General features: G+C 34.8%; 1 protein-coding gene across 8 annotated transcripts; it reads left to right on the top strand.

Moving 5' to 3' along the window:
- Positions 1-56,748: 56,748 nt before the first annotated feature.
- DLG1 (discs large MAGUK scaffold protein 1) lies at positions 56,749-285,706 on the top strand. Of its 8 annotated transcripts, none has more exons than XM_074365495.1 (26): positions 56,749-57,200; positions 57,663-57,712; positions 58,390-58,521; positions 69,370-69,536; positions 136,341-136,505; positions 165,368-165,466; positions 180,691-180,744; positions 189,432-189,482; positions 191,981-192,105; positions 193,747-193,916; positions 195,001-195,137; positions 198,848-198,992; positions 211,125-211,245; positions 214,591-214,747; positions 230,040-230,142; positions 239,959-240,073; positions 245,123-245,299; positions 248,121-248,190; positions 252,942-252,975; positions 258,858-258,899; positions 261,173-261,223; positions 261,733-261,834; positions 262,091-262,263; positions 279,105-279,214; positions 282,774-282,865; positions 283,842-285,706. In XM_074365495.1, the coding sequence occupies exons 2-26, from the start codon at positions 57,694-57,696 to the stop codon at positions 283,946-283,948; spliced, it is 2,718 nt and encodes a 905-aa protein (XP_074221596.1). In that variant the 5' UTR covers positions 56,749-57,200; positions 57,663-57,693; the 3' UTR covers positions 283,949-285,706. The 8 variants fall into 8 exon arrangements, with proteins under 8 accessions (XP_074221596.1, XP_074221592.1, XP_010957599.1 ...); XM_074365491.1 differs by lacking the exon at positions 252,942-252,975 and adding an exon at positions 252,159-252,255; XM_010959297.3 differs by lacking the exon at positions 252,942-252,975 and adding an exon at positions 252,156-252,255.
- Positions 285,707-288,358: the final 2,652 nt, after the last annotated feature.

Below are 288,358 nucleotides of genomic sequence, written 5' to 3'. Positions count from 1 at the left end.
TGGACATAATGACCAGCTTCACGTTGCTGAAGGGTTGTCATGGGGATGAGGAAGCAGCTTCTTCTGTGTGGGCTCCAAGGGGAAGTTATAGCCTGGACGGTTGGTTTCAGAATAGAATTGGAATTGTCTGAAAATGGAATGCTCTCCCTCATGAGATCGTGAATTCTCCATTGCTGGAGTTTGAAAAAGGCTGGTAAATCTGTATGTGGGATGCTGTGGCAGAAATTCACCCATTCGGTAAAAACAGGACTAGGGGACTTAATGAGTTTCTTCCATCTTTGGGGTCTTATGATTCCGTGCGTTTTGTTTTTAATTAAATTTTTTATTTGGAGATCATTATGGATGCATATGCTGTTATAAGATGTAATACAGAGACAGCCTGTTTACCCCTTCCCCAGTTTCCCTCAATGGTGAGACTTTCAAGGCTATACTATAATCTCACAGTCAGGATATTGACCACTCCAACAAAGTCTGTCCTGCTTGTGCCTCAATACCCCCTGCCCTTGAGGAGGTACCAGTCTAAAAGAGAATAAGACACAGGCAGAATCAAAAATAGTGCAAATTTGGGTATAAGATAATCATTTGAGTGGGACCCACCAAATGCCACGGACGACCAGAAGACAAAGAGATCACATCTGCCTGAGGATATCAGGAGAGGCTTCCCAGGGGAGGTGGCATGGAATTGAGCCTTGAAGGAAGGATAGGAACGCAACAGACAGGTGGGCATTCTTAGTTAATGATCTGCGGCCACCAGGCTCATTAAGAGCTAGAAGATAAGTCTCCTTGTGAATGACTTTGTCTTGTTACAGATCTACTGCCTAAACCCAAAGTGCAAAGATATGAATGTAGATGTTTCAAGAACTTTGGTAGCTTCTGGGTTGTGGTTTATCCAGTTCCTATTTCCTCCCTAGGGCCCCATGTATTATAGGTACTTAGCTTCTCTTAAATAAATGCCTGAATAAAGATGTGAATGAATAGATCTCTGCCCCTGTTGCCCCAGTTCTGCTTTTCTTCCTTCGTAGAAGAGCATGCAAAACCACAGAGGGCAATGGCATTGGTTTAAATTGGGTGATTGCCTAAAACCCATGTGGTTTTCAAGTGTTGTAGGAAAGCATGAGATGCTGATTAAGGCTGAGGTCACAGGTGCCCCACAAAACCCCCAGAGGCCAGTTAATTTTTTTTTCTCCTCTGTGGTTACAGGTTCTACACCACATCCAAGGTGTTCAAAGGAATCTCATAGTCCACAATTGGTTATCTTTTCCTCAAACCTTTGGATAATCACGTCTGCAGAACAAGTTTCTGTACCTAGTTACCTTTGCCTTGCTTAACCCTCCTCACCTCTGGGTTTGTGATGTGAGAGAAGAATGTGTTTCCTAGAAACAAAGAATGGCAGAGCTTCGAGGGTGGGGGTGAGAACTTTGAACTCTAGAAATTATCTGACATTACCCCTATTTTAAGACTAGAAAATAGAGGCCAGGTGGGGACATGTCCTGCCCAGTGTCGTCCTGTGAGCCACTGAGGGACAGGGATCAGAGCTCCAGCCTCTTGGCTCCTCTTGTGATGTTCACTCCAAGGCATCCAGATGTTTCCTCCTGCAACAAAGAAAAAGCCAGCCCTTCTCGAGCCTCCTACTGAAGGCCATGTGCCAAGAGTTTCTAATGCTTATGACAACATGGCATAGGAATTAGGTGTACTTGGTTTTCCTTATGTACAGAAGCATAAAAAAGATCAAGGCATTTACAGTTTTGATGATGTTCCCAAATGCAAGTTCAAATTGCTGAGTTAAACAGCCAGCAATTTTTAGAGGGCTTTCCGGAGTAATTACTCAAGATGGAATTAAACTGTATTTGCCTTTGGCTCCTTCTCATCCCCTCCCACGGCCTGGAAAGGGGAGGCAGGGAGAACCAACAAAGAAAATCTTGAGAGACTATTACTAATTACAGATTTTTACCTGCCTGATGTTCTTTTGCTTTGCACATTAATTAAATCAAGACCAGGTGTCTTGCAGATGGGTTAGCTGCTGGCTATTGGAAGAGATTAATAGATCCCAGCAAATGGGTAAGGGAAAAGCTCTCAAGTTTTATGGGTCATTGATGCTGCTTCTCTCAGCAGAAATCAAGACTGAGAGAAAGTGGCCTAGTTTATTAGAAAGCCTCAGTTGCTGCTCACATGTTAACCATCTCCCGAGCCCCGAGAGCAGACAGATCCCCTCTGCCAGCAGATCTGGCCAAGCCATCAGAATTGAAGGAAGTCAGACCTCAAATTCTCACTCTAAAGGACATTGGTTCAGGTTTGGAGGGTTTTGACCTGGGATCAGAGGCTGCTGATAGGGCCCTGATTGGCAAGACTGAGAGTCAGCGACGTGATTGGGAACTAGTCTCTGCCTTCCTATTCTTCCTCTGCTGACAACTTTCCCCGCTGCTGTCCAAGCTGAGAAAAAGGAGATGACAGAACCAGATTTTAAAAGGTGCTCCAACACAGGTCAGAGCAAGCTCTGCTCCTAAAGTCTAGGGCTCTTGTCCCTACCCCCTGTAAGAAGGACTTTGGATTAAAACACAGAATGACACCTCCACCCCTGCCGTATGGATGCTCAGGGTACCTGATTTTATTGGCAAGGCCAGGTCAGGTTTCCTTCTGGAAGACCCAGGATCTGTGCTGAGGCCAGGATGGAGCAGGGAGGCGGGGAGGCCGGGCAGAAGGAAACAAAGGTCACTTATTACTGACAAAGAACGCATTTGTCCCAGCGTGTAAAGCCCCGAGCTTTCACACAGTACTGGGCCATTCACTGGAGCCCTGAGCTCACACTAACCAACTAATTGGTTCCAAATGCTCCTCAAAAGTCTGCCTTCCATGGTGCCGATTTCTGATTCACTGCCACGGGGACGGATTTCTGGGTGAGACACAGGATGAGCAACCAAGAGCTGGGCAGGGGTCCCCGAGCTCTCCCACGCACCATGGGAGGCAGGCGCACCCTCTTTGTCTCTGTGACTGAACAAAACATGAGCACACATTGGTTTGTGTAACTTGAATCCCTTTCCGAAGAACCCTGGGCCTCGTCCGCCCTCCCCCACAGTGAGTTTTAAACCAAAATGTCCTGGCTTCAGAGGCCTGGTGGAAATGACTAAGTCATATTTTGCAGCCAATAGTCATGTTGTGTCATTCTTATCCCAGAAACCCTCAAAGCATGTAAGGTAGTGATTTGGTCTGTTCATTCTTTGGTTTTCTGCCCACACTCTTCCCAAGCCCACTCCCCAGATGTTTCCTAGCCCCATGGTTTCATCTGCAACCTTCTGGTGCCTTCTAAAGGAGAGGGACTCATGGCTTTGAGCTACCTCTTCAAATCGGGCCAGAGAAGAAACCTACCTGGAGAGGAGGTGGAACAGGCTAGGTGAGTGAGGCAAGGGTAGCAGGTGGGGCATACATGTAAGGAAGGAGGTGCTTTTGTGGCCTTGACAGTGAGCACCTCCCTAAATTGTGCATCGACCTAGTCCTAGCCTTGGTGTGGAGGGTGTTTCCAACCCTGAAGGAGGCAGTTCACTCCCCTGATGCTTTAAAAAAAAATTACTCCAGACCAATTCAATCAAAACCTGTGGATGTGGACCCTGGGCTCACTTATCACAGGTGAGTCTGTCATCCAGCCATGGTCAAGGGTTGCTGGTCTGAGGGCTCACATTGGGCCACAAACAACAGATGGATATTCTGCCACTGTCTACTGCAATTTGGCCAGCCAGGGCTTGGTTGTTTCAGCACTGACTTGGCTCCTCCAGGACTTTTTCTGGTCCCTACAAGACCCAAGTCCTGGCTGGACTTTCAGTCAGACTTACAAAGGCTGTTTGATCTTGGCTACAGTGCCAAGCACCCCCAATCCCAGCTCCCCACTCACACTTTTAGCTAAGTTCCTTACCAGCCTCTAGGAGCCACAGAGATTCCCAAGCCAAGCTGCATCTCCTTTGATGCGGCCATAGACATCCCCATGTTGGTGCAGGAAATGTGTTGGTGTTTCTTGCAGACTCTGAAAAGAGGAAAAACATTCTCCTCAACTTAGCAAGCATGTCTCCCCCTCCCTCCCCTGGCCTGGAACCTAGGGTAGGGAGATAGAGACACATGCCTATCTGACCCCCCTCTGTCTCCCATTCCCCATGATGTGTTGGAAATAAAGGGATGGGCTCCCTCCTTCCTCTCCTTGCCTCCCAGGGACCACCCACTGATAAAATTCTATGATCAGATCCTCCAGACCTTTAGAAAATCCTCTCTCCTTCCACACTTGACTTTTAAGCCTATTGTCATTCTTGGGATTCACAAAAATCTAACTTGACAGTGACACCTCAGCCAAGGCAGAGGCTGCCCTCCCCTGAAGCAGTGAGGCTCCCTGCTATAGGGAATGGGAGGACAAATTTATAGGCTATAGAAACACTCCTAAAATATTTCAGAAACAACATACTCTCCACATTTTTGTGCCAAGATTCAGCATCTTACCTAGAGCCTTGTGATGCCCAGCCTCTTCCTGGGCCTCCACTCACCACTCTCTGAGCATTTGAGGAGGCAGATAGAAGGGACGCATTTTCCTCCCCAAGTCACACTTCTACAGTGAGACTGGGAGAGAATGAAGTGAATACTGGGGCCCTCAGAGGGCAGGGGGCTGGGTAGAGGGGCCAGAAGGAGAGAAACAAAAGCTCTGAAGTGGGTCTTGAGTTTCTGCTAATGTACTTAACTCATCGAGTTCCTTAAACCTCTGAGCAGCTCTAATATATTTTAGTGAGAAATTTGAAGTCTTTGACTCAGCTCTGAAAACTGAAAAATGCATAATCTATCTCTACCTAACCCTGGTGTATGGTCTGGACTGACTCCAGGGGTGTAGCTTTACCTGACTCTGCCCCAACTCCTGGCCCCACCCCGACATTCTGTCCCTGTGTCAGTCCCTCTGCAAACACTCCTGTCACAGGCTGGTGCACAACTCTCTCTCCAAACAGCTCATCCTGCCTCTCGCTGTCCCCCACCGCGCCCTGCTCTCCTGCCCTCCTGCGCATGACCAAGCAGGGCTACGTGCCAGCCCACAGGCCCCGTTTTTGTAGCTACACAAACACCACTAAGCCCTCTAGGCCTCTAGAGCTGGGCCTGCCCACCACAGAGGATTAAGAGCCCACAGTGAGTCAGCTACCCAGCTGGGCTCAAAGCCCCAAACTCCTGGCTGGGCCTCCATCAGCCAGGGCATTCCCTGTCCCCTCTGAGTGTCTCTCCCGTGGCCCCCTGCTCCTCACTCCCCCAGGCCACAGGTAGGCATCTGCCCCCACACTGGGCTGTCAGAGTCCCAGTGTGTCTCCTTGCCTGCCCTGTTCCAGCTCTGGAGCTATTCGGCCAAATGCCCTTGGCCTTGATGGTTGGCCGCATCTAGAAGACAGAGAAGCCTGTGGCTTGGTGGCAATAGTAGCATTCCGGAAGACTGGGGTGTGGGGCGTGCATGCCTCCTTTCCTTGGCTGTGACCCCATGGGTTCTAGTAGGGAGCACTCAACAGCTGCCAAGACTCCCCTGCAGGCCCTCAGTGCCTACACCCTCCCTGAATCACAGCTACTGTACACTGTGCTGAGTCACCACCAGGAATCTGGGGAGAAAATATAGGCCTATTTTTAAAAGATCTGCTTGCGTACCTAGGCTCTTACAAAAGGCTTGATAATTATTGCCAAAAATAGGTATTAGTTCAGGATCTCCAGTGCTGAGGCAGGCAGCTCTTTGATGGGGAGACCCGGACACCGCATGTGCAGTCTGCACGTCACCACGGGAGAGGGCTGGATTTCAGTGTGTAGGGCACCCCAAGCCACCAAGGGAGAATGTCATGGACCCCACCTTTGCTTCTTAAGGGGAAGAATGGGAAGCACAGAAGTCCTAGCACCTACTTCGAAGAACAGAGATTGCATCTTTGTGCCAACTGTTCTCTGAGTCACTTAATGTCATTCCCATTCATGGGAAGAGAGAAATCTGGTGCACACAACTAACCAGTTTGAATTTCCAACTTCTGGGCAATCCAGGAATTGTTACGCTTCCATAAACAAGTCCCTAAAGCTCTCGCTTTTCTGGTGGGGTATGCCCTCTTCCTAACCTGCCAGTCACTCAGTGAGCCTTTAGTGGGCTATGGACTATCAGCCTCGGAGCTGCCGCTCCTTAGAGATCATTTCCTCCAACCCCTCACTTACTCACAAGCAAATCAAGACTCAGAGCAGGGACCGGACTTGTCCAGGTCACAGAGATAAAAACCAGGTGGTCAGCCTTGGGGTTAGCCCTGTGGAGAGGACAATGTATAAGACACAGCCTCTGCCCTCAAGGCATCCCAGATTATCAGGGGAAGCAGTTATTTGCTCAGAGACCAATGACACAAGGTGGTATGTAATTAGATTCATAAAAAGTTGACGTGAAGTATGGGAGAGCAAAGATGCAGGATCACTCCTGCAGCAGGAATCAGGAAAGATACCGTAAGGAGGAGTATTCGAGTTGACCTTCCAGAGATGGGTTGGATTTGGACACTCAGGAGTAGAAGGGGCATAGGGGTATACAGATGAAGAAAACAGCTTGAGATGAGCCATGAGGATGGGGTGCCCAAGGAATCTAGGCCAGTTTGGCTGTTGTATAGGATGCTAAAACCAAATGGGCGAGGGGCAGGTTGGGGGAGGGTCAGATGATTGAAGGTCTGGACCACCAGAGTGAGGAATTTGAACTTTATTATCATTGTTATCATCCAAAAGCACCGGGTGGCAACGTGCCAAGCATTTTACTGAGCAATGTTAATCATGTAATGCATAGTCTGCACTTTCTAGGAGCTTGGAATTCAAGACAGAGAATGAAATTATGGATGGATAGTGAAGGCACATATTAAACATATACATAAATCAAAAACTATTTAACACATAAGTATTTAAGTGCAAGTAAAGGAGTAAGTGCATTTAATGAACTGGTGAGGGAAGAAAGCATCGGGGGATTTATTCCTGGAAGGTCTCCCTCTGTCCTCAGCCTTCCCTGTGCTCTACGACCCTGGGAAAGGCCCAGAAGAACCAAAATCAGTCTTAATACCACATTGGCTTTGTGGTGGTTTTGTTTTCCAGTTGGCTGATTTCTGATATGGAATGATTCCTTGAGCTTCCCACTCATTCTTGTTGATTGAGCCAGTTCTCTTCTACATCAAGTCCTGAGCTCATAGCACACAGGAGACACAGCTTAGAAAAGGCAGAGGATACGGATCAGGGCCACTGAGTACGGTGGTGCATGTTAACCACTGCACAAAAGGGCGCAAGTGGGAGCTAAAATCCAGACTTCCTTCTCTTGTCAAGTCAGAAGACTGTGGGGCTGTGTCCTCCTGGAGCAAGGAGTGCCTTTTTCTAATCCACACAAATGTGTTTTATGGGCTTGTGGCTCTGACAGGGATTTGGCCAAACAGCTTCTCTAGATAATCCTTTCCAGCCTTATTCCCCGCCCCCTACCTCCCACCATGGTACATGAAAACACTTCCAGCTGGATACCCTGGGCCAGGTGCCAGCACGGAGATGGCTCTCAGCCACCCAGCTCTCCAGCCTGGACCCCTAGCTCATTTTGTGCCCTATGAGGCTGGAGATCTGGAAAAGGGCAGAAGAAAATCTTTGTTCAAATATACCAAAGACCAAGAAGAACCCACACTCATGCTCTAAGCACCTCCTGGGTCAAGTCTTGTCCTCAAACTGTTAAACAGACCCCTGACTTTCCTGGTGCACTTGGCAAACACAGCACTTGACACTTCATATGTTGTAAGAGTTGGAAGCACCACAGAGTCCCTAGTCAGCAGAAATCACTCCCCAATCCTTACCCCCACCGCACACACCGTCTCTGACAGAGGCCACCCGGCCTCTCTCCATCTGAGCATCTCAAATGACTTAGAGCTCACCAGCCCCAGATAGCCGGGTCTCATTGTGAGAGAGCCCTGGCTGCCTTAGCAGTCTTTTCTTCTTGTTTGTTGCAATTTGACCCCTTTAACTTCCACTCTTAGCTCTGGTTCTCCCCCTCGTTGCTGCCATACAGATTTGTAGGTAAGAAGAATAGAAAGAGAAACAAATGACACCCCTCCACAGAACAAACAAGAAATTCCTTTTACCCCTCACTCTGGTGCCCCTGCACCAGGAAGTCAAACCCCCTCAGAAGCAACTGTGCGTACTCCCAGCCACAACTTTGCCTCAGGCTGGAAGTTTTCTGCGTGGTTCTAGGACTATCTAACCCCCTGAGGAATGATGAGCAAGACCTCTCCTACCACTTTGGCTTTTCCTTTGTAGAGGAAAATAAAGGATGGGGGATAGGATGCTGGCAGGGGCTGGACAGTGTCTCACCATAAAAGCAGCCAAGCAGAGTAGAAAGTGCCTCTGGTTTTTGAATCCTGAAGATCCAGGTTGAATCATGGCTCGGCACTATTCATCTGAAAAAGCTATGCATCTCTCCAATTCCCACTTTCTTTGCCTGTGGGAAAAAGGGGATTGCTTCTCTCTTGTATTGTGGGGAGAGTGCAATATGATAATGAGCAGGGAAGCTTTGCCAACTAAAATACAATGGAAACAGAAAATAAGACTGCTAGTATTTTTTTTACTTTTTATTAAAAAAATTTTTTTATTGAAGTACAGTCAGTTACAATGTGTCAATTTCTGGTATTGATGAGGGCTTGAGCCAGCCTGCTGACAAAGCTACATGCTGTGCCAGCTCTCAGACTGGTCCCCGGGTCCCTAGGGTGCATTTGACCCAGCTGTAACAGTACACCAAGGTCCTGCATGGGCCTCCTTCCCGTTTGGTGAACTGACTGCACTGGCTGCTTCAAATGCCCTGAGGCCAGGCACAGAAGGCAATTATCTTGCACGATTACCTGGGCCCAGTTTCCTAATCCACAGATGTGCTTTGATTTTTCTGATGAGTTGGTTTGTATTGCAACTTCTACTTCGAGATCCCAGGGTCAAAGGGTGTCACCATCGTTTCTAACAGGCAGATGGTAGCTCATCTCCTGGAGCCTCGGGGCAATGCCTTGTGCCCTTGTCAGGGTTTGGGTCTGGCCAGCAAGAGAGCCAACCACCTGAAGAAGGGTCCCAGGGACAAAGACAAGCTCCCAAAGAGTCTGGGCCTTAGGAGCCAGCGATCCCCGTGAGGGCAGGAGAGCAGGGGTTGGGAAGGAGAAGCCTCAGTAGTGCTTGGAGCACAAAGGGGAACAGGCTGGGGTTAGGGGAACACAGGACAGGTCAGGGAGTGAGAACTTGGAAGGAGTGAGGGAGAGGCTCTGGGAACAGAGATCCAAAATGATCTCTTAGCATCTTAGGTGTTTCAGGGTGAATCCCCTGCCCAGACCCCCCACCTTTGGGGCCCTCCAGGAGGTACCACACCTGAACCAGCCAGGATATCCTAGGTGATGCATGTGGCCCCATGGTGTTGGGAAATGGGGAGATTCTGCAATGGCCGACTTCAATTACTAAATCCTCTCTGCTTAAGAGGAGCCATTCCCCCAGCAGACTGGAAAGCATTTTTGTCTTTGTGGGCATGTGCATGTCCGAGGGGGAGGGGTTTGCTCAGGAAGTGGACAGGCTGCTCCCCACATTGCTGAGATGACAACAGAGGCCTGCAACCGCAGCCAGGGTCAGCCCCTGCGGGCTCCTAACTGATGAATGGATACCCAGGTGTGCAGGCGGGCACTCCTCTCCCTCAGCTATCAGCCCTGGCCCCTGGGGCCATAGGTCCTCCCTGAGCCCCAGAACTTGCCTGCAGCCCCAGCTCATGGAGTAAAGAGCTGGCCCTGTAAACCACAGCCCAGCTGTCCCTGTAAGTCCGCCCAGCCCACTTCTGAAGCGATTCCTCTGAACCTGACACTCAGCTGGCAGCTGAGAACTAAGAAACCACTTCAGTAGCAAGACTCCTGCATGCAAAGTGCACACATTTCCCCAGGATCCCACTGGTCCTGCTTACCCCCAAGGCCCACTTCTCTCTTCAGCCTCATCTCCCTCCAAACCGTGATTCTGTCCTTCCCCGTCTGTCTCTTGTCTCTGGCTATTGCTCCCTCTCCATCCCTCTGCAAGCCTTTCTCTGTGTCTTTCTCCACATGGCTGTCTCTCCTTTTCCTATCTCTCCCTCTGTGTGTCTCTCTGTTTCTCTCTGTCTCACTGTGTTTATCTCTTTCTCTCTCTGCCTCTCATACCTCTTTGTCTGTCTTTGTGTCTCCCTTTCAGTCTTTGTCTCTTTGATCCTCAGTCTTCCTCAGCCTCTCTCTGATCAGCTTTCACTGTTTCTGTCTCTCTTTCATCCTTGAATAAAGGTGCCCGGACAGTACCTCCAGCAGGACCAAGGCCTTTCCAGGGGCTCCACAGAACAGAGCAAAGTGGACACTGGGCCAGGCTCATGTGTCAGGTCGGCACAGCGGTTTTGCTGAAACTTGTTGTCTGGCCACGTGAAGCCAGTGTCCGGGAGAAAAGCATGGTGCAGGGGTCATTGTGGGCATGCAAAGCAGGCTCCGTCCATGCTCACTTAATAAGCAACAGTACTGTGTCTCCTCTCACCCTAGGAGATGCGGAAAGGCGATTACATGCTGTGTCAGCAAATCTATGAAGCCCTGTGTCTCCCTCCCAGGAGTCAGTGTTCTCATTCTTCGTATCCTTTGGTTCTTCCAAGTGGCAGGAAAGACCTTTCGAAAGCAGTGTCTGAACAAAATGCCAGCTGGAAAACCACAGGTTCCTGCTTTCTCTAAGTGAGTGGGAGGGAGTGGAGTTGGGCTGAGGGAGAGATAAAGAATTAAGGCTATAATAGGTATAGCAATGCAGAGCCCCACAACCTCAAAGCTGTTGAAAGGGCACCTGGGCCCATCACTTCTGACTGTACACACCTGTGGCCAAGTCACCCCACCCCACAAAAAATAGCCACCCTGCAAACAATGTATGAATCAGAGGAACAACAAAGGCCATTTCTCTTGTGTCGTGGTACTGTCAGCCACTCTTTGTATATTATCTTGCTCAGTCCTACCAAAAGTCCTAGGTAAGTAGTCATCTCTCCATTTTACAAATGGAGAAACTGAGGCTCAGAGAGGTTAAGTAACTTGCCTAAAGTTATACAACAGCTGAGTAGAACAGCTGAGATTAGAACCTAGGACTGTCAGACTCCAAGCTGCATATTTGCCCCATTGTTAACCAAAGACCAATTTTTAGTCAAATAGAGCTGGTTCTTTTCATATTAGAGTGTCCTCTCTGTGTGTGGATCAGAACATAGAAACATTTGGATGCAATTAGCATTAGGTCAAGCTGACCTCTCCTCCCCGCCTTCCAGGCAGCCGGTGGCTTCTGGGCATGTCCGGGAGCAGTGCTGTTCCAATGAGTCCAGGCAGCAAAGGCCCACAGTGATGTCTGCGGAGCTTCAGGAAATACTCCACTTGCTGCACCTTCATCCTAACCAGTGGTCAAAACAAAAACAAAAAACAGATATTAAAAGCTTAAGAAAAAATGTATGGAAGAAAAATTCACAGTTGATAAAATTCTAGTATTTTTTTCTTTTCTTTGAATTCAGATAAAACTGACCTTTATTTTCATTATTGTGGCAGAATACTTTTTCACCTAGATTTGACCCCAAGGTCTCAGAAGGGAAGGAAGGGCTCCCTGGAGACTTCCTCCCTAATGTAGCTCCTCCACCCATCAGCAGTGACTAGGAGGCCTGCATGTGCCTGACAGCTCTCAGGTCAGAGAGAACTTCAGAAACAAAAAGATTAAATAAAAAAAAAAGACATTTGGTGGATCTGTCTGTAGACTCCAGGTTACTTCCTTCAGTGGAGAGAAGAGTCCCATTCACAGCCATTGTTTCTGCAAACAAGAGGGGAGAAAAGAGTGGCTTGCAAGGAAGCCAGGGAGCCTAACATGCCATACACACTCAGGGATATTTAAACCTGCTGAGGCTCTTGGAGTTAATCTCTCCCTGCAGTGACCTCACGGGGACAAAATATGTGTGTCTGGTGCCAGGATGAGGCTGTGCCTTCATGCAAAAAAATTTATGAGGTTTAAAAGAACTCACTACTCTGATAATACAACAGTGACCCAAAGAATACACACCCAAACTGGATTTGGGCCCAATCGTCACTTTGTCGGTCTTTATTTGACATAAACTTGATTCCATTTCATTCCACAAATACTTCCTGAGTTCCTACTGTGTGCCAGTGCTGAACTAAACACAGAGCTCTGACCCAAAAGAGCTCATTAACTCTAGGCAGGGAGATCATATAGGTACTCAAAGGAGGGCCATTCAACAGTCAACAAGTATTTTTTGAGGGCTTACTAAATGCCAGGCATTCAGAATTAGGAATTCCTAAAAAGGCTTTTGGGAGGAAGTCTGAAGGCAAATTTGACTCTTTTTTATCTCTCTTTTTTTTAATATGCAAGGAAATTTATTTATTCATTTATTTAATGGAGGTACTGGGGATTGAGCCCAGGACCTCGTGCATGCTAAGCACACACCCTGCCACTGAGCTATTTCCCTCCTTCCTTAACTCCTTTTTTTTGATGAAATAAACCACACTTGATTTAATTTCATGGACAAGTCCCTATTATTTAGGGACTTAAAAATAATGTTTATGCTTTTTCTTTTTAATTTTTAATGTCTTTCCTGCTGGGCTGTAAGCTTCATTGGGCTGGGCTACAGACATACATTGTACACAGTGTGTCTCCAATGCTGAGACAGTGTCTGGTCTACTGAGTAGTCAAGAAAATCATGAACCTGGGGAAGCACCTGGGCTGTAGAGGAGGACATGAGATGGAGAAGGGTTGAGGAACAGAGGGCCTGCTTGCAAATTATTCTGCAAGACAGAGCGAGAGATGTTTTCTAGGAGAAATAGCAAGTCTCTCTCTTTCTCTGTCTCTCTCACACACATATGCGTGCGCACACACACACACACACACACACACAGAGTAAATTAAGGGCGTAGGATGAATGGTGGGCTTCAAACTCCCAGGGCTCACTGAACTGGCCATAGTTTTCAAGCTTCGAACCATCAAAGGGCAGATACCTTGACTGGCTCTCTTGATGCCCACTTTAAGCTCTTTTTCTTGCCACCTCTACCATAGAATCTGGAAAGCTAACTTTCCAGCCTCCTTGGCAGCTAAGGATGGTCACAAGAGATGGTCATCCCTAGCTGAATGAGATGAGACCAGTGAGATGTTGGCAGAAGTCCTCTGGAGAACTTCCCTTTGAGAATATAAAAGCAAATATCACAAGGAGAAAGTGTTTGCCTTTTTGTCCTTCATATGGCCGCTCCTTCCTGCCTGGAATGAGGACTCTTTACCACCTGCCCATGACATCTCCTCCCAGTCTCTTTGATGAAGTCATTCTCAAAGGATGCTTCCCAGACCTGCAGCATCAGCATCCCATGAGAACTTGTTAGACATGCAGATCCTCAATCCCCACCCTAGACTTACAGCATCAGAAATCTAGGGGGTGGGGCCAGCACTCTGTTTCAACAAGCCCTAAAGGGGACTCCAATGTATGTTAAGGCTTGAGAACCCCTCTCTGGAATTTGTGGGGCACCTCCGTTGTCCTCTTCTGCACACTCCTTGTTGCTGCTCCTGTCAGGCTCCACCTTGGGTTCTAAATCTTGGAGTCCTTTTTTGATGCTGGGTCCTGGTTTATCACTGCAGCTACCTTTATGCAGGAAGAAATAGGATTCTTCGCTGTTATGGCCCCAAGTCCACCTTGGGCCTCAGATCCATAGCCATCTAAATTCAGTGGTGTTCCAAGACCCCATCCATGCAATGTCAGGAGCAAGTGTTTCTATGGCAGGTAGCCCAGACCAGCCCCACCCTAGGCTGGATCAGCTCATTTGCTGTTCCAGGCTCTCCAGTCTCTTCTTCATACATGACAAAGCACCTCCCAGATTTTACCTTGGGAAGCCCCATCTGGAGCTCCCACTTCCCTCCCAGCACCATCTTTGGCCCAAGTGGCCTCTAAGCTTCTTTGAGTTAGGGCTTGGAGCCACATAGGTGCTTCCAATTTCTAGGGCTTGTGACTTTTTTCACAGACTCCAAGGTAGAAGGGGCCTTTGGAATCATCTAGTTCGATTCCCTGATTTCTCTAGAAAACAGAAGTGGAGGGAGTTTAAGTGATAGGTCCATGTTTATCAGAGAGATGGTGGAAAATGGGGTAACGCCTGATGGAGTAAAAATGATAGGTGCATGTTCATCAGACAATTAGTGGAAGAATGGGCCCGAGTCTGCAGTGTGGGAAGCTGCCTCTCTGACCACCAAGAGCAACTTCACATCGGCAGCTCAAGACACATGTCTACTGATTGTCTGGGGTGCAAACAGGCCCAGCTCCTGTTGGAAAATGTTCAAATCAAACCCTGGACTAACCTACACTTACTTTATGCTCCTTTTGAGGATGGAGAGAAATCTCAGACTGGCGGAGTGTAAAAGAGAGGAGAAGACAGGACTACTGGCCTGGTTGGGAAAAGACCAAAAGATTTTCTGCTGCAATGATTCCTTTGAAGGTGAACTACCCCAGCTTTGAGGTGTCCATGGGCATGGTAAGGGGATATTTATGATGTTGATGGGGTTCAGAGGAGAAAATAGGGGACCATCAGTAAAGGGACTTTTAAAGAGAGGGTGAAAGTGATTGTGATTGTTTTCTCCAAGGCCACTTGGAAGATAAATCCAGGCCCTTCCAGAATGGCTACTAACATGGTTCCTTAGCATGTTTCCATTTCTCAAGGTAACAAAGGCAAAGGGACAGGACATCTCCAAGGTGAGTCCCAGCAGAGAGCCTGTGTGTGCTCTGGAGAGTGGCTCAACTGGGTCCAAGTTAATGTACTTAAATCGTGCCATGCTCAGGTGCTCAGCATAATTTTAAAGTGATACAAACATCAGAACCCTTGTTTCTGGGTAGTTTATTTAGTGACGCCTCTTGGCATTCACAGGCAGCCAATTTCTTCCTGAAGAATTTCCACTAATCTCTTCTCCAGGAATAGACCTTGGCTCCCAAGGCAGTGTTAGTGAGTTCAAGGCAGAGCTTGACTCCAGGCCTAGCACTGCCAAAGCAAAATGCCCTGGCTGAAGGCAAGTGGACGGAGATTTGCAGAGCCTTTTCTGAGGCCCCCAAAGCCAGGATCTTGCAGTGGTCTGTGAAATTTGAAGTCTTTCTTGCCTCAGGGACCCGACGACTAGAGGTTTGAGGGGGAAGGAGGTGATGGTAGGGATAGCAGAAGCTCATGTATGTATGATCAGCCTTAGCCACTCTCTGACCCACTTCTTTGTCATCTTCCATTTCTGTGCCAGCTTTCCCACCTCATCTGTACTTTATCTTTATGCCAAACAGATTTAAGCTATTTGGGGTGAAATATTGTTGGTTTTCAGACTCTGATTCTCCCTGGGAATGATCTTCAACCAAATACAAAATATAATTTGTAAAATACCCCATTCAGATTTGCTTTGAAATAATATGGAAGGGGAAAGTAGTGGGGTTATAGGGGAAACAGGGTTGCCTCTGAGTTGATAATTATCAAAGCTGGGTGATGGCATTATTCACAATAGATCAAAGGTGGACACAACCCAAGTGTCCATCGACAGAGGAATGGACAAACAAAATGTGGTCTATACATACAACAGAATGTCATTCCACCTTAAAAAGGAGGGCAGTCCTGACACACGCTACAACATGGATGAACTTTGAGGACATTATGTTAAGTGAAATAAACTAGTCACAAAAAGACAAATGCTATATAATTCCACTTACAAGAGGTGCCTATAGTAGACAAATTCACAGAGGCAGAAAGTAGAATGGTGGTTGCCAGCAGCTAGGGGCAGAAAGGAGGATGGAGAATTGTTGTTCAATAGGAATAGAGTTTCAGTTTTGCAAGATGAAAGAAGTTCTTGAGATGGGTTTTCGAACAACGTGAATGGACTTAACACTACTAACTGTTCACTTAAAATGGTTAAGATGGTTTTTTTATGTTATGTGTATTTTGCCACAATTAAAAATTTAAAAGAATAATTTAAAGGTAAGTGATAGTCACATCAGTATTTACTATGTGATTCGCTCTACTTTGAACACATTTGATATTCTCCATAATAAAAAGTTTAACATGTTCAATACACAATAGCAATAAAAACTATTAAAATCATCTAGAAATAAATTTAAAAGGAAATATGCAAAGTCTCATTAAAAATACTATAAAGCTTTACTAAACAACATAAAAGAGTTCTTGAATAAATAGTTATCTTGCTCCTGGATGAATAGATGTAGTTTGGAGTGATATGCATCTCTCCATATTTATCTAGACATTTAGCTCAATCCTTTCCAAAAAGTCAATAAGGAACTGTTCTAAACAACAATAAGCTGATTCTAATATTCATCAGGAAAAGGAAATGCATAAAAAGATACTTTTCCTCCTTGATCTCTTAGAAGCTCAACAGTCCTATACCTAGCCAAGTCACCCTCCATCCACAGAAGTTTAAATATATATTATACACATATATATTTACAAATATGCAAGGATCCAAAAATTATAGCACTCTCTGAAGAAAATAGTTTCAAAAGGACTCCAACCAAAATCAAATGAGTTGTAACAGAGAAGAGAGGAAACACAGGTGAGCAATAAGTCATGTTTCATTATATATACATATATACATGCTTACCTATACATATACACATGCTTACCTATACATATACACATGCTTACCTATACATATACACATGTGTGTATATGCATGCACAGATATATACACACACATATAGTTCAATATAAATGGATAATAATAGCCTGGAAATGTGTAATGCTGAATAAGGATTCTTAAAATAGAGGTGAAATACTGCAAAGGAAATCCTAACAAAATCTAGGAGGAAAAGTACTATGCTATTTCAGCAAAATCTACGTGTTGGGGGCAGGGCATGCAGAGTAAAAGCATCACTAAGGCTCTTGGACTAAGGAGAAAAAAATGGGGAAAGTAAAAGTATTCTAAATACCTCACTGGCAGAGTGAAGAAGCACCTAAGTGGAAAAAAATAATAGAGGAATAGAATATCTGAGTGGGAGAAATAACATCTCATTTTCCTATAAGAGTAAAGATACAGAATTTGATGATAAGCACAAGAAAAGGAAAGGGGAGATAACCACTAATGGTATGGAAAGACCGCATGGAAACTCCCACATTAATAAGGGTGGAAAGGGATATAGCAATGTGAGCAAGCTGGTAAAATTAAGGAAAAAGAAAAAGAAAAAAATATATAGCAAACTTAAGCCAGAAGGAATTAAATCAGGTATAATAGTTGTTATACTAAATGTGAATGAACTGAATTCTCTCTTTAAAAGACACAATTTTTAGATTGAGCTAACCTCCCACCCCAAAATGCTATCTTAATGCTGTTTATAAGAAACATACCTTAAACAAAATTATAAAGAACAGTTAAAAATCCAGGAACAGGTCCATGTAGATAGGAAATTTTACTATTTAATGAAAGTGGTATTTCACATCATCAGGGAATGGATGGATTTCATAAAGAGTGTTGGGACAATTAGATTTATATTTGGAAAAATTTAAAGTTGGACCAAAAGGAAAATATTTGTAGCAAACCAGGCACTCTCAAGAAAATTAAAAGATAAGCCACAGATTCAGAGAAAATATTTACAACATATATGTTATTCATAATAGACAAATAATTAATATGCAGAATTTGTCAAGATATCCTACAAATCTTCAAAGAAAAAGACAAACTAGCCAATGCAACAATGGGCAAAGAATATGTACATTTCACAGAAAAAGAAAGCCAAATCGCCAAAAAACCCATAAAGTGATGCTCAGTCTTACCTGGAGCAAATGGGGAAATACACATTAATATAACACAATGTAGTTTTCCCCTCATCAGATTGGCCAAAGTGTTAAAGATTTATAACATGAAGTGATGGCAAGGGTTTGGGGAATATAAATGCAGTCTCTTGAGAAGTCAATCTGACAACACCTAATACAATTTTTTTGGTCTTGAATCTAACACGATTTAAAAAGTGCATTTCTTTTGACTGAGAAATTCTACTCTTCATCTTTATTCTAGAAGAAGGCAAGGAGACATGTACATAGCAAAATACTGGAAGTAATGCAAATAACCACCAATAAAGGGAATGGTTAAGGGAGCGGCGGCACACCCAAACTGTGGAGTCTTGTAGCTGTTAGAAAGACTGAGTCCCATGTGTCTAATGTATAGAAAAATAAAGAGATACTTTTGACATATTGCAAAGTGAAAGAAGCAGGCTGCAAAATAATTTATATAGTATACCTCTATCGTGAAAAAAAATCCCACAAAACTATGTTACACCCTCATTGTATAGGTATATAAACCGGGAGGTGACTGGGATTAGAGATAAGCAAGAGGAGTTTGGTTTTATCTATATTGTTAGAGTGTTTTACAATAAGAATGTAATCATGAATCATATATGTGTAATGAAATTACATGTTTAACCCACAACAAGAAAAAAGACCTTCATGCTTTGAAGGGCAGATGGGTCCATTAATCCATTCATAAATGCCCACTGTAGGCCAGCTGCTGCTGGGGAGAAAAATGACTCATACACAGCTGAGTCCTGGAGGCATTCTCTGTCTGGTAGAGGAGGTAAGACTTGTAGACCAGTAAGTGAAATAGGTCAGCAAAATATGATGCAAGCCATAGGAGGCAGACGAATGAATACTAACGGAGTTCTGAGAGGAGATTAATTCCTGGAGAGAGAAGGGGGGAGGAGAAAGAAGCAAGAGAGGCTTCATGGAGAAAGCAGTCGTGTGTGTGAGCGTGTGTGTGTGTCTGTGTGTGTGTACAAGTGCCAAACACACGTATGTTGACGGAGGTTGGGAAGGAGGGGCCGGAGGGCTAGGAAAGACCCCCCCAGTGGAGAACCGATGTGTGCAGGTGCTGATGAGGAGAAAAGCTGGGCAGGAGAGGAGGGAGAACAGTAAGCACTTGAGTTTGACAAGCCTGAGGGTGGGAAGGGAAGTCGGGGAGAGTCGTGGGTGGTCTAGCCTAGTCTAGTCGTGAGCTAGAAAGGGAAACCAAGGTGAAGGCATTCATTTATTTAGCTAGTGCTCCCTGAGTGCCAACAAATTTCACTGTCTAACACGGGGAGTGGGGAGAGGTAGTCTGGGGCAAACAATAAATACATGATTATATATTTAAAAATAACTCCAATGTCAGATGCATGCTTGGTTACAGTATAAAGATGGCCAGACTGAGGGATCTGGATTCAATTTATAAAGCCACAGGGAGCCACAGAAGGTTTTGGAGGAGAGGAGTGACACGATCAGTTTTTGGAATCTCATCATGGCACTGTGAGGGCGGATTCTGACAGGTGGTTACAATAATCTGGACCCGAGGTAACCAGAGCCTATGTAAGGGAGTGACAGGGAAAAAGAAAAGGAAAGGACAGATCTGGGCAATATTATGTAGGAAGAATTGTTAGAATTTAGCAAGTTTGGTTTTGAATATATTGCCCCTGACGTATATGGGGACACTCAAGCAGGGGTATATTGGATAAGAGAGGGAGTTGGATCAAAGGACCTGGGGAAGGCCAGCTGGTGGGAGATAGCAGATTTAGGACTCCTTGTTTCTGGGTGGAGGACAAAGCATGGGAGGGATCCGTCAAGGAGAGCACTTGGTGTGGGATGAGGAAAGGAGAGGGTCATTATGGAATCTCTTGGGATCTCAGCAAACCAGGGAAAGATCTAGGGAAAGATACCAGGACTTCAGTTACCCAAGAAGGTCACAAAGGAGCCAACAGAGGAAGCGGGTTCTGGCATTTCTACCTCAAACCTGTGCTCCTACCCTCCAAGGGCAGAGGCCCCTCTGATTCTGTGTGTGCAGCTGGCACTGGCTGTGCAGAGCTGCAGCTGGGAGTTGACTGGATGAGGCAGAGACCAGCAGAAAGGGCCTCACTTACAGCTTGGAGGACGGAGGGGCATGAATCAGACGTTCAGGATAAAAGGGCTGTAAATAGTGAAAGGAGCAACCACAGCCTCTGATTAGGGGTCATGTCCAAGGAGATGGTGCTGTGCCCCTTGCCCTCACAGTGTTCTCCTCACAGAGGAGCCCCCTCTGCCCAGGCCACAGAGAGGAGGAGAGGAGCAGGCAGTCTTCCCGCCTGTACGTGGCTGCAGGGCTTTGCCTTAGTGGGCTGCTGGTGAGTGGTGAGTGCAGGCATGTTTTACAACCCCAGATTAAAGGCTCCTTCCATATATGCTTTTGTTTCATGTCACTCAGACTTCATTTTTCATGACTAAAATGACTAAAATACAAGCTGAGTTTGGGGCTATCCTATGGTAGCCTCTGGCTTTTGTTGGGTTCAGCTATTGGGGCACCCCAGAGGGATATCTGAGGGAGTGAGGAGTGTGAATAACAGGGTATTTATTCCTCTAGATCTGTGATTTGATTTTTATGAGACCGAAGCTTACAATTTTATTGGTCCACAAATACCAAAGATACTATGAAATACAGAAAAAAATAACAGTATTTTTCTTTTTTTATTGGTCTACAAATATCAAAGATATCACTAGATGCAGAAAAATAACAGTATTTTTCTTTTTCTTTTTTCTTTTTCTCTTCTTGGCAGCATACTCTTTGCCTCTTCATCTGACAACTTCGTAATAAAATTTTCTACAGAAAGACCAGAAATACAATCCAGTCCTTCTTCTAGTTGTTTGATTAGAATTTGGGGGTTTTTAAATTGGTAACGTAGACCGTTTTAGTTCTACAACTCATTGTAATATCATGTAAGAATTTGAGATTGCTGTCCAGTTTGGGAAGACTTCTATCATTTTCTTCCACATACAATGAAGATTTAGGGCATTTCAAATTTTCTTGTGCAGGAACTAATCTTAAATACTCTTTGAATTGCTAACATGTATAAACCAGCTTGTCTTTGGGCCCCATTACTGTGGCATAGCATGAGTTTGCTGTTGTCTTTCATACAGGGTGCTGTGTGGTTTTGCCCAGATTCCCTCATGGGGGCACTGAGCCATCCCTCAGCTGCTGGAATATTGGATCTGCTGAGGCCACGTGCTTGTCAGCTTCTCCCAGTCCTGCCATCCTCATTTCCTTACAGGTGTATCTCCTGGGAGCTCTCCACAGTAAGGAAGTTGCATGCAACTTTCCACTTCATAGGCCGTTTCCAGGAAACCTGATCTAGGACATCTTCATAGATGTCAGGATTTCGTATCAAAGCAGCAAGAAATGTAAATCTTTTCCCAATGAGTTCGTATGCTTTACTCCCCTTTGTCAATAAGATTATCAAAGAATCCAAGGTCCTTTATTTCTATTTGCATTTTCTTTGTCTTAATAAATTGCTAATTTTGATAGGATCTGAAATTTTTATATGCTTATAGGCTATAAACACAGAATCTGAGAACATGTGAAATGCTATTTAAAAAGAAAATAGTATGGTGCATTTATAGTTGCATGTGCTGTATTGTATTTCTGACAATGCGAACTGAATTTACACTTGAAATTTTATGCCTGATGATGGGCCACAGACCAGCTTCTCATTCCTCACACAAACTTCTGTTCTCTTCACTACTCACAAACATCCATGCTGGGCACCAAAGGACACATTCGTATTACAACATGACCTCTACCTACCTTTAAGACATGGCATCAGATGAGTTGGCAGTAAGAGTATTCCTGGAAGCCATCCCTACATGAGGACAGCTAGCAGTGAATTAAATATATACAAAGTGACTGTGAGCAACTTAAATATATCTCACCAAACCCAAACTCATCTTCTCTTTAACACGATCCTAAAAATGCCCACAACGCCTCCAAAGCCACCCAACATAGGATGTGTGTGGTAGAGGGGAACTGAGATCAAAAATACCTCATCTTTACAAAATTTCCCCCCAAAGTTCACAGAAACATGGGACATATGAACACGTGGCTAGGGGTCTTCCCTAGGCCTAGGAAGGGGCCCGGCAACTGTGAACCTGGTCAGCTCAAACTTGACCAGCTTCACTGTAAATCTGCCTCTGCCTGGCTCTCTCCCCGCAAGGTTGCCTCAAGCCGGCTATGTGCTTGACTGAGGCCTCTGTTCTTCTAAGGCAGCTCAGTTCTACCTGCCTCTCTCTGCTCCAGTCACTGTCTCTCTGTGCCTAAAAGTGGTAATGCCTTGGCTCTTACTGAGCCCTGCTTACTGCACTATTCTTTATGGTTCTCATACAACCACACCTTTGCAAATAAACTCATTTTCAAATTATACCATTTTGGGTGTATCCTCTGTTTCCTGCTAGGACCGTGACTAGTCATCACTCCCTCCTGCCCAACAAGATCTCTGTTGCCCTCCAGCTACCCCCTGACTCCTGCTCCCTCACACCCCACCCCCACCCCCCAGGTCATTCATTCTCCCAAGCCTTGGCTTATACCATCTCCCTGCCTGAAAGTCCTCAGCAAATCCTGCCTGTTATTCCAGGCCCAGCTCAATCCCCCTCCTCCTCAGTCAGAGTGGTGCTCAGGAAGCACTGCGGGGTGAATGGATGTTTGGATATTATCTGAGCAGTGTCTGCTTTGCAGAAGCTCTGGGGTAGGGGAGGGGCTCCTGAAGATATTGATTTCATAATTAACCCTTGGAGAAGGAGGCTTTTTACAGCATCTTTCCTGGAGACTGGACTCACTGTTTATCACAGCACTTAGGGAGACTCCAACAAAGCGAGGGAGGATCCTTCCATCCCCCAGGTGAGCGGGGCAGGATTCCCTGCCTCTGAGTATGCGAGTGATTAAAAGGGAAGCTGGCTGAGTTCCCTGTGCAAATCATTTCCAGCCACAGTACCCCAGAGACTGCTGGAATGCAGGGCAGGAATACAAATGGATCCTCCCCAGATCTGTCTTGGAGGAGAAAGTCATGTCAGACCTAGAGAAAGGGGCTTCTGGGAAAACGGACAAGAGAGTGGCACTATTCCCAGGGGAGCAGAGACCTAGGTTCCTTCTCAGGCTCCAGGAAATACCTCATTGCAAGAAGTGACAGGAAACAGCCTCTTCCTGAGTTAATGGGAGCAAGTCATGGCCCCCTCCTAGAAAAATGATACTAGGAAAGAGAGGGGCTCCAGGCCTTTTCTTCCAGAGGTTGGAACAGCCGGGAATGCTTGCTGGCTGCCCCTGCAGGAGATGGCTGTGGGGCCATGCATCCTCCTGGAGTGAGAAACCGGGGTAGAAGCTGGGCCAGAGAGATGGTTCTTGTCATAGAGAGTGAAGGGAATCTGTTTAGCATTTGGGAGCTTCGTGAAAAAATGGGCTGGAGCATGGGAGCCAATTCTCTGCTTTGACTTTCTAAGACTTATGCTGAAAAAATGTAGGGGCTTTCAAACCAGAAAAGTACCAGATGTCTGGGGAATTGATTTGAAATTAGGACACATTTTTATCTTCATGAACTTGGAAATGTATGCCTGTCTAAATAGAAGGCAGTGATTGATGACCTCTTGACTCTCCACATGTGAGTGTGTGGGGTGGGGATATGGGAGTCGGGGTAGTTAATAGTCTGTGGAACATATTATTAAGCATTAATGGAAAGAGCACTGACCACAGTCAGTGGATCTGTGATCTAGACCAAGTTCCACCACCAAACGTGTTGTGTTCTTGGGCAAGTCAGTTTCCTATTCTGAAGCTCAGTGTTATCATCTATAAAATGAGTTAATTGGACGAAATGACCTTACTGTCTTCTCTAGCTGTAAAAATTCTGTGATTCTCGTAAAACCAGTCACAGGCCATCGAGAGTATAAACTGTTTTTTAGTCCTCTGATTAGGTGAGTTTATTTTCCTTTGAGCAGTGCAGGTACAAAGCCAGGATCACAGTCCCTGGGCTCTCATCTTGACTCTGCCTCTTCCTGTCGGTGTGAGCTTGGAGAATTCAACCTGTCTCTCAGAGCCTCAGTCACTTCCCCAGGGCTCACAGGGTCAGAGAGAAGCTTTGTGGTACAAAACTAAAAATGTCTTGAGTCTCACTGTCGGTTCCAGCTGAGGAAATGGGTATTTCTGATCCTTCTCAAATAAACATTAATCTCATATATCCTGACTTAAGACCCACCTCAAAATGTAATCCCTTGGGACTTAAATGGAACATAAGTACACAGAAGATGAAAGTATCTTGGGGTTTCCCTTATTTAGGCTCCCATTACCTTCTTAAGCTGGGTGTGTATCCTGGGTGGTTCAAGATTGCCAGGACAGTCCTGGGACCATTTGGAGGAGGTTCCTTCTGGCAGCTTTCCAGGACCCTGAATCCTAGAACCAAAAACATCTCCCATTGGGTCTCAGTTCCTCAGACTGCTTCCAGCTCACCCTTCCTGCTAATTTATTGATAAGTGAACTTCCTTATACATAGGAACTGGAAAGAAGTGGTCCTTTCACAAGGAAACAGGTAGAACAGGTAAGGCCTAAAAGCCTGGTCTCATGGCAACAGTTTTGCATCAGGGAAGCCCAGATTTTATTCTCAGTGGATTACTTTCTGGCTGTGTGATCTTAAGTAAGTTATTTAACCTCTCCAAATCCCAGTTTCCTCCTCTGTGAATACCTATGTTCCAGCATGGCCATGAGGTTTAGACATACTATACATAGAACAATGGTCTAAATGCAGTGGTTCACATGTATCTGGAGCTCAATACATTTTAGTTTCATGAAACATTATGAGAAAGTGAAAAGTTGACAACTATTAGCTTGGTAGTATCATAGGCCCATCGTATCAGGCCTGTACCCAGCTCTCCAGCCTACGTTTTCCCCTCTACCTTTCATATTCTCTGTTCTGGTCACACAGAACCACCCACCCATCTCAAGATATATTCCAAATTGTGCCTTTGCTTTCATAGTTCTCTACCTAGACTGCCTTCCCCAGTCTTCACATGCCTAAGTATTTCTCTTTTTTCAAGCTGTGGTTCAAATACCATGTGATGCAGGAAGTACTCCCTGACTTCTAACTAGAAATCAACACTGCCTCTTCTGAATTACTGCAGTACTTTTGTTATCCACTCATCATTTTCCCCTTCTATGATAAAGACATAAACATTTGCCCCCTCCCCGCTCAACCAGCAGACTGTAAGTGATAAATACTGTGCATGTATCATCTCGGAAACACTCAGGAGAGATCTGCAGAGAGCAGAACACTCTTGGTTGATGTATTTATTTGAGGTAGCAGATGAGATAAGGTAAACGGTAGCTCTTCAGAAAAGGGAACAGAGCGTAAAGGGAAATTAACACTATTTGAAAATCTATTGCATAAGATGGATATTGCAATCCCAGCTTACAGAGGTAGAAAATAAAGCTCATGGAAGCTAAGTAATAATGTTATGTAACCATTAATAGGTGCAACTATGTGCGGAGTGCTGTACCCAGTGCTTCACAGGCATCATTTCATTTAATACACCCAACAACCCTTTGGAAGTTGTATTATTCCCATTTTGTAGATGAGGAAACTGAGGCTCAAAGAAGTTAAGTAGATAGTCCAAGTTTACAAAGCTCCTCTAGAGGAAGAGAGAGCTGTAAATTTATACACTGTACCTCCAATATGCATAATTAGTGGGGTCCTTTACTTTCCATAACTGATGATTTTGACCTCTAGAGCCCCAAATCCCACTAAGGAGCAGGAAAAAAATAAATTCATCAAGCCAAAGATCTCAGGGAGGTTTTTTTTGAGGGAGGATGGGAGTAAAGGAGATGTTGTTTTATTTGTTTTTTCCAGTTATCACAGTTTCTTTTGAACAAGTATTTAAATAACTCAGAGCTCAAACTTCTTCCCAGGCTGTCTCCTTCTCTCGGTTTTGCTCCTCCTCTCCTCCTGAGAAGTTTGGTCCTTGTCCTCTAGGTTCTCACACCCTAAGTCCCTACTGCGCCTGCTCGCAGGTCCCTATTCACACCTGCAAGTCCACGCTGCAGAAGCTCTCGGCCTGGTCTCTAGGCCTGGCTGCCAGATGTGATGTCCCCTCCCCTCTCCTCCCTGCTGCTGACTCAGTGGCGCCCCTGGTCTCACTGGTGCAGCAGGCCTGGGTCTCAGCCTGTCCCTTGTGTCATGGGCAGCCCTCCTCACAGTCTCTGCTTTGGGTCACTCCCCACTGTGGTGGGCCTGTTGGCCTCAGCTGACCTTCTGTGTTCCCCACTGGGGGCCTCCAGCAGCTCCTTGCTCAGACTGGGGAACACCACGCTGGGGGACAGTTCTGCCTCGGGCCTGCTCTCTGCTCCATGAGCCCACCCCAGGTCAGTGTGGGGTCCTCTAAGGCAATCTAAGAAGAGGAGCACAGACTACTGCTCTAGAATCTTCCTCAACTGAACTGATGGTCTTCAATCCTCCACTTCTGTGCCCTTCTTCCCTTCCCTCTTGCCTCCCCATCCTCCTCCCCACATTGAAAGGGCTTTCTTCCCCCCCAGCTGTTTGACAGGGACGTTCCCTGTATCAGGTCCTCCTCCTTCCTGGAGTGCTGTTCATCTTTTCTCTTTCTTAGAGCCACAAAAGCAGAATGACTGCAAGAAGACAATATAAGGAAGGTATTTAGAAAAGTATTATCCTTATTCCTCTGGTAGCACTAAAAATTAAATCCAAACGTGTCCAACTCAAAAGCTTTGTTGTCAACCACCATGTTATAGATCCCCAAACTACTAAACTAGAGTAGGGTAGATCTGGGATTGAACTCAGGTCTAATGCAACTTCAAAATCCAAGCTTTTCCATTAAACCATTTTTCCTTTCTCCTTCCACCAACAGAAAGCAACCCCAGACCCTGTCCCCTCCAGACATATCCTGGGGCCTCTATTCTGTACCATAGCAGGTGCAGAGCCCCTGAGCCCTCACTTCAGTGTCTGCACCCGCTTCCTCCCGCCCGAGCAGAGTCCATGGGATCTCTAGTGTTGACTCAAGAGGGAGTTAGGAGCAGAAATGCAGAAGACCTGTCTTCAGAAGCACCTGTGCTTTTGCTTGCTTGCTTTGGCTCACTTAAAGTAAGCCTGAGCGGCCTTTTAATAGGTTTGTTTTGTGGTCGGTTTATTCCTCTGACAGGGTGAGTAGATTTCACTTAGCTGTGTAAAGGAGGAGAGGCGGTGTGTAAGCCAAGCGAAGCAGCAAACATCAGACCAGGCCGAAGGATGATGATGTTTCCCACCGGCCTCAAAAACCCTCTTGAGAAGCTTACTCTGCTGGTTTGGTGCAAGCTTTGTTTTATTTTGTTTTCCCCTCAGCCAGATATTCAGAATCTGTTTCACTCACCTGGAAAGTTGCATAGTCTTGACAAGCACAAGGCAATTAAGAGATTCCCAGCTGCTCCTGCTGCTACTATGTATTCTCAGGGAGGGAGAAAGGACTGTTGGCCTCTCAGATGTGCCTTTGCTGGTAAGTAGAGGTGGAGAAGTGAGGCAATTTCCCAGATTATTCTGATACACATTAACTGTATTTACCCAAAATATGCTGGGTCATAATTTTTACATAGAGGCAGAAGTGAGGCATCTCCTGGATTATCTCAGTTCTTTTCTACAGGCTTGGAGAAACCCAGTCTAAGAATTTAATTTAGCAACCACTTACTGAGTTTCTGATGCACAAGAGAAAGGGTCTGGGCAGATCAGCACTTTGATTACAAAGACAAAGAAGATATTGTCTTGAACCTCACGTGTTTTCTGGCTGGTGGGGGCAGGTGAGGGTGATTCAGCATATAGTGCCTTGCTCCCCTTAGGAAAATCCTGTGCCTTAACCCTGCCCCTTACCCGACTGCTTCACAGCCTGATTTGTACAAAGATTGGTTCACATGCACTGCCTCTAAGTCCCCTCCTCCTTCTGCTCCCCGCAGTCCTCTGATCCTGCTTTAACTATCACATTTATGTGCACATTTTAGTCTTTATCTTACTAGGGTTGCCATATTTAGCAGATAAAAGTAGAGGATATACTTACACTAAAAAAATTTGTTTCAATCTGAAATTCAAATTTAATTGGGCACTCTGTATTTTTATTTGGAAACATATCTCATAGGACTTGTCTGCCACTTGTAACCTAGAGATTGTTCCTTCCTTCTTGAAGTCCTTTAGCAGATGTGACATTGACTGACATCACTCAATCCTGATCTTCTTTCTTCCCCTTGGACCACCCCTCAGTCTCTCATGTTGCTGCCTCAGAGCTGCAGCCTCTGTTCTCTCTCCCTCACTCTTCCCAGGGCGCCTTCAACAGAGTCATGGCCTCAGCCCTGTGGTTCCACATGGGTGGGTCTACTTCTAGCCTAGAGAGCACACTTGCTGTACTCACTCCAAATCTCTGTACCTCATGGTCCTTTAGGCAACTCCAAGATGTATCACAGTTCCCCAAACTCTGTACATTTCAAATTTTACTCATCTGTCCTCCATTTCTGCTCCTCCCAATCTCAATGATTTTATACCATCACCCAACCCACTCCCAAGTCAGAAACCCTGCAGTGACTCTCAATTCTGTCCTCTCCCTCCCCCAACATCCAATTTGTCTCCATGATGGATTCTATCTTCTAAAGATCTCCCATCCATCCTGCACTTCCCCTCTGTCATTGCCCTATTACAGGCCCTCATCATCTCTCACCTAGATCATTGCAGTAGCCTCTTAATTGATCTCTCTGCTTCCCTTCCAATACCCTCCCATATGTCTTCCACACTGTCTCCAGAAGGATTTTTGCCAACACAAAAGTTGCATTATGCCCTTCACTTGCTTCACTGCTTCCTCATCAACCATTGGGTAGCTTGTCATATGGAACTCTTCACCACCTGGTAAATGTTCACCTCGCCAAGCTCATCTGCTGAAAATCACAGCCATGCTGAAAATATACTCTCTTCCCCAGGCACTTCACACACGTCATGGTTTTTTCTGCAGTGTACTCTTCCTCACACTTGAAACCACAGAAAACTACTCATCCTCCCAGCCTCAAGTCAAGCTTTGCCTCCTTCAGAAGCCTTCCTACATCGCCGGGGAAGGATGGGATGCTCCCTGCTCTGTGTTCCTCCAGCTGCTAGAGGCTAACACTTTGTATTAACCTCTGTTAGAAAGCTCTCTAGAATGATGATTTGTTTGCAAGTCTTGAATGCCCTGTAATTGTTTGCACATTGTACCAGACCCTGAACTCCTTGAACGCAAGGACCATATATTTTGTTTAGTTTTATTAATATTTAGAACTTTAAAAATATCTTTAAGAATATAGAAACTAATACAAACAATGCCTGTGTTTCAATTTTCCAGAGTTGACCACTATTAGTATTGTTTTATTTACTTCCAATATATTTTTAAATTGAAATATAGTCAGTTACAATGTGTCAATTTCTGATATATAGCATAATGTCCCAGCTGTACATATACATACATATATTCATTTTCATATTCTTTTTCATTAAAGGTTATTACAAGATTTAGTTCCCTGTGCTATATAGAAGAAATTTGTTTTTTTTTAATCTATTTTTATATATAGTGGTTAACATTTGCAAATCTCAAACTCCCAAATTTATCTCTTCCCACCCTCTTTCCCTGGTAACCATAAGACTGTTTACTATGTCTGTGAGTCTGTTTCTTTTGTAGGTGAGTTCATTAGTGTTCTCTTTTTTCTTTTTTCTATTTTTAAATTCCACAAATGAGTAATAGCCTATGGTATTTTCCTTCTCTATCTTCACTTAGAATGATGATTTCCAGGTCCATCCACATTGCTGTAAATGACATTATTCTTTTTTTGTGGCTAGTAGTATTCCATTGTATAAATATACCACAACTTACTTATCCAGTCATCTGTTGATGGACATTTAGGTTGCTTCCATGCCTTGCCTATTGTATGTAGTGCTACTATGAACATTGGGGTGCATGTATCTTTTCAAATTAGAGTTCCCTCTAGATATATGCCGAGTAGTGGAATTGCTGGATCATATGGAAAGTCTATTTTTAGTTTTTTGAGGACTCTCCATACTGTTTTCCACAGTGACTGCACCAAACTACGTTCCTACCAGCAGTGTAGGAGATGTCTCTTCTGTCCACACCCGCTCCAGCATTTGTCATTTGTGAACTTCTGAATGATGGCCATGCTGACTGGTGTGAGGTGATACCTCATTGTAGTTTTGATTTGCATTTGTCTGATAATTAGCGATATTGAGCATTTTTTCATGTGCCTATTGGCCACTTGTATGTCTTCAATGGAGAATTGCTTATTTAAGTCTTCTGACCATTTTTGGATGGGGTTGTTTATGTTTTTCTTATTAAGTTTTATGAGCTGTTTATATATTCTATAAATAAGCCTTTGTCAGTTGCATCATCTGCAAACATTTTCTCCCAATCCATAGGTTTTGCTTATGGTTTTCTTTGCTGTGGAAAAGTTTATGAGTTTAATTAGGTCCTATTTGTTTATTTTTGCTTTTATTTCTAGTGCCTAGGTAGATTGTCCTGAAAGAACATTGCTAAGATTTATATCAAAGAATGTTTTGCCTACGTTTTCTTCTAGGAGGTTTATTGTGTCTTATCTTATATTTAAGTCTTTAAGCCATTTTTTTTAAGCCAAGTTTATTTTTGTGTATGGTGTGAGGGAGTTTACTTCCAATATTATCCTTTTGATCCTCCTCTCACCCTTCAGAGGCAAAATTGGAAGCAAAGGAATCAGACAAAGGAATCCTAGAGTAGGTGTTTAAGAAGTGCTGGGGTGGGGTGCAGGGTAATCTGGGAGGAACAGGAAAGGATGAAATGTAATCAGCCAAGGCATTTTTATAATGGGCTTTGAAATAGCAGAAATCTACCTTTTTCTTAAAAATGCTATTTTCCCAATGACTGACAGAGCACTTGAGCTCTAAACTGGTGGCAAACTGAAAACATTAAATGAAAGAAAATCTTGCTTTATGTGGTTTTAGCTTTAAAAAAAAAAAAAGAGAGAGATTTTGAAGAACATGGCAACACTTCAAGTCCTGGTGAAGCTTACTTTGAGTTTGTTCTGGTGCATATTCAAAGAACTCCCTCAACCAGGTGAAAAGACTGTGCACCAAAATACTAATTGTGATTGTCTTTGGGAGCAAAATTGGAGGCTTTTAGTTTTTCGGTTTGCCAATGTGCATTTTTTAGAGCAATGAAGAACAGGGAGACTGCTTTAAAAACTATATTCAAGGAAAATTAAATAATTTGATTTTTTTTCATAAGACACATAGAGGATTTGAAGAGCAAGAGATTATATGCTGATAGCCTCAAATCTGAAGCTTGAACTTTAATGAGATTTCTCCCTGTCATGATTATGGACTGACTGTACCACCCAGGGAACAAACAGCTGACCTCAAATCACATGCCAATATATTCACAATTAAACAATCATTCAAGAAGCTATAAAGCACACAAAATGCATAGTGGCTAAAAATAATAAACAAATGAAGCTTCTGTGTTTTCTTGCCTGAGAACAAGGGGCCTGTTCTTTTAGTATTTATAGTGAAATAGTGAGACTCTGTGGGAAAAAAACAGCAGTTGGTAAATGTTCTAAGTGAGGCATTGCAAACATGTCACTGAAGCTGGGTGCTTCTGACTTCACCTGTGGTTGGCTAAGGATGAAGGATGAGCAGGTGGCCAGTGGGCCTCTAGAAATCCAGTTCAACACAGAAAATGACCATTCTGAAACCTCGTTTGTTTTCCTTCTTAATTTTTTTTCCCTTCTGGATTTTAAAACAGAAGAAGTATTTCATAGTGAGAAAGTGATTTATTTAGAGGTTTCCTGCATATACTACTAAAACAAGACTGTGTTTTTCTAAAGGTGACATTTCTTTTTCAGACAGATTACAATTGATGAAACATTAAAACTGAGAAAATCTTGCAAAATTTGGAAGCATTTTGAAAGCAGAACAGTTTTCTCCACGTATTCAGTCCTGTGCATTTGGCATAGAGAGAGCAACACAGTGCTCGATTTGGTTTCTTTCCATTAGATCCTCACTTGGGTTTAGTTGTTTTTAGTTTCCCTTGCTTCTTGGGAGAGGAGAGTTGTGCTAATGCTTGCTATTCGCACATCCAAACGATGTGGGTAGTTTTTGGCAATCTCTGCACTCTCCAGCCCTGAAATACCTTTTTAGCGTGGGGTCAGACAGCCACATTCCCAGGGAACAGCTTGCCAGGACGCCACGGGGTGCAACCAAATCCTATAGTGTGAAATGGAGGAATGGTGACGGCACTGGTGTCTGATGGACAGTGAACTGAGGATGGCAGGTCAGCCTACCAGGCTCCATTCCAGTGAATGCCCTTTAGAGAGTTGACCTTCTGTTTTTTGGCCCTCTCTCTACCAGATACCATGTGGAATTCTGGTAATAATTTTGGAAATAATTGAAGGTGTTCATTCTTTCAGTAGATCAGTCAGTCCACAAATCTTTCTTGGGTACCTGCAATGTGTTAGGCGCTAGTAGATGCAAATAATTTCACAAAAATAGAAACTTAGACCTGGGAGAGTATTTCATAATTTACCTGTTCATCTCTGTTATGTCAAAGAAGATAAAACAGATATGGTCCTTGCACTCAAAAAGTTTATAATCCAGTAGGGGAGATAAAGCATAAAGTAGATAAATTACTACCTTACAGAATAGAATACATGTCACAAGAGAAAAAGCAAGTTCCCAGCCAGGGAACGAACAGCTATCCTGTAGTCACGAGGTAGCACTTTCACAGTTCAGAGAGTTTGAAAAGAGGAGAGACCACATTCAGCTTTGTGTCGGGGCTGTGTCTAGACAGGACCTGCATGGTGGAATTTGGATGTGCGAGTATGCTGGCTAGAGTGGCTGTACTTTGGTCGCCTTGAAGATATTTAAAGTGTGCTCGCTTGGTTTTAAGGCTCAACATCTTCAGGAAAATATGCATGCCAACCATTTGGTTGCCTTTGCAGCACCCATACTTTGAAATTTAGCAGCATTTTGGAGCCTAAAAGATAATCAGATCATGACCAATAATTCATGTACAATTAAACTTAACAGTAGAAGGTCTGTCTCACACATGGGCCATTTGCTAAAGCCACACTATTTAAGAGCTAATGTTTGTTCCAATTGTGGGGGAATAATTTGCAGACTTCAGTGGCTTAGATCATTAATTTGGTTCTAAAATTTACAACCCTCTAATATAATCTCACAGATTCATCATGCTGCCTAGGGAATGAGACTTCTCCTGGCTGAAAGATAGTTATTCAGTAAACACTTTTTGTTTTAAGTCTTTATCCTGATCATTGTTTTAATATGGTGTTGAATGATAGCTCATTTTGGTAATGAATATGTTATTTTTCTCTTGGGTGATTCAATATCTTATGGCATCTCAAATTTCTCATTCTGAATTCTGAAACTACTGGTAAACTGTAGATACCGAAAGTGTAGTTTTTTAGATAAATGTGTACTGGCCCCAGACGATTCACTTTGAAAAAAAGTTTACTGATGAAATCCACTCTGGTAAAAGCATGCATATGTGTGTTGCTCTTCTTTCTTTCAAAAAGAGGAGAAAACAAGAGCGTTCTAAAAATAATAGCTCATTAGGGATCCTGATTAGTCTGTTTTACATTTATGGCTTCACTTGTAATCTGTGGCGCTCATCTGTCTTCATGACTCTCATGTCTTAATAATTGTCTGTGTCTGAGAAACCAAAGACAGCCCTTAGAAAGTCTTCTTACACCAAGAAAAATTATGAGGTTTGCCAAGTTCTGAGCTTGACACAGCCTTCTTTTCCCAACTGACTGGAACAAAAATATACTTCTTAAGAGTGTGTACAATAATCTGAAGACTTAGTTTGATTAAATAAAAATATAAGTTAGTCATATTTATCTCTGGATATTTTCTTAAGTTTTTACCATGCCAAAATAAACTACTACCACTGGAAGTCAAAAGCCATATAGACTGAATTGATGGTTTGAAACATTTCTTTTCATCTCAAATACACCTCTGTGATGAGGCAAACATGAAAATGAGAAGCAAACTTAAGTCTACTGACAAATATAGAAAATGTTTTGCATACCGAATGAGTGTGTCCATGTTTTTCTGTTTCCATCTGGATCCTTTTCAGTGTGATTACTTATTTTTAGGTTGGCATTTTAGAAGGAAGATGAAATGGCTTCAGGAAATGATGTGAAAGGTTAAGAAGATGGATGAGAAATGTAAGTCAAGAGCTGTCATGAAGGAAAATGTATCCTCACAGTATTATGTTCAATGGATTTCTCAGAAAAACTAGATATCCAGATTTCTGCCAAATCTGTATCCTTGAGCCCTGGAAAATTGCGCAGCTATGCCCTAGTGTAAAGGACTATGAGAGAAAATGGGGAACTTGAAGTAGCATGGGCACAGGGGAAGGCGGGTAAGCAAATCATGAAATGTAAACAGGCCCCAAACAGACTGGCACTATTTAAAACACAAAACCTTGGAGTCCTGGAGGAGAAGGAGGTAAGAACTAGAACAAGCGGACAATCTGGTCATATGACGTTGAACCCAGACAGCCTACCAAAGCTGAATTACATAGTCTTCAAAATAGTGTTAAGGAAAGAAGTCCTGAGAATCCTAATAAATGTTAGCTATTTTCCTAACATTTTGAGGAACCCAAGATATTCTAGAAAGCTTCATATTCTGGTAACTCCTTTATGAAATAAGTCACAATGAAGTAGTCAGTTCTGGCTGTGTCTGTAAGTCTGCCATCAGGTGGGCACCAGGACAGACGAGGGCAGGGAGCACCTCCCCTGTGGCTTAGGTGCAGGCTTGTCTCTGATCACGCCAGGCCTGCTTCATCTGACTCCTGATTATAGGTTCCCCTTGGGATTCACTCCCAACTTCTGAAATGGGTTTGGAATTTGTTCATCTTTGGCTGAGTCTGGGCTCTCTGTCAAGGCCTCAGCTCATATTCATCCTTAAAATCTTCCACTACAGACTGTTACAGTGACTCTCAGGCCCTCCCATTACCAATCTGGCTCTAGTCTGTAGAGACACAGCCTCATCTATATAGGGCACCCTTGCCCCGGTGAAAGGGAAGTCCAGCAGGAGTTATGATTTTCACTAAGGATATGGAGGTTCACACAATGGACCTTTTCCTTCCTTGCCCGCCCTGCCCCCATACATGGAATCAGTCCTATACACTGGTCTGTCATTAATTAACATGATCTTTCTGCACCAACACAGAAGAGAAGACAGTCCAAGGTCTACCTAAGGTCTCTTCCCTCACTTTACTCTTCTTTTTCCCACTCTCCCTATCTTCCTTCCTTTCAAAAGCCTTTGCTGGGCTCCTATGAGCCAAGCCCTGTGCTAGATGCTAGAATCATGAAGACGCTGTCCCTACCTTCTAAAAACTCACATTCTCGCGCCTTCTGCCTTAAAGAAATAAGACCAATCAAGACTACATGTTCCCAGACTTGTTCAACAGTTTGGGGGTTTTGCCTTTGTTTAACATGAGAAGGAACAGGAATTAATTTGTTCTTTGGCTCATACTAGCTACTTAAAGGCATTAGGTAGGGCTTTGGGGAGGAAGTGTATCTTAGCTTTAACTTCACCAGCCCAACTCTGCAGAATAATTTTTAAAAAAATCTTCGCTATGCATGTTTGTAAACTTCATTTTGAAATCATTATAGTTCATAGGAATTTGCAAAAATAGCTCATAGGGTCCCTTGAACCCAACTTCTCCCAATGGTGACATCTTATATGACTATGGTACAATAACAAAACCAGGAAATTGATGTTAGGTAGAGTACAGACCTCATTTAATTTTCAGCAGTTTTCACGTGTGCTCATCTGTGTGTATGAATGTGTTGTGTGTCTTTCTCCTCAATTTGACCCCACATAAATTGTGTAACCACCAGAACAATCAGGATACAGATTAGTTCCATCACCACAAAGGCACTCCCTTGTGCTACCTTTTAGGGTCACACCTCCCTAACCCATCCCTGGCCCCTGGCAACCATGAATCTGCTCTGTATCTCTGTAGTTTTGTCATTTGTGATTATAAATGGAACCATACAGTATGTAACCTTTGCAGATTGTCTTTCATCACAAATAATAGTCTTAAGATCTTCCAAGTGTTCGTATTTATCAATAACTTGTTCCTTTTTATTGCTGAGTAGTATGCCATTGTATGAATGTACCAGAGTTTAGCCACTCACCCATTGAAGATCATTTCTTTTGTTTCCAGTTTTGTTTACTAATATGAATCGAGCTGCTGTGAACACAACCATAGTTTTTTATGTAAACATAAGTTTTCATTTTTCTGGCTTAAATGCCCAAGAGTGCAATTGCTGGATATGTTAATTGCATGTTTCACTTTAAGAGAAATTCTTGTTTGTTAGCGTTTAAAAAAAAAAAAAAGCTTTACTGAAGTATAACTGACATACAATAAACTGCATGTATTGACTCTGTGTGATTTTATGTTTTGACAAAAGTACATATCCTGAAACCATCACCACAATAAAGATAATGAATGCATCCTTTGCCCCCTAAAAGTTTCTTCAGGACTCTTGGTAATTCCTGACTCCTCCTTCCTGCCCTACCTTCCCCCTCAACCCATCCCAAGGCAACCACTGATCTGCTTTCCATTATGATAGTTTAGTTTTCACTTTCTAGAATTTTATATAAATGAGATCATGCTCTTTTCAGAGAATGTCTGGCTTCTTTCACTCAGCATAATTATTTTCATATTCATCCATATGTATCAATAATTAATTCCTTTTCATTGCCAAATAGTATTCCATTCTATGGATATACAATTTGTTTATCCATTCTTCTGCTGATGGAAATTTGTGTGGTCTGCAGTTTTGGACATTACAAGCAAAGCTGTTATGAACATTGATGTGAAAAGTCTGGGTATAGATGTATGTTTTTATTTCTCTAGTGTAAATGCCTAACAGTTAGATTATGTGGTAGATGTGTATTAAACTTCTTAGGAAAGTCATCGTATCATTTTCACTTTTCATCAGAAGTGTATGAGAGTTCCACTTGTTCCACATCTTTGCCAATACTTGGTTTAGTCTGTCTTTAATTGTAGACATGACACGCTAGTAGGCATGGTATTCCATTGTGGTTTTAATTTTCATTTCCTTTATTTCACATATATGAAAAAATATATCTATATGTATCTATATCATATATATATTCTATATATCTTCTTTGGTGAAGCGTCTGTTCTAGCATTTGCTCTTTCTAAATTGGGGTGTTTATTTTCTCATTATTAAGTTGTAAGAGTTTCCCAAGCATCCTTCCAATGAAAGTTCTCCCCACTCTTTTTATTTTATATTTTTATTGACAGATTAAGCTTCTGTTACTTTAAAGGAAAGTAGCACCCCCCCCCCAATTAATTTTGACCACACCTTGTGAAGTGAAGAGAAATAGACTTATAGGAACCCAGGAAATGAGGTAGCAACAGATCTTGGCACAAAGGGAGGTCAACAAGATGTCTTCCTTGAGGAAGCGATACCTGGGGAAAGTTTTGTCCCTTCCTATTCCACCTGCTTTCTTGATCCCCTTTTTTTTGTTTTAGTCTCAGAATTATTCTTATTGTATTCAGCCTCAGCATCTCAGGCTTCTTTTTCCTCATTCTCTGTAATATTTATCAAATACCTACTAGGTGCCTGAAGCTGTGCTAAGGCTTCTGGGGAAACTAATGAAAAGAGAACTATCTATGCCCTCAAAGAGCTCTTAGCTCGGTACTGATGACAGGGATGTCCACAAACACATTGCAAAGCAGACTGTGAAAATTTCAATAATAGAGGAATAAATAACACGTATGATAACAGAGAAGAGCAAAGCATCCTTCTAGGTTTAGAGAGGAGGTTGTAAGGGGTAAGTTAAGTGGGGGCTGATGATACAGCATCTAGAATGCCCAACAAATGTGCCATGGGAGGTCTCTAAACAGGAGTTTAATACTTCAGTCCTTGCTCCTTTCTGTTTATTCCTTTCAAGCTCACCCAAACTAAAATAATACAAGTAAAGTTTAAAATAGTATTTCATCTTCTGTTTTTCTGCAACATTAAAGATAATATCATTTCATGCATTTTGTATTGATAGTCTTTCTTTTTCTTAAGATTTTCTCTGAATGCTAAAGTAATACATATAATGTGTAGAAACTTGAAAAAAAAACATTTTTAAAGCATGATGACAGAAACTAACCATAATCCTTTCTCTCAGAGATAATTTCTACATGTTGAAATCTTTTTTTTAAGTTTCACAGGACAAAGACTTCCACTTATGGTTTTTATCATTATTGTTGAATTTTCTGAACTTTATGTAGTGCCTTCAAGTCAGGAGAATGTCTCCACGGCCCTCGATCTGAACCTCTCTCGGGGCATGTAGCTTTTCTACCCCGTATTATAGTACTTTGTGGACTTATTCCTCCTAGGTTGTGAATTCCTTGAGATGTGGTCTCACCTTTGTATTCTCCCCATATCCTTTACCACTGCTTTCCCAATATCTAACACAGGATCTCACTCCGTGAGGACTCAGTAAATGTTGTTTGGATAGAAGGAAGGATGAATAGATGGATGAATGGATGTTTTAATTTTATTATACAGGTCAATGTTTTTTCCAAATTCTTTGGAGCTCTGGGGTTCAGCAGAAGGGACTTAAGTTTACCATGCGGGATCTAAAGGGCTTTCCATGAGGGCAGGACTCTGGTGGCACTGTGCCTCTCCCAGTCCTACGCATCTTCAACCAGATCAGTTCCACTTTTATTTGTGTTATGCAGTCGGGCTCCACTTAAGATTTTATTTTTTAAAGGTATTCTTTTGCTAAAAAGAAAAAGTTCTACAACTACTAATGTAAATCCTGATTTGCTGATATAATTCACTGAAAAGGGGGGGGGGGGGGAATGAATCCTAGTCTAATTTATACTACACTAGGTATAAATCATTCAACCATTTTCAGACTAGATTCTCCTAAATTGAAAACAAGGGCTGCAGTATAGCAATAATGCAAGGGCTAATTAATGACTGAAGGTCAGTTAGATGTCCCAGGATTATTGGAAGACATCAGTGGACTCCCTGCTGGTAAATACCAGTATGTTTATGAGGAAAGCACTATTGAATTCTCCCAAGCCACTACACAATGTCTTTTATACTCTGGGAGGAACTAACAAATTGGTAGTGGTGGCAAATATCTTTTAGTCTTCCATAAATAATCTAACAAAGAGATGGGAGCAGGTTAAAGAACTCTAAAATTCTATCAGGTTTTTGTGTGCATCAAATTTTCTTGAGGCAGAGAATCTAAGCTTTTTTCCAAAACACCTAAATAGAAAAGGTTATAGGTCAGTAAGAATGTTAACAACGGCCCTTAGACTTCTGAGTGAATATGACTTTGGCCAAGTCACATAAGTATGTCTGAGCATCAGTTTTCTCATCTGTAACCTGGTGTTAATAATACCTGTCCCAGTTACCAAGAAAGGATGTCATGTACATGATGGAGGATAATGGAGGGGAAAGTGCTTTGTGAACCTCAATGTGCTGTATAAATGAAAGGAGCTATTGCCATTGCTTCTATGCAGGTAGAATCTTTTTGTTTTGGACCTTTCTCTGACAGGAGCCAGTGTCACTCCTCTTTATGTGTTTTCCCTTCTCTATCTTTTTGCCTCAGATTCTGGAGAAGCAGTCCACTCCTGAGCAGATTCACCTGGCATAAGAAGAAGCAGGAGAATACAACCTACAACAAGGGGAAAAAACAGGAAATAGAGACAGGCCCATAAATGACGGGGGGTAGAACTAACAGGCAAGGACTTTAAAATAGCTAGCATAAATATGCTCAAAGATTAAATGGAAAATGAGTATCATGAGGAGAGAAATGGAAGATACCATAAAGAACCAAGTGGAAATTTGTAGAGTTAAAAAATACAAATCTGAAATGAAATGATTATGCTTTCATGTGATTCATAGCAGATTAGACACTGCAAAATAAAGGGTCTATAAACTCAGAAACATAGCAATGCAAATTCTCCAAAATGATGCGCAGAGAGAAAAAAAGGCAGGAAAATATTGAACAAGGTCTTAGTGATCTGTTGAACGATATCAAGCTGTTAAACATACTTGTAATTAGAGTCCCAGAAAGGAAGGTAGAAAATCATTGGAAAAAATCATGGCCAAATGTATTTCAAATTTGATGAAAACTATAAGCCTACAGATATAAGAAGCTCAACAAACCACAGGACACAATAAACATAAAGTAAACTATACCAGACCGTATTGTAACCAAATTTCTGAAAACCAGTAATAGTCTACTAGTGAAGACTTTTAATTATGTTTTTTAATCAGCTGGCATCAGAGAAGGCTATTTTCACTCTTACCTTGTTCTGCACTGGCCCTTTCCATGTCCCCTACTCCCCAGGATAAAACAGAGGAACAGTATTACCCAGGTCCTCATCACTAGCAATACAAGCTGTTATGCGTCAGGCAATTAGCGTGTGCCGGGCACTCACATTATCTCATCTAATCTTCACAATAATCTAGTGAGCTGGGAGTTGTTATCGTCTACTTTATAGGTGAAGAAACATAAACACAGAGAGGTTACCTTGTTCAGATCACATAACTTGTGATGTGGAGCCAAGGTTCAAATCCAAGCAGGCTGACCCCAGAGCCCACCATGCTTGACACCACACTGTACCAGCATGTCGCACAATTCTAGGGGAACGAAGAAATGCTATTTGTATTTCCATACTATGAATCAGCCACAAAATGGCTCCTTATTAAATCACAGCTTTCAGATGCTTTCCCCGAACCATTACCACCTCTTTTCAGCTTGAAAAAAAGGACAGTCTTAGAAAAGCCTGTACTATGCTTACTCATTGTGATTAGCTCTCAAGGACTGGTAAATGAATCATCTGTAATTTGAAAAGTAATGAACTTGGAACCAGAAGAAACTGGTTATCAGCTCTGTGACCTCAGGCAAGTCACTTCTTTGGGCCTCAATTTCTTCATGTGTAAACCAGGGAAAGTAATGAATAATTTTGAGGAATGTAACTGGAAGTGGTTTGTAAACTGAAAAGTAACATATACAAACTTGAAGGGACTTATGTTTATTTAGGAGTACCATTCTAAAGTGGAATTGATATCACTTATATAAATTGAAAATTTAAGCAGCAAGATCTGATCATTCATCTTGTTTCTTGTGACTGATGACTTACACAACACCTTTCACTTCTGAATAACAATTTTGATATAAAGATTATTTTCCTTAGGGGTAAAGTTTAAACATGCCATGAGATCCTCAAGCTGCTGGCCCTTGCCCTGCTGGCACAGGGCTGGCAACAGAGGCTGATAAGACATTAAAAAAGCCTCTAGAAGTTTGTGCATGTGCTGTTAACCCTATGCATCAAAACCTTAAAGTGTATACTCCCCTAACCTAGTTGTTACACTTCTAAGAATTCACCGTATGAATGAATACTGACCCATCTATCATTGTTATTACTAATGGAGAATTGGAAGCAACCAATTAAATAAGCAAGTCAAATGAAAAAAATCCTCTGGATAATAAAAGCCACTCTGTAAAACAGTGGCTTATTATTAATATGGGGAAAAGAAGTATAAAAAAGCAAGGTTTATAAAGGAGGCTATAAAAATAGAATTACCATATAATCCAGCAATTTGACATTGGGATGTATAGCCCCCCAAATTGAAAGTAGAATACTAAAGAGCCATTTGTACACCCATGTTCATAGCAGCATTGTTAACAACAGCCAAAAAAGTGGAAGCCACCCACATGTCCATTGGCAGATGAACAGATAAATAAAATGTGGTGTAGACATACAATGAAATATTATGCAGCCTTAAAAAGGAAGGCAATCTTGACACATGCTATAATATGAGTGAGCCTGAGAACATTATGCTAAATGAAATAAGCCAGTCACAAAAAGACAAATGCTGTATGATTCAACTTACAAGAGGTACCGAGGGTAGTCAGATTCATAGAGCCAGAAAGTAGCATGATGGTTGCCAGGGGCTGGGGAGAGGAGGGAAGGGAGAGTTGTTCAATTGGTAGAGAGTTTCTGTTTTGCAAGATGAAAAGAATTCTGGAATTTGGTTGAACAGTGATGCAAATGTACTTAACACTACTGAACTGTACACTTTAAAGTGGTTAAAATGATCGTTTTTATGTTATGTGTATTTTAAATGGCAAGGAGGAGTTAACGAGGCATATGGAAAGAAGTGTTTCAGGCAAAAGAACCACAACAAAACAAAACAAAAAATACAAGCATGGGAGGGCATGGTACATTCTGGGAACTGCATGTGATTCTATATAGCTGGATGGACCAGACAATGCAGGACCTCATAGACCATGTTTAAGAATTTGGATTTTATCTAGAAAAGCAACAGTGAGTTGATTTGCTTAAGATTGCTTATTGAGTCGAGGGCAGAATATTGATAGTATCACTCAGATCTCCTGATACCCCTGTTAGAAGATGTATGTTTGTGTAGACGTATGATGTATATTTAATGACCATCTTAAATGGGTAAACATCTTTATGAAAAGCTAATACTGAAATGTCTAATGTTTAACCCATTAACTGAATTGCACCACACACTTTCCAAGGATTACTCCCCTTTGAAGGAAAATCATTAAGCCTTTTTGAATTTGAAAAATAAATGTAAATTCCCTCTTAAAAAAGAGGCTACAAAATAACACGTAGGATACTATTTTTGTGAGAAAAATATATATGCATGGAAAATACTGGAAATATCTACAACAAATGTTAGTAGTTATCTTTGGGGTATGCAATTTTGGTTACTTTTTGTCATTTTCCTGGTGCTTTTCTGTTTTCTAATGTTTCTTAGTGAGCACATAAACTAGAAGACAATGTTAACGAAGAAAAAGTAATTCTAGGGTTCACTCTATTAGATGGTAAATTTTTCAAGAATACTTTGGTAACTATGTCAATCTGTTCTTCTGAGTCAGGAGCTAATAATTCCCCTGCAGGTCAGCTTGGGTCTACAGAAGGAGTCAGGAATGTGAGAAAGCAGCTGCTAACCTAGGAAGATCCCAGCCCTCAGTGCCCCGCTTCTTTCCCTCACTCCCACCCTCCCTGTGCCTTCTATTCCTTTCAGTCTCCTATTTAATTAGGCTATCTTTCTAAAAGACACAGGCTTGATGAGATCACTTCCCAAATAGCCTGATAGCAGGGCACTTAAGCATCCTGGGAGCAAAGGATGCTGGGAACTCCAAGGTATCTCACCAGTGGGGCCATGATAGAGACCTGAATTCAGCTCACAATTCTCTGCCTTACCAACTGAGGCATTTTTTTCAAGAAACTCAAGGGGAAAGCAAAGAAAAAGGAGGGATATAAGATTGACAAAGGAATGTCAGAAGATGTGAGAAGCTCATTGGGGCGGAAAGGCGGGACGAGGGAAGGGTGAAGGCTAAATCCTAGTCTTCTGTGCAGGAGGACGTAGTACCCACTTCAGCAGCAACTTCAGTAAGTCCTGGATATGGCTTCTGACTGTGAAGGTCATCATGGTATCACATGTACCTGGACAGACTCAGGCTCCTCTTCTCAGAAAACAGAGGAGTCTAGAATCCTCAATCTGTAATAATAGGAAGGACCCTCACTGCACCTCACAATTGCCTCTGAATTTCCCAGGCTTCTTTGCTGCCTTTCATCCTCCTCTTTTCAGCCTGGAAATTAGTTCCACCTTTTTACCTTCAGCTAATTTATCCTTCAGGGCTCAGCCCAGGGTTTGCTTTCTTATCACATATCACATTATACTTCAGTTATCTATATTGACTTCCTTCGATTAACCAAAATTCCTTGAGGGTAAGAACTTGGTCATTTTCATCTGTATAGTCACAGGGCCTGGAATCTATAGGTGCTATTAAATATTGCTTGAACTGGAATCACCTTTTGAAGAATTAAGACATTCTTATTGCTAATACTTTCACATTTCCTACTTGAAGGTGAGCAACCTTTTTATTAACAACAGAATTTGATGCATTGACCAACTTCTAGGATCTCGAGGGACCCAGCCTCCTTCTAGAGCCACCAAAGGCACTATCCACTGGCAACATCCCCAAGAGCATCCTGTACCAGGCCCTCTGGACAGGATGTGCAGAAAGACTAATGCAGTTCTCCAGCTGCCAGCACTAGCTCTGGACTGGCTAAGGTCTCTGTTATCCTATAATAAAACCCCTGACCTCATCACTTCTTCAGAAACCTGTCTTTGATATTTAGGAAGACTATAGCCATGAATTTTAAAGCAATTTCCTCCGTGAGTATGGAGGATTCTGGGATAAGAGTTTTCTTTCAAGAGGAGTTGCCCTTGTTCACTCCTGCACTGTCTCCTCTCCATGACCAAATTTAAAAGGCATTCAATGAGATTCTGTGCTCAGAGCCCAGATCCAACACAGTTCAGTTTTGCTGACTAGCCAACTGGTTCAGCTTTGGAGAATAGCTCTACTGGCCACCAATAACCTGGGTTCCTCAAGTGATACCAGCCTGAAAAGGGAAATGCCAATAGGCTGACCTCAGAGTCAGCCTGGATTGAGTTGGAACTTAACCTGATCTGAACTTCCTGGCACTTTGGACCAGAACAGCCAAGTTTGCAGTATAAGGACACAATGCAAAGAAGGGAATCAAAAGCACTGATCCCAAGAGAGCTTCCTAAATGCTGTATTATTTGAGTGTTTATTCCTTCCTGATTTGTTCACAATTAACTTGCAAAGATACATGTGAAGAAATAGCTTCATAAACAGAAATAACGAAGCCTAGAGACCAATTATAAGAATTGTATACTCTTGTAGTGTTTCCTTGGAAAATGCTTCAAATTAGCCACTTGCTGCATTTCTTTCTGGCTCAATGTAGAGCCACCAAACTATAGAACAAGAGTGATTCACCAAACTTTGCCTTCTTTTTCTGGTGCTTCATTTAACTAGTTTATGCCTCAGAGTAAAGTTATTATAATGACAATATCCTTCTAATGAGCAATGGTGCAATGTTTTCCTGGTGGCAATACCCAGAATTATGCAGTATTTAAAAGCCACCACAATGTTAAGGAATACTCTCTAGTTTTTCTATTGCAAATACCATAGTCATATTCAAAATGAATGAGTGTAATTCTTTTGGTGATTTTTCAAATTTTAATTCTTTTAATAAAGCATGGATTCCCAAAGGAATAAGCATAGTTCATTAGCAGTGCTAATGAAAATGACATCTTCAGTAAGACTTACCAGAATATCATTCCCTGGAGCAAAATGTTTTCAGATGCTCTGTTTGCCAACTTTAGTAATGAAAAACTTTGTGGTCTGGTTTGGTAAATAGAACATAATTGAGAGAAAGAGAGGAGCAATCATCCTTAGACAAGTAATTATTTATATAATTTAAAAAAATGACTAACAATAGTATTACAAACCTTCAGGGGTACTAAGAGATCTTTTTAAAATACAATTAGCATGAAAAAACATTATTAGTAGTAGTTCTTTTTATGCTATTATGTTAATTGAAGAGTCCTTCTCTTCATTCATGTTTAACCAAGGAACTTTAAGAATTTTGAAATAAATAGTTTGCCTGTGACTGACCATAAATAGTGACTCAGATTCAACTTTCCAACTCCCAAGGCTTCAGCTAGGTAGTTTCCTTTTTAAACAAGTCTGCCCTAGAGAAATACAATTTATTTTAGTGGCTGGCTCATACTAGCATAACACATATTAGCTGAACCTCATAAATGAAGCTTTTATTGAAGTAGTAGACTAAACAGTTATTCGGATATCATTTTTGCTCCTTGTAGGAACGTTTTCTTGTCATTGTGGAAATAAGTGATGACCACCTGACTGAGAACAGTGGCTATTTATTCAGAGCTTGCTATCGCTCAGAATCTGCTACCATCTCTTGTGTTTGGCAGAGGCTCAAAGGCAGTCAGAAGATTGAGAAAGCTTTACAGTTTAAAAAAAAAAGAAAGAAAGAAAAAGAAAACGCATTGGGTAAACTCTGATTGGAGGTTGTTGACACAGGAAAGCTGGAGGTGGGATAACCAGCAGGACATTTTACTTGATTGATTTGGGGAGCATATTTGGTTTTCTCTGGTTAGTCCTGAGTTAGAAGCAAGGGCAAAACCTAGGAAGCTGGCAGATCTTTCTGGGCCAATTGCTGCAGAGGTTGTGGTTGGCCCCCTGGGTTGGCTGCTACAGAGGCTGTGGATCAGAGATCTATTGTCATATATAGTCTAGCCAACATCTGTGTATATGTCAGTCTCTCATCATATACAGGAGTCAGTTTCTTGAATTGCTTTCTCACCTTCATTGCCTTTGAAAAATCAAATTGTGGTGGCCTATAATGTGATTTACCAGGCTATTAAAATCCACTCTTAAGGAGAGCGTCAGAGCAGGGGGCCAAAGATGGGAATGGAGGATGAATTTTACTTTTAAGTATACATGCTTCTACTTTTCAGAGTTTTATTTTTTAACCATAAACAATACTAGTTACACAATTTAAAATGGTATATTTGGTTCAAAATATACCATTAAAGAAAGCGTCAGAATATAATCTAAGGTATAAAAATATTTTAATATTGGATGCTAATAAAGAGTGATCTTACTTGGGGCTCTTATGATTTAGGTGAGGGAGAAAATGACATTTCACTCTCAAAGGGTGTTCTGTTTGGTCCTAGAAATCTTAGAGACTCGGGCACACATTAAGTTGGAAAGGTTCTGAGAAGTAATTCTAAACTTGTCTACAAGCAGAACCATATTTAAACCTCCCTGGAGGAAATATCACAGATCCTCCAGAAAAGGAGATTGTGTACTCTTGTCATTCTGGCCCTGTTATGCCCATTCCTCCAGCTGCCTCAGTCTTCAGGAGGGATGGCTGTGGCAGCAGCAGTGGAGTTATCATATTCTTTACACTTACATTTAGAAATGGAATTCCGCTTAAGGATTCAATGTGGCATGGAAGTCACTGTGAATCACCTAACTTCTCTTCATATAAATTTTAAAATAATCTTTATTTAAAATTTTTAAGAATGTTTTTAACAGTTGAAATATAGTTGATTTACAATGCTGTGTTAGTTTCAGGTGGACAGCAAAGTGATTCAGTTATACATATATATATGTTCTTTTTCAGAGTCTTCTCCATTACAGGTTATTACAAGTTGTTGAATACAGTTCCCTATGTTATACAGTAGGTCCTTGTTGTTTATCTATTTTATAGATAGTAGTGAGTATCTGTTAATCCCAAACTCCTAATTTTTCCCTCTCCACACCTTCCCCTTTGGTAACCATAAGATTGTTTTCTATGTGAATCTGTTTCTGTTTTATAAATAAATCCATTTGTATTATTTTCTTTTAGATTCCACAAATAAGTGATGTCATGTGATATTTGTCTTTCTCTGTCTGATTTAGTTCACTTAATATGATAATCTCTAGGTCCATCCAAAGATAATCTTTATTTTTAACCAAATTATTTCATGCAAATAGCTTTTAAGGGTCAAAGAGTACTATAAGTCTTACAGTAATAATTTAAAAATACTAGTTCCTTGCCCTCTCCCTACCTCTCCACTGCTCCTACCCCACTCTAGAGAAAAATCTTCAATTCTTTTAGCTGTTTCTTCTGAAACTTACTTCTATATTACTAAATAATATAGTAGAAGATTAATACTTTTGTTAAGCAGTTGAAAGCATCAGTTGACTTTCTATTGTCTATGTATGATCTATCTGAAACTATTAATTTACTAATTCTCATCCCCCCTTTACAATTGTATCTCTCTTTTTTATTGTTGTTAAATTAGTTTTCATTACTATATTATGTTTTCATTACTAGGACTACAAAAATATTGTACTCTTGAGCCAAATAGTATGTAGTGGTATTTTCTTTCTTATACAATTTATTTTCCTGGAGTTAATAGATGTTTTTCATTTGTTTAGTTTTCTTTCAACACCTTAAGTTTTCTCACCCCCTTCAGTAGCTCTGAAAACCTTTCCTTGATAAAATTTTCTATGTAATCAAAACTATCAATTAACTTACTGATTTCATATCTGTCTTGGATACGCTTATCCTGAAGGCCTCCAACCTTCCAATCTGTTCTGGTTCCTCTCAAAGCCGTACTCCACAGTTGTAATACTAAACTGCCTTAAATGAGCTTCCTGGGAATTTCCTTCACCTGTTCCATGTTGGATCCTGTTTCTTGGATCCCACATTTCCTATTTTGGTTTATGCCCTTGTTTTGCTGAAGTACATCCACCTAGAGAAAAGCATTTAGGGGAGATTAACTTTTTGAGAAACTGGAAAAAAATTTTTTTTTAATTTTACCCAAATTAGTAACCTGGTTAGACATATAATCCTGAGGAAAATTAATTTTTCCTTAGCATTTTAAATGCATTGTTTAACTATCTTCTAACTTCTAAAGCTACTGAGAATTCTGATGCCATTAGGATTTCCAGTTCTTTGTGTGTGAACTGTTTTTTCTCTCTGGAAGCATTTGGGATCTACATTGCAGTTTTAGTGTTCTAAAATATCACGGTGATGTATTTTGGTGTGGGTCTCTTTACACTCATTAAACTCATGGGTCAGTGGACCTTTTTTGATTTGTAGACTCTTTGAGTTCTGATATATTTCTTGCACTGTCTACTTATTAACTTCCTCCCTTTATTTTGTTAATTTCTTGCATTATTTACTTAATTTTCTCACTTGATTGCTCTTCCAGAATATTTTTAGTTCATGTTCCTTATTTACCAAATCTCTCATTTTCCTATATTTTCTTTATCATTGTCTTTCTTTCTTCTATCTTTCTTTCTGAAAATTTCCTTGACTTTATCTTCCAAATTTTACTGAATTTTATGTTTTGTTTTCAAATTTTTAGTTCTAAAGAACTCTTTTCTTCCTTTTTGTTTATAGTGTCTATTTCATGAATTCAATTATCTTCTCTGAGGATATTAATTATAACTTCTTGATTTTCCCTATATTCCTTGCATTGACTCTTATTTTCTTTCAGTTTTTTCCCCTAGTTTATTTATTTTTGGTCTCTATCCTTTATAATGGAGGCATTTACCTAAATGTCTGGTGATCCTCGGTTCTCTTTTCCTGGTGAAAACTGAACTAATTAGAAGTTCTGTATACATGGGAGGGGATTTTTCACTGATTAGCATTCTTAAAAGGCAGTAAAGTGGCCAATCTGACTTTTTAAGAAACAGCTCTATTGAGATACAATTCACATACCATACAATTCACCCATTTAAAGTGTACAATTCAATGGCTTTTAGTATATTCACAGAGTTGCACATCCAGCACCACAACCAGTCTTAGAACATTTTCACTAACCTCAAAAAAATAAAAACAAAAACAAAAACTCCTTACCCCCTAGCCATCTACCACCAACCATGCCCCTCAGCCCCAGGCAACCATTAATCTAGTTTCTGTGTCTATGGATTTGCCTATTCTGGATACTTCATGTAAATGGAAACACACAATATGTGGTCCTTTGTAACTGCCTTCTTTCACTTAATATAATATTTTCAAAGACCATACATACATCATAGAATATATATCAATACTTTTTATTACAATTTATTTTTATTGCTGAATAATAATTCATTATATGGATGCATCACACTTTATTAATCCATTCATCAGTTCATGGACTTTCATTTTGTTTCCACTTTTTGGCTATTATGGATACTGCTGCTATGAATATTTGTGTACAATTTTTGTGTGGACATATGTTTTCAATTCTCTTTGGTGTATACTCAAGTGTGAAGTTGTTGTATCATATAGTAACTGTGTATTTACCCATTTGAGAAACTTCCAGACTGTTTTCCAAAGTGGCTGCACCATTTTACATTCCCACCAGTAATGTATGTGGGTTCTGATCACTCTACATCCTAAGTAGCATTTGTTGTAATAATAGCTATGTCTTAACAGATGTGTCTTTTTGATTATAATCATCCAGTGGGTGTGAAGTTGTATCTCATTGTGGTTTTGATTTACATTCCTTGGGCAATTCTGGTTTTTGTTTGTTTTTGTTGTTGTTGTTGTTGTTTGTCTTTCTGTTTGTTTGTTTTGTCTGAAGGATATCTGCCCAGCTATAGCTCCTGGATCTAGAAGGAGGAAGTGGACTGGTGAGGGAGAATCTCTATGTTTAATGTGCCAATTTTCCCTTAGTCTCCTGTTTTTACTACTATAACTCACTACCACCTTCTTCTGTGTCTAGAGTCCCCAAATCTAAAACCTCTCTTTTTCTCCAATAAATAAAATTCTTGTCTTTTGGAGTAGTAGGGGAAGGTGATCATCTGTCTGAATGTGTGGGAACCAAGCATCTAACTTCTTACATAAGTATTTAATCATTCTCCTTTTTTCAGCTCCTACTTCACCGTACCTAACTGCACCTCGTCTTCAGTGGTATCTGGAGCCTCTATTTCTTTATAGTTTTTTTAGGGTTCTTCAAGACAAGTGTACCTGCTTTTTTTAGATTTAAATTGTTAACTAAGAAGTATTTCAAATATTTACAAAAATATAGAGGACAAATAGAACAATCTTGTATTTACCATACAGAATATCTTAATACATTGCGTGCGCACACACACACACATATTTTTCCTCCTGCTTGTTTTTCCTTTGTACCTTTTTTTCCCCCACTCCCCTAACCCCCAGCTCAGGCACTTGAATTTAACCAATTCTCCAACTACTTTCTGTCTTGTTTGGGGTTACTAAGCACTCTTATTTTCACTGAGGATGGAGAAACAAGTTTCTTTTTGTTCTAATTTTTGGGGAGTGATTTTCTGAGAGAAAAAGGAAAATCAATATACTTTTATTCTACTCCCCTGAATCTAAGCTTCTCTAAATTATTACGGTAGCATTTCTTATTCATGCTTTTTCCTTATTCTTAAGTTACTTAAGTCAACTTTATTAGCAATTGATAATGTCCTCCCACTTTTAATTTCTGTTTTGTAGCTATTATTTTGTTATCCCCCACCTACTTTGGGCTTGGCTTTCTTTATTCATATGGTGATTTGCAATCTGAAATGATTTCCAACTCGGGGAATTTTTGCAGAGTTTTTAAAAACCATGTTTGGAAGTTTCCTCAACTGTAGCCCAAATATTTATAAAGACTATTTCGACCACAAATAACTAATCTCAGTTGAAAAACTTATCTTTTGGAAGAAATTAATCCAATTTAAAGGAAATTGAAATTAAGATTGAAATGATTCTTTGTCTTTATCGTTCTTCTGGTGAGTTTAAAATAAAAGGAAATAAGAAAGGAATTTGAGGTTATACTACATGGGGAACAGGAAAATTACAGCTCTAGCAAGTGTCATTTCCCAAAAATGAAAGACTGGCACAGAAAGCTTTTGGAAGAATGTGGCAGTTTTTTATGCTAAAGGAGATTGGTCACTGGGAATCAGTCCATGTCCAATTATGAAGAATCTTTTGGATTCTTTTGCTTATCAGAATTCTATTAGACAAGCCACCTCTCAGAAATGGAATACAAATGACTTCCTAAAATTCTAGTAGTGTTTCTTCAAATTCCAATTAAGTTTCCTATGAAAGGATAATCTGACCAAGGGGCCCTACCCTACCCAGAGCCTTCTTTGAATAGACCCTGGTAGTCCTCTTGGCAGGGAGTGGGGTGAGGAGTCTGTCTCACACATAAAGAGATCTGAGTATAATCCTAAGGATTTCAATATGAGATCCTACAATTTTTGCCAATACCTGTCAATTCTTTATAAGCAGAAAGGCAAATTTGGTTAAACTTAGAAATATATCTTTAGAAAATATTACTAATTCCCACTCCCTCTCCCCGCCAAGATGAGGATTGATTATTCCTGAAATGCCAGTAGCATTCTGCTATCAGGGAAAAGTCTTTTGATAATTGTGTGCTGATACTGTCTGGGAGTCCTTCTATCTGTCAAGTGAGAGGATGGCACTAGTGGGTGGTTAAGGGCCCTTCCATGCCGCATGTCCCATACATCTGTGAAACCTCTTGTTAATACTCAAGGATACTAGTCAAGGTAAAGGAAGGAGAGAAGGAAGCTACAGAGTGCTCTAAATAAACACTTTTGCATTAAAAAAAAAAAAAAAACCCAACCACCTCATTTAGTCATAACAGTGGGTGTGAAGTTGTATCTCATTGATCTCATTGTGGTTTTGATTTACATTTTCCTGATGGCTCAGTCTAACTTTTATTGTGAACTGCTCAACTATACTTACTGGTCTTTTATTTCTCAGGCAATTCTGTTTGGTGTGGATATTTATTTCTTTGTGGTCAGAGCCGACATTCATATTTCCCTTAAAATTGTCTACACTGTTAAAAGCATTCAAATATATGATAAACGAGTAACAGACTAGCCTATTGCTTGTGCTTTATTTTATCAGAATCTCTCTCAGTGTCTCTCTTCTCTCTCTCTTAGTATCTCTCTGTCTTTCTGACTCTATCTCCAATCTGTCTTTCATACACCCGCCCCCTGCTCCAACACACACACACAATGGTTGGTTAGTTGGTTTGTTATTTTAGAAAGGAGTCAAGTAGAGAAAAGGCAACATAGTCTAATGGAAAAAAACAAACAAACTAACCATCAGCACCAGCTCCATTACCAGCTAGATGAGGCTTCCTAGACTGGGTTATTTATTTCCTTCTTCCTCAGTGTCCTCCTCTGCCAAGTGGGAGATCATAAGTTTCTCTCAGAGGTTGCTGTGAGACTACAATGAATTAAAGCTGCCTTTGGACAATATACGAAGGTCTGTGGCCGTGTACGAGTATACCAGTTTAAATGGGAGGCTGTTATTTGTCCCATACCCACTTAGGAACCCATTACGGCATAATAAAGAAATCTGAGGGTGGATCATCTGTTAAAAGACATGAGGTCAGTGCTTAATTATCAGGGAGGTGGGCAACTCTCCACATTTTAAAGGGAATTGGTTTCAATTTGTACTTTTTATTCTGGTAAGAATTATCTTTGCAGAAGGAGGTCAGTCTCAGTACCACTTAAGCTGGATAGAATGGATTCCTGACGTAGATAAAAAGGTACTAATACCACAGCAGGGACAGAAGTTCCAAGCACTTAGAATTGTGGTCTCAAAGGTTACTTAGTCCAGTCTTCTGTCTGGGGTATCTACCTCCCTCTGATAAGGACACCTTGCTAGATTCTTTTAGCTTCTTGATGGGAAACGCCTACCACCATGGGGCAGTTCTTTGGAATTTTGGACAGTTCTGACACATTGCATTAAAGAAGAACTTCTTGTGCCCCTGTAGCTTTCATCCATTAGTTTTAGTCCTGCCCGCTGGATACACAGGATAAGCCTGTTTGAAGATTAAAGTCAAGCTCCCTAAACTCCTCTCTTTTCTGAAATATATGACCCTAGATTCTACAGTTGTTCTCCCTGGGGTAAGGTTTCATATCCCTGATTGCTCTGGTTACTCTCCTCTTTCCGGACGCTGGTTTGTCTAGATACCTCTTAAAGTGTGCTGCCCCCTGAGGAAATGCCCCCTGAGCTCTTCCTGGAGGTGTAAACAAGCTTGGTCACTTCAATAATTCTCAACACTGTTCCTCTTCTTGCAGCCTAAGCTGACATAAGTGTTTTTGACAGCATCAAGTCCTTTCCTTTTAGTGATTCCCTTGGCAGAGGAAGCACACTGCCACTCTGCCAGTCTGAGAATTAAAGATGCAGTAGAGTCTGGCAGGACCCAAGTACCTTTACAGAAGATAGGCTGGGGATCTGGATGGTGGAGAGAACAAAGACGGAGATGAGGAGCAATAAGAGTGGCTTGCATAGAAGGATTATTGGGAACGGAAGGTTTAAAACTGAGAGACAGTATTTTTTGAGAATGAAATCTCTGACATCTCAGTAGAATGGGAGATTTGAGCCTTTCCCTGTGGTCCTTTGACTCCTAAGCCTTTTAAGCTATTTGAAAGGAAAATGAACTTACGGCTGGAAAATTTATACCTTTATTATTATTTTATTATTATTATTATTTTTATTTTTAATGAGGAGGTTGGAAAAGTAATCAGATCCCATATTGGTTCTTAGTCGATGGCAGCTGCTACCTGCATATAGTAAGGAAGGCTTCAAGGAAATAAAAGTTGTTTGGAAAAATCCAGATGTCATTGATTTGTATGTTGTGGTGATATGGTAGCCAGCCTCTAAGAGGGCCCCTAATGATTCTTACCTCCTATCCCCTTGAGGCTGACCTAAGTAACTAATAGGATATTGTGGAAATGATAGAATATTACTTCCGAGATTAGGTCATCAAAGATGTTGTGGCTGCGGCCTTGCTCTTTTGGAACACTTGCTCTGGAGGAAGTCAGCCACCATGCATGAAGACAATCAAGCAGCCCTATAGATAGAACTTCTTGGTGAGAAATTGAGGTCTCCTGCCAACAGTCAGAATCGACTTACTAGCCATAGGAGGGAGCCATGTTGAAAGAGCCTCCTTTAATCCTAGTTAAGCCTTCAGATGACCGCAGCCCTTGTAGACATCTTGAGTGCAATCTCCCCAAGGCAGAACCATCCAGCTAAGGTTCTTCTGAATTTCTGACTCACAGAAACTGTGAGATAATGCTTATTGCTGTTTTAATTACTAAGCTACTGAGTTTTAAGCTACTAAGCTTTGAGGAAATTGTTATGCAGCTATAGGTAACTAATACAGATGGATAGAAGAGAGGAACGAAGAGTAAAGGCCCCTCATCCTGGGCCTGGACTTGTCCTGGCCCCCAAGTTTAAAACAAATGCTAGCTTCACTCCTATCTGTGCACTGATGACCACATAGGGCTAGAAAATGATAAGAAGGAAGGGCTTCATGTCCTCTTGTCTCCCTTTCCTCCTCCCCCTTCTCTTTGTTTTTAGGGAAGGACTAGGATGACATTGAGAATTCATACAAGTTTGTTTTTGACTTTCAGTGGCCCCTGGGAAAAGCTGCACTGGACTTTATCCATTTGTTACTGCAGGTTCTTGAGAGCAGGTCTTGGATCTTTATTTCTATCCCATTCCCTGGCAAGTGAACATACATGAGCAATGAATGATAGTAGGGGGCAGGTGAAATCTCTCCCTCCTTCTCCTAAATTCTGAAGATTCTATTCTCAGAATGGTCCCTTAAGCAGAACCATTTCATTCACAGTTCATCAATGAAGTCTTGATACTAATAGCATGCTATGTCATCAGCCATTTTCACTGTTATCCACCACCCCTCATTTCACTATTTTAAAACATCTCTCTATTTAAGCTCCTCACCTTTAAGAGCTTTCTTCTACTTTTCCATCCCAATTCTCTGAAATGTCGCTTAACTGTTGCTAATGCTCCCATGATGCAGGAGAGCATAAAGAGATATGCTGCTAATATACCAACATGCTACTGTCAAGTTGTCCAAAATCACAGTGGAAGGAGCCCTGGACTGAAGCCAGGAAACCTAATTCTGGGTTACTGTCACTGATTAGCCTTTATATCCTTGGACAAGTTGCTTCTCCTGGACCTCGCTTTATCTTAAACTGCGAGTGGGTCTAGACGAACTCTGTAAAGTCTCTGGGTTCTCACAAGTCAGGATTCCAAGGTGCAATGCAAAAGTGAAACCCAGTGGTCAGCACACCTCTCAGCAACTGTTACAGTTACAGTACAAGGTTCCCAGGACGTCCCTTTATTAGCTCAAGGAAACTGTCTTGGTGAAAGGCTGGTTTACTAGGAAGAGACTTCTGGTTTTGAAAGACACGATCTCTGTGTTTCCAGTTTTATTACTAACTCTGGGTGACCTTAGGCAAATTTTCTCTGAAGCTCAGAACAGGGAGGTCCCTGTTACACAGAAGAGAATTGAACCTGGGCAGTTACTTGGAGAGCTTTTCCCGATTCTCTTTCGTCAACCTGGGCGGCTCAGTCCTGGAGCAGGGTCCTGGCCGGCCAGTAGTCCGCTCCCAGGTGCAATCAAAACTTAAAACTAGCCTTGCCAGCTGAGTTACGGCTCGGCTTGAGTTTGGGTGGTGGAAGCTACAGGTGAGTTCTTAAAGAGGCCGCTAGGGCTTGGGTAATACTTGAGGCTGATGACTGGACGGGGGTTGCAGGCAAGGAGGAATGTATGAGTGACTGAAAGAAGGAACAGATTTTTCTCTTCCCGTCCTCAAATGCATTCACACTTGGAATTAATCACTTAGACCTAAAAATCCTCTAGTAAAACCCTCAAACTTTTATCAAATTAACCAATTCTTCCTATTTTACCTACCCTTCTTTAATTCAATCCCAGCCCCCCTCCAAACTTTTACTGAGGGGCTAACAGTCAGTTTAAAAAAATTAGTACAAAGTGTAAGAGTGCAGAGACGGCACTCCCCCTACCCCCAGGCCCACACTCCTCCCTCTTCCCCCCTCCAGGCTCCGCCCTTTCCCGCCCCTTATCGTGGGTGGCACAGTCGACTCCTCCCTGAGAACGCTTTTCCAGATTGGGGATCCAGCCCCGGGGGCACACTTATGCCGTGGAGTTGAAAACAGCACGTGTTTAGTGGGGTTAAAGGGTGTGTTGGGATGAGTGTCCTGGATCTGGTGTAGGTGAGGTCACGTCTCTCGACACCCTGACCCTACCAGGCCTGGCGCGCTACTCGCTCAGAACCGGGGGACACACCGGTGGGCTAGGGCAAGGTAAAAGCGGGCTCTTCCAGGGCCCCTCGGACCACCTGTAGAGTCTGAGTGTCAAGTCCTTTGTCCTCAGAGCCACTTCGGTAGCCGCCCATTTAAGCGAGGAGGTTCACTTGGGTGCTCCCTGGTTTCCTCTTCGCGTTCCCCAACCCCCCTCCTGGTCCTCCTCCTCCTTCCAACCCAAAGGTAGCAGCGCTGAGAGCCCGGGGCTCGGAGCGAGCCGCCTCCTCACTTCCCATTGGCTGAGAGCGCCGGGAAAGCGGTCACGTGGGGGCGCGGCAGTCCAGCTCCAGGGCCGCCATCTTGGCGGAAAGTTTAGAGGGAGAGCGGTTGGGGGCGCGGAAGGAGGCGAGGTTCTGGGGGTGGGGCGGCTAGGCTAGGAGAGGGGGCTAGCGGGCTTGCGGGCTTCGGCGAGTGAGGAGGCGGCGGTGGCCGAGGACGAGGAAGAGGCAGCGGCAGCGGGGGTGCGGCAGCCGAGGGGCGCTCCTCCCCCGTTCCCTCACCCCCCTCAGCTCAGCTCCTCGAGCCCCGGCCAGGGCGGGGGGACGTGGAGCTGGGTAGGGAGGGGGAGCCGCCCGGAGACGGTCCGGGGCGCACCCCAGCTCCGAGCGCACACCACTCGCAGGAACTTTGTGGCGGCGCCGCAGGTGTGGGGGCCCGCGGAGGTGTGCATGTGGGGCGCGAGGGCGTCGCGGAGAGCGGCCGCTGCCCCGTCCGGCCCCCGCTGGAGTAGCTCGGAGGAAGCGAGCAAGGAGACAGGCAAGCGAGAGGAGGGGGCCCAGGCAGGGCGGGGTGATAAGTCCACTTGGTCCCTTCTAGCGCTCTACAGCCGCTGCTGACTTAGGGGCCAAGGATCGGAGCGCCTTTTCATCCCCCCCGTAGCAGGTGGGGAGTATGGATACTTACGCCGGGGGAGGGGTGGCCCCACGTCTAGACATTTAGTGCCCTTTTGGAGAGGGGGCGGCTTTCGAGGAGAATTTGGAATCTTTCTTCTGTCTGCTCTTAATTTGCAGGCGTACCTCCCCCTAGGTAAAAGCTTTCTAGATTGATTGACACTGCTGGGTTTTGAGGCTCTTCCTTTTACTTAGGAAAACTTTGCCAGGTGGGCTTTTCAAATAGGGCTGGGGGTTTTTCGATTTGAGAGTTAGGGGAATGACTAGTTTAACCACCATTCTATTATTTTCTTGAGTTCTGTTTCCTTTCTGTTTTATGTTCGTAAAGGTGTGTGCCCTCTTCCTGATTCTGAAGAAAAATGCCGGTCCGGAAGCAAGGTGAGAATTTATGTAGGAATTCTTTTGTGTCATTTGTTTTTCTGTGTGTTTTGTTCTAAAGATGTTTGTGTAACTGATGAGATAGCACAGCCCTAGCCTTAGTACTTAGGGAATCAGCCTTCCATCATTTCAAAAGATGGAAACACCTAAATGTTTGTCAAACTTTTTTTCTTGACGTCTCTCTGGTGACTGGAGAGGCAGTTAACTTTTTTCCTCTGAAATGTCTTTTTAAAAATTCTGTATTGGTGTTTCAGTATTTCACTTTATCATTCTTACTAAATACTATTTTGTAAGTGAATGTGGGATACTGGCTAAGAATTAGTCGTTTTGGAACACTTAATATTTGGATTATAATGACAGGTTGTAGATAATCTGCTTTTGTATATCAGTATCAGCTGGAACTGTTACTAATACTTTGATAAAATGATCTTTTTTGTAGTAGACTACTAGTACATGCTTATTACGAACTGTTCACCTTTATCTACTGTGATGTGTTTACAATTTTTTGGATCATTCTAGGGAATATATATGTGTATATGAACAGAGTAGCATGGATTGATACGGAGGATTTGGGAGCTGTTTAGATATCTTGCAGAATCATTTGCTGCATAGCTAGTGTGTAGTACTTTCTTGTATATATGTAATTTTAATCAGACTTTTTTTTTTTTCTTCTTCAGATACCCAGAGAGCATTGCACCTTTTGGAAGATTATCGTTCAAAACTAAGCCAAACTGAAGACAGACAGCTCAGAAGTTCCATAGAACGAGTCATTAACATATTTCAGAGCAACCTCTTTCAGGCTTTAATAGGTGGGAATTAAAACTTTGTGACCATTGTGTGTCAGTTAGGCCTTATGCTTCTCTGAATTCATTTATTTTAAACTTAAGAGAGTGTTATACTTGGTACTCTGTGAGGCATTCAGTAACTTGAACATCCAGGGAGTTGTGTATTTTGATACTTAGGCCAGTTTCCTTTCCAAAAGTATCAAATAACAAAAAAAAAAAACCAAAAAACTTTCAGTATGATTATTTCCGTGGTCTTTGATAAGAGTTTCCCATCCTAGCATTAAAAGATGAAGTTACAAAAATGTTTTAGGACCCAAAAAGTAATGACTGAATAACTGTTAGCTTGTTTCTGTATTTGACTTGTATTTCTCTAGAGTCCCTAAAAATGTTTGAAGAGTTCTGCTATGGATTCATTCCCTTAATATAGATCTCTGTTTGAACTTGGCATTTGTGGAGTCAGAATTTTAGACCTGGAAAATGATCTTAGAGATGATCTTGTCAAATCTTATTTTACAGAGAAAAATATTGATACAGAATTTTATTCTTAACTGTAACTTAAATTTGAGATGGTGCGTTGTTTTAAAGGAGAACTTGACAAAAATTGAAGAGTGCTGAATTCTGTTCCTAATAGTGCCATTGATTAAATGATATAGTACAAGTAATTTAATCTTTTCTAAGTCACTTTATTAGCTGTAGCATGTGGGTGCAATGGAACAGTGGTTTTTAAGCATTTTTCTAAAAAGTAGCAAGATCCTTTTTTAAGCAAAATCTTAAAATTTGTACACAATCCCCAGTATATAAAAAAGGGTAATCTGTGGCCGTCTCCCCTACGTACCTTGAAAAGTGTACAAACTAATGAACTGGAAAATTTGTCCCTTTCAATTCTAAGAATGAAATGTATTTTTATTAGTCATTGACTGTATAACATATTAAAATGGGACATACACTTCATTGCATTACAGTTTTTTCCTTAGTCACTTCCTAGTAGTTACAGCCTTATTTCTGTTGATAGAGTAACTTTTGATGTGATTTGAGGACTACATTCAAGTTAGTGTATCATGTCAAATAACTTACTGGTAAATTGGTACTCTACTAAATTAGTTTTAGAATTAAAGAAAACCTTAAAGAAGATCACTCAATACACCTGAATAATTTTTAAAAATTTAGTATTATTATAGACTTTTAGAAACATATACAATAGAGAGAACAGTATAATGAACTGCTATATATGTCACCCATCTTCAGAAATTACCAACATTTTGTGGTAATTTTTTGTTTAAACTTTTGGACGTTTTTTAAACCTGAATTTTTAAGCTCGAGGTTTAAGGTCCAAATGGATGATCAAATTGGATTCCTCTGAAAAAACAAGAATGAAAGGAAAAATCATTTTTAATTATTTAGTTTTCTAAATCAACATTAAAGCTAGAAATGTTTTATTTAGAAGGGTTACTGTTTAGGAAAAAAATAGTGTGACTTGTACATCTTTTACATATAGACATAGACTTAAATAGATGGACTCCTCTGTGTGGAATCTGTGACGTAAGAAAATTAAATTAGTGAAGTAACCACACAGAATCTACACTTAGATTTCTTCATAGATTGGAGGTAGTTTTGCTGAGTTTGGGAGGATTTTTTTTTGTAATGTAGTCTGTCTTGCCTGTTTTGAATGTGTTTATTCTTATTCATAATTAAATTCTGATAGAGTTTTCTAATTCTGAGTTATATTTGTGAATCTTCTTTGTTCTGTATAATTTTATTGATTGTGAATTTACTTTGATATTTAGATTTAAAGTTTTATAGATTGGTGGTGTCAGATTTTGGTGTAAGAAAAGTAATAGATTTTAGAAATTTTGAAACGGGTAAATTTAGTAGAGTTTTTTTTGTGTGTTTTCATACTATAATTGAATTAATTGTTGACACTACTAAATAATAAATGCATTTTTTGTGTGTGCTGAAATTGGGTTAATTTATTAACCTTTATTGCTTTTCTTTGAAAATCTTTAGGTCAGTAAGATTTTTTTGCTTTGCATTGTTTTGAAACAGCGTGGTAATGTACTTAAGCTCGTAAATTAGCCTAAGCTAAACTATAGTCCATTGTTCATAGTATGTACTGAAAAATTCTGGGTTAACCGTTTTTTCCTTTAGTAGGTAACATTTTATCCTCTGAGCTGATGTCTGTGGACCATTGGATTAAAGGAAACATGGGTCTTGGCCATCTGATTGTTTGAAAGGCATGTGGTGCTTAGGTTCTTGACTTGCAGAGTTTGAAAATCATTTCCTTAGGCTATAGTGAATTATCTAATTACTTCTTTGGATTTGCAGTCTGCATCAATTATTTATTGATTGATTCCTTGAATTGGTAGTTTGTATCGACTGTTTTCCTGCGTTTAAAAAAACTGTGTAAGGCCCTAGAACTTTTGGTGTTATAGAGATGATTTTTTTTCTCCCTCCCTTTGTAGTTGCTATATTACTAAGATAAGGTTCCTGGTACCTTGAGGATATTCAGAGGAAGGAACAAGCATGCACATACTGCATTACATCTGTTTTAAGATACTAATATTTAAATATTTTAATACCTCTGAATTTGGGATTCATTTTATAACATGTATATTGGCATTGGTGTTACATTCTTAGTGGCATGAGAAATAATGGTGCATTTTATAATTGATATTCTGAATGTCAGTATCCTCAGTGAAATAAGACAATCATTGTTCTAGCTCTGATGCTTGGTGGTATCCTTGAAGGATGGCTTGAAGATTGAAAAATTGTTGAAAGCAATGAATTTTTTACTAACTTTTGAGTTTCAGCTAAGTTGTTTATTTAGAGCTGAATATTTAAATTGTAGCTTTAAAAGGGTCCATGAGCTATATATTTGTTTAAAATTTATTCCCAAATTGGTGATTATTTTTGTGTAAATGGGAGATAAAGTCTTCCTAATTTTAATCCCTGAATTGAAAAGTTCTTATATTTGACTTTGTATTCTCATTTTCTATACTTATATTTGAAAATTTTATGAGTAAAGTAGATTGGATATGGTTTGATAACAGTCAAAGCTCTGGTGTTCAGGTCTTAGTGGTTTAAGGTCATTTCTGATTCTTAGGTTTGTCTGCAGTCTGACAGGGCCTTCCTTGGTAGTCCTCAAAGATTTCGTATCAGTCTAGACCTCCTGGGTTTATTTATGGGATCAGAGAACTCATCTACTTTCCTTCTGCACAGGAAGAAACGCTGGACTCAGTATCAGGTTGGCCTTAGAGACTTTAGTGAGTTGAGTCACATGATTTGTGTATTTTGTCCGTGATAAATAGCAAGCTTATTTTAATGCACTGTTTTATCATAGTTCTGCAGGTATTTCAGAATGAAGATGGGTTATATAATAACACTGTCAATTTCTGAGGTTTTTTTGGCTTCTGATTCATTTGTTGCTACTTTGTTAAATGATAATTTCCCTTATAAACATGGTAAAGGACATTTAAGTTTGGAAATACTGGGTTTTAAAAGTGCGACTCTTTTTAATTGTAAAAAACATAAAATCTATCATCTTAACCATTTTTAAACATTAAAAATGTTTTCTTAAGGTCAGTAGTGTTAAGTATATTCATATTGTTGTGAAACAATTTGGAACTTTTTCATCTTGCAAAACTGAAGCTCAATATCTATTAAACAACAGCTCCCCTTTTCCTCCTCCCTCCAGCTCTTAGTAGCCACCATTCTACTTTCTGTCTCTCATTTTGACTACTGTAAATACCTTATATAAGAGAACTCATATAAAGTATTGTCTTTTTGTGATTGTCTTATTTTACTTAGCATAATGTCCTTAAGGTTCATTCATGTGGTATCATGTGATAGGATTTCCTTCCTTATTAAGACTGAATAATATTCTCTTGTGTGTATATGTGTGTGTGTGTGCACATATGTAGATGTATATATGTGTCAAATTTTTGTTTATCCATTCATCCATTGATAGACATTTGGGTTGTTCTACCTCTTGGCTATTGTGAGCTGTGTTGCTATGAATGTGAGTGTGCAACTATCTCTTTGAGAACCTGCTTTCAGTTCTTTTGGATATATACCCTGAGTAGGAATGTGGGATCATGTGGTAGTTATATTTTTAATTTTTTGAGGAACTACCATAATGTTTTCCATAGTGGTTGCACCATTTTATAATCCTAACAACAGTGCACAAGGGTTCCAATTTCTCCACATCCTTGTCAGCACTTGCTATTTTCAGTTTTTGATAGTAGCCATCCTAATGGTTGTGAAAGTATGGCTTTTTTAACTATGTAAAAAGTAATGATGGCTAACATTTATTGAACTCTTTCTTTGTGCTAATAAAAGTATCTTATTTGGTCATCATAATCCTATGAGGTGTATATTCACCTATGAGGTGATTATACCATTTTATAAATTAGAAAACAGAGGCAATGAGAGGTTATGTATCTTGCCCAAGGACCCTCAAATAGTAAATTATGGAGCCAGAAATAGGATTCAACTAATCTGAATCCAGAGCCTCTCCTCACATTCAACCATTAGAATGTTCGCTATGGTAAGTTGAATATTTTAACACAATAAGGAACACTAACAACAAGCATGTTTAACGTAGATGTCGATCTGTAGGGTCAGTGTTTTTAAAGCACTACTTTAAAAATAGTGTTTACTTGGAGAATGTTTATAATGATAGAATGATGTTTATGGTAGAATTTACACATTTTGAAAAGCGTATTTACTTAGTAATCAAAGTTTACAAACTTCCACCTATGATGGTTAAATGTCAAAATTTCTTAGATTTTTTTTTGTTTATTTTTGGTCCCAGTGATGTTATACTTTAGTCTATTGCTAACTTTATGCATATGTGCGTGTGCGTGTAACTTGCAGGCTAGATTTGAGAGGAAAACATTTACAACAGGATGTGGATCAGACTATTGGCTAAAACTTTTTGGAATTGGAAGGAATTTTAACTATTTAGTTGGTGGCTTTGATTGAATTGGATTGTTATTTGTTTGTTAGTAGTTTTGCTTACTACTATTCTGAAGTGGTGCTTTGATTATGTTGAATCTAGTTCAATTGTCTTTAGAACCTTATCACAGAGCTGTAAAAGCATCTGTAAATATTTCTTCTAGTCTAAGCTATTTCATCTTTGTAGGGACAGATTTTTTCCCACTAAATTTTGCCTTTTCAAATTATTTTTCCAGTACACTATTCAGCTATTGCATTTATTTGTCATGTCTCTTTAGTCTCCTTTAATTTGGGCACATTTTCATCCTTTGTCTTTTATGATACTGATATTTTTGAAGAATACAGTTCCCCTCTGCTCTTATTTTTTATATACTGTTTCTCATTTTGCTTGTGATTAGACTCAGGTTATGTATTTTATATGGTTCTGTACATCTAGAGTTACATAATGTCTTCTGCCCTTCATTGGTAATGTTAATTTTGATCACCCAATTAAGGTGTTGTTTCTCCACTCTAAAGTTACCTTTTTTCCCTTTGTATCTTATAAGCAACATGTGAGGGAGACAGTTTAACACCTTGTACATACCCTGCTCTTTAGCAAAATTTCCTTCTAGACTTAGCATACATTGATGATGCTTGCCTGAACCAGTTTTTACTATGTTGGAAATAGCAGTTGAAAAATGACAGTTTTTTAAACAGCAGCACTTCTCTGTAGTCTCCAACTAACACTTGGTATTTTATTGTAATTAAGACCCCTCCTTTCCCACCTGTCTGTCTGTCTATCTGCCTAGCTAGCTATCATATTTCTTCAGTGGTTGATAATTTATTACCATCCTTAATGACTTTGGTGTTTATATTGTCTCAGATTTACCTAGTGGAAGCCTTCTCAAACTTGTTCTTGGTCCTTATGACATGCCCTTATCTTTTTTTTTTTTTTTTAAGCACTTTCTTACTTTTTGTCAAAACAAGGTATTTCAGGTTCATCTTGTACACATCCTGCCCTAGCCTTAGAATCAACCATTTCTTTGAGAAGCTTTGGTTTGTTTTGATACACACCTTGTTTTAAGGAATACGCTATGACTGTTAGTCATACAGTATTTAAGTGTTGGAATAATTTGTTTTGGACACCAGCTTGACTTTTTTTCTTTTCCTAGTGTGTGAAACAACAAATTGTAATACACACTTTAAAATTTTATATACTTTTCTCTTCAGGAATCAAAATGGCTTTTTCAGCGTACTTTGGTTTAGAAGATGGCAGAATATCTGTGCCTGAGTAGATTTGACTGTTGTATATTTTAGTTTATTTTAGTCAATTAACTGACAAAGTTTTTCCCTCCAAAATGGTGGGTTTATATTTCATTGTTTTTCAGGTTTCTAGATGACTTCTCTCTAACCCTCCAAAATGGAATTATGTTCCATGTAAAACATTTGAGATTAGATAAATGTACTTTATATAAAATATTGTAAGTGAGAAAATTCTCACACCAAAAATAAACTCCTACTTTTTCCATAATGTGAATATCCTTTTAGGATATTATCCTTGTGTGTGTGTATGTGCGCGCGTGTATACACTTCCATTTTGCAAAACAAACTCCCTACGCAAGTAAAACACAGTATAATTGTTTCTACAACTCAGTGGGAGTTGATTCTTAAAAATCAGTGTGTAAAGTGAAAAATGTCAGATTAAAATTATCCTCGAAATTCCTTTAGGAATTTAACATTGTCTCTTATTAACTACAATACAATTGTTTGTTTCTTCTAGTAGAAAGAAATTGTTTCTTCAGTTGAGCAACAGGTGAAGTGGTTGGCTTGTATTTAAGTGACCTCTTGTACAAAAAGCATATAATTCTAGAATCACACTCAGCCCAGTGATACATGGAGAGATGCTGTGAAAATGGAGACTACCTGAGGGAAGTCTTCTGTCTCACTTTTTATTTGCTGATACTCACTTACTGGATAGACTGATAGGTAGAATTACCCCTTTTTAGGTGGAAGGAGGTGCTATGGTTGAATTTGCTTAAGTGTATACAGTGTGGCTTCTCTGTGCTTTACCTTTAACTATTTTTATCCCACAAAATTTATCATTATGTGCCTTTACATATCAATAGATTTTTACCATTTAAATGACTATTTCATTGTATGGATTTGTTCTAGTTTCATTAATAATTTCCTGGAACATTTAGGTATATAATTTTTCTGAATTATAAACAACATTGCACTTGTATATGCCTCTTTTTTTTTTTTAATTGAAGTATATTCAGTTACAGTGTGTCAGTCTCTGGTGTACAACATAATGTCCCAGCCTCTTTGTTGTTCTACATCTTTTAATATATCCTTTGGGTAAGTTCCTAGAAATGAATTACTTAGTAAAAGGGGATGTGCAATTCAAAAGGCTTGTGATATAATTTTTAAAATTACCATTAGAATGTTATAGCAATTAATTTTTTAGACATTATGTGCAGGACTGACTAATTCACTATTCCTTAAACACTACAGAGTATTATCTGTCTTTTTAATATTTTCTGTTCTGATACATGGATGTACCTTTAGTCATTTTGGTGTTTTATTATGTATTTCTTTGAATAAATAACCACATTATTAACTATATCACACTTAAGACAAAATACGTTGAGTAAACTCCCATTAGGATGGCTAGTATCAACAAAACAGTAAATAACAAGGGTTAATGAAGATATGGAGAAATTAAACCCTGTGCACTGATGGTAGGAATATAAAATGATGCAGTCACAATGGAAAGCAGTATGATGGTTTCTCAAAATATTGAAACTTAAAGTCACCATTTCATCTAGTAATTCCACTTCTGGGTAATAGCCAAAAGAACTGAAAGTAGGGACTCAAAGAGGTATTTATATACCCGTGTTCATAGCAGCATTATTCACATCATCCAAAAGGTGAAAACCACCCAAATGTTCATCAATAGATGAATGGTTACTAAACAAAATGTGGTATATGTAAACAATGTAATATTATTCAGCCTTTAAAAGGAATGAAATTCTGGTACATTCTATAACATGGATGGATAAATCTTGAACATGATGGTAAGTGGAATCAGCCAGACAGAAAAGGATAAATATTGTATGATTCCACTTACATGAACCACCTAGAATAGTCAAATTCATAGAGACAGTAAGAAAAGTTGTTACCAGGGACTAGGGTAAGGACAGAATGGGGAGTTATTGTTTAATGGGCACAGAAATTCAGTTTGGGATGATGAAAAAGTTCTGGAGTTGGATAGTGGCAATAGTTGGATAACAATGTAAATGTCCTTAATGTCACTGAACTGCACGCCTAAAAATGATAAATTTTATGTTATACATATTGTGCCACAATAAAAAAAATAAGATGAATGAGAGTCTAGGGGAGCTTAAATGAGTAAAGTGCATGGGATATAAAATGTGGATATTTGGTTCTCTAGTCCATAGGAGCTCAGAACAGCAAATTAAGAACGACTGTTTAATAAATGAATGTAAGACCTGAAATTGAGACATTTTAATTGATAGTAGCAAGTTGCAAATGAACTTTTGAAAAACTCATGTAGGGAACACTTTCTTCTGTGACCATGCTAGATAGTAAAATGTTACTCTGCATTATATTAGTTTAGATCTCTGTTGTTCTGTACTGTGGCCACTAGCTGCATGTGGCTGTTTAAATTAATTAAACCTAAATAAAATTAGAAATTCAGTTTCTCAGTCACACTAATCACATTTTAAATGCTCAATAGCCATATATAGCTAGTGGCTACATATTGGACAGTGCAGCTGTAGAACATTCATCATTACAGAAAGTGACTTTTGGACAGCATTGGTCTAGAGTTTTTGTTAAGAGATGTTATTAAATGGCAATACATCAGTATTTCTGCTAGTCAGTTACAAAATAAAAAGGTCACAGAAATTTAAGGTTTGAAAGTTAACTTACAAAATATGGAAGATACAATAAAAATTTTATGTAGTGATGTGGGCCGTTTATCTTGGGGTTGGTAACCAGTTGCTCAGCACTCAATTAGTACTCTTGGAGGGCATGATACTGTACTAGGAGCTATTTTTTTGTGTGTTTGTTTTTTTGGTGGGAGGAGGGTAGGAAATCGATCTCTCTGTATATAGACAGGTAGGTAAGTAGATAGGTGTACAAATATTTATCTCCTGTGTATATAAAATACATCTCTTACATATATATAGAAATATTTGTTCTACTACATAAATATATACATACTCTCACACATGTATATATCTTATACTAAAATTTTTTCCCCTAATATATTCTGGAAAATGATCTGTGTTTAAATTTCCCTAATTAATGTCACAATGTCTTTTATAGTTCACCCCCCCTCCCCCAAACACATATACCAGTTAAGGCTCTAACACTGAAGTTAGTTGCTATGTCTTTTACTTCCTTTATTCAGGAAAATCCTTACTTTCAAACAATTTATTTTTCCCTTTCATGACATTGACTTTCTAAAGAAACCAGGTCAGTTGTAGAATGTCTCCCTCTGGATCTGTTTTGTTGTTTGCTTTTCTGGTGTCCTTTAACTTATTCCTCTGTCCCCTGTATTTCCTCTGAACTAGAAGTTGGTTCCAAAGACTTGATTTAGGTTTAGGTTAAACAATTTTTGTTTGGTAAAAATGCTTTGTAACTAATACTCTGAATTTTAGTTTCTAATTTTTTGTGATGATTATGTGAACAGTTTTAATTAGTGATTTATGGTTTATAAAATGTTTTCACATATAGTTTTCTCCAGTAATATTAACATCCTGTGAAGTAGGTTGGTATTATTCTCACTGTCAGACCTTAGTTTTTATTAGCCCTTTGCCTAGAAAGTTGTACAATTCCAGTGGTTATCAGTCAAAACTAAAAAGGGAATTACTTTGTCTCTGTAGCATTGTTTTTTAAAGAACATTGTTTTTTAAAGGAGATACTAATCTTTTCATCATTTTGAGAAACAAAGTTATTCTGTATAAATGTTATTTAGTTACTGTTTATGATTCTATACAGGGTAATAACCCACCTTTGCTATTAAATAATAATTTCCCTCCTTTAACAAATTGACTCAAAATTATACCAGGAGGTGAATAAAAAACTAATAGTGATGTACTTAAACATTATATAGACTACCACTCAAAGCTTCTGAGTAGCATGAATAACAAGTGTTAATATGCTAAGTTCATATAATTCCAACTGATAGCAAAGTAACTTGATCTTCCAAATAATCCTTTGCTGCTATAAGTACCTTTATGGTTTCTTTTAGAGTTTTGTCTTACCTTTAACTGAGTGTTTCTAAAATAACATAAAATATTTAAACTATTTCTAAATATTTAAACTAGAGGGTATCTAAAAATACTTCCTAGTTCTTTGATTTTATTTAAACATAATATTCTTTTTTTGTTGTTTTACTTTGTTTATAAGGGCAGTTAAAACCACTTGAGGGGTTTACATTCCCAGCCTGGATATTGATGGTACAAATATATAAAATATCAGTAATGACTTACATCTACAGAATTCACAATAATAGTATTAACTACTGTCTGTTAGGAGCTGAATGTATGCTGTTGTGTACTTTGTATGTATTACACTGAATTCTTGTAACAATTCACAGTGATAAGAGGCAAGTTATCAGAGGTTAAGTAATTTGCCTGTGTATGTAGCTAATTGATGAAGGAATAGGGAGTTGAACTCAGTACTGACTTTGAAGTATAAAAAGCCTATGACTTTTACACTGTGCCCTGAAAGTTCTGAAATGACTGTGGCATAATAAAATGAGAAAATACTCACTGTTTAAGTACATTTTAAGATTGGATTTATTTTACTAAGCTAGAGTAAAAATTTTGCACTTGAGTTATGTTGTTTTAGTAATGTTTAATTAGAAAATATACTTTTGAATTTTTCTTTTCCTTTCCTTACCTCCAGATATTCAAGAATTTTATGAAGTGACCTTATTGGATAATCCAAAATGTATAGATCGTTCAAAGCAGTCTGAACCAATACAACCTGTGAATACTTGGGAAATTTCCAGCCTTCCAAGTACTACTGTGACTTCAGAAACACTACCAAGCAGCCTTAGCCCTAGTGTAGAGGTAAGATAAAAAAATTTTTTTCTTAAGCTGCTTTTCAGTGATCAATTAATTGGGGCTACTAATTTTTTTATTTTATTAAAATGGATATTTTTTGGAAATATCTTTTATAATGGAATAAAAAGGGTGACATTAAAAATATTTTTGAAAGGAAAACCTCAGAATTTCTGGTGTCCTGTCTTAAAATGTAAATGTTTAAGGTCTGATTTAGACTATTAAAAAATACTTTGCATGATAGACCTCAGTGAGGTTCCATCTGTGTGATAATTACATGGAAACTACTTTGAAAAGATGGTTTTGCTCTGGTATTTTTTCTCAGAAATACAGTTTTTTGGTCCTGGGCAGTTGCTACATTTATCCCAAGAGTTCTCTGTTTATTGGCTTGTAGGATTGCATTGTTAAATCTCACTAGAGCCTAATCAATAAATCAGATAATAATAAAAGGACAGCATTGGTTCCGGCTTATAGTTAAAGCTGTCTGTTTGAGTTTTCATAACTGGTTAGTAATGTTCTTTCTTTTGTTGTGATCTACTTTGCTGGTAGAGTTAGATACTACATAACAGAGATACAAAATGGTTTGTAATGAGGAGTCTGTCTGAGGAACATGAGTCATTTGAAGGTGGTTGTCAGACTGAATTTGATTCCAGTGCCTTCCAGTTACTACTGGAGAAGTGCCTGGAAAATTGAATCAGGGAAAAGTAATGGTAGACAGCAACCAGGCAGCCCTTTGGTAATGAAGTAGACAGATTCTTAGTTTTCTCTGGTGTTAAGTAACACAGAAGTATGGAATTTTAGAGCAGGAAGAATCAGAGAACATCTGATTCCTTTCCTTCATCCTAAAGATAAGGAAACTGAGATCCAGAAGAAAATTAATGACTTGACCCACTTATTCAGCTAATTTAGGCAAGTCTGTCTTTGGATGTCAGACATCTTAAAACCCACTTCACAGTTCTCTGTTAACCATGGGATGTACTTACATTTCTCTTTGGTTAGAGATTCTAGTGTTACACTGCCTGTGTAGCCCTATTTTTCTGTTTTATTAGTTTTTCATCATTTTCTCTTAGTTAATATCAGTTTCCATCCCCTTTTGTCATTCGCACTTACATTAGTCCATTTCAAATAGATTTTTAAAATATTAATCAGTAATACAGTTTCCATTTCACATTTATTGTGGTCCTAGGTTAAAAAATTTGATTATGTAGGAAACATGTTAAATTTTAAGAGAATTGGCTTTCTTGTTTAGTAACTTAAATTATATTTTCTATTGTCTGATTTATGATACTCAACTATGATTATAAAGCATAGTGTTCTTGAAGTATATTTGTCTGTTTTTACATGAGATTGTTCAAATAATGGCTGGCTTAATGTAATCAGTAAAAGTAAATATTTATTAAGCTAAATAAGTGAATAGTTGTGCAAGTTGGAAGTTGACTTCCTTATAGATTTCAGTCTGAAAGATCAACAGTGCTTTAAATTCCATTAAGAATTGTAATGGAAATATTTCAACTTTTATAAAATTATGAAGCACTGGTACCTAGAATGCTTTTTTGCATTTCTAGTTTCTGTATCTCCTGAAAAGTATATTATGGACATGATAAATGTGCTTAAAGTGAATAGTAGTATCTGACCTTTCAGACTGCAAATATCAGATTTTATTAGTTAGAAATATGGAGGAGAAGGGAGTATGATTACAAAATGTTGCATAAGGCTTGGCACATGGAGAATGCTGTAGTAATGTTTGAAATCTGTACCCATTCTTAGATGGACTTATTAGTAAGGGGAATATAGGGATCCCTATGTCTATCAAGTCCTAGATTTTTATAAAGGGGGAAAAATCTGTGAGCTTAGGTCAATTAAAGGAAAGTACTGGTTTTGCAGAGAGGACAGACTGCCCTGAAGATGTTAGTCTGAAAATGTGAATAGTTTTGAAACACACTGGTGGATGACAGTTATAAGACTTTAAAAAAAAAAGCCAGAAATATTTGAAGGTTTGATTTCTGGTTTTTTTTTTTTTTTTGAGAGGAAGAAGGAAAGTATATTCCCCTGTTCAACTCATTCATTTATCCATCATTTGGACAGAAAACTTGTCTGAGTGACCTTAACTTGATCTCTCATTTCAGTTTCTACTTTAGACTTTTAGGGGCCCATGTGTTACGACTGAAAAGAGAATTGGATCATTTAATTCACCTCATATGTTTTATAGACTGCACCCACCCAAATTAAAACAAGTGCAGAAAAGTTTTTATTAAACTATAACTTAAAAGAAGTGAAAATCATAAAAATATTTTGTCTTGTACAAAATTTAGATTATCATCACATTGTGTATTCTTGGATTTAAAAAGTAAGGTAATCTTTTTCTCACAAAATTGCATGCAGCATGATCTTGTCTCTTTTACTTTTTGTTCATTTTTGCAGGACTTTGTTTAAAGAGGGTTATTTTTGCAAGAAATATTTGAGATTGATCAATTTCTACCAACACTTGGCTCTTTTATTTTCTTAAAGTAAAAATCTTTGTCCTATAAAGCATCTGTCCGCTTTATTTCTTGTCTTTTTTTTTTTAACAGTTGGTAACTGATCTAACTCTTGCCAGATTCTCATTTGTCATTTAATTTGTGGCTTTGTGACTGTATTTCTTCTATTTCTTCTGATGTAGTAAAATGAAAATTAATACCAATTTATTTTTAAAGTGGAATAATTAGTATTCCATTTTCTTGAAACTTTTTTTGGTTTTGATACGTCTCTACTTTGAACATATGCCTAGTGAGATGTTTGGAAATGTTTGCTTAATAATGATGACTGTTTTTGGATAATGGAGATTTTTTAGTACTTTTCTGTTACTTTTTAAAAATAATGAGCATGTGTCATTTTTATTAAAAAATCTATTTTAAAATAAGGGCAATTACTTTTAAAGATTGTAAGGAAGAATATTTGAAAGGAAGCAAAATGCAGGAGTAGGAGAAATTGCCTGTTTTAATGAGAAATTCCAACATCCTGTCTTAGTTCTCTTGGGCTGCTATAACAGAATACCATAGCCTAGATGGCTTATAAACAAGACAGGTTTATTCCTCACAGTTCTGGATGCTGGAAGTCCAAGATCAAATCACTAGTGAGGTCTCACTTCCCAGTTCATAGATTGTCATTTTCCTCCTGTGTCCTCAACATTGAGGAAGATGTGAGGGAGCTCTCTGGGGTCTCTTTTCTAAGGGCACTAATCCCATTTATGAAGCTTCTACTCTCATGACCTAATCAATTCCCAGAGGCCCCATTTCCTAATGCCATCACATTGGGGATTAAAATTTCAACCTATGAATTTGGAGGGGGACACAAACATTTAGTCTATGACAATACTATTCCTGATGATACAGTACATTTCAAATGGATCAAAGATTCAAAGGTTAAAAAATAATGAAACCATAAAAATAAGCTTTTAATGGTTTTCTATATGGAAAGCTTTTCTAAACACAGCAACAAAGAAGACTGAAAAATTCGAAGAAAAGTTTAAGAATGCTGACTTTGTGACATTCTTTGTGGATTGCATAAAGTTTGAACTTTGATTATAGAATTTCTGTATCTTGAAAGATACTGTGAACAAATAAATGATACACCAGGAAAAAGTTTTGCCACATTTATGAAAAGGAATTAATTTCCAACCCTTTCAACTCAAAAAACCTGCTACAGATCAATAAAAACTAAAAGGCCATTTTCAATAGGAAAATAACCAAAGGACATGAACAAGGAGTTTGGAGAAAAAGAAATACAAATGGGCCAGTAAGTCTATGAGAGATGTTCAACCTCACTTAAAAAATTCAAGTTAGGGGGAGAGGGTATAGTTCAGTGTGGAATGCATGATTAGCATGCACGAGGTCCTGAGTTCCATCCCCAGTACTGCCACTTAAAAAATAATTAAATAAATAAACCTAATTACCTCCCCCCAACAAAAAAAATTTTTTAATGCAAATTAAATTGACAGTTTTCAACTTACTTGATTGTCAAAAATTAATTAAATGTGAGGAAACAAATTCTTGTGCTGTTGTTGGGAGCATACAGTGGTGCAACAGTTTTGAAAGACAGCTTGACAGTATATATTCATCTTTTGATCCAGCGTCTGTCACAGATGTACTCACACAAATTATTAATACATATTTAAAAATAAGTATGCATGCTTATTGACATATTATTTGTAATGTTAATAAAAAACAACGGGAAAACAATCTAAGTGATTGTTAGTTTCGTACGGCCATACAGCCACTTAATGGAATATAAAATGGCAGGCATAAAAATACAGTCTCTATAACTAGTGTATGTTATTAAGTGCTTGAAGCAAGTTGCACATCAGGAGGTAGAGTATGACTCTATGAAAAGAAAAAAAAATACGAGTTTAGGTAGGTTAAGAAGAATACACGCTTAGTCCACTTTCAGTAATGTGCTCTTGTTTTCAAATGTCTCTGCTATCTCAAGTTCCCTTGTATCAGCCCTTCTGAGTTCATCTTTGTGGAAGGGAAATTATCTGACTCTGGTATAGGGAAGACATCTCTTTTCCTTTTCTCTTTGACTTTGTTGTGATTTAATTTTTTAAAACAATCCATCTGCTTTAATTTAAGTAGAGTTACAAGAGAGTAGAGTTAAAGCATGTATTCAGTCTACCAGGTTTAATCTGAAGTCTTGTCAACACTGACTTTTAAAAATTTATTGCCATACTGTATAATACTCATACATAAAGGTCCACAAATTTTAAATGTATAGCTTGATGAATTACTGCATTGTGAATACATCAGGTCAGGGAGAAAAAAATGGAAGGACTGCTAATGGGTTCTGGAATTCGATAGTAATGATGGTTGCACAACTCTGTGAATATACTGAAAACAACTGAATTGTTGTATACTTTAAAGTTTGGTGAATTTTATGTTATGTCCATTATATCTCAATTAAAACAAAGAAATAAACCAATATCCCCAAAATCTCCCTTGTACCTTTCCTATTCACTGACTACTCCCTTTTCCTCGAAAGACCATCCTGATTTCTAACACTATCCTTTAGTTTTGCCTCTTTTAAAACTATATATTAAAAGATCCATACAGTATGTACTCTAGCTTCTTACGCCTAGCTTTTTTCTTACATTTATGAATTTCATCCATGATTTGAAGTTTTTTTCAATATTACTGTTGTATAATCCATTATATGATATACCACCACTATATTTACCCATTCTGTTGATGGATATTTGGTTTGTTTCCAGTTTTGGGTTAGTGCTGCTTTCAACATTCTTTTACAGTTATTTCTGCCATAGCATAATGTGTAAATTCTTAAAAATCATGATACTATGCAGAGTTGTGCAATAAAAACCACAGAGCTTATGTCTTGAGAAAATGGGGCACTCAAAACTTAGAAGTTGGTTAATGCCACGTGTAAAAAAGGTAAGAACCTAATAAAAATGGCAGCACAGTTCCACACATGCTAAATGGCTAGGAAATACATAATATTACAATAAATATGGCATTTTACCTTGAAAAAAATCTTGTTTGCTATGGGAATGTGTCAGGGTTGCAACTTGTGAGTTATTGTTAAGCACTGGCAGGGAGAGTTATCTGAAATCGGACAAAAGGTTATTACACCAATTGTGGATGAATGTGACTCGTAACACTCAAACTAAAGCCTGAAATATCTACCTTTTATATTTTCCTGTGTGGCTCATTTCATCTGGGTTCAATTTTCTGCCATTACCTAGTGTTTCTCATGGACAGGATTAAGCATAAGCAAACATGAAATCTGTGCTTTCTTTATATTATTCCCTAATATATCAGTCGCACTGGAACAAATTTGCATTTTTAGAACAGTATAGCAGAAATGAGTGTGCATGTTTTTTTGATGCACCTGTGTGCATGTCTTTTGTGTAGATGCTCAGTTGTGAAAATGATATGTTTAGTTTTAGAACCTAATGGAAACTTTTGTGGAGTGATTATGCCTGTTTTTATAATTACCACCAGTATGTGCAAGTTTCAGTTGTTTTCACATAATTGTCAATACTTGTCAGTCTTTTTGTTAGTAACAGCCATTCCGGATGGTAGATACGTACTGGTACTTCATATTGTATTTGCACTTTCCCTATCATTAACAAGATTAACAGTTAACAAACACCTTTTTATATGTTTATTGTTCATTTTGCTATCTTTTGTGAAGTGTCTAAGTTTTTTATATATTTGTTGAGTTATGTCTTCCATCTTACTGATTCGTACGTCTCTATCTGGATATGATTCCTTTGTCAGATGTATGTGCAATATATATTTTCTCCCACTCTGAAGCATGCTTTTCTTAGTGAAATCATTTAATGACCAGATTTCTGAAATTTAATATAGTCGAATTTTGAAAAAAAAAATTGGGGGAGGGGTAATTACGTTTATTTATTTATTTTAATGGAGGTACTGGGGATTGAACACAGGAACTTGTGCATGCTCAGCATGCAATCTACCACTGAGCTGTACCCTCGCCCCCAATATTGTTCAGTTTATGATTAGTTCTTTTTGTGCCTACTGAAATGTTTTCCAAGGTCATAAAGATATTCTATACTATTTGTAAGAAATTTTATTTTGCTTTTCACATTTATGTCTAATTTGTACTGCAGTTTGCAAAATTTCACATGAATCAACATTCCAGTGTGTCCCCATTTTTGCCTCTCTAGTCTAAACCACCCTCATTTCTTGCCTAGATTTCTTGGCCTATCTGCATTCACACTTTCACCTTTCAAATTTATAACCACTTTTGCTTACAAGATTATCTTTATAAATGCAAATTATGTCATTACCTTTCATTGGCTTTCCATTCCTCCCAGAATGAAGTAGGAAATCCCTAATGAGACTCAGAAATCGTAAATTATTTGACCCACTGTCTGTTTCCCCACTTATCTTTTAGTACTCTTTCCTTCTTTGGCCACTGGTTCCTCTTAGCTCAGGGTCCCCACATAATGTTCCTTGTGCATAGAAGATTTTTATTTTGTCTTTTACCAACTCCTGCTCATTTATAGCATTCATTTCAAATGTCAGTTCACTCATTTATTCAACAAATATTGAGCACCTGTTGTATATCATGCATTGACCAAGGGTCTTAAACAAAGCAAAGATGATCCTTGTCCTCATAGAGCTTACATTTTAGTGGGAAAGCAAGTAATAAACAATAAGTTAATACATAATCTAGTACGTTAGAAGGTGATAAGTGATATGGGAGGAAAAAATCTGCAGCAGATTAAGGGGAGCAGGGATGTGAGATGGGGGTTGTGCTTTGCAGTTTTAAATAGGGTATTTATGAAAGCCCTCATTTTTGTGATACTTATTCAAAGAGTTGTAAGTTGATGCAGCTATTTGGAGGAATAATCAGTGCAAAGACTAAGGCAGAAGGAAGGCTGGAATATATGAGAAATAGCAAGATGGCCAATGTGGTTAGAGCAGAATGAGTAAGGGAAAGACTAGTGTGAGATGAGGTCAGAAGGTAAGATAGGGGCAGATCATGTTAAGCTTTTGTAGAGTTTTGGAGCAGAGGAGTGACACTATTTAACCTAACCTTTGAAAGGATCATTCAGGCTGTTTTGTTGAAAATGCGCTGTAGTAATAAGGGTGGAAGCAGGAGACCTGTTAGGCATCAGTTTCAGTAACCCAGTTAAGGATACATACAGGCTTGAACCAATGTGATAATAGAGGTGCTAAGTGGCTGAATTATGAGATGTTTTGAATGTAATCTCAAGGGTTTGAGGACAGATTGGAAATGAGTTGTAAGATAAGATAGAATCAGAGATCACTACAAAGTCACTTCCTGATAGAAACTTCCTTTACCCCTTAGATTGTCAGAGCTCCTGTTGTTGCACTTTCTATCTCTGCTCGATGGTATTCATCACTGTTGTAATTAAATGCTCAAATGTACACTATTTTGTGTGTATTTTGGTCTCTCTACCTGAGTGTAAGTCTCTGAGGTTAGGGACTGTCTTATTTACTGAAATATATTAGTAATTGCACATAGAAGTCACTCAGTAAATATTTTTTGAATGAAGTGAGAATTGTGGTTCTTTCCATATTATAATTGAGTGATAGGCTAAAGGTGATTTTATTTTTCTGTAACTTTTTATCATAAAAAGTTTCCAAGTCCAGTAAAATTGGAAGAATAGACCAACAAACATCAATAGAAAGGCAGCAGTTACTAACATTTTATCATATTTGCCTCATCTCTATACGTGTATTTTGGAGAAACTATTTGCAAATCAGTTGCAGATACCATGCACATCATGCACGTAAAAAGGTCAGCTCATATCTCCTATGAGTAAGAATAGTCAAACATTCTTCTGTGTAACCTTAGAACTATTATCACACCTAAGAATATTAACAATAATTATTAAATTTTCTCTCCAATCCATATTTACCATTATTTCTGATCTATCTTTTAGGACTTAAAAAAATTAAGAATTCAGTTAAGACTCAGGTACTGCATTTGATTGTTAAGTCTTTATTTTTTATCTGGGTTTCCCTGATAACAGATCATGAGGCAGAGGGCTTATGTGCTGTTCCGTATTTTAGGAGTTCATTCACTCCTTGGGAGCACAAGTGAGGGAAAAGGTGAATAAACTGGGAATAAGGAATAACTTAATTCAAGGATTCTTCCTGCCACTAAGTGTAACCGATTGTTGGATCCTGGGTATTGCATCCCTGAGAAGCTGTATATACTATATTCAAGGAAGGAAAGGAAAAGAATTTGTCTACTGACTTCTAGTGAGCAACAGTTCCCATACATTTCAGGGTTGTGGATTTGTGGGTGCAGGGGATATGGTATTTGGTTTTGAGGTTTACAGGAAAGCCCAAGTGAGGAGGTGAGAGGATGCAATGTGGACAGGAGGCCAGGGGCACAAGGTGTTGCTAGGGCTCCTCAGGGTGAAAAGCAAATGTGAAGATCTGGGGGCAAACATTGAAACGAGTCAGGAGGGCACATACTGAATCTGGTACAGTGTCTTTACTCTCTCATAATCTAGACAATAGACCTCCCATCTTTCTTTTCCCCCGTTTAAATAGCTAACTTTTTAAAAAGACCCTCTCAGTTGTTTTATAGACTACCACACATTCTGTGTGTGTTCAGTAGTTTGTTTCTTCACGTTGTTGGTCATTCTACTGAGTCCCATATTTCTGATAACAGGAAGTTAGATATAAAGGTTGCTAGACTTATTTTTGATAAGCAGACTTCATAGTGGTATATCGTACTTCATATTGCATCACATCAGGAAGCACACAATATCAGGTCGTTGCACTTGTGATGGTAAGTTTGATTACTTAAAGGCGTTGACCTCCAGATCCTCCATTGTATAGGTATGTTTTTCTCCTTGTAGTTATGAAGTATTTATAGAGATAGTATTTTAGTACCTTGTATTGAGTAAATTTTCACCTGATTCACCCATTAATGATCCTTGCCTGAATTACTTATTTCATTAGAGGTTTTAAAACATTGATTTTCTCTTCTAATTTTATCATTCCATTTGTATTTATTAGTTGGTTTTCTTCTGTAAAAAGTACTTTTCCCCATCAACTAGGGATGAACCTTTGTTTCACCTAAAAAGACATGGTTAAACTTCTATATTTTTTTAAATGACTAGTTTTTGGAGTAGAGTTTGTGTGATAATTCCCTTCAAAGGTGACTAATAAGTTTTCCCCCTATTTCTTGCTCTTAAAAATAAAAGCTATCACTATGGACTGAAAGATTTTATGTATTTAGTGTTTACAGTCCATTTCAGTTGTTGTTCTTTGGGTACTCAAATTACTTCAAATTTGGGAGAGCCCTTGAAGAGATCTCTCCATGTCCTTTGACATGCCCACATTAGTCTTTGAGCACATCCTTGCATTCTGGCACAGTTTTCCCAAGTTCATTTTGAATTTTCACTGCCCGAGGACTAGAATCTGCCAGGGATAATGGCTTCTGTTTCTCTGTTCCATGCGATTGCCTTTTCTTTGAGGTGTTTTCTTTGAGAAGTGAGACAGTATAGAAGCAAGTGACAGAGTCTTAACTTTAGCCTGTTGCCTCAGAACTAGTAAAATACAATTTGAGAAACATTACTGGTCTAAAAATATTATGGTAATAATTTTAAAAATCAATACATTAGTGGGGAGAGTATAGCTTAGCACACACGAGGTCCTGGGTTCAATTCCCAGTACCTCCTCTAAAAAAAAAAAAAGTAAATACATAAATAAATAAACCTAATCCCCCCCCAAAAGGAAACTTAAAAAAAAAATTAAAAACAATACATTATGTTCTTTATTCCTTTCTTAAAAAATGTTCATGTGTTCCATAGGAAAGGATTATAAAAATAATCTTATTGTTTTCAAATTGCATAGTTTTAAAGGGTACATTCACATATGTTATTATATTTTGAGATGTTATAGGACAGTGGATTCTTGCAATGTCTCCTAACATAAATGAGGTAAGCCAGATATTGGTCCTCAGTGCTTGGAGCTGATACTGTAGAATTCAGCAAACTGTAGTTTAGGAATGTTGTGACTGCCCAAACTTATGTTATTACCATGTAGAGAAACTGAAATTAGAACTCAGAACTTTAGGCTTCAAAGCAGACCTTTTTATCTTACTTTATTTAATAACTTTCTTGGTAATTGGACTTGTTACCTAAAGAAATGAGAATATCACAATAAAGTTAATAAAATGAGAAGAGAAAAGAACTGTTTTAAAAGAGATAGAAACGTAACAGTCGAGTTTGTTTAAAAAAAAAAAAAAAAAGAAAAGAAAACATTTAACCTAAGAACATAAAATCTCTCCCTGCAATAATGGCTGCCAAAAATGTTTTGGTATATATATCCCAACTGGAATGTCTGTACATTATCCATCTTGCATGGCCCAGCTCAGAAACCTTCTGTGTGGTTTTCACTCATCTTTTCTCTGAAATGAGTCCCTTCTGAATGCCTATACCACTTTGCACTTTAATTATGGGACTTAAATTTTACTATTATTCTGGACCCTTTTCCAATCTCTCTCTTTCAAAATATTTATTATTTTGGAAAAAAGGGTGTATCTACAGAAAAGTTACATGACTAGTAAAATAAACTGCCTTTTTGTCATATTTGCTTGCTCTCTGTACACATACACACTTTTTATTTTTGCTGACCCATTTGAGAGCAAATGGCAGATATCATGATCTTTTACCCTTAAGTACTTCAGCATGTATCTCCTATGAACAAGGTTATTCTCCTTAAAAAAAATTATTTTATTTTATATGAACATTTTAAAAAATATCAAGTATACAGTTATCAGACTGAGGAAATTTAAAATAGATAATGGTGCTATTACCTACACAGTGCTATTACCAGACCATGTTCAAATTCAGTACTTTCTTATCTTTGGTACCAACTATCTATAATTCTATATCCTTAATGCAGACCTCCACTTCAGTTCTTAAGAACTTTGGGAGACAGCTGACCAGATTTTATAGTACAGCTTCGTGAATTGTCAGTTTTGAATTCCTGCCTTCAGAATAATTGACCATCCTATGTACTGGAGGTCAGCTCCTTTTCTTGTTTCATTTATCAATGTCCTTAAGGTTTTTATCCTTCTTCCTGATGCTTTTTTCCCTCTAGCAGAATGTCTCTCTCTCTCTCAGACAGTACATCCCAGAGACACAGTTTGAACACTCTCTCCACAGCACCAAATTTATAGTGTTGTCTCATTTAATTCCAGTTTTTAAGTTATGTGTTATAAAGAAAGAAAATGTACAGAATTTGGAATAATGCACAGTCCTTATGCAAAGACCCTGTAATTGAAATTTTTCACCAAGACCAAAACAGACAGGTGTATTAAGTGAATTATACATTAGATGTCTGTGCAAGTGATTTTGATGACCATTGAGCTGTTATTTTTACATTCACTATTGTGTAATTTTTAAGTTTATATCTATGTTAGTCTTATCCCAGTGTTTAAATGTTAGTTGCCAGTGCTGGAACTGAAGGACATACCCCTAAATCGGTAACTTTGAAATGGAAATGAAATATAGTGAAATACTATGAGAGAAATGAAACAACTGCCATAATGTGCCAAGCTGTTAATCTAGGAGAAAACTTGGCAAAATACTATAGTTACTAAGAAAATAAAGATCTGTGTTAAAGCCTAAGTATGCCACAGTGGTTGTAGACTTATGTGCTGCAAGAAGGCATCCTCAATCAGTCTTAAGTTAATGAATTTTGATTATAAGATGTTTTCAGTAACTCATTTAAATAATTTTGATTGTTATATATTCATATCTGCATCTGTTACTGTCTTCAGTATTAGAACACTAATATCTTCTCATGTGCTCTTAAACCCTCCCCCCTTTGGTTGGATTGCCAAAGGGATACATATTGCAAAAATTCCTAACTTTATATATAGAAATATGTTTTCAATTATGTGAAAGTCACCATCTCAAATAAATACTACAGCTCTATTGTGCTTTTGATCTTTTTCTCTTTTGGAACCGCATTCTCTCCACTCCTCATGTTATATCTGTAACTTCATTCTCTTGGGCCTTTGCTCCCTTCTTTCCTTTATCCATAAAGTATGTTCACAGATTCCATTAAAAAAAAAAACAGACAGGAAAAAGTTCTTTTCAGTAGGACCCTGTAGCACTCCTCTTCCTAACTAAACTTCTTGAAAAAAGGAATTTACATTTTTTTATTCTTTTCTTCTCTTTTTTTCTCATTCCCAATATACTGTAACCTCACTTCTGATGCTTCTTTTTCACAGTAACTGCTTGCTCTTTCTCAGTTATCTACCTCAAAACAAAACAAAACAAAACAAAACAATAAAAAACCAACTCTGATTACAGAGATAATTTAGGCATATATTACAACATATATACAGAGACATGTACATTGTCAAAAGTCAAGTCTTTTTAAAAATATTCTTTCACTGAGACAACCACTGTTAACCATTTTGGTATATATTTATTCAGCTTATCCTACATGTTCATGAATATATTATTTAGCTCATACATGTATATTTAAAATGAGAGCCATATATGTATTATTCTATAACTTTCTCTCCATGTCTGTACATTTAGATCCACTGCGCTACATTGTATAATGTAGGGCAAATTGCTTAATTTCTCTTCTTTTAGTTTCATCATCTATGCAGTGGAGATGATAACAAAACTCACCTCTCGTGGTGCTTGTAAGTATGAAATGGGAAAAGTTATATAAAACTTAGATCAGACTCTGACACACATATTAATTGCTCAATAAATGGTAAATTTTAAATAAAAATATTTTTGTTAAAATGTTACATACTCAGTAATTTATCAGTGTAGCAAAGGTTAAAGGACATTAATCTCTTTTCAATATCATTTTAGCTTTTTACCTTCCCTGATTTGTTTTTGGTGGTGTTTGCTACAGTCTGCTTTCTGCTTTTGAAAATTGTTTGTCATCTTGTCCTGTTGAATTGTCTTCTTTTTGTGTGAGTGTTAATTAGGAAAAAAAAAGATTTTAGTTATACAGAAATTAAAGACAATATTTTGCATAACTGTGTACCTATTACCTAGCTTAAGAAAACAAAATGTGGTTGAGAACCCTTTATTTTCCACCCTGATTACACTCTCTGCCTTATCGCCCAGAATTAACCATTTTCCTGAGTTTGCTGCTTATCATTCCCATATACTTTACATTGTTATAATCTTCTTCATGGGCTGAGGGTTTATTGAGTTTCTTGATCTGTGAGTTTACAGTTTTTGCCAAATTTGGAAATTTTTTTCTCCATTATTTCTAGGTATTTTTTCTGTTCCCTCTACTTTTCTTTAGGGACTCTAAATACATTTATACTAGATTGATTGAATTTGTCCCATAGCTCACTTATGTGATTCATTTTTTTCAGTCTTTTTTCCCCTATATTTTGGACAGTTTCTATTGCTATATTTTCATTTCATTAATCTTCTGAAGTATTGAATCTATTGTTAATCTCATTCAGTTTTTCTTTTCAGACATTTTAATTTTTTGCTCTAGAAGTTTGATTTGGTTCCTCTTTTATTTTCTATGTCTCATTAACATGTTCTTGCTTTCCTTTGTATTCATGAATATATGCGATAGATTTATAATAATTTTTAAAATGTCCTTGGGTACTAATTCTGTCATCAGTCATTCTGGGGTCTATTTTTTATTTTTATTGAAGTATAGTTGATTTACAGTATTGTGTTAGTTTCAGGTATACAGCACAGTAATTCAGGTTTTTTCTAGATTATATTTCATTATAAGTTATTGTAAGATATTGGGTATAATTTCCTGTGCTATCTTTGTTGCATATCTATTTTATGTGTAATAGTTTATATCTGTTAATCTTGTACCCTTTGTTGCATATCTATTTTATGTATAATAGTTTATATCTGTTAATCTTGTACCCTAATTTGTCCCTCTCTTTTCCCTCTCCCCTTGGTAACGATAAGTTTGTTTTCTATGTCTGAGAGTCTGTTTCTGGGGATCTGGGGTTTTTTGTTGATTGTTTTTTCTCCTCTTTGAGTTATATTTACCTCTTCTTTACATATCTGGTAATTTTTTTTTTTACTGGATTTGGCAGATACTATGAATTTTACCTTTTGGGGGCCTAAATATTTTTGTATTCCTTTAAATATTCTTCAGCTTTGTTTCTAGATGCAGTTAAATTACTTGGAAGAAGCTTGATCCTTTGGAAGCTTGCTTTTAAGCTTTTTAAGTGGATGAAGCGTCCTTTAATACAGGGTTAATTTTGTCCCAGAACTCTTCTGGGTACTCCACCCAGCGCCTGTATATTACTAGTTTTTCTATTATTCTTGGCCCTATGTGAACTCTGGGGATTGTTCCACCTGTTTCTTTCTAGGCTTCTTTCCCCAGCCCCAAGTTTCCTTATATGCATGACTGATCAGAACTAATGAAGACTTGAGAGGAACGCTGTAGATCTGTGGAGCTCTTGCTATGCTGCTCTCCTCTCTGGTGCTCTTACCTGTGAATTTTAGATACCTTGGCCTTCTTGAATTCTCAACTCTGTCTCGTTACCTTAGATTGCTGGATTTGTTTAGTTTCCCCCTCTCTCTGTTCTGCAGCCTGGAACCTTTTTCCAGGCAGTTACCTGGGCATTTATGAGAACACTGTCCAATATCTGAAAATCATTGTTTTTTATTTGTTCTGTTTTTTTAATTGTTTTAAGGTGGGAGAGTCAGTCTGTACCTATTCTATCATGGTTGGAAACAATTGTCTGTATATAAAAAGCCACGATATTCTAAAATACTGTTAATTATCTTATGTGTCTGAATATTAGATGAGGTATGGCCATCCCAAAAGGCGTATATTTGGGACCTCTAAAGTTGCTCATATTACAGAGTAATTTGTAAATTATTTTGCATAGCAAGTGACTGTTTGAGAAGAATACATTGGATCGAAATGTCCTTAGTGCCAGTTTGGATGGTTTTATAAAAGATGCAATGAGTGTCGAATTTAACACAGATTAAATCATCATTCCTGAGTATGACCTTGAAAATTATAAGCATTGGGTATTATATGCAAGGATTTTTTTGGAAAAATTAAAAAGTGTACTAAAGAGTAATATAGTAAGTGATTATATTATTGAGATTAAAAAAAAACAAACAGGAAAAATTGTCTATTATGTGAATAGGTATTAGCAGTGTTTTGGGATAAAATGTCAGGTGATAATCTGAATGCATGGATTTAAAAAGTGCAGCATCTAAATAACTTAGATGGAAGTGAAATTGATGTTTGAGATCAAAATGATGAGTTAATTGAAAAAATGGCTGTAGTTACTATCATGACCCTAATATTTAAGGTGAATGTGAAATTTGACTAAAATTGCTTTCTGAATATGAGTGGGATAAAATAATATTTTAATAATATGTTGTTAAATATTTATATGTTAATTGAGTCCATTTAAAGTAGATATTTGATTATTTTTGAGTTGGCAAAACTATTTTAAATAGTTTTTTACTGGGAAAATGGGGTAGCCAGTGTTTAGAGTCATTTCAGACTTTTAAAAATTTTGTGATCACCTATAGTTTAGCTATTAGAAAGGCTATTCATTGATTCAACAAATATTTATTGAGCCCCTCTTGCATTCTGGTCACCATGCCACTTCCCAAGTGCTGGGGATAAAGAAATAAATACATGGGACATTCGTTAGTCTTGCCCTATTGGAGTTTAGAATCTAATGAATTTAGAAATTGAAACATATGAATGTTAAAAGTGGAAGGACTCTTAGAAGCCACTGGGTTATAAAATTTTGGTCAAGGGGAAATTGGGACCCCCCCCTACTCCCCACCCCTTAGCCCCCGCCAGAAGAGTATGACTACTAAAATATTACACAGTTTCAACCCTGTTAATGGGCTGAAACGCTATTTCTGACTCTTCGTGTAGTGATTTTCAACTTCAGCTGTTACGAGGTTTGCCAGACTTAAGAATGCCTTCTCTCTCTGGGGTAGACTGTTTTAGATATAATGAAAGTTACACATAAACACAGAACTCTAAGGGAGAAACCAGCTAAAGAGTTCTGCATACCTCTTTATTTTCCCATGCAGAATAGAGTGCCTAGTCAGTACTTACCTATTACTTACATTGTTTTCAGTATTCTTCTAAAAATAATAAACTTTGTTTAAGGAGTCATGAGCCTTGATTGGGTTTCACTCTTTCATGTTGGGAGCAAATGATTGTTGGGGTGGATGGGAAGAAGGAGATGCTCTCAGTCTTAAACCAAGTATGTAATGCCCAGGCTATCTGTTCTGTGTGGAGGAAAGGATGTGTTGGCCAATGATGACATTTACTTCTGCCCACCCTTCAAATCTTATAGCTACATATGTATATATATAGATACATAGCTGTGACTGGCTTGTGTTGAGCACTTAAAGCATTATTGTTGAGTATTGTTTTAAGTGCTGTGCATTTATTACTTCATTTAATCTTTAACAGTCACATTAGACTCTGTTCAAGATAAAATCCTACTGGATCTGTCTTGCATATATCCTATTAGACTTGAAACAAAAGGCTGTCACCTGATAACCAATCAATAATAGTAATAACAATAATGATGATACTTACTATGTGATAGGTACTAAGTGATATACGTGTATTAACTCTTTTGCATCACCCTTTAGAGTGAAGCGTAGTTTAGTATGAGAGTTGCTGATGCAGCCCATGATGTTTGAAACATTATGAATAGGAGTAGGGTATAAGAAGCAAATGGGAACAGTTCAGTTGTTTGAATTTGAGGCCATTTGTAGTATCTGTAGACTATGAGGAAACCTTGTGGACAGAAATTACAGGTAATACTCTCCCATAAGACACATTTTTTACAGAGGAATGTGGCTGTAAGCTATGAGACTGAAAGCCAGTTGCATCCCTATGCTTTGTCCCCTGTTGGCCTGTCTAGCTTTGTTTCCGATGATTTTGAGGACAGCACGTGAATTCGAAGTTAGGCTACTTGTGGGTTAAAAACTAGTCTTCTTGAGGAGTTTGAAATGGTACATAGTTACTATCATTTTGTGGTGTTTTTTTTTTTAAGGGATTAGATGAAATGGATTTAGTAAAGGCACTAAAGTTATAAGCTAGCTTCATTGGTAAAATGTTACTATTACCATTTTTAATAAAGGGAAAAGAGGTGAGTTTTAAAGATAATATTTTAAATTGTTGCATTTTGTTCTTCTTTCTCCCCTTCTCAAAAATACCACATGGAATATTCCATTCATTACTGCCTGAGAAAGTCATTACTTTGCAAGCTGCAGTTGCTGAAATGGTTTAGTGGAAGAAATGTTTGCTTGCCTTTTTTTAAACTGATTTTTTTTCCTTTTGGTAGTTGTTTTTTGAATATTCAAACTGTAGCAGGCAAGGAGAAGGAGATTTAAATTAAATCGGGGGAATTTCTTTGTGGAGCATTTCATCAGATGACTCCTTGTCAACCTCGTATCTTGAAAAGAGGGATTAATGAAATAGCATCTGAAGCAGCAGTGAACTCTTATGGAATAAACCCTGACATCTTCCAAGTGTTTTGTGGGATAATTTCAAGTTCTTCAGATACAGATTACATAAAGAAGATTGTAGGACACGTGACACGTTCTGGTTTCTTGTATTTCAGGTAGTAGGAAAATTGCTACCTCTAAGAATGCATCCTGGCAAGATCTTGCCACAGTTATAACTTTTCATCAGTGGTTTTATCTCATAACTTTATTTTTATTTTTTATTCATATAGGCAACTTAAAGTAGTTTGCAATAAACTGCTTTATGTATTAAATATTGTAATGGTAGAGTAATGGATTGCCTGTGCATTGTAACCACAAAGGTAAGATACAGTATGCTTTCTGCATTTGTTAGTGACAGAATGTGAGGAACCTTATTGCTTATAATATATTTTAAAAATAAAGTGTAACCATTGTTATATATTTGAAAATAGATATTTGAATCCATGTGATGCTTAGTTTATATTCTTTAGGAAAGGTAATATTCTGAAATGTGTTTCATATAGCTAAATATAGTGTATTGAATGGATATTTTTTTTCCCTCAGACTTACAGGAAGCATTTCTCCCAACAGCAAAGGTTTATAGGGCCCTGATTATATTTGAATCTTACAAATATATTCTTAAAGTTCTCCCCTTCTACTTTATTTTCTGTCCTCAAATGTCATGCTGGTTGAAAGTATAACTCATTTTGAGAACATTTTCTGGACTCTTATTTATTTATTGCAAATTAATTTTTAAAAGAAGAATAGTCAAGTACTGATTGTGTTGCCTTTGGAAAGGTGTTGATAGGCTTTAAAATGATTAAACGTGTGTAAGAGTATCCTAAAGTATTTGTTTTAAAGTCTGTTTTGTTCATTATCCTCAAAGTGTTACTTCGCTTAAGCTCTAAGTTTGGTTTCTTTTATTTCTGAGCACCAGTTTGTGGGCATTGTGTGACTGGAAAATTCAGTATGCTTACATTTAAAATTTATACATTTGTTTTTAAAATACGGGATAATTTTTTTTGGTTTTTATTTCTATAAACTTATGATGACACATAGTGGTTGTTAGACAAAATTGTTGAGATTTTAAAATTATGTTCAGTAATAAAAGAATAAGTAAATTTGTGAATTCTGAAAGTAGGCTCTTCTTTTATAGTGAATTATTTTCCACAACAAGAGAAAAGCAAGAAGACTGATCGAAATTAGTTTTGTATGCTTGTCGCTCACAGAGTTGTAGTTTAAACAATAGGAATTTTGATCAGATACTAACATGCCCATTATCTGGTCCCATTCTGTTTATAAGGGATGTCTTCCACGTACCTGTGTGTAAACTGTCTTGTCAAAATATTCTTAAAGAATGTTTAAAGAGCAGTAAGCCTGGAACACAGGTTTAGTTTAGGTTTTTTTCCCTCTGTAAGTTCTTTTCATGGATGTCTGTCATTTGCCTTTTATCACTTTGTTCAGTTTAGTTTTTATTTCTGATATTATAGTAAGATCATTTGAAATGATCTAATTTTTTCTGCCCTGTCCTTGACAGATTTTTAAAAATTGCATTTGGCCTTTTTTAAGCATAAGGGAGCAACCACTGTAAAAAAAAAAATTGTGTGAATCAATATCTAAAGTTTTTACAAATTTTTATTATGTAACTGTTAAAGCAAAAATAGAAAAGATGTAGGTTGGAAATTAGGAAGCCTAAAACATTTGTAGTTACTTTTGAAAGAGCTAAATTAAAATAATTTCTTCTATTATTAGAAATAAAACCCTTTGCACATATTTAACCAGTCGCTACAGCAAGAAAAGCAAAAATCTTAATTTTCTTTTCAACTAAAGTGTTAAAATGTTTTCTCCCCCTTGAGTCTTTTCTTGCTTTTCTGATCTTTAGAGAGCTTTATGGTTTTATATGTGTTTTTAAAGTCTGACAATACAGTTGATGTAATTTTATCATGTTAATACTAAAACACCTTTCCAAGTGAAATTTTTTTCATCATCCGCCTCCCCTCTCTCCCACTTGTGTAGGCACGGTGAGCTAGGTAGGCATGTTGCATCACTGCTACCATGGATACCCTTAAGAACGGGCATGTGGGTTGAGCTAAAGCAATGATGATTAGTTTTCTGGACTCCCCCCTCCCCATAACTATATGTTCCTCACAATGAAGATTTATTTTAAAACGTTTGCAAATGATTAGGTTGTGAGATTTGATGACTAAATCATCACTGTTACAGAACTACAAAATTTTGGCCTCCAATTACAATAGTATTAATGCCATTTACTAAGTTAAGACAGTCATAAATAGCTCTACATTCCTTTTCTGATTAATATATTTTAAACACGAATGTAATGTTTGTTTTGCCTCGTAATGGAAATTAAAATGAAAATGTATTTCCTCTCAAATTGAATTTTTAAAAATATAGTTCTGGGGAGGGTAGGGGGTATAATTCAGTGGTAGAGTGTGTGCTTGGTGTGCATGAGGTCCTAGGTTCATTCCCCAGTACCCCCTTTAAGGGAAAAAATAATAATAATTTTTTTTTAAAATATTGTTCTGAATTTAAATATTTTGCAGGGGAAAAGATCCTCATGAGCATTTCTCTTGTGGCAGTATTTCTAGTTACTATTAGTATACCTACATAGACCTTTATGTAGTTTAATCAGCTTGAATGTAGTATTTTATTTTGTACTTTTCCACATAATGTTTTTCTAAGAGATATTTGTTTTTGTGTTTGTAATTCCTTGTGTTCTTAGCTCCTTTGTAAATATATGTCAACTGAGGTGGAGTTAATATTGTTAGGGGGCCAGGCAGAGATGTGCAGTTTTTTCAGGCTCATTATTACTGTAGGAAAATTAAGTTAAAGTATATGGGGTCCAACAAGAGTGATTTGGGAGTGTGGTATACAGTATGTTTTCTTTTGTTAGCAGTAAGCATTATGTGTAAACTGCAGCATCAGCTAAGGGCATTCATACTCTTTAGTATAGGGGTTTCCCACTTGTCTGTTAACTTCTGAGAAAGGGAGTTGCATTACTTTTGAACCAGAATTTCTTACAGTGGAATCATGTCTTTCTCCATTTTTTGTTATACTGTTTGTTGATCAAGTAGAAAAGGGATGTTCTTTGTCTCTATTCATTTTAGGGTTATTTAGCAGAAGTTTAGGTGGCAGGAGAAAGACCTGGAGAGAAAAAAAATTTCCTGTGTGTTCTTGATTAAGCTTATTAGAAAGAAGAAGAGGAGCTTTCATATTTCAGGAGATTCTCTTTCACTTAGTACCAGTTGTTATTATTTTTATTATTTAACTTGTTTGTGAAAACTTGGGTCCATACTAAATGCGGTTAGGGCAATATTTGAAGTCTGTGCAGTCTAGGGGAGTCTCTTCCATTTAAGGAATTGCCCATACATATGTTTTAGGAGTTGCAGACCAGGTTTTTTTTCATTATTTTTATTAACAGGTCTTTTTTTTCAACTCTTGTGAGGTGGTTCCTTCTTTGAGATCTTCATACATAATGGTTTCCTGTTTGCAAGTCCTTGCCCCTAAATCTTACGCTTCAGATTCTAGCATTTAGATTATTTCCTCAGGGAAGCGTTTCTTAAGGCCCAAGATTAAATAAGATCCTTCTATAAGTATACTTTACTTTTCCTTTGTAGCACACAGTATGTCATCCATTTGTGTGATTCTTATTTCAGTGGACTACAGACTTTACAAAATAAGACTGTTTTATTCTCTCAGTATCCCCAATGCCTGTCCAAGTGTCTGAGTGTCACAGAGTGGATACTCAGTGAACAATTGTTGAACAAATGAAGCTTTGACACAGATGTTCCAAATTTGTAAATTAAAAAAAAATGAATATTTTACTTTATAATGCATTTTAAGTCCAATTTTGAATATTATTATATGTTGATATCCTGGAAAATTGCCACTAAAATTTATGTATCTTTCAGTATTTATTATGAATTCAAAAGGATCCAGAAAATGGCCCATCTTCCCAGTGTTTTCCACCTCTTTCTTAGTTTATGGTAGGGATGTCTACTTGTCTACTATTCACTTAAATATTTGACTGATTTGTTGACTGGTTGTGTATCTTTTCTTGTCTACTATTCACTTAAATATTTGACTGATTTGTTGACTGTCTACTATTTTCTTGTCTACTATTCACTTAAATATTTGACTGATTTGTTGACTGGTTGTGTATGTAAAATGTTTTTGTTTTTGTTTTTTGGCTTATACTTAATTTGGCAAAGTCCGATCCTTTTTCATTTTATAGGGCTTCCATCTATAGGCTGCAAAATGTTGACTAACAACTTAAGCACTATCCAGTAGAGCTTGATGCAGTGATGGAAATGTACATCTTTACTCTTCTATCCACTAACACATGAAATATGGCTAGTTTAGAGGAACTGAATTTTAATTAATTTAAGTAGACTTAGATTATTGATCTGTAACAACCATTCCTGTACACCAGCCCACCCTTCATTTGTTTACTCCTGAATTATTTAAACATTTTTTCAGTGGGTAGTAAACTCAAATATTATTCAAAATAAACTCAAGAATCAAAAATCATTAAAACATTTATATAGGTGTGTCTCACTTCTATCCCTTCTTTCCCTGGCCCCCATAGGAAACTATTTTTATTTTCTATTTCTTTCCATTGTTTATGCTTATAGAAGAATTAAGAATGTTTTGTTTCTCCCTTTCCTTATACAACAGATAGTGTGTTTTATATTTATGCAATCTTTTGTCTCTTGATAGTTTTACTTGTAATATCCTGAAAGTCTCTCCATTTTAGTGCACATGGCTTTTTCTTGTTCCTTTTTACAGAAATAACAATATTTAGTTGTGTTGATATATCATGATTTCCTTAGCCAAACATAGGCTTTTTAATAAATGACCTGTAACAACTGGTTCTAGCTGGACAAAGATGAAAGTTGGATCCAGACCTAATACTGTATATATGAAAAATGACAAATTTTCAAAAGTTCTAAATATATTTTTGCCAGGCAGTAAAGTTCTTTCTAACCTCTTTACTACTGTAAATGGTGCTTTAGTGAAAAAAAACTTGTATATATCATTTTTATATTTGTGCAGGTATATCTGTATCATGTGGGATTGCTGGTTTACAGAGTAAATGGGCTATAATTTAGGTAGCTATTAACCAGATTCTTCTCCATTGGAGTTGTACCATTTTGCATTACCACTAGCAATGCATGACATGAGAGTGGTTGTTTCCCTGCAACTTTGTCAACAGAATGTATTTTCAAATTTTCATATTTTTGTTAGTTTCTTGGGTGAGAAATGGTGTACAAAGGTAGTTTTAATTTGCACTTCTCATATATTTAAGCAAAATTTATTATATTATTATATTTTATACTGCTTTTCTTTTGGGTTGTTCGTTTTTTTCTTCTCAATTTCTAGGAACTCTATATACCAGCTTAACCTTTGTCTATGAAATGAGTTGAAGATTTTTTTCTCATACCTTGTTATGGTGTTTTTTGTCTCTTCATTTTGCTTCTCTGGCTTATGAATTTTGAGTCTTAGTAAGACCTTCCACATTCACATTCCAGAGTTACAAAGAATTCCACCCAGATGTTACAAGGAATTCACCCAAGGGCTCTTTTGGTGCTTTATGTAGGATTTCATTTTTAAATCTTAGGACCATTTGAAGATTATCTTGATGTATAGTGTTAGTCGTGGAACTAGTGTAATATTTTTCCATGTGGCTACCCATTTGTTCCAGAGTCATTTATTAAAAAATCTGTATTTACCCCCACTGAATTGAGATGCCACTTTCTGACAAACTCCTGTATGTATTTGGGTCTGTTCTGGACATTGAATTCTGTTTCTTTGGTCTGTCCATTCAAGAACTTTACTGAAGCTTTTTAGTATGCCTTAACATCTAAACAGTTATTCTTTCTCTTTGATTCTCTGTTCTTGAGTTTTTTCTTTAAAAAAATAAAAGACAATTCTTTCTCATTTGTTTTTCCATATAGACTTTAGAATCAACTTATATGGTCTGAGAAAGTGTTTCAGTATTGGGAACATCCTCTACATAAGTACTGTTGCCCCTCCATATTCTCAGGTTCTGCATTTGTGGATACAGAGGAATGTCTATACTGCACCATTTTATATAAGGAACTTGACATCTGTGGATTTTGGTATTTGTGGGGATCCTGTTGCATACCTTCCCAACAACTCTTACAATCTGCCAACAAAAGGATAGGCAGTAATCTTTTTGATTCCCTAGCCTGAGGAGCAGGATTTTAAATTCATCTCTTAGAGTTCTTATCAGCTGATTTTTGTTTAATCAAAGACTCATTTAATAATACTGTTTAATAAGTTTTGTCCAAGTTTACCAGTTGACTTAAATTGCCTTTTGACTAAATGAAATACGTTTATTTCTGGTTTGTGTTGGTTGCCTAGAGGGCTGTATTGAGAATTCTAGCAGGCTGAAGGAAAAGTGTTATCATCAATTCGTAGGCTTTGCCATGGCTGAGAAATTGGAGAAGGGTGGAGGCCTTGGCAGAACAGTGAGATCATTTGTACTTAATATGTTTTGGAAATCCTTACATGTTATCACTTATAGCATTTTAAATGATTCCATTGGTTGTGTGTTTTATAATTTATTTAATCAGTCAACATTTGGATTATTTCTATTTTTTCTTTGAAAACTGATGTACTTGATGCTTAATCTCTGAGTGTAACCATGATTCTTTAGGTGAAGAATTTCTAGTATAAAAAATATGAACATTTTTAATGTTCTGATAAATATTGCCACAGTTTCTAAACTTTAATCACTTTCAGACACTTTTCCCAGTTTAAAGTACCCTATTTTATATTAAACATGTTTGCACTGAATTGTTCTCCACTTACATCTAGAAAGTTTCATTGTAGCTTCTGATCTTACCTATAACAATTGAGTTTCTTGACTATTTCATTTTTTTTGGTTAATTTTTAATATCCAATTAATGTTCACCTGGGGTTCACCTTATTTGGGAACCACTGAATTGGAATAGTAGAGGTTGCTTTCAAGTACTACCCTATTTCTGCTTATCCTTTTACAATTGGACTTTGAAATGAATGAGGATAACTAAGGTTTCTGTTTCTCTCATTTTGTCACTCTCTCGCTTTTACAGTTCTTTAGAGTCTGCATTCTGCAGCAGTCACAACGGAAATTGTGCAGCTTAGTCTGAGCAGAGTAAAGGATAGTAGTTAGGCTCTGGAGACCTTTGAGGTTCTAGTCCCAACACTTGATTCCTGGACAAGTCACTTGTTCCTTTTGTGTTTTGTTTCCTCATCTCTAAAATTGGGGAAATAATAGTATCTACTTTACAGGATTGTTAAAGATTAATTGTCGAGTGTGTCAAATGTTGACTACTATATAGTAAGACTTAAGTAATGTTAGAAGATATTTTGAGTAATTTTTATTAAATGGTAATAAAATATGTAGCCTTCTTGATGGACAGAACAGACTTTTCTGAATCATTGTCTCTGCCTTTACACTGTTGGTTTTCCCTCTTTTATATAATTCTTGTTCCTTGCCTTTTACGACTACTGTACTGGTTCTCTTTCTTTATGAAGGATGGTGGATTGTTTAGGTACAGCTCTGTATTAAGGCAAGCTGGAATTTGGAATAAAAGGAAAATGAAAAAGGATGACATTTAAAGATACTGCTACACATGCCTGTTTCTGCTTTATCTACCTCTTCTTTTGTTGCTTTTAATTTGGGTTTTAGAGTTATGCTAATACTGTCTTTGGAGACAGCTTCCTGAATCTCAGATTGTCAAAAGTTTATGACTATAATAACTATGATCCTTTTTTTAGTGATTAATGTGTAACCATCTAATAAGGATAAAGTAAAAGGATTGTCCGTATGTGGGAATATTTATCTTTGATTCCAGTGGATACTCAACAACTATTTGTTTTAAGTAGATAACTGATAATGGTAGGTAATAAATCACCAGAGAAGTGTTGAATTGTTTTGGCTTAATAGTTTAAGAGTTATGAATAGAAATGTCTTTTGTTTAAATGTTCATATTTATATGTCAGGGCACTTTTACTTGTGCTAGGTTGTATTAAAATTGTGTGTTAGCCAGCAGCTTTGAAAGGAATGTGAGACCTTTTAAAAGAAAGTCCTAGTGTAGAGATTTCAGTTTTCTTAGATTTTTGAAAGTTGACATTTAATAATGAATGGAAATGCTGCCCTCTACTGTTGCCTGATTGTTTTACTGCCGTGTAAAGATGTTCAATAATCTGTATAAGTTTTTTTTAAGTATATATACTGTTAGGTTGGAATATAACTATTTAAAATATTATTCGGACAACATAGTAGTTAAATTATATTTGTTACTTCATGCTAACTCCCATTAAATATGTTTACTGCTGTCATTTTTTGGCTTTTAGAAAAAGTTGGGTCCTGGGATGAAAGTCTTAATAGCTTCTTATTATACATAGTGAGCTTTAAGTTGTTGCTACATTGATTCCATGTGGTTGTGTGATTCAGAGGGTTTGTATTCATAGCTTATAAGTAAACTAAAAATAAGTTCTACAGGTAAAGATACTTTTTCTAAAGTAATCATTGCTTTACTATCTTATGTTATTTAATCTATTTGAAATTCTAAACAGTATTAAATATGGATGTAAGATCTTCATATGTTTACTAAAAGGAAGCACTGTGTAAACAGTGGTGATATTGAGCAAAATTTGGCTTCTGAATTTTAGGTTTTTCACTATAAAATGAAGGGATTAGCAAAGATAACTTTTAAGATTACCTTAAGTTTTGTTTTTTGAGTACCTATTGTATATGAAGTAGTCTACTGTATGTAAAATAGAAACGGAAAAACAAAGATGATTAGTATAGTCCTTGCTTTAGATCAGGGGTCAGCCAGTGGGCCATATCAGGTCACATTCATTAACTTACTGTCATGGCTGTTTTCATGCTATAAAGGCAGAGTTTGAGTAGTTGCAGCAGAGACCATATGGGCTGCAAAGCTGAAGATATTTACTATCTGATCCTTTATAGAGAAAGCTTGAGGAGGGGAGAGTATAGTTCAGTGGTAGAGTACGTGCTTAACATTCACTAGGTCCTGGATTCAGTCCCCAGTACCTCCATTTAAAAAACGAACAAATATACAAACAAACCTAATTCCCTCCCTCAAAAAAAAAAAAAAAAAAAAACTAAACTAAAAAGTGGAGTGGTATTACTGGATCATATGGTAAGTCTGTTTTTAGTTTTTTAAGGAATCTCCATACTGTTTTGCATAATGGCTGTACCAAACTACATTCCACCAGCAGTGTAAGAGGATTCTCTTTTCTCCACAGCTTCTCCAGTATTTATCATTTGTGGACTTTTTAATGATGGCCATTCTGATTGGTGTGAGGTGATACCTCATTGTAGTTTTGATTTGCATTTGTATGATAATTAGCGATATTGAGCATTTTTTTCATGTGCCTGTTGGCCATTTGTGTGTCTTCATTGGAGAATTGCTTGGTCTTCTGCCCATTTTTGGACTGGGTTGTTGGGTTTTTTTCTTAAGTTGTATGAGCTGTGTATATTCTGGAGACTAAGCCCTTGTCAGTCTCATCTTTTGCAAATATTTTCTCCCATTCCTTAGGTTGTCTTTTTGTTTTGCTTATGGCTTCCTTTGCTGTAAGAAGCTTTTAAGTTTAATTAGGTCCCATTTATTTAATTTTGCTTTTATTTCTTTGCTTGGGTAGCTTGCCTAGGAGAACATTGCTGAGATTTAAGTCAGATAATGTTTTGTGAATATTTTCTTCTAAGAGGTTTATAGTGTCTTGTCTTATGTTTAAGTCTTTAAGCCATTTTGAGTTTATTTTTGTATATGGTGTGAGGGAGTATTCTAACTTCATTGATTTACATGCAGCTGTCCAGTTTTCCCAACACCATTTACTGAAGAGACTGTCTTTACTCCATTGTATGTACTTGCCTCCTTTGTCAAAGATTGATTGACCAAAAGTTTGTGGGTTTATTTCTGGGCTCTCTGTTCTGTTCCATTGATCCATATGTGTTTTTGTACCAGTACCATGCTTTTTGGATTATCCTGAGGGAACCTTAATTTGAAAAGATATGTGCACCCCAGTGTTCATAGCAGCAGTATATACAATAGCCAAGACATGGGAACGACCTAAATGTCCATCGACAGATGACTGAATAAAGAAGCTATGGTATATTTATACAATGGAATACTACTTAGCAATAAAAAAGAATAAAATAATGCCACTTGCAGCAATATGGATAGACCTGTCAATTGTTATTCTAAGTGAAGTAAGCCAGAAAGAGAAAGAAAAATACCATATGATATCACTTATATGTGGAATCTAAAAAAAAAGAGAGAGAGAGAGACAAACGAACTTATTTACAAAACAGAAACAGACTCACAGACATAGAAAACAAACTTATGGTTACTGGGGGAGGAAGGGAGTGGGAAGGGAAAAATTGGGAGTTGGAGAATTGCAGATACTAACTAATATATAAAAAATAGGTAAACAACAAGTTTCTATTGTATAGCACAGGGAACTATATTCAATATCTTATAGTAACTACGGTGAAAAAGAATATGAAGACGAATATATGTATGTTCATGTATGACTGAAGCATTATGCTGTACACCAGAAATTGATACAACATTGTAAACTGACTATACTTCAATTAAAAAATATATATCAAAAAAGGTGTATGTCTATTTGTGTGTATTACAATGGCAGTTTAGAATTTTATCACAGTAATGTATAGTCATTTATTCAGACAACATGGGATTGATTATGGTTAAACATCTATTATTTCCAAATGTATGGTCTTTAGTCAGTAAAGACTGTACTCTTAATTTCATCTTATATACTTTTTTGGTGGTATTTTGTCCTCATTTCATCCGTTTTCTCCTTTCTGAGGAAAGTGTTCTGTGTTGAAATTTTGGACCAGTTCAGTTTGAGAACTGTGCTTTTCTTTTATTGGATCACCTATGTTTGTAAGCCTATCTCTGTGTAAGAATTACACAGGAAACTTGTTAAAAATAAAGATTCTTAGGCTTGAATTAGTCTGAATACCCAGGAATCTTACTCAGATGGCACCATTTGGGAACACTATTCAAAAACATGATTTCTGGGTACTCTAGGATTACTTAAAGATGTATGTGTTGATTGGTTCAGGAGTATATATAAGAACATATGATGAGACTCATTGGCCCTCAGCCAGAGCTTCTCTGCTTTTATCTGTTTTGGTTTTTTTGGGACACCCTCTTAAGATATGGTTTCAAAGAATTTTTACAGTAAAAGCCAATGTGTTTACCACAGAAATAGCTTATCAGAGCTCTGCCTCTTATGTGTGATGGGTTTATCTCTTTAAATATGGAGAAGCCTCTGCAAACTGCATCAGAGTTATGGCTTGTTAAAGCTTATATAAAGCTATTTAAATGGTTATGTAAATATGATGTTTCTCAAATAATGTTCTCTTTTCTTAAAAATTTCTTATTGAAGTGTAGTTGATTTACAGTGTTAAAGGTATACAGCAAAGTGATTCAGTTATACATATACATACATATGTATATTTTATTTTCAGATTATTTTCCATTATATGTTATTATAAGAAATTGAATATAACTCCCTGTGCTATAAAGTAGGTCCTTGTTGTTTATCTATTTTATGTATAGTAATGTATGTCTGTTAATCCCCAACCCCTAATTTTTGCCTCCCAGCCCTTTCCCCTTTGGTAACCATAGTTGGTTTTCTATGTTTGTGAGTCTGTTTTTGGTTTTTAAATAGAATTTGTCTCATTTGGGGGGGGGCCCACATGTAAGTGATATCATATGATATCTCTTTCAAATAATATACTCAAGTTATAATTTTCACTTTATGATTGAATATATTGAACACACTTTTTAATCCAGTTTTTAAAATATTTAAGTAAAAGAAGTTGAAAAATGATAGTTGCTACCTATATACATGATAGTTCTTCCAATCTGTGAATATGGAGTGTATCTCATTCAAATCTTCTTTAGTTTACACTAATAATGTTTTGTAATTTTCAGTGTATGTGTATTGTACTCTTATTAAAAATTTTTCTAAATATTTAGTGCTTTTTGATGTTAATGGAATTATGTTCTTAATATCATTTTCAGATTGTTCATTGTTACAAAGGTTACATTAATTTTTGTATATTGCTATTCTAGTCTACATCCTTACTGAACTTCATTAGTTCTAATAGATTTTGTGTGTGTGTGTGTGTGTGTGTAGATTTCTTAGGATTTTCTACATGGAGGATCATGTCATTTGCAAATAAAAGCAGTTTTACTTTTTCCTTTCCAATCTGGATACCTTTTATGTTTCTTGCCTGATTGCACTGATTAAAAACTCCAGTACAGTTTGAATAGGAGTGACTAAATTGTATGTTCTTCACTTGTTTTAAGGATCTTATGGAGAAAACATTCAGTCTTTTACCATTAAACATGGCGTCAGATGTAGGTTTTCTATAGGTGTCCTTTATCAGGTTGAGGAATTTTCTTTATTTTCCAAGTTTGTTGAGAGTTGTCATCATGAATGGATGTTGGAGTTTGTCACATGCTTCTTCTGTGTCGAAACATTTGGAAGTTCTTAAAAAGATGTTTCATTCGGCACAAAGGTTTTCACGTGTTTAGGATCAACTGTGCGTTGCATATCATGTAGCCTTAAATGAGGACCATGGAAGATAATTTGCTGTCTTTCATTCAACAGATATTCACGAAGGGCCTGCAATTTGTGTTTCTGACTAATGCACTAGATTCTGATGAATAGTAAGGATTTAGATTTACTAAGTTAGAGTTTCAGACTCATAACAAAGTTTTATTTCTTCCATGAACTTGCGTTTTAAGAGCAGTTTTAAAACATCTAAATATATAGCTATAAAACCTAAGCAATAATAACCCAGTTCTACCTCTTTCTAAAATAATAGCTTGTCTTTTTGTTTCCATGAGCAGTATCATTTAGCAGGGCTCCTCTTACACATTTTTTTCTTGTGTTCGGATTAGGATGGGTGAGATGGTGCTAGGTTTCCCTTTAGAACTACTTGATGAATAATAGCCATATTATTTATAGCACAAAACAGATTGCGCTGATTTGTTGATGCTCCTGTAGTTCCATATCATAGTCTCTACTTTGGCCATATACATAAGGTTTCATGGTACAGTTTGCAGCATACAGATTTGCCCCATTATTTAAAATTGTATATAGTCACAGTTGAATTTGTTCCTTTTTTTTTCTGATTGTCTCTCCAGCTATGAAAGCAGCTGAAATTCTATAGTTAGTTGAAATCAGTTAAGGTAGTGCAACTTGATCAAGAATGAATATAGCGAATATGAAAACAAATATATGTATATATATGCGTGACTGGGACATTGTGCTGTATGCCAGAAATTGACACATTGTAACTGACTGTACTTCAGTTAAAAAAAAATGAGTATAGTGTTTGATTTAACATTAGTTTTAATTTTAAGTACTCAACATTTTATTTGACAGTAGAATTTAATCGTTTTTTTCCTTCCAGTTTTATTGAAATATAATTGTTATGCAGCACTGTATAAGTTTAAGGTGTACAGCATAATGATTTGACTTACGAACATCATGAAATGATTACATAATAAGGTTAGTGACCATCCATCATCTCATATAGACACAGAATAAAAGAAAAAGAAAATAATGTTTTCCTTGAGATGACAACTCTTAGGATTTGCTCTCTTAACAATTTTCATATATTGTGTACCAGTACTGTTAAATTTTGTACAATACATCTCTAGTACTTCTTTATTCTTTAATTGGAAGTTTGTTCCTTTTGACCACCTTCATCTAATTCCTTCTCCCACCACCAGCCACCTCTGGTAATCACAAATTGGATCTTTTTCTATGAGTTTGTTTGTTTGTTTTGAAGTATAACAGATCTACAACACCATGTTAGTTCTTGGTGCACAATATAGTATTTGATATTTCTGTGTGTTATAAAATGATCACTACAATAAGCCTAGTTAACCATCTGTCACCATACAAAGATAGTACATTATTATTGACTATATTCCCCACTCTGCACATTTCATCCCTGTGTCTCATTTTGTAACTGGAAGTTTATATCTCCTTATCTCCCTTACCTATTTCACTCATTACCACCACCACCCCCCCCACACTCTGGCAGCCACTTCTTTGTTCTCTGTATCTGAGTCTGTTTTTGTTTTATTATGTTTGTTCATTTGTGTTTTAGATTCCACATATAAGTGAAATCTCATGGTATTTGTCTTTTTTGTCTGACTTATATCACTTACAATAATCCCCTCTAGTTCCATCCATGTTGTTGCAGATGGCAAGATTTCATTCTTTTTTATGGCTGAGTAATATTCCATTATACACAGTCACACACACATATAAACACACAGACACATGCCACATTTTTATCCTATTCATCTATTAGTGGGCACTTAAGTGGCTTCCATATCTTGGCTGTTGTGAATAGGTGTAATGAACATAGCAATGCATATATTTTTTCAAATTAGTTTTTTGTTTTCTTTGGAGAAATACCTGAAGTGGATCATATGGTAGCTCTATTTTTAATTTTTTGAGAAATCTTCCATACTGTTTTCCACAGTGGCTGCACCAACGTACATTCCCACCAACAGTGTACTAGGGTTCCGTTTTCTTCATATACTTGCCAGCACTTGTTTGTTGTCATTTTAATAATAGCCATTTTGACAGGTGTGAGGTACTAACTCACTGTGGTTTTGATTTACATTTCCCTTATGTTGAGCATCTTTTCATGTATCTGTTGGGCATCTGTATGTCTTCTCTTGAAAAATGTCTATTCCGGTCCTCTACCAATTTTTTAATCATGTTGTTTGTTTTTTCGAAGTTGAGTTGTATGAGTTTTTTGTATGTTTTAGACATTAACTTCTTATCAAATGTATCATTTGCAAATACCTTCTCCCATCCAGTAGGTGGCCTTTTGTTGATAGTTTCCTTTGCTGTGCAAAAGCTTTTTAGTTTGATGTAGTCCCATGTATTTTTGCTTTTGTTTCCCTTGCTTGAGAAGACATTCCAAAAAAATACTTCTGAGACTGATGTCAGAGAGCATATTGCCTATATTTTCTTCTAGGGTTTTTATGGCTTCAAGTCTTACATCTAAGTCTTCAATCCATTTTGAGTTTATTTTTGTATATGGTATGAGAACATAGACCAATCTGATTCTTTTGCATTTAGCTGTCCAATTTCCCCAACACCATTTATTGAAAAGATTGTGTTTTCCCCATTGTATATTCTTGTCTCCTTTGTCATAGATGGATTGACCATAAGTGTGGGATAATTTCTGGGCTCGCAGTTCTGTTTCATTGATTTTTGTGGCTGTTAGTGCCAATTCCATACTGTTACGTTTACTGTAGCTTTGTAGTATAGTTTGAAATCGGGGAGCATGATACCTCCAGGTTTGTTCTCTGTTCTTAAGATTCTTTTGGCTATTTGGGGTTTTTAATGTTTCCATAAAGATTTTACAATTATTTGTTCTAGTTCTTTGAGAAATGCCATTGGTATTTTGATAGGGATTGCATTGAATCTGTAGATTGCCATGGGTAGTATGGTCATTTTAACAATATTAATTCTTCCAGGCCATGAGCATGGTATATCTTTCCATCTGTTTGTTTCATCCTCAATTTTTCATCAGTGTGTTAGTTTTCCAAGTACAGGCTTTTTACATCCTTAGTTAGATTTATTCCTAGATATATTACTCTTTTTGATGCAATTGTAAATAGGATTGTTTTCTTTGTTTCTATTTCTGATAGTTCATTGTTAGTATATAGAAATGCAGCAGATGTCTGTATTAATTTTGTATTCTCAAACTTTACCAAATTCATTGATGACTTGTACTAGTTTTTTGGTGGCATCTGTAGGATTTTCTGTATGCAATATCATGTCATCTTCAAACAATGATGGTTTTACTTCCTTTCCAATTTGAATTCCTTTTCTTTTTCATGTCTGATTGCTATGGCTAGGACTTCCAATACTATATTGGATAAAAGTGGCAAGAGCAGGAATTTTTGTCTTGTTCCTGATCTTAGAGGAAAAGCTTTTCACCACTGATTATGATGTTACCTGTGGGCTAGTCATATGTGGCCTTTATCATGTTGAGGTATGTTCCCTCTGTAATCACTTTGTTGAGAGATTTTGTTACAGATGGATGTTGAATTTTGTCAAAAGCTTTTTCTGAATCTATTGAGATGATCATACGAATTTTATTCTTCAGTTTGTTAATGTGGTGTATCACATTGACTGATTTGCAGATAGTGAACAATACTTTTTGTTTCTGAGATAAATCCCACTTGATCATGGTATATGACCCTTTTAATGTAATGTTGAATTCACTTTGCTATTTTGTTGGGGTTTTGGACCTATGTTCATCAGTGATATTGGCCTGTAATTTTCTTTTATTGTTGTGTCCTTGTCTGATTTTGGTGTCGGGGGGTGCTGGGCTCATAGAATGAGTTCAGAAGCATTCCTTCCTCTACAGTTTTTGGGAATGGTTTGAGAAAGATAGGCATTAATTCCTCCTTAAAAGTTTGGTAGAATTCATACATGAAGCTGTCTGGTCCTGCATTTTTGTTTGTTGGGTGTTTTTTAAATTACTGGTTCATTTTCATTACTGGTAATTGTTCTGTTCGTATATTCTGTTTCTTCCTGATTCAGTCTTGGAGATTTTACATTTCTATGACGTTCTCATTTCTCCTAGGTTGTCCATTTTATTTCCATATTATTGTTCATAGTAGCTTATTCTTTATATTTCTGCACTATTGGTTGTAACTTCTTTTTCATTTCTTATTTTATTTATTTGTGTCTTTTCCCTTTTTTTCTTGATGAGTCTGGCTAAAGATTTGTCAATTTTGTTTATCTTTTCAAAGAACCAACTATTAGTTTTATTATCTATTTTCTTTTAGGAAAAGTAAACTTCATTTATTTCTTCTCTGATCTTTATCATTTCTTTCATCCTACTAACTTTGGATTTTGTTTGTTCTTTTTCTAGTTCCTTTAGGTGTAAGGTTAGGTTGTTTGAGATTTTTCTTGTTTCCTTAGGTAGGCTTGTATCATGATAAACTTCCCTCTTAGAGCACTTTTGCTATGTCCCATAGATTTTTAGATTGTGTTTCCATTTTCGTCATCTCCAGGTATTTTTAATATCCTCTTTAATTTCGTCAGTGACTAATTGGTTGTTTAGTAGATATTATTTAGCCTCCACATGTTTGTGTTTTTCACGGTTTTTTCTTGTCATTGATTTCTAGTGTCATTGTGGTTGGAAAAAAATGTTTGATATGACTTCAGTTTTCTTAAATTTATCAAGGCCTGTTTTGTGGTCAGTATGTAATCTGTTCTGGAGAATGTTCCATGTGTCCTTGAAAAGAATGTATATTCTGCTTTCAGATGGAATGTTCTGTATATAGCAATTAAGTCCATCTGGTCTGTTGTTCATTTAAGGCCAGTGTTTCTTTATTGATTTTCTGTCTGGATGATATGTCCAATGATGCAAGTGGGGTGGTAAAGTCCCCTACTACTATTTTGTTACATCAGTTTCTTTCTTTATGTTTATTAATATTTGCTTTATATATTTAGGTGCTCCTTTGTTGTGTGCATATATGTTACAATTGTTGTATCTTGTTGGAAGATTTTCATTATCTAATGCTCTTTTTTGTCTAATTACAATCTTTGTTTTAAAGGTATATTGTCTGGTATAACTTGATACTCCAGCTTTCTTTTCATCTCTATTTGCATGGAATTCCTTTTTCCATCTCTTCACTCTCATTCTGTGTGTGCCTTTAGATCTCAAGTGAGTGTCTTCTAGGAAGCATATATAGGTCTTATTTTTGTATCCTTTCAGCCATTCTATGTCTTATGATTGGAGCATTTAGTCTGTTTACATTTAAGGTAATTATTGATAGTTATGTACTTATTGCCATTTTGTTAATTGGGGGTTGTTTTGTACTTCTTTTTTGTTCCTTTCTTTTGCTTTTTTCCCTTTGATTTGATCTTTATCTTTAGTGTTCCATTTGGATTTCTTTCTCTTTTGTGTGTGTGTACCATTAGGATTTTTGGTTGGTGATTTATATATATCTTAAGTTAATGGTCACTTAAGTTCAAACATATTCTAACAACCCTGCATTTTTACTCCTTCCACCTACATTTAATGTTTTTGACATTATATTTTACATCTTTGTGTTTTGTATATCCCTTAAATACTTATTGTGGATATAGATGATTTTAAATGGTTGATCTACCTTTACTGAATGTTTGCCTTTACCAATGAGATTTTTCCTTTCATAGTTTTTATATTTCTAGTTGTGGCGTCTTCTTTTCCACTCAGTGAAGTCTCTTTAACATTTTTTTAAGGCCAGTTTAGTGGTGCTGAACTGTTTTAGCATATCCTTGTCTGTACCTGAATGATAGTCTTGCTGAGTGGAGTATTCTTGGTTGTAGGGTTTTTTCCTTTCATCATTTAAAATATATCATGCCACTCCCTTCTGGCCTGCAAAATTTCTGCTGAAAAGTCAGCTGACAGTCTTACAGAAATTCCCTTGAATGTAATTAGTTGCTTTTCCCTTGCTGCTTTAAATATTCTCTCTTTATCTTTAATTTTTGCCATTTTAATTACATGTGTTTGTGTAGACCTTTTTGGGTTGATCTTGTTTGGGACTCTGTGTTTCCTGGACCTGGACGTCTGTTTCCTTTCCAGGTTAGGGAAGTTTTTGGCTACTATCTCTTCAAATAAGTTCTCTGCCCTTTTTTCCCTCTCTCCTTTTCTGGAGCCCCTGTAATTTGTTGGTATGCTTGATACTTTGCCAAAGTCCCTTAAACTGTCCTCCTTTTAAAAAATTTTTTTTTTTTTCTGTTCAACTTGGGTGATTTCCATTTCACTGTCTTACATTTCACTGATCTGTTCCTCTGTACCGTCTAATCTGCTGTTGACTCTTTCTAGTGTATTTTTTATTTCAGTAATTGTATTCTTCAGCTCTGGTTCTTTATATTTTTCTGACTCTTTGTTAAATTTCTCACCGTGTTTATCCATTTTTCTCCTGAGTTTGTTCAGAATCTTTATGATCACTATCTTGAACTCTTTTTGGGTAGATTGCTTATCTCCTCTTTATTTAGTTCTTCTAGCGTTTTATCTTGTTCCTTCGTTTGGAACATATTCTTTGTTTACCACACTTAGGCTAATTCTCCGTGTTTATTTGTATGTATTAGATAGGTTTGCTGCGAGGCCCCACCTCGTGCAGGGCCAGGGTAAGGCTAAGTCCTGATGCGGTAGCTACACTGCCAAAGAGTCATGTTCCTGGCCAGCTGGTGAGTGTTGGTGGCTCCTATGGCATCTGGCTGCTAGTACCTGGATCCCTGTGCTGATGCTGGCCTACTGGTGGTCAGAGCTGGATCCCAGCACTAATAGTCAGAGAGAGGACTTCAAAATGGCACTTCCCAGCACCAGCGTCCTTGTGGTAGAACTGGCTCCCAAAATGGCTGTCACCAGCATCCCTAGTGGGAGTCCCTCCTACCTCTCTGAGAGGCTTCTCCAAGATCAGTAAGTGGGCCTGAGCCAGTAACCTCTCAAGTTACTGCCTTTGTGCTGGGTCTCAGAGCATGTGAGATTTTGCATGTGCCCTTTAAGATCAGTCTGTTTCCTGTCTCCTGCTCTTGAATACATAAGTGCTACTGACCTTCAAAGCCAGACATTCTGGGGACTCATCTTTCCAGGATAGGTCCCCCAGGATTGGGATCCTGATGTAGGGCTCAGACCCCTTCCTTCTTAGGAAGAACCTTTGCGATTGTGTTTATCCTCCCATTCGTGAGTTGCCTACCCAGAGGTATGCATCTTGACTGTACTGCATTTCTGCCCCTCTTACCCATCTTGTGGTTCTTTCTTTATATATTTAGTTATGGAAAATCTTTTCTGCTGACCTCCAGCTCATTCGCATCCATAGTTACTATGTAATTAATTGTAATTTTGTTGTGCCCATGGGAGGAGGTGAACTTAGGATCTTCCTACTCTACCAACTTGGCCACCTATTTAATCAGTTTTATGGTACCTTTACTAAGTCAACTTTTTAAGCCTACTTAAAACAAAAGTGTCCACATTATCTTGGGCTACGCTTTACCAGAAAAATTGATAGCAAATTCATAGGTATATGATGTTATTGCTGTATTCCTACTGTTTAAAAAAGAAGCTAATAAAACAGAACCCTAGCATTAATCCTTCCTTCATATGACTTAAGAAAAAGTCTTTCTCTAACTCCATTAACTATTTGAATTCCCTCTGACCCTCTTACAGTGTTGTGCTGTTACTGCATTTTCTTCATTGTAAGAATTATTAGGAGATTCTATTGGGAATAGTTTCTAATGTGGAAATTATCAGTGAATGTTAATTCTTCATTGAGCCATTACCATGGAAACTCAAATGTTACATCAGTTACAATCTATAACATATTTATTTAAACTTAGTATTATAATTATTAAGTAAATTACTATGTATAAAGCAACTGGAAGAGTCCTGGCAAATAGTGCCATATTTTAGCGGTTATTACTTAGCAGTTTTATTGTTTTTTTGGCGAGTGTGAAAATTAAATTCAGATATTCTTTAAGATTTAAAGCCTTGGTCTTTAGATGTAATATCTCTTTTCAGGAATTATAATTGTTTATTAAAAAATAGATGGTAGTGAGTTCTTAGTACTGAATTCAGATATTTATTGATAGATCTTAGTGTTTTCAAAGTGAGTAGGTTGGGGGACAGGGACTTGTCAGATTCATGAAGGGGGTCTGAAAAAAATGCACAATCCTGATTATTTTTAACGGCTGCTGAATCCACAAATTTAGCTGCTTCTTAAGGACTTAATAAAAAAAATTGTTAGTTCATCTTAATTGTATAGTAACTTAATAATTCAGCATTTTTAGTACCTGGAGTTTTTATATAATGGACCATTTTTATTACTAAGTAAATAATCTAATTTTTCCACAGTTTTAAACTCTGATCTCTTGGCAATGTGATAGGTAAAAAGGTTTGGTTCGATATTCCTCTGGTGTTTTAACCCTTCACCCCTTTTTATAAGATTTTAAGTGGAAGCGAAATCTTATGCATGGAACTGTCATATGTAATACAGGTATTATTTTATTACCATACACTTACTTACAAGTTCAGATTTATAACATTTGCTTATTATAAATATGAACAGTAAGGCAGTTTCGATAACGTAAAACATTTCAATATTGTTAGACTCAGCATATTTTTTTTCTAATTTTGTTACACAGTATTGAGAAAACTCTGACTTAAACAGATAACTAATTGCTCACAGTGTTTTAAAGCTTGCCTTATAGACCTAATTTGTCATTCTAGCAGCTAGAAAGAGTAATAAGGACTTTGAATTTTAAAGTTGACTCACTAAATATCTGTTCACTACTTTAATTTACTAACTGTTAGAAATGGAGTCAAACGTGATTCTCTTTTCTGCTAGCTACAACAACTTAGATTAATCATTTAACCTCTCAAGGCCTTGGGTTCCTCATTTACTGAATGGACATTATAATTTTTACCTCATGAGGTACTTGGATTAAATAGGCTAAATGCATGTGTTAATGCGTAGTTTTCAAAAAAGGAAAGTTATTACTAAGCAAATAGAAAATGAACAAATTGCATTCCACTCATTAATGAGGTAAACCAGTAAGATGCTAAACACGCCTAGAGTATGTTTGTAAACTAGGTATGTATAGACAATGTTAATACAAGATTGCTGAGTTAGATAGAAACTGGCTCATGTCCAACAAGGCACCTAATCACTTTTCAACTGGGTGCTGCTAATTGTTTACTTCTCTACTGGATAAAAATCTACAGGTAATTGTGTAACTTTACCAAATCCGGGATTTTTAATCAGTAACAAATAGTGAATTTAAGTACATTCCCTTTAAATCGGGCTTTTCTTAACCTTGGCACTGTTGACATTTAGGACTAGATAATTCTTGGTGGTAGGGTGCTGTCCTGTAAATTGTAGGACTTTCAGTAGCATCCTTGACTTTTCTACCCACTAGATAGCAGTAGACCCTCCCTCCTCTAGTGTGGGAACAAAAATGTCTCCAGACATTGTCAAATGTTCCCTGAGGGGACAAAAGTCCCTGGTTGAGAACTGTTGCCCTACATAATCTTTTTTTTTTTTTTAACCCATATAGCATTGTAAGAGTATGCCGCCTAATTTCCCACTTTTTTTGTAAGTATTTGATAATTTTTCTTACATCTGTAAAGCACTTTATACAATGCCTGATAAGTAGGAGATAATTATTAAATAATAACTGTTATTAATAATGTTGATGATATTATGATTACTACTAATATCATGTTCCTTGAGCAGTTTGAAAGTCTTTTGTAGAATGTATTTCTGATACTGATTTATTAAACAACATCATTTAAAAGCAAACAAAAAAATCCTAAGATACTTCAGTGCTTACCTGTCATATTTGCGCAGTTTCAAAACAGTCAAAATTAAGTTTTGCATGTAAAGCCCCAAATTCACACTTCTCACATTCTTTCTGCAGTTTTAGGTGCCATAAATTTTAATCAAAAATAAGTAGCTTGAACTCATTCACTTTGTTTAAAAATTGAACAAGAACTACTCATAAATTCCTAATGATAATTAAAACAAACATAATATGGTATTATTATACCTGAATATATTACATGTTAACATTTATTGTGTAGCCAGCCCTTTAAGCTAAACCATGTTAAAGGTAGGTTGAGTAGATGTGTTTGAACTTTGCCTGGCATTTTGTTTAGTGAGACACATGCCAAAGTAATGTACTTACTTATATATTTTTAGGTGAACAGAAGTGTACGTAAATTAATTTGCTGAATTTTCATTAAGGCCCAGTGCAGAACGACAAATACATAATTAATGAGACAAATCCCACGTGTGTTCAGAAACTGGAGAAGTTGTATTTTGAGATCTACCAATTTTAGCTGATAGTATATATGTAAATAAGTTGTTATAAATGCCAGTATTAAAACTTGTTACACATTTGTGCTTGTGGATTTTTAAAATTAAAATGTCTAAAACCATGAATATGAAAGTTTTAAGATGAAAGAACATCAGTGGGACCTGTGAAGCACTGTAGTGAAATATCCTAAGAACTATTCAGTTCTGATTTGGTAAATTTATTTTTTTATATATAGTCTTTTAAGGAGCATAGTTTACTTGTTCTTTTCCTAGTTACCTTTGACACTTGACCTTTCATTTAAGTTTCATAAAGTTCATGTGACTTTGACTTGCAGGCGTTTTCTTATCAGGGTAATTTTACTGGACAGCCAGCCATTTTCTGTGCTGTTTTAGAAATGTAACCTAGTTTTAGCTCCTCTCTCTTCTGATAAAATTGCTCAAGAGGAATGAGACAGAATAGGGAATAGTTTAGGAAATTAAAATTAAAAGTAACTTTGGGCAGATTTGGAATTAAGAGTAGTAATTGTTGATAAGGGAGTTGTCTTTTGGCTCACTGTCTCTGGGATATAGCACAGTATACTTTTCCACACAAAGCTTTGTTTATTAAATTAGAGATGTAGGTCTTTGAGTATAAGTACATGAATTGTTAACTTTAGTTTTGTAAAATTCAACAGACTTCATTAGCAACTATCCTGGTCATTTTCTAATTGCAGTACACATACAGTGCTTAGAAAGCCCCAAATATAGTGGAAGAAAGACAAGATAATTCTGTAGATGAAGAAGAAAGTTTCCCTTTCACTGTTATCCAGCTTTTTGCTGTCATTGGTTAATACAACTTTCAAGTTTAAAAAAAAATACCATTTAATTATAGCGAAGCTATGGCATAAAATGTAACGTGCAAGATTTTAAATATGAAATACTCTGAGACCAACACTTTCACAGTGTTTTATTCGTTATTTCAGATGTAGTTGGGTTATGATACTTTTCTGCTAACGGATTGATTAAAAATCCAAAGCACAGAAAAAAATCTTTGAAAGAGCAAATAAATCAGTGATATATCAGGAAACAAGTTGCTTGACGTTTTGCCTTTAAACTGTCTACATGGTATGGATATACATCAGAATTGGTTCTGTAACATTTCCCCAAATTGTAAATTATTTTGATGTGTTAAAAATATTTTTATCTCACTCAACTTTTTCACTGTCAGAGTTTAATTCAGTTATTATTCTGTTTAATTTTGCCAGATAACTGATTTTTTAATTGCTTGAATGATGTAGAGAGGAATCAAACCACAAAATATAAATGATTGAGGCACTGTTTTTACCATTAAACTATATTTAAATTAGCATGGAATGTTTCATGTTGGTAAGAAAGCATCATGTCCGGTTGTTCGGGGCTCATCTATGGAATTCTGTAACAAGTCCCTTCCTGAACATCTTGCCCCTCCCCCCAAAGCAGCTAGCATATATTTGAGCATAGTGGCTCTGCTTCTGTTGTATCTTATTCTCAAGGAGGAGGTAGCAGTGCTTACATTGCAGCGGGTGGAGCTTCTATGATGAATCTGATCCTGGATTAAATTTTAAAGATATTAGAAGGCTCTGGGCCCTTACAAAGTGGTGCTGAATGATTAACCTCATTCTGGGAATTTGAAACAGTTTTATTGTATAAGAAAAAGTAACAGCATTTTAATTCCATTTGTAATAAGCTGATCTGGTATCTGCTGTGCGGTTGGAAATGGTGGAAAAATGCAATATTCTAATATAAATTTTTTTAAAGAGTGCCTTGGATCTAAATTAAGTGTTCAAGACAGTCAGCAAGCAACATTTACCAAGGCATTTTTCTGGAATTTCAATCTTGGATCAGCTGAAATGCTCAGGGTCTGAAAAAATGTCTCCTAGCATCAAAAACTTGGATTGCTTTTTTCTAATGTTAGGCTACTATAAAGTAGCATGCACCAACAGCACAGTATCCTTTTTCTTTGGATGTAAGATGGGTTTGAATAATACTTCTAAAAAAAGATTGGTTTTAAAATTCAGTAGTTATTTCAACAAAGAAATAATTATAATTCAGATTTAATGGTTTGATTGACTTTAATTCAGGGTATAATTCCCTGTCTTTTGTGTGTATGATACAAGTAAACAATTGGCTTGTGTACAGTGAAAGTGTAATGGGAAAATTGTTTTATGAAAGCTGTACGTAAAATATTGTCATTCTCCATTAATAAAGATTGATCATTGACTTGATTTTTATGTTTTGCTACTGTGGAAAATTCAGTATACAGGAAACAACATTGATATGCAGGACTGGAAATGCCTTCTGATATCATTCTGATGGAAGAAATTATTAATGGCAGGTTTTATGTTTAAACTCATGTCATCAGCTTTGTAATTTTGGTACTAAATCAAATGTTGGTATTTAGATTGTGTAGAGGGGAAAAAGTCTTTTGAACAGTACAAACAACAAAAGAAACATCCTGTAAGTGAAACATTGGTTATATTAATTAGAGATATGACTTATTGAAAGAAAATAAATGTAAAGTTTGCCTTAAAGATAAATGATTTGGTTTCTTTATATAAAATATTAAATGACATAAGGAAGTGATGTATTTTTACTTCATTTCTGTGATCAAAAACAGCATGTGATTCAAAACCAAGTTGAAAGCCGGAAGAGCTTTCTAATGAAAATTTATTTGGGGAATAATTACTTACTCTGAAGTATGGTTTTAAATGAAACCTTTTTCTTGGTTTTTGTAGGACTGAAACTTTCAAGTTGATGATGTGAAAAGATCTCCAAATGGCTAATTGACTAAAAAATTATACCGAAAGTGTTTTTCACTCATTTATTAGAGAATATATTGCTTTTCTGGTCACCTAAGTCTTTCATTTCTCCCCATTTTAAACTCTTTGCAGTGTCAGAGAGTTCTTATTTTCCTAGTGATATTTTAGAAATTTTCTGAAACATCTTATGAAGCATAACATAGAATGGTTGTGCATTAAAAATATGCTGCTTATGGGAACAGTTTTTTTTAAGAGTTTGTTTTAATATTTTTATTGGTTGTTAAACTGAACCAGTGTAAAATTCATATGTATGGTTTAAATAGCTCAAGCTACATTTTTGTTTTCCCTTGAGTGTTAAGCCTGCTTTTTTCAGGTAGTGTCCACAGCAGGATGTCTAGGAAAAGGTTTTTTCAATCTTTTTATTTTTAAAAGTTTATTTATTGTATGTGATTCTCAATTCTTAGCAGAATCTTAAAGAAGTGTTGGCAAGTGTATTTAATATTCAGCTGACAGTTAAATAAACTGAGGCAGAATAATTTATATGACCTGCTTAAACTAACTTGAATGCTTATTATTAAAGTGTTTCTTCTGCTAAGCTTCAGAGTCTTTCTGAAATATCATAGCATTAAGTCGAGTGTACTTGTTTAAGCCCATCTTGGGAAAAGGTTTTTTAATTTTTTAAATAATATTTTTATAAAGTTAACACTAATATTTTTCCTTCTTTTGTATTTAGGCAAATTAAATACCTCATGAGGTATTATAAGGTGTTTTAAGAATGCTGTCCTTATAGAATCAGTTTTTAAGAAAGTAGCATACCATTGCTCATAATTTGTCTAATAATCTCTGTAAACTTTGACTACCACCACCACACCAACACTTCTTAAACCACTTTAGATCCTCTGGTATTCATCATAAATTACCACTTGAGGTGCTTGTTTGCCCCCTGGTGGGAAAATTCGGAAAAATTTTTATTGAAAATGTCTTGCTGTGATCCTACTAGGTAATTTTAGATAGTTAAAAGGGAATCTAAGTCACTGTACTTATCTACTTAGGAAATAATTAGATAGTTGAATTTGTATTAAAAGAATGTTTTTTCTTTGCTTAAACTTTTGTGGATAGAATTTTTAAAGACTGTTTTTCCAAATTGAATTACACAGCAGATAGCATTGGTAACAGACTATACAGGTTTCTTCCACTATCTGAAAGTAGAGCATCCTTTGAAAGCGAAAATGGCATAAAGCAAGGAAGCAATTACCTTAGGATGTATCTTGCTAAGTGGATGTAGAAAATAAATCGAGATAAAGCTCAGGTACTTACAGAACAGTTCAAAGCTATGACAGCTTGATGCTGAGTGCAGTTCCTCGGGAAGGAGCTTGGCGATGCCACTCTTGCTGCTTGAGGTGCACTCTGCCTCTGTAATGGCTCATTGCAAAACAAATGCTGAACACTATTTTCACTTTCCGCCTTTCTCCATAAAAGCCAAAATCCTCTTTGGATTTCTGTCATTTAGGGAAAACAAGTAATAATGTATGTCTTTTCGTAAAAGGGAACTGGCCTAAAGCAAACTTTCAAAAAGCGAGGTGAAGGGGGTGCCTGTATACAGAAATATAGCTTCAAAGAGTACAGGTGTCCTAGTGGCGTTTTTCATTAATGCATGTATTTATGTATGTTCAGAATTTACCATTTAAAGCTTTGCATTTAAATACAACTAAATTTAGATGAAAATTTTTAACATGTAATTAAAGCAGAGCACTTTTTGGGAAGACGGGGGAAAATATTAACAAAAGGTCAAATTATCCTGCAACTTTTGATTAACGCGTATTAAAAACAGCTTGCAACAATAAGGGTAAACAAATTTTTCTAATGCATAAGCATAATACCAGTACTGTACATGAGCATAAGCTTTATTTTCTAATACTACTGGTACTTTAGTATCAGTCACTGCTTACTTAATTTATAGGTAAATAGCAAGTAATCTATGCATGCAAATTCTGAATCACATTTTAAAATAAACTTAGAGTTTTCATTTGTGGCTGTGAACTTTTGAAAAATAATAAAAGCACCACCTAGTTTGTTGAAAATGTATTTTTTAAAAGTCAGCTCTCTGTGTGACTGAAGCTAACCTCTGACTGTACTATTCTTGATGAGACATCCATCCAAGGCAGTTCCAATAATAGGTTATCATGAGGAAGGAGTCATCTGTTAAAGCCTTTTTGCATGCGTGTATGCATGCATGTGTGTGTGTGAATGTAGGTGGTAGGTAGATAGGTGGAGTAGTAACACTAAAAGGTGAGTTACTTTCTGGTGTCAGTCTCCAGAAGGAGGCTTGCTTATCTCTCATCTCTAGTATTAGAACTCAGAGAATAGACCCTGGGGAATGTAGAGAGAATGTAGAGGGTACTTGGAATTCTTAATCTAGATTACAAGACTGTCTAGGATGCATTTCCTTGAGGCTGGCTGTTGACAGACTGAGCAAACTTATTGTGCCAGGGTATGCCAACTCTTTAGATTAGAATTAGCTATTTCAAAATAGTAGGTGCAATAAGACCAGAGCCTAAGATTCCCTGGGAGGAAATGAGCTGTGTTAAGATCAGAAACTTATATTTTGTAAAGGAAATTACATTTTTTTATTCTTCCATAATATAAGACTAGAAGCTCTTATGAGTTCATGCTTTTACTAACTGTTCCCTAAGGGAAGCCATTATAAAGCTTTTTGTAATAGAACGTTAAAGTGTACTTGGTGGCAGCAGTTATTAAAGTGAGAGAATCCCAGAGAGAAGTCAGCACACCCAGTAAAAGTCAGGAATGTTTTTGTGAGTGTCTTCTCACAGGAAGATATTCCAAGGTGCTAAATTTTGGTGATTCTGTTTTTATTAGAAGTGATGTAGTTACCTTACAGCTATGGTTCTTGGCCTAGGATATAGGTAGCTTCAGGAACAAGCATGGTATATTGGTGGGTATCAAAAAGTGTGTGTGTGTATATATATATTTTTTATTGAGTATATTTTTAATAAGAAAAAGACTTTAAAATCTTATTTTCATATTGAAACTTGTGATATATCATTTGAGTAGGTTAATGGATAATCTGTGTAAGTGTAATTATATATGTGGTATTTGTATAAGATGAAAGATAAGGTTTTGAAGAAATATTGTATGTATAGCTATGATTCCTTGCTCTATCTCCTCATATCCTTGATGATTTGTTTTTTGTTATTAGAAATTTGGTGGAAAAGTTTGAGAAGCACTGTCTAACTGTTATGTAATTGCCTTCCCTTCTCACCAGCCCTCCCAGCTCCCTACCCCTTCCCTGAAGGGAAAAGTCTTAACAGCATAGCTTTGACCTGTATGGCCCATTTACTTCACTTAGTTCATTCAGGCTTAAAGATTGTGTTTGCAAGTAATTAAATTCTAAACTGACAATGGCTTGGAGCAAGTGGGCCTTTATTTTTTATCCTAATTATAATCAGCTTGGAAGTATGCAGCCACTATAGCTGGTGACATCTCTGCCTTTCTCTTGGCCTTTGCCTCGTTTAAAGATGACTGTTGGAGCTCTAGCCCTGAAAACAGGAAGAGATGGGAAAGGGAAAGGAGTGTAGTTTATAAAGCTAAAAGGCATCTGCTTATAGTTCACTGATTAGAACCATGACATATAGGCTCTAGTAGTAGTAAGGGAGAGTAGGACACCTAGCATTTAGCTTTTATAGCCTTTTTATTAGAGAAGAGTAAAGAAAATAAATTGTAGTATTAGGTGAAGCAACCTACAGAGTCTGACTTCGTGTATAAGCGCAGTAATTTTTTTTTTACTGAAATCTGATCAATTGCAGACATGCTAATAGATATGGCTAATTAAATGATATTATCTATTTAGTTGAAATAAAACAGTGAAGTCCAGTTGGAGCTCTTTTCACTTCTTTCACTTCTTTGCTCTAACCTTCAGAAGTGAAAGTAAACATTGCAAAAACCTACCTTTGGATTAGTTCTATACACACTGAGGTATAAGAAGCGTGTCCCTTTAGCCTGGGATTATGGTATATGGTACCTAGGGCTTCCCTCAGACCAGTTTACTAATAAGCATTAATAGGTGACTTCACATATTCTTATTTAAGAATACAGTTTCATATGAAAACAAATATATGTATGTATATGCATGACTGGAACATTGTGCTATATACCAGAAATTGACACATTGTAACTGACTATACTTCAATTAAAAAAAAAGAATAGTTTCAAAATAGATTACAAATTGGGAAATACTCTGTAATGAATAATGACCAATATCAGACTGCTCATTCTAATTAGATAATTGGATTAGAATAATTTTTAACAATAATGTTAAATGCCTTATGTTAAAGCACAAGCTTCCTCTAATATCTTCCTCCTTTTTCTAAGATTGAATATACTTTGTCTTGGCTGTGTTCCCAACTTTGACAGTGAACCAATATCTTTAGTGTACTGTTCTGTTTTGGATTCTTTTGAGGGGGGGGCGGTTATAGTCAGGTTACAATGTTGTGTGGAATTCTTTTTTATTGACTGCTTGGTTTCTCCAAATGAGAAAAGTTATTCTTCAGTAACTTTGGGTCTTCAGTTAATTCCTCAGTCCTTCAGGATACTGTATTAAATTCCTTCCTTAAAGTAAATGTATTAAAGTAAATAATTCTTCGATGTATGGTAAATAGTTTCTGGTAGCACTTGCTGATAGCACTAGGCCTGTAAGTCTACAGGTAGAAATAGCTGCTTATTTGTTTTCCCTCATATCCATTTAAAACCATATACTATGATATATTAATAATTAGTCTTTTACTTTATTTGAAAATCTGTTACTTTTGAATGTAGTTTTTCTTGTATTCCTTTAAGAATGTATTTATATGTGTATGCATGAAATTTTCTTTTTCACAATTGAGTTACAAGTGGAAAACTTGACAAATTTTGAAAGAATATTTCACTTTAAAACAAACACCACCTGTTTGATTATATAACATTGAAACTGGTATTATTTAAGGAATTTACAACAGGAGATACGTCTACTATAATTTTTATGAAGAAAATCACAATTATTTGATTGACTCATTCATTCATGTATGCATTCATTTAACATTCATTCAGTAATTATTTATTGAGCATCTGTACTAGGGGGATATAGCAGTGAACAAAGGAAATCCTGCTCTAATTTAGAAATTTGGTGAGAATGTTGGAATAAAAACCCGGTAAGAAAACGCAGTGTACATGATTAGTGATTGCTTTTTAAGCTTTGTGTTAGTTTACTAGGACTTTCATAATAAAATACCGCAGACTGAAAGGCTTAAACAGCAAAGTTCTATTTTCTCTTTGTTCTTGAAGCTGAAGTCCAAGAATCTGGCAGAGTTGATTTTTTCTCTCAGATCTTTCTCCTTGGATTGCAGAGGGCCATCCTTTTGCTGCCTTTTCTCAGTCTGTTTCCTTTGTGCACTGTCTCCCCCTTGTGTGTCTCTCAGTGTGTTCACATTTCCTCTTATAAGGACACCAGTCAGATTAGATTATCATACCCTAATGGCTTCATTTTAACATCATCATGTCTTTAAAAGCCCTATCTCCAAATGCAGTCATATTCTGAGGTACTAGGACTTAGGGATTCAACAGATGAATTTTGGGGTGCACAATTCAACCCAAAACAAGGACCGTATTAATTAAGGAAGAATTAGGACTTCAAAGTTCCACAAACATGTGAGGGAAGTTTTGAATGTAAAACATTTATGATATATCACATTCTTGGAGTGCATTTTATTATAAAGTTTACTGAGCATTTATAAACTTGGTTTGAACATATCCCATCAGTGGTGATTGCAGGTGATGTGATTTTTAAATATTTACTTAAAAAATTACTTGAGTTTTCAGATGAAGAAAGTCAGAGCAGCCTCTGCTTCCCAATTTGGCTACCATATTCCTATTTACTACCAAATAGGTAGAAGAAGACATTTCTTGAGTTTATATTTCGGAATGGGAGGTAGGAAAAAAGACAAAGAATGTTTTGGTAATCTGAATTTTAATTTCAAAACAGGATTATATATACACATATATGTGTATGTGTGTGTGTTTGATGGCTGCCTATGTTTGAACTAATATATGCCTCAGGTACATTATGTGACGAGGACTTTTTATGGGTTGGCTTTAGGAACCTAATCATAATTTATATTGTAAGGATTTCAGGTTGTTTCAAATACTCAAAAAGTGCTGATTTTTGAACTGTAACTTATCAATTGGAAACTGCCTGTATAAAAACATCCTGGGCAGCAGCAGAAGTTGTAGTTCCTGATTCATCCTGCAGAAGTAGAAAATAATGGTAACTTTAGTTTGACAGTATGTTTTGAGGAGTGAAACAAATTCATTTTCTGGACTTAAGGTCCAGGAGTGGGTTTGTTCTGACAGTACAGCTGTGTGTTTTGTTTTTTTTTTTAAGAAAAAATAAATCCGTTTTAAACTATCCTTGGCATTTTCTGAAATTAAAATATATGTAAAAGAAATCTTTCCCTGAATTTCATAGCCATTAAGAAATGTGGTACCCAGGCCACTGGGACCTCCTGGCAGATTTTTTTAAGGGATCCTCAGTTGGTTTTAGAGGGAAAAAAGCAATGCAAGTTTGACGAATTTCACAATTTTTTCTTTCTTTTTAATTTGAAGTATAGTTGACTTACAATATTATGTTTGTTTCAGGTGTACAACACAGTGATTCAGTATTTTTATAGACTGTACTCTATTTTAAGTTATTATAAAATATGGGCTATATTCCCTGTGCTGTACAGTAATCCTTGTAGCTTATTTATTTTATACTTAGTAGTTTGTACCTCAAATGTAAAGTAAGTTGTGATTGTCATTAATTCCATTATGTTCTTTTCATTATTTGCATAAAGATACCTGCTATACACACTGCCTTGATTATTTCTCTTAGTTAATAATCACTTAACCTTCAGTGTACCTGGAAAATTATTCATCATTCTTTGTGAGCCTTTTATTTTTAATTGCTATTCTTTTTATTTTTGAATATTTTAAGTCACTTTATAAATAATTTGCAGAGGAATAATTTTTAAAACTGCATTTAGAAATTTTAATTAGAACCTAAACATAACAAATCCAGTTTTTAAAATCAGCTTTACTAAGGTATAATTGACACACAATAAACTATACATATTAAAAAGGTTGCAGTTTTACAAGATTTGACATATATATGTATACACACACACACACACTTGTGAAACCATCACTACAGTCAAGATAGTGAACATGTCCATCACTCCTATAAGTTTCCTCAAGCTTCTTTTCAATTCCTTCTTGTATTTCTCCCAGACTACTACTGGTTTAATTTTTGTCATTATAGATTAGTTTGAACTTTCTAGAGTTTTACATAAATGAAATAATAATATATGTTCTATTTTTTTAACCGGGCTTCTTTCAGATTATTTTAAGTTTCACTGACATCATTGCCCAAATCAGTAATACATTCTTTTTAGTTGATGAATAATATTCCATTATATGTATATAACACATTTGGTTTTGAAGATATTTATGTCAAAAATGTGCAGTGTCTTTTGATTGTAACTAACCACTCATAAGCTAACATGCATGAACATGCAATATATATCCATTTGGTACATGCTGATTCAAGATATCAATTTCTGTTTTTTTATAAGCTTTGATGATTCATAATTTTGTTGTAGAGAAAACATTCGTTTGTCTTTGATCCATAATTGCTAAGCATTTTCATTTTTAAATTTATCAACACCAATTAGAATGATCAACTTAGTGAATTTTTTCATTTCTGCACCATCTGTTTCCTTCAGTTCACCTTTGTATACACAGCTAGCTTGAACAGTTGTCTACTTATGAACTGCATGGAGAAAGTCGTGGTGCATAAATATAAAAAATAATAGTATACTGTTACACTTTCCTTTAGGTTAGCAGTATGGTCCAAGTTCTTGTCAAAAAATGTTGCATAATAAAGTCCTTGACTAAGTGGATGAAAAGCAGATTTTTGTCTTTAGTTTTTCACTCATCTGTTCTTGAAATTAAGAAGATTCATTTAGAATATTGTCATCTGAAGATTTGTAGTCTTAGATTTTACTTATATAACCAGATTCACCATCATCATTAGTTTACAGTGCTGCTCTGTTTTCATTCATTCATTCTGTTCTTCTGATCAGCTAGTAATTGGAAAATGTCAGTTTATTTTTCTCTTTCCCGTTGTTGTTGGTGTGCAGAAAAGAGTTAACGTAACATAAATTGCTGTTCTTGAAAAGGTCTGCTTGCAAAGCTGGTCCTTGGCTGGTATCTGGGAACTTAGATTTCAAGAGGATACCCTCCACTGACTGATAAAAGTGGTTCATTGTGCCTAAACTGTTTATGCAAACAGTATGGTTTATGCTGATCACTCCCTTCTGCAAAGGTGATATCTGAAGGATGATGCAATAGTGATGATTTATTTCAAGATAGAATGAATTTTATTCTATATATAAGAAAGTACATTTCCTTTTTGTTATATGGAAGCCCTTACAAAAGAACAAAAATTAGGGAAGAGCAATCCTTACAGATAGAATTGCTTAAAACACACACATCAGACTAGAATTGGGTTCATTAAACCCTGATGGTCTACCAAAGGTTTAGTAAATGGTAGTTTCTTAATCATTTGCAACTATTTAAAATTTGCATTTATTAAATATTGAGTAAATACAAACTAATATGTAAGAAATATGTTGAATTGTAAAGAATCTCTATGTAACATTAAGAATAATCAAAAATTACTACCTAGTTATTTAGAAGTCTCCTTTTTGCCTGCCTCAGATCCCATCCCATTCCTTTCATATTCAATAATTATAATTCTGTATTTGGGATTGCTTGCTTTTCTCTATAACTTCTAAACAGTATTGTATTGTTTTGCACATTTTTGAACCACTGGATAGTGTGACTATTCATTTCTTTCACCTACTTTTCTTTCTGTTGGATTGCTTTTCTTTTTCTTACTGATTTGTGGGGATTTTTAAAACATTCTGAATTTAAATTTGTTGTGGTTGTAAGGATCAGAAATGCCTTCTCCCATTCTATGGCTTATGATGTTTTTAACCAGCCCTTTTTGATATTTTTTGATCATTAGATCACATAATTTTAATGTCAGACTACCAGTCTTTTTTTGTTGTTTTATACATTTCATGTCTTGTTTTGAATATTCTTCCAGAGCCAGAAGTCATAAAGAGAAATCTGCCGTATTATATTCTGAAAGTTTTATAGTTTTGACTTTCACATCTGCCTGAAATTAATTTTTTTTTGTATGAGATGTAGAAATCCCATTTCAATTTTTCTAATGGCTACCCAGTTGTCCTAGTCTCACTTACTGACAAGTTCTTTCCATCTTCCCAGTGATCTGTACTGTGTCATAAATTCCCATATGTGAGTCCATTTCTGGGTTCTTTCTTTTGTTCCACACAGCAGTTACTCATTGTCTTAATCACTACAGCTTTAAAATACTACCAGTTCTGACTGTTGACTTACATACTATTTTGTATTTTCTCTATAAAGTAATATCATTTGTGACTCATGACAACTTAGCTGATATTATGAAAAAGGACTTCCTGGGTCAAGGGTGATGTGTGTTTTATATTTTGGTAGTGTTAAATTGCTGGCAAGAAAAAGTTATCCTCATTTACATTTCCACTCATTTGTTAAGAGTTTCTGTTTTTCCATACCCTCACCAACACTAGGTATTACCAGGCATTTATGTTTTTGTTCATGTGTTGCAGGAAAATGGGGCACTAGAGGATGGTCGTGTCCCAGGTCTCAAGCGAGTCCCTGGGATGCTCCCTGCCAAGTAAGGGTCCTTGGCTTCGGGCGGGGAAGAACTCAAGAGTAAGCCACAGTAAAGTGAACGTAGATTTATTCAGAGAGTTACACACTCCATAGACAGAGTACGAGCGCAAGAGATGCCCTAGGAGGTACACATCCCATAGGCAGAGTGTGGTCTGTCTCAGAAAGGAGAGCTGCTCCAGGGTATGGGGTCATCTGGGAAAGTGAGAGTGGCCCAGAGGTGCAGGGGTTGTTAAATTTCTATGGGATGGGTAATTTCATAGGCTAACAAGTGGGAGGATTATTCCAACTATTTGGGGGAAGGTGTGGGAATTTCCAGGAATTGGGCCACCATCCACTTTTTGGCCTTTTATGACCAGCCTTGGAACTGTCATGGTGCCTGTGGATGTGTCATTTAGCAAGCTAATGTATTACAGTGAGCATACAATGAATCTCAAGGTCTACTGGAAGTCAAATCTTCCGCCATCTTGGGCCTAGTTGGTTCTGACCAGTTTCTATCATATCCTGTTTTTTTTCTTAGGGGCTGTGTCATTATTTTAATGACTGTGCCCTGCCCTCTTCCTTCCTGTCTCAGATCTGCCCAGATAGTAAGTGTATTTCTTTATGAGTGGAAGGGTGAACATCTTTTCATATTGATTTTTGGCTGTTTGTAATTCCTTTTGAAATGAATTGCTAATTTATGACATAGTAATTTTTTTAATTGAGTAATGAGACTTTAGTATACATTAGAAAACTAGCCTTTTTGTAATATAATTCTACTCTTATCCTACAACCAGAGTTTTCTTTCTAAATTAGTGATACAGAGGTTTTAAACTTTGTGTATTCAAGTTTATTAGGGGTTTTTTGTTTGTTTCTAGATATTGTTTCTTACTTAGATTTTGCCGTTCCAAGTGTGTAAACAAATTCATCAATGTTTTGTTTAAGTGTTTGGCTCAATTCTTTACATTTAGATCTGTGATCTAACATGTAATTTTTTCTTTTTTAAAGTTATGCTGTAAAAAATCCTGATTTTTTTTTCCAGATGTCCATTTACTAAACACTATTCAATCAGTAATCTGTAATTCCCCCACTGATTTAAAATCTTCTTATCACATTACTGAATAATCATATGTATTTTGTTTTGTTGTTGGACTCTGTTCAGTCGATTTGTTTGCTTATGTTTGTGCTGTTATCAAGCTTTTAATTATTGAGGACTTCTAACACTTCTTTATACTTGATAGAATAGTTGCCTTTCATGACTTTTTAGTTCATAATTTTCTTGCCTTCTCACATGCTAGTTTTTTCAAATGATGATTACCAATACCCTGCCAAGCACTCTTACACAGATAAAGCTAGCATTATAGTTTTGATTGTAAACACACTCAGTTTATTGATTATTTTCTTGGCAAATTCGAACTATTAAAGTATCAGACCTTTATCCAAGAATGACTATGTTTTCCCATTTATTCGGTGTTACTTTATTCACTTCGGTAAAATTTTGTTTTCTTTATAGAGTCCTTTAAATTTTAATTCACATTCTCTCTGTGTTACTTTTGCTCCTGAGGATGGGATCTATTCCAACAGATACACAGAAATTTACTGTTTTATTTAATCATTTTTGAAGTATAATTTTGTTCAGTAAACTGCATCTTCATAAAATGTACAATTTGATTAGTTTTGACAGCTATAAAGTCCTGTGAAACCACTGCCGTGATCAAGTTACAGAGTATTTCCCTCATTCCAAAACTATTCTTTTTGCTCTTTTGCATTCCATCTAACTTTCTATTCCCTACCAGATACCACTGATACACCTTTTGTCACTATAAATAATATTTATTTTCAAAAATTTTATATAAATGAATTCATATAGTAAGTACTGTTTTGTTTCTGGCTTCTTTAACTCAGCATAATGCTTTTGAGAGTCATTGAGGTGGTTGCTTGTGTCAGTAGTTTTCTTTTTATTGCAAAGGTATATTCCATTATATGGATTTATTACATTTTGTTTATTCATATCTGTTGATCGACATTTACATTGGTACCAGTTTGGGGCAATTTTGAATAGTCTGAAGCTTCATGTACGAGTTTTTTGTGTGGACATATCTTTTTATTTCTGTTGGATATCTAGTGGTTGTTTTCATTTCCTAGGTATAAGAATGGTGAGTTCATATTCTAGCAGTGTGTGGGAGTCCCAGTTGTGTCACATTCTCACCAATATTTGTCTTTTCTAAAAAAACTTCAGCCATTTTAGTGGGTACGCAGTAGTATCTCATTGTGGTTTTATTTTACATTTCCTTACGACTTAAGATGTTGAGCATATTTTCATGTTTGACGTTAGTATCTATTCTTTTGCGAAGTTTTCTGTGTCTTCTCAGAGAAACAGATATGTTGGAGTCCTAGCCCCTGTGACCTCAGAATGTGACCTTAATTTGGAGATAGAGTCTCTACAGATGTAATCAAATTGACTAGGGTGGGCACTAATCCAATATGGCTGGTGTTCTTATAACAAGGGAAATTTTGGACATAGAGACAGGCACACAGCAAGAATGCCATGTGAAGATCAAGGCAGAGATCTGGGTGATGCATCCACAGCTAAGGAATGCCAGAGAGTGCCGGCAAGCCACCAGAAGCAGGAAAGAAGCATAGAATAGATTCTTCTTTACAATTCTCATAAGGAACTGGATGTGCTGACATCTTGATCTCAGACTTCTAGGCTCCAGCACTGTGAGATAATAAATTTCTGTTGTTTAAGTTGTTCAAGCCACCCGTCTTTTGGTACTTTGTTATAGTAGCCTTAGCAAACTAATACATGAAGTGTTATATAAACTTGTCCCCAGTTTAAAAACCTGAATTGTTTGTTTTCCTATTGAGTTTTAAAGATCTTTATATATTCAGATCTGAATCCTTTGTCAGATTTATTTATTGCAAATCTTTTCTTTCATTTTGTAGTTTGCCTTTTACTTTCCTTACTGATGATTTTGAAGAGCAAACATTTTAATAAAGCCCGGTTTGTCAGATGTTTTTATTATTGTGTTATTTGTGTTCTATATAGTAAGTCTTTTTCTACCCAAAGTTTGCAATTTTTTTCTTATATGGAGAACATTTCTTCTAGAAGTTTTATGATTTTAGATTTTACTTTTAGGTCTGTGGTCCATTTTGAATTAATTTGCATGTGAGGTGAGGTAAGGGTCAGTGTTAGTGTCTTTCTATATGAATATCCAGTTGTTGCATCGTTTGTTGAAAAGCCTTTTCCATCCCTCATGAATTGCTGTTGCACTTCGTCAAAAATGAATGAATCATATATGTGTGAATTTATTTTCGAACTCTGTATTCTGTTCCATTGATAAATCTGTCCACCTTTTAGCCAGTACCACACTATGTTGACATCAGGTATTGTAAGCCTTTCAACTTTGTTCTTTTTAAAATTTGGTTTGGCTATTCCAAGTCATCTACATTTTAACATTTTGCAGTCAGTTTATCAGTTTCTACAAAAAGAGTGCTGGAATTACTATTGAAATTCCATTGAATCTATAGATTATTTGAAGAAAATTAACAATTGAGTCTTCCAACCCAGAAACATATTACGTCTCTCTCTTTCTTTAGGTCTTAATTTCTTTTAGCAGTACTCTATAATTTGCAGTGAAGTGTCTTGGACATCTTTTATTAATTTATTCCTAAATTTTTTATCTTTTTTGGTGTTGATGTAAGTGGAATTTTTAGAAAGTTTTTGATTTTCAGTTATTTGCTTTTGGTATAAAAATACAATTTGATTGATTAACCTAGTGTCCTGCAACCTTGTTAAATTTGACTATTGGTTTTAGTAGTTTCGTAAATTCTTTATAAATATTTAGTGTAAACAATCATGTCATTTGTAAATAGAGACAATTTTATTTCTTCTTTACTGGCTTTTATGCTTTTTATTTCTTTTACTTGTCTTCTAGCCATGGTTAGGATATTCAGCAATAATGTTGGTAGAAATAAGAAGCATGAGAATTCTGTTTTGTTCCCTATCTTAATGAGGGGAATGTTCAGCATTTTACCATTAGATGTGTTAGCTGTGGGGGTTTTGTATATGCTCTTTGGATTGAGATTGTTCTGGACTTTTGGTTTGCCGAGAATTTTATCATGAATTAATGTTAAATTGAGTCATATTTTTTCCATATGTCTTGAAATGATCGTATGGTTTTTCTCTTATTCTGTTAACATGGAGAATTTCACTGTTTTTTTCAGATGTTAAGCTAACCTTGTCTTCATGATAAATTTTATTTAGTCATGATATGTTGTTTGGATTATCACTTTCATATTCAATTTGCTAATTTTTAAAAAGAATTTTGCATGTGTTCGTGAGGGATATTGGTTCATCATTTTCTTCTATAATGTCTTTGTCAGAGTTTAGTATTAAGGCTATGCTGGTCTTATGCTGGTTGGGAAATGTTCTCTTTTTTATAAGAATTTGTGTAAAAATGTTACTTCTTTCTTAAATGTTTGGTAGAAGTCACATTTAGGCCTGGAGTCTTCTCTGTAGAAGAATTTTGATAACAAATTCAATTTCTTAAATAGATATGGGGCCCTCAGATTTACTGTTTTCGTATTGTGTCAGAATATTGTGTGTGGTAAGAAGTATTTTTCAAGGAATTTCTTTTTTTTTTCCCTAAGGAATTTCTTGATTTCATGTAACCTGTTGAATTATTTGGCCTAAAGTTGTTCGTAATTATTTTCTTGTCTTTTTAAAGTATATAGGTGTTTTTAGTGAGAATTTCTCTTTAATTCTTGATGTAGGCGATTGCATTCTTTTTCCTTTATCAGTCTAGAAAAAGGGTTTATTCATTTTGTTGATATTTGACTTTCGAAATATTCTCAATTGTCTGTTTTCTACTTCATTTATTTGTGTGTCCTTTATTATTTTCTTCGTTCTCTTCTTTTTGGGGTTTACTTTAATCTTCTTTTTGTAGCCTCTTGAGGTGAATTCTTAGGTCACTGCTTTTAGACTTTCTTCCCTAGTGTAAACATTTAAAGCTACAAATTTCCTTCAAAGTACTTGTAAACTTAAGGAACAGTCCACAAGACCATGCTTACTTTTGACATGAGTTGCAGGTTTAAGGTTCCCAAGACCACTCTTATGTTCAGTAATTCAATAGAAGACTCAAAGAACTAATTGAAAGCAGTTATACTTGTGATTGTGATTTATTATAATGAAGGATATAGATTAAAATCAGCAAGGGGAGAGATACATGGGGTAGAGTCAGAGAGAGTTATAAATGAGTTTCCAGTTGTTCTCTCTGTGTGGAGTAATGGACAATTTAAACTCTTCTGGCAACAATGTGTGGTAACACACACTGAATATTTCTAACCAGAGAAACTCACCAAAGCCTTGGTGTCTCAAGTTTTTATTGGAGCCAGATCACATCTATGTAGGTGTCTGCTCATGATGTTTACTTGTCTCCAGCCCCTCCTAAAGTTGTTAAACTGATAATGTGTGATCCAAACCCTCCACCATAAATTACATTGTTGTACTATCTGACATGTCACAGAGCCCCCAGATTGACAAAGACGTTCGTATCAGGCAGGACATTCCAAGGGTTTACAGATTCCAGGAGCTGAGGACAGAGGCCAAACCTCTTCGGGCAAAGTTAAATTCTTTACTACACAGCACTGCTTTAGTGTCATTCTACAAGTTTTAATCTGTTTTATTTTCATTATCATTCAGTTCCAAAATGTTTCAAATGTCCTTATTGAGTTCTTTTTTGACATACGGAAGTTTTAACTAAGTATCTTATAATTTGTTCCCAGGTTAGTTCTGTTGTAATCAAAGAAAAAAATTCTTTATGATTAAAATCCTTTTAAATTTGTGACTTGTTACATGAGTTAGCATATGGTCTGTCTTGGCAAACGTATCATGTACAACAAAAAGAATGTGTTTTCTTTAGTTGTTGAGTATAGTGTGCTATAAATATCAATTAGATCAAGATGGTTGATAGTTTATTCAGGTTATCTGTGTTTACTGATATTTATATAGTTCTGTCAACTGCTGATCAAGGATCTCTTCCTAAGATTATGGAATTGTCTGTTTCTCCCTTTAATTATTTTTGTTTTTGCTTGTGTTTTTTAAGGCCCTGTGATTAGGTGCACACATTTATGGTGGTTTTATCTTCCTGGTGAATTAAATTCTATCATTTTGATATATCACTGTCTCTTTAGGTAGTACTCTTTGTCTTGAACTGTCTTATCAGATATTAGTGTAGCCACTCCAGTTTTCTTATGCTTACAATTTATAGGATATCTTTTTTTAATTCATGTATTTTCACCTTGTCTGTCTTTATAAAGTACATCTCTTGCTTTCTTCTTCATTCTGATAAACTCTACTTTTTAATTATAGTGTTTTAAATCTACTTACATTTACTGTAGTTATCAATAAGATTAGATTAAGATCTGCCTTATTTATTTATTTAAATTGGGGGAGGGTGATTGGATTTATTTGTTTATTTAATGGAGGTACTGGGGACTGAATCCAGGACCTCATGCGTGCTAGGCACGTACTCTACCACTGAGCTATATACCCTTCCCCCTGCTCTTTTTATTTATTATTTTGAAAAATTATTTGTTTTCTCTTTGTACTTTCTCTTTGGCTGCTTTGTTCTCTTTTTCTTGCCTCTTTTTGGAGTTTGAATTTTTAAAAATACTCTCTTTTAAGTTAATTATTTACTTCTTAGCTTTCTTTGCCAAGAACATGGTATATCTTTGTGTTTGGTTAAGTTGGATATTTGTATATTTTAGGTTTATTAATTCCTGAGCATATCTTTTTTGCTTCTATTGCAAATACAGTCTTTTATTTCATTATATCATCTGATTGATTGCTTTAAAAAACTGCCTGTTCTGAACATATATTCATATAAATGGAATTATACAGTATGTGACCTTTTGCATCTGGCTTCTTTCACTTAGCATAATGTTATCAAAGTTCCATGTTGTAGGATGTATAAATACTTAATTCCTTTTCATATCTGAATAATATTCCATTATATGGGTATACCATATTTTGTGTATTCATTCACAAATTGATACACATTTGGATTGTTTCTACCTTGGGGCTATTATAAATAGTGATACCATGAACATTTGTGTACAAGTTTTTGCGTGGATGCACGTTTTCAAGTCTCTTGAGTATATACCTAGGAATAGAATTGCTCAGTCATACGGTAACTCTTTTTACCCTTTGAGGAACTGCCAAACTGCTTTCTAGGGTACTTGCACTGTTTTATATTCCTCCCAGCACTGTCTGAGGGTTCCCATTTCTTTAAATACTTACCAACATGTATTATTGTCAGTCTTTTTGATTATAGCCATCCTGGCGGCTGTGAAGTAATATCTCATTGTGGTTTTGATTTGCATTTCTGCAGTGACTAATGATGTTGAACATCGCTTCATGTACCTATTGGCCATTTGTATGCCATCTTTGGAGAAATGTCTGTTTAAATCCTTTGCCCATTTTATAATTGGATTGTCTTTATTGTTGAGTTGAAAGAGTTCCTTCTGTATTCTGTATATTTATCAGATACTTAACCTTATATACTGTATTGTGGATATCCTTATCAAAAATACGATTTGCAAATATTTTCTCCTAATCTGTGGGTTATCTTGTCACTTTTTTGGTAGTGTCCTTTGATGAACAAATTTTTTTTATTTGTATGAAGTCAAACTTACCTGTTTTTTTTTTTTAATCCCCCTTTGGTTGTTTCTGTTTTATATGTTATACCTAAGAAACCTTTGGCTTAATCTAGGGTCACAAAGATTTACACTTAAGTCTTCTTCTAAGAGTTTTATAGCTTTAGTTCTTGTATTTAGGTCCATTTTGAATTAAATTTTATATATGGTATGAGAAAGAGGTCTCATTTAACTCTTGCATCCAGGTGTCTCCATATCATTTTATTGAAAAGTTGTTGTTTCCCCCTTAAATTGTCTTGGTACTCATGTTAAAAACCAATTGACCATAAATCTAAGGATATATTTCTAGACTCTTAATTCTATTGCACTGCCTATGTCTATTCTTACGCCAGTATCACAGTCTTGATTCATAGAGCTTTGAAGGAAGTTTTGCAGTTGGAAAGTGTGGTTCCTCCACGTTACTCTGTTTCAAGACTGTTTTGACTATTCTGAGTCTTTTGCAACTCTTTATGGATATTAGGGTCAGCCTGTCGATTTCTGGAAAAAGCCAGATGGGATTTTGATTGCGATTGCATTGAGTGATAAATAAAAAAATCTCCTAATTCCTTCAGGAGGATGATATGGAAGCAGTTTTTCATCTATCCTGAAAACTGGCAGATAAAAGAAGAAAGTCAAGTATTTTTTCCAAGTGTGTGTGTGTGTGGGCGTGTATACCATTTAATGCCATTTAATAAATGAAAAAGAAATAATAAAATTACACTGTTACCATTTTGCAACCCTCAGTGAATGAATTGATTTAGGCATTGAGTATCAAGAGCTGCTAATAGCACAAAAGAATATAACCAGACATTATGTACTTCTTGATAGAAGAACACAGTACTATCAAAAGTCTTGCTAAAAGGACTGATCATGAGAATGATCAAGCCTTTGCATTCAGCTGCCAATTTGCAGGAAGTACAGAGCCAAAGGACCACATAATGGCCCCATGAATATGGACTGATTTTACTGGGAAACCTACAGGTTAAATGCCTTGAGTTTCTCAGTAATTATAAGGAATAAAAAAGGATTAAGGGGCAACTTAAACACTTTAAAAGATATTTAAAAGACATAAAATTTTTAGTAATTCATTTCTTTCCTTTTCAGAATGAACCATTTCTCGTTTGAAATTTTTTCAACCATCCCAAATTACATATGTACATTCATGGATATGCCTCACACACGCATAATGCATATGCATATAATGCTTATACATACAGACACATATAAAAATACACTATTGCTTTGTTTTAAAATGTTCAAACTCTGCATGTGTTAGCTTTGAAACGTGCTTTCCTCATTCAGTAATTGTGTCTTCATCTTTTCCTGTTAGAAGTAGTAGTTCTTTACCTAATTTAACTTCTACATAATATTTCCTAGGATGACTGTACCATAATTTATTTAGCCTTTTAAAAAATCTATTTATAGGCAGCTTGTTTCCAATTTTTCTTTATTCCAGACCATAGTATAGTGAATATCCTTCTGCATGTTTCTCTTCTTGAAGTTGTGGAGTATCCTTAAAGTTTGAAAAGATGGTTATCGTGTTTCCTTCTTTATATTGTATCTAATACTAAAGTATAATAAGAATAGTTAAATTGTGCTTCCACTCAATTGAGTATATAAACTGTGTTAAGTTTTATAAGTATTTATATTAACTTCAGCCTTACTCAGGAGAAAGTTAGTGAATTCTTTTCATTTGTTTTGAAAAATAATTGAAGTCTTACATGTAAAAACAGATTTCTCATATCATGTTAAATAAACTGGCTGATGTTGATGTGGGCTTGATTGTTGTTTTCCATGTAATTGTACTATTTCACAGAAGGATGTTGTTTAAAAAGTGATGCTAGAAGTTGTGTAGTAACTTTCATGAGTCAAATTCATAGTTAAATTTTTTAAAATATATTTTACAATCTTCATGTTTGTATACAACAACTATTTATACTCCTCAGTAATGCTGTATCTTCTAAGGTTATTTCCTAGATGTGGAATTACTAGAAGGAGCAGAAACATTTTCAGGGCTTTTGAAACATGTTGCCAGACTGCCCACTAGAAAAAGACCTCTACCAGAAATGTGATGATTTATGCCTGTTTCTCTGAATGTTCGCTCTGTAATTTTTACTTATTAAAGAAGTTGAACATGTTTTTCTTTAAGTTTGCTGATCCATTTATATGCCTTTTGTGAGTATCCCTTTATTATGTTTGCTGATTCTTTCTTTTTAATGATTTATAAAAGCCAGCTTATAGTGGCTAATAATCCTATTTGTAGTTATAAACATTTTTTTTCTGTTGCGTCGTTTGTGTCTTTTCTTTATAAGTGTGTTTAATTTGGGGCAAGGGTGGTATCTGTTTGTTTTGGTTTTGTTTATGTGCATACACGTTCCCAGCCTGGATTGAGAAACATGAAGTTTTATTTTCTCCCAGTTCCTATAATTATGATTTCCTTTACTTTTGTGTATGGTGTGAGGTAGATTTGGTTTTCTTAAAATTATGTTAATCTTTTAAAAATAGAATACTTGGGTATGTGCACAACAGAGAGAAAGAGACAAGGGTTCTTTTATAGGTAAAAGAAAAAAAATTGTTATCTAATGGACTAATTTCAAGTTAAAATTTAAAAAGGATGATTTTTTTTTCCAATTTTTGAACAAGTTAATTGAATAAGACCAGACTAATTTAGCTGAGCAACTTTGGCTTTTCATGTTGACTTCACTTAAACAACTATATCTTTAGAGATACAGTGTTCAGCTAACATTAGGTTAAAAATGGACAAATCAGTATTCAGATTTTTTTTTCACCTAGTTTTGATTTCTTATTTGTATTTTTTTTATTGTGGCATAAAATACAAATAACATAATTTATTACCTTAACCATTTTTGAGTTTCTGATTCAGTGGTATTAAATACATCCACATTGTTGTGCAACCATCAACAGCATCCATCCCTATAACTTTTAATCTAGTAAAACTGAAATTCTAGACCTATTAAACAGTAACTCACAATTTTCCTCTCCTACCAGCCCATGGCAACCACCATTCTACTTTCTGTATTTATGATTTTGACCACTGTAAGTACCTCATGAAAGTGGAATTATACAGTATTTGTCTTTTTGTGATTGGTTTATTTCACTTAACATAATGTCTGCAAGGCTCATCCACATAACATATTGCAAAATTTCCTTCCTTAAGGCTGAATAATATTCCATTGTATGTATATACCTCATTTTGCTTATCCATTCATCCATTGACATACTTGGGCTTCTTCCATGTTTTATCTACTGTGAATAATGCTCCTGTGAACCCTGGTGTACAAATATCTCTTCAAGACTCTGCTTCCAATTGTTTTGGGTATATGCCCAGAAGTGGAATTGCTGGGTCTATGGTAATTGTATTTTCAGTTTTTTGAGGAAACACCATACTGTTTTCCACAGTAGCTGTACCATTTTATATTCCCATCAATGGTGTACAATTTCCTCTATATCCTTACCAACACTTACTTTGTTTTTTTCTTTTCCCCCAGATACTAACTAATATATATAAAATAGATAAACAACAAGTTTGTTCTGTATGGCACAGGGACTATATTCAGTATCTTGTAGTAACCTATGTGACCTTGGATGAGTCATTTCCTCGCCTCTCTGAGCCTCAGTTTCCTTATCATGAGAAGCAATGGTGTTGGCATCAGTTACACTCGGGTTCTAAGCCTGGCGCTGCCGCTTCCTAGCTGGGTCCTTTGGCTTGTCTTGTAACCTCTGAACCTCAGTCTCCTCATCTATAGAATTAGGTTTGCAATAGCGCCTACGCCTCAGAGGGTTGTGTGGATCTTGTCTCTGGGCAGCTAGGTTCCAAGGTGTGCCTGGGAGGAGTGGCAACTCAGGGTTGAAACCCTGGAAGCACCCTTATTGATAGTAGCCATTCCAGTGGTTGTGAGGTGGTATCTCATAATTTTGATTTGCATTTCCCTAATGGTTAATGGTGTTGAGTATCTTCTCATGTGCTTGTTGGCCATTTGTATATCATCTTTGGAGGAATATCTATTTAAGTTCTTTGCCTATTTTTGAATTGAGTTGTTTGGGATTTTTTGTTGAATTTTAGGAGTTTTCTATATATTCTGGATATTAATACCTTATCAGGCATATGATTTGTAAACATTGTTCCCATTCTATGGGTTGCCTTTTTATTCTGTGAATAGTGTCATTTGATGCACAGATTTTTTTTCAGTTTTTATGAGGCCAGATTTGTCTATTTTTTTCTGTTGTTACTTCTTGCCTTTGGTGTCATATCCAAGAAATCATGGCCAAATGGAATGTCATGAAGCTTTTTGTGCTATATTTTCTTCTAGAAGTTTTATTGTTTTAGGTCTTACATTTAGGTCCTTGATCCACCTTGAGTTAATTTTTGTATATAGTATTAGATAAGGGTCCAACTTCATTCTTTTATATGTGGATATCCAGTTTTCCCAGCACCATTTACTGAAAAGACTGTCTTTCTCTGTTAAATGGTCTTGGCACCCTTATGAAAAATAACTTGACTTTGTATGTGAGGGTTTATTTCTGGACTCTCTATTTCATTCCATTGGTTTATATGTCTGTCTTTATGCCAGTACCAAACTTTTGATTATTGTGGCTTTGTTGTAAGCTTTGAAATAAGATAGAGTGAGTCCTCCATCTTTTTTTTTTTCTTTCTTTCATGGTTATTTTGGCTATTTGAATCCCTTGAGATCCACATGAATTTTAGGATGGGTTTTTCTGTTTCTGCAATAAATATCATTGGGGTTTTGATAGGAATTGGATTACATCTGTAAATTGCTTTAAGTAGTATTGACATCTTCACATAGTAATAAATCTTCCAGTCCATGAACATGGGATGTGTTTCCATTTATTTCTGTTGTCTTTAATTTTTTTCAGCAGTGTTTTGGAGTTTTCATTACACAAGTCTTTCATCTTGTTGGCTAAGTTCATTCCTAATCATTTTATTCTTTTTGATGCTATTGTAAATGGAATTGTTTTTATAATTTTCAGATTGTTTCTGTTTAGAAATGCAACTGACATCAGTGTGTTGACTTTGTATCCCACTGCTTTGCTAAGTTCAGTAGTTCTGACTGCTTTTATGCTGAATCTTTACAGTATAAGACAGAGGTAATACTACTTCTTCCTTTCTAATTGGATCCCTTTTATTTCTTCTTGTCTAATTGTTCTGGCTATGACTGCCAATACCATGTTGAATACAAGTGGTAAAACTGATCCAAATTAGACACAGTATATGTCCAAGTTTTCCCCTTAAGTTGCAAGCCTTCAACAGACTCCAGAATTCCAAAATCACATCAGACAGATTATGCCTATGCAATTATTGTTTAGGTAGGGAGACAGATTCCTTGTGTTTCCTACTTCACCATCTTCCCAGAATCTGAATTATTTTTAGTAATTAGATAAATTTTTAAAAATATTGACATGACTTTAAAATGGAGAACCATTTCTCTCAGACTTTATGTATTAAACCATAAAATACACTTGGCATACAGTTAAATAGTATTGAGTATTAGGGTAGTTATGAAAATCATGATTTGAATTGAACTCATACTGCTTTTCAAAGCTTCATCATTTAATAATTTCCTATACTTTACAGAAATACCGGTATCAGGATGAAGATACACCTCCTCAAGAGCACATTTCTCCACAAATCACTAATGAGGTGATAGGTCCAGAATTGGTTCATGTCTCAGAGAAGAACCTGTCAGAAATTGAGAATGTCCATGGATTTGTTTCTCACTCTCATATTTCACCAATAAAGGTAAGATAATAACTTTATTTGGTTGCTATGAATTATATATTACTTTTGTTACTAATATAGCTCATGCTCAGAGAGAATGATTCTTTCATGTAGGATTTTCCCCCCTTGATTGTTTCTGGTTTTGTAGTTAAATTTCATAATTATTAGCATTTGAAAACATTTTAAAAATATATATTTTATAAGTGAATTTTATTCAGTGACATTGTCTTGAACTCTAAAATTTTTCATGAAGGAAATAACTTTTGTATTTCAAATACCCACATTAAAATATTTTTAAACTTCAAAAAAAATTAGTAGGTACAGTACAGAAAAAGAGCATTAACAGTATCTTTGGAGTCCAGTATGTGGCCTTACCTGATCCCATCACCTTGTCTCTCCCCTCAGAAATAACCACAATCCTGGTTTCATGTATTTAGATTTCTAATTAATATATTTCTTTTGCCTGTTTTGAATTTTATATAATTGGAATTATACTGTATATAATCTCTAATTGCATTTTTTACTCAACATTATATTCCCAAGATTCATTATTTTCATTGCTCTAGAGTTTTCTATTTATCTTATTTTTATAAGATAAATAAAGATATAATTTATCTTATTTTTGATGGATATTGAGTTATTTTCAGATTAGTACTAGTATGAAAAGTGCTATTCAAAACTTTGGTTATGTATACACATTTTGTGGATAACACCAGATTATTTTCCAAATGGTTGTTTAACTTACATTTTCAACAGCAACGTGTAACAGCTTTAATTGACCTATATTTTCAGCAATACTTGGTATTGTTTTGCCATTGAAGTAGTATCTCATTGTGATTTTAGTGTCCATTTCACTGATAAAATTGGTCATTCAGGCTTCTTGTTCTATGACATACCCTCTCAAGACTTTTTTTCTCATTTTTGTATTGGATTGTCTTTTTTACTGATTTGTACAAGTTCTCTATATATTCTGGATACTAATCCTTTGTTAGTTGTATGTATTGTGTATAAGGATCATTTCTTACTAGTAAACCTTAAAATGGGTTTTGTAATTCTCTTTGAAGGGTGATATCATATTACTGGTTAAAAATTTTAATGGTTATTTAGTACCATTCAGATTTTCTATTGATAGTTTTTCTAGGAATTTGTCCATTTCATACTTAACTTCAAAGTAGCCTCAACATCCTATTATTTTTTTATGTCTGTCGCATATTTAGGTGTAACCCCCTTTTCATGCCTAATATTGTTTATTTATGACTCCCCCTCCTTGATCGTTCTTGCCAAAGGATGGTCAATTTCGAAGAACCCACGTCTTTTTAAAAGATCTCCTGTGTCCCTCCCCCATGTGCTGTCACCTCCATCCCCCTTCATACACACATGTTCATATAAGTGTGTGGATAGCCTACATATCAATTAAAGATTGTGTTTGGCAGAAGCAGTCCAATCTTCCCTCGGGAGGCTAAATGATACATACACAGGGGAAAAACATCGGTTGGCTGTTAGTGACAGAGACAGTTTTCCTTTTTACCTTTTCCCCTTTCTCTTATCATTATTATTTTACTTTATTTTGCCTTCTTTGAGTTTATTCTGTGCAGATTTTTTTCCCCTGGTTTCTCAAGTTGGTTGCCTATTGCGTTATCAGCCTTTTCTAGTGGTATTTGAGTTTGTAAATTTTCCTTTAAATAACACTTTAGCTGTATCCCATAGGTTTTAATATGCAGTGTTTTTCATCACTCAAATGTTTTCTTTTATTTCCATTATGATTTTTTTCTTTGTCCCATGAGTTGTTTAGAAGCATGTTTCTTACTTTCTAAACATGGAAAGCATTTATTCCTTCTGTGTCTTCTTTTAGATTTTATTTTCTCATCGCATTTCTCCTTATTAGTTTGGAAGTTACTCTGTTTCTCTTCCTTTAATGGTTATCCTAGAAATTTTAATATATATATTTAGCTTACAAAAATCTAAACTCAGTAAATATATTTCCCCCTCATTCTGAACAACTCATAAGAACCTTAGAACATTTGAGTTCTAAGCACTCCCTCCTGCTTTTATGCTATTCTTATAAGCCTATGCCTGTTTTTTCTTGACTGAATTAATATAACCTATTTCTTACTTTAGTCACAAAACCCTCCTAGGTATGTATAATTCTTTTGTTGGTGATGTTTTGAATTTTGATTGATTATTATTGTTACAAATTACCCAAAACCAGTTTGTACAAACCCAGCTCCTTAGTCTTCTGGTGAGAGTTTGGCAGTTACTTCTGTATGTATGCAGATTCTGACACAAGCTGACTTTTAAACAGCCAGGTTATGTATAAAGTATTTTATATAGACTCTTTAAATATGATGAAGCCTCAACTCTCTGTGTTGTGTATGATTCTCACTCTTGGCAAATAAAAGAATATACCAGAGACAAGATTTTGTTACCCAGAATTTCCAGACATTTTAGAGATTAAATCTAAAATGCTATCCCTAAGGATATAAGCCCCTTCAGAGACTTTTCTTTCCCTTATTCAGGGGTGGATTGTGTCCCTAAATTGATTTAGCCAGTCCATATAACTGAAATATAATGAGTTTCACCAGTGACAGCCCATTTCATTCATTATGATCATTGGGAAAACTTTTGATGTTGATCAAAGATTAATATAACAGAAATCTTCTTGCAGCCATTTACTTTATAATTAAATGTTAGCGGACCTAGAAATGTAGATTCCTGATTAGGACACTGATTGCCCATAGAGTAATGGTTCTCCGCTGTGGCTGGACATTGGAATCATTAAGAAGGTTTTAAAATTGCTATCTGAGTGCTACCTCAGAGACTGTGATTTAATTAGTCTGGGGTACAGTCTGGCCTTTGGGATTTTTACAAGTTCTCCAGGTGTTTCTAGTGGATAGCCACTATTGAGAAGCACTCTGCTAGAATGTAGCTTAACTGAACCACTATACACATATTTATTTACTGTCTGAGATATTTTAAATTAAATTTCTGATATCTCTTTATTTAATCCTCACTCTGCATTGGGACTTAAATATTTTCAACTATTGAAAAAGAAACTTCTGTAAGATTCTTACTTGCTTCCTTGATCTGACTTTTTTTCCCCTGATTTCCTCACCAAAAGAGAATGAAGTCAGTTTTGCCTGATTCTTTTGGTATCTGCTTTAAAAATGCTCTTGTCCTTTGCATGCAGTTAATTACTGCATAATAACCCCACAGCTTTTTAAAGGCAGATTTGACAGAGGCTTATTTAAAGGAGTACATTATTGAGAATAAATATCCACCATCAGTTATAAAAACACATCTTTTTCACATTTTATCTTTTCTGACATTGTCATACATTTTACAATTGCTGGTGTTTTACTGTTGCCTAAGTGAAGTGGCAGTTTTGAGTATTTGTATATAAATCTTTGTTAACAGATTTTGGTAAAATCGAGAAAGTATCAAAGCATCTTAGTGTATTTGGTAATAATTCAGCTGATCTCATTGAAAAGTAGTTGAGTTGTCCATCCTTACACTCCATTCTCTTGTTCTTTTTCATTTTGTTTTATTTTATTAGATATTAATAGCATTAATCTCTGAAACAGTTATATATATATTTATAAAATTGCTTCTGGTGCAATTAGGTTAGGTAGTTGGGTGTCTTCATTGTATTCCCCATTTGGCTTGCTGTCTCTCTGATTTATATTTAGGGACTGAAGAGATAAGGATTTTCATTTCCAGGAGAAGAAATTATGTGACTTCCTTTCATCTATGTCTAAATCATACTTTATGTCTTAACTTTTTTTTTAACTGAGTCTTTTCCTATTATAAACTTGTTTTACACATTTTCCCATGTTAATTTTTTTAAAACTTGATGCATAATATTACCTAGAATAATTTGATGAACATTTCTGGTCTTTGCTATCTGTTATTTCCATTTTTACTGCATTTTGTAAAGAAGGCTTCAGTGAATAACCTTGGGGCATAAAAAGTATGTTTGGTTTCTTAGGGCAGATTTTCAGAAGTCAAATTACTGGATCAGAAATCTTGATAGGTGGATTTTTGACAGACTATATTCTGATACAATGTAATTTAAGAATTATTAAAGCTGCCCCATTTGTGATAATTCTTCCTGCTTCTCCTATTTCATGCATTGGTTAAAATTTGAGGAGTGAAATAGTTAGGAGTGGAATATCATACTAGCAGAATGGTTAGGGTTCCTTATCTTTCTGTTAGAAAACCAAATTTAAAAAAAAAAAGTTGTTTTTACATAAGAAGGCAAGTTATACATAAGAATGCTGTTTTTATATGAGAATGCTTTCAAATTTTTACAAATAACTGCATATGTTTTAGGAAGGTCAGCAATGAAGTATATTTTACTTAAAATATAAATAAGATTACTTTTTAAGAAAACCAATTTAGAGAGCTTTCCCACTTTCATAGTATTGTGGTTTGGAGTGAAACAAGTAAGTATTGTACTATACATAGAACTCAGTATATGAATTATTTTTGTAATTTGAAAATTATCTTTGAATAGCAGCAGTTTGCTGAGTAGAATGTAAATCAGGCCCTGCTTTATTCTTCGTAATTCTTATAAACGCCAATGGTTAATAATATTAATAGATGATTGCGTTAAAATGAACTGTTAGAATATTAGTTTTGTTCATCAAATATACATTTAGCATTTATTAAACATCTGTTCTATGCCAGTAAGTTTGTTAGACTTCAGTGATTGTTATTTTTTATGGAGAGTTATTACACAGTATGATGTAACATGAAAAATCAAGAGAGAAATTAAATTCTTGATGTATTCTGAAGAAAGAAAGTTGACATTTGGACAAGGTGTTGAAGGATGTGTACAAGGTGCCAGTTCAGAGAAGGCAGTTACTGGAGAAAATAAGTACAGTAGGAGGGTGATAGTATGAGGAAAACATAAAAATGCAGGAAAGTTCACGATACTGTAGCTGATGTTTAGGCTGCTCATTAGGGAACGAGGACAAGGTGTAAAGGACCTTGATCCTCAGCTGATGAGTGGCTCTATGAAGGGTTTCCCACCATGAAACATGCTATGAAATAATCCATTAGTTTTTTGTGGCGCTGGTGCTGATTCTCATTACTGAAATAATGAATGAAATAAGATAGTGATTGAGAGTTACTTTATTCAGGACTTGGCCTAAAAATAATTATGATTTAAGACTCTAAAGGGAAAGTTTCTTGGCAGTGCTGGACAGTGTCAAGAAAGAAATTGGTGATATGGTGAAAAATCCTAATGTGGAAGAAAAGGACATAGTGGGTAAATTTTTGTGGTATATAAGAATCTTTAAAGTAAGTTTAGATTTTAAACAATTCTAAATACAGTAGTATGGTACTAATAACAGTGTCAAGATTCCTAAAGCTGAAAATGATCGAAGAATTAGGAAAAATGGTCAGAACAATAACTTGAACAAATAAACAAATAAAACCTCAGGTTTTTTCAGTATAGATTTAAATATAGTTGAAGTGACAAGAGTGGCATGGCTTTAATGGGTTATGGTTGCAGTGATCATTGAATAAATAAAATAGTTCATATTTTGCTTTGGTCTTCAACGGCTAGGAAAATTATGTTTAAATTAATATGTGCAAAGTAAACATAGTTAAGAGGGACTTGAAATTGAAGATAGAACAGGGCATGTGAGCAGATAATTATTTTAAATAAGTGTATCATCTAGCCTGGGCATATTTCATTTCAGTAGTACTGAGAATACTATCAAATGAAATCAGCAGCAGCAATTGGTAGTTTTTCAAATATTGGGAGAAATGGGGGTAGCAAAAGAATGGATGTAAGCAAACATTTGCTTGTTGAACTAAATGCTACAGGAATAGAATCTTTCCCATTTTGAGTACATAATGGGTACTTCTTGAAATCAGCTTTGTCTTCACATCTCTGGAACATACTAAAATATCGTTGAATTTTATCTTTTTTGTATGGTCTGGTGTACAAAGTTGAGCACACAGTTTGCATACAATGTGACCACTAGGTGGTGCTCATACAGAAGGGATTTGTATGTGTATAATCAGTTTTACTAGGTACATAACAAATCTGTGTTAACCATCTTCTTAGGTTAGTCTTGTCTTAACTTAGTACAGTTGCATGTTTTGAAATTTAACAGGCCAAATTACAAAGATAAAAGATACAGAAAATGCTTGTTACATTGCATTTATAGTACGTTGGCTCTGTGGTTACTTAGTATTTTTTTTTTCTCTTAGTATTTTAGAGTTTCAGTATTGTTTTTCCTCTCATCTTTCAACCTTTTAAAATTTTTCACTAAAATTATTTAATCATTGCCTTTGTTACTATACCTGAGGACTTCTGGGTTTATCTGAGAGTTTAGAAAGTATACAAATAATTGAGGGCCTATCCCATATAAATTTTTTAACTGTCTTTACTTCCATTAATGTTATAAAATAAACATTTCTCGCAGTCATAAATTTTTCATAATCATACTTTATGTAATAATCCATGAAATGGATATATTTAGTTTACTTACACTTTCTCCTCTTTAGAGTTCTGCTGTAGATGATATTATTATCTTTCTGTGAAAAAGAAAAATTAAAATACAGAAAAAAAGAATGTTAGGTATGGAAATATAGCTCAGTTTTAGAGCATTTGACTGCAGAAAAAATGTTACTTCTTTATGTATCATTAAAATCTTACTGTGTTTTTGTGATTTAAACATTTGTAGTATTTTTTAAAATTCATTATTTTAAATAGATTTCTCAGGTTTTGTAATGAATTTAAATTTTGTTTGAATGGAATAGAATTGATCCTTCAGCTCTGCTACATGAGAAGGGTTATTTTAAAGCAGAGATAGGTGAGGAGTTGGTTGCCTTCTGCCTCCCAGTCAAATTATATGAAACCAATCGTAATATACTACATTCATGGTTTTGTATGTGTTATTGACTACTAGGCAATTGATGAGATGATCCTAGGTTTCCGTAGCTCAGGTAATGGGACATTTTCATAAAGAAACCTTTCGCAAATCTCAAAGTTGCTTTCTTGATGTCAGTGGATTTGAACAGGCAATTTACACATGGGGAAGTATTTCTTCCCTGTCTTCAGGATATGTGGCCTGGAGTGTTCTATCAACTTTTGATTGTTCTCAAGCTCTTTGGCTCTCTAGCGTAAGAAATTATTGTACACGAATGGCTACTATTCCATATGTGTTGGTACTGTTTGCAGCTTGAGTAGGATATTTGCATTCACATTTGTTCAATATCCTCATCCATACCAATTCAGAGTAACAGAATCTATATCAATTTTAGGGTTCCTCCCACCCCAGGTTTTCATCAGCTGTGGATCAAGGCACATACTTGGGGGCCAAACCAATTACTACAACATTGTATAAACCATACTAATCAGTTTTTTATTAAGTATCTGGTCCATAGTAAATCTTTATTTTTTTATTTTCAGTAGGTTTCATTTTCTTTCCTTCAGAGAGGATTCTTAGTTCTCTCTCTGCTGTCAGTGTTTTCGTCTATTCTCCCACTCCAAATAGATAAGACCAATCTGTGTAGGTAAAACTGCCAAACACTGCCTGCACAGTCCTTGGGAAGAAGCACCAAATTTTGCTATAATCTGTCAGAAAATATCTTGCTCCCAAGAATCCCACATGACTCTCAACCCTTATTGGGCTTCTGTTTGTATCTTAGAGATGGAATCATAGAGACAGCATTAGCATCTTTTCTTGCTGAATCAGGATTTGCAGTAGACCTGGAGATTGTAGTTTGCCAATGCTGCTTTCTAGTAGGCTGCATTTAGTTGATGCTGGTAAGCAAAAAATAGCATGATTTTGTCCGTCCACATCTGAAAAAATATTCATGACTGAGGTTGGGAATTATGTACTTATATCAACTTAAAAATTGAATTACTCAACTATTAGTAAATTATTAAGTAGCATTTTTATTCATATATTATTTTTAAGTTACCATATATTGTATTATATACTAATGTAGCATAGTGTTAAGAGGACAGACTTAGGAGTCTGTAGTTCTCAAACTTGAGGGTACTTAAGAGTCTCTTAGGGGGCTTTTTAAAAATGAACATTCCCAGATCTCCCTTATCTCTAAAAAGTCTGATGGAGAGGGTTACCAGTCTGCATTTTTTTAACCAGCACCCTAGGTGATTCTGAGATGGACTACTGTGTTGAGAAAAACAGACCTAGATATTAGATGTTAGAAGATACCTGTTTAGCAATCATACAGTATTATTTTGTGAACCAGAGTATTATTTATGTAGTGTTGGATAAAACATGTTTCACTGGCTGTAAAACAAAAAATTTACATTTAATTCTTTTACATTTTTACCAGTTCCTAATTTAATGTTTATAGTGAGAGAGCTGATGCTGATAATAGTTCTTTTTTATCACAAAAGTTCCAGAAGCCAAATACTTATTTTGCTAATTACTCTGTTTTTGTCTTCAGACTCAATTAAAGCATTTAAAACCAATACATACATAAAGTGATCATGCTACATTTCAAATGGATTTCTATCATTAGATCCTCAGTTTAATGTAAACAGTACCTTTTAAACCATAGTTCTATTTAATATAAGTGCCTTTCTGATGTAGAAATTAATATGTAAATGAAAGTCTCCTTTAATAAAATTATTTTAAACAGAACTGTTAGCAGAGAAAATCCTCTTGTATTTTATTCAGTTCATATTTATAATTTATTTAAGCAGTGAAGATGCCATTGGATTTTACTTCAGACTGTGATTGAAACTTGGTAATCCAGAGTTTTCCACCCAGTGCATTAAATCAGGCAGCCCCAAAGGGTCTTGGTAGTCTAGTGTATATAATATCCTTCTTTACCTGCTAATCGACCTCACTTCCTGGATTTCAGTCCGTCTAGTTATCAGCCAACAAAAGAAACAGCTTTTGGTTCCTGCAGACGCTGGTGAAAAAATAATCATGAGAAAGAAATCCACCTTATGCCGTCTTTTTTGTCTGCAAATATAAACTCAGCCATCATACAGCTAACAGGTACAGAGGGAAGATACAAGCTTTTTCATGGGAAGAAGTTACAGAGAAAATGAGCATCATTTCTCAAGGTTTTTATTTTCCCTGATCTACAATTGATGCTGCTGTAATTCTAGCTGCAGTTTTTACCGATCATTCACCACTCAGCAGCTGGTAGAGAAGTAAGACTGCTTGGCAACCACCTGCAGGGCTGCAGAGATGAATTACATTTTCGGGAACAACACACTTCTGTACTCTCGCGCCAGTCGAGGAGGCAATACTAGCTCTAGCCATGGCTCAGTAGGCCCAAAGCAGAAACACTGGGCAAAAAAGGGCTCATCAGATGAACTGCAAGCTGAGCCAGAACCTTCACGCTGGCAGCAGATAGTTGCATTTTTCACTCGAAGACACAGCTTTATTGACTGCATCTCGGTAGCCACCAGCTCCACCCAGGTAACATACCACTTGTTGAAATTATTTTCAGTATATTTTTGGTTCATGTTTGCTTTGCAAAAATGTATTAGTATAGATTTCTTATTATTAAAATATATAGTCTTACGCACTAAAACCTTGGATGCGCAGATATGTATGTTTTCATCCCATCTATGCAGGTCTTTAGCACGAAAGGGGAAACAAAAGTATTTTCCCTTTTGCTCTTATGTAATGCCAAACAAAACAGTCTCAGATTCTGTTGAATGACTTCTCTAAAAATATAAAGCCATTGATACATAAATTAAAGTAAATTAATAATGCTTGTCTCCTTATTTTCAGACTGTGTTAAATAAAGTATGCTATCTGACCAAAGAAAATACTTGTTTGTTTAGCTTTTATATGTCATTAGATAACCTGAGGGAGATTGTTATAGTAAAGAAACAAGGTATTTTGAAATATTTTTATTTTCTAGTGTTTTGAGAATAGATTTAATTGAATACAATTGTCTATTATTGTATATACTGATATCTTAAGGTTATTAAATTATGGTTTATTCAAGGAATTCAGTGAATCCTTCCATTTCTGTAAATATATTATCTAGGGTTAATTTGAAAGCAGTAAACTTGTGTAATTACATGATTATAGGAATGTTTTTCAAATATTCAATTGACAGTTTAAGAAGATGAACAAACACTAAAAGTCTCCCAAATTAAAAAGACAAAAATCACATAAAACCACTTCTTTTTGAGGAGATGAGTCTGAAACTATGAGGAAAATACAGAGTTAATAAAAATTTGAGTGCAATACCTGTGTGGTATTAAAAGAGGGTTGGGAAATTCTGCATTTTAAAACATGGTTTTAGTAGATGTTCATTCAACTTTACTAAAAAATGAAAGAAATAGTCTAATTTAAAAACAAGGTGACAATGCTGTAATCCTTTGACATCAATAGCATTTAAACTAATGGGGCCTTTTAAAAACAAATTCATTTAAAACTATTCTTTTGTTTTTTTAATAATTAGAAGCAGCACTATAAGTATAAAGTAACTGTCAACAGCTTCTTTCTTGTTTTTGATTACTAGAATTGTCTTTCAATAGTTTTTATTTTTAAATACTGTCAAATTTCTTATGTGAAAATATTCTACTTGTTTTTCTTACATGTTTGAGAGAAATGGAATTACTGGGCGAAAAAGAGTCATTTATTGATTTCATGTAGGCAGTGCGGGTTACTTAAAATCAAAACTTATTCAGAGGCAACAACTGATTTAACTCTTAGAATGAATGCTGCCTCAAGAATCTAACTAACTTGATTTTGACTACAATTACATATACCAAAAAGGGACACAGAGAGTAAAACTTGGCATTGTTATTCATTGTAGATTAAGTGATATTTTTCATTGTCAATAAGAAAGATATGTTAAAAACTTTAAATACACACTAATACATATGTATATACACACACACACACACACACACACACACACACACACACACAACCATTGATATATAATTCATTTTATAAAGGGCATACAAATGAACGACAAGCAAAATAGTTTACATATAAAACAACTGAAACTATGGAATTACATAATAGTTACTTAGGAGTTGGACCAAAAAAGTTGCTATTGTGTTGTACTAAAATAGAATTTTATTAAAAACTCTATTTGCAGTTGATCCTGCAAGGCCATTTAAAATTTTATCTTCCTCCCATTTGGTTCAGATCACTTGTGTACATTGACAAATGACTTGGTTTTTATTTCTTTCAGACCTCTTCCCATTACTTACTTTTGCTTTTTCATTACCTTTGTATTTCTTTGTAAATGTAGACATTAGGTCAGAGATCTTAGCTTTTATTACTCCTGTTCTGGGATATTAACGTGTCATTTTCCCATTCCGTGTTACTTTTTTCACTGATGAGTTGGAAATTCTGTATAGTCACGTCTTTTGTTGTAACTATTGGAATTCATCTTACAGGATAAAATGCAACAGGACTGAGAAAGAATGTTAGACATAGAGTTTACTTGATGCTAGATATATTTTTCTGTTTCATCTACGGACTCGTGGCTGGCAGTTTTATTTTATAGCACCAAAGGATTTTTGTATATTGTTAAAAAAACAAAGTAGATTAATGAAATTTCATAATTTATTGAGCATATGCTGTATACCTATGAATATATATGTATGATAGTGTTTTATTCCATGATTGATAAATAGAATCAGTGGTTACCAGGTACCTATCTCTCTACTGTCAGAAATATTCTTTTCAAAGATTTGATAGCAAGATTAACTTTGAATCTAATTCCTTATAACCATGATGCATGATACTTTTAGCAATTTAGAGTTTTTATTAAATACAATTTTACTAATTTGAAAGTAACTACTCTGATTTAATATCACACCAAATATTCTCTATAAATAAAAGAAAATTTAACTTTATAGATTCACTTAAATTGTTCATGTATTTGAGATATTTGTGTTCATTACTAAGATTTTGTGTCAGATTCTACTGTAATATGTGGAACTTAGTAGGAAGTAATCAATGTTTTTTAAGATGTTAAGGAAGTCAAGTGATTATAAACTTACACAAGACTCCCAGCTTCTAGGATAGGGCTTGCTGTATACTTGGTGCATAGTGAATTATTTATGGAATTGATTAATTAATTTCCATTTCAGTCACATGGAACCTTGTTAATTTATGGCACCTAATCTGAACTCTCTTGGGTACCTACGTTTATTTAATCCATTCTGTTGCCATGATAAGTGCCTTTAATTCCTCACAGTAGCCATTTCTTCCTCCACTTCCCTTTTCTTCCCCTCCGTTCATCATATTTTCCTTAAGCCACACAAATCCCTCATGTACCTGATTTCCTCACCCCTTTGAATCTTCATTCTGTGATGATAACCATGCAGCTTACAAACTATCTCTAATTTTTGTCATTTCGCTGTATCCCCAAAAGTTTACATTGTGAGGTTTTTTGTTTGTTTTTGGTGTTAAGTTAAAATGAGTTTCTTGTGAATTATTTTACTTTGGTGTAAGTTTTTCTATTTTGGGCTTCATACTAATGTTCTTAATTTTGAATAGTCATTATAATATAGAAAATGTGGTCTACTTATTATCATGCCTATTCTTGCATTTAGGATCATATGTTGCCAATCTGCCCTGTCCTGTTTAGTGCAGCTCTTTTGCAGCTCTTTTGCAATCTTAAGACCAATTTTGATGTTCAGCAGGGTTTTGAAGAACTCTAGCATTGTACTTCTAGGCTTTGCTACTTGATTATCTCCTTGGTGATGTCAGTATTTATTAATGAGAATGGCAGTAATATTAACTTTGAACAGCTGTAATGTGGTGGGTCACATTGAATGTGTATTTAGCATCTGTTTCCATATTTTGAACTATTTCAAAATCCCTAACACGGATCATTATAAATATTCAAATAGGACCTCCCCCTCTGCCAGACAATTGACGTGTCACATTAAGCTGAAAACAGCAAAATTCTCTTCCTAGGAGTGAATGGAACAGACATGATGACTTACCATAATTGAAGTAGAACAATGAAATTTTAACAAGAGTGACATTAGTCACATGAATTGAATAATACACTTTTTAGAGGAAAAACTCTGTTGTAGTTAAAATACAGGAAAACACTGTTCAGGTAAATGCCTAGTGTTCAGATGCCAGAAAAATAAATAGGCTAAATTTGTATAAAAAGAATACTATTTGTCCTAAAAGGTTTATTTTGTAATTGTTTATAATTCTGGATTATAAAGGATTTAGTTTTTAGAGCTATGCACTGGGTATGTTGTCCCCAAAATGAAGATAATAGCATCAACGTCATTGAGTTAATTGTATTAAATGGTTAAATTTATGTAACATATTTAGAACACAGCATGGCAGCTATTATTATTTTGTTATATTATTATTTTATTTTTATATTGTTTAATTTTAATAGTCTTTGGACAGATTCAGATTAGATAGGAATAATAGTACCTGGGATAGTGTAGTTCATCCAATCATTCAGTAAATAGTGTTGACTGAATAAGTGCAAACTATACTTTTTAAAGAATCACATATCTCAACACCTTCAATAGCAGGATTTAAGGGAGGGGCCCCAAAGAGCACCTCAAATTGTTGGTGAGACTGCCAATTATTCCCTAACCTTGACTCCTCTGCTAACACTTCCTTATGTAAATGCTAAACCAGTCAGTAGTAGGCAACTAAGTTTAACTGATTATCCACCTTTTACCAAGCTCCCCACGCATACCATTAGGACTAGATTTATACTCTTCATCTCTTTAACCTTAATCACTCCAAAAAGTCTTAAGCTTTCCAGATTACTCTTCCTTATTTCCTTATCCATGTTTAACTCTGGTATATTGCTAATCTGTTTTGAACTCCCATCCCAGTTTTTCTAACTCTGCCCTTTGAAATTCCCAGTTTGTCATCAGTAAAATATCCTTTATCCTTTAACTCTTCTTTGATGGTTCATCTCACTGTTTTTCTTTCATAGAAACCTGGCGTTCCCTTGAGAACACTGTTTTTTTCTATACCCTCACAAAAAAGTGAATTTTTTATCTGTCACGCCCCATACACTCTGGAACCAACATATGGAATTGATGTCTTCCTTGCTTATTATTGATATTTATAGATAATTGTACCTCCTCTCTTTTAAAAATGTAGATATCATCTGACAGACAGTATATTTAATTCCCCTCCTTGTCTATAGTTACGTGCATCTTTCCTAATCACTTCTACTCAATGATTTGAAACACCTGGTATATTATCTTTTCTCTGCCTACTATTCATGTAATCATTCTTACTGATTTTCAATATCCTGGTGTGATCCATCCAAAATCTTGACTTCTCAGTTCTTTGATCTCCTTACCTCTAGGGTTTTTTTCTTTCACTTGAGTGACCTGCTTAAGTAGTTTTATTCAAGATGTCATTACCATTAACTTGTACCACTTATACAATCTCAGTTGCAAGCATTTTAAACTGACTAGCACTCCCTTTCTTTTGAGCTCAGTTCCTTTTTTTTTTTTTTTTAACCCTCTGAACACTTCCAGTCCAACTTTTTATTATCTATCACTTCTCTTGTGCTCTTAACTTCCCTCCTTGCCTTGTTCAAATTCCTTGGTCCATGACTGTAAACTCTGCCTTTCATAATCTTAACTCTCTTGCTCCTCTGTGACTTCATTGATAAGATCCAACTGTGGTTAGTTGCAACTCTGTCTCCTTCACATCAGCTCCAAAGCTGCACATTAAACTTCTGATATCTGTTTCCTGGCCCTCATTCTCAATTGATGGTCTTACTGTGTATTTCAGCTTTTTAAAATAAATGATCCACCTGTGTTCTTAAATCTCACCCTTCACTTCTGTACTAGATCTCAGTCCTTTTGACTATTCAGAGACGTCTGAAATTCTCTCTTCTCTTCATTGCATTATCTGTCTTTCCCTCTATACTGGATTATTCCCATCAGCATACATACGCACTATAATACCTCCCATTAAAATAACCAACCAAAAAACCTCTTGGAGTATAGACTGTCATATCCAGTGGTCAGTTTTCAGTCTTCAGTCTTCATTTTACTTGACCCCACAAGCAGCTTTTTACGCAACTGACTGGTCCTCCTTTACATTTTTTTCTCCTTTAACTCTTGAATACCATTCTTCTGATATTCTTCCAGCCTCACTTTCCTTTGCAGTAGCCTCTTCCTCTTCTTACCAGTAATTGTTAGAGTAACGCAGGGCATCAATCCTTTAAATTCTCTCTTTTTATACTCACATTTCAGGTGATCTCATCCAATCATGTGCCTTTAAATGACATCAGTATTTATGTCTTTAGTCCAGAGCTAATCCCTGTATAGTAGAATTGTATATTTAGCTTTCCTACTTGGTATCTCCACTTGGATTGAGTATCTGAAAGTTAACATGTCAGAAACAGAGTTTCTAATTTTGTTGCCCAGCCCCATCTTATTCACTCAGTGTGCTAGTCATTGAGATGCTGAAGATTGAAAACTCTTGGAATCATCTTCTCTTCCTTTTTTGTTCGCTCCACACGCAATTTAATAGCAAATTCTGTTGGTTTTGTGTTTAGAATATATTTATGACCTGACCATTTCTCGTGTCTTCTACAGCTGCTAATTCAGATTATTTAATTGGTTGCCTAAATTACAGCAGTAGATATCTGACTGGTCGCCCTGTCTCCATTCTTTACTCTCACAATCTGTTCTTCACCCAGCAGCTAGAGTCATCCTTACAGAATGTCACTTCATTTCAGTATCTTGATTTTACTCCTCCCATGGCCTCCAGTTCAATTTATAGTAAAATCCTTATTTACCATAGCCCAAAAGGCCCTTTATTGTCTAGCCCCTGGCAGTGTCTCTAATCCCATTTCTCACTGTTCCCTCACTTACTTTGCTCCAGCTATATTGGCCTTGTTCCTGTTCCTCATATACATCGAGCATGTGGTTGTCTCAGAGCTTTAATCTTGCTGTTCATTCTGCCTGGAACATTCTTTCCTCAGATGTTCTCATGGTTCATTTCCTCATATCCTCCAGGTTTCTGCTCATCTATTACCTTCTCAGAGGGCCTTCCTAGATTCTTATCTAAGGTAGGAGGCACTTCTTCACTCCAAACATCACTGGCTTTTTGCCTTTTTAAATATTTTTCCTCATGGCATTTAATACTGCCTGATTCTTTATTATTATAAATTTTTAATCTGTCTGAATTCTCTCTTAGACCTTCTTTGAAGCATATATCACACTTTATCTAGTGTTACACTAATCCTCTAACTGATAATTCTTTTCTTATTTACCCTTGTGGAAAGAAATACCCATGGGGAGGTGAGGCAGGGAGAAAGGAGGAAAGAAACCATTCAGTTTCTTTATAACTAGGATGACTATGTAACTCATCAACCAAACTTGGAGTACTTTTGATGGAAAAGGGAACTATTAATAATTAAAGTGGGACAACAGGCATAAATATAAGCTTCCCAGGCAAATAGAGGCATATGGTACATCATTTGTAACCCATTTCTCTTCTGACTGTTCCCAGCAGGCAGCAGGTCTGAATACTCACACCAAGACATTTGCACCTTAGACCAACATGGATTGGCCTAACCTTTTCATCTATACATATTTTAAGCATTTTAAACATTTGGCCTTATGCCTAATGATAGTTGTGTTTTGAAGTGATAGATCAAATATATATTTTTTTCTTCACCTGTAAGGAATGATATTGCTTATATTCAGCAGTATAATGCCTCTGTATTAAACTAGAATATATAGGGAGTAAGTAGACAATTCTTTTAAAATACTTTGGAAATGCTGAGTCTGATAGTAGGATAGTTTCTTTGAGTATTTACTAATCAAGTAGTCAAATTTAGGATAAAAATTCTATTAATACTGGTTGTGAAATTCTGCCTCTTGGCAAAGTTTAATTTCCCACCCAAAAGGCCACTAATTTTGTAAGATTAATACCGTTACTCAAGATTTGGAAATTGTTTCCCTTGTCACCCAAAGAATACCTACTCAAAAGTTTGTTTAAATGGTGTTTGAGAAGCAGGCATTTGTACAGTCAGACATTTTAGAAAAGCATAAAGATGAACATTAAACAAAAAGTAATAGTTTACAATGGTTATATAAGCTTTTAAAAAACACCAAATTGACCATACAATCCAGCAGTTGTACTCCTTGGTGTTCACCCAAATGAGTTGAATACTAATGCCCACATGAAAACCTACACCCAGGTGTTTATAGCAGGTTTTTTCATGATTGCCAAAACTTGGAAGCAACCAAGATGACCTTCAGTAGGTAAATGGATAGATAAACTGTGGTACAGCCAGACAATGAAATGTTATTCAGTATTTTAAAAAATAGAAAGATCTGGAGGAACTTTAAATGCATATTACTAAGTGAAAGACACCAATCTGAAAAGGCTACATACTGTATGCTTCCAACTATATGACATTGTGGAAAAGCAAAACTACGGAGACAATAAAAAGATTAGTGGTTGCCAAGGGTTAGAAAAGAGGGAGGGACAAATAGAGCACAGAGGATTTTTAGGCCAGTGACACTATTCTGTATGGTACTATAATGGTGGATACTTGACATGATAGATTTGTTCAAACCCCTAGAATATATAACACCAAGAGTGAACCCTAGTATAAGCTATGAACTTTGGGTAATAATGATGTGTCAGTGTACAGTGGTGTTCTCAACTGTACATTGTACAACTCAGGTGAGGAATGTTGATAATGGAGAGGCAATGCATGTGTGTGGACAGAAGGTATATGAGAACTATGTACTTTTTGCTCAGTTTTGCTGTGAACTTAAAACTGCTGTAAAAAATAAAGCCGATTAAAAGAACAACATTGATATTTTAAGGTGGATTAGATTGGCTGTAGTTCAAAGAACAAAATAAGTGAAATTTGTTATATAAGCTCTTTATAAATAAGAAGTGTGTTGCATTCATCTTTGTAGCTTCTATATGGTGTCATGATTGTTAGACTATCCTTTTGTCAAGGACAAATAGGTAAAAAAAATTTCACAAGCTGCAATTTATATGTTATATATATATAGTTTTATATTTAACTTTTAAGTAATATATTAATAATGGTGCTGAAAAATGGCCCACACACTCTGGGGTCAGGATAGGAGATTCAGTCTGCACATTTTTGCCCTTTGTTTATTTCAAGCAGTGTTTGTTTTCATGAAAATTACACTCCATACAGTAATCAACTGGGTAATGATTTGTTTAATACCAGCTGCTAAACCATAAACTTTACAAGAGCAGGTAGTACAGATGTATGTTTTCTTCTCTTGTATCCCCAGAACCTAGCATGGTGAATGCACATGATGACTGTTGAATGAATGAATGTTAGTATATAACATTTATGTATATATATAATATTTTCATTTAATTTAGTGATGGCTGCAAGGAAGTTTGGAACTTCTAAATGTGATTTGGCCACTGTAAATTTCCCAAGCCATTTTTATATAGAAGTATGGCTTCAAAATTAGCAACTCTACATTATAGGATTATAAAATCATGTAATTCAAAACCCTCTGTGAAAAAAATTGAGGCATAGACATTCTTAGCATATGAAGAATTTAATTTCTTACTGTTAAAATCTGACTATCATTTTCTTTTAAAGATCTTTCACTATGTCATTCTTTGTACTTCCTGGCACTGTTATTTAAATAACATTTTCAGTCCTCCATTTTTATATCAAAATTTAGAATTTTGATAAAGGTAGAAATAGTTGTTAATACCATGTGGAGAACAGTAGCCTACAATTATCACCTTATTTAATAAACTTTAAATAAGCCAGCTGATGTGACAATTTTACAGGCACATGTGAATCAGTCAACAGAGGCTGGACCTATTTTGTGCAAGTGTAAACCAACTGGCTATGACATCTGGAAGTAGTGGTTTTAGGAGAAGCCTAAATACAACTTCTTCTGCCCCTAGATAAATTTATTTAAAAGATTTGTCCCCCTTACACCTTAACAGGAGCCCTGCATACTCATTCATTGTCCATGAGTAAACCCCAGTTTCATTCCTATTTCTGAACAATATTTTCAGTATTTGTGAAATCTAATCTGTGACTATTGACTCAGCCAGCTCTGGAGAGTGAAGGAATTATTGTTATGACAGAATGAGACCAATTGATTGCCTTACAAAAGTTTTGTTGGTCCTGAGAAAAATAACTGGGGACTATAATCTGCAATTTGAATCAAAATGTATCCCAGTCTCATTTCTCTACATTTAACTCTGACTAATCTTGGTAGAACCATCTAATGTATCAGAGAATTATAAATTTGAAAAATAATCAGTTTGAAAGTATTTTGATAGATAAAGGGAAAACAAACCAGGACGCATACCAACCTTAGGAATTAATAGCTTCAGTGATACTAAATACCATAACAGGATTTTGGAGGGGGAAAGAGAACAAATATATCACTTAAATCACTTTTTCCAAACTGAAAGGCTACATACAGTATAGATCCTAAAGTTTCAGTTGTAAGAACACAGCTTTATTATATAGACCTTTTTTGTAAAAATATTTTAAAGAATTCTGATGAAACTTGAAATTCTCATACGTATTTGTTTTTTTAATTCTCACGTTCACTTTTTTAGGAAGGAGTTACTTATTTTTATTATAGATTAAGCATTGCAACAAAATTTAATGAATTGCAGTTAGTAAAAACTAGCGTAGATGTCTTGAAGTCATATTCTGTTTTCTTCATGACCTAATCAGCATTTTTTTCTTCTTAAAAATCACCTAAAGCAGGAGTCAGCACACTATAGCCTGTAGGCCAAATCCAAACTGCCACCTGTTTTTATGAGTAAAGTTTTATTGGAACACAGCCATGCCTATTTGAGTATTGCTTATGGCTACTTTCAGGCTACTTCGGCACAGTTGGGTAGTTACAACGGAAACTACATGGCCTGTAAAGTCTAAAATATTTATTACCTAGCCTTTTTCAGAAAAAGTTTGCGAACCCTTGGTCTAAGAATTGGTGAAGTATTCTATTTCTTTTCTGGGATTGTTGCAGTAAAATGCAGTAGCAAAAATAAAGACAAAATAAAACTCTTTTTGAACTATTTTGAAGAGAGAGTGTAGTATAGTGGTTGAGCACACCATCTTTAGAGGATGATGGCCTGGATTGAAATCTCTGTTCTATTTATTAGCTGTGTCATCTTGGACAAATTACCTAAATTCTGAGTCTCTTTCTTCCATCTGCAGAAAACATGGATGAAAATGTTATCTGCATCAAGATTTAGTGAGAATTAAATGAGAGAATCCATGTGAAGCCTTTATTATAATACCCGACATCAGTAAAGTACTTGTTGTCACCATCATCATCATTATAGTCTTTATCACCACTTTTACTACCACTGTCATTCTTAGTCCCACAAAATATTCTGGCCTTTTAAGTGAGGGATCTGGAGATAAGGAGAAGCAACCTTATTAGAGAATGATAAAAAACTATATTTTAACAAGAATATTAGTAACCTTGACTGGGTCCAGCCAGGAAAACAGAAATCACAGTAATTATTTTAAGAGGTAAAATGTAATATTGGGAGGGGGGTGTTCAAAAGGAATTGGAGAACTGAAAAGGAAAAATAGGAACACCAAGGTAAAACATAGATACTAAAACAGGAAGCAGCTACCACTGGGTGGGACCTAGAGACCAAGTTGAGGCTAGTAGAACCCAAAAGTTTGGAGGAAGGGCACCACTGGTTTTAAATATCAGCTGGCAGTGAGATTTACTTCCTAATACAGTTTGAAAAGGAAAGAGATGAAAATCTTTTGAGCAAATTTTCTTGAATAAAACATGTTTTTTCAGATTAAAAAATAGACAATTAGATATTGCTAGATAGACAACAATTTGAAACTGGCAATTTGGGGGGCATTTTTTTATTTTGAAACTTCTGTTCTAAGGTCATCAAATGGTAGAAACACCTTTAACACCTTTTGATTGGTAGTGGCTACCCAAGCACACAGAATCTTTAGCATTATCTGCTGTGTATATAGCATGAAAGGGCGGAGAGGGATGGACAGTATTCCCTGAGTCTCTTTTGGCAGTCACATGGTTTCATTCATCCAACAAATATGTATTAAATACTTCCTGTGTACTAGATACTGTTCTAGGCTCTGGGCATACAAGACTAAGTAGAACAAGAATTCCTGCTCTTATAAGAGCTTATATTAAAGGGGGAGACGACAGATGATAAACTAATTAACTAAAATATGTAGTATGCTAGAGAAAAGGTAAAAAGAGAAGACAATAGGAAATGTGTCTATTTGTGCATATGAGGTAGGAGCAGGGGTGGGTTTAATAGGATAACTCAGAAGGGCTTCGACTGGAGGATGATACTTGAGTAAAGGTATGAAAGAAGTTACGGAATTGGGTCATGTAGATATCTGGGGCAAGAGCATTCTAGTCAGAGGAAAAGACTCTGAGGCCAGAACATATTTAGAGTATTTGGAGAACAAAAGGGAGGTCAATGTGACTGAAAGGCTAAGTGGAAGCAGAATAGTAGAAGACGACTTCAGAAAGGTGACAGGGGCCTGAATCATTTGGGACTTGTACAAGAATGAATAGACTAGGGTAAATGTGTGATTACTAGCAACCATTAAGGGCCCATTTTAGGTTAGTAATTATGACGTCCATGGTCGTACCTGTTTCTATAGCCCTATTCTGATAAAACTAGGGGGAAAGCATATAAACTAGGGGGAAAGCATATTGCAGTTGGTAATTTCATACCTATTTGTTAATTATGTAACCATATCTTTAAATCCAAGTTTTAGATCTCTGTTTAATTTAAATTTTTAGTGATTGTTGTCTCATCCTTCTACCAATGCAAAGTGATCAGCTGAATGCTGATAGAATACCATCTTTTTATAATGAAGGGAAGATATACCTTAACTAAATAGCATGAATCTTGCAAGCAGAAAAAAATTGAAGAACTAGACGATCTGTCTGTGTGAACTAACAAATTTGCATCCATGTTTCTATACTAGGATTGTAAATCATTAGGTCTATTTTCCTATCTTCCCTTGTTATTTTAAATTCAAAGATTTGTATTTAATCCCTTAGTGATTTGTTTAGAAATATATCTAGTTTTATTGCTGTTTGCTTCTGAGATAATTATGACATGGATGTCATATGCAGCTGGTTCAAATAACATGTTTTGGGATTTATATGGAAGGTACCTGTTTGCAGTAACTGTGGCAAAAAGGGCATTTGGATCAAATAAGAATCAGATCTAAGCAATGAAAAATACCTTTATTCTGAAGATACTGGATGCCTGTTGAGTACAGTGATTCCCAGTTTTGGTAAATCTACTGTGCTGTATTTTAGCCTTCTATAAACATGCAAAAGGCTTGCAGGTTTTTTTTTTTTTTATTCCTGGTTTCTCTTTGCCTCTTAGGTAGCTTCTTTGACATTTATTCAGAGAAACATGTCTCATTATCACATAGTATATCTTTAAACAAAGGAATTTGGATTAAGAATATTTAACCGTGCCATACAAAAACAAAATAAGGTCCTTACTAGACCAACAGTGGCATGGGGATAACTATTTTTCCTTGTTATACCTAAGATACTGATAACAAAAGATTTGCTAATTCATATATTTAACTTTCCCTAAATATGTTGTAAATTTATTTAGACCTTATTGAATCTTTATGTATGCTCTAAGCTCAATTTGCCCAATTCATGTAACATATTAATGTAAAATATAAACAGTTATTAATTGCATGTTAGTATGGTATCAGTTATCTTTTTTCAGTTTCATTTTATTCTATGATAATCTTTTTAATAAATAAGAAAATAAATGAGAAAAAGTTCAGAAAGCCTTGCAAATCTTTTATGAGTGGGTCTAGAATGATGTATAAAAGATAAATTTTTGTGGTCTTGTGGGTGTTATTCTTAATAGTCCTTCTTCCTGACTTCCCATCAGTCACCAGAAATACCAATTCTGCATTCAAAATTTATCTTTATTTGACTACTCATTGTCCATTTTCCTCATCAGCATCATTTGGTTAAAGCCACTGATGACCTCTCAGCTGGATTATCATAGCAGCCCTCCTAATTGTCCCTTTTGTCTCTTCCTATATCAGTCAGGATTCATATGCACATATAAAGACCACTTTAGTTATTTTAAGCAGAAAAGAATTTAGTAAAGGTTAAGTGAATTCAATATATATGTATCTTCCCATTTATTGAATGCGTGGGTGTGAAAGAGGGTGGTACATGGTCATAACTGTAGATATGCAGTACACATTAAGCATGTGGCTATACCTACTGAGACTTCAGACCTCTTTTTATGAAAATCTGTTTTAAAAGCTGATTTTATAGTTTTAAGATCTTACATTAAATTTAAAATGTAAAGTTGTGAGTAAATAACAAGAATTTCTAAAATGAATCAGTTAAAACATTTTCCAGAAAGCTGTCAATTTGATATTGGTATTTAAAAAGTGCTTTTAAAAATGTACAATCCAATTATATTATAGGAATTTACCATTTTCTGCAGTGTTCTTTGAGACAGTGTTAATAGTATAGCCTCTGTTGTCATGGAAACAAGTCTCTGAAGGCAGCCTCAGAGGCTGATGATTCCATGGTGTTGCTATGGATAGAAACAGCTGAGACTGTTGTTAGTCACATGGTCAAGATTTTTAAAAAAGCAACAAAACTCTTTGGAGCTGATCTGAGTGATACAAATGGAGCAGGAAAAGGATGATGCCATAATAGTCATACTGTCTAATAAAATATGTATACAAGATTTTTTGAGTTTAAAATGCTTATGCTGAATTCTTCTTTTCTGTAATAACCCCAAATATAATGCTTACTGTGCATTGCTGTCTCATTATTTATATTAGAGTCTAAAGTTTGTCATTTTCCAATTTAGAATCATTTTGTACAGCTACCCAGAATTCTCCCATGCTCTCAGTCCTGAGCTCATAATATCCTCTTGTCTCTTCATTTTACTCTGTTATTAGATCTAATGTCTGTGCTATTCCTCATCACTCAACCTTCATTTGATTATATATTATTTGTTTAGGGTGTTTTTTTTTTATATGAATTAAATGAGTTATTTTGTTGTTCTGTAATACTTTGTTACCTAAATTGGTTCTTGAAATTGTGTGTGTTGTTGTGTATGTGTTTTTGAAGACCTTCTCAGCAGTGTTTGCCTTTGTTAGGGAAGAGGCAGAGGCATATGTTCTTTTTCAGAGTACTTGCTCAGTGCCATACAGAATGGGGTAGATTGAGATGGTGTACTTTTTTTTTTTTTTTTAGGATTTTTTAAAAAATGGCATTCACATCCTCTAAAGGATCCTATTGAAAGGAGATTTAGAGTAGGCTCAGAGCCAGTGTTACAGTGAGGTTTAAATGTAGTATTAAAGAATTTATAGTCTATCATAAAGGGTTTTGGAGAGCAGCTGCCTAATGGAGGAAATTTTTGTGCTTGGCCTTGAAATTTGACATAAGCATATAGGTTTGCCTTTTTTTATGTTTAAGTGGATTGTTAGTTAGCTAATATCTGACACTCTTAAAAAGGCATAAGAAAACTTTTATAGATGATAGGTATGTCTGTTACTTTTGATGTTTCTTGAATGAGTTATTAATATGATAGTTGCCAAATGACAATTTTGTAGCTTCATCATTCCTTCTACATTTTTAATTGGTATTCTACTATAAGAAATGCTTTCTCTTCCCTCTATGATTGTAATTATTTATATATCAGTATGAATTCTTGGAGTCCTGTTTTTATTCAGTGGAATTTTATACCATCATTATCATTATTTATTTTGAGTCTCAAGTTATTCCCAGTTTGACTGATAAGAGCCCTTCAAGCTGACTTCTGTGTCCTTTGTAATGCCCTCATTATTCTTTGAGCACTTCCTTATTTTCTGACACAGCAGAATGTTCCAGGCTCATACTGCACTTGCTAGGCTCTAGCACTGAAATCAGCCATTTCTGCAAAGATTCCTCTTTTGTTTTTGCTTTTGTTTGTTTGTTTGTTTTTAAGTTAGAGACTGGATATTTAGAAACCATGATCCAAGTGCTGGGTATTTTCATGCTATTGAGGTGTTAGTCCTCCCAGGTCTTCTCTGTGGGCACAGCTAGGGTATGGTATATATGTACATGTACACACACATTTATTTCTGTGTTTATATACTTTGAAAATCATGCAGTCATACCAGTACCACCAAATCTAGTCTAAATTATTATATTATTGACCATATTTCCTGTTCTATATATTGCATTCCTCATGACTTAAATAACTGGAGGTTTATACCTCTTAATTCCCTTCACCTGTTTCATCCACCTGCCCCATTTTGGCAACCACCCATTTGTTCTCTTTGTCTATGAGTCTGTTTTTTGTTTTGTTTGTTTTGTTCCACATGTAAGTGAGATCATGTGGTATTTGTCTTTCTCTGACTTACTTCACTTAGTATAAACTCTTTTAAAACTTTTTCTCATACTTTGTCATAAATTAGGAGTCAGAACCTCTGGCTTTTTCAGGCGTTTTTAAAAAGTCGTAAGTATTCCACTGAAAGTTGGTTGACATTTAAATTATTTGTTTTAGCCTTATAATCTGGAATTCAGTTTTTTTTTTATAGGAACAATATATAAACGGTGACAGGAGCCCCAAGTAAGACCCACAAAGGCTTCATTCCTAATGTCCTTTTAAAAAATTGTGGTAAAATATACGTAACATAAAATTTTTACTATTTTAACAATTTTTAACTATATAATTAATTCAGTATTGTTAACTACATTCACAGCCATCACCACTGTCCATCTCCATAACTTTTTCCATCATCTCAAACAAGGAACTGGTTTAGACTGGGACATTAAAAAAAGAGGAAGGAATCAGAATCTAATGACTTAAAGTCTTTCTACAAGATACAAGAAATCCAGGTAGCAATAGTCCAGCAAATCTTTTCCTGATTCCTTACAGTTTACTTTATATGAGCTTAACTCAGTTGTAAAATGAAGGGTTAAACTTGATCTCTAGCTTCTTCAATTCTAATGGTCTTATAAAATCATAGAAATTTGTTATCATCTTTTAGAATAATTTGGAATGCATTTTTAGTTTATTTTCTTGAGCATAAGATGGTAAAAGATCATACTAATTGTTTTTCTCTTAATATGAATAGATCTCCCATTCCTCACCCTGCATTGTAGCATCACTGTGTATTCATTGTTGACAGTTGGAAAAGTAGAATTTGTAATATAGAGGCAGGGGAGAAAAGCTACTCATAATCCTTCCCCTAGAAATCAACTTTTCAAACATTTTTTCCATTTTTAAAATAAAAAGTTTTATCTTCCCTTTTTTATTTAATGTCGTGTCATGTCACAGGCAGTATCTCATATGACTTACAGGCTGTTCTTACAGATGATTGTTTATTGATGCATAGTATTTAATCTTACAAAATTACCATTATTTGTCCAACTTTATATTTAAGATATTCTGCATTTCCCCAACTATAAACAATGCTCAAGAGAATATTGAATATTAAAACATTTGTTTTTTTTTATTTATTCCCTTAGGATAGATTTCTAGAATTACTAAGTCAGAGTTCAAACATTTTTAAAGTTATAGATAATTACTTAAATAGCTTTTCATAAAGTTTGTATGAATTTATAGATCCAACAGCAGTCTGAGAGGATCTGTTTCTGTGCATTAGATTTTTTTGAGTTTTTTTTGTTGTGATAAAATATATATAACAAAATTTACCATTTTAACCAGCTTTAACTGCACAATTCTGTGGTATTAATTATATTCCCAGTGTTGTACAACCATTACCACTATTTCCAAAACCTTTTCATTACTAAAACTTTCTTTGTAACCATTATGCAGGAAACTCCCTATGCTCCTCTCTCCCTGGACACTGATAACTTCTAATCTGCTTTCTATGAATTTACCTACTCTAAATATTTTGTGTAAGTGTAATCACACGATATTGACCTTTTGTATCTGGTTAATTTCACTTAGTATAATGTCTTCAAGATTTATCCATGTTGTAGCATGTATCAGAATTTCATCCCTTTTTATGACTGAATTAATATTCATTATATGCATATACCACATTTTATGTATTTCTTCATCTGTTAATGGACACTTGGGTTGTTTCCACCTTTTGGCTGTTATGAATAATGCATCACTGAACACTGGTGTAGTATATCCAAGTCCCTCTTTTCAGTTCTTTTGAGTATTTACCTAGGAGTAGAATGGTAGGAGTCATATGGTAATCCTAGGGTTAGTTTTTTGAGGAACTGCCAAACCAAACTGTTTCCCACAGCGGTGGCACCATTTTCCATTCCCACCAGCAGTTTTTGAGGATTCCAGTTTCTGCACATCCATGTCAACGCTTGTTATTTTCTGGGTTTGTTTTCACTTTTTAAAATTACATCCCCCTAGTAGGTATGAAGTGATATATCATTTTAACTTTGATTTACATTTCCCTAATGAATAATGTTGAGTATATTTTCATGTGCGTGTTGGTCATTTGTGTATCTACACTTTGGAGGAGTGTCTATTCAAGTCCTTTGCCTATTTTTAAATTGTCTTTTTGTGATGAGTTGTAGGAGTTCTTTATATAGTCTGCATATTAAACCATCATCAGATGTATGATTTGCAAGATTTTCTCCCATTCTATAGGTTGTCTTTTCCCTTTCTTGATAAAATCTTTTGTGTACCAAATAGCATTAATTCTGATGAAGTCTAATTTGTTTATTTATTTCTTTTTGCCACTTACGCTTTTGATATCATATTTAAGAATCCATTCTCAAATCCAAGGTCTTGAGGGTTTACCTCTATGTTTTCTTCTAAAAGCTGATGGTTTTAGGGCTTATATTTAGGCCATTGAGTAATTTCCAGTTAGTTTTTATATAGGATGTGAGGTAGTGATTTAACTTCATTCTTTTGGATGTGGATATGCAATAGTCCCAGCACCACTACTGAAGAGACTATACATTTTTGATAAATCTAGATGGACTGATTTGATTTGCAACAGAAGGTCAACATTGTAATTTTATTTTGTGTTTCTTTTATTGATGAGGAAAAGCATAGTTTCAAGTTTAGCAATTTGTTCTTCCTGTTGTAATTCTCTCTCAAAGTACATTGTCCTCTTACTGATTTGATTTTAATTTTTTTTTATTTATGTAGGATGTCATTGGTATAGCAAATATTTATGAATTAATACAGTTTATAGGGATTGGGACTTGTTACAAAACATCTTTTCTATGTTCCAGCTACATTTTTCTAAAAATAATTTAATTAAGCCAGATAGAGTAATTGAGTACAAATATCAAAACTTCTTAGTTTAAATTATGTCACAGTGTTCCCACTTCCTTTTTTGTTTTTTCCGGTATTTGGCACATAATAGGTAATCAGTGAATGTAAATTGAATTAATGACTTTACAGGCAGATGTAAGGCAGATTATTACACTTCTTGATAGTAGGGGTTAATGGCATAGATTGTTTAAAATGATATAAATTCAGTCCTTTGAATATTTTGTCTGTGGATTTGTAAGCCTCAATTGCCTGCCTCATGGGCAATAAAATTACTTTGATTCTTTGAATGCAAAGAAGAAAATAGTCAGATATATCCTGAATGCTAGGAAGATATTTTTGTAGTCTATGAAGTGAGTGTCTTGTCTCCCAGTTGAGGAATATTGTTAAGTCATTATCTTTTATTATTTTTGTTTAAACATCTAAAGAGTAGTCATTCATTTTAATTACATAATCGTTAAAATTATTATTGGTGGTATAATTATTTCTAAAATAATTCTAAAATAATTTCTGGGGAGCATTTTCTCATTTAAATTTAAGTAATATTTTACCTGCTTCAGTTATTCCTGGAAACTATAACTTATCTTTATGACAAAACTTTCTGTTATATGTTTCCCTTTTATTTGGTATTTTTCCTGATTTTTTGTCGTTGATGATTTTTAGCCAACAGAAGCTGTACCTCCCTCTTCTCCCACTGTCCCTGTGATCCCTGTCCTGCCAGTCCCTGCTGAGAGTACTGTCATCCTACCCACCATACCACAGGTTTTTATTAGTTTCTTTTTTCTTTATAAAATTTTTATTTGTTTTTAATGTTTCATTTGTATTCTTTTCAGATTGTTTTAACTGTTTCTTTGTTAGATTTGGTAATTCACTTTGAGCTTCAAATGGTATTTTTAGGCAATGAAATATCTAGAATTTAATATAAAATGGGTTCAATATTTGCCATTTTATTAGGTTGTCTATGAAATAAGATACATTCTAAACTTCATAATATTGATCCTTCTTAAATTTAATATCATGCTTTTTGCACTTGTAAATCTGTACAAAACAGTTTTTAAATATTTTGCTTTGGGGAATTTTGTTTATTTTCTAAAGATAATAAGAATTATTGTCCTCCTGATCTTGTATTGGATGTATCATTTTATATATAGCATTTTATTTTCCAGTGTATATTTATCTTCTTTTGAAATATTCATCTTTCTGTCATTTGGTAGGATAACATACTTTACATTTATTATTTAAAAGTAATAGCTGATATATATATAAAATGTATGGGAACTCTTTGTGGTATCTTTGTAACTTTTCTATAAATGTAAAACTATTCTAATATCATAAGTTTATTTTTTAAAAGTTAACATATAACAGTCAAAAAATAAAATGAAATAATAGCCAAATGTCAGAGAATCTGAACATTTTTAGTTTTCAGAGCTCTAGTAGTCCCAAGGGATGGCTTATTAAGACATGAATTACCCTACCAACAGAATTATCCAAAGTTAAAATAATGGTAGTATTATTAAGTATAATAATAATGATCTTTGGTGTGAAAGATCTCAATCTCATTTAAAGTGTGAATAAGTGCATCTTTAGATATTTTTACTGTTATTGATCTGTAGCATAAAATCTAGTAAAAATGGTGTGTTTACTGTATAAAGGCAGTGTCAAAATTAGTCCTATTGGGGGAAATATGGAGTATCAGCTGTGATTATTCTCATCTCAGTGCCCTTCCCCTCTCCTTAAAAGTGAAAATCGGTAGGAACATTATACAAAATAGGATTCTAGGGGAAATATAAGGTATTACTAAGACTTTAATCTGTGTTATGTTACTACCTCCATAGTCTTTGACCCTTTATAAAAATCATTAAAAGTTAAATAATTGTAAAACTACCAAGAGTTAAATAGGTGAGTCCAGATGGATATTTTCTTTATATTGCAGAGAAGAAATTGAATTTATAAATAAAATATAATTCTAAATAAGTAGCCAAAGGGTTATTGTAATATTGTAATAATGTAACATCTTTCCAAGTAACTAGGATTTTTTTTTAAGTAGTTTCAAGTAACTAATTTTTTTTTAAGTAGGAGATTTGAAAGTTTATTTTACTCGTCGCTTTAACTTGTCTTTTGATGTTTAAATACTTTTCTGGAATCATTGGAAATTTTGTAGTAGTTTCTATTCTTATATTCAATAGGGAACCAATTTTTTCCTGTTTAAAGTTCTCTGACTTACTTACTCCAAGTGTCTCTAACTTAGCATCACACTACACTTGGAAATTGTTGAGACATTGCAAAGCCTTGTAGTTATAAATAAAGAATTTAGAGTCAGATTGATCTGGTTTGGAATTCCCATCCTACCATTTACTAGCTGTGTAACCAAGCAGCTTACTTAGCCATGCTAATCTTCTCTTTTTACTTATCTGTAACACTGAAGATGATAACAGTACTTACTTGAGATATTTCATAGTGACTGAAAGAATAATAATGTATGTGCAGCTGGCACAAGATCTTGGTTATTCGTATTATTAGTGTTATTTCACATTTCCTTAAGATAGTAAACCAAGGAACAAGTTTAAAAAACAAATGAGGATATGTGAACAAGAACCTTATTTATACTACCTAGCCTCATTTTAGGTTTTAAATATATTTATAAGTCCATGTAGAGTAGTTTAATAATTTATGTTGTTTTATATGAGAAGCTTGTGGTGAGTGTACCTCATTTTCCAGAGTAAGTATGTGCCTGATTGAGTGTAACATGTACATTATAAAATTAATAAAAGTGATATAAAAATTTGTCTCAAAATAAATTTTGAAATCCACACCTAGTATATAACCTGATTTTAACTTTATACATAGGTATAATTTTTCTTCTAAAGGTCTACTAATTTTTTTTCCTGAAGATTTACATTTTAGATGAGTCAGGATGTAATAGAAATAGAAATGGGAGATACAAGATATAGAGTCTAGTCCTGACTTGTGACCCAGGCAGGTTACTTAACCTCTAAGTTTTATACTCCCTTCATCTATTAAAGGGAGCATTGGGGCAGGGAGGACTAACTCCTCCCTAATTACTTCAGAATGCATTTGAGGACAGATAGATAGCTAAGTAGATGAAAATTTTTTAAATATTATTTTTCATTACTTGTAGAACTTTAAACTTTTTAGAGTACTTTTATATTGATCTTGTCATTTAAATTTTATAGAAACCTGCAGTAGGAATTATGCTTATTATTCAGAGTGGTACAGGGAAAGATACATTGAATGGCTGTTTGAAGCTGCAGAAAGAGCCTGGACTTTATAGTGAGACCTGGCTTTACCACTTTCTGGCCTTACCCCTTCCTGGATGTGTGATGGGGAAATTACTCAGTTTCTCACAGCCTCCGTTTCTCCACATAGAAACTGAGCGCATATAGGTGTATAACAGATACTAGTCCTAATGGAGATACAATCATATAATCTCTATGATACTGGCCTATTTTAATATGTAAGCTTATTTCCATCCCAGAGTAAATACTCTTCTCTAAAACCAGATTCTTTAGCTATCATGTAATTAAAGTATTGTCGAAAATGCTTTATAACTAATTTTATGTATTTGTGTAAAAGTCTCTGTTCATACTCAAATAGATGCTTTGGAGGGATTGATTTTGTTCAGTTTTTCATTATTGTTTCAATCATGTAGTTACTGAGATGAATATAACTTTTGTGTACGCAAAAGACAACTTGACAGATAGCTCCCACATGACATTAGAGTAGTTAACATTAGAGGTAGATCCACTGTAGAGCATTTTGTTGCTTCTGGACCATTCAAGTTTCACAAAAGATCTGAATGTTGACTCTTAAATGATTTGATCATTAGTATAATCTAAAGCATGACTTGATACATTTTTATTTTATTGATAATCTTTAAAAAATAGCATACTTGGGTTACTTTGGTGAGCCTTTTTTAACCATACACTAATATCTCACTGCAGTGCCCCTATTCTGTTTGTGTTTTGGGTTTTGTTTTTGTTTTTGTGTTGGTTTTGTATTATTTTCAAATCATTTCAGACTTACAGAAAGTTGCAAGAATAGTACAAAGAAATGCTATATACCTTCACATGTATCTCCCAATTGTTAACATTTTTACCTGCCACATCTGCTTTATCATTCCTCTTCTTATACGATTATGATTTTATTTTTTGTAAACCAGTTAAAAGGAAGTTTTACTCATTCCCCTCTTACCCGTGAATAGTAATTCTTTACAATACTAAATATTTTTCCTAAGAAGAAAAATATTACCATAATATAATGAACTAAGCCAGAAAATTAACATTAATATAATACTGCAGACCTTAATTATATTTTGCCAGTTGCCCCAATAATGTTCTTTATAAGAAAAACAAAAACAGGTCCTTTGGCCAGTCCAAAACTACAGTTAATTTTCATGAGTCTGCTTTAATCTGAAGTAGCTCCATAGTCTATCTTTTATGCTTGTGCACTTTTACAGGAGAACAGGCTAGTTGTTTTATAGAATATCCTGCAGTCTGTGTTTGATGCATTTTCTTAATTATATTGAAGTCATATATTTTTTCCCAGTTTTTTTTTTTTTGTGGTACAATACACATAATGTAAAATGTACCACCTTAACTATTTTTAAGTTTAAAGTTCAGTGGTATTAAGTGCATTCCTATTGTCATAGGAACATCATCATCATCCACCTGTAGAACTCTTTTCATCTTGGAAAATTGAAACTCTGTACCCACACTAATTTCCCATTCCTCCTTCCTCCCCCCTGGCAAGTGCCATTCTACTTTCTGTCTCAGATTTTAACTCAAGTACTTCATATGAGTGGAATCATAACAGTACTTGTCTTTTTGTAGCTAGTTTATTTCACTTAGCATAGTGTCCTTAAAGTTAACCCATGCTATAGCATATGTAGCATCAGAATTTCCTTTCTTTTAAAAACTAAATAATATCCCATTTTATGTATGTATCAAGCATTGCTTATCCATTCATCTGTCAATGAACAACTTGGGTTGCTTCCACATTTTAGCTATTTACACAGGTGTACAAATACCTCTTCAAGACTCCACTTTCAGTTCTTTTAAGTGTATACCTGAAAGTGGAATTACTGGATCATATGGTAATTTTTAATTTTTAGGTTAATCATACTATTTTTCACATTGGTATATCATTGTGTATTCCCACCAACAGTACGCAGTGGTTCCAGTTTCTCCACATTCCTCACCAACACTCCTTATATTCTGTTTTCATAATAGTAGCTAGCCTAATAGGTATGAGGTGGTAGCTCATTGTAGTTTTGATTTGCAGCTCACTAATGATTAGTGATGTTGAGCATCTTTTCATGTACTTACTGGCCATTTGTATATCTTCTCTGAAGAAATATCTGTTGAAGTCCTTTACCCATTTTTGAATTAAGCTGTTGGTTTTTTTTGTTACTGAGTTTTAGGAGTTCTCTATATATTCTAGATATTAGTTCCTTATCAGATACATGATTTGCAAGTATTTTCTCCCGCTCTGTGGGTTGCCTTTTTACTCTGGATAGTGTGATTTTATGTGCAAAATTTTTAGCTTTCAGAAGTCCACCTTGTTTGTATTTTCTTTTGTTGCCTGTGCCTTTGGTTTTATATCCAATGACTCATTCCCAAATGCAGTGTCATGAAGCTTTTATTTTCTTCTTAGGATTTTATAGTTTTAGATATTTTGTTTTAGTCATGGGCGTACTTTAAATTAGTTTTTGTATGTGATGTTAAGTAGGGGTTCAGCTTCATTCTTTTGCATGTGTCTGTATGTATCCATATCCACATCCGTTTTCCCAGCATCATTTGCTGAAAAGACTACCTTGTCCCCATTGAATGGTCTTAGCTCCCTTGTTGAAATAATTTTCCTGTATATGTAAGGGTTCATTTCTGCACTCTGTTTGACTCCATTGGTTTATGTCTGTCTTTATGCCAGTCCCAATCTGTTTTGATTACTGTAGCTTTGTATTAAGTTTTGAAATAAGAAAGTGTTGAGTCATGCAGCTTTGTCCTTCTTTTCAGGATTATTTTGGCTATTCAGATTCCTTGTGATTCCATATGAATTTTAGGATGGGTTTTTCTATTTCTTAAAAAAAAAAATCACTGGGATTTTGATAGGGATTGGATGAAATCTGTAAATTGCTTTCAGTAGTATTGATATCTTAGCAGTATTAAGTCTTCCTATCTATGAACGTGGTATGTGTTTCCATTTATTTTTGTTGTCTTCAGTTTCTCTTAGCAGTGTTATAGTTTTCATTGCATAAGTCTTTCACCTAGTTGGCTGAGTTTATTCCTAATTATTTTATTCTTTTTGATGCTGTTGTAAATGGAATTGTTTATGTCATTTTCTTTCCAGATTATTTGTGTATAGGAATGCAACTGCTTTTTGTGTGTTGACTGTACCCTGCTACTTTGCTAAGTTTGTTTATTAGTTTGAACAAATTTTTGTGTGATACTTTAGAGTTTTATGCATTTATGATCATACTGTCTGCAAACAGATAATTTTCCTTTTTGTTTGAATGTTATTTATTTTTCTCATTTGCCTAATTGACCATGACTTTCAATACTATACTAGATAGACATGGTGAAAGTAGGCCTGCTTGCCTTGTTCCTGATCTTATTAAAGGAGAAGTTTTCAGTCTTTCACCAAGAAAAAGTATGATGTTCATTGTAGGTTTTTCATGTATGACTTTTATTATGCTGTTGTAGTTTCCTTATATTCTTGTTTAAGTGTTTTTATCAGGAAAGAATGTTGAATGTTGTTAGATACTTCGTTCCTGCTTTGATTGAGATGATCATGTTGTTTTTTGCCTTCATTCTGTTGACATGGTGTATTACATTGATTTTTCACATGTTAAATTATTCTTGCATTCTAGGAGTAAATCCCACTTGGTCATGGTGTATAATCCTTTTAATATGCTGCTGAATTCAGTTTGCTAGTATTTGTTGAGATTATTGCATCAGTATTCACAAGGGATGTTGGTCTGCAGTTTTCTTATAGAACCCTTGCCTTTCACTTTAGTATCAGTGTAATGCTGGCCTCATAGAATAAGTTTGGGAGCACACCTTCCTCTTCAATTTTTGAGCAAAGTTTGAGAAAAATTGATGTTAGTTCTTCAGATGTTTGGTGGAATTCAGCAAGAAAGCCATCAGATCTCAAGAGCTTTTTTTTGTCAGAAGATTTTTGACTACTGATTCAATCTCCTTATTAATTATAACTATTTTTTAAATATTTTATTTACTTTGTGCAATTTTTTTGTTTTTGTTTGGGGGTGGTAATTAGCTTTATTTAGATAGTTAGTTAGTTTTTAATGGAGGTACCAGGGATTGAACCCAGGACCTCGTGCATGCTAAGCATGTACTCTAACCACTGAGCTATACCCTCCCCCACAAGACTACTCATTCCACTTCTTTTTTTTTTTTAATTGAAGTATAGTCAGTTTATAATGTGTCAATTTCTGGTGTACAGCACAATGTTTCAGTCATACATGAATATACATATATTTGTTTTCATATTCTTTATCACTGATAGCTACTACAAGATATCGAATATAGTTCCCTGTGCTATAAAGTATAAACTTGTTTATTTTATATATACCAGTCAACATCTACAAATCTCAAACTCCCAGTTTATCTCTTCCCCTCTGGTAACCATGAGTTTGTTTTCTATGTCTGTGAGTCTATTTCTGTTATATATATAAGTTCATTTGTTTTTTGTTGTTTTTTTTTAGATTCCACATATGAGTGATATTATATGGTATTTTTCTTTCACTTTCTGGCTCACTTCACTTAGAATGACATTCCCCAGGGCCATCCATGTTGCTGCAAATGGCATTATTTAATTTTTTATGGCTAAGTAGTATTCCATTGTATAAATATAACACAACTTATTTATTCAGTCATCTGTCAGTGGACATTTAGGTTGCTTCCATATCTTGGCTATTGTAAATAATGCTACTATGAACATTGGTGCAGGTGTCTTTGAATTAAGGATCCCTCTGGATATATGCCCAGGAGTGGGATTGCTGGATCATATGCTAAATCTATTTTTAGTTTCTTGATGAATCTCCATACTGTTTTCCACAATGGCTGCACCAAACTGCATTCCTACCAACAGTGTCGGAAGGTTCCCTTTTCTCCACATCCTCTCCAGGATTTATCATTGCCCACAAGACTATTTAAATTTTCTATTCATAATTCAGTCTTGGTTAGGACTTTGTCCATTTTGTGTAGGTTATCCAATTTGTTGGTTTAGACTTATAATATTCTTATAATCCTTTTTATTTCTGTATAATTACCAATAATGTCCTGACTTGCTTCTGAATTTAGTAATTTAGTTTTCTCTCTTTTTTCCTTAGTCCATCTAACTAAAAGTTTGTCAATTTGTTTATCTTTTCTAAAAAGCAACTGTTGATCTCATTCAGTTTCTCTGTTATTTTTCTTTTCTCTTTTATTTATCTTTGCTGTAGTGTTCATTACTTCATTCTTTGTAGTAACTTTGGGTTTAGTTTGTTCCTTTTCTAGTTCCTTAAGTTGTAAAGTTAGGTTATTGATTTGAGATCTTTCTTGTTTTTTAAGCTAAGCATTTGTAGTTGTAAACTTCCCCCTTAGCACTGCTTTTGCTGTGTCTCATGAGTTTTGGTATGTTGTGTTTTCATTCTCATTCATCTTTTAAGTCTTCTAATTTCCTTTGCAGTTTCTTCTTTGATTCATTGGTTACGAGTGTGTTGTTTAATTTCCAGAACTTGGCAGATTTTCCATTTTTGCTTCTGTTATTGCTTATTCTCTTCATCCCGTTTTGGTTATAGGAGATACTTTATTAGATGTCTTTCTTTCTAAATCTATTGAGGCATAATTTGTGACCTAACATATGGTCTATTCTGGAAGATAACTCCAAGGCACTTGAGAAAAATGTATCCTGTTGTTGGGCAGAGTGTTCTAAATATGTCTGTTCTGGTTGGTTTATTGTGTCCTTTAAGTCTTCTACTTCCTTACGTATGTTTTGTCTGGTTATTTTACACATTATTTTGAGTGGGTCATTGAAATCTCCAACTGTTGTTGTAGAAGTATCTATTCTCTTTAATGCTGTCATTTTTTGTTTCATAGATTTTGATGGCTTGTCATTAGGCATACAAATGTTTGTAATTGTTATATCTTCTTGCTACATTGAACTTTTTATTAATATGTAATGTCCTTTGTCTCATAACTTTTTTTATTGAAGTATAGTTGATTTACAATGTGCTAGTTTCTGGTATACAGCACAACAATTGAATCATACACACATGTATACATAGTCTTTTTCATATTCTTTTTCATTATAGGTTATTGCAAGGTATTGAATGTCTCTTGTAACTTTTTTCATTTAAATTCTATTTTGTCTAATATTAGTGTAGTCACTCCTGGCTTTTGTTTACCATTTGCATGGAATATGTTTTTCCATTCTTTCACTTTTAACCTGCTTGTGTCTTTGGATCACAAGGGAGTCTCTTGTAGGCATCATATGATTGGGACATGTGTTTTTATCCATTCTTTCAATTTTTTTTGATTGAGGAGTTTAATCCATTTACTTTTAAAGTAATTCCTGATAAGGAGGGGCTTCTTTCATTTTGCTATTTGTTTTCTGTATTCCTTATAAATTATAAATTCCTTCCTAAATTACTGTCTTGGTTTTTATTTGTAAAATAAATTTTTTTGTAGTGGAATGTTTAAATTCCTTTATCATTTCCTTTTGTGTATATTCTTTGGCTATTTTTTCTGTGGTTACTATAGAGATTATATTGACTATCCCAAAATTGTAACACTCTAATTTGAATTTATACCAGCTTAACTTCAATAATATACAAAAACTCTGCTCTTTTTAACAGTTCCATCCCCACCCCTTTCGGTTGTTAATGTCACAAAATTACATCTTTATACATTGTAGGTAGAAGAACATAAGCTAATAAATTTTAAATGCATTTGTCTTTTAAATTATGTAGAAAACAAGTGTAGAATTACAAAGCAAAGTTACTACAATACTAGCTTTTGGACTGATAATTGATTTTAGTTATTTACTAATGTTGGCTTTACTTCTCTACTAGTAATTAGCTTTTAGACTAATTTTTAAAATATAATTTAAAATATTAGTCTCTTAAATCATGTAGATGACAAAAAAAATTGTTACAAACCATTGTTACAATAATACTAGCTTTTTTGTATATATCTTTATCAAAATCTTTATTTCTTCAAACATCTTGAGTTATTGTCTTGTCTCCTTTCATTTCAACCTGCAGGGTTCCCTTTAGTATTTCTTTCATGGCCAGTCTATTGGTAATGATCTCCTTTAGCTTTTGTTTATCTGGGAATGTCTTAATTTCTCCCTCATAGTTGAAGGATAATTTTGCCAGGTACAGGGTTCTTAGTTGACAGTGTTTTTCTTTTAGCACTTTGAATATACCACCCCACTGCTTTCTTATCTCTAGAGTTTCTAATGAGAAATCTGTTGTTAGTCTTATTGAGGATGACTTACATACTGAGCCACTTTTTCTTGCTGCTTTCATAATTTCCTTTGTCTTTCAGCAGTTTGATTATATGTCTGAGTGTGAATCTCTTTGAGTTCACCCTACCTTGAGTTTGTTAAACTTTTTTAGATGTTTATAGTCATATCTTTCATCAAATTTGGGAATGTTATAGTCATTATTTCTTCACATATTCTCTCTGCCCCTTGATCACGCTCTCCTTTTTCTTGGACTCCCACAGTGTGTATGTTGGTCTGCTTAATAATGACCCACAAGTCATTAGACTCTGCTCACTTTTCTTCTGCCTTTTCTTTCTGTTCTCAGACTTAATAATTTATGTTGTCCGTCTTAAAAAATTCCCTGATTCTTTTCCCTGCTCAAATCTGCCTTTGAATCACTCCAACGAATTTTTCATTTCAGTTATTAATACTTTTCAGAATTTTCTTGTTTTCTCTTTAGGCTTTTTATCTTCTGTTGTTTTTTCCATTTTGTTCTTATGTCATTTTTCTTCACTTTGTTCCTCTTGTCTTTTAGTTCTTTGGATATCTTTAATATAGTTTTAAATAATTTTTCTAGTGGATATGCCAGCAGCTCTTTTTGAGAGTATTTTTTTCCTGCTGTTTTGAATTGGTCATATGTTCCTGTTTCTTTGCATGCCTTGTGATTTTTGTTGTTGTTATTGAAAATGAAAAGTTTGAATCTTATGAGTTCTCTGGAAATCAGATTCTCTTCTTTCCTAGAGTTTACTGGGGTTTGGGGGGTTTTTGTTTTGGTTTGGTTTGGTTTTGGTTTTTTGATTGCTGTAGGCTATTTCTCTGCTGAAAATCAGCCTATGATATAACCTTAAGGTCTTCTCAAGTTTTTTTCTGTGCCTGCACCTTCTCCAGGCATACACAGTGACTTTCTAATTTCCCTCATATATGTGGTTGCTTTTGAATATTCTAATCTTCAGTGTCTGGCTCTCAAAAGGGGAAAAAGAGAAAAAATGAAATTGTGGGAGGAGGTGCTTGCTCTTTAAATCTCCTGGAAGTCACTTTAGCCAGAGGGGGAGGGATTACATCAATTGAGGGAGGTTCAACAACAGTGGCTACTGCCTCTTTGCACCTCCATGATCAGAAGCAGCAATCAAAGCACAGATTCCCTATATTTGGAGGACAGAATCTTTTTTTTCCACCCACCCCTTTCCCCACTCCTGGCTTGTGCAAGCTTTGTGCCAGCTGCTCCAGAAACACTTGCACAGCTATTGGTAACAGGGCTGAGGGGTGGGAATTGAGTAGCTGCTACTGTGCTAAGAGCTGAAATTGACTGGATGAACCACAATTTGCCGCCTAATACTTCCCTTGGAAGTTCCAGGCCTTCAACAGACTACAGAATTCCAAAATAGTTACATCACACTGGCAGTTGCATTCTGCCAGTGCAGTTGTTACCTAGGTGAAGAGACAAATTTGTGGGTCTTGTTCTGCCATCTTCCCAGAATTCATCCTATTTGTTTTTACAGTCATTTTAACTTGCAGCGTTCACCTAAGTGATAGCATTTAACTTTTAATGCAGTGTGTCTCAAATTAGAATCCAAGATGTACTTTCTGGGGTTTGTGAGTTCTGCATTTGAAAAACGCTTGTTTATAATTTAGTAGGGGAGAAAGAGCAAGACAGTAAACCAATAACATAATGAAACTTTGATAAATGCTAAGAAGGAGAAATACAGTGTACAGCCTAAAAGCATTTTCTGAACTCCTAATTTTGGCCTATTAAATAACTAGATCTTAGAATTATTTTAACACAAATGTTTTAAAATATAATATTGCCCTCTGAAATGATATAAGAACGTTGCAGTATGTTACAGCAGCAGACCCTGTGAGGCCTTTTATTAACTAAATAAAGTAGTAAAAGTTGGATGAGCAGAATTATGTTTACGTCTTGTTACTAATACTTTGGTCAGATTCTTTAGAGATTTGTTAGCTTCTCTTTCAGGTATATCCCTCCCCTTTACTAACTACCCCCCATTTCTAAGTGAAATATAGGACTTCATTATTTTCTAAGTTAAAACATATACAATGTTATGTATTGTTAGTAAATAATAGATTAGCAGTAGATTTCTGTGGTTTACAACGTATTTTCTTTTATGTTACTTTACTGGGTCCTCACACAGTCCTCATGGCTAAAGGCATGTTTTGCAGTCTCTTTATAGATGGAGAAAATAAATTTCAATAACCCTTGTGATTTACTTGTACATTCAAAGCCACTGAATGATAGAGTGAGGTAGAGAGATCTAGAACTATTTCATAAGTGTCATTTAAACTGAGGTGCAGAGAAGGGTTTTTCTTCATTGGAAATAACTTTCACGTAGATTCTTCTCAAGTCTTGTTGCTGTTGTTTAAATTCTTCCCTAAGTAAAGCAGATAATTCTGTGTTACCTGTTCTGCTGCCCTCTGTCCTGGTTACAGATCCCAAGGTAGTAAGCTAGCCAGATTTGCTACTGATTTTTAGTGTCCTTTACTTCAGCTGTCTGAAAGTAGCAGATTCCATGGCCAAACTTTTATGTATCTCTTCCTTCAGAAGTAGCCTATTCTTCAGATTTGGTGCTAGAGTATTGTCTCTTTCTGAGTTGTGCATCATACCCTCCAAGCCTTTTGTGTTGCCCCATTCCTGCCACCTCCGAATTTAAGGGGAATGGAGTACTACTTTGTCAGATACCATTTCTGTATGCTGTAATAAAAGAATTTGGAAGATCTCAAGTTAGTAAGTCAGGGTGTAATGTATTCCACAGTAAATGTTTTAATTTTCTACCTGCTAACAGTCTTAAATACTTTTATCATTTTGGGTGGCTAAACTTGAGGTCATCACATCATACCTCTTGAGCTTCACTTATATAGGCTGTTATTTTAGGCCGTATTTTGTGACATGTCTTTTAAAAATTGCTAGGTTGTCTTATCCTGACTTTAGGGGTTTTTGTTTTTGTGTATGTGTGTGGTTGTGTTTTTCTGTAGCAGAGAAAGGTTTATTGCAGGGCCAAGCAAAGAAAATGGGCCTGCTTGTGCTCAAAAGAGCTGAATTCCTCCTGACATTAATTTTAACTGAAATTCTTACTTAATCCCCAATGTGAACATTCCTAGTTTTTGTTCAATTTCAAGTCCTTTAATCCCATGGTTTCTCTTCAAGTATGATCATTCACTCATATTAATTCCAACATACATCTACAAATTAACTTATTGTACATATGTTAGTTACCTCATCATATCTATTAAGTCAGAATTATAAATTCTTTTTATTAGTCTGTATTATTCTTTATTCAGAACTGAACTTTAAAACTGAAATTAATTTTATGACATGAATGCTAATATCTTAATAGCAACTCTAACCTGTATTTCACAACTGCCTTAGTTATTAACCTCTCACACTAAGTACTTGACTCAATATAATTGTTTTGCCGTATTTTATGATTGCTGTATTTTATGAAAAAATTCAAAAATCCTCAAATGTAAAGGGAGTAGTACATTGAATTCCCATGTATACTTATCACCCAAGTACAAAAGCCTTCAACTCATGCACTCTTTTATGAACCATAACCCCTCCTTCTAACCTCTCATTGTCATTGTTTTAGTTTGAAGTAGATTTAACACTTTGTATCATTTCATTTCTATGTATTTCAAATATCACATAGATCTTTCTATGACTAAAATCAAGATAACTTGTATACAGTGATGATGAGTTCGTGATCATGAGCAGAGCTATATTGTGATAATTTTAGTATAAATTTGATTTTGATAAAAAACCAACTTTTTCCACTATTTTTGGTAATAAATGAGCAGAGGGGACCAAATGGTTTTCTTGCCATAATTTTTGAAGAATGTAACTTCTTTGTAACTTTAAATAGCCTTATTCTTTCTTGCCCACCTCTGTAATTGCTTAAGCAAAATAAGATGAAGTTGTACCATTAATTTTTTAATGAATTAAAATATTATCAATTTGCAGAATCTCAATATGTCATTGGAAAAGGAACAATTTCAAATATTTGTAAAATCTCAAACGTTTTGACTCGCTATACTTAAATAGCTATCTCACAAATGGTATTTTTACCTATTAGGTTTGGTTTTCACTGAGTTGTTTGAAAATAGACTATTATATTCAAAGGTATATATAGTAGTTATGCACATAAAGTAGTTAATGTCATGTTTATATTTAATAAAATATTCCCTATTCACTTTTGTTTGTTTTTTCAGGTTTTTTAATTGTTTCAGCTGTACAGCAGTGATTCAGTTATATATTTTTTTTTCAGATTATTTTCCACTATAGTTTATTAAAAGATACTGAATATAGTTCCCTGTGTTATACAGTATATCCTTGTTCCTACTCATTTTTAACTTGCTGCTTCCTGTAGCTCAGATGCATACTGTACAATTATTTAAGCATGTAAACGTATTGTCTTTAGCATTTTATCATTTGATCATACAGATCTAGTACTTGCTGAAAATAATATAAAACATTTGAATATCCATCTGTTAGAAAAGCCCTTATGCTTGGAAGAAAATGGTTATTTTGTATATAATGTTTCTTTCATGCAACTTTTATGTCTGATTATTTAGTTAATGGAATAGAAGAAGTGTTAATGCTTATAAACATATCTTAAACTTTACTTAAAGGATAATCATCTTTTTGATTCTCTGAAAATGTCATTTGACTTTGTACTTTTATGCTCTTAAATATACAGAAGAAAGATAATTTTAAAAGGAATAACATCAGTCTTCTGGTATGGTCTGGTATGTTTTTTATTTGGTATTAATTGTGTTTTATTCTTTAAACTTAATTGCACCTACTTAATAGACCAAGCTGTTTTCAGTCGAATTAGACCTATGTTATTCTACTTGGTTTTTTGTTTTGTTTTGCTTTTTGACCATTATTGATTTGTGAGTGGTCTAGAATAACAGATGGAAAGCAGTCATTGTAGTTGATCATAATTGATGGCTTTTACATTGAGTATGTTTCCAGTATTCTGTTAAGTTTGGAATTGATTTCTTTGTATGGCTTTTGTGTGTGGGGGTGTGTGGGTGTTTAAACAGAGTTCGGTGTGGGTCAGAATTTTTTTTTTCTGGATGATAAAATGATTGGACTCTTCATGGGATCCTTGACACTAGAATAGCAAATGAATTCTAAGCAATTTGCAGTTATTTGTTATACTAGAGAATATTTGTGGATTTTCTGAGAAGGCTTGGTAAACTTCTTTGCAAATCTTAAGAAAATTGTGTCTGATTTAGCAGAAGTAATCATTTATTTCTCAAAAGCAAGTATCACTTAACTGCCTATACCTAATTCTTCCATTGGTGCTAGAAACCGTATGCATTGTTTAACATGTGGAATTTATGTAAAATTATAATTTTAAGAAATAGCAGATCTTTCATATGTTTCTAACATTTGTGAATGTTAATGTGTAATATGTGAATTCTCATATTAAGCCTAACACATTTACAATTCTTTCTTTAAGGCAAATCCTCCTCCAGTACTGGTCAACACAGATAGCTTGGAAACATCAACTTACGTAAGTTCCACTCCTCCCCACATTTAAATAATTCTGTTTTTCCTGTTTAGGTTTTGAAACAGGTACAAAGATCACAGAATTATTTTCTCTAATGCATTATAAATATAATATTCTATCACTGAGCTGTAATTACTAAAGTAAATGAAGCAATTTTGTCCATTTTTGGTTGGTTTTTTCTATACTTGTACAAAGCAGAAATGTTGAAATAGAGATTTATGGTTTTATTTTTAAATTAAAATGAATAACTTTCACTAAAGGCTGTCTCTGGCCAGTGGTCATTTACACAATGCCATATGTTCAGAATCATTTTTGAAGTCTAATTGGGTGACTAGATTTAGTGACCAGGTTTATATGTGTGTTCACATGTTAAAATAATTAGTTATAATTTTATGACTTTAAGTTGATTAGTGCTTGTCTCTAAACTTATTTTGTTTAAAAAAACAAAACAAAACTTCCTCCCTTAAAGTAAGTAGCCAGAACAACAGAATCTAACATTTTTCACCCCAAGGTAAAATATCTTTGGAGATGTTTTAGAAGTAGTGCCTGCACTGTTTTAAAAAGTCAAATGGTACATAATATGGTAGACTGTAAAAATCTTTTTCTTCTATTTTCGAATTGTAGTTAATTTCAGTCTGTGCTTTAAAACATTTTACTTGGCTTTTTATTCTGTTTTATTTATATGATATATCAAATTTGGGGGAACTTTTTATATTCTTATTTTTTACTGAAGTATAGTCTATTTACAATATCAGTTTCATGTGTACAGCAAGCAATTCAGTTATACTTACACATACATATTTTTTTTCAGATTCTTTTCCATTACAGCTCACTACAAGAAATTGGGGGGATTTTTGAAAACTTCAAATAATAATACGTAATACGAACCAAAAATACTCTTTGCAGGCAATGTCACCTTTCACACTGATACAGAATACTTAAGCAGAATTTTGTTCGTTCTTCTGTCAATATTTTCTTCTTCACATTTCTTTCTCTCTCACTGTTTTCTTCTGTTGACTTATGTTTTGCTTAAGGGCAGAGTCGGTCATTAAATATTTTGATTTTAAAACCCTTTCAACTGAAAGGTTAATATAGAAGAAAATGATATCAAAGAAAATAAATACACATGCATTTTAGCAGAAATATCAACAAATTAAAAGCAAGATTTCCATAGAAGCAGCCAACTTAGAGTAAAAGTTGTTTAATTTCAGGTTTGTATGACATGTTATTAAAAAAAAAATGTTCCTGCTGAGCAAGATATGCTGGGGCCACTATCCATATTGGGAGATTTGCTAAGACTCACAAGGCTCAGAATATAGTACTCATGGATAAGATTTATTACAGCCATGTGATAAGTCACGGATAAGTTGGGATCTACAGTCAGATTACAGGGCTGTATGTCTAGAGGAATCCATGTTTAGGTTTCCTTCCACTTTCTTCCTCCCAAGATGGGTCACACCAAATGCTCTTTTCCCCAGCAATGAAAATGCAACAACATGTATGCAGTTTTTCTGCCCAAGGAAGCCCATTATGGACTCCAGTTGAAGTTGTTTATTGGCTGTTGGTCACATAGGCACCCTCTGTCCAGCACATACCAAATTTCCAAGCTCTCAGAAGGAAAGCAGGTGTTCAGCAAAAAATGCATTGTCTCTGCAAAATCTAGCTATAGTAAATAACCTTTTCAGTTAGGGAATGATAGGAACACTGCCAAAATCAATTTCCCAAATGCCTGCTTAAACTCTTCTAGAGATAGAGCCTTAGGCCTGATGTATTAACCCTTTTCTTTACATAAGGAAATAAGATAAATTCCAATTACTTTAAGCAAGGTTTGTCAGAGTGTGCTACTTTATCATTCTTAAAGAACACTTTGTAAAATATTTAAGTAGTAACTATTCTTTATGACTATTTAGTTTAATTCTGAAACTTAAAATATATCCCTGAATGGTTTTCAAACTTACTATTCCTTTGTTAATTCCTGATCATTTAATACTAGCTATGTATCAATGAATAAAAATAAAAATTGCAGCTGTTGCCTTAGAACACGTTTTTTTTTCCTGACTGTCATCACCACACTTCCCAAAATTAAGTAATTATTGAACAAGGTAATGCATATACATTGTACAAAATTTTAAATAGATAAGTGTATCTGGTGAAAAGTGAATCTTTCTTCCACCCCTGCTCCCAGTCTTCCAGTTCGTCTTGCCCAAGGCGTTAAGTATTAGTAATTTTGTGTATATATTTATATCCTTCTATAAACATTCTGTGCAAATGCAAGCATATGTGTTGTTTTTAAACTTTTACCATATAAAAATCAATGCCCTACTGATAATTTTTGTATACTTTTCTGTGTATATGCAGCTGTATAATCAGAATATATTCATATGCATAGATTGCTCAGTGTGTCAAGTTTTAGATTTGATCATTATTGCTAAGTCACACTTCATAGAGTTATACCCATTTATACTTCAACAAAAATTATCAATATTTTTACCCCCCACTAGCATGATGTGTTAATAAACTTTTTATCTTTTGTTGGCATAATGTTTAAAATGGATTAGCTCATTGTTTCAACTTGAATTTGTATTATATCTTTCCTTTTTCAGCTGTTTCACCTTAGAAAAATTTTTTTCTTGAGATATTTACATACCACAAAATCTACTCTTTTAAAGTGTGCAATTCAGTGATTTTAGTTATTCACATCATTGTGCCATCACCACCACTTTCAAATTTCCAGAACATTTTCATCACCTTGTAAGGAAACCCTGTACCCATTAGTAGTCACTCCTCATTCTGCCCTTACCTCATCCCCTGGCAACCACTATCTACTTTCTGTCTCTTTGGCTTTGTCCATTCATGTAAATGGAATTATACAATATGTGGCCTTTTGTGTCTGGCTTCTTTCACTTAGCATAATGTTTTCAAGGTTCACCTATGTTGTAGCATGTCAGAACTTCATTCCTTTTTATGGCTGAATTATTTTTCATTATATGTACACACCACATTTTGTTTATTCATCCTTCTCTTGACAGACTCTTGGGTCATTTCCACTTTTGGATATTATGAATAATGCTGTGGTAAGCATTGGTAGACAAGTATATGGGGATTAATGTCATATTATCAATATTATGTCTTTCAGTCCACAAACACAGACTGTCTTTCCATTCATTTACATCTTTAATTCTGTTAATAATGTTTTATAATTTTCAGTGTACATGTCTTACACTTCTTCTGTTAAATTTATTCCTAAGTATTTTATTCTTTTAATGCTATTGTAAATGGAGTTCTTTTCATGATTTTATTAGGGATTTTTCATTACTAGTGTATAGGAATATAATGAATTTGGGGGTATGACCTTCTATCCTGCAATGTTAATAAACTCTTTTAGCTCTAATGGTTTTTTGTGTGTACATTCCTTTGGATTTTCTATGTAAGATCATGTTCTACAAACAAAGATAGTTTTACTTATTCTTTTCCAATCAGGATGCCTTTTAGTTATTTTTCTTGCCTAATTCCCCTGGCTTGAACCTCCATTAAAATGTTTAATAGAAGTTGCTTTTGCAACTAGTTTTGTTCCTGATCCTTGGGAGAAAACATTCAGTCTTTTACCATTAAGTATGATATATTATACTCAATTTTAAGTATTAATCCACTACGCTGTACACCAGAAACTAACACAACATTGTAAATCAACTATACTTCAGTTAAAAAATAATAATAATAAAGTATTAATTGAGGTTATAACTTCATTGTCATTGGATTTGAATCTCTCTCTGTTCAGGCCTGTTCCTTTCCTAAACAGTAGAATGTTAAGGGAAGGCAAAATTAAAAGCAAAAATTCTAGAGTTCTTACTGGTCCAGTAATGAGATAGAAATGAAGTAATTTGTTGAAATAATTCCCATCTGTTCCTCTATCCTTATTTTCTTTATGACAGACCATGAAGAGTGATGGTTAGGAAAATTTAATTTTGCTTTGGAAACTTTCTATATACTGAAAGCTTCAGCATGTGTAGTGTAATTGATGACTGCAGTATTTTAAAATTTAGCTTAATGGCTGTTCATTATTTAGGGAAATTTTTTAATTCTTTGGGGGTTAATACTTTATATTTAGTAATGTTCGTATTTCATTAGGAAGAAAATTTTCTTCTCTCAAATACATTTTTATTTTTAGATTCTTACCTTATGGTGATATAGACTTTGAGGTTTTTAATTGCCTGAGATTATGCATTAATAGTCATATGAATGTTGATAAATAAAATCTTGAATTTCATTATATTACTCTATAGTTAGAACCTAAATTGCACCTAAATGACAGGGAATTAATAAATTAGACTTCTTTTTATCTTCCTTTAAACAATCTTATACCTATTATGTATTAGGATCTGTGTGTCCTGTTTGGATATATTAGTGCAGGCTGTTTAGAAAATTAAAATCTTTGGGAATAAGGGACTGAGGATATATGTATTATAAATTTTCTTCTGCTTCTTTATGGCATGTTATCCATAACTAAAGCAAATCATATTTTTTAGAAAGCTTATACAACTTGAAAGTTACACAATAAATGCTATTCCAATATACTAGCAACAACCATTTGAAAATGAGTCCATTAATTCTATCAACAAAAATACAAAATACCTAGCAATTAGCTTAATAGGAAATGTATAGAGTTTGTAGTAAGAAAACTACACAGCTTTACTGATGGCGTAAGAGAATACCTGAGTAAGTACAGAAGAGAATTTGTTGCTGAACAGGAAGATAAAGTTGAGGTCATAATTTTTCCAAGATTAATGTATAAATTTGGTATAGTGCCAAGCATAGCACCAAAAAAGAGAATGTGTGTTTCAGGTCAGGGGAGGAGAGAGGAAAGGGAGGCAGAAGGAGGAGAGAGAATGTGTGTGTGTGTTTTGGAGGGATAGAGTTGGACTTAATGATTCATCTAGAGCTGTGCCATCCAAAAATAGTAGCCACTAGCCACATGTTGGTGTTTAAATTTAATTTAAATTGATTAAAATTCAATAAAATTTAAAATATAGTTTCTCTGTTGCACTGGTCACAATTTAAGCAGTCAGTAACCATATGTAGATAGTAACTCCTACATTAGACAAGGTAGATTATATTACATTTTCATCATCACAGAAACTTCTTTTGGACAGTGTTCATATAGAAAAGTTAAAAACTCAAGAATAACTAAGTAAAATTTAAAAGAAAAGTATTGTGGGTGATTTCCCTACCAGATAATAAGACATATTATAAAACATAATTTAGTTAAGGTAGCTCAGTTCTGGTCCCAAACCAGATTAGATAAGTGGAATAAAACTCACCTTTGCTATATGTTATATAATCTGTTTTTTTTTTTTCTCTGATCAAGTTTATATAGATCAGCTGTTCTTAGTTCTTAGTTATGGCTTTATGAAGCTTTTTCCCCACTAAGATTAAGATTTTTTTTTTTTAAATATTGAGGAATTTACCAGCTATTCTTAAATGTCTTTGGAATTTTTGCCTTTTACCCAAAGTGTTGCCATAACTTCTTTACCAGTTTACTTTTCTCTGGTTTCTCTCTATTTCTGTTATACTGCCACGGTTCTTTTTCTGGAAAATCTAGTAAACTTACTTGATGCTCAAAACTTTCGAGAATGTTTTTCATTCATCAGGAAAGCATTCAAGACCTTTCACAATCAGGCCCCAGTCCACTTCTAGTTTCTTCTACAGCTTTCACCCTTCCCCCCCATACACAATACTGATTTGTTAATAGGACTACAAAACTAGGAAGTAATAGCAATGACAGTTCTCAAGAAGTGTTCTAAATCTATTTTCTGTTTTTAAAGGGAAAAAAACTCAGATGTCTTATCTGTAATATTTTATCTAAAAATTGTTCTTTCTTCTCTAATTTTATCTTTCACTTTATCCTGTTAATTGAGAGTAATAAACCCAATAGCCAAGCATTTCTTTCCTTTTGGAAGCCACATTTTGTAAAGATACTATAAAAGGAAAACTAAGCAAACCAACCATTTTGTGGTTTTGCTGGAAGCCGTATTGTTTTTCAAAATATTACACCAACATTGGCTCTTTTTATTATTTTTTTTTTTTACTTTTGCTTTAATGAAGTGATAATTTGTGGGTTTGGTAATGTGCTCTTGGCATTTAGAAGCCCAGTTTGAATGTGTTTAATGATGTTATTGAATTTTCTCTATACATGAAATTATCAGTTGCAAGTTATTGAAGGTTTAGGAATAAAGTCATTTGGGGTTCATATGGCCCTCTAACTTTTTACCTTTTTAAAATCACTCCATGCTACCTGTAATCCTTACCAGATATCAGTAAATCATGAGTTGACATTAAGTGTCAGGGACATTTACTAAATACCTAGCTTTTGAGAAAGCTTAATGGTGGAAATCTTAAATTCCTTAAAGCAGAAATTATGAGGTCACAACCAAAAATTTTGCATATTAACACCAGAAGAGCTGTATAAGTACAGACTTGAAAATGTTTTCCAGAATAAAATTTCAGGCTTTTTAGAAATAAACAAATGAACAAATATAGAGGCCAATGTGGCAGTTTTGGGATTTGGCCAAGCCATATGCTGAGAAAAATTTATTAACTTTAATGGGTGTTTTTAAAAATAGAAAAAAGTAATAAGCATAAATAACTGGGCATTCAACTTAGGAAGCTTTAAAAAGTCTAAAGAAAGAATTGATAAAAATAAAAGCAGAAAAATAACATAAAATTTAATAAATTAACGATGTTAAAACTACTTCTTTGATAAAGACTGGTAGACTTTTAGCAAAAAAAAAATTAAAAATGGTACAAATAACCTTTAGAACAGGAACTGCAGATAAGGGTTTTATTTTTACTCATAAAAAGGAACTTCCAGTAAAGTTGGCAGGATATGCATATGTATAATCCTGCTGCACTGTACAGGCACAGAAAGCATAGATTAATATGTTTATTTGTTTATTTATAACACATCATTTCAAAAACAAGAAAATCTCTTCAGGTTAAAAAGAAAATAAAACAAAGTAGCAATTAGGTCTGAATCCATTAGAGCCATAAGAATTAAGAACCCAAAAAAGTAGTAGAGATGAGTTTCAAAAGCCCTCAAGAAAAGAACCCCTTGCTCCTGAATTGGATCTGAATTAGAGGTTGCTTTCTTATAGTATGGTAAAGAAAACAAAGTAGCTTACATAGATTTCATTATTCTGTTGTTTCATTATTCTGTTGCTGTATAACAAATCACCCTGAAACTTAGTGGCTTAAAATTAATTCATTATTTCTGATGATTTTCTGGGTTAAGTGGATAGCTCTGCTTTACATGATCTTGAGTGGGGCACTGGAAAAGACTGGAAGATCCAAAATAAAATAGCCTCATTCACATGGCTAGCAGTTGGTGCTAGCTGCTGGTTAGAAGTGCACCTGGGGTTATTGGTCAGGGGTCTTGTTGCTCCTTCATTTGAATCTCCTCATAGGTACTTGAACTTCCTCACATTATAGCTTCTGGATTCTAAGAAAGTGCATTCTAAGACGAAGGCAAACAATACAAGGGCATCACATGACCTAGATTCAGAAACCACACAGCATTTTTTGTGCCACATTCTTTTTAACAGAGCTCATTTAGGATCTGCCTAGATCCAAAGGAAGGGGAAATAGATAACATCGCTTGATGGTAGGATGGTTTAACCATATTGCAAAAGAGCATGTTAGCATGGAAGATAGGTAGCATCTAGAGAATGCAGTTTATCACAGTCCCTGTTTGACTGACTAGATTATTTTCCCTGGCTTCATATCACCAGAAATGTTAAAGCAATGATTTGAATCCAAGTTAATCTGATTCCAAGGACTATTCAGCCTTCACCATTGGCTCTCACTGTGGGAATTACTTCTTCCAGGAGGGTATAAGGAATAAATTAGAAGGAATGAGAGAAAATTCTTGGTCTGTGTGATGTGAGCAGGAATTTGAATGGTGAATCAAACTTGAACATGAAATACATAACTGAAATTTATGACAGGAAGCACTAAAGTAACAGATGTGGAGGTAGGAACTTGCAGGATATGTAAAGGAAGGAGCAAGTCATTCAAATCTGATGGTGTATAAGCTCATGAGAAACATACGTTAGGAATGAAGTTGAGTGATAGATTGGGGTCAGTTCATACAGTCTTGTATGAGAGTTTCTGAACGTTTTAGGGGAAGTATGTTACTATATATGGGCTCCATAAAGATCCATCTGCGTAAAACACATTAGAATGATTTGAGCAGTGTAGAATACCAGTCTAAGAGATGGGGTAGATTACATTTGTAGTAATCCAGAAGAGATTAACAAAGGCTTGAACAAAGGTAATAGAAATGCAAATGAAGAGATGGTGGCTTTCCAACAAAAAATGAAGTATTTAAATCAGTAAGAATTGGCAACTGATTAGATGTATGGATTAAGGCAGAGATGAGAATAGGAATTCAACTAGTATTAAAAGCTAACTGTACCCTTTCTGCATTTGAAAGTCATAGTACCATGAATGTCAACTCTTTAATCACATTTGTACTTTTGCATTCCTTGAAATCTTTCCTTAAATTATTAAAATGAAACTGTATTATTTGATTACTATCATATTTAACGTTTTTCGTTAAGAAGTCGTGCAAAATTATATCTTGCCATTTTACATTTTACTCTAAATTTCTGTGCTACTTCTTTTTCCCCCATTAGGTTAACGGCACTGATGCAGATTATGAATATGAAGAAATCACACTTGAAAGGGTAAAAACTGTTAATTATCTTGTTTTTATGCATAAATTTGTTGCTTTAAAGAACTCATTAAATATACTGCTCTTTCATATAGAATCCAAGGAAGATCATCGTTCAAAAACAGAACCATATAGTATTCATTTCTTTAATAAGTCCACATGTCATAAAATTAGCTGTGGCATTTTTCAGAACATGTTGCTTTTCTTTAATAACATCTTTTTAAAAATAAACTTTTTATTTAACATACTTTTAGATTTATAGAAAAGTTGTACAGTCAGTCTCCATTTACCCTGGACTCAGTCTCACCTATTGTTAACATTTTGCGTTACTAGAATACATTTATTTCAACTAATGAACCGATATTGATACATTATTATTAACTGAAGTCTATGCTTCATTTGAATTTGCTTAGTTTTTATGGTTTTCTCTCCCAGGGTCCCATCTAGAATACCATATTACATTTAGTTATTATGTCTCCTTAGGCTCCTCTAGGCTGACAGTTTCTCAGATTTTTCTCAGTTTTTATTTTTATTTATTTTTCATACAATAAAATATTATTTATTTTAAATAAGTATTTAGTATCCTAGTAACATGGTCATTCTGTCAGTTTTCTTTCCCAGCAAAATAATAATCGTAGATTTAATGGAAAAGACTTTGTTGAAAACTTCTCATGAATTCCCCCAGTCAGAAAATAAGGATACAATTCAGATGTTTAAATTTTCTTAATATATTTTTCTCCTTAAGAATATCTGCTCAATTTATACTGTACTTTAGCAATACCACCTTGTCTGACCAGCATTTTTGGGGGTGAAGTGTTCCATACAAGTAAATTTTCTAAGCAACTGAATGTAGGTTTAAGACTAAAATCCTGTATAATTAGATTTATTTATGTTTGAAGCCAGAATAGACTGAGTGAAAATAGACCTGAAAGAATCTTTTACATGTATAATAGATTTTTATTGCCTACTCCTGAATTTAGGTCACCTGTTCAAGTGAGGTGGATGACTGAATCTTACAAGTAAACAGTATTAATGTCACATTTTAATGTGGCATTTTGGTTTTTTCCAGTTTTATTGAAATCTCTTGACTCTTATCCCTTTTATCTTACTCATTTTTAATTTTTTCCTAGTACCTTTTAAATTCCTTTATTTAGTCAGAACCGAACATTGTATTTTTCACTGACTAAAGACCTTGAGTTCCGAGAATTGGGGAAATGTTGTTAAAGGGTACAAACCTGCAGCTAGAAGATGAGTAAGTTTCAGAGATCTAGTGCATAGCATAGCAAATATGGTCATCAGTTCTGTATTACATATTTCAAAATTGCTAAGAGACTAGATCTTAAATGTTCCCACCACAAAAAATGACAATCATGTGACCTCATAGAGTTGTTAGCTGATAACAGTGGTAATCATTACTGTACTATTTAAATGTATCAAATCAGCATGTGTTTTATACCTTAAACTTACACAGTTATTTGTAATTATATCTCAATTTTTTAAAAAGCAGAACTTGAATACCTGAGTAAATTGGTAGCCCCACACAATTTATTCATACAGTTATTGATACTCTAGTAACTCTTGTAGAGTTCAGACTAAAAAAAAGTTAAAATAGAGTTTTAGGACATATCATAGTACAGTGAATGTTTAAGCTATTTAATACTAACGGTTAAGTAATAGATTCACGTATGCCAGCTTATTTGAGCTTCCTGAAAGCCAGAGTTAGAACATTCTTGCAAAATAAACATTTAATACCTTTGCTTAGATCACTTGTCCTTTTTGTAGCAGTAGAACCCTTTCTTCAAAGAAAATATTATTCAAAAATCCAGTACAAAAAACAAGCAAGAAGTAGCACTGTTTTGGCAAAACTGACTTTGCTGACAAGAAAGTTCACCAAAGTTATGTTCTGCAGTTGGGTTTTCAATATTTAAAAAAAAAAAAAAAGCCTTTTGCTAGTCAGGTGCTTTGGTTAAACACATCAAGGATGGTGGCTGTGTTACTTAGCTGATACATTTTAAAATAAGCTGATGACAGAGTTAGCGGAAGAAAAGCACCATCCAGTATCCCTTTTGTAAAAGGCTGAAATAATGTATTGGTATTGCCTACATAGAACTAATAGCAGCAGAAGGATCACATCAGTTTTTTTTTCCTTAGGAACAATTTGCCTTACCAAACATGAGCAAGATGCAGTCTAAAAGAAAGAGATCTAATAGTGACACCTCTGCAAGGACAAATTGCACACATACTTTTCAAGAAAGAACTGTAGATCAGACTCCAAAAGTACTTAGTACCTGTTCTTCGACCTTACCTGCCTAGCAGTAATACCTCTTAATTCATAGAGAAAAAAGAGCTTTCCTTGTATTTCTTATTTTTAGAATCACCATATTCCCTATGCATATGCCTTTATGATGTATGTTCCCTGTATTAGTACAGTTTCTAGGTCCCGTAATGACAGGAACCTATCAATAAAGATAATTCTTATTCAGTCTCAAATTTTTTTCCCTCTGTCCCCAGGGAAATTCAGGGCTTGGTTTCAGCATTGCAGGAGGTACAGACAACCCACACATTGGAGATGACTCAAGTATTTTCATTACCAAAATTATTGCAGGGGGAGCAGCTGCCCAAGATGGAAGGTTGCGGTATGTTTTGCAGTTTATGTTGTGATACTAAATCCACTTTGTATATTTTTCTTGTGGCAGACTGAACAATGAATAAATACAAATAAGAAACACTGTCATAATAACCAACATAAGGTAGATGCTCAAATATCGAATGAATGAAATCATTGTGCTTTAAGCATTGTTTTCCTCTTTTCAGTTAGGAATTCAGTTTTATCTTAGAAATTAAACATTTTGAATAATAAGTTTGATAGTTTAAATATTTGTGAGCAAATTTATAAAAATCATAGATTTTCCTGTTATATTTTCAAATACTTTCACAAAATGTTTTCCATGTATTTTCTGGGTGGGAAACAGGTATATAAACTTATTTGAGATACAAGCAATCATATATATCTGAGTTTGAATCCCATACCACAAAGAGTAAAGATTATGCAAACTTTAAATAAATTAATATATTTTCTTAATTTAATAAATGTACATTGCTCTCTTGTTTAAATTTAACCTTCCATTACAGAGGATATCTTCAGCATACTTTATTACTTCCTTATGCCATAGATTGTGGCACTTTTCCTATTCCCTTGTTTGTTTTTTTAATACATGGTGAGAGTTTCCTGAAGTTTTAGGACTACGGATTTTTGTATAGTCTGTTAAAAAGAACCTCTGATTTTAAGGCTGCTGGTACCTTATGCAGCTTTTCAGTTTCTAAACTTTACTTATCACTGGATATGACAGGTGGCATATTAATGAAATTAGATATAAAATTAATAATTTGTCCACTCATGTAAATGTAAACATTTACTTCCTGATTCTGTTATTGGCCTTTTATTTGTAATTCTTGTGTGAAAATTAACATACTCTATTTGTTTCACTGGAGAACATACCTATAGTACTAACTCTAAGGTATCACTGTCTTTAGATACAGAATTTCTTTCCTCTAAAGAAAGTTAATTGGATATAGAAGTTTATCATCATCAATTTAAATATTTTAATTGTGTTTTGTTCCCCTTCTCTGCCCAATTTGAAATGACCATTTTTTAATTTGTTTTCTGATGGAATACCATGGAGTTGAAACTGAGATCGGTTTATTTTGGGTTAAATCAGTGGATTAATCTCAGTTTTGCCACTTACTATCTCTGTGACCATAAGCTAGTTATTCAGTCTTAGCCTCAGTTTTCTTATCTTTGAATCACTGCTCTGTTAGTCATTATCTGGGTGGCCTTGAGAAAGTTATTTTAACTCTTTGTGCCTCATTTTCTCCATCTGTAAAATAGGGATATAAATATGTATCTACCTTACAAGTTGTTTTAAGGCTTAAAACACTCAAAGAAGTTCCTGGCATGTGTTTAATGCTAAGTAAATATTTACTGTTTTGGTAAAGTATCTTAATTTCTATACATAATTTCTATACATAATCATACAATGTCATTAATATTTTGAATAATAATCTATTTGCACTGTTACTTTTGCTGGCCCTTTGGGAATGTTTGTATTTCTATGAGTATTTGATACATTGGAATTGAACATACAGTTTATTCTAATAAATAATTCTAATAAATCTCTATTTTAAAAAATGAAAATGACAAGAAAAATTGTCAGAGTGAAGAAATGATATTTAAATTGTTAATATTTAATTTTTATTTTGAATACTTTTTTCCTCAGGGTCAATGACTGTATATTGCGAGTAAATGAAGTAGATGTTCGTGATGTAACACATAGCAAAGCAGTTGAAGCTTTGAAAGAAGCAGGGTCTATTGTACGCTTGTATGTAAAAAGACGGAAACCAGTATCAGAAAAAATAATGGAAATAAAGCTCATTAAAGGTCCTAAAGGTATGAAGTAAATCCAACTAAAACAAATTACTAAGTAAGAAATCGCTGAATAAGATGTAACTATGAAGTTATTTATGACACATTCTAACTAACAATACTGGTAATCTGCAAAACTTGAGTGAATTTTTAGAATTTCTCTTATTTCTACTGATTTTTGTCTTGAGTAGAATTCTTTGTAAACACTTTGAAGTCATTGATACAAGTGTTGATATTAACTTGTAATCATTAATCTACAAAGTAAATTAAATGCAGGTACACAGGCTAAATAAGTTAAAAGAAGAAAATATTTTTTAGGGTGTCAGTAGTTACATCTATAATAAGGAATGTTAGGATGTGATTTCTGAATTTTGAAAGCATGGATAGGATTGAGGATAAATTGAAATACTGTTTTTAATTTGTGGCTTCATGGAAAAGGAATAGAGAGCTATAAGTTTGTCTGGCATTGAAGCTATGGGATTTATGAATTATTGAAATTCCTTATTTAAAATTAATTCATAGAATATTGAAAAACAACAGAAGCATCTACATTCCTGAAGCTGTTAGTTCTGCCCACCACCACAAATTTTTCCCCCAGTTTTTTAACTGAAGTACAGTTACAGTGTGTCAATTCCTGATGTGCAGCACAATGTCCCAGTCATGCATATACATACATATATTCGTTTTCATATCCTTTTCCATTAAAAATTACTACAAATACTGAATATAGTTCCCTGTGTCCCCCAATTGTTTTAATCTTGTGGAAGTATTGAAAATGTTAGTTAAGAAACACAATTATGATGGAAACAAAAGTGAAACAATTTTACAGTATCTCTTTGCACTAACAAATTCATTTACAAAGAAACTGTAAGATGTAACTTGGAGGGTGGAAGAAAAGGAATTTACTTGTGACTCTAGGGGCCCATATATTTGGGATTATCCCCTGGTTACAAAATACTTCGGGTTTTAAAAGTAGGTAAATAGATTCTTTTCTACTTTGAAAAACATTAGTTCAGTAAAATTATCACCTTCTAGTTTTCAGCCATTTCTTTCTGGACTTAAGTTTACGTTTATTGGTGAAATTCTGAAACTAGTGTATTCCAAACAGGTCTTGGATTCAGCATTGCTGGAGGTGTTGGAAATCAACATATTCCTGGAGATAATAGCATCTATGTAACCAAAATAATTGAAGGAGGTGCCGCACATAAAGACGGTAAACTTCAGATTGGAGATAAACTTTTAGCAGTAAGTATAAGAAATCCATTGTTTTAAAAATCATTTTAATGTTTTTTTCTGACAGACTCTGGAATTTCTGCATGTCAAAAATGTTTAAATGATATTTAGATGAGTCAGTAGTCAAAACCTGAAAAATAATTCTTTACTATCTTCACTTACCAATTCCATTTCCTCTACCAGCTCCCCTCTTTTTTCTTTTTTTTCCTTTTCTTTTTCTCTTGTTTATTGAAGAGTTAGAGGCTTGGATGCACAAAATTGTTTAATCATAATCCTTAGGTTCATAACAGTGTCATTCTTTGTTCATGTGTGACCTTTTTTCTTTCTTTTTTTCTTTATAATATAGTAAAAAAAAAAACTGCTAGTCATTACCCATCCCAAGAACTAGAATATCAACAATTTATGTTTCTCATTCTTTTGTTTTTAAAGAGTGTTTAATCACATACATATGCCTACATGTTTGTTTAGTATTATTTGTTCTGAAAAAATTTTAAAGGCTCTTGTCCTGTATATAGTCTTTTAATACTTTTTTCACTCAGTATTATTTTACTGAGACTTAGCCATATTATTGCCTAGAGCTGAAATGTATTCATTCACCTCTATGTAATATTCTGTTCTGGTACTATAGACTGTATCACAATTTATTTATTCAAACTTCATCAATAATTATCTTACATGTTCCCTGGGAAAACAAAACCTGAAGAAAAAACTACTGTGCTAAGGTATTATAGGGAGGTATGACTTCAGAGAAGCTAGAGTGAGTGAAATGAAAAATGAGGCAGAGAATGAGAGAAAGCCAATACAAGGTATTATGTTTCTGAGCTGGCTGTAATTTCATAAGAAAATGTAGCTGATTGCTTGTCACGTAGGACAGTCTTCCAGGCAGTCAGTGTAGAACCACTAAACCTTAGATCCAGCCAAGGAAAAGAAAGGATTTATCTGCTGGCCCCTTTTAGTCTCCTATCTCTTGTTAGTTAGAGTCTACTCCCCAGGGGTTAACTGTCCCAGATTTCTGAACTATGTTACCCAGCTCCTCTGGGCAAATGCTAGGGAAGCCAGCTCCCATATTCTGGCATAGCACTTACCCTGAATCCAGAAGTGGTGGGCTAGAGCCTCAATGGTCTAGACAGGTCAGACATGGTCTTCTAATATGTTACAGCTCTCAATATGTGGAACATATCAGCCATGCCCAGGCCCAGTCCTTACTCCAGAAGAGGAGGTAATGGTAGAGAGTAGCAGTAGCCAGGACTCGCCACTAAGCAAGCAACCAAGGCCTCTAGTAGGCAGGTAGGCTCAAGTGAATCTGAAAAGGCATATAATCTAAATCTGGTACAGTAGTGATTTGAGTTATTTCTTCTTTTTTATTTTTTATTTTTTGACATTTGAATAGTTCTGCTAGGAAGAGGAGCTGATTATTTTTTGAGTTAATGACAGGGAAGAGGAAGGAGCTGTCCTTCAACTGCTTTTCTCTAACCTACCCTCTCACATCTGTGACTTGCTACTCTTTTCTCCAAGGTGCAGCCAGCACCCCCTCATCATCACGTACACACACACACATACCCTACACACGTACACCAGTTCAAGACAGCCTTCTTTCTCCACTAGGTTTCTCATTTTTATTTTTAATCTCTTAGATACCATGTTTTCCTTTATCGTTTCTCCAGAATCAATTTTAGGGTAGGGAGCCAGCAATTTATGCTGATTTACCATTTAGTGAAGCTTTTGTTGCCATAATTCCACTGAAATTATTTAATTCCTGATTTTCACCTTAAGTGTTATATCAAGCATTTGACACACCTTCTTCCTTCTTAAAACACTTTTTCCAGTTTGCCTAATAATCACCCTCTGTCTTGCTATTCTTCTTATCTCATTAGCCACTCCTCATTCTTCTTTTTGATGCATCTTCTCCCTTACCTCTAAGTATTGAAGTGATCCAGGATTCAGTACTTCTATGTTTTGTGTTCTCTCTTTGATAGGTGGTCAAATAACTTACTGCGTTTCATTGTTCTTGATAGAGATAGGTATTGTTTTCTGAACCTTAGTCTCCTTTTGTATGTCTCAAGAGTCATCTCAAATTTAATATACAGTTGGCCCTGTGTATCTGTGGGTTCCATATCTGCAAATTCAACCAACTGAGAATCGAGAATATTTGGAGGGGAAAATTCCAGAAAGCAAAATTTGAATTTGCTGTAGGCTGGCAACTATTTACATAGCATTTACATTATATTAGGTATTATAAGTAATCTAAAGATGATTTAAAGAGAATGCATAAGTTATATGCAAATACTATACTATTGTACATAAAGAACTTGAAAGTTCGCAGATTTGGTAACCTCGCAGAAAGTGAAGGAGGCAGTGGGTTCATAGAATCATTCCCCCATAGATACCAGAGGACAACTATGTCTAAAAATGAATCTCCAAGTCACAACAACACCCCCCAGCACCAGTAACACCCCACACCCCAAATCCTGCTTTTTGCATAATCTTTGTATCTCACTAAATGGGAACTTTATCCTTCCATCTGCCCAGGTCTAAAACTTTAGAATCAGTTTATTTCCCACTGCACATTGAATCCCTCAGCAAATCTTGTCACTTCTTTTATTAGCTATCTAATGCTGCATAAGAAAACATGAAAATTAGTGACTAAAATGACAACAATCATTTATTTGCTTACACTTCTACAGTCTGGGTACGGTTTGGCCAGGACAGCCTGTCTTTACTTCAGATAATGTCTACTGGGGTGGCTCAGCTAACGCCAAGAGCCCACTTCCAAGTTGGCTCACACACAGTGGACAGGTTGGTTTTGGCTGTCAGCTGGAAGCTCAACTGGGGCTGATAGCCAGGTATTTAATTCTCCAGTGGCCTCTCCACATGGCTAAGTTGGGCTTCTCGCAAGATGGTGACTAAGTTCCAAGAGGGACATACCAAGAGTGAGCTTCCCAAGAAGACAGCTCTAATGTGTGGCATTTATTAATCCTCTCTTTGCATCACAGTTACTAATACCTCACTGTAGGCCACCAAAAGAACAGTATACCACAGCTGTATAATTCAAAACGCAAGCAGTCTTCACAATACACTGTAGGGTAGGACCATAAAAATGACCCTGCAAAGCACTATGAATAATCAATGGGGAAAGTTAGGATTGTTCTGTGACCTTTAGAAATTTTTGTCAAAATATTAAAATATTTTCTCTAGTTGATTATAGAATCAAAAATTATACTAAAGTGAGCATTTGTTTAATACATTGTAATTTTAAAAACTAGAAACATTTATAGTGTTTTATTTCTTTGCAGAAAAAAAAATGTTTACAAAAAAGAAGAGCAGTCTAAACTTAACTCTAGCAGAAGGAAGGATTAGAGCAGATATTAATGAAATAGGAAATAGGACAGCCATAGAGATCAACAAAACCAAAACTTGGGTCTTTGAAAAGATCAACAAAATTAACAAACCTTTAGCTAGACTGACCAAGGAAAAATAGATGACTCAAATTCTAAAAGTAGCAATAAAAGAGAGAACATAAGGGAATACTTTTATTTATGAATAACTCAGTGTCAACACATTAGGTAACTTAGATGAAATGGACAAATTCCTAGAAAGACACAATCACTCCTATTCAACATTGTACCAAAGATTCTACCCAAGACAATAAGAAAAAAAAAAAACAACAGACATTCAGTTTGGAAAGGCAGAAGTAAAACTTTTGGGATTTTCTTTTCTTTTAGGTGAATAGTGTGTGTTTAGAAGAAGTTACTCATGAAGAAGCAGTAACTGCCTTAAAGAACACATCTGATTTTGTTTATTTGAAAGTGGCAAAACCCACAAGTATGTATATGAACGATGGCTATGCACCACCTGATATCACTAACCGTAAGTTTGTTTGCTTAAATCTATTTTATTTCCTTAGGGTGTTTATTTTAATGAAAGTTTCCCGATATAAAGTTTAAATGTTATACAAATATTTTAAAAAGAACTATTAAGCATTTTAACCTAAAGTTTAAAAAATCAACTTTATGTCAGAATCTTCATAATTAGAAGGGGGGTTGATCTTTTTCATCTTTACTGTTTTATAGCAGTAATTAATATTTAAGGCATTGATTCTCAAACTTTTATGTAAATAAGTCACCAGAGGTATTTGCAAGTAATACAGATTCTTACTTTGTTTTAATAGTTTTGAGATGGAGCACAGAAGTATACTTTAACAAGCAATTAATTTTTTTAACAAGCAAGATAATTCTTATGCTTCTGGTGCTGCTGGTTCACGGGCTGTACTTTGAGAAACAATAACTTAAAATATTTCTAAAACTTGGGCTTTTCCATACTCTGAACTGCATGAGCACAGATGTTATCTGTGTACTTCAAGCTCCTAGTGTATTGCCTAACTATGTTTGTGCACAATACAGTTGTATTGCCTAGAATTGAATTGTAATGAAAGTACTTATATAATTTTAAGTTTCCTATTTGATTTTCTTTTTTTGATGTACAAGCTGAGATGAGATTTAAATATATTTTTAATGTATTTGTGCTGGTTGGAAAATGAAAAGACTTATTTGTTTGGTATGTTGAATCAATATTAGAAACACCCATGTGTAGTAAGATCTTAAATGTACTCTGTAATGTGCTTTTCCAAGTTTGCCTTTTTAAGTTGTAGAATTTTAGAGATATTTGTGATTTAAGTGGCAGTGTTTCCAGTCTTAAAATGTCCAACTTCATTACCATCACTAATCTCTATAAGCTAAATACTCATATTTTGAAATGTATATACTGTCCTCTAGTGATACACTTTCATCTTCTGCTCTTTGATTCATTAATTACTCAAGTATAACAACTATTTTCTTAATAGTATTCAGTCTCTATAATAATGGACAGAGATGATGTCTTATACTGCATTAGTGTCAGAAAAGAACTTTATTACTTATTCGAAATTCTTCCATACAGTTGGTCTTACACAGAAACTTTATAGAAGGGCTTTATGTATGTTTATCTGTTATTAGATACGAAATTCAATGATAAGCTATTTTATTCACTAATTTAAGTATCAATCTTATTTATTTATTATGCTGCCTTATGTGCCAGTTCCACAAATTGAGAATTGGCGTCCTGATTATGGCCAAATGCACAAATAGCCAGGCTGCTTCTAATAAATATGAGGAGTGGAAAAAATGTTACTTTTATTTAATTTATTTAAATTATTAGATTTATTTAAATCTAATTATTTAAATCTGTTTATATAAAATAATATGAAACTTAAAAATGAAAATGAAAGAGCTAGTCCTAAAGAGTAATAATTAACTAATGATTGACTTTTCTCCCTGTGGGCATATGTAGTGTGCTTTTTTCTTCCTTTTTCTCTCTTTCTTTCCTTCTTTATTTTTTTTTTTTTTAACATCTGTCATTAAACTATTAAACTTCAACTTTCTCACAGTGTTTTACCTTGCTAGTTCAACTTTATCATAATGTTCTGTTTCCATTCTCCTCTCTTTTTAGGCAACTACAATTATGACTTTTGTTTCACACTTTTAGTTCATGTTCCTACTACATATGCCATTCATAAATAACTTATTTATGCATTTTTTTAAAAAGCATTTGTTTTTGAAAACATTTTACATAAATAATTTTTACCTGTCAGCGCTCCTGAAGCCCTTGCCATCAGACTATTCAATTTAGTGCCTATGCCTTATGCTGTTAGTAATCTAGTGTCCTCATCAGTCTGGTTTAGTCACTGAAGATTTTAGTGTCAGGCTCATTGTCCTTGATACTGTTATTCATGTTGTCATTCTTAGTGATATCCAGCCAAAATCCACACTGATTCAACAACGTGGCTTCTTTCTTAATCTCTTTTTTTCTAACCATCCTGCCCTCCACTCCAACTCAGGTGCTTGCTTCCAAGATACTAATTTAGATCTCCCAAATCTTGATTTAAATCATCCCATTCTCTGACTACATCTATCAGTTTATTTACTCCTATTCTAACAGTTCATCCTGATTTTGACCGTCAATCACTTGACACCATCACTTGGTTGTCCCCTTGTACCTCTACTTATCTACTTTTTTTAGCTTAGCCTCTATGGTTTGTCATGGTAGTCACTTCCTTGAATGTATTGTCTCCTTTCGTGCCCTCTCCATCTTCACTGGCAAAATCCCAGCCTTTGTTCAACCTGCTACCTTCATCCATTCCTGCTCCCTAAAAAGAAGAATATGACTGGAGACAAGCAAAGAATTGTAGTTTAACTTATGACCATAAGTCTCAGATGGGGTCACACTCTTGTGATTATAATCAAAATATGGATAATAGCCAAAATATGGTACCCAAGAATAAAAGTAGGTTTATTACTGAAAAAGAAAAGTTTGATCTGAAAGAGAACATAGTTTGTTTGCTGACATTAAAATGCTCATGCTGGGGGAAGGGTATAGCTAAGTGGGAGAGCACATGCTCAGCACCCAAGAGGTCCTGGGTTTGATCCCCAGCACCTCCTCCAAGCGGAAATCAAGGAATCAATCTAATTACCTCCCCCTCATAAAAAAACAAACAATGCAAGTAAAGTGCTCTTGCTTTTGCGTTATGTATCTTTTCACTTTTAATTTATATTCCCTTCAGCTCGAAGTCCTTGTTAAACTTCTGATTTGGCCACTGATCTCTTCCTACTTTAACTTTAAGCTCTTCCACTTACTTGCTTTTCTCCTAAACTTTGGAGAGTTTGGGTCATTAATCTTGATATCTAAGGACAATAAATTAGGCTCCCTTGGGTTTGTTAATTTATTTATTAATTAAAGTACAGTTGATTTAACAATGTTGTATTAGTTTCTGGTGTACAGCATAGTGATTCAGTTACACATATATATTCCTTTTTATTATGGGTTATTATAAGATATTGAGTATAGTTCCTTGTGCTATATATACAGTAGGACCTTGTTGTTTATCTGTTTTATATATAGTAGTTTATAGTTGCTAATCTCAAACTCCTAATTTATCCTTCCTCCTTCTTTCCTCTTTGGTAACCATAAGTTTGTTTTCTATGTCTGTTTCTGTTTTATAAATAAGTTCATTTGTATCATTTTTTTAGATTCCACGTACACCTGATATCATATGGTATTTGTCTTTCTCTGTCTGACTTACTTCACTTAGTATGATAATCTCTAGATCCACCCAGATTGCTGGAAATGACATTATTTCATTCTTTTTTATGGCTGAGTAGTATTCCATTGTGTATATATACCACATCTTCTTTATCCATTCATCTGTTGATGCACATTTAGGTTGCTGCCATGTCTTGGCTATTGTAAATAGTGCTGCTGTGAACATTGGGGTGCATGTATCTTTTTGAATTAGAGTTTTCTTTGGATATATGCCCAAGAGTAGGATTGCTGGATCATACAGTAGTTCTATTTTTAGTTTTTTAAGGACCTTCCATACTGTTTTTCATAGTGGCTGCACTAAATTACATCTCAACCAACAGTATAGGAGGGTTCCCTTTCCTCCACACCCTTTTTATTTATTGCATTTATTGTTTGTAGGCTTTTTAATGATGGCCATTCTGACAAGCGTGAGGTGATACCTCATTGTAGTTTTTAGGTTCCTTTGTTTTGTAGTTCTCTGAGGAATCTTTTTTGGTATAGGAAAGAGCACTGTTTTATCTGACCGTTCTTTGTGCTGTCATTTCTTTGATAGGAACATTAATTTTTAGTTCCTGCCATGTGAGATACTATTCCTTACCTGTGAAAATGACTCCTCCAGAAAGAGTTCATTGAATAAAGGCACAGTCTGGATATGGTTAGAAAAAGGTACATCTTCTGGCTTGGGCAGTTGACTTAATTTTTTGTCCAGTTGTTTTGTTTTTTGTTTGTTTGTTTTGTTTTTTTTTTGTTGTTGTTGTTGTTTTGTTTTTTTTTTTTTTTTTTAGTTTCAGCCAGGCTTGATAATGCAGCAAAGAAATTTGAGTCAAAATTAGTAAACTCTGGACTTTAAAAGGCCAGTGATTGTAGTGGTTCACATGAATGTCTGTTGCTTTAAGGCAATGTGCCGGCTCCCTTGAAAATCACCCAGGGAAAACTTTGGACTTTAGAAGTCAAGAGCCATTGGTAGAAAATCCTTTGGCTCAAATGCAAAAGATCATCTTATATGTAAACTGAACGGGAAATAGTTACTATTGGAAACTGTAAACTTGTAAAATCAAAGATACACCAGATTTCCAATTATCAGTATTGGAATTATCAATAGACATAGATTTTTTTCCTTTTTGAATGATTACTGAGAGATAGAGATGCTATCTGCTTTTGCTAGAGCATACATTCTTTCCAGTACACCATAGTTCCAGTCATTACCTATTGTCTTTCACTAAGGTTACTTCACTCATATAAGTTAATTACCTATTTGGCCACTGTGGTAATTTGAAGTAATGATCCTTGCATTTTTGCATTTTCAATGTGTATTTTGATGTTTTGTGCATAGAAGACACTTGGTCATGTAATGAAAGAAGAGATTGATGATTAAATAATAAATATTACAGCTAGATTTTGAACTTCTTTATAACTTTATCATAGTTAATGCCTCAAAAAAGTTAAATACTGCTTTCTGTGTGCTTCAGTAATAATACAAAATTCAGATGTGTTGTGCTTTTGGAAGTTAAACCTGAAATGTGTTGCTTACCTGGATGAGGAATAGCTTTATAATTTTCTGTTCTTAGCTCTTGCTAGAATTACAAGCTATCTGTAATGTTTATTATTATTGAAATGAACCAGGAAAATAATTTTAGCTTATTTTTTATTTTTGCTTTTTAGCAGGTTTCCATTCTTTTATGAGTGTATTAAAAAAAGTAATTATAAACTAGATTGACAGATCTGAGCTGGTGTCAGGGAATATCTTTTTTTTTTTTTTTAACAAACAAGACTTTATATTTTAGAGCAATTTTAGGTTCACAGCAAAATTAAGTGAAGGTTTGGAAATGTCCCACCTGCATAGCCTCTCCTATTGTCAACATCTCCCACCAGAGTAGTATATTTGTTACAATTGATGACCCTACATCATTACCTAAAGCCCATAGTATACATTAGGGTTCACTTTTTTTTTTTTAATAGACTTTATTCTTTTAGAGCAGTTTAGGTTCACAGCAGAATTGAACAGAAAGTACAGAGAGTTTGCACATAGCCCTCCCTACCCACACATACATACTCCCCTACCCTCAACATTCCTCATCAGTGTGACATATTTGGTACAATCAGTGAACCAACATGGTTTACATTAGGGTTCACTCTTGATGATGTACATTCTATGGGTTTAGACAAGTATATAATGGCATGTACTCACCGTCAGTATCATGCAGAGTAGTTTCACTGCCCTGAAAATCCTGTGCTCTGCCTGTTCATCCTTATCTCCCCTCTAAGCTCTGTCAGTCACTGATCTTTTTACTGCCTCCATAGTTTTGCCTTTTCCAGATATTATATCATATAGTATGTAGTCTTTTAAGGTTGGCTTCTTTCACATAGTAATATATGTCTAAGTTTCCACCATATGTTTTCATGGTTTGATAGCTCCTTTCTTTTTAGTGCTGAATAACTCTTTGTCTGTATGTACCAGTTTATTTATCCATTCACCTACAGAAGAATATCTTGGTTTCTTCTAAGTTTTGGCAGTTATGGACAAAGCTGTTGTTAAACATATGTGAGCAGGTTTTTGTGTAGACGTTAGTTTTCAGCTCCTTTAGGTAAATAACCAGGAGTGTGACTGCTGAATTATGTGGTAAGAATATGTTTACTTTTATAAGGAATTGCCAAACTGTCTTCCAGAGTGGCTGTGCCCATTTTTCATTCTCACCAGCAATGTTATGAGAGTTCTGTTGCTCCACATTCTCATGAGCATTTGGTGTTATCAGTGTTCTATTTTTTGGCCATTCTAATAGTTATACAGCAGTATCACATTGATTTAATTAGCATTTCCTTGATGATATATCATGTGGAGCATCTGTTCATATGCTTATTTGCCATCTGTATATCTTCTTTGGAGAAGTGTCTGTTAAGAGTCTTTGGCACATTTTTTAATTGGATTGTTTATTGTCTTGTTGCATGTAAGAGTTTTTTGTATATTTTGGCTAACAGTCCCTTATCACATGTATTTTTTGTGGCTATTTCCTCCCAGTCTGTGGCTTGTCTTTCATTCTTTAGACAAGTCTTTCACAGAGCAGAAATGTTTAATTTTAATGAAGTCTACCTTGTCAATTTTCTTTACGATTTATGCCTTTGGTGTTGTCTCTAAAAAATCATTGCCAGCCCCAGCATCATCTAGATTTTATCTTATGTTATCTTCTAGGTTTTTTATAGTTTGGGGTTTTGTTAGGTCTGTGATCCATTTTGAGTTAATTTTCATAAAGTTTATATCTAGATTCTTTTTTTTCAAAAGTGTGGATGTCCAGTTGTTTTAACAACATCTGTTGAAAAGACTGTCTTTACTCCATTGTATTGCCTTTGCTCCTTTTTCAAAGATCAGTTGACTATATTTGGGTCTATTTCTGCATTCTGTTACATTCTACTGATCTGTTTTTTCTTTTGCCAGTATCACACTGTCTTGATTACTGTAGCTTTTTAGAACTCAGGACGTATCAACCCTCCAGCTTTGTTCTTCTGCTTCAATATTGTATTGGCTATTCTAGGTGTCTTGCCTCTCTATATAAACTTTAGAATCAGTTTGACAATATCCACAAAATAACATCCTGGTATTTTAATTAGGATCGCATTGAATCTATAGATCAAGCTGGGGAGAACTAATACCTTGACAGTATTGTGGCCTCCAATATCAGTGAACATAGAATATCTCTCCATTTGTATCTCTCCATTTATTTAATTCTTCTTTGATATGTTTCATCGGAGTTCTGTAGTTTTCTTCACATAGATCTTCTATATATTTTGTTAAATTTATACCTTAGTATCATTTTGGGGGGCTGCTAATATAAATGGTCCTGCGTTTTTAATTTCAGATTACACTTGTTCATTGCTAGCATATAGGAAAGCCATCGACATTTATATATTAACCTTATATTTTGCAGCCTTGCTATAATTGCTTATTAGTTCCTTGAGTTTTTTTGTCAGTTCTTTCAGATTTCTTACATAGACTATCTAACACATCTGCAAAGAGTTTTATTGCTTCCTTCTCAATCTATATACCTTTTATTTCCTTTTCCTATCTTAACGCATTAACTAGGACATCCTTCACTTGCTCTAATTTTAGTAGTAAAGTTTCAAGCTTCTCACCATTAAGTGTTATGTTAGCAGTAGAATTTTTGTAGAATATCCTTCATCAGGTTGACAAAACCCCTTTCTATTCTAGTCAACTGAGAGTCTTTATTATGAATCGATATTAGATTTTATCAAATGCTTTCTCCTGATATGATTATGTGACTTTTCTTTAGTCTTTTGGTGTGATGGATCATATTGTCCTCTAAAGGTGGAACCTACCTTGCATGCCTGTAATAAATCCTAGATGCTTGTACTGTATAGTTCTTTTTATACGTTGTTGGATTTGACTTGCTAATACTTTGTTGAAAATTTTTCCATCTATGTTCATGAGAGAGATTGTTCTATAGGTTTTTTCCTTGTAATTTCTTTATCTGGTTTTGTTAGGATAATGCTGGCCTCAGAGAATGAGTTAGGAAATATTCTGTTACCTTCTGTCTGCTGGAAGACATTATAGATACTTGATATAATTTCTTGGTTAAATGTTTGGTAGAACACAAAACTAAACCCATCTGGGACTGGTGCTTTCTTTTTGGAAGGTTATCAATTATTTATTCAGTTTCTTTAATAGGTTTATAGCCTTTTTCATATTGTTTATTTCTTTTGTGTGAGTTTGGGCAGATTGTGTCTTTCAAGGAATTGATCCATTTCACCTAGGTTATCAAATCTTTGGGCATAAAGTTTCATAGTATTTCTTTATTACTATTTTAAAGTTCATGGAATCTGTAGTGATATGCCCTCTTTCATTTCTGTCTTCTCTGTTTTATTCTTAGTTAGCCTGGCTAGAGGCTTATCGGTTTTATTGGTCTGTTCAAAGACCCAGCCTTTGGTTTTGTTGATTATGTCTGTTGATTAACTATTTTGAATTTCATTGATTTCTGCTCTTTTTTTTTTTCCGTTTTTCCTTCTGCTTTCTTTGAATTTAATTTGCTCTTCTTTTTCTAGTTTTAAAATGTGGAAGCTATGAAGATTCATTTTAGATCTTTTGTTTTTTTCTAATATATGCATTCAGTACTGTCAGTTTCCTTCTAAGCACTGTTTTTGCTGCATCCCACAAGTTTTTATAAGTTGTGTTTTCATTTTCATTTAGTTCAAAACATTTCTTAATTTCTCTAAAGATTTTTTCTTTGACCTAAGTGTTATTTAGGAGTGTGTTATTAAATCTCCATGTATTTGGGGACTTTTTACATATCATTTTGTTACTGATTTCTAATTTAATTTCATTGTGGTCTGAGAGCGAACATTGTATGATTTCTATTTTTTTTTAATTTATTAAGATGTGTTTTATAGTCCAGGACATGCTGTCTTGGTGAATGTTAGGTGTGAGCTTAAGAATATGTGTTCTGCTGTTGTTGGATGAAGTAATCTATAGGTGTCCATCATATCCCATTAATTAGTGATATTGTTGAGTTCAACTGTGTCTTTCCTGATTTTCTGCCTGCTGAATCTGGTCATTTCTGATAAAGAGGTATGGATTAATCTGCTTTTCCTTTTATTTCTGTCGGTTTTGGCCTCACATAGTTTGACACTCTGGAGTTAGATGTGTACATGTTAAGGATTGTTAAGTCTTCTTGGAGAATTGCCCACTTTATCATTAAGTAGTGCTCTCCTTTAACCCTGATAATTTTCCTTATTTTGAGATCTTCTCTGTCTGAAATTAATAATAGCTACTCCTGCTTTCTTTTGATTAGTGTTGGTGTGGTATATCCTGAGCCATCCTTTTCCTTTTAATCTGTATAGGCCTTCATACTTAAAGTGGCTTTCTTATAGATAATACATAATTGGATCTTGTTTTTTCGGTTGACTCTGACAATATCTGTCTTCTGATTGGTGCATTTAGACCATCGTTGTTCAAGGTGATTATTGATATAGTTGGATTAATGTCTGTATTTGCTATTCTTTTCTATTTGTTACCCTTGTTCTTTGTTCCTATATTTGTCATCCATTTTTCCTGCCTTTTATGTTTTTAATTAAGCATTTTATTTGATTCTATTTTTTCTCCTTTCTTAAAAGTATATTAGTTATATTCTCTTTTACTTTTTTTAGTGCTTGCCCTAGAGTTTGCAATATAGATTACAACTAATCTAATTCCACTTTCAGATAACAGTTGCACACCTTCGTGGGTAGTATCAGTTGCTGATAATAACAAAATAATTCTATTTTCCTCCCTCCCATCCTTTGTATAATTGCTGACATTCATTTCATTTATACATAATTATATATATACACATAAACAAAGATAGTTGAATACAGTACTGCTCTTATTTTGAGCAAAGTATTACTTGTCAGATCAATCAAGAATAAGAAAAGTAAGTTTTATTTTATCCTTACTTATTCCTTCTTCAGTGCTCTTCCTTTCTTTCCATATAACTTTCTGTATAACTGAGTTTTTGAACTACTAACTTTCCTTCTCCCTGAAGAACTTTTGACATTTCAAAAGGCAGGTCTACTAGCAATAAATTCCCTCAGTTTTTGTTTATATAAGAAAGTCTTGATTTCTTCTTCATTTTAGAAGGATAACTTTACAGGGTATAAGGTGGATTTTTTTTTTTTTCTCTTAACACTGAATATTTCACTCTACTGTCTTGCTTAAATGGTTTCTGAGAAGTCAGGTGTAATTCTTACCTTGTATAGTAGGGTGAGGGGTTTTTTTTCCCCTGTGGCTTCTTTTAGGGTTTTTCTTTCTTTTTCTTTTTTTCCTGTAGTTTGAAAATTATACACCTAGGTGTGACTTTCTTTGCATTTATCCTGTTTAGTGTTCCTTGAGCTTCCTAGATCTATTATTTGGTGTCTAACATTAATTGGGAAATTCTCATCATTATTGCTTCAGATATTTCTTCTATTCCTTTATCTCTTCCTCCTTTTGGTACTCTCATTATGTGTATGTTACACTTTTTGTAGTTAACACAAGTTTTTGGATATTCTGTTCTGGTTTTTTTTTTTTTTTTCCGAGTTATTTTTTTCTCTTTGCTTTTCAGTTTTAGAAGTTGCCATTGAGATATCCTCAAGCTCAGAGATTATTTCCTCAGCCATTTCCAGACTACTAGTAAGCGCGTCAAAGACATTCATTTCTGTTACAGTATCTTTGATCTCTAGTATTATTTTTCTTTCTTCCTTAGTATTTGCATCTCTCTGCTTATACTGCCCATCTGTTCTTGCATACTGTCTGCTTTATCCATTAGAGCCATTAGTATGTTCATCATTACTGTTTCAAATTCCTGGTATGCTGATTCAAATTGCCGTATATGAGTTTGGTTCTGATGCTTTCTCTGTCTCTTCAAACTGTATTTTTGCCTTTTGGTATGTCTTGTAATTTTTTTCTTGATAGCCAGGCATGATGTACTGTGTAAAATGAACTGTTGTAAATAGGCCTTTAGTAATGTGATTGATAAGGTGTGGGGTTAGAAAAGTGTTATATAGTCCTGTGATTAAGTCTCAGTCTCCTAGTGAGCTTGTGCCTCTAGAATGTGAACTTCATAGCACTTCTCAGTATTCTCCCCTCTTCCCTTCTGGGACAGAATGGCTAGATGGGCTAGAGTTGGTTATTTCCCTTCCCCCAGGTCAGTTGGGATCTGATAAAACCCCAGCAGGTGAAGCTCTGGTTAAAAAGTTTCCCCTGAGGGCTGACAAGAACAAAATGCTCTTGTGTATTTCAAAATAGTTCCTTTTCCTGCCAGAACCATGGGGAGATTTTTCTCCAGTATTCACTGTGAGAACCTGGTAGAGATCCAGGAGGTAAAACTCTCAAAAGTGTGGGGTCCCTGATGACCATGTAGCCCCTGGAGTTTTTGAGTCTCAGAGTTGTGCACACTGAGCCTCTAGCAGTTTGTCGATTACAGTTCAGGTTACTCTATCCCAGCCCTTGTTCCCACAGAGGTTTCTGTTCTGATATGTTGCGATTCTCTGTGTTCACCTATCAGTCTCTCTGATTAGGGGAGTTTTTTGCCCTGTGACCTCTCTCTTAAGGATCTAAGAAGGGTTGTTGATTTTTCAGTTTGTTCAGCTTTTTAGTTGTTATTAGGACAGAGTAAGGACTCAAATCTTCTCACAAGCCAAACTGGAAACTAGAAGTGCCTCAGTCTGTTTTAAAACTTTGTCAAGCATAGTCTTTTTGCACCTATTTTTAAGCTTTTGGGTTTTGTTATTTATAATCAAATTTTGAGTATACATTTGATCATTGAACAACATGGATTTGAACTACACGAGTCCACTTATACGTGGATTTTTTTCCCTACATGCTACCGACCTGCAGTTAGCTGAATTCATGAATTCAGAACCATGGATATGGAGGCCCAACTCAACTTTTTATGTGGATTTTCAACTGTGTGAACTGGTGCTTCCAACCACCATGTTATTCAAGGATCAGCTATATATATTTTTTGAAAATAGTGATCTACAAAATAACTTCTTAGAAAAAAAAAGTTACTGTACTTAAGATTAATTTAGTTTACTCTTTTCTGTGACAGTCTTTTAAATAACCTTTCCTGGATTACATTCTGCAAATCAGTTACTGTAAAACTCCTTTTTAGTTCTGTTTTCTCAAAAGAAACCAGATGGATAAGTTTGCTTTACTGATCTAAATTTCTAACCTAGTTTTTACCCAGAAACTTGAGCTTCTCTAATTTTTTTTACCTAATAAATTAATTTTCTGTGTGAAATCCTACTACATAAGTGAGTGAATATGAATTATACATTAACTCACTTTGAAATTGATCATTCAGACATGTGGTACTGAATGGTTTGTTTCATTTTTCAAGTGTTTTTTACTTTATTTTGAAGCTGCTTCTCAGCCTGTTGATAACCATGTTAGCCCATCTTCCTATTTGGGCCAGACACCAGCATCACCAGCCAGATATTCGCCTGTTTCCAAAGCAGTGCTTGGGGATGATGAAATTACAAGGTAAGGAACTGAACATTCATCCTTCTTACATAAAGCAAACTATTAAATGGAGTTATAATCCAAGTATCATAGTCACAGTTTTAAGACCTAAATAATTTTAGTAGTAGGTAATGAACTTAAATCTTAATTTTTTTCATTAGAGTGTTTATTGAAGGGCCTGAAGTGTAAAAATACTTTATATTACAAATAAATCACCGCTTTTTTTTTTTTTTTTAAGGATTGGTATGTTGTCCTAAGAAATTAACTTAGGTAAAACTAGGATAAGGATGTATACGTATTTAAAACTAACTTTTTATATATTCCTTTTCAAATATATAGCATGAAATATTGTGGCAGTTATTTGATTCATGTTTAAGAGTTTCTTTGATATATATCCTTGATATTCTGACACCTAAAATTTACTTTCATATAACACTACTAACCTCACTAGAGTTGGCAGATTAACTGCCTTTTTATTCCCAAAGAACTCTTATCTTAGTGGGAAAAAATAAGTGAAAAAATATTTTAGATCTTTTTCACATTATTTAATATAGTAATGAAACATTATGTTTGTACAGTTTGCTTTATAATTTTTGTAGAAATTTTATAGAAATATTTTATATTGATGCTAGCATTTAATGATAAGTGTATGCCAATTAATGTCATTTCATGTTTTTATTAATACATTTTTATTAGCATTATTAATTTATAATTAAAATTGTTCTTTATTTGTCAGACTCCTGACTCTAGGCAATGATCTCTTAAATGTCAGATAGGGATGTTATGTAGGGAGATAAGGGTTAAGGGCTTATCTAGTCTTTAATCTGCATATTTTTCAAATAAAAATATGTTATATTAACATCTTGATTGCTGTCCCCATCTTTTTTCACTACATATCTCTTGTCTAGAATATTGTGTTAGTCTTTGTGGTAGGTATTACACAGCAGGCCTACCTATTTTCTTTTTCTGTAAAAATCAGGTGATTGATTACTGGATATGTCTTCCTAAAATGGTGTGTGTTTTATTACTTCCTTATGGTGATTATACTACTTTGCCCAGATAATGAAGTAGAAAAATCTTTACTTCACGTTAGAAGTTCTCCATAACTTGACCCTAAGCAATTTTTCGCAGATTGTCTCACATTACTGATTAAAAAAGGAAAATAAATCTCAACATACATAGTTAATGATTCTAAAGTTCATTTTTAATAGTCTTGTTGAGATATGATTTACATACCATACAGTTTATTCATTAAAATGTTCAATTCAATGATTTTTATTATATTACATTATAAAGTTTTTAAATTATGATAAAATATATATAAAATAAAATTTGCTATTGTAACCATTTTCATATTGGGTTGTTTCTGCCTTTTGGATATTGTGAATAATGCTGTGATAAACATTGGCGTGCACTTATCTGCTTGTGTACCTACTTACAGTTCCTTTGGATACATATCTGGAAGCAGAATTATTGGGTCATACTATATGTTTAGGTTTATGAGGAACCATCTAACTGCTTTCTGTAGCAGTCACATCACTGTACATTCCTTCCATCAGTTCGTGAGGATTCCAGTTTCTCCACATCCTCATCAACATTTGTTTTTTCTGCTTTGTTTTGTTTTATGACCATTGTAGTAGGTAGATTGTATCTCATTGTGATTTTGATACATTTCCCTAAGGAATAGCGATGTTGAGAATCTCTTCATATGCTTATCTTATTTGAAAAATCAGAATTTATTTTCCTCTGGAAATACTGTTTGATTTCAGCAGGATATTTTTAAATTATTATTTGCTAATGCAAAAATGTACTTCATACATATGTTCTAACGTACTATAAACCCTAAGCATGAGTCCACAATCTAACAAAGAAATAAGACATCACCAATATAGTGAAACCTGTCCTGTGCCCCTGATCCTACCCTGCTTCTCCTACACTGCCCCAAGTTAACTTCTTTCCCAAATTTTGAGTTTATTGTTCTCTTTTTTCTTTCATATATTGTTTGTTTATATTTCCTAAACAGCATATTGTTTAGTTTTGCTACTTTTGACAAAATATAATTTTGCTAATCCTGTAAATGAACTAACAAAACTGATTAATAATGAATATCTATGTATGACAAGAAGACTTTTAAGTTTTGAGAAGACAAATATTTAAGATTAATTCCACATTATATGGAAGGATTCCTAAAGTTCAGTTTTTAAAAGTATTTACTTCTGTTAAGTCTTTTGTTACCAATAGCTTTCTGCAATGTTTTAGAAAAAGCAGATTAAATTTTTAAAATATTTACCAAATATGATACATTCTAATCTCAAATAGTATTCTGTAATTCATCATATCTAAAATGATCTGCTGTTAGAATTTTCATGGTCTTACCAGAAGATGTAAATGGTTTTCACATAACTATGTACAACTGGCAGCAATTATGAAACATTATTAGTGGTAAGATATATTCTGATTTCAGGAATTTTAAATCAGGGATTGGGGGAGCAAGAAAGATACATCTTAGAATAGATGAAAAGCAGAGATAGATAAATGGATGGAGGAACGTGACTTAAGAAATAAAAATATTTAATTATTTTATATAAAAAGTCTAGAAATGGGCAATTCCAACGTTTGTGTAGCAACCCTAGGTCCATGGTGGCTCTGGGATTCTCTTGGTCTTATCTTCATGATTATAATATGTCCAAATCAGTATTGGGATTTTATAGTTTATTCTATAATAAACTATTATAGATTTGGGCTGAGGAGGGGGGCAAATGTGCTTTGTATGGAGACAGAATGTGCTTTGTCCTTGGTAGAATCTGTCTTTCTTTAGGAAGTGACAATAAAATTTTCCTTCATTTCTCAGAGGCCAGAATAGGGTCATAGCCTCACCTTAGCAAAGGGTAGTAGAATTGCAGTGCCTGGCATAGGTTATTCATGATTCATACCTTTGGAACTGAAAAAGGGACCTACCTTCTCTAAGACAAAGAGATACCCACCTTGTACAACATGTAAGAGCCAGTGACTGCTTCATAGGCAATAAAATGTGTGCATCATAAAGTTTTCATAACTATTATTTTTGAGTGGGCTCTTTATAGCACTTTTTTTAGTTTCCGCATTGCTTTCTTCTTTTTATTTTAGTTTCAAGTTTGTTTTTGTGTTTGTTAACGTGAGTTTTTAGCTTTTATATAAGATTAGGGCTTTTCCTTTTAATTTCTAGGCTTAGAAAGAATCTCTTTACCCAGAGTTTAGAAAACCCTTTTAAATTTAACCTAATTTTCTTTATAGTTTGGTAATATGATTTATCAATAGGGATTCTCATTGATAAAATGTCAAGTTATTTATAAAATTTAAGGTACTCAGCATTTTTTTAATTTTCAGGGAACCTAGAAGAGTTGTTCTTCATCGTGGCTCAACAGGCCTGGGTTTCAACATTGTAGGAGGTGAAGATGGAGAAGGAATATTTATTTCCTTTATTTTGGCTGGAGGACCTGCTGATCTTAGTGGAGAGCTCAGAAAAGGAGATCGTATTATATCGGTAGGCTATGTTAATCAAAATAATGTTTTTATTATTTTAACTATGATCTATTAATTATTAAAAGTTTTGTTTTTTATATCCTAAAGTTAAAGAATACATTTTGGCTGTCGTCCTAACATTTTTCAACTTAGTTGTAGAACTACAGTGTTGACAGAGAACACGTTTGGTGTGATAGACTTTCTTTTGGTATGGACTCACTTATTAGAGGTCAGTCTTTAAAAATGTGCTTGAAGAAAGTATTCTCTGTTGACTGCAAGGTTAATATGCCTATTAACTCAACCTTGTTGTTTGCATAGTTCATATCTTCTTTATACTTAAATCTGTTGTCTACCTTATCTGTTATTAAAAGAAACTTTTTAAGCTTATATGAATAGTTGGTTTACCAGTTTGCCCTGGGAGCAATATTTTTTCTTTATATCTTTGAAACTATGTTATTAGATGCATCTAAGTTTAAAATCAGCATTCCTTCCTGGTGAGTTGAAAATTTTTATCATTATGTAATGATCCTCTTTATTTGTAATAATGGTTTTTACACTAGAACCTATAATGCCTGATATTAATATGGCTATGCTGACTTTTTTTGCTTGGTTTTTACCTCTTCTTTTCTCCATGTTTTATTTTCAGTTTGTGTGCTTATGTGGTTATTACCCATATAATCGTCGACTAAAACTGATCAGTCGTTTTACTGTTCTCCCTAATGACTCAGACTTAGGGAAATCTATAATTGTACTGTTTCTAGGTTTTTACTTCTGTTTCATCTTTATGTCTCCCAAACTTAGTCATTTTTCTTTTTGTTTTTTAACAGTTAATCCATGTGTTTTGTAATTTTTTTGTTCATCATCCTTTCTTCTGTTTTTCTTTCTTCTAGAGTGTTTCTCAGTAAGTCACTAACAGCACTGGGATAGGATTTGTTGTTCCAAACAAGGACTATCTTGGTCATTGTAGAAAATTTAGCTTTTCTAGCTCCCATTCTCATACTAGTAGAACTCCCTAGTCATTCCAGGAAGCAAAAATGTCCCTCAGATACCCAAATGCACCTTAGTGAGAACTCTTGGATTGTTCTTTCAGCAGTGACTTTCTGATGGTAAATATTCTTGAGGTTTGCTGGAAAATATTTTTAATTTACTCTTACTTACAAATATAATTCAATCTAGAACTCTAGGTTGACAAATGTTGTCTCTCAGTACTATGAATATGTTACTTTATACTATCTGGCTTCTTTTGTTGCTGTTTAACAAAAAAGATCACCCTATTGTGTTTGTAGTTGATTTTTTTTTTTCAGGTTGCTTTTAAGTCTCTTAGTCTTTAGTGTTCTGCAGTTTTACTAAAATGTATCTATGCCTAGCATTTCATTTATAATGCTTGGGGTTTTTTATACCTCCTGAATTAGAGGAGTCCTATCTCATCAATTCTGGAATCTTAGCCATTATCTTTTTAAATTTTCCTTTCCTACATTGTGTGTGCTGTGTCCTTCTTGAACTACTGTGAGAGAACATTGTCATTCTGTTCTCCATGTCTTTTAATCCCAATGTCTTATTTGTCAACTCTATCTCCTTGTACTTAATTTCAGTTAGATTTGTTTTCTAGTTCATAAATTCTGTTCATTTGTGTCTAATCTGCTCTTTAAGCCAAAAATAACTTTTTCATTTCAAAGTGCCGTTTTCTTTCTAGAACTTTTTTCTGATTCTTTTTCAAATCTGCCTTGGTGGTCTTGATTATTTAAAGTTTCTTTTTTTGTGGGGGGGAGGTAATTAAGTTTATTTATCTTAACAGAGGTACTGGTAAAGTTTCTTACGGTCTTTCAGGTTTTTCTTTTAAACCTATTTATTATATACAGGCATACTTCAGAGATATTACAGGTTTAGTTCCAGACCACTACAATAAAGCAAATGTTGCAATAAAGCAAGTCAAATAAATATTTTGGCTTCCTAGTGCACGCTAAACTTATGATTATACTATATGGTACTCTATTAGAATTATGTCAAAAAAAAAACAGTGTAAAGGATATTTTACTGCTGAAAAATGCTAACCATCATCTGAGCCTTCAGAAAGTTATAATCTTTTTTGCTGGTGTGGGGTTTGAAATATTGCAAGAATTTCTAAAATGTGACACAGAGGCATGAAGTGAGCAAATGCAAATACACAAAGTGAGGTAAAATGGCACCAATAGACTTGCTCAAAGCAGGGTTGCCAACCTTCCATTTGTAAAAAATGCAGTATCTGTGAAGCACAATAAAATGAGATATGCCTGTATTCTATAAATAATAGTTCTGTTTTCTGAAGTTTGTAGGTATCTAATGTTACGTTATGGTAACTTATATAGTACATGGTTTTCTTACGTTCTAAATTTGGCATTGTGAATTTAATGTCAGTAGTACTTTATTTACTTTATATGTGGATATCCAGTTCTGCTTGAATTGGGGAGTGGTATTCTTTGAAAAATATCTTACATTGCTTGTGGTAAACTCAGGAGCATCACATTCTTACCATCATTTTTCCAATAAGAAAACTGAACTTAAGAGGTTAATTACCCATAGTAGCTAATAATATCTAATAAATGGTATAGCCAGGATTCACCTTAAATTATATTATGCTATGCTGTTTTGTTTTTAATTAAAAATTTGGGTAACACTTTCTGATATTTTAGAATCTGAGTTATAGAAAAAAACTATATCCTGTGTCAACAATGCTATTCAGTACAGATAATTATTTTAAATCATTTCTTCAGTGTAAATCAATAAAGAGCTTCTCAACTACAAGATATAAAGTAAAGGAAAATATTCTTCAAACCAAAGAGTTTTGTTACTGGAACATGATAGGGAAAGCATTCCAAAAATTGGATCTTTTATTGCCGTTTTCAGATCAGTCCCTCTTGCTACCTGACCCTTCCCTGCACATACTGAGATACATCAACATATTCCTACAGCCTATCTTTTTGAGGATCCTTTATAGTTCAAGATAGACTGAATCCGAAACAAAAAGATGATTGATCATTTGCAAAAGAAATAGAGCTCTTTTTTGTTTTAGTTCTTCTGAGATCATGGTGTTTGAATGAAACCAACTGGTGTTTGAATGAAAATTTTGGGAATTTGAGTCTTCAAATATGCAAAAGTACTTTGTTAAGGATTACAGTACTACAATCTTAGAAAATAAAGGAAATTATTAATATGCAGTTCTAGTAAATAGAAACTGCACTCATACCTCAGGCTACAGCAACTGAAATAGCATAGTACTACCCAAGAATAGTGATTATTGGAACAGATTTGTAAAGCAGAAATACACCTTAGTTACAATGTTAGAATGTAGGTCTTAAGAGACCATCACTCTTACTGTGACAACCGAAACAATCTGGATAAGTTTAGAAAAACTAAACTCATTAGAGAACTGAGGATTCAAAGTAACCTAAATAAACTAACTTCCTGATTGTAACTAGCCCTTCATAGACAAGAAAACACCCATGGAAGGGGAAGCTCCTCCTTGGTAGAGTGATTGGAGGAACAGAAAGATTAGACAGAGACAGGAAGAAACCAGCCAAAACTTTACCCAACGTGTAATGGCCTCAGTGGACTGATGAAACTGATAAAAACTCTGGAAAGCCACAGAGCAAGTCTGTATCTACCGGCCAGCTCTTTTCCATGGGTCTTCACTGAGTGCTTGGAGGTAATCAAAGGTTGTGAACCAGCAGAGAAGAGAAAATTATTACTGAGTCATCCAGGGCATCCCAAAATACAAGACATCTGCCAATAAATAGGGGAACCTTGGGCAGATCTGTGAAAACTAACTACTTAGCTGCTAAGGGATGAAAGTGAGCAAGAGAGCTGAGAAAAAGCCCTATGAGGCAATGTGGACCAACAAATATCTCCAAGACACAGCAAACCTGGGACAGGTCTTGAGGGTAAAGAGAAGTTACCAGCAACCTCAGTAAGTTAACAGCAGGGTTATGAAGCTGTGTGTGTGTGTGTGAGATGAGATGAGATCTTGAGCATTTTACTAGTCCTCATATTCCTAAGGCTCTCAGAAGGAAAAGTCTTAATCCTCTTCTCAACATTTGAAACTAAACCCAAAGCTGCAACAAAATCCAGTAACATCTCAACTACAGATCATATAGTTGCAGTTGCATCACTTTAGTGGCCTAATACAAGGGTTATTCCCTATTCTGGAATTAAATAGTATTTATTTCAGCCTTTACTGTTATTTTCTCTAAAATGTCTACTTTATAATTAAAAATTGCAAAACACATGAAAAAGGAAAGCTAGTTGTCAAGATGATAAGCAGTCAATATAAGTAACTTGAGAAAAGGCTCAGATACTGGTTTCATCAAACAGGTGGTTTTAAATAAGGTAAAATCATGATGATGATAAAAATACTAAAGCATGTAAGAGTAAAGGTAGACAATATAGATGAAAATAATGGAGAATTTCAGCAAAGACATAGAAACTACAAAAGATGAATCATGGAATTGGTAGAAAAAAATTTTTAAACTATCACAAATAAAAATTTTGCTTGAAAGGCATAACAGCACACTGGACTCAGCAGAGGGAAGAATCAGTGAACTTAAACATATGTCAGAGAAAGTTTCCAAACTGAAACATAAAGCTAGAGAAGAAAAAAGATTGGGAAGGAAAAACACCAGAGCATCTGAGATCTATGAAAATTAAGAGGAGATATTGGACAATAATATCAGAAAACAAAGAGCAGATAGAATCTTTGAAGATATAATGCCAGAGAACTTTCAAAAACTGATGAAAGATACCAACTCACAAATCTGTGAAGCTCAACAAACCCAAAGCAGAATACATAAAAAGCAAACCAGACCCAGATATGTCCCAAAGGCTAGAAAGCTGTGTTAAGGAGCACATGTTAAAAGCAAACATAGAAACACGTTACATATATAGGAACAATACAAGTGACAGCTGGCTTCTCACTGGAAATAATAGAAGACATAAAACAATTGAACAGTATTTTTAAAGTGGTGAAAGAAAAAACTGACAATCTAGAATCCGATATATATCTGGTGAAATTAGTCATCAGAAATGACATTGAAATCAAGACATTTTCAGATAGACACTATCTTAGAGAATCTGTTTCTGATAGACTTAAAAGAAATACTAGAAGTTGTTCTGGTTAAAGAAAAATTGTATCAGATGGAACTTAGATCTGCAGAAAGAAATTAAGAATAATAGAAAGAGTAAATACCTGGATAAATATAAAAATACATTTTTAGAAGATGACTTCACATAAGACTATTGACTGTTTAAAACAAAATAACTGCATTGTATTGTGTGAGTTACGACATAAGGAAAAGTAAAATATAAGAGCACAATATAACTGCATTGTATTGTGTGAGTTACGACATAAGGAAAAGTAAAATATAAGAGCACTAGAGCACAAATTGAAAGGGAGGATGGAATTATCCTCTTGGTTCTTATACGTTTGTGAAGTGATACAGAATTATTTGTGAGTTCTTTTTTTTTTTTGGATGAGGGAGGTAATTAGGTTTGTTTGTTTATTGATGGAGATACTGGGTATTGAACTCAGGACCTTGTGCCTGCTAAGCATCCACTCTACCACTGAGTTCTACCTTCTTCCAGTACAAAATTATTTGAAAGAGCCTGTGATAACTTATACTTGCATGTTATAATCTCTAGAGGAAGCACTAATAATACTACAAAAATGTACAGTTTTTGAAAGTCAATAAAGGAGCTAAAATGAAATAAGATAAAACACATCCTTTTTTTCCAAACAAAGGCAGGGAAGGATGAAAAGACAAGGTTAAAAAAAAAAAGCAATGCCAAGATGTGAGATTAAAATCCAACTATATCTACATGATAGTTAGCACTCCAGTTAAGATGCAGAAATTTTCAGCTTGGTTCAAAAAACCAAGACCCAAACAGACCCTTTGTCAGAAATTCACGTTAGAAATAAAGATTAATATGTTGTAAGTAAAAGAGTGGAAGAAATTGTACCATATAAACAACATATGAAAGATGATGTGACTATATTTATATAAGACAGGAAAAGACTTCAAGACAAGTGGTATTACTTAGAGATTTCACAATAATAAATGCATCTTTTCATCAAAAAGACGTAACAGTCCTCAGTGTGTATGTACCTAATGATCCTTTCAAAGTACGTGAAGCAAAAATTGCCAGAACTAGGGAGAGAAATGGATAAATCTACAGTCACAGTTCAGGATTTAAACACCCTCTTCTATAATTGATAGTATAAGTAGATGAAAGAAGAATAATATAACTCTAGCCTTACCACTCATCATCTGCAAAAATTAACTTGAAATGGATTCTAAAGCTAAATTTCTAGAAGAAAACATAAAAAAATCTTAGTGAACCTGGATTAGGCAAAAATTTCTTAAATGGTACCCAGGACTGTATCAAGTCAGTTCATAGGTGAAAGAAAAGTCTTTTTAATAAATGATGCTGAAACAGCTGGTTATCTGTATGGGAAAATACAAACCTGAAGTCAGTCTTACTCCAGATGTAAAATTAATTCTAGATGGGTTACAAATCTAAATGTAAAGCCCAGAGCAATAATCATCGTAGAAGAAAACAATGGAGGATATCTTTGCAACCCTGAGGTAGACAAGTTTCTTGAACAAAACATGTTAAACACTGACCATAAAAAATGATGCCATTAAGAAACCAAATAGATGAGTCATACAGTGGGAAAAAATATTCTCAGTACGTGTATCTCACAAAAGACATATCCAGAGTATATAAACATTTCCCCACAAAGCAACAATGAAAAGATGAGTGACTCAATTTAAAAATGAGCAAAAGACTTAGACAGATATTTCTCAAAACAAGATTTATGAATGGCCTATAAACACATGAAAAGGTACTTAACATTAGGCATCAGGGCAGTGCAAACAACACATTAAATAAATGGGTTTAGAGGAATTTGGGTGGGAGTGATACAACTTTTCCATATCTTGATTGTGGCATTGGCTATACAACATACACAATTGTCAAAACTCTTACCTGTAAACTAAAAAAGATTACCTTATTCAGTGTAAATTATGCCTAAATAAAAAACATTTTTAAAGTCATAATGAAGTACCATATCCTACCCAGTTGTATGGCTACAGAGAAAAAAATGATAACAAACATTGGCGAGAATATGGAGCAGTTATAAGTCTTACTCATTACTGGTAGGCATGTAAAATTGTACAACCACTACAAGGACTTTTGGGGAAGTTTTAAAGAAATTAAACATACATCTAACTTTATTACCCAGATTTTACCCAAGGAATCTTACATTTACAAAAACGCTTCAACAGGAATGATAATAAATAAATAATAAAACTCAAAACAACATAAATGACACTAAAAAACATCATGTTGGGTAAAACAGAACGCACCCAAAAAATACATACTTTGTGATTCCAGTTACAAGATAATCATGAGCAGACAGCATTAATTTGTGTTGATAAAAGTCAGAAAGTGGTTGCTGGCAATTGTACTATTATAAAGAGGCACAATGGAGATTTCTAGGTTGGTTGATGGAAAAGGTGTGTTTGGGGTTGTAGTTTCGTGGACATACACAGTTGTCAAAAATCCTTCCAACTGAACTGTTAAAATTTGTACATTTTTATTGCTTGTGAGTTACACTGTAATTTAAATTTTAAAAATAATTCAGAGTATGATAAGGGCAAATTAGAGGTAAGGAATGGATTTTTAAAAATAAGTGTTGGATGAATTAGCTAGTTATTTAGAGGAATAAAATTAGCTTATAACCTCACTTCACACCTCATGTCAAAATAAATGTTCAGTCAGCTTAGAGTTAGGTGTGAAAAACAAAACAAAAATAGATATTTTTTAAATTGTCCATGTGGGACCACTTTATATGGGTCACTGACACACTGCTAGGATATGTTAGACTGACCAGCACCCTGGTTCACCCAAAACTTTCCCAGGTTTAGCACTGACAGCTCCAGGCTGGAAACCCCTGTAGGCTCAGTTTTAAAATGGAAAGTCCCAAACAATTGCTCACCCTAATGTTATTGTAAGTTAAATACAGCCTTCTATTTGGCAGTATGTATCGGTAAACTTAAAAATTTTAAAGGTTTCTAAGCTTCTCTTGGGAAATACCCTGAAAGCAATAGGAAAGACCTTAGGACAAGAGAAAAACATGAGAAAAGATAATCTTTAACAACAGTTAGTAATAGAGGAACAAAAGGCATAAAGGCATAAAGAAAACAAATAGCCAAATGGATGGCATGCAAATGCTCCATCTCTAATTTCATCTTCAGAGGTTCCACGCTGGAGTAGATTCCCTAAGAAGAGAATATGGGTAGTGCAGGTAGATGGACTGATAGACCTACTGCACTACTCTTTGAGTACAGACACTGAATAGTCACCCTAGAACCTTTCTTTCTCAGTCACCTGCCAATTATCTCTACAGATATTCCTGAGCCCCTCTAGTGGTTTTGGGAGTAAATGGTAGCCAGAGTTTTTTTATTAGAGTCGGATCTGATACCACTCTGGTCCTAGGTCATGTATTTCATCTACCAGAAATCCTAAGGTTATCTCTTTGGTACTATATATACTGTCTTAATCAGGGTAGGCTCTGCTTTAGTACAGTCACTCAAGGACTAAGCCACAGTTCTTTAGTGCTTCTCTAGCTAAATAATAACACTGATTAGAATGTTTCATTTATTGAACAATTTCATATATTTCTGTCTCGTATTACCTTAAAATTTAAAACTTTTTAGTTTGAAATAATTTCAAATGTAAAGCAAAGCTGCAAAAAAATAGTACAAAGAAGTGCCACATAATCTTTTACCCAGATTCACCAGTTATTAACATTTTGCCACATTCACTTTTACTTTTTTCTCTGTGTATATCTATATGTATGTGTGTACATACACATATTTCCCCCAAACTATTTGAGAGAAGGATGCGGATCTCATACCCCTTTGCTAAATACTTCAGTGTGTATCTGCTAAGAACAAAGACATTCATTTACATAACCACAGGACAGTTTTCAAAATCAGGACAGTCAACAGCGATGCAATACTATTATCTATGGTACAGACCTCTAGTCCTTTATAACAATTGTTTTTGGTCCTGCATCACACATTTCATTTAGTTTTCATTTGTCTTTAATCTCCATCAGTTTGGAATGGTTCCTCTGCCTTTCTGTGTCTCTCATATCAATGCACATCAATGAAAAGTGCAGACTAGTTATTTTGTAGAATGCCCCTTAAATGAGTTTCTCCGATATTTTCCTTAGGATTGGACTTAGGTTATATGTTTTTGGCAGAAATGCTATGAAAGAGATGTTGTGTCCTCATTGCTGTTTATCCAAAGGTATATGATATCAATATGTTCCATTATAGTGATGTTATCTTTGATCACTTGGTTAAAGCAATGTCTGGCAGGCTTCCTCATGGACAAGTGACTGTTTTCCCCTTTAAAATTAGTGAATCATTTGTGGGGACGTACTTTGATGTATGTAAATGTCTTTATCTTCAGGCTTTCATTCACTGGTTTAGCATGGTAATTCTTGCCTGAACCAATTATTACTAATAGTTGCAAGATAAAGTGAAATTTTTAAGTTATTTTCCAGTTACACATATGAGAAACCAGTGTGGTAGACATTTGCTTATCTTACCATACTTTGCCAAATTATTCTCTTTGTAAAATTTTCCATTTTGTTTGGGTATCTAACCCCAGCCTGTTTAAAAAAAAAGGATAGCGTGAATCTTTTTTTCAGTAATTACTTTGAAGGTAAATTGGTTAAAAACACCAATTAAAAGACAGGTATCAACAGGGTAGATAAAAAAGATCTAACTTTCTACAACAGACATTTTAGATTCAAACTTTGCATCAAAGAGGTTACCTATACTCTGAAAACTGTAAAATATTAATGAAGGAAATTGAAGATGATACAAAGAAATGGAAAGGTATCTTGTGCTCTTGGATTGTACTGTACTACCCAAAGCAATCTACAGATCCAGTGGAACCCCTGTCAAAGTACTCACAACATTTTCCAAGGAAGTGGAACAAACAATTCCAAAATTTGTATGGAATCATAAAAGACCCCAAACTGCCAAAGCAATCTTTTGTAGGTCTTTTTTTCTCTCTCTCTCTTCTTTCTGTTCTCTTTTCATACGGTTTGATGACTAGAGAAGTTTCTTTAACATTTGTTGTAAAGCTGGTTTGGTGGTGCTGAATTCTTTTAGCTTTTGTTTATCTGTGAAGCTTTTTTTTTTAAACATTTTTTTATTGAGTTATAGTCATTTTACAATGTTGCATCAAATTCCTGTGTAGAGCACAATTTTTCAGTTATACGTAAACATGCATATATTCATTGTCACATTTTTTTTCACTGCGAGCTATCTGTGAAGCTTTTGATTTCTCCATCAAATCTGAATGAGAGCCTTGCTGGATAGAGTATTCTTGGTTGTAAGTTTTCCCTTTCATCACTTTAAATATATCTTGCCACTCCCTTCTGGCCTATAGAGTTTCTGCTGAAAAATCAGCTGATAACCACACGGGAGTTCCCTTGTATGTGTTATTTGTTGCTGTTCTCTTGCAACAAATTTTAATATTTTCTCCTTATTCTTAGTTTTTATCAATTTGATTACTATGTGCCTTGGTACATTCTTCTTTGGGTTGATCCTGTGTGGAATTCTCTGTGCTTCCTGAACTTGGGTGACTGTTTCCTTTCCCAAGCTGGGGAAGTTTTCAGTGATTATCTCTCCAAAAATGTTCTCAGGTTCTTCTCTCTCTTCTCTTTCTGGGACCCCAGTAATGCAAATATTGGTGCACTTCATATTGTCCCAGAGTTCTATCCTCATGTCTTTAAACTGTCCTCATTTCTTTTCATTCTTTTTCTTTTTTTCTGTTCTGCAGTAGAGATTTCCACTAATCTATCTGTCTTCTAGCTCGTTGATCCATTCTTCTGCCTCTTTTAGTCTATTCTTGGTTCCTTCTACTGTGTTATTCATTTCAGCGATTTTATTCTTTAACTCTGTTTGGGTATTCTTTATATTTTCCAGCTCTTTGCTAAAAACTTCACTCTGTGCATCTATACTCCTCTTGAGTTCTCTGAACATCTTGAGTACATGTCAGAGCCCTTCCCATGAGTCTCTGAAAATGAAACACTTTTGCAAGCCAAGGACTTGCCATCAGATTTCATCTACAATAGCCATGGATTTGGGTTAATCCCTCTCTTCTTGAGGTCCTCAAAATATTCCGAGTTTCCTGCACATGCCAGGAAGTGACCTCCCTTACTCATCTGACAACAATGCTAGGAATCCTATAAGCAAGCTACCAAGCTGGTTTTCCAAGTTGGTCTGGTTATATCTGAGCCTGCACATTCTCAAATATGATGTTCCAGTCAAAACTCTGGTGATACAAACAATGTTTCCAACTGTGTCCTGTTACAAGGAGAACAGATTCCTATTGAAGAGATAACTATATTGCCATGAACAAATAACTATATTACCGTGAAAAGAGGCATACTCACTGAGAGTTTTCTAATTCTGGAGGGATCGTGGTAGGGAGGAAACGATAAATATTTCATCTTTTTCCACAAAGATATACCTTACCAAATTGTTGTACATCATAGACAGCTTAAGAGAAGAAGTTTCCTTAAATCTGGAAAAAATGAAAGACTAGAGAACCAACAGTTTCAAACAAAATCACAAAATTATAATTACCCTGACCAGTTCATCCACTCCCATGTAATTAATTCTTGTTGATTGTGATCTTTTATTAGCAATTTTATGAAGCCATCAGTTTTTCTGTTAGTGTCATGTAACTTTCTACCCAGTTCAGTGGTATGATCTGAAAGTTATCAGAAGCCTGTATTCTTGAGTACATGTCAGAGCCCTTCCCATGAGTCTCTGAAAATGAAACACATTACAAAAACAGAGTAAAGCAATAACTGTATATGGCAAGACTTAAAAATGGCCATGGTTAAATATCTAATGAGAAGTAATTATAATGCAGTGACAAGAAAATTTAGTTATTTCTGTGACATACAACATGTTAAGATGATAATGATAATTATGGATGATGACATACATACCAGATTTTCTGGAATTTCATATAATTTCTGGAATATTTGTATTAATAATATTCATACTAGAAAATCCATTAAAAATAGATTCAATCTTTGTTGAAACTAAAATATTGGGAAAGATATACCATGCAGAGAGTAACCAAGAAACATACAGAATGGCTATACAAAGATCAAACAAAGTAGACTTTAAAACAAAAATTGTTGTTAAAAACCAAAGAACATTTTATAATATATGTTATATATAGCTTGTATATGATATATAGTTGCATATATTGTACAATTGTTGATAAGTTCCTAGAAAGACATAAACTATTGAAACTGATTCAAGAAGAAATAGAAACTAACTATAACAATTAAGGAGATTGAATAGATTATCAAAACTTCGCACAAAGGAAAAAGCCCAGGATGAGACAGCCTCACTAGTGTAGTCTATAGAATATTTAAATAACACCTGTTGTTCCCAAACTCTTCCCAAAAAAGGGATAGGTATGAATAACACTTCCCAACTCATTCTACAGGGTCAATATTGTTATTATATCAAACCAGACAAAGATATGACAAGAAGAGAAGACTGTAAAATCCCTTATAAATTTATATGTAAAAATCCTCAACAAAATAGCTAGCTGGATTCAACAGCATAAAAGAGGATTATACACTAGCATAAAAAGGATTGTACACCATAACCAAGTGGAATTTATCCAAGGAGTGCATGGCTGGTTCAACATAGGAATACCAATAGAAGTAAGACACCATATTAATAGAGTTAAGGACATAAACCACATGACCACTTATCTCAATAGAAAAAGCTTTTGTCAAACACCAACACTTTACATCATAAAAACACCAAACAAATTAGGAATAGTAGAGAACTTCCTCTGCCTGATAAAGGGTGACTGAAAAACCGATAGCTTATGTCACACTAAATGCTGAAATAGTGAAAGCTTTCCCTCTAAGATCAGGAACAAGGCAAGGGTGTCCATTCTTGCCACTTGTATTTGACATTGTACTGGAGTTTCTAGGTAGGCAGTTAGACAAGAAAAAGAAACAAACTCTTTCTAGATTAAAAAGGAAGAAGCAAAATTGTCTCTATAGATGCCATGATCTTACATATAGAAAATCTTAGGAAATCCAAAAGAACTGTCAGAGTTAATAATTTAATAAACAAGCTCAGCAAGTTTGTGGGACAGAGAATCACTACACAAGAAACAGTTGTGTTTCTATATACAAGCATTGAACAACCTTAGAGTGAAATTAAGAAAACAATTCAATTTACAGTAGTATCAAAAAGAATAAATTCAGCATAGTAGATAAAATATGGAGTATCTATATAATGGAGTATTACTCAGCCATCATAAGTAATGAAGTACTGAAACAGGCTACAAGCAGGATGAACCGTGAAAACAAGCTAAGTGAAAGAAGCCATACCCAAATAGCCACATATTTATAATATCCCATTCATTTAAAATGTACAAAATAGACAAATCCTTAGAGTCAGAAAGTAAAATAGGGGTTGCCAGGGTCAAAGGAGAGAAGGAAGAAGGAAATGAATGCTAATGGGTTGTGGGTTTTGGCGGGGGCTGATGAAAATGTTTTGGAATTAGAGTATGGTAGTGGTTACACATGCTTGTGAATATATCAAACACTAAACTGTCCCCATTAAAAGTGTGGAGTTTATGTAAATTACATCTCCACTTTTTAAGTGTTAATTTAAATTAAAATGACTCTAAGTCTGTTTACACAGTATGCATTCATACTAGGATTTTGATAGTGTATTCCATTAAAATGTTTGGTGTTATTTAGGAGCATTTGTAATTTGTAATCTTTTTAACAAATTACTCTCTTTTCAATCTATATAGGTTGTCTTCAGATCTTTTCTGTAGCAGAAGGATTTGATACTCGGGAATAATTCATTAAAAATTATGATCTTATCTACAATAATATATGACAGTTTATCTTTGTATTTCTTCTCTAAATTGTTCTCCTGAGAATTAGGAGGATTTTCTTTATGTTCAGTATAGAACTGTTTATACATTGGGTTGAGTTTTTTTTAGCCTTCAGCTAGAGATGTTTTCTAATACAACCACATTATGTTACATTTGTTTGGATTAAGATTTTTGAATCTTAGTTTCCATTCCAAAGGTATGTGCATATTTTAACTTAATTGCATGATGATATCCTTTATAGATAATATAAAACTTCAGGTATTTATCTGTTTAAAATGTTCTTTTATAGAAGTTTTGTGATCCCAGGAATTTCTGTAGTCACATTTTCCAAAATTGGTTTGTAATCTTTAATAGGTTTTAGACTAGATGTCAACAAAACAGGCTTTCGTATAAAAATTGCATGACAGATCTTATTCTTTTCCAAAAATATTCAGTGAAGGTCCCAAACATTGCTGTATTTTATTCATTGATTGTTCTTATGGGAAAAAAGAAATGTAAATATTTAAAGTTTATTACATTTAAGTCTAATGCTCGCATTAATATCATATTAAGTTTTTCTTGTAATGAAAGTGTTCAGTCTCTAAAGATTAATGTATCTTGCAGTATGCTTGGTTTTGGCAGCTTTTCAGAAATAAGAATTAAGTTTCTTATTCTTCTGGAGTGTGAATGAGCCCCTCAGTAATTATTTCACCCAAGGAAGGACCCTGTGTTGAAAAAAATGTCTCCTTGTTCATTTAATAACATTTACCTTATTTAAATGTCAGTCCTTGAAATCAGAGTTATTTTAATTACTTTTAAGTAATTGCTTTCCTGTTACTGGAAAAGAACGGAAATTTTAGTTTGGATAAGGAAGGAAGAGAATTGAAACTGAAATGAGTAGTAGTGAAAATGTGGCGGGAGTTGAGAGGATGCTACAAATGAAATGAATCTCCCTCCAATTGATTGAGTTACTAGTGAAATGAAATGTACAAAATGTCACTTGTTGATTTTTTTGGTTGTCAAATTAAGGTACATTTCTCAAGAGACTGATAGACAATCTTCTGGAAAACCTAGGGGAAACTATTTCAATTTTGTTCACTTGACAGTAAGCAAAGTATTTTTAGTGACTAAAAATGTTTTGATTGATAGTAATCTTTTGTTTTACTGTATATTTTTAGTAGCTCAAAACAAGAAAATATTTTAGTGATAAGGTAGTTGCAAGTAATTTTTTTTAATCTATGTCTGCTCAAAGAACAGGCTATTGTGCTTTCTAATCAATGTGATGATTTTCTTTCAAATTTAAGATTTGGTTTGATTTACAGGTAAACAGTGTTGACCTCAGAACTGCCAGCCATGAGCAGGCAGCAGCTGCTTTAAAAAATGCTGGTCAAGCTGTCACAATTGTTGCACAGTATCGACCTGAAGGTAATAAATTCTTGTTGTCTGTACTTTTTTTATTTCAGTTTTTTAAAATCTTTGTCTTAAAAAGTTTAGCTTCCCAAGCTTAACTTTCTTTTCATGTTTTTGTCTGATTTATTAATCTATTATTTGTTTACTATGAACCTAATTCACTATCTTATCAAAGAGTTTTTAATATAATGTAGGAACTTGTATCTGTCAACTCTTTATTTCACCATTATTTGGATTAATTTTCAGGTGTTCATTTTTTAAAATTTGTCATCTGACCAAACACATACCTCTTAACATACCTTATACTAACCCAGTGATTAAAAGGCAAAGATAGTAATTTTGCCAAAGAAAATAAGGTTATCCCAATTTTTTCTAACTTTTTAATTAGATTATATTTATTAATATCAAGGTTTCAGACATGTTTCTAAACCTTTGTTGTTACTTAAAATAAAGAGAAAGAATACACATTGGGGATGTAATATATTTCTAAGTGGTGAAGTATCATGGACATGACCTTACCAAGTTCCTAATGGAAGAAGGTGGTAATGGAAAATTTGAGGTCATGCCATTTTAAACATACACAAGACTCTAGTGTACATCAACATAACCATTTCAGTAAAACCTCAGTGGAATTTAAAAAGCTTAAACACCCAAAAGAATACATAGCATACTAGTTAATGTTCATAAACAAGGTGAAGAAGGAAAGAATGATGTGACTAAAGGAGCCAGGTGAAATATTCTATAATTTAGCAATTGTTACATTTACTATTCTTTTCCTGGAGTGGAATTTACCTAGTATGTATTTACCTGCTCAAAGCAGTATGTTGGACATCGCTTGCTATTTCATAATATAATATTTCTTGACAACTCAGCATTTTAGGTTTAGTAACTGAACAAGAATAAATTCATTTGTGTAAGGGGTAAGTTCCAAATAAGTCACATTAATCAAGCAAATAAGGACTAATATTAAGAAGTCAGAATGACAATTTATTAATTTTTGTGAGAAACAAAACTACCAGTGAGAGTACACATGCTTTTATCATCTGGTCAGCACCTTCTTGCCCTATAGGTATACTGTATGGAAACCACATTATAATCACTGGTTACTTAGTATTATGGAAAGCCTCTCATTTATATGTTTATGAAGAATAATGACTTTAGATAAGATTAAGGGAAAGTCAGTATCTGCTCCTTAACCTCCCCAGAAAACACACAAAAACAGCAAGGAAAATAAAACATAAACGCATGCTTGTACCCATACAGCTTGACCTCACATTAAGCAAAACTAAGAAGTCAGATATAATACCTAGACAACAAAATACAGGCAAAGGCTGCTTAAGCAGATTGAGATCTGGCAAAAACTACATGGAAAGAAGGAAAGAGTGAAAACATGAAATTTTGAGAATGCTCAGTGGTAGCAGAACTTAAAATATGACAGGAAATTATACTTCCTAATGGTAAGGGACTTGTTTTTGAGGTATGAAAACATTATCCGTTGTTTATGGCAAGCCATGTGGAAATTGGAGTGAGGATGCTAGAGCAAAAGCCATCCTTGATGTGATTTCATTTAGAGAATAGAGAACCCATATTTGATTTAAACAGTCTGTCTTGATAGCATCAAATAATGTGACAGTCTTGGTTTTAAATGCTCTAAAGGTAACCCATGGTTCCTTACTCACCCTATACCCCAAAACTTTCTGGTCCAGCGAACTCATTCAGTAGTAAGCAATTTAAAAAGAACTGGCCTAGCATTCATACAAAGATATTAATAAGAAGAGATAGAAACAAAGAACAAAACTTAGCAACACGCGCGCGCGCACACACACACACACAACATTGGCACAAATCAGATGAAAATTTGATTTTAATGTTCTGAAACAATTTATGCATTCACTTCTTTGAAAGAAGACCACAAAGTAGATATGTAAAGAACTGTAGGAAAAGAGGCTTAACAACCAGAAGAGATTAACTTTGAGCTAGGAGAACCCAGAAAAGAAGAAAGCAAACTAGTTTCTTAACTTGGAACAGAAAGGCAGAGACACTGCAGAAAAATCAATAGGGGACATAAAGGATACAGTAGGAAAAGTAAACAACATTAAGTAGAAACAAAGAGAATTTAAGATTAGAGTGAAAAGACAGGGAATTATGTATATACAACATAAACATAATTAGACTTTCTGGAAAAAGTAAATTTTTTAAAAAGAAGAGATTAAATGTTTGAAATTATAGTAGTCAAGAAAATGTTCCTGAATTTATACGATGTGAGTCTTTATACTGAAAAGACATAGCATGAAAATTGACTCAGAATGGTCAAAATTCAGACATATTCTAGTTAATGTTTATCAAGAAAGAATCTTCTGGGACCGAGATGAAAATATTAAGTTATTAATAAGGAGGTAAAAATAGATTGATAAAGAACTGCTGTAATGCTTGATGAGCATATATCAGAACAAGGATCATTAATTTTACCATTTTCATGTTTAGTGACTCTTAACTAAGCTTAACTAAGCCTATATATATATGCAGTAAGTATACTTGCCACTGATGACTGGCAAGGACTGGGAAGGGTGGGCTACCCTTTTCCTACAGTAGTTACTGAATGGTCCTAGGAATCTCCCTTTCAGATTATCTTTTTCTGTACTTGTACTCGGGGTTTTTTTGTTGTTGTTCTTTTTTTAATTTCTGTGCTTTTCTCTCGTATGAACCTTTCTGAATGAAACTTTAGTTGTATTTAAAACTTTTAACTATTCTAGTCTTGATGGAGCCATTTTTGTATCAAGGAGAATTTGCATTCTACTTGGATTATTCAAGTAGCTACTATTTAACATATGTCTTCTACGTTTCAAGATTAGACCCTTATGTTAATTACTCTTGTGTATCTATCTTTTTTCCAAACATTTCCTAATAATGGACCAGATAATTTCCTGTTTGGTTTCTCCAGCTTTATTTCTCCCTAATGTTTGAAATTGAGCTTATCTGAAACAATTCTTTCACTCTCTCCTTAAATGGCACTTCCACTGATGTTTAAGCCAGAGCCTAGGAGTCATCCTTGATCTCCCTTCCCTTTTCTCAACCTCTGTGTCTTGGCCACTACCCTAACCAAACCCACTATCAGATCTTACCTAAACTATTCTAATAGCCTCTAGCAAGTCTCCTTCTTTCTTGACTTTCTCCAGTCTATTCATCAGCCACAGTGATTTTTGTAAATACAAAGATTGGGCTGTATCAGTTCCCATTTAAAACACTTCCCATTATACTCTGAATAAGATTCAAACCCTTTAATAGGACCTGCAAGGCTCTGTATAATTGAGCACACACAATGCATATGACTTCACTGCAAGCTCTCTACTCCTTCTTTTACTCCTGAAGCACTAACCATACTGACCTTCCTTCAACACTTCATTATACCAGATATTTTCCTAATTCTCTGTTCATTCTGTTTGTTCTTAGAATATTCTTTCCCCCTATTCTTTATATGATTGGCTCCTTCTCATGATTTCATTTCTCACAGCACTGTGGTATTTTTCCTTTATAACGCTTGACATGGTTTATAATTGTATGTTTATTTAGGTGCCTATTTTCTATTTATTTAAGCCTTGCTCTAGAGGCTTATGAAACACATAGCTGTATCCCTACATACAGATGATGGTATACACGCAAACAATAATGCTGGTAGTAATAGCGGGGATTCAGTGATAGGTCTGTTGCCTTCAAAGTCTAGATACTTTTCACTGGGAATATTTTAGTGAGTGTTCAGTCTGGCAATATTGATTTATACTGTATTCTTTTACCACAGCTATGCTGTGATTGCCTAATAAACACAAGGTAAGTACCAGTAGAACATAGAAGACAGACATTGTCTTAGGAATTCAGAAGAAGGTAAATCATATTGCCTGGTATGAGGGGAAAATAATGCCATCAGGTAGGATTGGGAATTAACTGGAAACCTAAAGAATGGGTAGGCTTTAGATAGGCAGAGAGAAGAAATGACATTCTAGAAAGAATAACAGAAGACCAAAGATGAGAAAGTTAAAATTTAAAAGCAGGTTTTGAGTACTTTGAAAACTGACCTGTCCTCCTTGCTGTATTGCTACTTACCTTATGTTTGTTTATTAGGCACTGACACAATGGCTTTATGTTTTGTTTTAATACTAATTATGTTTTTAACAAATGTATTTTTGTTGTACAGCACTTTTTAAAAAAATAACATTTCACGTCATCAGTGTGTAACTGTTAAGAGGACCAAGGATATCGATTAAAGATAAGACTCAGGTTTTATTTCTCAGTGAGCTGGCTATTTTACGAAGTACAAAAGGAGTCACATGACACTCTGATAATCAGTCATCTCCTTGCAGTTAGTATCTTCACTTTACTAATAACAAATTCCTTGGGATTCTTTGCTTCATTGATAATCTGACATACATACATACTATAAAACAGACAAAGAGTGAAGGTAAGCTTTTTGGTAGGAGAAAGTTTTTATCTTTCAGAATTTATGGCTTTCCTATTAGCCTTCCATGAAATAGTGTTACGAGTTTTTCAGCTTGTGAACTTTGAACTTTAATCACTTAGACTCTAAGTTTGAAAAAACAATCTATAAAACATTTAAAAGGACTTTATCACTTAGCTTCCCTCAGTTTTGCTAACTCCAAAGACAAGCAACAATTCATTTTTTAGAACTTTACTACTAATCATTTTTGGGAATCATAATCAGAAATCAAACATGGGCACTGGAATTACTATTCTAGTTTTTTATTCCATATCCAGAAGTTAACAAAAATTTAACAAATAATTCCTGGTCTATAGTTAAAGAATCTCCTTTGGGTTGGGTGATAGACTATAATAGGAAACAAAAAAATGTGCCAGGCATCTAACCATGTTACATTTACTAACTTTTTTTTTTTAATGGACGGATTAGGGATTGAACCCAGGACCTCATGCACCCTAAGCACACTCCCTGCCCACTGAGCTATACCCTCCCCACATTAACTCTCTTAATTCCCATAAAACCCTATAGAGTGGGCACTGTTAATTGTCATTTTACATTACAGTTGTGTAAGCTAAGGCAGAGAAAGGTTAAGTAACTTGCCAGTTACACAGCTGGCAAGTGGCTAAGATTTCTGATAGCCCTTTGTAGAGGAGGAAAAACTTTTCCTCTGCCCATTTAGTTTCATTAGTTGGCGCCTGTGAATTAAACTGACGGAAGACAGATTAACAGAAGTATGCATCCAGGGAGCCAACAAAAGTAACTGGCTCATTAAATGGTTAAGATTAAAGGCTTATATTCCTAACATAGTATGGAAAAGGGAGTGGGGAGAAAAGTACCTCTTTAGGAGGAAGTTTGTGATAATGTTTGTCTCTACAGGTATGAGTGGTGTTTCCATCTTCTTCAGGGCTGTAGAGCTCCCCAAAAGAGGAGATTTAGAGTAACCTCATTTCCCAGAAGTTGATGCTTTGAGTTAGATAAGGAAAGCTCCGATAAGGCTTTTTTCTGCATTTATTGAACCTCAAATGTCTTCAGCTTAAAATAATCTCTGTGACAACCTTGGGGTTCCAAGTGGTCCCCACACCTTGCACTTACTCTCTCAACCACACACTAAAGCTGCCTGTCTTCACAAAAAGCCCTAAACACAAATACTTTATCTCATTGTTCCTCAAGTATACTATAGCAACTTCCAGGCTTTAAATGTCTATTTTTGGTTCAGAAAATATTAATTATATTACAATGGTATTATAAATGAAAAAGAGATCAAAGGGATAGACTTAAACTTATATTAAATGTATTTTCTCTTTCCCATTGTTTATGTCTTAAATTTGTGAGGCATTTTATTTCATTTTCATAAGAAAAAGAATCTTTGAGATTGGTGTTACTATTCCTAATCTTCAAATGACTAAAGTCTAGAAAAGCTGAGAGGTTTGACCAGAGCCCCTTTTCTGAGTTTCAAAGGTTTGATTTAAATCTGAGTTGCAGAGGTAGAGTTTAACCTGTCTTCTCATTTTATTTTCATAACTACTTCTGATAATAACCAAAGAGGGGAGAAGTGGAGGCTGAACGGAGAGGTTGTATTGGATTAGTGGCATTTCTTTGCAAGCATATGTCATCTGTTTAGTATTTTCTGTACCACCTTCCTAGTTATTTTTTTTTTTTTTTAGTATCTTACTTTCCTTCCTGTATCTTTCTACCCCTTCCTAACTACTTAAAACAACCAGCTTGCCTTTTTACTCAAAAACTTTTCCTTTTTCTTTTCTAGATCAATCATAATATCCATTCTCTGATAGTTGTTGCTCTCAGGTGTTAAAGCTCTGTGTTTAATTAATATATTTCATCATAGAGTATTAAGTGAGTTTCATCCTTCATAATTAGGACTGCAAGTTTCAAGGAAATTGGGGGAGGTAAAATTTCTCCCCATTCTCTTTCCCCTTGCTTCCATCTTTTTACTTATAGTGTGGGGGTGGAAATAAAGATTAGAAGTTGAAAAGGGGAATAAAATGCAGAAAGTTGGCCATTAAACATTGTGTCTGCTCCTATAAGCGTACACATATTATTTAACTTATGGCCAGCTGTTCAAAGACTTCCTAATATATTTCATAACAACAATGTTTAATGGAGATTATCTCCCAGGTAACATTTTAGCTCTCTCCAATAGTAGCTTTCCTGAAATGAGTGGTGGTATAATTTCTGGAAAAGGGATGCAAATGACTTAACTGAAGATAAGAAATGAGATTCTTCCTCCAAAATAAAATATAAAGTAAAGGTACACAGAATGGAGAATATAAAGAAAAGGTACACAGAATGGGTATAAGAATGAAACTGTTAGAGCTGAAAGGATGAATTGATTGAAATAAAAGGAAAAGATAGGAATGTTAGCTAGGTAAATTAAATGGAAGTTTAAGGGAAATGTTACTTTGAGGAAAGTATTGAAGTATGTTTGAGACAGACAGACAGATGGTTATAAGGAGTTGTTAATAGTAAGTAAAGACCATAAATATGAAAATCTGAACAGAGTTAACAAAATAAGTAAGGCACAAATTTAAGAAATTATCAGGAATTGACTTTAGTTCTCCAGTATCTTAAATGTTGAATATCTGAGACTTTAACTGCTTTATGGTAACTTAGTTACTTCTTAGGAAAGTACATTTTCCACCTCACTATAAAAGATAATGTGACCTTTTTACAGAAAGTTTTTAGATTTCTCAAATGTAGAATATTTTAAGTCACTAGGACTTTGGTTAATTTGCTTGGCAAAATGGCTGAAAACAACTAATAATGCTATGTGAACTATAATGAACATCTTACCTTTAAATTTTTAAAATCCAAAAATAAAGAGCTCTTTCCCTTCCACATCCTGATCAATTTTGTATTAAGCCATTAGGTGGAGCATAGCAAGGTAGTTATCTGCATTGCAGGGCTGAGGAGGTCAGGATTAGTTATGGTGGCCTGTTAGGACTTAACCATGAGGAGGGCTCCTACACAGGTAACTGCCCTGATGTGTGATGAGTTGGAGCCTGGTCACATAGTACAAGAACATGTGGGATGCCGGGCATCTTTGGAAAATATAATCTGCCACAAGCTATATAAAAGGCTTGACTATATATATATATTCAACATATAAACAAAATATAAAACAAAATATTAAGAATAGAACTGGAAATCACACAACTTTAATCATATCAAAAGTTAGCTCACTTGATTATTAAAAGAAAACAATTTTCAGATTTGCTAGTACAGCAAAATCTAACCCTATACAGTATCTTCTTGTAACAAAGAGAGGTTAGAGGTAAAAGAACCATATAGCTATAAAAAAAGAATGAGGGACATCTGTATATGCTGCTATGGAGCATTCTTATTATTACTACAGTAAGACTATTACTTTAAATCCTATTAAATAACATAAGCAAGATGGGAAAATGTGTATGTTACTGTTTAAGAAGGAGAAGCAATACATACATGTGTACACATACACACATAATTATAAAGTATATGTATAATTTAAATATACATATATTAATATAGAATACATTTATATAAATATTTGCATGTGTATATATGTTTACTTATTAAAAATGGAAGGATAAAGCTTTCTTTAAATGTTTATGAACAGGACAAAGTGGAGAAGGGAGAGAGGGATAGAAATTAGACTTCTTTTTAATATCCTTATTTTATGAAACAATTGACTTTGGAATTATTTTACCTACCTGTAAAAACAATGAAAATTTTTAAAAGCAACCCCTAAAAGTTAAAGTTGAAAATAAAAAGGAACAAATGAACCTAGGTGTATATCCAACTGGCAGTATGGCACCTAGGAAGGAACTATTCCAAGTGACTTTAAAACAGTATTCAACTGTATATCCCTTATAATAGGCCATACTCTAAGGATAAAAAGAACTAGGGAAGATAGTTAACTGTTTACAGTAATCATGTCATGGTTATAGCTTTCTTGTTATTTTAAGACTGTTGTGAATGTAATATTGGCTAAAACAAGTAAGTCATCTGTGGTATCTGATTCTGTTATCCTCAGTGTCTTGAGAACCAGGATTCTTCATATGCAGGAAAGCATATAAAGATACAAGAATAAGTAAAAACGTAATGGTCCTAATTTTTAATTAAAGAACCAGTATAAACTTATGGTTCACTTCTTGTTTTCATCTTTATCTTCATCCATCAGTCAGTCTGTATCGTAGATATGTCCATACAAACAAAAAACTTGACATGAGTTGATAATTGTTGAATTATAATGGATATAGCTATACTAGTCAGTCTCTTAATGTTTATACTTTAAATTTTCTATTACATTTTAAAGGGCAATAAAAGGAGATTTTATTACATATTAATGTGAGCATTTAAATGTTTCTGAATTTTTTGATGAATTGTTGCTTCAGTTAATCTCAGTAGCCATAAAACAAACTTGATGACTATGATGAAAGCAAGAGTAACTCAACAACATAAACATCTAAGTAAGCATGCTTACTCTTACTCTGTCTTTTTAAACTATACAAACTCCAGACAAGTTATTTGCTCTTGCTATAGGATTGGTTTTATTTTAAAAAATCTGGTAGAATCTGACTTGTCTATAAGACAGTTATTTATTGTAAATAGAGAAAATTATATAAGTATATGTAACCATGTAATTGCAATATTTTTGAAAAAGTGCTTAAAGATTTTATGTATGAGTTTAAAATAGTCCATATTCAGAATCACATTTGTTTTTCTATAAAAGGTATCTTAAATAAAGTGTTTATTCCTTCAGATTGCTTTTTTGTGTGTCTTTGAAAATTTATAAATTATAAAATGAATTGAAATAAATTTGATTTTATTTATTAGTTTTTTTAAGACATATTTCTCCCATATTATTTTACCCTGCACAAGGGTAAAATCTGAGGATATAAGATCAGCTGATTTCTTAACAGGGAAAAAGTCAGTAAGCAAAGTGTCTAGTATAAATTACTATAGGATTCTTTTTTTTAAAGTATAAAAATTAGAACACATCCTGATTTTCACTTTTCAAAATTTACAGTTAAATTCAACAATAAAGTAAGATTGATACTGCTATTTGATGCACGGAAGTTGTCTTTTAACTTATTAAATGTCATAGGAAATTTAAAATAGCATATGAGAAAATTCTGTTTTCAGTCAATTCTTAATCATGGTACATTAAGATTAATTTTTGATATTTGCATATTGGGCAAAATCTTGTGTAGACTACTCTTTTAAGGTTCTGACTACATTTAACCAATTATAAGACAGCCTACATATATAATACTTTTATCTTCAAGTGACTTATATTTTTAGAAAATAAAGTATAAATTTATTTCTCTTTTTTCTTCCATCAGAGTACAGTCGTTTTGAAGCCAAAATACATGACTTACGGGAACAGATGATGAATAGTAGCATTAGTTCAGGATCAGGTTCTCTTCGAACTAGCCAGAAGCGATCCCTCTATGTCAGGTAAATTTTTTTATTTCTAGTTATAGCAGTCTTTATTTATGCATGCAAATTCTTCCCGGTTTTTCAGTATGACTTAGTTTTACTATAGAAAAGTGTATTGCAAACCATGGAAATGTTTCTTTATGACTGATTTCCTGATAATCTATCTTTCAGGAATAGTATTATAATTTTATCAATGAGAGTTATATTACCTCTTGAATAATTACAATATAGTAAAGAAAGACAAAATAAATATGGGCCAAAAATTTTTTTAAGTTGATATTTTACTGAGTGGCTAGTATAGTTTGATGTGTCCTATCATCCAGCACTTCTATTTACCTGTTTCCTTTTATAATAAAATATTCTCCATTTGAGTAACATTTAATTACTACAATAATTTCCCCCAGTTCTTCTGTTTTCACTGCTCTAAGTTATCTCTACCTACATGGATACCGTACACTTTAATTTGTAAGCATTTCTAGGGTCTTGTGGAGTAAATCTTACTTCAGTATCCCTCTCTTCAGGCACCCCATTTAGAGCTTCCTTTGCTCTGCCAGATTTATTTACCATCATCCAAAAACATGTTTAAACTCTCTTTTCTCCTGTTGCCATCTCTTTTTTGTATTTGTCTTTTTTGTTGTTGTTATTTTATGAGTTTCAGGATGGAAAAGAAATGCAAGAATTACCTCAGAGATGTTGCAGGTTCAGTTCCACACCACTACAACATGGTGAATAGCACAATAAAGCAAGACACACATTTTTTGGTTTCCCAGTGCATAAAAGGTTATATTTAACACTGTACTATAGTCTACTGAGTGTACAATAATAGCATTATGTCTTAAAAAAATACATACCTCAATTTAAAAAATACTTTATTGCTAAAAAATGCTAACCATCATCTGAGCCTTCAGTGAGTCATAATCTTTTGCTAATGGAAGATCCTGCCTCCATGTTGATGACTGCTGACTGATCAGGGAGCTGGAGGTTTGGGGTGGCTGTGGCAATTTCTTAAAGTTTAAGACAACAATGAAGTTTGCCACATTAATTAAAATCTTCCTTTCATTTGTGATTTCTTTGAAGCATATAATGCTATATGATAGCATTTTACCCTCGGTAGAACTTCTTTCAAAATTGCAGTCAGTCCTCTGAAACCCTGCCACTGCTTTATCAGCTAAGTTGACATAATATATTATATCCCTTTTCATTTCAATAATCTTCATAGCATCTTCACCAAGAGTAGATTCTATCTCAAGAAACTGCTTTCTTTGCTCATCCAGAAGAAACAGCTCCTCACCTGTTGAGAAGTTTGAACATCTGTTCAAGTTTTGTTGTGAGATTGCAGCAGTTCAGTCACATCTTTAGGCTCCACTTCTGGTTCTCGGGCTATTTCTACCACATCTGTAGTTATTTCCTCTGCTGAAGTCTTCAACCCCTCAAAGTCACTCATTAGGGTTAGAATCAACTTTTTCCAAACTCCAATTAATACTGATATTTTGACCTCAACCAATGAATCACAAATGTTAATGACATCTAGAGTGGTGAATCCTTTCCAGAAGGTTTTCAGTTTACTTTGCCCAACACCCTCAGAGGAATCACTATCTATGGCAGTTTTAACCTTACAAAATGTGTTTCTTAACTAATAAGTCTTGGAAGTCAAAATTAGTCCTCGATCCGTGGGCTACAGAGTGGATATTGTGTTAGCAGGCATGTAAACAGCATTAACTTCATTGTATGTTTCCATCAAAACTTTTGGGTGACCAAGTACATCGTCAATAAGCAATAGTAATATTTTGAAAGAATTCTTTTTTTTTTTTGAGCAGTAGGTCTCAAAAGTGTGCTTTTAAAATATTCTGTAAACCATGTTGTAACCAGAGTGTGCTTGCATCCAGGCTTTGTTGTTCCATTTCTAGAGCACAGACAGAGTAAATTCAGCATAATTCTTAAGCACCCTAGGATTTTCAGAATGGTAAATGAGCATTGGCTTAACTTATATTCACCAGCTGCATTAACCCCTAACAAGGGAGTCAACCTGCCCTTTGAAGCTTTGAAGCTAGGCACTGACTTCTCTCTAGCTATGAAAATTCTAAGTGTATCTTCTTGCAATATAAGGCTGTCCCATCTACACTGAAAATCTGTTGCTCAATGTAACCAACTTCATTACTTAGCCTAGATCTTCTGGATAACTTACTGCAACTTGTACATCACTACTTGCTGCTTTACTGTGTACTTTTATTTTATAGAGGTGACTTCTTGCCTTATTTAAATATTATGAACCAACCTCCGCTAGTTTCAAACTTTTCTTCTGCAGCTTCCTCACCTCTCTCAGCCTTCATAGAATTAAAAAGAGTTTGAGCCTTGCTTTGGGTTACACTTTGGCTTAAGGGAATGTTATGGCTGGTTTGATCTGTTCAAACCATTAAAACTGTCTGCGTATCTGCAATAAGGCTATTTCACTTTCTTATCATTCATGTGTTCACTCAAGTAGCACTTTCAGTTTTTTTCAACTTGGCTAACTGGTGCAAGAGGCCTAGCTTTTGGCGTGTCTTTGCTTACAACGAGCCTTCCTCACTAAGCTTAATCTTTTCTAGCTGATTTAGAGTGCCATAAGACTCTTTCTTTCACATGAACACTTAGAGGCCATTGTAGGGCTATTAATTGGCCTGATTTCAATATTGTGTGTCAGGGAATACAGAGGCCCAAGGAAAGGGACGGAGATCAGGGAAGGGCCAATTGGCAGAGCAGTCAGAACACACAGCATTTATCAGTTAAGTTCATCATCTTATAAAAGCACGATTCGTGATGCCCTAAAACAGTTACAGTAGTAACATCAAAGATCACATATCACCATAATAAATATAATAATAATGAAAAAGTTTGAAATAATGAGAGGTTCGGTAATTGGGAGAATTACCAAAATGTGACACACAGACATGAAGTTAGCAAATGCTGTTGGAAAAATGATGCCAGTAGACTTGGGGTTACAACAGGGTTGTGCCAACACAATGCAGGGTGGCCACAAAACCTTCAATTTGTTTAAAAAAAAAAAAAACAACCCAACACACACACAGTATCTTCCAAGTGCAGTAAAGAAAAGCACAAATAAACTGAGGTATGCCTGTAGACACATGTAGCCAATCTGCTGTAGTTAACCAGATGTCTTAATGATTCTTGTTAGAAGATGTAGTTTTAATTTCAAAAAAAAAAGTTAAGGCCACGAAAGATTACATACAGTATGATACCTTTTTATAAAGCTCTGTAACTAGTAAAATCATATATAATTACTTAGTCATCTGTATTTGTGTGATAAAGCCAAACCAAACCAAAAACGGGTAAGGATCGAGGAAGTAATAAACACTGTTCGAAATTATGGTTACCTTCTAATAGTGCTTAACTCCTAATGTGAGGGAAGTAGGATCAAGGGGAGAAATACATAGGTAATGTGAGTTATTGATAAAAGTTTTGTGTATAGTCTTAGGTTGGATACTAGATTAACAAGTGTTCATTGTATTCTTGTGATTCATAACTCGTAAGTATTCCATGAGTTCCTGTTTTAAATGTATCAAAGTATTAAAAGACAAAGCTTAAATGCTAACATAAGAAGTAGAGGTTGTGAGTGATTTCTCCATTGCTTATCAGTAATATAGTTGTATTGCTTTTGTAATTCATAAGGTTAATTTATGATAATAAAAATGTTAAGATATAATATTTTCCCTTTTCTGAATGTCTTTGGCATTTGTTCTATCTCTTCAGGTATTTGATTTGCTATTTTATATTATGTTTATTTGTATCCTCATCATCTTTGTCATCTTTATCTTTGCCATATCTATTTCATTACTATTTAAAATAAATATTTAGTAAATTACTGACTATATCAAACCTTTGTGTTTTTTGAGGTTAGCTGTATCTTTCCAGTAGAAAGATGCTTCCTTAGTATTCAGAATTTATTGAAGTAATGACATAGCATTTATATCATTTACAATCTTTATTTTACAGCTGTAGAATTCTGCAAATAAAATCCAGTGTATTGTGTACTTTTTAATATATGTTTAAGTAAGCCTTCCCACTTTTGATTGTCACCTACTTCCTTCACACTGTTAGCTACTGAAATACTTGAAAGAACACATCTGAAAACCAGTAACCAGTTCATTCATTTAGCCGTCGAGTAAATTCACCCCTCTTCAGTTTTAAGAGATAGGTTCATAAAAGTTGGGTGGCGTGAAAAGGAATATGATTTGTATCCTATTCCTCATTGCCAAATTCGAAAAAAAGAATGAATAAATTGTATTATAATGTAATTGCTGAGATCCTTCCTGTATTCTTGAGAGAGGTTTTTTGAATGTAAGAATTTAATTTGTTTAAGTATTGTATACTAATTAATCAAGTAGTAGGATACTATTGTTATAAAAATTTTAAATATGCCCAACATTTCTCAATTACTACATTAAATTAATACAGTATTTTTTCCAAAATATTTGGGAGCTGTTAAAGTCATCATAGTCATCTGTAGTTAGTTTTCATTGTCATAGACTCTGAAAACTCTGTTAACTCTAGTTTTATGAACAAATGAATAATTAACTGGGAGAATAATCACTCTGTTGATCTAGTCTTACATTTCACAAATGATGAATTAGATCGATCAGGGAATTTGTTTTCCCAAGTGTGTCTAGCCAAAACAAAGAGAATTCTCTTTTAATATTTACTTTATTAATTTAGACCTTTACAGATTTGTCTTCATTTTAGAATTCAATACAGGTTGCCTTTGGATTGTACTAAAAGTATTTTTTTAATTGCTCATATAATATTGAGAGAAATAAAGTAATATGTATATAATAAACTATTACCATAACAAGTTAATTTTGCTGTTTCTTTTTTTTTTTTTTTTTTTTTTTTTTTTTTTGGTCTCATTGTCTTCTTGTATATAGTACAAAATTGAGCTGGGCATTATTTTGCCTAGTATGGTATATTGTTTAATTATCTACCTAGATTACATATATTTGCAGAATCCTGTTTATTTAATATTTATAATATCATTATAACAAATAATTATAAATTTTTTTCTTCTTGACCAAGAGCCCTTTTTGATTATGACAAGACTAAAGACAGTGGCCTTCCTAGTCAAGGACTGAACTTCAAATTTGGAGATATCCTCCATGTTATTAATGCTTCTGATGATGAGTGGTGGCAAGCCAGGCAGGTTACACCAGATGGTGAGAGTGATGAAGTTGGGGTGATTCCCAGTAAACGCAGGTAAATATGTCTGTTACAGTCTTACCACTTGAAAATTGGACAGCATAAACAAATAATTGCTGTTTCTTTACATTTCTTTTACTGAAATGATTTTATGCTTGATTTTTCCCATTGTGTTTCACAACTGTTTAATTTTATTCACCTTATATTGTAACCAGTGACATAATAAGAAAATATTATGCCCCCTAATAGAAATTTCTCTAAAGCTCCTGCTAGTTGCTTAAAACAAAATAAGTATATTTTAAGCCACTGTGCCATGAATCTATACCAATGGAGGGAGAGAGAATTAAAAGCCTCTGTAGTTTTCCCATGTAGATGGTGATAAACCTAATTTCTCAGGGGTTTTGATTGTGTGAATTGCCTTTTCTAGACTTAAAAAAATGAAAACATTTTAAATAAATGCAAAAGTTTCGGAAATATCTAATATACTTCACTTCTCTTTTTTTCTTGCTTGATTTAGAAGTATCCATGCATTCACTGGTCTTTCCTTTTTGCTTTTAACTATTTATTGTAGTGATTCACTGGGTGCATATTTACCACCTAGTGGCAAAAGTGGTTGAATGCATATTGTCTTTGAAAAGGGTGATCCCAACTTAGAGAACCCCCTCTAAGGTCAATGAAATGCTGTTGAATGTCTCTGCTTTTGTGGGAAAGATTTTAAAACATCAGTTCATAATTCCCCCAGAAGAGCTTATTTATGAGACCTGATTCATCCATATCATTGCCTAAAACTTATTTTAAGATAGCCAGTAAAAATTGTCAATGAGACATAAATGTTTATGGTAGCTGGTTAATTCACTTCAAGTCAAGCTTATACTGTAGTAAATTTGTTCTTATTAATGAGTTGGACTTGTTTTGTTGAGAGTCTCTAAAAGTGATACTTATGACGAATCATATACCCACTTACAGACCTCTATCTATATATGCATTTGTATATGTGTAGACATTAAAGAGTAGAAATGGTAAAATATTGCCAAGATTTGTCATTGTGGTTTTGGAATTTATGACTGTTGTTGGCTAGATACATATTTTTTGCAAGATCCAACTGTTTGGCTAGATCTTATATTTGGTGGCAACTCCTCTTTTTTAGCAGTGCAGCCCTCAGCATAAGTTTTTTCCTGAAATAGAACATAGTATGCTTTAAATTCAGAAATGCTTCCTCTGTGCCTTGTTGAGTTAGTAGAAACCTCACATCTTAATATCAAGGTCAGAGTTCCTAAAAATTGTCTTTATCCGTTGGAGCCTTATATCTTGCAAAGGCTTTACATTCACCTGCAACAAATGAGAAATATAGCTGACTTTGGTGGAAAGAGAAATTTTTCATTTTGTATAAAAGTTCTATAAGGTTGGATTTTTGAAGCCAGAAGTGATAAAAGAGATATACCTTGAGATCTCTACAAATCTCCAAATTCATGAATAATATTATAGAATACAGTTTTTCTCTCATAAAATACTATATAAAACCACAACTAATTATGCCATTTCATTTCTTCAGTGTATTCAAAACTCATATTTTCTTAAATAGAACTATATCTTTCTTAGACCTCTTTATGTCTAATAATAGCACAAGGAATTACAGTTCCTACAATTCTTAGCTTTCTTTCAGTAACAGTATTGACAGATAAACACAGTTGAAGTCACTCACCTATTTAGTGAACAAGATAATGATTAGGAAACAAAGCCAGTTTCAGTCATATATATTCACTCACTAAATGTTAGTTTTGCAGTGCCCTCGGTAAGTGCCTAGGCAAAATTATAAATTAATTATTCATGTCCTGGACCCTCAGGATTGCTCTGGAATAGTAAAAACCCAAGTTTTAAATTCATGACTGCTAAGGTTCTTCTGTACCCATGGTAAAACTATATAGCTAGGTAATAAAGAAAAAAATAAGGAATATGCATTTATTCATGGGCTGTTTTTTCTATTTCATACTAACATAATTGCTGTATTAAAATCAAGGATTTATAAAGCTTAATTTACATGAAATTTTGTAAGATTCATATTGATTGGTGTTACAATCTACACAAAAGATTTTTGTTGTAGTTCTGTTTGCTTGCTTATTTTGAAGGTAACACTTTTAACAAAGTTTAAAATTCAAAAAATCTAAAAGCTATACAGGCTCCCTCTTAACCCTGTTCCCCAAGCATCCGTTTCACCTTCTTAAGGATAACTGAGGTTACCTGTTCTTCTGTATTCTTCCAAAGATACTTTAAAACTCTATTTTATACACTATAATTGGTTACTTTATGTATTTACACAAATAGTATCATTGGAGTAAGCTTAATTTTTTTCCTTTTTATTTTTAAAAACTTTAGAGCTACAGAAAAAATAAGTATAAGAGAAATTCAAGAATATAGTCTGTGGAACACCCACATACCCTTTACCTACTTTCATCAGTTGTTAACATTTTAACCCATTTGCTTTCTCTCTCTTAACAATTTTTTTCTCTCAACAATTTTTAACATAGATGTCCATGCTAAGATAATATTTAAACAGCAAAACAAGTGGAAAATGTGAAAAATTGCTTAACTCAGAAGTGGTGCCTCATAATAATTTCAAGTATAATTATGGAATTCAGTGCATACAGAAGCACACATATATGTATTGTATTTTGATACTTCACAAGTAGTTTTGTTTCATAATAAAATGAGCCCTGCATTTCATTTTTCAGAAATTATTAGTTGAGGGATGCAAACGTAAATGGCTTCTAAAGGCTTTAGAATATAAAAATGCTCTATATTCAAATATCAGTTTTGATAATTTCTAATTAGACCTTTAGATATGTTTGGTGTACTTAAAAAATCATCTTTGCATTGCCAGAGTTGAAAAGAAAGAACGAGCCCGATTAAAAACAGTGAAATTTAATTCTAAAGCAAGAGGAGATAAAGGGGTGAGTATATGAAATCTTTTATTTCTAGAAATTAATAATTGAAGGTGGTAGACCTTTTTATGATTCCTGTTTGAGTTACATTATTAAAATGAGAAGGATTTTGCCAAAAGAATTAACTATCAACAGCTCTTGCCATGTTGGCTTACAGTAGGAGATATACCAAAGTAAACCATTTATTAAATAAAGCACCCATTTCACAGACCTTTCCAAATTATCAAAACTGTCATTTGATATATTCTTAAAATGTACTTTTGGTCATTATTTTTATAAATGAAATGAATTCAGCCTTTACTCAGACAAATGGTTAATTAGAAACTTGTGTCACCAGTGTTAATCGTGATAGCTAATAAATAACACATCTGAGAAAATAGGTTCCCCCCAAAATTATTCACTAGGTCATAATGTAAGTTTATGAGTTTTTACAAGTGAATTTATGGAAATGTTATTTTTCCTACCTTTATTCCTAATATCATTTATTAATAGAATCCATGTTGAATCAATATGAATTTTTATCTTGAGGGAACAAAGACAAGTCAGTCAAGAGGAAGAGTTTGTAGATGGGCAAGAACTACATCAAAATTCTTTTATGTGCATTTTAGACTTGTTTTTGTTTCCATTAACTTCAAGTCCTTCTTGAATTTAGTGATTGGATATCACAGGCTCCATCCTGTAGTATGTGTGTGATTACTGCAATGGAATACTCTAATAATAAGCCTGAAGAAAGAGCTAAACACATGTTGTGTTGAAATACTATTTGTAGCAATGTTTTATGTTTTAGGATTTTTTTTAACCTAAAGCAAAAGTTTTATGTATCTTTTGATCATATTTCAAATGAATGTGGAAAGTTAACTCAGCAGATAAATTAACTGTACTCTTTGTACATCTCTAATATCACTAAGCACTCAAAGCTTTACATAAAGACAAGGAATATGACCCTTGGTCAAAGAAATTAAATCTGAGTAAATTGTATAATGCATACAGTTATTTTAGAAATAATAAATTCCTTTAAAATGTATTTATACCTTTCAGAAAATACAGAATTATATAGTGTGATCTGAAGCAATACTTAAAATAGAAAATCTTTGGAGGAAAAATTCTCAAGTAAATGCTCAAAACTGAAATACACAAAGTGGTTTTTGTGCTTGTTTTTTATATGTCTTTTAAAATATTGTAGTAAAATACACTGTCAGTGTATTGAAAGAGGTTGCATGTTGTAACTTTTCTTTCATACTGTAAGAAGTTAACTGAATTAACGACATATTTAAATCTTAGTCTTGTTTGTTGACTATAACCAACTTTATACCCAGTCACTGTGTTCTAACACAGCACCAAAAGTATGCATGATACTGAGTGGGGTAAAAAAATACGCTTGCCATTGATACAGAACTGCATTTCTCTCTGTAATACCATTTCCCATTCTAAGTTCTTCTTTTCCTTTCCTTACATGGTTGATTGTGGACTTTATTTCCAATGCAGACTTTTTTAAAGCATTTCAGTTTCTCATTAACATTTTTAACATTCATTTAGCTATTCTGAAGTACTAAATATGGAAATTATATATTTAGATATTTGATATATGTATTATGAATTTATATTTTTTCAGTTCTTTATGTATTACACTGTTTCTCACAATATAGCATTAATAACAATAAGTAATTAAACAGATTGTTTTATATTGAAAATATAGAGAAACTAGAGGTAGTGTGTTTCTTCAGTTTTGTGTTTTCCCTACACAATTTTATCTTGTTTGCTTGTGCTATTTTTCACTTTTAACAAATTCTTCACATGCAGAATTTTAGATGTAATACAATTAATACATTTCTTTAACTAACAAGCATTTCTTTCTCTTCTATTTAATGATATCTTTATGATATCTCATTTTGGCTAACTTCAAAGTTATCAAAAATCAAAACATTTTAAACTTCATGTTTCTTTTGGTTGTTTATTGTGAAACTGACTCTGACCACTGTATATGCAGTAGGAGGGGTAAATGACCTTTTATTAAAAACATACCCGTTTTATCAGATAGTATAAAAATTATTACTAAATTCAAAATCAGTGATTGTCATGAGCAAAAAGATTTAGTCCTTCCCTAAATTAGATTACCATAAATTTTTCTCTATTGAAACCTGTTTTCTTCTCTGTCTTTTCTAAAATTTGGATTCAAGCAAGGGTTTTTATTCAAATGCTAATTGCCAGTTTATAAAACAATTGTAAGCTTAGATTTCTCCACAGTATTTTTTTCTCAACTTAGTTTTTCACTTCTCCTTTTTTTTTTTTTTTTTTTTTCTTTAATTTTTTGGGAGGGAGGGTAATCAGGTTTGTTTGTTTGTTAGTTTAATGGAGATACTGGGAATTTAACCCAGGACCTCATGCATGCTAATCACACACTCTACCACTGAGCTGTAGCCTCCCCCAGTATTTTAACTTCTGCTTAGACTTAACAGAGCCTTTAAATTTTAAGGTTGATTATCAAGACAATCTGCTTGACTAATGAACTATGAACTTAACTAACCCTTAATTATTGATATGAAAAGGTAAAAATGAAAGTTCAACCATGTTTTTATAAAGATTCTTACCAAAATAAATCTTTTCAAGTAATAGAATTTGAGCGAAATATCACTTTAATCCACTTCAGCTTCTTAATCACCTGTCATCACATGCTTAAAAATATAGGCGTGCCAAAAAAATAATGCCTGGTGTTGATACGCTTCAAAATATTGATAGCATCTTGTGACATGGATAAACTTAAGAAAAATCAAACCAAGTTTTCTATCCTTTATATTGTTTCCACTTCAAAAAATAATAAAAAATAATAATTCATAGTGTCACTAGTAGCCAAGACCATTTCATTCAAGACATGGATGCCTGTGACAAATTATAAAAGAATCTGTTCCTCTTTAATAGACTCATCTTTCTTTGTGCTACATACTTTTAAAACTATAAATGCACAAATGGGACTTTCAAGAAGGAAATTGTGGAAGAAAACAAGTTTCAAGCGTCTGTGCAATAGGGACATCAGGTCAGCTGTCATAGCAATTATGTATAAACTATTAGAATTCCAGTTGCCTTTTTGCCATTATGGGCACCAAACTTTTTATTCCCTATTCAGGATATGGTGCCAGTGGATTGAATCTTGTTCTATTTTACTTATGTATACTTTTAAAGGAGATAATATGGTAAAGCTTAAAGGCTAATAAATCAGTTATGATGGCATTTAAGTTGGCCAGGAGAGTTGACTCTTCTTCCTTGGTTAGATAGCATTGATAATTCTTTTGTTGGTCTCTGTACTTATGGACACGTCTTATTAGTTCTCTTCCCATTTTCTGATTCATGCCATAAGTATTTAGTTATCCTAATTCTCTTCTTTAAAAAAAAAAAAAAGATTGTTTTTAAATATTCAGCACTAACAACTTTTTCAGTTGTTTTGGTTCTCTTTTTTAATAGTGGCTTTCTTGTTAGTTTGTTGGAGCCACAAAAAAGAAAAGAAAGAAAAAAAGGAAAAAAATGTGTTAAAGCCAAAGGGAAATGAAAATTATTCCTAATGCATCAAAAATATTTGAGCAGCTAAAGTAACTTTTAAAATAACTTTTGCTATAGAGCACTTAATACCTGGAAATCTAGAAAAATATGGATTGATACGAACAGATGTGAACTTGGTTCAGACGATAGTAGTTGCTAACCTGATTTACTCTTCCCTTTTTTATCAAGTAGCACTTTCTCATTATTTCTAGCTATCATTGAATTACACACTTTAAATTTTTGAGTACTTTCAGTTATAAAATGTTAGAATTAGGAAGTCAATACTAAATTAGAAATTCACTGTACATGTGATTAAAGCAGAATTCATATACAAACTGCACGCTGTGGTCACCAGAGTCAGCTTTCACAGAGCTACTAGGCTGGGCCTTTGTACACACAGACAGTAGACATCCCTTTGTTTTGCCCCTCCTTCTCTTCTTCAGCAGTCATTCAATGACAAGCGTAAAAAGAACCTCTTTTCCCGAAAATTCCCCTTCTACAAGAACAAGGACCAGAGTGAACAGGAAACAAGTGATGCTGACCGTAAGTATGTGGATCCAGTGGTCAACTGAAGATAAATGTAGAGGGACCTACTGCCCTGCAGTTGGTTGTTACCATGGAGACAGTTTCAAGAGCTGCAACAGGTTACTAATTATCTTAACCAAGGACAGACATAAATTAATCTGTATACCAATCTTAACTTTTTCTGGCACCTTAGGAATTCCTAACTTAAAGTAAACAGTATTTTTAAGGTACATGTTTAAAATAGAATTATTCTATGTAAAAATTCTTATAAGAAACACTTAACATACTATCAAAGAATATTTTAGAGGAAAAACATGAATACCTGAAAAGCTACTTACTGATTTCTAGGTATAGCATTGCCAGTCTTTGGTAATAAATCTTCTCAAATTATTCCATTTTATCCTATTTCTTTATTATATGTAGGCATTCTGAATTTTACTTTTAAGATAGCAAGAAATAGTCTAAAATCTTGCTTCTCTACCTTAATCAGCCTCCCGGATAAAACTTCCATTATTTTAGTAGATTACATTCAGTACTAGCTTGTTTTAAACTTTCAGAAATCTACAAAAATGCTCTGTAAGATATATGTACCTGTAATGGTCTTGGAACTGTCTCTAATTGTAGCACCAATTTTATGCATTACTGACAACTATTTTCTTTGATTATCTTTTTATTGCTTGCTCTCTGGGAACTACTCTCTACAGGAGATCCCTGACGACATGGGATCAAAAGGCCTGAGTAAGTGATCAAAATACTCCCAAGTTATTTTTTAACCTCCGTCTACAGACCTACCTTTTTCAGATACATTTTGAGATTCATGGTAGTGCCCTTCTGGCATGAGGAGGTATATGATTTAGATTGCTTTTAGATTTTTCATGTTAATAATATGCTTGGGATTTTTATTTCTGTAATACACACCTTTTATATTTCCAATGCTCCATTTTTCACATGTCATTTGAAAAACTCTCTGCTTATAATCGCATTTTCCTTTTTGTAATTTTTATGGCAATTACTTTCTCTAGGAATTTTTTTCAGTATAAAGAAAGACTTTTTAAATGTTTTTTAAAATAGTACTACCTGCCCTTATTATTAGAAGATAGACAATAATCTTCCTTGCAGTTTTATCTTCCCCCCTTTTTTTTGTTAAAACATGTTTAAATTGCCTTGAGTCTTTGTTAGAAAAGCCTTGCTATAATGTGAAACTATAAAACACAACAGATCTTAAATATTAGAGAATTGTGGAACTCAAGTTCAAGTAGCAGTCTTTGTAGTAGGAAAACTATATTTTTTAAGTAAGTTTTAAGTTAAGAATTATAAGAAATATTATCCTTTGTCTTTCCTTTAACCAGGATGTTGTCTCTGTTTTTTGTTTTTGTTATGTTCCTGTTTAATTTTCTAGCTAGTGTTTAATCTTCATATAAAGCTTTATACAGTCTGATATGTAGGAGTCATTCAATAAATGTTGGAATTATGAATGAAATAAAAAGTCATTTTAAGAAACAAAATTTTGAATATGGGTGCTTTCAAATTGATTAAATGTAAAATTTTACCAAATATTACGAATTTTTTTTAGGTGACAGTGACTCACAGGAGTAACCTTTTAGGCTAAAGTTTTTTTCTAAATAGTTCTTTCTATTTGCATTATTAAGCATTTTGAAAACTTCTTTATAATTCATTGATCATTAAGGATATAGTCAGTATCTTAACTTTCCAAGATTTACGTTAATAAACATTAAATTTCATAGATTTTTCTCCTGATTTATATTAACTTTATACTGCACTTTTAATCTCAGCTATAGATACTTGAGTTTTATTTCAGCTTTAAATGTTAAAGATTTATATTAGATTAAAGACAATGTTTTATATGTAATTATTTATATTATACAGAATATAATAGGATTTTTTTTAGGATTTGTTAAGAACCACAAATTTACTGTCAACTAGTGGTACACTTCTTCAATCTCTTGCCTCTGGGAAAAATTATCAGTGAAAATCTTCAAAAACTGGGAAATATTTCTACTGATTCTTTTGTTGTTGTTGTTGTTAATGGAAGTACTGGGAATTGAACCCAGGACCTAATGCATGCTAAGCATGCACTCTGCCACTGACCTGTATCCCACCCTGTTTCTGCAGATTCCTAATGCTATAGAATTTAAGAATGATCATGAGGTGGTATGGATCAGCAAATGAACCCAAAGATTTTTGTTGTCTGATGGGTCATCAGAGACCTATGGAAAACTCATGAAAAAAGGAACTAAATGAAGAATTTGGTTCATATATTGATATTTGTATAATAGATAATTACACCTTGACTACACCATATTTTCATCTCTCATTTTAATTGAGATTTGTGACTTGGGAGGAGACACAAAAATGATAACTGATTACCAATGTCATTGATTTAATTTTTCTAATCAGTGATTTAAGATCTCTTGAATGGTAGGTTTCTGTGCTTCATCTCACAGGAACTGAAAGACTTGAAACCTGGTAACTTGATCAGGTCAAGATTTTACGTAGAAAATGTTGATGGGGACAGAAAAATATCACTAAAATTCTAAAACTGGGATTGAGGTTATCACTTAAAATTACTAGCTGCTGACAAAAGGCTTTTATTATATAGTGGAAAATGCTAGAAAGAAGAGTGGGTCAAGAGCATTATTTATGGACTCAGTTATCTGTATTCTGAGGTTCAGGATACAGGGAATAAACTAAGCAAAATCCTGTGAGATTTTAATATAAGAAAATAAATGTGCCCTCATATTGGTATCTATTAAGCCTTTTGGAACAGGACTCATGAAGGGATTGAGAACAAGACAAGTTATTCCAGATAAACCTGTTAAAGAGATGTGGAATAACACTGAATATAAAGAAATACGTACATCTGTATGTAATTTCACACAACCTATGAAAAATAGGGTATTTAATTAAAAGAGCAGACAAACAAAAGTGATTCCCTAGAATACTTTTCATAGACATGAATTCAGTGATTCTACCAAGAAGAGAATCAAATAAATTGTTGATTTGCCCTGTTGACGGTAGAGGAAACAATAGGAGAAACTGCATTTCCAAACCTAATTTTGACTAACAGATTTAGTTAAGAGTATGATGGAATTCTGGGAGGATGCAGCTAAATCATAATAGCTTGTGAAAAAATCTAGAAATAGAAACCTGTGTTCTTTTATTCTTTGAGAAGGCAATTTTGAAAAAATTCAAGAGAAAAACTGAAGATTACTTTAACAGAAACTAAAAGTACGCATGGTTCGGTAGCACTTATATAAGGTGCTCAGAAATGAAATCATGACATACAGTTTCAGACAAGGTTTGTACCTGCCTTTTGTATGCAGTTTATTTTTATAGCTTTCCATTTTGTAGAACACCTCAAAAACTTCCAGGTTTCCTGTTACATCTTAAAGACTTATTTAAGGAGAGTTGTGCAGAGCTGTTAGATTCTGAACCAGACTTATTTTCATTTGTGTTAGGAATAAGCGTTAAGAGTAGTCGTATTGTTTGAGACTGATGATGTGTAGTATTTAATGAGAGCAAAGAGATAACACATGATATAGTCTCAGAAAGAAATGTTTGACTAGAAAGGTGAGACTTAGAAAGATTTGAAATAGTTGTGATCATCAAACATTATAAACAAAAATTAAAACTTTAAGAATCTGTTTATATCATCTGTGTCAAAATGACAATATCCTTAAACTATAAATTTCTAACAGATCAATAAGAAACAGACTAACTCTCCCTTAGAAAACTGGACAAAGGATATGAGAAGAGTGCTGAAAAGATAAGCAAATGAAATAAGCATCTAAAAAAGTGTTTAACATCTTTAGTAGTTTAATATACAAAATGACATGTTTTATGCATCATTTTGGCAAACTTTTCTTTTAAAGGAGAACCCAGTGATGAAGAGGGTTCTGTGGAATGGCTAATTTTAACATATTACTATTGGGAGTGTAAATTGGTACAATTTTTTTTTGAAAAGCGTATCTTTTGACCTGCTAAATCCTCTTCAAGGAATTTATCCTAAGGATGTAATCAGAGATGGAAACAAAGGTGTATATGTCAGGATGTTTTGTCTAATATTATTTAGAAATTATAGCCCCCCACAAAAAAGCTGAAATAATCCTAAAGTGTCTTACAATTGAGAAATGGTTAATGAAGTATGATTTATCCACATATTATATATTTTATAACCATTGAAAATCATATTAAAACATAAAGATACAGAAAAAATGTTCACAGTGTAAGTGAAAAAAGTAAACTATGAAACTGTACAATATTTCTTACATTTGTAAATAAACATTAAGGGCTATTTTGAATATTGTTGCTTGAACATTTTTATACTTTTTGTGAGCATACATATGCCTTTCTGTTCGGAAAATACTTAGGAAATGAATTGCTGGGTCACAGATCTATAAATATGTTAGACTGTAGTAGGTATTGCCCAAGTAGTGTTCTAAAGTGGTTATGCCAATTTGTACCACCCCTACCCCCAGAAGTATATGAGTTCCAGTTGCTACTGGAACAGATACTTGACAAATAGGTTTTGGTTTTGTTTTATCATTTTGGTCATTCTGCTGAATGATAGAGATATCTGTTGTAGTTTTAATTTGTATTTGCCTGATAAGTAATAGGATTGAACTCTTTTTTTATATGTTTATTGAGTATTTTAATGTCATCTTTGATGAACCACCATGAAAAAGACTATTTTTAATTTTGAGGGGAAAAGCATTTTACCTTTCTAATAAGCTCCCAGGCAAGGATGATGATGGTGTTCCAAGGGCAGTACTTTAAGTAGTAAGATTTTATTGTAGAGGAGTTACCGGATACGTTAAATAAACTTGAAGAATTTGATTGCTTCATAGCTATCGATGATCTTAGCGAACTCAAGTAGGAGAAATCCCCAGAAAAGAGATTGCAGTAACTTTAACTTTTTATTATATAACATGTCAGACTTTCAATAATAGAGAAATAGTAAAATAAACCCCACAAATATTCATTTACCCAACTTCTATAATTGTCATCTCATGGTTAATTTTGTTTCTTCTGTACTTCTACTCTTCCCCCTCCACTCACTCCGTTGCAATAATTAATGTTTCTTTCTCTTACATATTAGAGATTGCAGAGTGTAATACCAATTCTAGTATAAATTTAAGAACTTTTTTTTCTTTTTGGCATTCCTACTTCTGGGAATGAATTTTAAGGAAATAGGACAGAAGGTGAAAGCCATATAAATGAAAACAGTCATAATAATTTGTTGATGTTTGTAGAAGACCATTTAAAGCAAACTAAAATGTCTAGGTAATTAGTATTAAGGCAAATCGTGATTTAACAGTCAGAATATTATACAATAATTTTAAATGATCCTTTTGAAGTCCATGTGGTAACATGGGAAATTTTTAAATATAAACTTTAAAAAAACACCATTTTACATGTGCTTGTCATCAGTCTTAGAATTTTCGATGTTCCTGATATATTTAAAATATACATAAGATGATTAAGAAATGTGTATCTTGTCTTTGCAGGTTAGAATAACAGACTTATTTTTCACTATGACAGCAATTCAAGAACTGTGATCTTTATGTGAAATCTTAAGTTCTGCCATTCTCTGAACTTTTCAGTAGTACTACTTGATTATAGGAGACTGTGGGTGGTATGGTACAGCAGATATTCCTCCTCAAACTTTATCCTTTAAATTCCTTTTTCCTTTGCCTGACATAAGAAATTCAGATTCACCTCTCTCCTGTGGAAAATTTTGTTATTTGGTCTTTATAGATAAAATGACCCATTTTTTTAATTCGAAGGAGACACTTATTGTGGGAACACAAGAGATTACATTTACATGAGAAGAGTGCTGGGTATTTACTGAACAATCAAGTTATGAAATGGGGGCCACTTTGAAGGAGGGGCCAGGCAAATGGGTGTGTTTTTGTTTTACAAAGCAACCTTTGTCAATTGTATTGAAGCACAGTTTCTCAGAAATATTAGTCTACTTTAAAATACAATCCCACCTTCTAGAATTCCATTCCATTTGACTTTTTTTTTTTTTTGAGTCATCTGAATCTATGGCATCCGAAATGCTTTATCTGTATGATCTCAGACATGGATTCTCATTTCTCTTCAGGAACAAGAAAGAAGCTGAACTAAAAGCAAGATATCTATTTACTTTTTAAGATATCTCTTCATTAAAATGGGCATCTGTTTGCTCAGATATAACTTGTTTTCTTTTGTTAGTCTCAGAATCCAAATTAAATGGTGCCGATGACATTTTCTCTTTGGGGTTTTAAGTCTACAGTTGCACTAATTTAGGATTACTTTGCCCTCTTTGTCATATTCTACTTATTATTTGTGATGGATTTTTGTTCATAAACTGTATTGAACAGAAATGAGGCATTGTCCTTGACTACAGATCAAATTTTTTCCTTGCTAATTCATATTCATTTATTTGAAATAATTAAATTTTCAAAGATAATCAAAATGTTTTTAAAAACTCTTCAGGTATGTGTGGTTTATATTTCGACGTTTTGTTATGTCACCTTGTGTTTATTTTGGTAATTTGCTTTTTTTAAACTCATGACACTATTTTCTTTATTTCTTCCATTGTGCTGTAATTTCAGAACATGTAACTTCTAATGCCAGCGATAGCGAAAGTAGTTACCGTAAGTGTTTTATTTGTTCTTCTGTTATCTCTAGTAATAAATCCTTTGAGGTTTTTGTACAAATTTAATTTCCAAAATTGTAATAAAATACAAAAATTCATTTTACAGACTAGGCTGTTTGTATACACGCTATGTGTGTGTGTTTGTATCTTTTATAAGATGCAAATATCTATTTAAATGAGGTGTAAACTTGTATTTTGCCATTTATTTAGTAATTCTATTTTCTAACATGAGCATTAAAATAGTTTTCAGTAGTGCTAAATTATAGTTTTTTTCATGATTAATTTTTAACACAAATTTTTCTTTTTTTAAAATTATTTTGAGGTGTGATATTTAGGCTTGTTTGTTTGTTTGTTTGTTTGTTTACTTAATGGAGGTACTAGAGATTGAACCCAGGACCTCGTATGTGCTAAGCACACACTCTACCACTAAGCTATACCCCCCTCCCTTATAATTAGTTTTATTTCCTTTTTTTATTCTGTGTTACTAGTACTAGTGTGGGTCAAGTTATTGTTTATCAACACCTTTTGGTGAACATAAGAAACAATGAAGGGAAAATTTTCAACAGTTGCTCAAATAGGATTACTGATTTCTTTTTTGGTTCCTATGTTACAGTCTTAATATTATATTATTAAGTGAACTGTATAAGCGTGTGAAGTTTTTAAATATATTTGGGCATGGGTGGAGGGGAGGGTATATGAATATTATCAGTTGTAACGCTTTAAAAATTAAAATTGCTTTTCTAACTTTTTTTTTTTTTACTGCTGTCTAATATGAAAGTAATCTTGATTACAGATGAGTATGGCTGCTCAAAAGGTCCATCCTGTTAATATCAGTCTCTAATATTTTCCATGTTGACAATATATACTTTTAACCCTCATTCATTTGATTGGTTGTTATTTTTCTGCGTAATAGTTGCTTGATGATTTTCTTTTTTGCTGTGGGAATGTGATTTCTTGTATTTTAGCATTCTGTTAACTTACAATCAGAACTCACTAGAGAGTAGTTAAGTAGCTTTCTAGACTAAAAAGAGGTAATGAAAGTATATACTGTCTGTCTCACCATTTGCATGAATTATTACGTGTGGAATATTCAAATTGCATGTTTTTGCCAATATTTAAAACATGTTTTACATGCAGTACTTTAAAAAGCAGCTTGTAAATATATGTATTTTATGTATTAAATTTGAAAACAACAAAATATACTTTTAAAGCAGAAAAGAATATTTGTACCATTATATGAATGTAAAAGGTTTACAGCTGCATACATATAATATAAACTAGCAACAAATTTAGTGAAAATATTGTTATAGAATCATCATAATCGAGGAGAAAGTCTTCCAATATGTTATCCAACATTGATTGAGTTCATTGAACCACTTGAATTGAACAATTGTTCCTGGCTTGTTTTTTTACACGTGTGTGTGTGTGTATGTGTGTTAAGAATTGAAATTTTTAACCCTTTTTTAGTTATTTTCATTGAATCGAGATATAATTTGTAGACTTTTCTATTTAAGATACTCTTAAGCTCTAACCCTCTTAGAGGATTTAATTTAACCTCTAAAGTACTTTCAAGATCAAAGTAAAATGTATTTTTTCTCCTTTACTATCTGTGTGATTCATTTTGTTAAAAGGGAAGGATTTAGTTTTATCCAAAGCTTTTTTTGACCCAAAATATTTTTTAATTGAATAAATGAATTATTATAATAATCAGAAGTCTTTATCAGTGAAATAGTGACACTAGTTTTACCTTTGCATTAGAAGTTTTTGGTTGGAAGTTGGTTGTAATTATAAAAATACATGTGTGGTATTAAATATACCTGGTACGATCAGAAAAGCATCATATTTTTAATAACAGTAAATTACCTAATATGCATATATATAGAACTGCTTGCTAAAGCATGAATCATTAAAAGACTTAATAGTTCTTAGAGTCTAAGTAAAAAATTAATAGCATATACTTGGCATCACAAGTGAAGATTTTAAATAGATATAATGAGAAATATATATTTTAAATAGATATAATCTGTAAAATACAGAATAACAGAAAGGTAGTTATTAAATAGCACATTTATATTTTGTTTTTATATTTATCAAACTTTATAATTTGTCACCTTTTTCCCTAAATCCTGCCATAATTAGTTTGTAGAGTACCTTTTTTATATCTTTCCTATTTTCTCAGGAAAGTTCTAGTAAGTTATATGTTATATAAGAATTAAATTAGTAGTAGTTATCTTTATAGATTTTCTTATCTGTATTTTAACTTTCTAATAGGTGGTCAAGAAGAATATGTCTTATCATATGAACCAGTGAATCAACAAGAAGGTTTGTGAAGCCTGTTGATGTTTTACAATCTTATTATATCACCTTTGGGGGGTGGTAATTAGGTTTATTTATTTTTCGAGAAGCCACTGGAAACTGAACCCAGGGCATCGTGCATGCTAAGCACACACTCTACCACTGAACTATACCCTCCCCCCACATCACTTCTTATACCCAGTTTCTCTTTTGCCATTTTCTGATCTGCTTCCTTACAATTTCTACTTCAAAAAGGAGCAGTGTTTGATGATAGTAGCAATATATATAAACATTATCTGCTAAAATGCTGAACGTAACTTGGTTGAATTATCTAAGTGTATGACTTCCAAAAGAAGACTGACTAAGGTTTAAGATCTTAATAAAAAGGTTTGTAAATTATCAAGCTAGCCATCATTGGTGGAGAAAGAAAAAAGAAAGAAATTAACAGTTAAGGGTACTTTTGTTTTCTAATGAAATAAAATGTATTCATGTTTGTTGAGCATTTATTCCTCTTAACATGGAGTGTATTTTTATAGTTAATTATACTCGACCAGTGATCATATTGGGACCGATGAAAGACAGGATAAATGATGACTTGATCTCAGAATTTCCTGACAAATTTGGATCATGTGTTCCTCGTGAGTAACCCGCATAAAAATTATTAATTCTTGTTCTTAACATTTTGTTATTGTGTGTGGTAAAAGTAAACATTACCATTTTTTAATGGTTTTACTTATTCTATCAGTTATTCCTCCATCCTCTATATTATTGTCCTTTTTCAAATTTAAATCAATCTCTGTTGTATTGAACTTTATAAAACAATTCTTTAAGTAGCAAATGGATTTGTTGTGCTTTTTAATATTAAACACTTCCTCAAGTTTTTTTCTGTTAAAGATACAACTAGACCAAAACGAGATTATGAGGTAGATGGAAGAGATTATCATTTTGTGACTTCAAGAGAGCAAATGGAAAAAGATATCCAGGAACATAAATTCATTGAAGCTGGCCAGTATAACAATCATCTGTATGGAACAAGTGTTCAGTCTGTGCGAGAAGTAGCAGAAAAGGTAAGCATCAAAGTGATCCCAGAATACAGTTTCTAATCAACTGCACCTTTCACACTATGAAAGAATGATGGGATAGAAGCTTATAATTCATATTTTTGAAAAAAATAAATGCTCTAACATTGATTATGTTAATGTTATGAATTTATTCAACTAAATATTTACTTCTAAGTGGCTTAGAAGCATACACAATGGAGTAGATTAAGAAGATCAACAAAGAAAATAATAGGAATGATAATGTGAATCTGAGAGGGGAGATTATTATTTTGAGGTCCTATACATTTGCTAGAGATAGACTTTATGTTTAGCTCTAGCTTTCCAACATCTAGCATAATTAAGAAGCTAAGATCAGCACTGTCCATCAATAAAAATGAACCAGGTGTTCAAGATAACTGTAAGTTGCTCCTGATACTGAGACTAGACAATAATCTCTCCTGAATAGTCATTTAATAAAAGATAGTATAAAAAATACTCAGTAACAATGTAACAGCAACAGATTTTTTTAAAGCGGTCTGGTGATATATTGACATTGAGCTAAAGCAGCTTTATGGTAGAACCAAAACCTTGTACTCCAGATGTGCTGCTATGCTTATATCACTCTTGGGGCCTAGAAAATAAACATCAACAAATTATTCTTTTACCTTCAAAACTATAGTAGTTTAAAACTTAGTCATGAAATACCTACAAAATATAAAGCAGTAATTCAGCCTCTCAGTTTTCCATCTATAACTGCTCCTTTTTTAATAAGAGGTTTGGTTAATTCTGATTAGTTTTAAAAATAGAAAAAATGAAAATGTTCAGTGATGACAAGAATTTTGGGAAAATAGAAAATCTTATTAGATGTTGTTAATAGGTATAGAAATTAATAGAACTTAATTTGAGAATAATTTGGCAGTATCCAGTAAATGCACATAACCTGTGACTCAAAAATTCTACTTCTTGGTATGTAAATACATATTCACACATAAGGATTTTGTATAAGGATATTCATAGTAGCACTTTATAGTAGTGAAAAATTGGAATCAGCAAAGGGGAGTGAATAATTAACTGTTATTTATTCATACATTGGGATATAGCAGCTAGAGTAAAACTAGAATATTCACTAATTAGGTATAGCCATACTAATAAATCTCAAAATTATAATGGTGAATGAATGAAGTTGCAAAGGATATATACAGGATGACACTATTTATATAAACTTTAATTAACATAAAACAGCATATATAGTTTATTGATACATATTTCATAAACATAAAAACATACAAGGATATAAAATAAGCTATGAGGATATATAGTACAGCACAGGGAATATAATAACTGTAAATAGAATATAACCTTAAAAAATGTTAATCACTGTGTTGTATACCTGAAACTTATATCGTACATCACCTATACCTCTACTAAAAAAAAAAATCACCAGAAAAAAAAAATGCATGGGAGTGATACACATCTACTTGAGGAGTATATGTAGCAGCTATCCAGTAGTTTTCCTTTGGGAGGAGAAGGAAGGAAATTGTAGCTTTAGCTTTATTTGTAATGTTTTACTTTGCTTAAGTTTTTTAAAAATTTTACAAACACACCCTCAGCCTAACTGAAAGGTATTATCCAAGCTTCAGATTACTGATAAATAGGAAAGTAAACAGCAAATCATAGCAAGCTATTTCACGTTCAAACCTTGTGGAGAAGAAACTATCAGGAAGTTCCACAAAGTAGAAATACTGCAAATAATACTCTGATCAGAATGCAATATTGTGTTATTAGGAAATCAACAACTAAAAGGCTCAGCCAACTGGAAAAAATTATTTATTTATATTGAAGTATAATTGATATACAGTATTCTGTAAGTTACAAGTGTACAATATAGTGATTCACAGGTTTTAAAAGTTATACTCCATTTATAGTTATTATAAATATTGGCTGTATGTCCCAGATTGTACAATATATCCTTATAGCTTATTTTATACATGATAGTTTGTACCTCTTACTTCCCTATCCCTGCATTGCCCCTCCCTACTTCCCTCTCCCCACTGGTCATCACTAGTTTATTCTCTGTATCTGTGAGTCTGCTTTTTTATTGTATTTTATTGTATTGTATTAACTAGTCTGTTGTATTTTTTAGATTCCACTTATCAGTGATGTCATATAGTATTTGTCTTTTTCTGTCTGATTTATTCCACTTAACGTAATACCCTCCAAGTCCATCCATGTCACTACAAGTGGGAAAATTTCATTTTTGTGTCTGAGTAGTATTCCATTGTGTTTGTGTGTGTGTATATATATATATATATATCTTCTTTATCCATTCATCTGTTGATGAACATTTAGGTTGCTTCCGCATCTTGGCAACTGTAAATAATACTGCTGTGAAAATTGGGGTGCATCTGTCTTTCTTGAATTAGTGCTTTTGTTTTTTCAGGTATATACCCAGGAGTGGAATTACTGGATCATATGGTAGTTCTATTTTTAGTTTTTTGAGAAACCTCCATGCTGTTTTCCATAGTGACTGCACCAGTTTACATTCCCACCAACAGTGTATGAGAATTCCATTTTGTCCATATCCTTGCCAACATGTTATTTGTGCTCTTTTTGATAATAGGCATTCTGACAGGTGTGAGGTGTTATCTCATGGTTTTGATTTGCATTTCCCTGATAATTAACAGTGTTGAGCATTTTTCATGTGCCTATTGGCTGACTGCATTTCCTCTATTGAAAAATGTCTGTTCAATCTCTTGCCCATTTTTTAAATGGGTTTTTTTTAATTTGATGGTAAGTTGTATGAGCTGTTTATATATGTTGGATATTAACTCCTTATCAGTTGTATCATTTGCAAATATTTTCTCCCACTCAGTAGGTTGTCATTTCATTTTGTCGATGATTTCCTTTGCTGTGCAAAAGCTTTTTTGTTTAATTAGGTCCTGTTTGTTTATTTTTGCTTTTATTTCCTTTGCTTTAGGAGACAGATCCAAAAAAAAATTGCTACAACTTATGTCAAAGAGTATGCTGCCTTTATTTTCCACTAAGAGTTTTATGAATTCCAGTCTTATACTTAGGTCTTCAATCCATTCTAAGTTTATTTTTGTATGTGGTGTTAGAGAATGTTCTAATTTCATTCTTTACATGTAGCTGTCCACTTTTCCCAGCACCAACTGTTGAAGAGATTGTCTTTTCTTCATTATATATTCTTGCCTCCTTTGTCATAGATTAATTGACCATAAGTGCATAGGTTTATTTCTGAGCTCTCTCTATTCTATTCCATTGATCTGTGTGTCTGTTTTTGTGTCAGCACCGTATTATTTTGATTATGGTAGCTTTGTAGTATAGTCTGAAGTCAGGGACCATGATTCCTCCAGCTTTGTTGTTTCTCAAAATTATTTTGGCTATTCAGGGCCTTTTGTGTTTCCACACAAATTTTTAAATTATTTGTTCTAATTGTGTGAAAAATACAGTTGGCATTTTAATAGGGCTTGCATTCAATCTGTAGATTACCTTGAATTTTAGCAATATTAATTCTTCCAATCCAAGAACATGGTATATCTTTCCATCTGTTAGTGTCATCTTCAGTTTCTTTCATCAGTGTCTTATAACTTTTGGAGTACCTCCTCCAAAAGGTCTTTTACCTCCTTAGGAAGGTTTATTCCTCAGTATTTTATTCTTTTTGATGCAGTGGTAAATGGGATTATTTCCTTAATAGCTCTTCCTGATAGTTCATTGTTAGTGTGTAGAAATGCAGCACATTTCTGTGTGTAAATTTTAAATTCTGCAACTTTACCAAACTCATTGATGAGCTTTAGTAGTTTTCTGGTGGTGTCTTTAGGATTTTTCTGTGTACAGTATCATGTCATCTGCAGACAGTAGCAATTTTACTTCTTCCATTCCAATTAGGATTGATTTTTTTTTTCTTGTCTGATTGTTGTGCATAGGACTTCCAATACTATATATTGAATAAAGTGGTGAGAGTAGGCATCCTTGTCTAGTTACTGATCTTAAAGGAAAGGCTTTCAGCTTTTCACCACTGAGTGTAATGTTAGCTATGGGTTTGTCATATTTGGCCTTTATTACGTTGAGGTAAGTTCTCTCTGTGCCCACTTTCTGGAGAGTTTATCGTCAATGGATGTTGAATTTTATAAAAAGCTTTTTCTGCATCTTCTGAGATGATAATACAGTTTTTATTCTTCAATTTGTTAATGTGGTGTATCACATTGATTGATTTGTGGGTATGAAAAATCCTTGCATTCCTGGGATAAATCTCACTTGATCATGGTGTATGATCCATTTAATGTATTGTTGGGTTCAGTTTGCTAATATTTTTTTGAGGATTTTTGCATGTATGTTAATCAGTGATACTGGCTTGTAATTTTCTTTGCTAGTGATATGTTTGTCTGGTTTTGGTATCAGGGTGATGTTGGCCTCATAGAATGAGTTGAAAGGCATTCCTTCCTCTGCAGTCTTTTGGAATAGTTTGAGACAGATAAGTATTTAACTCTTCTCTGAATATTTGGTAGAATTCATCTGTGAAGCCATCTGGTCCTAGACTTTTGTTTGTTGAGAGTTTTTTAATTACTCATTCCATTTTATTACTAGTAATTGGTCTGTTCATACTTTCTATTCCTATTTCAGTCTTGGGGGATTGTACCTTTCAAAGAATTTGTTTCTTCCAGGTTGACTATTTTATTGGTGTATAGTTGCTTGTGGTAGTCTCTTATGATCTGTTGTATTTCTGTGGTGTCAATTGTAACTTCTTTTTCATTTCAGATTTTATTGATTTGGACCCTCTCCCTTTATTTTTTTTATGAGTCTACCTTAAAGTTTATTGATTTTGTTAATCTTTTCAAAGAACCAGCTTTTAGTTTCATTGACCTTTCTTTTTTTTTTTCTTTTGGTTTATTTTTTGTTTTGGGTTTTTGGGGGGTTTTTTGGATTTTTTTAGTCTCTTTCATTTATTTCTGCTCTGATCTTTATTATTGCTTTCATTCTACTGACTTTGGTTGTTTTTTTTTTTTTCCTGTTTCCTTTAGATGTAAGGTTAGATTGTTTATTTGAGATTTTTCTCTTTTCCTGAGGTAAGTTTGTATCACTATAAACTTCCCTCTTAGAACTGTTTTTGCTGCATCCCAAAGGCTTTGGATTGTCATGTTTTCGTTTTCATTTCTCTCTAGGTATTTTTTATTTCCTCATTGATTCCTTCAGTCATCCATTGGGTCTTTAGTAGAATATTGTTTAGCCTCCATATGTTTGTGTTTTTTAGTTTTTTTCTTATAATTGACTTCTAGTATCATAGCATTGTGGTTGGAAGAAAAAATGCATGATATGATTTCAGGTTTCTTAAATTTACCAAGGCATGCCTTGCGTTCGAGCATGTAATCTCTCCTAGAGAATGTTCCACGTGCCCTTGAAAAGAATGTATATTCTGCTTTCAGATGGAATGCTCTATATATAGCATTTAAGTTCATCTGATCTGTTGTGTCATTTAAGGCCAGTGTTTCCTTATTGATTTTATGTCTGGATGTAAGTGGGGTGATAAAGTTCTCTACTACTGTTGTGTTACTGTCTATTTCTCCTTTTATCTTCTTAAAATTGGCCTTATATATCTAGGTGCTCCTATGTTGGGTGCATATTTATGTACAGTTGTTGTATCTTCTTGGATTTGCTCCTTGATCATTAGTCCTTTGTCTCTTGTAACAGTCTTTAAAGTCTATTTTATCTGATGTAAGTATTGCTACTCGCTTTATTTTGATTTCCATTTGCATGGAATACCTTTTTCATCCCATCACTTTCAGTCTGTGTGTGTTTAGACCTGAAGTGAGTCTCTTGTAGGCAGTGTATGTACAAGTCATGTTTTTGTATCCATTCATCCACTCTGTCTTTTGATTCCAGTGTTCAGTCCATTTACATTTAAGGTAATTGTCACTATGTATGTTCTCATTGCCAGTTTGTTAATTGCTTTTGGTTGTTTCTATAGGTCTTTTTTTCCCCCTTTTTCCTCTTTTGTTCTCTTGTGATTTGATGACTATCTATCTTTAGTGTTACATTTGGATTCCTTTCGTGTGTGTGTATGTGTGTACATCTATAATAGATTTTTGGTTTGTGGTTACCATGAGGCTTTTGTATAGCAGTCTGTATATATGATTCTTGTAAGTTACTGGTCTTTCTTCATTTCAAATGCATTTTCAGTGCATTTGTTCTCTCTTCCCCTCATGATTACTGTTTTTGATACCATATTTTACATCTAATTGTTTTGTATAATCCATAACTACTTATTGTGGCTACAAATGATTTTACTACTTTTGTCTTCTAATTTCCCAGCTAGTTTTGTGTGTGGATGATTTCCTGTCTTTACTGTGTGTTTGCCTTTACCAGTGAGCTTTTTCCTCCTGTAGTTTTCTTGTTTCTAGTTGTGGCCTTTTCTTTTCCGCTAGAGAAGTTTCTTTAACATTTGTTGTAAAGCTACTTTGGGGGTTGGGGGGCAGTGGCGGTATGGCTCGGGGTAGAGTGCATGCTTAGCATGCATGAGGTCCTTGGTTCAATCCCCAGTACCTCTATTAAGATAAACAAACCTAATCATCCTCCCACTTCCCCCACCCCAAAAAATTTTAAAAATAAATAAAGCTGGTTTGGTGGTGCTGAATTCTTTTAGCTTTTGCTTGTCTGTAAAGCTTTTGATTTCTCCATCAAATCTGAACAAGATCTTTGCTAGGTAAAATATTCTTGGTTGTAGTTTTTTCTCTTTCATCACTTTAAGTATATTACATTACTTCCTTCTGGCCTGCAGAATTGCTGCTTAAAAAGTCAGCTGATAGTCTTATGGGCATACCCTTGCATGTTATTTGTTTCTTTTCCCTTGCTTCTTTTAATACTTTATCTTTATCGTTAATGTTTGTTCTTTTAATTAACACTGTGTCTTGGTATGTTCCTGTTTGGATTAATTCTGTGTGGGACTCTACACTTCCTAGACTTAGGTGACTGTTTTCTTTCCCAGGTTAAGGAAGTTTTCAACTATTATGTCTTCAAACATGTACTTAGCCCCTTTCTCTCTCTTCTTCTTCTGGGACCCCTTCATTCCTTCTAGTGTATTTTTCATTTCAGTTATTGTATTCTTCATCTCTGTCTGGTTGTTCTTTATATTTTTTAACTCTTTGTTAAAACTTTGAACATCTCATTCTGTGCATCCATTCTTCTCCTGAGTTCTTTAATCATCTTTACAATCATTACCCTGAATTCTTTCTTGGGTTGATTACCTATCTCCACTTCACTTAATTCTTCTTCTGGGATTTTTATCTTGTTCCTTTGTCTGCAACATGTTCTTCTACTGCCTCATTTTGTCTAAATTGCTATTTGTATTTTTATATATCTGGTAGATTAGTTATATTACCCGACCTTAGAGAAGTGGCCCTCTGTAGGAGATGTTCTGTGCATCCCAACAGCATACTCCCTCTCACCCAAACTATATGCTCTAGGGGGTTCCCTTGTGGTGGGTATTAGGTCCTTCTAATGTGGCAGGCTAACTACTTGTGCAGCTGAGTAGGCTTAGTTAGCCCCTAGTCCAGTTAGTTGCTAGGCCCTCTGCTGTGCTGAGGCTGTCAGCTGCTGGTTAGTGGGGCCTCGTCTCAAGGTACCTGACTGCAGAACTTCAGGAAGCCCCCTGGGGCTTATGGTGGCTCATTGGGGGTAGAGTTAGGGTCCAAAAGACTTGAGGCTGTTGCCCACCCACTGGAGAATGAAGCCAGATCCCAGGGTTAGTGCCAGACTACTAGCAGGCAGAGCTGGGTCCTAAAGTCCAGCTGCAAAGCCCAGGGATCCTAGAGGTGGTGTCAGATCACTGTAGGGGAGTTGGGAGGTACAGTTTCTGACACAGTTGGGTACGAGGTCCAAGCTTGTGTTGTCCCGAATCATGTTTTGGCCTGCTAGTGGGCAGTGTCAGGGCCCAGCTGGTCCACGGGCAAGGTCTGGCCTGCTGTGGGCAGGCTGGGTCTGTAGTCTGCAGGACTGTGGTTTTCTTGTGTCTGGTGTCTGCCTCCTGGTGGGTGAGGCTGATCTAGAAGCTAGTGCAGACTTCTGGAGGGCAGGGTCAGTGCCTACTTATTGGTGGGTGAAGCTGGGTCTTGGCCCTCTGGTGGGCAGGGCCATGTCTAGAGGTGACTGTGGGCTCAGGAAGTCTTTAGACAGGTGGTCTGCTGATGGGTGCAGCTCTTCCCCACCTAGTTAGTTGTTTGGCCTGAGGCTTCCCAACCTAGGTATCTGTAGGTTGTTGGGTGAGGCCATCTCTTGGTGGTAATGAGCTAGAGGGAGGAGCCCACCTATAATGACTACTCACGCCAGTGTCCATACAGTAGAAAACTCCCAAGTGTGTCTGCCACCAGTGTGTGTGTCCCCAGGCTGAGCAGTAGTCAACTTCCCACCTCTCCGGGAGACTCTCCAAGACCAGCAGGTAGGTCTGGCCCAGGCTCTTATCAGATTACTGCTTCTGCCCTGGGTCCTGATGTATGTGAGATTTTGTGTTTGCCCTTTAAAGTGAAGTCTCTATTTTCCCCCAGTCCCTTGGGACTCACAAAATTAAGCTCCACTGACCTTCAGAACCAAATGCTCTAGGAACTCATCCTCCCGGTGCACAACCCCTAGACTGGGAGCCAAGCAGGCTCAGAACTCTCACTCCTGTGGGAGAACCTCTATGATAAAATTATTCTCTAGTTTATGCGTTTCCCATTCAGGGGTGTGGGACTTGATTATATCATGAGTCTGCCCCTCCTACCCATCTCGTGGTTCCTTCTTTATGACTTCACTTGTAGATCTTTTCTGGTAGGTTCTGATCTTTTTCATCAATGTTCTGCAGATAGTTGTGATTTTGATGTGCTCATGAGAGGTGAGCTCAGGGTCTTTCTACTCCACCATCTTGGCTAATCTCTTTCCCAACTGGAAAATTTAAAACAACTTCTTAACTCATATGTGAAAGAGAAAATGGAAGATGAAATTATAGAATTTCTTAAAAATAATAATGAAAATAGTACATATCAGAATCCATGGGATATATTTAAAACAATGATCAGAGGAAATTTCATAGCCTTAAGAACATTTCCAAACAAAAATGAATGGAAATAGATAAACTAAATCCCTAGTGTAAAAGGCTAGAAAAAGATAAATGAAGGACACAATACACATAAAAGTGGAAATTATGTGGTAAGCAGAAGGAAGAAAACAATGAAGATCAGAGAGGAAACTAATAAAAAAGAAAACAGGAAAATAATAGATGAAATCAGTGAAACCAAAAAATGGTTCTTTGAGAAGATCTCAGAGTCCTTGATAAGCCTTTAACCAGCCTGATGAGAAAAAAACAAGTGATGATAGAAATTACCAATATCAGGAATGAGAGAGGTTACAGAATCTACAAATATTTAAAGGAAAGTCTGAAATTGAGAGACAACTTTATACCACTGAGTTCAACAATTTAGGTGAAAAGGATTCCTTGAAAGATATAAACTACTTAAGCTCATTCACAAAGAAATAGATTATTTGAATAGCCCTATATTTAGTAAAGAAATTGATTTGTGTTTAAAAACCTTTCCACAAAGAAAACTCTAGACCCAGATGGCTTCACTAATAAATTCTACCAGACACTTAAGGAAGAAATAATGCCCTTTTTCTACCATAAAATTTAAAAGGAGGGAGTACTTTACAGTTTTTTTCTGAGTCCAGCATTACCTAGATTTCAAAACCTGACAACACATTACCAAAAAACTGCAGACCAATTTCCCTGATGAACATAGGTCAAAATTTCTAAACAAAATTTTCATGAGTTGGATCTAACAACATTTAAAAAGATAATATGTCATGACCACCAAGTAGGATTTATCCAATGACTGTAAGGTAAATTTAAGCATGAGAAAATCAGTCAGTGTAACTGATGATACTGAAGTAAAAAAGGAAAACCATATGATTATCTCCATAGTTTAGGAAAAGCATTTGACAAAATCCAACATCCATTTTTGACTAAAACTTTCTGCAAACTAGGAATGGAAAAGAACTTCCTCAGACTCATAAATAACATTCCAAAAACCCTACATGTATCATCATACTTAATTATTTTTAAAAACCTCCATGTTTTTCCCCTTAAATCAGAAACACATCAAGGATATCCACTCTCACCACTTGTTTTCAGTATTATAATAGAGGTCCTAGCCAGTGCAGTAAGGCAAGAAAAAGAAATAAAAGTCATCAAGATTAAAAGGAAGAAGTAAAATTGTCTTTATTTGCAGACAACATGATTGTCTATGTAAAATATCTGATAAAATCTACCCAGAAAAATGCTACTATTACAAATAAATACATTTAGCAAGATTAAAGGATACAGTATTGATCAATATACAAAAACCAGTTGTATTTCTGTATACTTAGACTAATCACAAAATGAAATTTTGAAAAATATTATAGTATCATTAAAAATATTAAATACTTAGAAATCTGACCAAAAAAAGAAAAAATGGTATATTGGACTTCACCAAAGTTCGAACTTCTGCTCTTGGGGGGAGAAAAGCACTGTTAGGGGAATAAAAAGACTAGCTATATACTAGGAGAAAATATTTTCAAACCATATATTTTGTAAAAGACTTGTATCTAGAATATGTAAAGAACTCTTTCAACACAGTACTAAAGACAACCCAATTTTTAAATGGACAAAAGATTTGAAAAGACATTTCCGTAAAGAAGATATACAAATGGCCAATAAACGGATGAAAAATTAACTGAACACAGTCATTAGATAAATGCAGATTGAAACCATAATGAGGAGCCACTACATACCCATTGGAATGGCTAAGTTTTTTTAAACTGATCATTACCAAGTTTTGACAGAAATAGGAGAAAAGAAAACATATGTCCATAGAAAGACTTGTACATAAATAGTCATAACAGATCTATTTATAATGGGCAGAAACTGGAAGCAACTCAAATGTCCCTCAACTGATGAATGGATAAACAAAGTGTGATATAGTCATGTAATGGAATACTATTCAACATTAAAAAGTAATAAATTATTGATATACACAACAACATAGATGAATCCCAGAGTAGTTATGCTAAGTGAAAGAAGCCAGATAATAAAGGACTACACATTGAATTATTGTATTTATGTAAGGTTTTAGAAATTTCAAACTGATCTATAGTAACAAAAAGCAGACTAGTGGTTGGTGAGGAGGGAAGGAGAGGTTTCAGAGAGGCATGAAACTTGGGAGTGATGGATGTATTTAGTATGTTGATTATGGTCATGATTTGAAGGTGTACATACATGTCAAAACTTAGCAAATTGTATACTTAAAATACCTGCAGTTTATTGTATGTCATTTATGCTTAATCAAGCTGTTTGTTCGTTTGTTTGTTTTAACTGATAGTCCTCCTTGTGCTTTGGGGGAAAACAAAACTTACACTTTTAACTTTATATGTTTTCTCAACTACTTAAGTTTTTGTCACTTGCACATATTCTTTATAATAATAACAATTAGTAAAATAAGATTTTTTAAGGTATTAAGGTAGAGAATAGAAAAACAGAAGATTTAAAAAGAAATAACATAATAGACAAACTACTAGCTGATCTGATTTTTTTAAGGGAAAGTCACAGATAATAAACACAGGAAATGACGGGACATAACCGTTGAAATATTATGAAATCGTAAAAGACTACATTGTATATCTTTATATAAATAAAATTCAAAACTTGGTTGAGATGGATAATTTCCTAGAAAAATACAGTTTACCAAAATTGACCTATTAGAAATGGAAAGATTTCTATAGAAGAAGAAATCTTTAGAAGAAATGGAGCAAGTTACCAAGGAACTATCCCAAAAGAAGGACCAGGCCCAGATAACTCCATGGGGGAACTCTACCAAATCTTGAAAGGTTAGATCATCTTGAAGCTCCATAAATACTGCTCAAGAGCATTCACTTTATAAAGCAAGTCTAATATTGATATCTAAACCCGTCGAAAACAGCGAAAATTATAGACCAATATCACTTATAAATATTAATACAAAAGTGTTAAATATTTTAATAAACAGAATCCAATACCACATTGCAAAAATAATACACCATGACCAAATGGGATTAAAGGAATTTAAAGTCAGCTTAATATGCGGAAATCCACTAATATAATCTACCACATTAACAGATCTAAAGAGAAAAGTTACATGTGCGTAGACGCCTCAAAAGCTTTTGATAAAATTCAGTACCTTTCTCAGGGGGAAAAGACTCAAAAATACAGAGATTGTTGTTATTTTTTAAAGAGAAAGAGAGAGATTGAGATGAATGGATGGATAAATATAATTCATTTTAAATCCTTAATGGGAGAAACATTGAAGCAGTTCCATTATGATGAGGAACAAGGCAAAGATGTCCATTACCTCTACTACTGCTGCTCAAGATATTAGTCAATGCTGTTAGACAGTAGAAATCAGTTAGAGGCAGAATAGGGAAAGAAGTAAAATTTACCTATCTCTGTTTCCAGATAATGTAGTATACCTGGAAACCATAAAAAAAAACTATTATAAAATTTATTTTTTAAAATACAAATTCATTATAAAATTAAAGACTTTTATAAAATCAAAGACATAAAACAAAAAGCTAGAGTCAGGCAGCATATAAAATTAATACGCAGAGATTAATAGCTTTCATTTATATGAAAAACAGCCAGTTAGAAGTTAATGATAGAGAAAACCTCATTTATAATATAAGAAATAGAAAATAAAATACTTAATAAACCTAGTAAGAAATATTCAGGCTTACATAAGGAAATCTGTAAAACACTCCTGAAAGACAAAATACTATACTTGAACAAATTGAGAGACACTCCTTGCTCTTAGCTGTGACAATTCAGCATTGTAAAGCTGCCAGTCCTATCTAAGCTAGTTTATATATGAACAGACTCCTGATAAAAATAACTGCCAGCTTTTTATGGGTTTAGACAAGTCAAATTGAAGTTCATATGAGAAGCAGGACAATGCAAAAGGAAAGGCTACAAGAGATTCTAGCCCTACCGGATATTAAAGCATACTATAAAGTTTTCTTAATTAAAACAATGTGCTACAGGCCCATGAATGGGACAAACAAGCCAGCAGAATAAAAAAAAGAATCCAGGAAAGACCCAAATGTATATGAAAATACAGTATATGATAAATGTACAATCTCAAATCACTAGGGCTTTTAATAATGCTGAAACAACTGGAGAAAAGATAAATTAGAACCATACTTTATCCAGTCACCTGTTGATGGACATTTAGGCTGTTTCCATGTTTTGGCTATTGTAAATAGTGCTGCTATGAACATTGGGGTGCAGGTGTCATCCTGAAGTAGATTTCCTTCTGGATACAAGCCCAGGAGTGGGATTCTTGGGTCATATGGTAAGTCTATTCCTAGTCTTTTGAGGAATCTCCACACTGTTTTCCATAGTGGCTGCACCAAACTGCATTCCCACCATAAAAACCGACAACATAATGCCATTTGCAGCAACATGGATGCTCCTGGAGAATGTCATTCTAAGTGAAGTAAGCCAGAAAGAGAAAGAAAAATACCATATGAGATCGCTTATATGTGGAATCTAAAAAACAAAAACAAAAACAAGCAAACAAAAACAAAGCGTAAATACATGACAGAAATAGACTCACAGACAGAGAATACAGACTTGTGGTTACCGGGGGGTGGAGGGTGGGAAGGGATAGACTGGGATTTCAAAATTGTAGAATAGATAAACAAGATTACACTGTATAGCACAGGGAATATACACAAAATGTTATGATAACTCACAGAGAAAAAAATGTGACAATGAAAAAAAAAAAAAAAAAAGAACCATACTTCATACCATACACAAAAATTGGCTCTAATACAATTGACAGAAGAAAACATAACTTGGGTGTGGGGAAAGTTTTTTAACCATGAATCAAAATTCAGATGCAATAAAAGATTGACAAATTTGAACACATGGAAGAAAAAGGCCTTTGCTTGGCCAAAAAAACTTTTCCAAAAACTATTAGAAAATACCACTACCAATGTTAAAAAACAGCTGACAGAAAAATTTGCAAAGGGCTGATATTCCTGAAATATAAAGAACCCTTAAGAATTAAGGGAACAGAGACCAAAAATCTAATAGAAAATGAACAAAAGATATAAATACACAATCCCTACAAAAATAAGATATAAAAGTGATAGATCAGAAACAAATGAGATTGGTCACCTACAGAGGGAGGAGTAGAAAGTACGGGAGATTGGGGATAAGGTAGAAGGGATGGAAGTGTGGCATTTCTCCAAATATACCTTTTTATATAATTTTTATTTTTAGAACTATATTAACATTTTGTATATTCAAAAAATAGAAAGGATGAGGGAAAAGCTAAATGATACACCAACAGTAAATTAATTAGTCTAGTCTAGTCTGAATGATATACAAACAGTAAATCTAATCTAACTGCATTTCAAATAGTTTTTTCCACATTAATTTTCAAATAACTGCATTGAAGAGGGGAAGGGAGAGGATTAGTCTTAATCTCAGTAATCCTTAAAGATAGACTAGACAGAAAACCTGTGAATAAATACTGAACTCTAATTAGGTTTTTCAGAGTGGCAGGAGCTAACAGGTCTGAAACTAATGTGTGTTTCAGAGTTGAGCAAATTAATACATTGACAATGGGAGTAGGTTTCTCACTGTCAAAAAAGAGATTTTAGAAATGTCAAAGGGGATATGGTAGAATAAACTGTGATAATTGGATTGGAATTAGAGATATGAATATAAATCCATGCATCTTAATATAGATAGGATAGAAATAGGTGCATATGTTTTCTTGCTCTGTCCACAAAAAAGGTCTACAAATGATGACTCCTCAGTAAATAGTGAGAATATCTAGTGCCTGTATCTTGGCCTTTAAATACCATCCTTCATTAAAAAGATTCAGAACTCGCTGGAGTGATGGCTCATCCCATTGGGACAGTACAAGATGGACCTATAACATTTTGTTATGCCAGAAAACTAGGGAAGGGCTTAAAGAATGATAAAAATATGTCAAAAAGACACCAAAGCCAATCTATAAAGTCCCCCAGTGGCCAAGTCTGGGATAATTTGAATATTAAAATAAATGATGATAATAACTGATTATAACATGGAGAATAAGAATCCAAGAGTCCATAATGGTATAAATAAATATATGAATAAATAAATAAATGGTTAGAAGGGAAAGCTTTGCCTTACCTTATTAGAATGTCTACTAATAAAATTAGAAGGAATGATGAATTAGGAAATCTCTCTTGATGACCACCATGATTGTTTCAGGCAAGAATCATCAGTGTGTGCTAAAATTAATTAGTGAATTAATATCTGATAAGAAGAAGGATATTTATGTAGCTTCAACATATCCTTCCCCAAAATACTTACCAGTTACGAAGGGAAAATAGTAATCTTATGGTGGCGAAATCCAGCAGACAAAACCTTTAACAAGTGATCAAAATTAACATTGCTAGTAATGGGACAAATGGACATCATATGCTTCCTGATGTGATGTAAGAAGGATACAGCATCACTTCTGTGGTATTCTTGCCCAAAATGTATATCCTGCCATCTGATGGGAAACATCAGGCAAACCCAGATTGAGACATACTCATTTAAAAAAAAAAAAGTTCTGTACTCTTCAAAAATATCAAAATCATAAAGGACAAAGACTAAAGAACTATGTCAGATTGACAGAGACTAAAGAGACATTACAACTAAATGCAATATGTAAGCCTGGATTGGATTCTGGACCAAGAAATTTTTTTTTTCTTTTGCAGTAAAGGATACTAGGTAATCAACTGAAATTATACTGTAGCTATGTAAGAGATGTCATTGTTTTTAGGAAATAAGGGATAAAGAAATATTACGTCTGCAAATGAGCATCAAACTATAGTGTACACCTGTGGAGAGGGGGATAAAATATAGAATGTTAATATTTCAATGTTAAGGTTTTTTAAATTTCTAAGCTATCAGGTAAAATAGTAATACCTGATAAAAGTGGATGGTGGGTCTGTGTATGTATTATTTTCTTTACTTTTCTATATATTTGAAGTATTCATATAATATTAAAATTTTTATTTTAAATATTCCTACTAAGTTGAAATTACCATTCATTGAAGTAGACTCAAGTCTTTAGATTACAAAGTGCATTTAGGGGGAGTACCTGATTTTAAATGTTGTAATAAAATCTGATAAATTAGAAGTACTACCCTATTTAACATGGAAATACTCATCTTTATTAAAAACCTAAATGGCCTTTGGCAGTGAATTTAAGCATGTCAGGGAAGTGTCTTAAATTCAGAACTGGAGTTTCCAAATGCTACAGTTTGTGGTAAAGTTTTTGCTGGTCCCCAATAAAATGAAAAAAAAAAAAGGATAGAATAGAGATAGTGGGATTTTATAAATTTAAATTTATTCAGTTTTAAAGATTCTCTTTTATTTTGGGCTTTTACTTTCTTGTTTGATCATACATATTCTTTTGTGAAATGATAGTTATGATAAAATGGTAGCTTAAGATATTTTTTATGCCCATTCTCAGCAAAATAAGATGGGAACCCCATATTGGTTCCATTTGGAGAGATTACTGGTCTATGAAAGCTAGGAATAAGGGAACTGTATTTTCATTCCTTTTTAAATGTAAAATTTGAGAATGGAAAATTAACTATCCATAGTCAGTATTCATTGTTTTCAAAACAGAAATGACCTGTTTGCTTAAAGTGAACAGGATCCAAAAATATAAATCAAATTTTGTACCTGTAAGAAATGTACCTTTGATACAATTGAAAATACTTGGTTCACTTGTTTTTCTTTTCTGTTCCCTCTATTTTAGGGCAAACACTGTATCCTTGATGTGTCTGGAAATGCCATAAAGAGATTGCAGATTGCACAGCTTTACCCAATCTCCATTTTTATTAAACCCAAATCCATGGAAAATATCATGTAAGTGTAAATGCCTAAGGCACAGCCTCTAAGTACACATCCAGTCTGTCACTTATGAGATTGGGTAATTTAATTACCCTTCTAGCATCTCAGTTCCTTTATATGTAAAATGGAGATAGTAATAGTATACCCACCTCAGAGGGTATTGTAAGGATTAAATAAGTACCCTTAATATTAACTATCATAATCATCAGCATTAATATACTAAAGTATAAAGTAACATATTAGAAATTTGAGTTTAAATAGTCACATGTGTCTAGTACCTACTTAACTGGGCAATGCAGCTCTGAGTAACCATTAAGAGAATAAAATAATGTATAACTGCTTGCCTAATAGCAAAAAGTAGAATTTAAATACTAAAAGAAGAGAGGAATGAGCAAGTAGAAACATAGTACAGGTTTGTCAAAAAGGATATGGGTAGTAAGATAGTATAAATTAACCCAAATGTTTCATCAGTTAAATGCTAGACGAAATGGTCCAATTAAAAGACAAAAATTGTCAGAATAGAGGAATTAAAAAACAACTATTTGTAGCTTTCGTAGAAGAGGAAGAAACTTTACCTTCTACTCCTCTAGGTTCTCAGCTGGGCCTCTGTAACAAAAGACCAATTAACAAGAGAAAAGCATGCATATTTATTTAAGTTTTACATAACATGGAACCCTTCATAAAAAATGAAGACCCAAAGAAATGGTTAAACCTGAGCATTTTTATACTAGGTTAGATGAAGAGTGGAAGTGATAGGAAAATATGATAGGACCAGAGGATATTACATAATAGTAAACTAGTGGAAACTTAGCAAAGCTTATTCATGCAGCTTCCCTCCATCTTCAGAGATACAAATGCTCCTTTTCTTCAGATATAAGGAAGTCACTTCTCATATGAAGATCTTATTGACCTGCTTCAGGGAAAGGCCAGAGTCTCCTTCCTGCACCTGCCATTTTTCAGATTCCTTCAGCTTAAAATATTCAATATGTCAAGGTGCCATATTTTGGATAGTGTGCTATAAAACCCATCAACTATCTGTTGCTTCATAAGACACATTTTAAATGTTACTCTGTGGAAAGGCTGAAAGAGAATAGAAAAAAAGTATATACTATGCAAATATTAAACAAATTAAGCTGGTTTATATTGCTTTCACAGTATACTTCAAGGTAAAAAAAGTATTACCAGATATAAAGAGGGACATTGATAAAAGTGAAAGGTTCTCTCTATCAGGAAGATATGTTTATACATTTCTTTGTACTTTTAAAAGCACAGTTTCAAAATACCTAAAGCACAAATTGACAACAACACGGGAAAAATAATACTAATTCTGCAATCATGGTGAACTTACCAATCACAAAATAATAGAATAAGAAAACAGACAAAAAATCAGTAAGGGTATAGAACAACAGAAATTAGGAACTTTACCTAACTGACACATGTAGACCACTGCCCTCAACGTCTGTATAATTTATACCTTAATTTCAAATGCAGTTAGAACAATTACCAAAACTATATGCTAAGCCACAGATTTAAAGTTATTAAAAACAAATATTCTCTGACCATGATGAAATTAAAATAGTAGTAAATAATAAAAAGATCACTAGAAAATCCCAAATATTTGGAAATTCTTAATGGGTCAGAAGAAATCTCACCATGTTAACAAATGTTTTGAACTCAGTGGTAATAAAATTGTCAAGTAAATAAATTAGGAGGATGTAGTAGCATATAAAATAAACATATGGTAGAGAGGATTAACAAAACGAAAAATACTTACTTTGAAAATACTATAAACTGTTAATAAGAAAGATCAAGAAAAGAAAGTTTAAAAGGCATATCTAATATTAGAAATGAAAATGGGACTATCACTACACATATAGTAGACATTAAAAATGTTAACACAAGCAACCCATAGAAAAATGAGTAAAGAACTTAGATACTGCACAAAAGAGGATCCAAACAGTCAATCAACACTTTAGATAGTTCTCATAGAAATGCAAGTGAAAACCACAGTGTCGTATACTAACACCCATATGCCAAAAGAGCTAAGATGAAAAAATAAATGTTGGCAAGGATATGGAGTAACTGAAACTCATAGTACTAATAAGAATATAAATTGGTACATCCACATTGGTAAACTGTTTACAGTATCTCCTAAAGCTGAACATGCATATAACTTAAATACTAAATAGAAATATTTACTTATGTTTACCAAAAACATGTACTGGATTAGACAGAAATACTGTACTAAATAATCAAAAACTTGAAGTTATCCAAATACCTATCAGTGTGTAGATAAATTATGACATGTTCACACAATGAAATACTCTACAGTAATGAGAATGAGCAATCTCCAACTACACACAAAAGTATAGAAGAATATCACAAACATAATTTGAGTTTTTTTTAAAAACCCAGACTTAAAAGTATATGTACTCCATGATCCCAAATTTCATCGTTGCTTATGGAAATCAGATAGGGGATACTCTTTGAAAGGTAGATTGGTAACTGAAGTGAACACACCCAGATTCTGAGGTGCTGGTGTAATATTCTAGATCTTGATCTAGGTACTAGATATACAGGTAAGCGTAAGTTTCAGAAAACTCATCAAGATGTACATTTATGATATTCCTCTTTTATGTTTGAAAGTTATACTTCAAAACAATCTGAAGAAATAGAATAGGAAAAAAAGAAATAGAAAATCTAGGCTCATGCCTACCAAAGAACTTGACTCTGTTATGAAAAGTCTTCTCATAAGTAAAACATTAAGCTAAGAGGACTTACTGAATTCTACCAAAAGCTAAGAAGTAATGCACACGGGCATTTTCCAGGATAGACCGTATGTTAGGCTGCAAAAGTTGATCTTCAAAAAGATCAACAAAAATAACAAACCTTTAGGTAAACAGAATTAGAATAAGGGGGAAAAAAGAAGACTCAGATTACTAAAATCTGAAATGAAAGTAGAGACATTATTACTGATTCTACAGAAATAAAGAAGATTATAAGAATACTGTGAACAATTGGGCAACAAAAAAATGAATAACCTAGATGGACAAATTCCTGGAAACACAAAACCTACCAAGACTAAATCACAAAGAAACAGAAAATCTAAATAGACCAATAACTATAGTAAGTTATATGTATTTTATACATATATATCATTCTGTACTAAGGAAATTGAATCAGTAATCAAAAACTTCCAACAAAGAAAAGCTCCTGATCTGATGGCTTCCCTGGTAAATTTTAACATTTAAAAGAAGAACTAATGTCAGTCCTTCCTAACTCTATGTGATATGACTAGCATTACTTTGATACAAAAGCCATACAAAGACACTACAGGAAAAGAAAACTGCAGACCAATATTCCTTATGATCATTAATGCAAAAATGTATGGAATCCTTCTGTCATTCCAAGTTTAAAACTACATATTCAGTGACTAAATATAGTTTTTAATGACATTAAGATTCTCAACAGAGCTCAACTTTTCGTGATTTTATACGTATCTTCTCTCCTTTATCATCTTTATTCAGAAGTATTATAATGTAGTAATCACCAATTTCTAAATTTATTTGCATAGGGAAATGAATAAACGTCTAACAGAAGAACAAGCCAGAAAGACGTTTGAGAGAGCCATGAAACTGGAACAAGAATTTACTGAACATTTCACAGGTTGGCATCAGTGTAGTAATGCCCTTTATGATAGAATCTTGCTTTGGAGCCATATGAACTGACCCATTACAAAAGATTTTGAACTATGCCCACATTTACCAGTAGTAATAATAAGTGTTACCATTTTCAGAATAATTCACCTAATCTAGGCTGTGGTGATGAGGAATATTGAAATTTAATGTTTCTTAGGTTGATGATAAAGACAGGAGTGTACAGGAATAATTCATACTTGACTAGAAGAAAGCATTCAGACCTGATTTCTTCTATGAAACTAACTTTTCTCTTATACTACATAAGTTTTGATCCATTTTAAGATGTTATTCATTTAAAAAGAAAAAGGGGGTAGAAATTCCCAAATAATCTTCCCTTACTTATTCTTTAAATTATTCTTTTGGACAAGTTTTTGTTATTATTTATTTGTTTGAAATAATGATTAGTTTATATTTGTATCATTCATATTAAGTATTATTAAGTGTCATGGTGTTGTAACCTGTGTGGTTTTTTTTTTTTAATAATTTCAGACTTACAGAAAAATCACAGGAATAGAACCAGCAATTCTCATATACTCTTTACCCATATTCCCCAGATGTTAACATTTTACCACATTTACAATTTTTCTCTGAAATATTTAAGTGAAAGTTGCAGTTAACTCTTTTTACATCTAAATACTTCAGTGTGTATTTCCCAGATACACAAAACAAAGTAAAAAATCACCAAATCTTGCCTTCTGATAAATTTTTAAAGTAAAATTTTTCTATTTGTAAAATATTTTTCTATTTTACAAAAAGAAAATTTTTTCTATTTTATAAATAGAAAAATTAATGAACGTTTTTACTAATCAAACAGTACATGAAATGATATCTCTTCCTGATTGAGTATATATTTCTAAGAAATAGCTTCCACTCTTTCACCAGTAATTGTAATGGTGAAGATAGACAATTAATGGAGGTTTCTGATTTTGTTTCTGTCATTGCAGCTATTGTACAGGGAGATACGCTGGAAGACATTTACAACCAAGTGAAGCAGATTATAGAAGAACAGTCTGGTCCTTACATTTGGGTTCCAGCAAAAGAAAAGTTATGAGGACTTGATGTTTCTCTGTTTCTCTTTTCCACAATCTCACTTTCTTTGACACTTCTTTGCCCTTTTCTTCTGGAGTCTGTCTTCAGTACTTCTGTGTTGAATCATATTCCACTCATCATGGTCTGCAGTTGCACTTATTTTTAACATCTTACTGTCTCCTTCAAATTGTAGCATCTGTATTATTTTGTGTCACCATTCGTTTGTGGCCATTTTTCATAACTGAAGACAGAATGGCCTGACCAGCTATTAATAGCTTTTGGGGAGATGGGGAAATTGTGGTAAAATTCCTTAATGTTTAAGGGAAAGTAACTTTAAGAGATTTTCGGAACAGCTTTATATACATTCTTTTCAAATTTCAATATAAATGAAAGAAAAGTGGTTTTAATCAGTGATTTAGTAAACTTTGAGCAACGATGCACGCTTAGCTTTAATAGCATGGTTTGGCCAATATATTAGCTCTCAAGTCCTTTTCTCAATTGACTTCTGTTATCAAAGCAAATATTTCATTAGAAACAAATAAGGCAAGCATATGTTTTTTAATTTCACAATTAATATCTGGTTTAACTTCCGTAATTTCACAAGGGATATTCATTTTTCATAAGAGTTCTTCTTAAAGTCTTTTATTGTTTGAGGGTTTTTTCCCCCCAATAGATTTGCTAGGAATAACAATGTTTAAATGTTTTTAATTTTCTTGTGCAACACTATTTATAGTGTCTTACCTAAGTTCATATATAATGATCATCACATTTTCTGAATTGAGGCCATGTTTAGGTGCTAGGGGAGCTCACCTTTTACACATAAGGTTGAGAAAATTTCATAGATACAAATACAGAACAGTCATTACAGTGGTGATGTAGTAATCATTATGACAAAGGGAAAGGAGTCCAATTCATAGTCTAAAACTTTAAATGTATTCTTAGGGGTCAGATTTTAATGAATATTTTACCCACAATAACTATTTTGTTATAATAAATATATATATATATATAAATATATATAAACTTTCTTTAAACTCTGTAACTATGGGAATTATTTTCTTTACATAGTTGCACACACAAACATATATTTAAGATATATTTTTTTTCTTTTGCCACCTACTCTTAACTTTTCGTTTGGTTTTTAAATTAAATATTAATTGATTAGACTTTATCTTCCTTAATCATGTGAAATGAAAATAGGGGTATGGTGGTTGCGGAAAGAAACCTTTAGGGAAATTAGGTTATAAGTAAAAATACAGGCATGTTCTCCTCTTTTCTACAAAAGTTTTCAATTGGTTCCTGGTTGGTTTTTTGTGGGGTTTTTTGTTTTTTGTTTTTTGGAGGGGGGTTGTTGTTACCGTTGTTCTTGTCATTGGTTTGGATTTGGTCTCCGCTTCTCTTTCCAGTTTTTCTTTCATTAATAGGCAAATAGGCAAAAGCCTCATGTGTATGAGTGTTTTCCCCTCAGACTGCACACCTTTCATCTCTCGTAGCTGCTCTGCAGTAGAGTTGCACAGATCCTCATGGTGAGCAACTAAGAAATTTTAGTGAAAAGTAGATAATTTCAGAATTCAATTTCTCTGGTCTTTTTATATATTAATAATATTGTTTGGCTTCCCATTGCTTTTTTGGAGTTGTTTATTAAATATATGTTTTTGACAGCCTCTTCATTACAGTTTCTTAAACAAATGAGTACTGCTTTGTAAAGAATTATCAATATTATCCATTCCATTTATGAGAAAGAGGAGAACAGCTAATAAACTTTATTGTAAAATCTGTATGTTAAATGTGTCTTGTATTCTGAAAAAAAAAACTATTTTAACAAGCTAGCATTTTCTTGGAAGTTTGGTGCATCACATAATCTGTAAACTGAATTCAATAGTCATTAAGCAACCTAATCAAATTTCTTCTGTAGGTTTTAGAATTGAGTATGTTAACACATTGACATATATACCATAGCTGTTATATGCCAAATATAAGTTGTTACCAAACATAAACATATTAGAAGAAAATTACTGTAAAATGATCTCAGGAGCCCCAGAAATCACCTTATAGCAAAGTGGCATAAGTCATTTTGAAATATTTATTGATCAAATGTTTTAAAATATCAAGAGGTTATAAAATGATACCATTTATGTGTTAAAATGTATATTACATTGCTTTCTGAATGTCCTTGTTAAGTAATTTTTTGTAAGAAAATACTAACATTTGTGCACCTTTCTAGATTGTATAGAATTATTAATAAAAGTACTAATTGCTTAGTACTGCTATGCAACAGCCACTTTAGTATATTATCACTTATTTTTTCAAAAGAAATAAGAGTGACTAGCCCCACTGTAAGGCTTAAACACAATCACTTGGCCAAGATTACTTAGCTAGTAAATGGCAGTACTGGGTATTGGTATCAAAATCTCTCTGCCCCAAGTTCTTTCTAATATACTATGCTGCCTCATTTTTCAGCCCCAACTATGTAAGGTGCTGTGACTTACTGTCATGTTAGTGCCCCTTTACATATAAGGATAGACTTAGATGAAGGTCCTTGCCCAGAGTCACGCAATAAGTAAGGACAGACCCACAGAACAAGTCACTCCCATCACAGCTCGAAGTACTATTTCTAGGAAACAAGTTAGCCTAACACTGTCACAGTGACATACAAGGAAAGAACCTCTTTAGAACCAAAAATGGGACACTATTCATTAGGGGGGAAAAGTCCACTATTCTGAGTCACAGGGAATAATACTATTTTGAATGTTTTATGAAATACTGTATATTTTTAACATGCTTCTTAATACTCTTAAGTTGGCAAAAATGTAAATACACATCTCTGGTTGCTTTCCTACTCCATATCTGCATGGAGCTCTTCAAAAAATGATGGACGTGAATTTGACAGGTTCATTCCAGCAGCGTACACTCTGGTCAACAAATACCTGCTGAAACACTACCTAGTATTTAAATGCCGAAGGTGGCAATTTGAGGACTTTAATAATGAAGATAATTTGTTTTCTAAAGTGTTAGGCAGTTACCTTCTAAGATTCTGCCTTGAATACTCGATTCACAGGTGGTAGAACGAGCCCAGGGATCCCTGTGTCCTTGTAGAAGTTGCTCTGTGAATCAGGAGCAGGGCCGGGAGTAGAGCTTTTAACACTTGGCTCCTGGAACAGTGTTTTTTCTACTATTCCAGTTCCTTCTCCTCCCATGTTGCAAGCTGAATTTAGTGGGCAGTTCAGTTCCTCAAGATTTGAATTACTGATTAAAAGAAAGTAAATTTTAGTGAACTTCAGAGATTTTATTGAAGTGGTCCAATTTGAAAGACATCAGGGAAGAACACAAATGTTAGGCCAATGTTGAAGATTCCATTTATCTTGAATTGCACAGCGTAGTTCTCATTGGCTTTGGCTGCAGAGTACTATAATGTGAAGAATGTGGGCTATGGAATCAGAGCTTGATTTGAATGCCAACTTTGCCACTTACTGGTTATATAACATTAGTTGGGCAAGTCATGTCATCCCTCTTTCTGTTTACTTACCTGTAAAATGGAGATATTTTGAGAATCAGTAAGGATACAAATAAAGGGGAGCACTCCAAAAGTTAATTCCTTTTTCCTTTGGAATCAGAAGCCTGGAATTGTTCTAACTCCCCTTGTACAAATTAACCTGAGCCTTCATTTTGCCATATTTTAAATGAGACTTGACTGACTACCTTGCAGGATTGTTAGTAAGGATGAAATAAAGCAGTGTGTACACAACACCGACCACAGCGTCTGATACTTGACTCTCAGTATCTGTTCTTCCCCTTGCTCTGGAGTGTATTTATGGTCTTTTCTCGGAAGACTGAAAAAGAATATGGTCCACCATTCTTCATCACCTATAGAGAAATTTTGACAGAGTTTTAGTTAAGAAATTACATTTCTGTCCTTAGAATCATGTTTACTCATCTCTTCTAAGGATTCCTACTCTTTGTCAGAGATGCTGTGACTGTGACCTACTGTAACTCAGCCTTAAACATGGAACTAGGAGACATCAAGCTTTCATAAAGCCATTCTTAAGTCTGTGCACAGTGTTAGGCCCTACAGTCCCTAGCAATTCTCCAGAACATTAATTATTGAGAGTCTACAAGCAGGCCTGGAAAAAATTACTTAAATTGCCCAGATAAGATACATTTTCTTTCATTCAACTTAACTAAAAATAAAATAGTCACTACTTATTCACTGACTAGTTTCTCATTGATTTTCCACTAGTACCACCTCTTTCTCCATTGCACCCCCAAATGTGGTTACCTGAGAGCTGGCAAAACGAATCCTAGTCTGCTAAACAGCATTGTGAGCATAATTGGTTGTCAGGTGAACTGGTATTGTTTGAGACTTTTAGGAACAGGTTCTAAACCTTACAAGGGAAGATTTCACACTAGGATTTTTCTAGCAGTTTCTATTACG

The sequence above is a fragment of the Camelus bactrianus genome, chromosome 1 (assembly GCF_048773025.1).
Source record: "Camelus bactrianus isolate YW-2024 breed Bactrian camel chromosome 1, ASM4877302v1, whole genome shotgun sequence".
Classification (NCBI taxonomy): Eukaryota; Metazoa; Chordata; class Mammalia; order Artiodactyla; family Camelidae; genus Camelus; species Camelus bactrianus.
The sequence above is the reverse complement of the archived record's forward strand: the minus strand, read 5'-3'. Positions and strand labels throughout refer to the sequence as shown.

What these genes read in the sequence shown, in the direction of transcription:
- DLG1 (XM_010959297.3), top strand. An exon ending in TGCGAGAAGTAGCAGAAAAG is followed by an intron (nt 262,264 to 279,104) that starts GTAAGCATCAAA and finishes CCTCTATTTTAG; the next exon opens with GGCAAACACTGTATCCTTGA. An exon ending in AAATCCATGGAAAATATCAT is followed by an intron (nt 279,215 to 282,773) that starts GTAAGTGTAAAT and finishes TTATTTGCATAG; the next exon opens with GGAAATGAATAAACGTCTAA.